Source organism: Zootoca vivipara, chromosome 15 (genome assembly GCF_965207765.1).
Source record: "Zootoca vivipara chromosome 15, rZooViv2.hap1.1, whole genome shotgun sequence".
NCBI lineage: Eukaryota > Metazoa > Chordata > Lepidosauria > Squamata > Lacertidae > Zootoca > Zootoca vivipara.
In genome coordinates this window covers 653,752-880,029 of record NC_142598.1, presented here as the reverse complement: position 1 = coordinate 880,029, position 226,278 = coordinate 653,752, and the positions used below count along the sequence as shown (strand labels likewise).

At 47.8% G+C, this 226,278-nt stretch overlaps 7 protein-coding genes and 1 long non-coding RNA gene across 32 annotated transcripts; 5 read left to right on the top strand and 3 right to left on the bottom strand.

Annotated features, from left to right (window-relative positions):
• Nucleotides 1–5,277: 5,277 nt before the first annotated feature.
• LOC118097793 (transforming protein RhoA) lies at nt 5,278–20,875 on the top strand. 6 transcript variants are annotated; one of them, XM_035141031.3, is made up of 6 exons: nt 5,278–5,323; nt 13,810–13,963; nt 15,070–15,230; nt 16,602–16,722; nt 17,183–17,313; nt 19,543–20,875. In XM_035141031.3, exons 3-6 carry the CDS (start codon nt 15,075–15,077, stop codon nt 19,714–19,716), a joined length of 582 nt encoding a protein of 193 aa, XP_034996922.1. In that variant the 5' UTR covers nt 5,278–5,323; nt 13,810–13,963; nt 15,070–15,074; the 3' UTR covers nt 19,717–20,875. The 6 variants fall into 6 exon arrangements, with proteins under 6 accessions (XP_034996922.1, XP_088514782.1, XP_034996921.1 ...); XM_088658656.1 differs by having other exon boundaries at nt 5,278–5,856; XM_088658655.1 differs by lacking the exon at nt 5,278–5,323 and adding an exon at nt 6,449–7,624.
• Nucleotides 20,876–25,850: 4,975 nt separating this feature from the next.
• On the bottom strand, nt 25,851–51,623 carry LOC118075386 (uncharacterized). Of its 2 annotated transcripts, XM_035097332.3 has the most exons (21): nt 51,160–51,623; nt 49,442–49,500; nt 48,302–48,394; nt 47,733–47,857; nt 47,148–47,294; nt 46,347–46,442; nt 46,063–46,230; nt 45,301–45,397; nt 43,038–43,261; nt 39,475–39,628; nt 38,176–38,387; nt 37,239–37,356; nt 34,959–35,164; nt 33,602–33,716; nt 32,662–32,831; nt 32,065–32,138; nt 31,669–31,796; nt 29,299–29,488; nt 27,836–27,974; nt 27,438–27,534; nt 25,851–26,051 (listed from the first exon to the last, which is right to left on the bottom strand). In XM_035097332.3, exons 1-21 carry the CDS (start codon nt 51,183–51,185, stop codon nt 25,972–25,974), a joined length of 2,718 nt encoding a protein of 905 aa, XP_034953223.1. In that variant the 5' UTR covers nt 51,186–51,623; the 3' UTR covers nt 25,851–25,971. The 2 variants fall into 2 exon arrangements, with proteins under 2 accessions (XP_034953223.1, XP_034953225.1); XM_035097334.3 differs by lacking the exons at nt 25,851–26,051; nt 27,438–27,534; nt 27,836–27,974; nt 29,299–29,488 and adding an exon at nt 30,608–30,763 and having other exon boundaries at nt 51,160–51,332.
• A 7,731-nt stretch (nt 51,624–59,354) lies between these two features.
• On the bottom strand, nt 59,355–65,556 carry LOC118097622 (uncharacterized). Its single transcript, XR_009556856.2, has 3 exons — nt 65,409–65,556; nt 61,736–61,882; nt 59,355–59,679 (listed from the first exon to the last, which is right to left on the bottom strand). It is a non-coding gene; the product is annotated as an uncharacterized LOC118097622 (long non-coding RNA).
• Nucleotides 65,557–65,849: 293 nt separating this feature from the next.
• CDK16 (cyclin dependent kinase 16) lies at nt 65,850–117,523 on the top strand. Of its 10 annotated transcripts, XM_088659024.1 has the most exons (19): nt 68,416–68,512; nt 68,683–68,749; nt 89,442–89,581; nt 93,063–93,203; nt 94,849–94,982; nt 98,377–98,502; nt 99,986–100,042; nt 101,061–101,175; nt 102,651–102,745; nt 104,371–104,433; nt 105,285–105,408; nt 105,505–105,625; nt 107,569–107,666; nt 108,275–108,380; nt 109,195–109,237; nt 109,717–109,807; nt 111,485–111,562; nt 112,097–112,141; nt 113,356–113,707. In XM_088659024.1, the coding sequence occupies exons 3-18, from the start codon at nt 89,464–89,466 to the stop codon at nt 112,132–112,134; spliced, it is 1,548 nt and encodes a 515-aa protein (XP_088515150.1). In that variant the 5' UTR covers nt 68,416–68,512; nt 68,683–68,749; nt 89,442–89,463; the 3' UTR covers nt 112,135–112,141; nt 113,356–113,707. The 10 variants fall into 10 exon arrangements, with proteins under 10 accessions (XP_088515148.1, XP_034996570.1, XP_088515152.1 ...); XM_088659022.1 differs by lacking the exons at nt 68,416–68,512; nt 68,683–68,749 and adding an exon at nt 65,850–66,040; XM_035140679.3 differs by lacking the exons at nt 68,416–68,512; nt 68,683–68,749 and adding an exon at nt 65,850–66,040 and having other exon boundaries at nt 112,097–112,146.
• A 5,915-nt stretch (nt 117,524–123,438) lies between these two features.
• Nucleotides 123,439–158,257, top strand: USP11 (ubiquitin specific peptidase 11). Its single transcript, XM_035097512.3, has 21 exons — nt 123,439–123,594; nt 129,888–129,997; nt 130,409–130,539; nt 132,367–132,484; nt 133,061–133,206; nt 134,186–134,247; nt 135,395–135,494; nt 136,638–136,811; nt 137,486–137,644; nt 138,613–138,837; nt 139,316–139,399; nt 139,574–139,668; nt 146,453–146,659; nt 148,498–148,598; nt 148,703–149,014; nt 149,935–150,005; nt 150,236–150,348; nt 151,144–151,293; nt 152,558–152,673; nt 155,869–155,957; nt 156,840–158,257. Exons 1-21 carry the CDS (start codon nt 123,476–123,478, stop codon nt 157,011–157,013), a joined length of 2,856 nt encoding a protein of 951 aa, XP_034953403.3. The 5' UTR covers nt 123,439–123,475; the 3' UTR covers nt 157,014–158,257.
• Nucleotides 158,258–159,386: 1,129 nt separating this feature from the next.
• On the bottom strand, nt 159,387–171,641 carry LOC118075495 (ER membrane protein complex subunit 3). Of its 4 annotated transcripts, none has more exons than XM_035097509.3 (8): nt 171,113–171,641; nt 166,226–166,283; nt 165,393–165,486; nt 164,001–164,105; nt 162,648–162,729; nt 162,458–162,537; nt 161,552–161,637; nt 159,387–160,684 (listed from the first exon to the last, which is right to left on the bottom strand). In XM_035097509.3, exons 1-8 carry the CDS (start codon nt 171,268–171,270, stop codon nt 160,574–160,576), a joined length of 774 nt encoding a protein of 257 aa, XP_034953400.1. In that variant the 5' UTR covers nt 171,271–171,641; the 3' UTR covers nt 159,387–160,573. The 4 variants fall into 4 exon arrangements, with proteins under 4 accessions (XP_034953400.1, XP_034953401.1, XP_088514806.1 ...); XM_035097510.3 differs by lacking the exon at nt 171,113–171,641 and adding an exon at nt 166,861–167,029; XM_088658680.1 differs by lacking the exon at nt 171,113–171,641 and adding an exon at nt 166,605–166,789.
• Nucleotides 171,642–171,755: 114 nt separating this feature from the next.
• On the top strand, nt 171,756–176,684 carry UXT (ubiquitously expressed prefoldin like chaperone). Of its 4 annotated transcripts, none has more exons than XM_035097511.3 (7): nt 171,756–171,880; nt 172,092–172,208; nt 172,343–172,424; nt 172,594–172,661; nt 175,191–175,298; nt 175,549–175,612; nt 176,336–176,684. In XM_035097511.3, the coding sequence occupies exons 2-7, from the start codon at nt 172,129–172,131 to the stop codon at nt 176,399–176,401; spliced, it is 468 nt and encodes a 155-aa protein (XP_034953402.1). In that variant the 5' UTR covers nt 171,756–171,880; nt 172,092–172,128; the 3' UTR covers nt 176,402–176,684. The 4 variants fall into 4 exon arrangements, with proteins under 4 accessions (XP_034953402.1, XP_088514801.1, XP_088514804.1 ...); XM_088658675.1 differs by having other exon boundaries at nt 171,756–172,007; XM_088658678.1 differs by lacking the exon at nt 175,549–175,612.
• A 5,857-nt stretch (nt 176,685–182,541) lies between these two features.
• Nucleotides 182,542–199,985, top strand: ELK1 (ETS transcription factor ELK1). 4 transcript variants are annotated; one of them, XM_035097506.3, is made up of 6 exons: nt 182,542–183,696; nt 188,664–188,872; nt 190,562–190,987; nt 193,714–194,124; nt 195,036–195,137; nt 198,087–199,985. In XM_035097506.3, exons 1-6 carry the CDS (start codon nt 183,648–183,650, stop codon nt 198,183–198,185), a joined length of 1,296 nt encoding a protein of 431 aa, XP_034953397.1. In that variant the 5' UTR covers nt 182,542–183,647; the 3' UTR covers nt 198,186–199,985. The 4 variants fall into 4 exon arrangements, 3 of the variants coding, with proteins under 3 accessions (XP_034953397.1, XP_034953399.1, XP_088514800.1); XR_004691379.3 differs by having other exon boundaries at nt 182,965–183,696; nt 194,919–195,137; nt 198,087–198,607; XM_035097508.3 differs by lacking the exon at nt 182,542–183,696 and adding an exon at nt 188,966–189,037 and having other exon boundaries at nt 188,745–188,872.
• Nucleotides 199,986–226,278: the final 26,293 nt, after the last annotated feature.

Below are 226,278 nucleotides of genomic sequence, written 5' to 3'. Positions count from 1 at the left end.
TCACAGTGGAACGATAAATTGCACTGCTGTTGCAGACATAATGATTTTCAAAGTATGTTCTGAGTTAGGACTTGTGATGGATGGCGAAGAGAAGGTAGTGTGATGGCCAGTAAGTGCATCCTCTTGACTGGGCTGCTTTTCTCGTCCTTAGTTCAACAAATTTGTGCTCCCAACTGGAAGGCCACAAATTTTCCAGCCTGAACTATGTATACACTGTTCACGTTTTGTGCATAAGGCAATCAGCTTGAAGCAGGAGTGCTCCTTTTAGATTTGGTATTCTAAGCAGGACTTCGTTTCTAAAAGGAAACATTCATTTCAAAGCTTTCCTGGCTCCTACCTTTATGTCACAATCAAAAAGCAATGTAGAAAATAGGACCCCTACATAACTTCATGAAAATATAAGAGTTTACAAGTAACACTTAAAGCTGTGGCTTCTGCTCTACCTCTTCAACTGAAGCCTAAGGGACCCATGTAATAAATACAATCTTAAGCATATTTTACTCAGAGGTGACTGTAGGGACTAGGCAAATTGGACCAGTGGTCTAACATGACACAAGGCTCCTGTTTTACAGCCAAGCAGAGGTAACCAAAGCCACTAGGAGGGCACACATAAAAACTAGTCCGGTGGACAGCCTTTCTATGTAGTAAAAGGAATTAAAAGTTTGTGTGTCCAGACTGCCTACCAGCAAGGAGGCAGCCTTTTCCTCCAACTGTTCTCTATTGCCTCTGTAGCGGGTGAGACTCTTCCATCACTCCTGGGCCAGAAACTACAGAATTGACACTGTGTCTAGTATAGTTGTCTTCAGCAGCAGTCTTTAGTATCTTCTAAAACTGAACAGGTTTCCTCTAATTGCCAGTACAAAGGGTTTTCAGTAAAGAGGCAGGTTAAGCTGTGTGTTGTTCTAGACCAGAGGTTGGCAACCTCCGGTCACCAAGCTGCCCGCTCGGCAAGTACCCCCCGCGCTGCGCTAAACGGGCGTAGTGCGGGGGACTCACCGAGTGGTGCCGGAAATGGCATCTGCACACGCAGATTTCTGGCTTCCAAGCATGCACAGAAGTGATGTCTGGCCCACAGACAATTGTCTGTGGGAATGATCCGGTCCACAGCCTGTTCTAGACCAGGCCCGTCCAACAGGTACCTGAACCCAAAAAAGGGGGTAGATCACTGCCAGTTTTTAACACTCTGAGGAGTTGGCCACCCCTGTTCCAGACCAGTGTTTCTCAACCTTTTTTGGGCCACGGCACACTTGTTCTATGAAAAAAAATCCCGCGGCACACCAACTCTGTGCCGCCCTATATTTAGTTTAGTTTGGAGGGGAGACGAAGAACTGCTGCGTGGTAGCCAGGTGGACCCACCAGGCGCTCTCACCTGGGTTGGGGGGTGGCGAGGGGCCCTCTCCTCCCTATCTTTCCCCTTTTCCCTCACCTGGGGGGGGGCCTCCCTCCTTTTCCTCCGGCTGGGGTGGCGACGGCTGCGGCGACGAGGCAGGGCCGTCGCGTGGTGGGAGGTCCCGGGCTTCGGAGCTCTTCCCGGCCGCAGGCGGGCTCGCTGGGGGGCTTTAGCGGCTCCCCGCTTGATCCGCCGGGCGATTCCGACGCCCACGCGGCTGCCGCGGAGCCCAGGGGTCCGTCGATCCTCCAGCCGGGCGCTTTCAGTGTCGCTCCGGTGGGGTCGCGGGGGGGGGCCTCCAGCGGCTCCCCGGTCGATCCGCAGGGCTCACTTGGCGCCCGCGTACCGGCGGCGGTCCGGAGGCTAGGCTGGCGGCACAGGCACGCTGGTCGCTCTCGGGAGCTTCGCACTGCCGTGCCGCGCGCCATCTTGCCTCGCCGGAGGTCCGTCAGCAATGCAAAGCGCCCTTTTCCTCGCCGAACGTTGCGGCACACAAGCCGGTGTCTCGCGGCACAGTACTGTGCCGCGGAACACCGGTTGAGAAACGCTGTTCTAGACGATCACTATGGTCAGTATATAGACTGTGGGTGTAGTTCAGTGGTAGAACATATACTTTCCACAGAAGTACAGTCTTGATGGGTCTCAAACCCGTGTTGAATTAGATACTTCCCCTGCATGCAAAAGGCAGGCTCCAGCAGATTGAGAAGAAGAAACCAATAATGGGTCCAACGATCGAGAAGTGGGTTTCTGCGTGTGCTGTAGAGCAAAGTGAGGGCAGATGGGGCTTGTCAACCTGGGTAAACTCAGGTCCTAAATCTCTGCTGCCTTGTGGCTGTACTCATTTGTGAGAAAGGCTTCGGGAGTAAACCCCAAGGGAAAGTCAGTACCCCCCACTGCCTTGCTGAAGAAGAAAAGGCTAAGGAGTAAACCATGCACAAATCCTGAGTGGCAGTTGGATGGTGCTTTGTATGCCTCCTTCCGGCCGGCAACTCCTGCAGCCAAGCTGGGACAGACGTCTTGCTCTGCTTTCCTTTAAACTACATCAGTGAGGCCAAGAGGCTTGTCATCTATCTGGGCAGCCCAGGACCTCATGCACAAGCAGAAATCCATGTACTGGTGGGAGCGGTTAGTTGAATACCCCCAAAATCTTGCCTTCAACTGTTGCAGAAGAAATACAACATAACGAAATAAATTTATTACTGCAGCCCTCCCTGATGTATGAGACGTGTGAATTGAAAGGTTGCTATTATTTGGCGGTTGGGGACTATGTCACTGATCTTCATTTGATTGGTCAGGATCCACTTGTGGCCCGATCCTAGTTGGGTTGCAACAGGAGCACTGCCACCATGCAAATATACAGTGGTGCCTCGCTAGACGAAATTAATTCGTTCCACGGGTCTTTTCTTATAGCGAAAAATACGTCTAGTGAATCCCATAGGAATGCACTGAAATTTTTTCGATTTTTTTTTTTGCCCATAGGAACACATTAATTGAATTTCAATGCATTCCTATTGGAAACCGCGACTCGCTAGACAAATTTTTCGTAAAACGCATTCGTCTAGCGAGGTAACCTCCGCTCGAAAAATCCTTTTGTTAAGCGGAAATTTCGTAAAGCAGGGCATTCGTTAAGCGAGGCACCACTGTATTGTAAAAGATCCAGAAATGGGTCCCCAAATGTATGCTTGGGTTAAAGCAAACGGGAAGGTGGAGAGACCAGTACAGGCAACAAACAAAATGTCCCACATACTGTGCTCTCAAGCTGTACCTCAACACAGCTGCTGGATCATTTCAAAATGGCATGACCTGTAAAAGTCTTGATTACTAAGCTAAAAGAAGTTGCCAGTACAGTGGAACCTCAGTTTACGAACACCTCAGTTTACGAATTTTTGGTTTACGAACACCGCGGACCCATCTGGAACGGATTAATTCACTTTCCATTACTTTCAATGGGAAAGTTCGCTTCAGTTTATGAACAGACTTCTGGAACCAATTGTGTTCATAAACCGAGGTACCACTGTATTTCTACAACTAGTGGAATTCTGTAACATTTACAGCCAGGAGAGAGAAAAGACAGCTACTATGCTGACAAAAAATTAAACACATAATGGGTTGCACGAGCAGAACTTGCGCTTGCACAATGGGGCTCCCTTTCCCCACTTGGGTGCCCCCTAAACTCTTCCAGGATTCCCCAATCCGATGGGGGGGGGAGTCCCCCTGCACAAGTGGAAGTCATTTAGCTTGCATGTTTATTTGGGTGCCAACTGCCCAGTGCCTAGACCATGTTCTGCTGAAACTGCCTGGCACATGAACAGAAACCAACCTGGCATCTTCCTATTGTTGAGAAGCTACAATTGGCAAATGCCTCAAGTTCATCTCAGTCTTCCAGTGCCGCCTGACAGAGACGTTGCTGCTCAGTGGAAGATTTAGAAGTAAAGGAGTGGTTACTTCATCAATGTGTCACAACACTTCAATATTATTAAAAGCCACTCTGGGCAGCTTCCAACAAAATATTAAAAATAAAATAAAACATCAAACATTAAAAACTTCCCTAAACAGGGCTTCCTTGACATCTAATGGGAGAGCATTCCACAGGGGCCACTGCTAAGAAGGCCCTCTGAGATGCACCTCAGTGTCCGGCTGAACGATGGGTGGCTGTTTGGGATAGTTCAGGCATCTTAGTGCTGTCTCAATCTTGCTTTGTTCGGGGTGGGGGTGTTCCTTAAAAAGAAGGGGGGAGATGAGATCGCAGATAGTGCAGGGCAGCTCCATCCAGGAAGAGTCCGAGCCATTTGGGCACCTGAGGCAAACTTCGGCAGGCAGGCAGGCACCTCCACAAGGTGAGGGAAGATCTGCGTCACGAACATCGGCTGCGGATCCTGCCGTCCGAGGCGCTCGCCTCGCCGTCTGGGTGGGCCGGCCCTGGTGAGCAGTTGCTACGGGATCCCTTTGCTGGACCGAGGCCACCTCGGGGGTTTCCTATGCCGCCTCTTGCTGGGAGAAGACGGGGGAAGGTGCGGCGCGAGCCTCCTCGGGCCCCCAGAGGCTCCGAGCTCTTCTCAGGCGCCCTTCAGCTGCTCCTCGCTTGCCCGGAAGCGAGCCGGGGCTGCGGTCAGTCCAAGGAGGGAGGGAGAGGCGCGCCTCCCTCGGGCGAGGCCGGGGACACCATGTGGGTCTCCGAAGGCGCAGCAGCTGCTCTCGGGGCAGACTGACTTTCCCCTCAGGGCGAAAAGCGCCGCCAACACTTCTCCGCCTCTGCGGGGCGCCAGAGAGACACGCCTAAAATGGCCGCCAAGCCGAATCCGTTTCGCTCTCCTCAGCCGAGCAACAATTGGCCGGGAAGCGCCTCTCCTGCCGGCTCCTTGGGCTGGGCGGGGCTTCGTCGGGAAAGCCGCCATTGGTTACCGCTGACCCTGATGTCACCGGGTGGGCGTTTGCCCCCGCCTTGGCCGGGAAATCACAAGGGCGCCTTCGTTCGTAGCGGGCTCCGATTGGGCAGCGGAGGCTGCCACTCGTCAACGAGGCTGATGTGGAAATCCCGGCGTCCGTCGGCAATAGGAGCAATGTTCGCTTGTGTCGAGCGCAATTGGTCAGTTCAACCTGCCTATCAGGCAATTCTGTGGGTGGGCGGCGATTGGCCGCTGTGTTCTCCCGTTCCGGAATCGGACAGCGCCCGATGACGCGACCAACCACTCGTTTAGCACGAATGACGCTCTTCAATTGGCCGCAGCATTCTGTCAATCCGACGGAAGGGAAGTCTCAGCCGCCTTTTATAAGACAGCGACGGCATCGATGTCAGTACGGAGTTACGCGATTGGGCGGTGGTTTCTGTCAATCACGAAGTGGGTGGGGCCTACGAGGGGGCTGCTGTGGAGATTCCGGGCGGCTGCGAGTGAGCCGGGCGGAGCCGGCAGTGGAGGCCGCCGAGAGAAGCGGGTAAGAGGGAAGTTCCTACGACAGCGGGATGGGAAGCAGCTGCCCTAATTGCGACGGGCCTCGTTTCCTTCAAAATTGAGGGGCTTTAGCCTTAAGAAAAAGCTGTTGGTGAAAAGTTTGGGGGGGGGAATCGATAGGCGTATGTGAGGCGCATGCGCGAAGCCAGAAGACGGTTGGCTGCTGGGCGGGGTCGGGGTGGCGAAGGTGGGAGGAAGCGCGCCTGATTGGGCGGCTCCGCAGGAAAGGTTTCGGGGGACGGAGGCGGAGTGGGGCTTTCGGGAGCACCTTGCGCATGTGCGGCCTAAATCCGTGGCTGGAGGTGCGGGGGGGGGGGACACAAACACGGAGGTCCTGCGAGGCGCCTCCCGGTTAGGCACGGGAAAGGGCCAAAGAGGCGCGTCTGAGTTCCGCGGGGTGGGTCTCGCCTGCAGTTTGATTTTTGCTGTAATCTCTTGTACTTTTAAATCACGGAGTTGTGGCGAATTATAGCAACTTGAACTCCGCGTGAAAGTGTTATGCATGTCCACTCAGAAGTAAGTCCTGTTAAATTCAAAAGCTTATACTCGGGTATTGCATGCTGGATCGCTGCCCAATTATAACCTCTTCAATGTACATTAATTGTCCTTCCACTTTGATGGAATGGTGCTTGTAATTGTCTTACTTTAATCTAAATATAAGAATATTAAGAGTAATCTACTTTACCTATAGGATGTCATTACAACTGCTGCTTCCTCCAAAACTGATACGGGATGTATTATTAACATGCAGCTTTTTTAACCTATAAAAACACATTCCCCTTTATTTTTGGAGGAATAAATAATTTAAGGCAGAAGTTTTGGACATGAAGCTGTAAGACCCTAAGAGGTATCTTAGTTTTTGCTAGTTGGAAAATAATAAAAAGTATTGAAATTTAGACCCACATGGTAATGAAAAGATTTTGCTATTTGATCTTGGAAGGTAGGCATAATTACACAGAATCAGAATTCATATATTTAGAGAGAATACTCATAAGCAACCCTATAAGACAAACAAGGAGTGGTTCTGTGTGGAGTACATCATCATAGTAATGCAGCAGACCTGGAAACACACTGTTGGGAATGAACTCCATTGAACTTGGTGGGGTTTGGTTCTGTATAATCATGAGAACATGTTGCAAAACTAATTGCAGAGAAAGTTAGCTATCCTGAATGCAGTTTACATCTCACTTCATCTTCATAGATTATATGCTTGAAAATATTAGCACAAATCAGTATATTTGTCTTTAGCAAAATCAGGGTCTGTAAGATCCATAGTTTCTGCTTCTTCTTTATTCTTCATGTATGGTGGCGCTGTGGATTAAACCACAGAGCCTAGGGTTTGCCAATCGGAAGGTCGGCAGTTCAAATCCCTGCAATGGGATGAGCTCCTGTTGCTCGGTCCCAGCTCCTGCCAACCTAGCAGTTCAAAAGCACGTCAAAGTGTAAGTAGATAAATAGGTACCGCTACAGCGGGAAGGCAGAGGGCGTTTCCGTGTGCTGCTCTGGTTCACCAGGAGCGGCTTTGTCATGCTGGCCACATGACCTGGAAGCTGTACGCCGGCTCCCTCGGCCAATAATGTGAGATGAGCATCACAACCCCAGAGTCGGTCACGACTGGACCTAATGGTCAGGGGTCTCTTTACCTTTACCTATGTCAGAGTTACTGCTCTCATGTGTGTTTCCTGATTCGTGTGTGTGTGTGTTGTATTAACTTTATTTCACTTGAAATAAAAGATGGAGTCTTGAGATGTGCAAAGGCCTTGCTACCAGGTTACGGAAACAATATGTTTGGCAGACTTGGAGTTTGTTAAATAATCTAGACAAATACAGTGTCAGTGCTGTCATTACCTTTAATTAAATCTGGGTTCTTTGGCAATGTAATTAAATCCAACAATAATGCTTACCAGTTTCATAATATTGGAATATAAAATACTGCACAAGAATTCAGTTTTCTCCTTTTGAAGTGGGCAAATGAGGAAAAAAAATATTGGCAGAGGGGGATGCAGAATTGGGGGGGGGGAATTAATTTCCTCATTGTTTTTTCCTGGGCCCTCGGTCCATTTATTCCCTCTTGCAGTCAAGGGATGAATAAAGGACACAAGTTTGCAAATCTGAAAAAGCATGTGCTATGTATGACAAATGTTTGGCATTTGATAACAAATTTGCAGGTGCTTCCTATGCTAGAAGGTGAAAAATTAAACTGTTCAATATTGTTTCCATATTGTAGATGGTCAAGAGATAAAGTTCAGAGAGGTGATCACGCTCACAATGTACTCCAGTGCAGGTAGCCACAAAGTTTCCCAGCACTGCAATAATGAAAACTCGGATTTCTCTATTGATTTCTATGGTCAGATATCATTTGTACTACTGAGTCATGAGCTTTCATGTCAGAAATTTCAAGGGAATTTGAAGAGAGTGTTTTATTGCATGTGTGAGGTGATGGTTCCTATTTTTCTTTTTGTTTAATGCTTTATTGAAATTAAAAGACAAACAGAAATTCACACAGAAATAACAATAGAAAATCTTACATCATATCACATTTAATTCTTATTGCATCTTTAATGACTTCCCATCACCCCACCATGCATCTACCGCCTATTTCTTCGAGCGCACTTTCCGTTTTCCTTTATTGATTTTCATTAATGACTTATTCTCTTATAAGTTCCTATTATACCACAGAAGTCATTCAAGGCCTGCCATTGACATCATATTATTACGATGTTCCTTAAAGTATATTTTGTGCATGTCCCATTCTTTCATCAATGTTTGTTCAGTATGTCCTCTCAATTTTCCTGTCATTTTTGCCAGCTCGGTATTCTACCAGTTTGCTTTGCCACTCCAGTTTGGTTGGAAATATGTCCCCTTTCCAGTTTGAAGTGATTAATATTCTTGCAGCTACCATATTGTCCTTGCTTTTTTAGGTATGTCTGAACCTAGTATCCCCAAGAGGAAAGCTTCTGGCTTTTTTTTATAAAAGAGGTCTTAAACATCTTTGTGAGCTCGTTACAGATTACCTCATTTACAGATTCCTTTACAGTGGTACCTCGGGTTACAGACACTTCAGGTTACAGACACTTCAGGTTACAGACTCCGCTAACCCAGAAATACCGTAGTACCTCGGGTTAAGAACTTTGCTTCAGGATGAGAACAGAAATCGTGCAGTGGCCGTGCAGCAGCAGCGGGAGGCCCTATTAGCTAAAGTGGTCTCAGGTTAAGAAAAGTTTCAGGTTAAGAACGGACCTCAAGAACGAATTAAGTTCTTAACCCAAGGTACCACTGTATTTTCTTACAGTTCCACCACATATGTAGCATTGTACCTTCCACTTCTCCACAACATTTACTTGAGGTATTTTTATACATTTTCGATAGTTTTGATGGCATTAAGTACCAGCGGAACTGCATTTTCATAAAATTTTCTTTCAATAAATAATCTGTGGTGAACTTCATATCTACCTTCCATAGTTTTCCCCAAGCATCCATTGGGATGTTGTAACCAAAATCTTGAGCCCATTTAACCATTACTGATTTTACCACCTCCTCCTTGACCTCCCAGTCAAGGAGGAGTCTATATGTTTTAGAGAGGGTTTTTCCTTTGGAGTTAATCAGTCCTTTTTCCAGTCTGGAGGGCTCCGTCCCATTTATCTCATGGTTTTGGGTTCAAGCAGACCTTTGTATTTTGTCGAAACCAAATATAGAGGCTTCCTTATTACATGATTTAAACAGCTTTTGTGTACCTTGACCTTGTTGTAACCTAAGTAGGCATGCCAGCCATAGCGGTTGTCATACCCTTCCAGATCTAAAAGGTCAGTATTTTGTAGTATACACCATTCCCTGATCCAGGAGAGACAGGACGCCTCACAGTAGAGTTTCAGATCTGGCAGGGAAAATCCCCCTCTTTCTTTAAGATCAATGAATAGTTTATGTTTGATCCTGGGCTCCTACTTTTCTGTGGGGAGGGTCTGTTCTATATTCTTGTGGCATTTAAAGAAACAAGTACAGTGGGACCTTGACTTACAAATTTAATCCGTTCCGAATGCACACTTGTAGGTCGAAAACTTTGTAAGTCGAGTTTCCCATAGGAAAAGCGGTTTCCCATAGGAATGCATTGAAAATGGAAAAATTCGTAAATCGAGGAAACCGTATCTAAAAATTCGTAAGCGCGCGGCCACTTTTTCCGCTCATAAGTCGAAAACGTCGGATGTTGAGTAGTTCTTAAGTCCACTGTAGTTTATCAAATGAGGAGGCTGCATTGCAGAGCAGCAAGTTTGATTGTTACCCAAATGTAATTGCTGTGGGGCAGCCTAGTTCTCTGAACTGCAATTCCAGAAGTACTTTGGATGACTCAAAGATGCAAGTTTTTCTTTTCTGTCTCCCCTACTCCTTACTGGAATCACAGTAAATTTGTTTTCCCACTTGCTGAGTCGCTTGAGGATATTGGCCTTAATCATGTTTTAGATGAGAATAACTTGTTCCATACAGTTTAGTTTCAGGTCACCTTTTCAGCTAGATTTTCTATTCTGCATTTGTTTAGTGATTGGAAGTTTGCATTAAAGAAAGGTTATTCAGAAGCTCTCCCTTATTTTCTACCGGAGAATCTTTGTTGTGAGGTGTCTTTCCATTAAAGGAGATTCTAAACAATGGGAGATAGAAAGTCCAACATTCATAGGTGTAATGGAGGATACTCTTACAAGAAATCTCTCAAGTGGATTAATCTAGAGTTTAATTTGGTCAGTTCATTCTTGCCTTAAAACCCTTTTAAGAAAGCAGACATTAAATATTGGCCAAGCAGGCGGAGCCCTTTTTTTGTTCTTTTTGAAGCGGGAAGTTTGCTTAGAACTACAGATATGGGTGTAACTTGCCTAGCTTTATATATCGTCTCAATGTACATCCAAACTAATTAGTCACCAGGGTATTTTGTTCCTCCCATCATAACCCGAAGTTCTGGCATAAAAGCATTCTGGCTTTTAAAGACAGCATGCAGGCTTCCAGATAAGCTAGACTTGGCTATGAATCCCCAGTACCATGCTTCAGAACTGGGCAGTGATTATTTTTTTCCTAAAGAAAAAGGCTTCTATTCTGGATCTTATGAGTCGATCTGGAAGAACAGCCAACTAGCTCATTTGGTCCCATTTCATAAAGAGCATCAGTAGGGCAGTTTTCAATATTGTGTGTTAATAGTTGTAGCTTATAGTGAATCCTTGTACCAGTGATACCTTGGTTTACAACCACAATTGGTTCCGGAAGTCTGTACTTAAACTGAAGTGTACTTAACCTGAAGCGAACTTTCCCATTGAAAGTAATGGAAAGTGGATTAATCCGTTCCAGACGGGTCCACGGAGTACTCAACCTGAAGCGTACTTAACCCTGAAGTATGAGTGTAATTGGTTCTGGAAGTCAGTACTTAACCTGAAGCGTACTTAACCTGAAGCAACTTTCCCATTGAAAGTAATAGAAAGTTCCAGGTGGGTCCGCAGCGTTTGCAAACAGAGGCGTTCACAAACGGAGGCAGTTGTAAACCGAGGTATTCATGTGTAAGAGGCTCAGGTGGCACTGAGGTCAGAAAAGAAAGAAGTTCTCACAGACTGGCTCAGGCACAAAGGAAATGACCAGAATTCATGCCGTGGTCGCATCTGAGCGTTTCCACATGCAGAATATGACTTGTGAATGTAGAGTTTCAAACACAGGTGACCTCTGATCCCCCTGATTTTGTTCCTCAAAATTCACTTGGATGTTTTGTAGGCCTGATCCATCTGCATTGTAGGGATCAGCAAATGAAGGCTTCATGAGCCCAAATTTGGTTCTTGTGAGGAGTACCAGCTGGCCCTTCCAGTTGCCAACCCAGATGCAACAAAGATTTATTGATGGCATGGAGTTTCTGCTTGGGTTTGCTAGATAGATTGATTTATTTCAGCTTTAAGCTTATATATGCATAAAAATAGACACAATGAGACATACTTGCTTTACAATCAGTAAAAGTAAATATAGGACTAAAAATAATTACAGATAATATAAAATTAGGAAAAACAATATTTTAAAAGTTTTCAGGATTCATGTAACAGTCCATTTCGCCTCTTATAGGAAAGAACAGAAGTTAAAAATCTTGCCACTTGCAAGGTTATGAACGAATCAGTGTCTTGCAATAAATAAAAGGGCAAGATGAGTCTCTACTGGAAGTCCAGAGAATTTTTGGACTAATGGGCTCAGTAGCACTATACAGAGGGCAAGTAAAAACCATGTGCTGAAGGGATTCCGTCAACTGGTTATCACAGGAACATAGAACTGAGGCTCTGCCCTTAGAGAATCTGTGAAGAAGGACGTTGGAGGGGAAAGCATTGAACCTCGCTTTAATAAGCGCAAAACGGTGGCTGGCAATAGAGAGGGATGATAAATAAGCTGGAACATGCTGTGCGGGAGTAACACCCATATGCTGAGGCGGACATCCCCCCCCCCCTGCCGCCCAGCATAAGATTACGTTGCAAGTCTGTATCATCCAATCTCTGATTGATAAATTTTTTAGCTGTGGCAAGATCAAAATTTAAGGATTCTAGGGGGGAGATTCCAAAAAGCAAAAGCTTGGCATGGATCTTGCTGGCCCAGGGACTGGTGAATTCGTCACGCCATAAACATTGGGCTAGATAATAATTTGGTAATCTGTTAGTGTTAGCCAGTAATTGAAAACCCGTTTCCACAGAAGTGTCTCTTGCAAGGGGATCTTCAGTTCCAGACGTATAGCCGCATTGCTCACATGTGAGGGATGGTTCAAAAGACAGCGTAAAGATAGATTTTGGAGGGTCTCAAGAGGGGCAAAATTTGCCAAGGCAGCCCAAAGTGGTGCAGCATATGCAGGTATGGCCGCTACTTTTGCATTAAACACCTTCAACCCTGAAGGCACGTGCAGAGCCCCATCTGAGACATAAAACTGGAGAAGTGTGTGGGACACAGTTTTAGCCTTATTGAGTAGATATTGAATTTGTGCTTTCCATCTCAAGTTTTGTTGAAAAAGTATACCTAAATATTGGAATTTGGCAACTTGTTCTACTTGTTGCTCCATCAAACTTCCACTTGTATAGTTTTCGGCTTCTGGAGAAAATCATTATTTTAGATTTAGAATGGTTAATATTTAACTTATTGGTTTGACAATAGGAAACAAATATCTTCAGTGCTCTATTTAGAAGCAGTGGGCAGCGATAATCTGCAAGGTGGGGGGCATGAATATTGATGGGCGACTCGATTAGGGGTTTTCTCATATCACTTATATACATATTAAAGAGATAGGGAGCTAGTATACAGCCTTGGCGGACTCCCATGTTTATAGGCACCGAATTTGCTAGTTCGCCTGCTTGAGTTAGTCTCACTCTGGCAACTGATCCCTCATGCAATTGGATCATAAGAGTCTACTGCCAATGCCCCAAGTAGCAAGTTTCACCCATAAGATGTTTCTGCTAATGCTGTCAATAGCTGCCCTCAAATCAATAAAGGCAGTACATAAATAGCCCCAACTAGGGGTAGAGTATTTCAGTGCAAGGTGGTAAAGAATTACAGCGTGGTCCATTGTCGAACGATTGGGTCTAAAACCTGCTTGTTCATGACTGGTTAAGTTGGACTCTTCCGACCACTGGGTCAATTTTGACAGCAGAAAGCAGGCATTGATTTTCCCTAGGATTGAAAGTAGGCTGATGTTACGATAGTTCCCCGGGTTAGCAGTGGATCCTTTTTTGTGAATTGGGATGATAATAGCCTCCTTCCACGACTTGGGAATGAGACCTGTGGCGTTTATAGCATCGAAAACTTTGGCCAGAATTCCAGCCCACCACTCAGGATGTGACTTAATCGCCTCCGCTGGGACCAAAACAGGCCCAGGTGCCTTACCCACTTTCAGTTGAGATATCAAGTATTTTATTGACCCCGGGTCGGTAGGAGGCCAAATGGGTAGATGGCAGAACAGGTGTTCGAAGCAGGCAGGTCCACCTGTGAGAAGCACTTCCTCAAAAACTGCTCCCAAGTAGGAGCAGGGATAACGGCCAGGGGATATTTTCTCACTCTTCTATTAATTAGTGACCAAAATTCACGTGACCTATGTGATTTGGATGCTGCAATTAAAGCCTGCCAGCGATTTGATTGACAGGTGCGTTTAGCCTTTGTTCGGGCCTGTTTATAGACAATTTTGGCTTGAAAATATGTAATTGGCAGGTTGGTAGCACCTGAGACCTTGTACTCGTTGTAAATTGAGCGCAAAAGCTTGTTTACACTGAGAGTCATACCAGGGGGCACCAGAGTTATGCTGGCTGCGATTTACCGCTTGGGGAGGTATCGTAAAAAAGGCAGTAAGATCCACCATAAAATGATTAAACAGCCCCAATAGTATGTTGGGGTCATGGGAATCAGTAGCTGTGTCAGTTAGCGGCACATTAATTTCTTTTTGATAAAAGTCCAAGTACAATAAAGGCCACTTTATTCCTCTCATTCTAGTCGATACGTTGGATTCTATTCGGATTGGGTGTCTATGCTCAGCCGAATGCCAATCCAGAGAGAGAGTGGCTACTAGGGGGTGGTGATCGCTGGATTGTATTTTGTCGACCTTAAAGGAAGAGACATTCAGGAACAAATCCCTCGAAGTCAAGAGGTAATCTAATACACTGTTGGATTTTATGCCTAGATGGGTGTACTCCCCCCAGTACATCTACCGTTCAAGGGGACTAGGTTTAGACAGATGGCCCTTTGATAGAGATGCACTCCAACCTCGTTTACTCTGGAGTCTTTAGAGGTTCTCCCTATGGCGTGTTCCAGTTCATAGTTGTCAAGACATAGGGCAACCCACCATTTGACTTTAGTCAGGAATTCCCAGTTGGCTGTGGTACAGGCATTAAAATCCCCTCCAATTAAGGATTGAGTATTGGGATACTTGTCGCGGCATGATAATAGATGGTCTTCTAGTATTTCCCATCTAGAGCGAAGTTCAAGCGACAAACTTCCTGGAGGGAGGTAAACATTTGAAATTAGCAATGAAATCTTTTCCCTGGATATCAGCCCAGATAAGACATAAGGAGGGGAAGCCTGTACTAAAGTAAGTTTAGTATGTAACTTAAGCGAGATACCAATTACAAGACCACTTTGGGGACGGCCTCCTTTCAAGGAGGGCCAAGCAAGGAGTGTTAGGAGGTCGAATCCGTTTATGACAATTTCCCCCTCCTCCCAGGTTTCTTGCAATAAGATAATATGGAACGAATTAATGTACGTCTGGAATTCTGGGTCAAATTTTTTCCTATGCCAGCCTGCAATGTTCCAACAAAGGACCGATGGAGTAAGAAATGCCCTTAGGGGGCTGAGAGGACCCCACAAAGTAATCAGTTGTTTTACTTTGTTGGGACGGTTCATGTAAGGGCCGCACGAGCTTAGAGTTCTGGGTGGAGTGATCAGACTGTCGTGGCGGGTCACTCACTCTGATAGAAGCAGATTCTGGTACAGTCAAATCTCGCACCACAAAATTGCTAGAAGGCGGTATAAAGATGACATCCAGATGAATAGGGATAGTCATTGGCACTATCGCCAACTGTTGATCTCTGGAGAGATTTGTAGCAACTCCTTGGGATTTGGGGCTGTCCTCCTTGGGAGCATAGCAGGTAAGATTGTGGTATTTTTGTTTATATGCCCTGCTGGATGAGGGGCTTGCTAATGTATTGGGTTGTGAGTGAAGGTAAAGCTAAGTGGGTGCTGCTTTTCTTCCTTCAGGAAAGATGGCTGCCATACGCAAGAAACTTGTCATTGTAGGAGATGGAGCATGTGGAAAGACCTGCCTCCTTATTGTCTTCAGCAAGGACCAATTCCCAGAGGTCTACGTCCCCACCGTCTTTGAGAACTATGTGGCTGACATTGAGGTGGATGGAAAGCAGGTAATACTGATGTTGGGAGCCTGCCGGGCTGGGCAGACGCCTGGGCGCAATGACAGTGCCTGATATCTCCACCATCTGGCTGGCTGGCGCTTTTTTTTGCTGCCATGCTATGGTGCAAGTCAGTTGGCTCACACTTCAGCAAAAAAGCAGCAGCTTCTGCAAGCCACCTGACTCACACAGCAGCGCAGCAGCAGAAGAGTCTGCGTCTTTTGTAGAGCATTATGTACCATTCTACATTTTCCATTTCTCTGAGGCCCAGCTGGGGTCCTGCTGCAAGCTCCTGTGCTGAGCCCAAATTGGAGGCCAGCTGCTTGCCAACTATATATATTTATATATTGTCTGGGGCATTTGGCCTCCCAGTGTTTTTCTTCTCTGAGTTGGTCAGGGTAATGTGTGAAATAGCCCTCTTCCTCTCCTCACCCCCAAGAGCAGAGAGGAATTGATTTGAGAGAAATGAAGAATAGCTGCAGAAAGAACAGGTGGTTCTTTTGGAACTGCATTTCTTGGTGGCAACAGGGCAGGGAGTAGAGCAGGCATTCCCAAACTTCGGCCCTCCTGATGTTTTGAACTACAATTCCCATCATCCCTCACCACTGGTCCTGTTAGCTAAGGGATCATGGGAGTTGCAGGCCAAAACATCTGGAGGGCCGCAGTTTGGGGATGCCTGGAGAAGAGTTTGGAGAATGCTTTTCTGATTGAATTACAACAATACCAGCATATTTCCACTTTGGTGTGATTCATTACAGAATCACATTACATTCATTACAGAATCACATTAATTACAGACACAGGTGGCACTGTGATCTAAACCACTGATCGGAAGGTCGGTGGTTCGAATCCCCGTGACGGGGTGAGCTCCCATTGCTCGGCCCCAGCTCCTGCCAACCTAGCAGTTCGAAAGCACGTCAAAGTGCAAGTAGATAAATAGGTACCGCTCCGGCGGGAAGGTAAACGGCGTTTCCGTGTGCTGCTTGGCTTTATCATGCTGGCCACGTGACCCAGAAAAGCTGTCTGCAGACAAACGTCTGCTCTCTCGGCCAGTAAAGCGAGATGAGCACTGCAACCCCAGAGTCGTTCGCGACTGGACTTAACTGTCAGGGGTCCTTTACCTTTAAGGATCTAATGGGGAAGACACTAGCACAGGCATCCCCAAACTGCGGCCCTCCAGATGTTTTGGCCTACAACTCCCATGATCCCTAGCTAACAGGACCAGTGGTTGGGGAAGATGGAATTGTAGTCCAAAACATCTGGAGGGCCGAAGTTTGGGGGTGCCTGCACTAGCACATCACAGAATTTGCTTTAGTTTAATGGAGTGATGACAGCACTTTGAGGACTTGCCCCCATTAAGTTATCATATTTGCATTTCCACAGGTAGAACTTGCCCTGTGGGATACAGCTGGCCAAGAGGACTATGACCGGCTAAGACCCCTCTCCTACCCAGATACAGACGTCATCCTCATGTGTTTCTCCATTGACAGCCCCGACAGTTTAGGTGAGTCTCCCCTGAGTATGTGGGAGGGCTGACTGAATGAGAAGCAGCAGAGACTTCTGCCGACTTCTGATTCTGGTCTCTTCCCAGATGTCAGATTGCTGATGGGATCAGTTAATCTGTCATAGTAGTTGATTAGCTGGTCATATGATGTGTACTACATCACACCACTGCTGGCGTTCAGTGTTCTGCCACTTGTCCCTCCCCATTTCCGTCTTTTCTCCCATTGCCCTGCCCATGTACACATGTCCCAGCTTTAACATTGGCTGCACCACATCCATTTTCTGAGTTTGCTGCTCCTGTACCCACAGTGGTGGAAGTCCTTTAAATTTCATCCTGGGTGGTATCTGAAGGAACTCGAGACAGTTTCCCAAATCTTTGCTTTGGGGCACAAGTGGCTGAGAACTCCACAGTCTTCCTAGGTTTATGCTTCCTAGGTTTATGCTGTTCTCTCTCCCTACAGAGAACATCCCTGAGAAGTGGACTCCGGAGGTGAAGCACTTCTGCCCCAATGTGCCTATCATCCTGGTGGGGAACAAGAAGGACCTGCGTAATGATGAGCATACACGCCGGGAGCTAGCCAAGATGAAGCAGGTGCAGAGAGGCAACGGACATTCTTTGCTGGGATTTAGTATTGCCATCGGAATAGGAGGAGGGTACAGACAGCTATGCATATGGCCATTTGGGGCTTGAAAGGAATCTATGTCCTTTCCATTTACATCTGAGCAGAAGCACAAGGTGTATATTGTGGCCTTCCTTTCATTTTTGAAGGGGGCTTGGCAAAGCACAAAGCTACTAGTTTCCACGGGGTTCTCAGTACCTTTTCACAACACACTCTATTTGGACTGAAGACAGCACGGCTTGCATGATGCCATCAAGTGTAACACATGCATGATGGCATGTGTAACAGAGACTTGGTTGGATGAAGCAGATGGGCCTGTCCTTGCTGCTGCTTCTCCACCAGATTTCTCTTACACATAGCAACCCAGGCCTTGTGGGCCACGTGGGGGTGTGTGTTTGCAGTGATTTTTAGGAAGTCATTAGTTTGCACCTGCCGTGCTCTGGTCCATGGGGTCACGAAGAGTTGGACACAACTAAACAACAACAACAGTTTGCACCAGGTGTCCTATTGGGAAGACCCAGTTCTCTGACTGCATGTTCTGGAAGTTGGGCAATAGGGGCAGTACAGGATTCCGTTGGTGTACCGAACTCCCAGCTGCGCCAAGGATTCCCTGCCTGAGCAGCTTCAGGTCATGGTGGATGTTCTCTGGAGACACCTAGTTTGGTTGTTGTCAGAGGGTCGTCGTGGCTACTCTAGAGTCTCATGGACTTGGGCAACTCCAGCCGGAATGCCACTGGGCTCAGGCAGAGTTACTCCAGAGTAGCCACAACGACCCTCTGACAGCAATCCGGCAAACCTCCGGCCCATGGAGGCCGTTTATCTGGCCCACGGGCCACCCGTGAACTGAGCCGCCCGCTTGGCAAGTCCCCCGCGCGCTGCAGTAAACCGGCGCGGGGACTCGCCGAGCAGTGCCGGAAATGGCTTCTTTGCCTGAGTGTTCAGACCCCTGGGCCCTCATTTGTGGGGTGCCTCAGGGATCTGTCCTCCCCCATGCTTTTCAACATCTATATCAGGGGTCCCCAGACTTACCGAGCGGCGGGCCGGTGCCCGCCGCGCCGACCGCGCGGTGGGCCGGACGGCAGGGGAGTGCGCGCGCAGCGGGCCGGAGGGCGGGGGAGTGCGTGCCCGTGCGCATGCGCACGCGCACACGGGCGGGAAAAAAAATCGCCGAAAATCGCTTGTGCGCATGCGTATGGGCCTCCCCCGACCCGGAAGTGCACCAGAAATGACCTCTTCCGGGTCGGGAGAGGCCCGTACGCATGCGCACAAAGAATTTTCGGCGATTTTTTGCCGATTTTTTAGATCGCCGCTGCGCCGCGCGCCGCGAGAGCGGGCGGCGGCAGCGGGCGGCGGGGGTCGTCGCGGGCCGGATTGGAAGGCCGATTGGGCCGCATCCGGCCCGGGGGCCGTAGTTTGGGGACCCCTGATCTATATGCAGCCGCTGGGAGAGATCATCGGGGGGGTTGGGCTGGGTGTTCATCAGTATGCGGATGATACCCAGCTCTACCTCTCTTTCAAATCAGAACCAGTGAAGGTCCTATGTGAGTGTCTGGAGGCGGTTGGAGGATGGATGGCGGCTAACAGATTGAGGTTGAATCCTGAGAAGACAGAAGTACTGTTTTGGGGGGGCAGGAGGCGGACAGGTGTGGAGGACTCCCTGGTCCTGAATGGGGTAACTGTGCCCCTGAAGGACCAGGTGCGCAGCCTGGGAGTCATTTTGGACTCACAGCTGTCCATGGAGGTGCAGGTCAATTCTGTGTCCAGGGCAGCTGTTTACCAGCTCCATCTGGTACGCAGGCTGAGACCCTACCTGTCCGCAGACTGTCTCGCCAGAGTGGTGCATGCTCTAGTTATCTCTCGCTTGGACTACTGCAATGCACTGTATGTGGGGCTACCTTTGAAGGTGACCCGGAAACTACAACTAATCCAAAATGTGGCAGCTAGACTGGTGACTGGGAGCAGCCGCCGAAACCACATAACGTTATAATAATAAAGTAAACCTCCAACTTCACAACCCTAGCAGGGGCTGGGTACCAGTTTTTCAGCAAAGGATACAGTTTCAGGGAGTTAGTATTGTGTGGTTATAGGAGCCAGGAGTTCTGATTGCTCAGCTCTTGCTTTGATTGCTAGATTCTGCCTCATTTCCCTTACCAGGAAAGATCCCAGGGGACCTCACTGTCTGTTTTGCCCTTCCCTTTCAGGAACCAGTGAAGCCAGAGGAGGGACGTGACATGGCAAACAGGATTAGTGCTTTTGGCTACCTGGAATGTTCTGCAAAGACAAAGGATGGAGTACGGGAAGTGTTTGAGATGGCCACCCGGGCTGCCCTACAGGCCAAACGTGGGCGCAAGAAGACCTCATGCCAGCTGCTGTAATTCCTTCCCAGCCTGCCTTCCCTGCTAGCCAGCCAAGCCTTTGAGCTCCTAGCTTCCAGGCTTCCATCTCTTGTGATACCATGGACTGGCAGGTCTCCTCAGAGAGGGGGCTTGCTAGAGCTGGGCAGGGGCTCTTCTGAAGCATGACAACTAACTTTGGAGGTGGGGTTCCCAACCTGCCCCAGGCTCTGCCCATCACCGTGCAGGGGTGGCATTTCCCCCTTCCGTCACAGGCTTCTGACTCCCTCATAACAGGTCAGAAAATTCTGGCCCTCGGTGGGTCAGTGGGAGAGTTCCTCGTCTTTCCGCGTGCTTGCTCACAGCAGTCTTGATTCTTGTTGGCAGCCTAGGGCACTACACTGCTCCAGGCCGTTTCTTTGTAGAAGACTTCTTGCCAAAGTGTGAAAGCCCTTTGCTTCATTAATGGTCAGAACCTTGAATTGGAACATCTGGCCCTGCCTAGTAAGGGACTCTTGACATGTCAACAAGTCACTCCTTGTGAGTGGAGCCAGTCCTCCTGCACAGTGGGCAAGGCAAGCAGTCACCCTTATCTTGGCAGACTCAGTGATGCCTTTGCTGGCTTTTCTGCTCTTTAGGCTAGAGCAGAACCACTTTGGCGCATGGCCCCTTCCTCAAGGCAAACATAGCCCAGTTCAAAAGCCACCCACTTTGAGTTTCTTGAGGGCTATCTCAGTAAAGTGACATCAGGTCCTCCACCTTCTCTCTCTCCCACCCTAGAACAGAATTGTCTCCACTTAAATATTTATCTCCTAACAGCAGAGCAGACAGCTGCCTTTCCTTCAAACTGGCCCAAGAGGCTGGGCCTTGCAGCCTGGCCCCTTTCTAGCAAAAATCTATATTTGTAAGCAGAGGTGCTATGAGCCAGTTTGTTGCTGTTTGGAAGCTCTCTGGATAGCTGGTAGCTGGAGTAGCCACTGCCACAGCTTCAAGTGCAAAGGACCTCCTCTGTTGCTTCTGTCTCGCTGCTCCCCTCACCCTCCTGCTCCTCTTCCCTTCTGCCTTCTTTGTACTCACTGCATTGCCACCGGGGTGTATGGTTTTGTGTTTAATTTGTATTCACCTGTTTAAAAAGTGGTTGTTACTTTTCAAAATGTACTTGAAAGAAAAATCTGTAATAAATTTGTAGCAATGTTTAGTACATGGTGGGGCTTTGCTTTTTGCCTCTTAAAATCTGCTGTGGAAAGGGAACAAGTAAAAAGGTGAGCACTGATTTTTCTTAGAGCAGTTGTACAGCACTGTCCCACCAAACTGCTGAGCCCATGAAGTGCTTTGGTAAATTATGATGGCTGGTAAAAGTAATCGCACACTTCCCATAAGTCTTACCTTGGAGGCGCAGGTCAATTCTGTATCCAGGGCAGCTGTCTACCAGCTCCATCTGGTACGCAGGCTGAGACCCTCCCTGCCTATGCCCTGTCTCACCAGAGTGGTGCATGCTCTAGTATCTCCCGCTTGAACTACTGCAATGCTCTCTATGTGGAGCTTCCTTTGAATTGACCCGGAAACTACAACTAATCCAGAATGCGGCAGCTAGACTGGTGACTGGGAGCGCCCGAGACCACATAACACAGGTCTTGAAAGACCTACATTGGCTCCCAGTACATTTCTGAGCACAATTCAAAGTGTTGGTGCTGACCTTTAAAGCCCTAAACAGCCTCGGTTCAGTATACCTGAAGGAGCGTCTCCACCCCCATTGTTCTGCATGGACACTGAGGTCCAGTGCCGAGGGCTTTCTGACAGTTCCCTCGCTGCGAGAAGCCAAATTACAGGGAACCAGGCAAAGGGCCTTCTCGGTAGTGGCACCCGCCCTGTGGAACGCCCTCCCACCAGATGTCAAAGAGAAGAACTACCTTTTAGAAGACATCTGAAGGCAGTCCTGTTTAGGGAAGCTTTTAATGTTTAATAGATTATTATATTTTAATATTCTGTTGGAAGTCGCACAGAGTGGCTGGGGAAACCCAGCCAGATGGGCAGGGTATAAAAAATTATTATTTTATACCTAGAAACAAAAAATGTTAAAAGAACGAACCAGGATGGTGGGAGAAGCAGTCCAATAGACTGGGAGCTAATCAAAGCATAGAGAGCTTGGCTTCAGGTAGGCCTGCTGCCCCCTTTAGATTCCTGAAGCTCTATGTTGTGCTAGAAAATGTCGGGAGCTCTATGGAGAACGAATGTGATGGAAAGTAAACTTTCCAAACACTTATGTTAGAAACCACTTTGCAAAACTACTGGAGATAATCTCATAGTTGGATTAGAATCATAGAATCAGAGTTGGAAGAGACCACAAGGGCCATCCAGTCCAACCCCCTGCCAAGCAGGAAACACCATCAAGGCATTCTTGACAGATGGCTGTCAAGCCTCTGCTTAAAGACCTCCAACGAAGGAGACTCCACCACACTCCTTGGCAGCAAATTCCACTGTCGAACAGCTCTTACTGTCAGGAAGGTCTTCCTAATGTTTAGGTGGAATCTTCTTTCTTGTAGCTTGAATCCATTGCTCCGTGTCTGCTTCTCTGGAGCAGCAGATTATTTGCTGATTTGTATACACAGCAACATGGGCCTTCTCACTTTAGGTGAACATTATACAGTACTCTGCCTTCCTTCCTTGTCCTTGTGCCTAATCTTTGGATAAGAGTCTTAGCCCAAGATGGCTATCTTTCTCCCCTTTCGTTAATGTGAAATCCGATTTCTCTTGGGCTCCTTAAATGGTGAACAGGCACAGAATAGATATTCTGATGAAAAATTTTAGCTACAGAAACCTGCCAGCAGTGTTTCTTCTCTTTGTGGTGTCAATTCTTGGTATCAGTATTGGATATATGTATCCATGATCTGCACCATTTAATACTACAATGCATCTGCAACGCAAGTCTAGTGACCTTCAGTTACCTAAAGCCAGGCCTATTTCGGATAACCTGCTTAATGGCACAGCTGAGCAACAACCCCTCCCTGTCCCCCCAATTCTTCTCGGTCACTGGAGTTCATGCTTGTTTCATTACCTATTGTTTGTAGCTTCTAAAACATTTGTCCTACTTTCTCTGTAGTTTTAGGACAAGTGGAAGGGACAGTATTTTATTAACATCTATTTTTACTTTTTTTCCTTGTATGGTTTTAGGACAACCAGATTCCCCCCCCCCAGCTGTTTGACAGCAAATGGTAGTCTTCCTTTCCGAGTTGCCACACATTCTAATTCCCAGAACAGTAGCTGTATGGTCTGTTATAAATAGATCTTCTATTCTTTTTTAAAAAAATAACCTCCTCAAACTCAGTGTAGTGCTGCATATGATTTGTAATCTGAGGTTGATAGAGCCAGTCATGGTGAAAACGAACAGAAGAGTCTCTAATTCCAGAGGCCCCCTTGTAAGGGAGGTCCCTCCTTGCCCTCTAGCTAGGCAGATTTCCAGCCACTATGGAAGTTAACACCTGGAAAAACCAGGCTAATGTCTAAAAGAAGTGCAATAGCTTCTGAGCAATGCAGTGAAAAGAAACTTAAGGTGGTTGTAATCTTCATTTTAATGCAAAATTTAAAGCTTCCCATGTTTTACTTCAGAGCCTGGGGGGGGGGGGGTAGCAGCTCAGATCTTGCTTTATCTCCTTAAATGCAGTTTAGCTGCTTTGAATGCTCTAGCCCAGGCATGGCCAACAGGTAGATCGGGATCTACCGGTAGATCCCCAGGACGTTTCTGGTAGATCGCGGGTACCGTGTTTCCCCCTTTTTAAGCCGTAGTCATAAAGTAAGCCAGGGCAGGATTTTTAAGATTTTTAAAATATAAGACATACCCCGAAAACAAGACATAGGTCTACCTGCAGGGTCGGTGCCGAGCAGTGAAGGTGTGAACGGGGCCCGAGGACGCCTCTGGCCAAAGTTTAAGGGGGGGTGTCGGGAAGTTCCATTTGGGTGAGGGAGGGAGACGCCGCTGACCGGGCTTGTTGCCTCTTTTTTCTTTTCACGTTTGTTCCTGTAAAATGGCAACCCCCGGGCCAAAGCAATTGATCCTCGCCTCCGTCGCTTTCCAGGGTGGTGGGAGGGGGGAAAGAAAAAGGGAAAAGGTGTCGGCAGGGAGAGAAAACGGCTGTTCTGTCATTAGAGACGTCGGCTCGATTGCTTCAGCTTGCCTGCAAGCCGGCTAAGCAGGAAAGAAAGGGGAGAGGACTCGCACATTTTCTCTCCCCGCCGACACCTTTTCCCTCTTTCTTCCCCCCCCCCCCCAACCCTGGGAAGCTTCCTCGATCTGGTGCTGGGCACCGACCCAGCAGGCTGCTTCCTTGATCTGGCGGCCTGTCGGGTCGGCGCTGATTGAGGAGGCGATGCTCCGTGCGGCGCTGCTGGCGCTAACTCTGCGGACCGGCTCCTTGATCCGGTGCTCTGTGCGGCGCAGCAGCCGAGCGCAGCGCGCCGAGCCGGCCAGCGCCCTTGCCACAGGCACAGGCACGGGGGCATGTCCCCCGCTGGCGCCAGCCTCAGCAGTAGCAGCAGCAACAACAGCAGCGACGCCCACATGCTGCAGCTCAGCCCCACGGCAGCCCCTGCGCTCCCGCTACAGCCACCTGTGCGAGCCATGCTCTACGGCCTCGGGCCCCCGCTCAGCACCGCCAGCAGGTCTACCGCAGCGTCAGGGGAGGAGGGGAGGAGGGGAGGAGGGACTTTTCTGCCTGTGCCATCCGTTCTCGGCTTGGTTTGCTTAGGGTCACCTTTGTCATATGCCAACATTGACGATGATGTCCTCCGGTTTCACAGAATTGTGGAATTGGAAGGGACCACAAAGGCCCTGCAATGGAGGAAAATTGTGCCTCCAACTCCCCCCCCCCCGCCAAATGAAACTTCCCGACACACACACACCCTTAAACCTTTGGCCAGAGGCGTCCTCCTTGCTGTGCGCCCTGAGCCAGCGGGACCCAACAGCAGCAGTGCTGGCCGCGGTAAGGAGGGGTACTTACAGTAATAATATTTTTTTTAAAAAGACACCCCCTGAAAATAAGCCATAGGCTTATTTTCTTGAGTAAAATTAATATAAGACGGTGTCTTAAAATGTGGGAAACGGCAGATTGTGGGTTCCTTAGTGATCACCAGCCTAAAAGAAAAGAAAGAGCCCCCCCCCAAAAAAACCCTCAGGAACTCTTTCTCTCCCCCACAAAAAAGCTGAATAACCATGGGCAATTGCAGGGAGAGCTCCTTCCCTCTTCCCGATACTGAGCTTTATCAGTATGTGTGTGACTGTGTTAGTGCGTTGCACAGAATGGCTGGATTGCTCCCTGTCCCTCTTGCCTGCCTAGAGCTCCCCGGCTCCTCCTCCCTCATGCCGGCAGAGAGGGAGGGTTGTGTGTGAGTTTGCAGGAGCCTCGACTCAGAGGGATTTCCCCCCTGCCCTGTCCCTGTCTCATTGAGCCACTGGGAGCCAGAGAGAGAGAGGTGTGGATGGGTGCCCCTAGCTGAGGGGGTGGGGGAGAAAGAAAGAGAGAGGGGGGGAGGTGGATGGTGCCCCTAGCTGAGGGGTGGGGGGAGAAAGAGGTGGATGGGTGCCCGTAGCTGAGGGGGTGGGGGAGAGAGAGAGAGAGCGCAACGTTCAAACATGACAGATGAGCACCTTAAGGATTTCCTGAAGCTGGCCCTGACACAGCACTCATCTGATATTGAACAGTTGGTTACCAAAATGGTGATGCAGGTGTCACACTAACAATGGATGAAGGCATGTATTTTTTAAGAAATCTTGATAGGTAGGTTAATGGAGTGGGTAAAGGAGTTTGTGAGTGCTTTTATGCAACTCTCTCCCAAGAAATCTCTAAAAGTTTCTGTTGTCCCCCGTAAGAAAAATATTTGGGCAGTGCTCCCCCCAAAAAGGTTACCAAATCTGGTTACCCCCCTTTCCTTCTCCCTAAAAAAAGCTCAACAAATTTGAGCTGAATCCCAAAAAATGGGGGTAGATCACCGCCAGATTTTGATTCTGTAAGTAGATCATAGTCTCTTGGCAGTTGGCCACCCTGCTCTAGCCCTTCTTTCAGAGGTAGGAAACAATTTCCAATACCGGGGTCAGTGCAATAGTTTAGATAAGGTGCTTCCTAATCAAATATTTGGGCGTTTAGTTTTTCCCACCCCCTTCAAAAGAGCAAAAGGTCTGAATATTTCTGTTGTATACCTTTATTGCACAAGATGTACACAGCTGTAACAGCCAGCAACAGAACATTTGCCATTTCTGTTGCTAAATGCTGATCCTAGTCCAGTCTCTTTCTATTCCTAGGATGGTCACGTATGGTCCCTCCTTATCACAACTGGTCTAGATGAGACATGCACTTGCCGACCGCGGGTAGAATCAATGCTACGGCCTGGAAAGGGAGGGGGGAAAGACAGCATTTACTACATTCATTTACATCCACCTAAAGCAGAAGGACTCTGCAACCAGTATAAAGTAGCTCTAATAACCTATGCAGATTTGAAATCCACTTTCCATCCATGGGCGTAGGCAGGGGGGCAGGAGGGGGCAATTCCCCCCCCCAGAAGCAAAAGGCTGAGGGGCGCAGGCGTGGCAGCCCCAGGCTCCCGCTCCCGGTGCGAAGCTCCAGAGGGGAGCGTAAGCGGAGGAGCGCTAAGCAGCGGGGAGCGTAAGCGGAGGAGGCAGCCACAGGCTCACGTTCCCCGCGCGCCTCTGGAGCTTCACGCCAGGAGCCTGGTGGCGCAGGCAACGTAGCCCCGCCCACATTCCCACTGTGGCCACTCCCCTCCCGCCCCTTGCCCCCCCTAATTTTGATCCTGGGTACGCCCCTGTTTCCATCAACATGCATCATCTCACACTTTCAATGTCTTTTTAGCATCTCAGTTTAACATGCTGACCCCCCCCCCCACTGGCTAAGGATCAACTGTATATGTTCTACTCCATTTTTTCTTTACTATTGCATCTGTCCCAAAATGCCATTCGTTTATAGAAACCCAATGAACAAAAGCCATTTTCTGAAATGCTACAGAAAGCTGTAATGGTCCAGCTTGCATTGTAGTTCTCCTGGAGAACTGCTTGGTCCACAGCATAGCTTCAGCCAGGCTGGTCTCCTAAGATGCTTTCATACGTAATGCCATTACATCTTCATGAGTTTTAGACTTAATATCACAATTCCTCATTATAAAGCAATTTCTATTATAGTTGTTTTTTAAGGAACAGTCTAAATGATGTGTTTAGCTTGCATGAACCTGTAGCCTTAAAAAGGCCTCTGAGGTAGGGCAGCAGTAGACATCTCAGTACTGAGACTATCTGCTCATCAGTTTAAAACAAACAAAACTCGATGTGCATTATAGCCATGTGTGCACATGACAAGACATCAATTGCTGAGTGCATTTCATTGTGAGCTGACCTAAAACCCACCTGTTTCCCCAGAAAACCACACCCGCCTGTCAAGATAAGTGGTGTCTGCTGATTGGGGTGGGGTTCAATTTTGCATTGGCTATGCAGGCTAGTCCTCCTTTCAGGTGACTGAAAAGAGGCCAGATCCTGCTAAGGACATGGAGTGCAGAGTGAGAAAGGTTTCCCACCTGTGTTCTAGGCAATAGGGAAAGCCAAGCTGGCCTCTGGCAGGGGATTAGAAGAGAGGTGAGGAATTTGTGATCCACTGTTAAGAATACAGTTCACATTGGCCATGTTGCTTTGAGAGCCACAGATCTCCTGCCGCTCTATTTGAAGGTAGAGAGCTCTACAGAAGCCATTTCCCTCACAAGACACCTACCTACTCTCTGCCTTCTGGGAATGCAGCGCCGGGCACAGAAGGTGTCCATGGCCAGCTGGCTAGAATCACAGATGATGGCACTGCAGTGGAAGTAGATCTGAAGACAGTAAAAGCAACATAGCAGGAGAACCAGGAAGCAAAACTCCCAACCCCTCCCTGCCCCTAGCATGTGTCTCTTTGTGCCAAAATACATACCAGCTCAGCTTTAATTTTATTGTTTTAAATCATTATGGTGCCCTTGACTTTAATTCCTGTGGCGTAGGAATTAAACGCAATAGTTAAGACTGCATCCACAGAAACTATCGGAGCACAGCAACTGAGGCAGGCAAGTCTGTACTCTTATGGGACCACATTGGTTCAATAGCAAGCATTATCGCATGGCCAAGAGCTTCCCTTACCTGCTCCTGAAGTGCTTGGTTGTCCACCATAAATGTAAACATTTTCACTTCAAACCGCTTCAGGTGTGTAGGGAAAGGGACAGAGTCCTCAGTCACTCCATGGAATGTGGTTTGATGAGAGTCCTCTGTGTTCTCACAACTTGGGGGGGGGCATAACAGAGAAGAGATACAAGCCTTGCTGCCACATCATTGTGGCAATGAACACACTGGGCAGCCTGAATGCCACAAGAAAAGCTGGAGCCTGTGACCTGCTGTTATGCACACTTGTGATGCTCAGTACAAGCCTAGTACTCCTGTCTCTGGCTTCTGAAATTTACTAAAACTCCCCCCCCCCCTGTAAGAAATGTTTGTTTCAATATGGTCAGGTACTTAAGAGAACACAGCAGCAGGCAGTACTGATTCTCATGCTCCATTCTGCCTTGTGTTGTGTTTTCATATCATCTCATTCAGTTCTAGGCATCACTCCTCCACCCAGAAGTGCTATTCTATTTTTGCCCCAGATACCTAAGGGGACAATATAATTTTAAAATGGTAAACTGCAGGGCCGGCTCTAGGCCCGGGCTGGGTGGCGCAATGCGCCAGGGCGCCTGGCCACCAGAGGCGCCGAAGGGGCGCTGAAGGGGCGCTGAACGGCTGGTGTCCGGCTGAGCGCGGCAGCCAGGAGCTCCATGTGAGGCGGCAAAAGCTTCCTCTTCTTGCAGAACCAGCAAGACTCCTGCCTAGAGTGGCAGCAGGAGAGTGGTGTGCAAGGCCACTAAGCCCTATGGCTCCTCCTCCTCTGCCGCTGCCTCCTCTCCCTCGGCTGCAGGAATCTCCTCAGCCGCTGCCCGCCGAGCCGTCATCTGAGGGAGCGGCGCCTCTTCCCTCCCTGAAGTCCCTTCTCTTTCTCCGGACCCCACCCCACCCCACTGCCCCACCGCCTTCCCATCTCCCGGCCATTCCCAAGGACGGGCGGCCAAGCTTCTCCTGCTCTCTGCGCTTCACTCTCTGCCTTGTGCTCTCTCGTGCACACCCTCTTCGCCTGGGTGCGCATTTGTTTTGCCCGTGACGGCACCAGAGTGAACTTTGGCAAGGCGGGGGGCCGCCCTTGCGGGGAGTGCTTGTCGGTGGGTGGGCAGCGGAGAGCCTTGGCGCTTATCTGCTCCGAGGAGCGAGGCAGGCGCGGCTGTGTGCAGGGTCTCTGGGGAGCTGGCAGCAGCTTTATAAGCCAGCGCTCTTCGTGGGGATGGCCTCGTCTGGCGCCAAGATGCCTCCTGTCACCACCTTCCACAAGTTGGGCCCCAATCTCTAAATTTTGGGAAAGGGATCTTTGCACCACGGCACTGGATAAGCTTAAGACGGCCCTGTAAACTGCCTCAGCAAATGCAACCACATCAACCAACCTCCTCACCTCACTGAATTAACAGGCTGTGAAAACATCATCCTTGCTCTTAGAACTAGTAAAGTATTATTCAGACTCTTACCTGTCCATCACTATGTTCCACTGCGGAAGAGAATTCCTGTCAGAAGATGCTGTAGCCCAGCAGTCCTCCAGAAAAAGTTCCAGTTGTGGGTCCTGGCTGTAGAGAAGCTCAACCTGGAAGTGAAGTGGTTCTCTAAGGTAGCGAGTTACTGGATGCTCCATGTCTTGGTAGAAGCTGCTGTAGGACTTATCTTGTCAGGGTGCCGTGGGGAGGGGGGGAGAGAAAGGCACATATTAGAACCTTAACAAACCCAAAGGAATTAGTTGCTTTTAACAAGCCAAGGCTGGCATTGAGCAGTCCAGGTCAGCCTTTCTCAACCTTGAGCCCCCAAATATTGTTGGGCTACAACTCCCATCATTCCTAGGCAGCATGGCCAGCAGTCAGGGGTGATGGAGTTGGGACTCAAGGTTGAGAACAGCTGGCCTAGGCTATTTCTCCCTGGTAGGTTCTGTTCTCCCACGCGAGAGCCAGGCTGGTGCAATGCAAACAGCACCTCTGCTTTCAGCACTGATATGAACCCTTGGGACCAGGGCTGAGAGATCACAGAGAACTATGGCAAGACCTTATACCAGTGACAGAGAACAAGCTTTTTTAACTGCCTGAATCTAGAGCAAATCAAGTGGAAATCTGCTCCAACAGATCCTCCACCATCACACAAAAAGCTGCTCCCAAAAGTAGCTGCCATACTTGCATATGCTGCACCACTTTGGGCTGCCTTGGCAAATTTTGCCCCTCTTGAGACCCTCCAAAATCTATCTTTACGCTGTCTTTTGAACCATCCCTCACATGTGAGCAATGCGGCTATACGTCTGGAACTGAAGATCCCCTTGCAAGAGACACTTCTGTGGAAACGGGTTTTCAATTACTGGCTAACACTAACAGATTACCAAATTATTATCTAGCCCAATGTTTATGGCGTGACGAATTCACCAGTCCCTGGGCCAGCAAGATCCATGCCAAGCTTTTGCTTTTTGGAATCTCCCCCCTAGAATCCTTAAATTTTGATCTTGCCACAGCTAAAAAATTTATCAATCAGAGATTGGATGATACAGACTTGCAACGTAATCTTATGCTGGGCGGCAGAGGGGGGGGGGTGTCCGCCTCAGCATATGGGCGTTACTCCCGCACAGCATGTTCCAGCTTATTTATCATCCCTCTCTATTGCCAGCCACCGTTTTGCGTTTATTAAAGCGAGGTTCAATGCTTTCCCCTCCAACGTCCTTCTTCACAGATTCTCTAAGGGCAGAGCCTCAGTTCTATGTTCCTGTGATAACCAGTTGACGGAATCCCTTCAGCACATGGTTTTTACTTGCCCTCTGTATAGTGCTGTCCGGATAAACTGAGCCCATTAGTCCAAAAATTCTCTGGACTTCCAGTAGAGACTCATCTTGCCCTTTTATTTATTGCAAGACACTGATTCGTTCATAACCTTGCAAGTGGCAAGATTTTTAACTTCTGTTCTGTCCTATAAAAGGCGAAATGGATTGTTACATGAATCCTGAAAGCTTTTACCATATTTTTTCCCCAATTTTATATTATCTGTAATTATTATATTTTTAGCTCTATATTATTTTTATTGGTTGTAAAGCAAGTATGTCTTGTCGTGCCTATTTTCATGTGTATATGAGCTTAAAGCTGAAATAAATTATGAAGATGATGCTCCCAAGGATCATGGGATGGGAGAACTCCCAAGGAGTTTAGAAAGGTGACTGTGCAAAAAGAATCCTTTTCTGCCATACATCTCTGTGTATGGCATCTCTACTAGGTGGTCTGGGAAAGTCTGGCGCTCACTACCAAACCACTTGATCTGAGGAATCCAACTAGGCCACTGCCAACCCTAGCCCCCACACTCAAAACAGCCAAGAGATGTTCCTGGCTGCTCCTAAAATGTCCCCTCCACATGTTTTGGGGGTGAGGGAAGAAAAGGCAACAGAACTCTTTAGCTCACAATCCATAAACTAGGTATTCAACACTCAAATACTACAGGTTGGATTAAATCTCCCTACCTTGTGGTGGAGAGACTTAATGTGAATACTTACTGCAATTGCATTTGACTAGCAACATCTTAAGAAGTATTCTCCCTCAACATCAATACAATATTTGTATTATGTAGATCTGGCCCTACAAATCTTTGACTACATCCACAGCCACTGGACATAATGCCTGAGGCTGATGGGAGCTGCGGTCCAACAATGTCTAAAAGGGCCATAAGTTCCCTATCCCTGATTTCCGATTTAAAAATGTTCTTCATAAATGTTTTATCCACATTCCTGTCTGCTGTTTTGAGATAAAATTCACATATTTCGAGATAAAGTTTGGTTGCGGCCTTAACCTGCAAGGCTCCCCCAGAAGGCTGTGCTGTGACATTACCTCTGGCCAGCTTAAGGGCAAGCACCAGCACCCCCAGCCCAGGCAGGATGCTTGGCAATGGGGCTTCTATTGGGCTGTACTGGAACAACAGGGTATCACCAATAAAGTACCGGCAAGCACATTTCAACCTTGAAAAAGACAAGTGAGAGAATAGCCCATTAGTTAACCTTCCAGTCCAGAACAGTTCTGAAGGGATAGCCCTGCTTTGAGGGGTGGAGGGGGAGAAAGGGAGCTGCAGCAGAAACTGGCACAAGAGTTATAGCTGGTTATGTTTAAAGGCAGGCTGCATCTCCTTCTAGGACAAGCTTGCACATGGGGGCCATGTCACCAAGTGACCCTTGTAATGCGATAAACAGCTTCCTTCCCCAGTCCTTCGCCCAAGCCACGAGTACTCACTGATAGATAGGTGCTGCTTGGCCTGTGAGAAAATAGAGGACTTCGTTTTCATAGGACATGGTGGCACCTTCAAACTGCAGATGAGATTAGAGGATAAAACAGGAGGCGGTTTCAACCATCTTCTAGAGCAGAGGCTTGGCAATCCGGGGTCCTCTAGATGCGGTTGGGCTACAACTCCCAATATCCCCTTTCCCACCATGGGCCATGCTGGCTGCTGGGTATTTGGAATCTGGCAACATCCAGAGAACCACAGGTTACCCCTGTGCTTGGTGTTCCAAGACCCCTGGTCTTGATGTTCCTTCCCGAAGGAGCTCAGCGTAGCACTAGTGGTGCATGTACATTGCCCCTCATCTTCCCAACATCCCTGAGAGACAGGGAGCCTCAAGTACTGGACTAGAAGACTTTGTGCCAAGCTTCACAGCCACCTCCAGTAGCTAAGGAAGAGGCAGGCTGCTTCAACCCAAGACAATCCAAATCAAGAGCGAGCGTGGTTTTTGGAGCTAGACATGTACTGCTGGAGTAAACATTCAGGAACCATCTTCTTCTAACATGAGTGGCCTCATGGACACTGCTCCTGACAAAGTAGCCATTTCTTACCTTGCGAGTTGTCCCACAAGAGGTTACGTTGAAGATGAACGTTGCTCCTTCCTCTGTCACCGAAACTGGCCTGCAGCGCCTGTCTCTCAGCACTAGGCCAGAAGGCACCAGATCTGGGGTGCCAACCAGCTTCAAGGCAGAGATCCTCATTGTGCCATTAGCCAGGCAATCTGCAAGGGAAATTAATATGCCAGAGCATAACAGACAAGCAGTGCTAGACCTTGGGTTCTCAAATTTCAACAGCACCCTGAGAGACACCCAAAATTCCACACACCCCGCCTCTCACCTTCCATTCTACATCACAGTTGTGGCACCCCCAAGGCTCCACACCCAGTGCAACCCAACTGGTTGTGCTCCCCAAAATCTGCCTCTGTAGAAAAGCCAAGAAGCAGAAGCGGCAAGAAGATGAGAGAAGGTGTCTTGCTGAATATAAGCAGAGTAGCAAGCAGGAGACTTCAATACAGTGGTACCTTGTGTTATGTACCATCCCCCTTACAAATGCTGCAGGTTACGCGCTCTGCTAACCCGGAAGCAGATGACCCTTGTTGTGACCTTTGCCCCGGGATGCAAGCAGAAATCGCATGGCAGCAGCGGGAGGCGCCATTAGGGAAAGCATGCCTCATGTTACGAGCGGTTTCTTGTTACAAACGGACCTCCGGAATGGATTAAGTACGTAACACGAGGTACCAACTGTACCATCAAATGAAATCATTTTCTCTGCTAATGAAAATGAAGAACAAATAGCTGGTGCCCAAGATGGACATGATGGAAATTATGAATTGACATTAGGAAAGCAAATAAAATTACAGAGTACAACACAACAGAAATGCTATCCTCTTGTTTCTTGCTCCACCCACCCCTGGCATGTGGTTCCCAGAAGGGAATGTGGCCCCCAAGTGGAAAAGGGTCCCCTGCCCCTTGGGCTCAAGAGAGGAATTACCAATGAGGTCTTCTGTAGAGAAGCTGCAGGAAACGGCAAAGTCTATCATTTCAGCAAGACGATAGTCCTTCAGCTGCAACTGGAAGGTGACCAAAATCCCAAAAGAATCTATTTCCTACGAAGCAAAGGGGACCAGACTAGTTGCACAAGTAAAGAGCTGGCTGCATCCGGAGGCTTAGACAAGCTCACCGCCAACCCCTTCCAACCCAAGGTGGATATTCTGCAGTCCTCAATTGCCTATTTGCACCCTTGGTTTCAGTCATCCTCCCTCTTCTGGACAAACCGGGAGGTAGCAGCAGGAATGCCCCTTTTAGACCCATACCTTGGATTAATGGAAGAGGATATCCAGCAGCCAACGGATGAGGTGGGCACCTGCCAAGACCCAGACCAGTCTGCCAGGGATGCTCCTCACAACACACAAATCCCACTTCAGACAAAGCACCAACAAAGATTCAAACCCATCTCCTACACAGTCTCTAGTCATCAGCACTCACACACTGGTGTGCAGAAGACGAGAACATCAGCCTGTCTTCTGCCCCAGATTCTCAAGGTCACTTTAAGCCTTAGATGGATCTCTAGCAGAGGCAAAGAGGTTCCTCCTGCAAAGCTCAAGGGTCTGGGTTCAAGGGTACTCTCATGACTGAAAGCAAAGCAGGGCCCTTAAAATGATGTTTTGTTGGAGGTGGCAAATAGGGGGTGAGTAATTCCTTTTGCTGAAGCAAAGAGATTTGCCATTCTGGTCATGGTACCCAGTGCCAAACATGCTCAAGAGCAGAGAAGGGAAGGTGGCCTCTTGAGTTGTTGCTGCTGCTGCCGCCAAGGCCACCTGCCTGTGGTTCCTCTCTCATCATACCACTGGAATCGTTTACACGCCAGCTGTTCATTCATGCACCAGGACGAAGAACTGGTACCTGAGGTTCCTCTAGCTCCACTCTTTCTTCCATGTACATCATGTCTTTTTTACGATAACCTGGAAAGAGCCGTCTTAATACTGACCTTTGTAACCTGCTCTGGGAGCATTTTCAGCCAGAGAGCAGGGGGGAAATGCTTACATTTAAAAGTACTTGTCCAATACAAGTGACTTTGCCAGAGAACCATACTCTTGGCAGGAGTGCCAGCTTGGGCCCATAACCATGGGTGCCCAGGACCTGGCACCAAAATTTGTGGGTGCCCGGGCACCCAGGGCATTGGTACATATGACTCTTGGAAAGCAATTACCCCAAGGAAACAGATCACCGTACCCCTCACAGCTGCTTCTAGTTTTCCCGCTTCGTGCCTGTGCAACCCAAGCTTCTACACACACACACACACACACACACACACACACACACACACACACACACCGTGTTCCCCTTACCTCATAGCGCACGTGGGCAGTCTGCCTGGGCACCCTTAAGGCCAAGTGGGTCCCATTGTCCAGCAAAGTATAGCCGAGTGCCTGTGCCTTCTCCCGAGTCAAAAGATCATCCCCCGCAAAGGGAAGCCAGTCCTGGTCCACGTTGCCTCGTTTCACCACCAGGTAGAGGGCTTTGTCATCACAGAATCCCTCAGCCTGGGGCAGCACTGGGGGGGGGGGGGAGGCAGCAGGAAGAAGCAAGGCTTTCAGGAGCAGGAATCCTTGTCCATTCACATTCTCCCCGCCCTTCCGATGGCACCGGCACAATTTAACTGTAGTACAACTTTCTAGGCAGCCAAGCAGCAGCCAAGGCCAATTCCTCCAAAAGGAATCTTTGCATGAGGCTAGAAGCAAATGCTCTTCAGGGTAAGACACCTGCCAAGGCTCAGGTATTGCACAGGGACCCAATGTTCAGGGCACAGGCGCACGGAGGCACACCACTTCAGGACGCATTGGGTCTAGGGAGGTGGGACACAGTGCCTAGCCACTCACCTGGTCAGGCCCTGCACATGTTTGTTAACCCTTCACTGGCCACACCTCCACCGTATTCACACAGTTAAGGCTCTTTGTTGTAGAGCACCTACAAAGACAAGGTGCTGCCTGTGGATTCTCAAACAGAATGTGATCCACACACAATGACAATGTCATACCTGTGTGCATTTAACATGCTTTTACCACCTAGCCCACTGAAGAGTACTTGATTTCAAAGCCCTGTTAAAGTAGAGCTACTGATTATGAAGTGAAAAGGGCCATCAATTCTCACCTTACCTAGAGCAAAAAAAATCCCACAACCATTTGCCTGCCCAACCTTCTCCTAGAAGTCCTCTCTAAGGGGCAATTTGTTTTATCCTTCCAGGCACAATTTCTAGAATAATACTTGCAGGCTAGAAACCAATCTCTATTTACTGAAAATTACCATTCTAGTAGTTGGCTATATTTCCAGGAGTCAACAGAATAGTGGCTGGCGCCCATGAGACTGGGAAGGCAGAAGAAACCAGAGCCAATGACCAGCAGAGCCAACTGATTCCAGCTTGACCCAGTAGCGTAGGAAGCTGCTGCGTCACCCGGGGTGGGAAACTGCCATGCACCGGGGGGGGGGGCGACATCGCTACATAATGACACATGCGCACTACGTAGAGGGTAGCGCCCCCCCCACTCCAAAGCCGAGCCTCTAGCCTCCCGGTAGGAAGCCCGCTCAGTGAACGAGGCTTTCTACTGGGAGGCTGGAGCTGGAAGCTCAGCTTTGGAGTCACGGGGGTGCGCACTACCCCTTTACTGTGCATGCGTGCTAAATAAAGGTGTAGCGCAACTCTAAAGCCAAGCCTCCAGCCTCCCGTAAAAAAGCCCACTCGGTGTGCCGTGCCGTGCCGGCTTTTTACCAGGAGGCTGGAGGCTCAGCTTGGGAGTCAGGGGAGGGGGGCGTGCCGAGTGTACCCTCCCGAGTGGAACCCGGGGCGCACCGCCCCCATCGGCCCCCTTGCTACGCCCCTGGCTTTACCCCCATCCTACTCCCTGCTGAGACTAAGAAGGAGAAGCAGGCAGGCAGGCAGGTCTTCCCCTGCACCAATTGTAGGCAGGTGGGGGCTGGCTGAGGGAAGACTGAGGTGAGTGGGACAGTGTCCCCTCTGCCCTAGTGGACCAGCATCCCCAGCAACAGGAGGATGCCTGTTATGTTCAGCAGGAGCTGCCCACAATGGAGAACTGGAGTGCCCCACTTTTGTTTTTTCCTCCCCATAACACTTCAAGGTAGGCTAAATCAAGATCAAGACCTGACCCTCTACAACAGGGATTGTACTTTGGCCCTCCAAACTTTGGCCCTTCAGATGTTTTGGACTACAATTCACACCTTCCCTGACCACTGGTCCTGTTAGCTAGGGATCATGGGAGTTGTAGGCCAAAACATCTGGAGGGCCGCAGTTTGGGGATGCCTGCTCTACACCGAGCAGTAACATTATAAAATAATACAAATAGTTATCTAAACCTTGGTATAACTTATCCATTTAGTCACCACTGTTTTAATGATGCCAAGCTATTTGATATTCATAGTTCAATATTGGTGTTCTTTACAGGCAACCCCAAAGCCCCCTCCCTCCCTGCCCCTGGTGAAATCCTAGATGCCACTTCAAATTGAACAATAGGTGCATCTCCCCAATATTTAACCTTCAGCAGCTAAAGTTAAGTTCACCATTTCCACTAACCGATTCTTGAATCCAAAATGGAAAGTGATAAGAACCAACTCACCTGCATCCTGGACTAGGGCTGTCAGAGGAACGGGGACATCAAAGGTGTCTCCCTGAGGAATCACACTGAATCCCAATATGGGGTTTGTAGTGTAGTTTCTGATGTTATCTGGTACATACTGGGAAGATAATTTGAGCAGAGTTGAGCTCTGGTTATTCAGCATCATGGCAAACCTTTGCTATTCTATCCCCATCATTTAGAGTGTGACGGCTCTCAAGGGACGGAAGGTCTCCTGTGCTCATGAAAGCCAGGAAGGAGAGGCACATACACTTTAACCTACAAGCCATGCATTGTGGCCTACTAGATTTCATACCCTTGCAGTGTTTTTTGCAGTCCCAAGACAATAAACTACACAGTGATTTATAAAAAAAAATTAACGGGGCACCATATATAGCTGGTGGGTTGCATTCAGTTGTCACACAAATCCAGTTTTCTTGGTGCCTTAAGCGCATCATAAAAGATTGACATGCATCTGCTTGAAGGAGCTTGTGCCTGGAGTTTAGGGGCAGAGTGGCTTATTTTTAATATGCTCCAGAGAGAAGGTATCCATACATTCCACCCCATCAGCTATACACACTTGGAGTGAGAGGCAACTTGGCAGTTCCAGAGGCATAAACAAGCACCATCCCTTACCAAGTCTCAACTCAGTTCTAGGATACAGGGGGAAAGAGATGCAACCTCCTGGAAAGAATTAGATGAAAGAAACTCCATGTTCCAAGTATATTCTTTTGCGTTAGACCTTTCCAAGGATGTCATGCCAAAATTTGTTTTCCTAGCTCGGATGATTTAAGGATGGATAGTCAATGTATCTACAAGTGCTGAAGGGTTAGTCAACAGGACCACCAGCACTTCCACTCTTTATGCTTTGCCCCTTACAACTGCAATGCACTCCCCTCCAAGAGCCCACAGACAAGGCTTGGTGGGTGCCAGCACTCACCTCCCTTCCAACTCCAGGGGCATCAAAGGGGACTTGAACCACGTAGCCCCGACTTCCATTGGAATACTTGGCTTCATAGATCTTATAGCCCTTCTTCTCAGCCTCAGGTAGTGGCAAGGGCCCTGAACCATCCACAGCAATACTGACCAGCACTACATCTGGCAGGAAGGTGCCAACGGTTGCATTGAAGAGCTGGAGGCTGGCATTTGTATCTGTACGGAGAAGAGAAATACAGTTTTTGTAAAACAAAACATTTTTCTAGGCCAGTTCCACATATCAATTTTGCTCATCAGGCTTATGAGTTAAATTTGCTCTCTAATGGATTTCCTCAGTTGTTCTGTCAACAAGCCCCCCACAAACATATGATGCTTCTCCTTTCTATAAATCCTTCAAGGTTGTCATTTTGCAAACATATTCTGGATGTTAGACAATTTTCCTATTTAACAAAGCTCATCCTTCCTACAGAACATGTTTGCTTATTTGTTTATTCCTTCACCAATCCAATGTTCTTCCTTCAAAGACCAAGACCAAGGGTGGTCAACCTGTGGCTGTCCAGATGTGGTGGATGGCAACTCCTGGCTTCCCTGACCACTGGCGGGCTGAGGGGAGTCCAGCGACATCTGAAGGCACCAAATCAGCTAGCTTCCAACAAAGAAAAGAGGAATCCAATAATTGGACCGTCTAGCCCTGTACTGACTGGGAGAGGCTCTCCAGGGTTTCAGAATCAGATACAAGTCATGTCCAGTCCCTACCTGGAGAGGCTAACATTTCAACCTGGGACCTTTGGCAATGCATGTGCTACAGCTCTTCAGTGCAGGTGGGCAGGACCCATTTAGAAGGGGCGACTGAGGAAGCTGCCTTATACCAAGTATAAGCTTCGTAATGTGTGCACTGACTAGCATCAGCTCCTCAGGTTTTCAGACAGGATTCTCATCCAGCCCTACCTGGAGATGCCAGGGATTGAACCTTGAAACATCTGCTTTCAAAGTAAAGGCTCTACATGGAGCGACAAGCTCTTCCCCAAATTCAAGGATCAAGAATAGGCTCATAGGCACATAGGTGCGCACACACCCACCCAATAGTGAAGTGGTTCCTGTGCTCAAGATCAACATTGTAAGCCAGTGTGCTCTTTGACCAAGAGTATGATGCCATCTCTAACTCTCCCACTGAAGAGTTAAGCACATCTAGAGGCAATTCTGGAATTTGATCTTGCTAGAATAGAAGGCATCTGCTAGCACACACAGTTGTCACCAACGTTTCAACAACTTTACACGACTTTTGTTTACAATGAACACTCACAATCTGTAACTATGACCGGCACAGGTTGCAGAGGGGTGCTAATATCCTTCAGGATGGTATGTTTCGTAATACCCCTCTTGTCATCTTCCCACAGATGCTCTACATAAGGGGTGATTTTGTAGGTAATCATTGGTTTCCCATCAATCACATAGGTCTGGAGCAAGAGATAAACAAGTAGACATCAGTTAAAGGGACCTAATGTTAATACAAGCCATGTTTTGGCAGGATGCGTGAGAAGTTCCCTTGTCTCCCTGGTTCCCGCCTTGTTGCTATTTCAATCCCAAAACATGGGCTCTGGACTTGTTAAGGATTTGTGATACAGGAGCTGAGGTCCAGCTCCGAGGGCCTTCTGGCAGTTCCCTCGCTGCGAGAAGCCAAGTTACAGGGAACCAGGCAGAAGGCCTTCTCTGTAGTGGCACCCGCCCTCTGGAATGCCCTCCCACCAGATGTCAAAAAGAAAAATAACTACCAGACTTTTAGAGGACATCTGAAGGCAGCCCTGTTTAGGGAAGCTTTTAATCTTTAAGAAATTAGTGTATTTTAATATTTCTGTTGGAAGCTGCCCAGAGGGGCTGGGGAAACCTAGCCAGATGGGTGGGGTATAAATAATAAATTATTATTATTATTATTGACACATTTCATCTCCCTCATTTTGGAAGAAAGTGCCATTAAGACCATTTTGTATAGCAGGAGTGAGCATGCTTACATTGTTTTTTTCTAGAACTCTTTGCTAGAGCTCTGCCAACCAAAGTCAAGTGCAAAACAGTGGGCTTGTCCACACAGCTGCTTATCCCATGCCAAGAAATCACAGCTCCAAGCAGTTCTCAGTTTGTCCTGCTGGTTTCCTGGGGAAAACCCGCAGAAAACCTAACTGATATTTGCTCCGGCGGGTTTTCCTGGGTGAAAGCAGCGGAAGAAGTTGAAGTGTGGAAGAGCTCAGTGTCTGAGGATATAGAAGGGCAACATTCTCTTTATAGAATGCAGGAGTGGCGTGGCTCCGTGCCAAGGAGTGATCCAATTCCAGAACCAAACTCAGTATTTTCACACACAAAAATCCACTACTGGTTTCCCCTCTCTCTTTCAGCAGCCTGCTTCATGGAAGAAAGCCTTTTAGTGGCTGCTATTGACCGCCAACTGCAGAATCACCCACACAGGAGTTTAATGTGTATTTGAAGCAGCCGAGTCTCATCCACATGACCTCCTCCTTGAACCTAGCAGCCTGCACATCTGGATTTTCGAATCTGAGAATATTCCAATAAGGACAATCTAGCTAATATAAATGTGCATGTTACTCAATGGTGGACAAACACATGTGCACAGTTCGGGCAGTTTAGGGGTTTTTTTTTACATGTGTGGTGCCATTTCACTGGGGGTCATCTGTCACTATACTCCTTGCTCTCATTTGGTTTCTGTCCCAAAGGAAAAGATGTAGTCTGTGTGGTTATTTTTTTGAAATTTAAAAATCAGCTTCTTTTTTGCAGAGCTGCTCTAGCACAAACAGATAATATTTTAATGGAAATTAAGTTAAATTGACTGATTGTATATTGCTAAAAGAATTATATGAAAATGATGTACAGATGGTATATAACACTGGCAAAAATGGCAAAAATGTTTAGAACAAGCTCTAACAAGTGCTGGAAATGTAAAGAAAAGGAAGATACCTTTTTAATATGTGGTGGAATTGTAAAACAATTAAAAATCATTGGGATATGATTTATAATGAAATGAAAAGAATGTTTAAGATAACATTTGTTAAAAGACCAGAAGCTTTTCTATTGGGTATTTTAGGTCAAGATTTACCAAAAGACAATAAAAAATTATTCATGTATGTGACTACAGCAGCCAGAATTTTATTAGCTCAAAGATGGAAAAGTGATGAAATACCAATGAAAGAACAATGGTAAGAAAAATTGATGGAATATGCTGAAATGGCAAATCTGACTGAGAGACTTAAAGATAAGGACAATAATGATTTCAAGAAAGATTGGGAATCTTTATACAGAAACAATGCACTGAAACAAAATTTAACAATTCCTTCCAGTAGCACCTTAGAGACCAAGTAAGTTTGTCACTGGTATGAGCTTTCGTGTGCATGCACACTTCTTCAGATACACTGAAACAGTATAAGGGTCTGGTGACTTCTGTTTCAGTGTATCTGCAGACGTGTGCATGCACACGAAAGCTCACACCAATGACAAATTTAGTTGGTCTCTAAGGTGCTGCTGGAAGGAATTTTTTTATTTTGTTTTGACTACGCCAGACCAACACGGCTACCTTCCTGTAACTAATGCACTGAAATGGACTCGCTTGCAGGATTTGATTAAGACACTTACAATTAATGAATATAAACAGAAAATATAAATATGAGAGTAAAACGTTAAGAAAACGTTAATAAGGCATAATTTCAATTTCAATATATAAGGTATATAAAATTATAGGCAGAAGAAATGAATATGTGATAAACCAGAAAGGGAAGTTGGGGTAAGTCGAGGGGGGGGTAATAGAAAATATAAGAGGTAATTTGTATTTTTGTTTTTAGTATTATGTTAAAATTTTGTTGGAAAATCTTAATAAAATAATTTATTATAATAGTAATATTTGCCCTTGCATGTACAGAAAAAAGGAAAGGAAGATCTTTCCCAAGACAAATTAGGACCTTCTCCCTTCTCTCTCTCAGAAATGAGAGCAGCATCCTTTTATTCAAGCACAGCGCTTGCATTGCCCCATTGATTCCACCCCAAAACTTTTAAGTCAATGATCAGAGGTGCACATGCCCCTCCCTACCTGGTCATTCTTTGCCTTTGGGAGGCACAACACACACATCTATTTCTTTTGACTTGCTCTTTTGTGCAAATCTGATAGACCGAAAAACTTGTATTTCAGTTTTTTAAAATAAAAAAGTCATGCTTCAATTTTGGCTTTGGTGGAAACTTGTTGCGCTACAAAGTACATGTACAAAGGTACATGCATACTGGTAAACAAATACCGGTACCTGCTGTCATGGCCACAATGGACCCCAGGTTTCCTGACCTGCAGGGAGGGGGGTTAGAAGAACTAATTGTGGAAGGGGGGCAGCACAGAGTGTGAACTGAGCTCATCAATTTTGGAGGCATAAAATAGAAAGCACTCATATGTTGACAATGGCGTGCACACACAAAAAATGGCCCATGTAGGCATCGGCACCTTGTATGCCTTGTGAGACAACCCCCTGCTGAGCCATTACAAACAATCCAGAAACTACCAGTAGATCCCAATCCACCTTCTGCCACCCCTCTTGTAGAGTACATAATTCGGGAATGAAGCAATGCATGGCCATCCATTTGCCTCCCTGCCATTTAACAGATTACTCCCCATTCAAAAACACCTTGTGCTAGACCAGGCATCCCCAAACTTCGGCCCTCCAAAAGTTTTGGACTACAATTCCTATCTTCCCCGACCACTGGTCCTGTTAGCTAGGGATCATGGGAGTTGTAGGCCAAAACATCCGGAGGGCCGCAGTTTGGGGGTGCCTGTGCTAGACCATTGAATTATCTAAAGCATCCAGGAGCAATGTCCGTACCCACCTTGTAGTTTCCACCCGGTGCACCAATGGGCATCTTTACTACAATAGCATCCTTGTCACTAGCCAGTGAGTATCCCCGACTTCTGATGTCTTGCGCAGACAGTTTCTCCAGGTTGACCCCCATGCTCACTTGCAGCTCCTTGACAATGCCAGCTCCAACCAGGAGAGGAGGGATGCTCTTGGGAATAGTCCAGGTAATTGTTTCCTTTGAGTAGTGCACACCATCTGGCAGAGGGGAGGAGGGAGGGAGAGAGAGGGAGAGGGAAGTGTAGATCATCATAGCTTAGGGAGTCTCCAGACGGTCACTCTTTTGTGGGAGAGATTGAAGCCCATCCCAGAAGTTTAGACTTCCCAGTTAGTGGCTTAAAGGGTTCTGTTGCCCCAGCACAACAAATCCACTTTGAAAAAGAAACAGGCTCTTTGAGGGTTGGAAAGTGACAGAGAAAGGCACTGAGAAGTGTGGGGTGAATGAATGAGCAACAGGAAGACACACTGCAAGCAAATTGGAATGAATGCAGGTTGGATGCTCATTGGCAAATAACTACCCAGCAAGCAAATCAGAATGACAGAGGCGGCATGGAATCTAACCTCCACATAAGCTTTTTGTGCAAACAAACCAAGATAAATGTTAAGCAAACAGCTTGTCTGTGGATGGAGGAACATGCCAAGTTTGGCTCCTCTTGGGGCTGAATCCCACTTACTGTACTTGTCTTTTGCTCTTTCTAAAGTCTGGCAGAGGTCCTTGCTTCAATGCTCCATGTCCAAGAGCTCCTCCCCCCACCAGCCCCAGCGCTTCCATTAAGGCGAACTAGGCCATGGCCTAGGGCACCAAAATGGAGGGGGCGCTGACCAGGCCGCTCACCGCCCACCGCCACCCGCCGGTGCTGCCTCAGGACGCTATCCGGAGGCGCGCGGGCCTGGGGCCGCCTCTGAACAGCTGAGAGGCGCGGTGAGGCGGCCCCAAGCTCGCGCTCCGGGCACGAAGCTCCGGAGGCGCACAGGGGGAGCGTGAGCCTGGGGCCACCTCGCTGCGCCTCTCAGCTGTTCAGTTGAGGCGGCCTCAGCCTCCCACTCCCCACGCAAAGCTCCGCAGGCGCCAGAAAGTGTTTTGCTTAGGGCGCAAAAAGCCCTAGCACCGCGCCTGCCCCCCGCCCAGCTTTCCCTGCAAAAACCCATTTAAAGCTGAATCCAAGCAAATGTCAATTCAGATTTTCTGCAGATTGACCATTTGCTCTGATTAGGTTTCCACAGGGAAAGCTCCAGAACAAAAAAGGAAATGGGGGCACTCAGACACAGAGCCTTAAATTACACGCTGTGCCTGGAAAGAGTGGATGGAAGGTGTGAATAAGCCCCTTGTTTCTCATTTTTCTAACCTCAAATTTAGTTCAACATTAAAAAACTTCCTTCAGTAGCACCTTAAAGACCAACTAAGTTTTTATTTTGGTATGAGCTTTCGTGTGCATGCACACTTCTTCAGATGCACACTTCTTCAGATTCTTCTTCAGAAGTGTGCATGCACACGAAAGCTCATACCAAAATAAAAACTTAGTTGGTCTTTAAGGTGCTACTGAAGGAAGTTTTTTAATTTTGTTTCGACTCAGACCAACACGGCTACCTACCTGTAACTAGTTCAACATTAGTTTGCAAAAGATAAAAAGACTAAGTCCACATGAAAATCATTCAGGATTCACCACAAAGGCCTCCCTTGTTCTTGTACAATTGCAATGGCACCAACCTGAGTGGCGCTTGAACCGAGTTCCAGCGAGTTCTGGCTAACACCCCCCCCCCCCCGGTTTCCACTAATATGAACGTTTATGCACACTTTATGCCCAGTATAAGCAATGCTGTACACATTACTTGTCTGAAGAACTGCACTGCAAAAATCAGAGAAGCATTTTTTTTTTAGTACAGTGGTACCTCGGTTTATGAACACAATTGGTTCCGGAAGTCTGTTCATAAACTGAAGCGTTCATAAACTGAAGCAAACTTTCCCATTGAAAGTAATGGAAAGTGGATTAATCCATTCCAGATGGGTCTGCGGCGTTCGTAAACCGAAAATTCGTAAACCGAGGTGTTCGTGAACCAAGGTTCCACTGTATAGCTGTGTTTGTTTTCATATTGTTTCAGAAGATGTGAAAAAGGTAGGTTCACCTTTCAATGCAGCTGTTTCGAATTCCTGCACCATCAAGGAGGGAATCCAAAGCATGGAAACTCTTGTGGGCTTAAGGGGTCTACAGCTCAAAAGACAGACCCCCTTTACGTACCTATAGGGCAGGTCACTGCTGTGTCCACCATTAGGAGCATCCAGCGCTGCTTGTAGTAGGTGCTGGACCTCACAGAGGAGAAGGGAATCCCATTGACCTGAAAACAGAAGCAGCAGCAGCTCCTGTCTCTGTCCGTTGCCATGTTTCAGTGCCTCACAGCTCAGTCCCTTTTCCCGTGAACTAGCAAGAGCAGAGTTGTTTTCAATGGCATCGCAGAATTAGGCACATGCCATTCAAATTGCGCTTAATTTGCATCATTTACGTTGGCCAAATAGTTCAGCACCTCTTGTTGCTCAGTTCAAATCCATTCATGCCAAGTTAGTACAGATCATGAGTCTACATAAAGCCCTGGTCAAGGGTCTAGCTTCCTTCACCATCCTTAGTACTACTCCCACTTTTCTACTTCAGTTGCAGAAATATATCATCTAACACTCAGAGACTTCCTAGCCAAGGCATTCTGCTGACTGCATGCTACCCACCCATTACATTTCTCATTACTAAAGCTCAAAAAGACACAGGTGTCCCTGGCCATGTCAGGGATGTTCCATGCTGAAAGGATCAAGGTAGATATATGTGCAAAATTTATCTTACGCAAGTTTTGTTTTTACTTTACAAGTTTCTAAGTTGCTTTACAGCTTGAGGCCATCAAAGCAGTGTAAAGACACACATACAAAAATACAACTATTAATTCTACAAACCATTGAAGCTCTTGCTGTTTCCTTTTGACCCGCACCTCCCTATTTTGGGGGGTTATGCACTTACCTCCACTTTCTGAGCCTCAGTGGCATTGTAGGGAGCCCTGAGCACGATCCTTGTGTCTGTGGTGTTGACTCCATAGCCAGCAGCATGAGCTTCTTCCACTCGCATGGCCTTCCTCCTAGCGTCCATGTGAAAGACGATTTGCCAGATGGAGGAGGCCCCTGCTACAGCCTATGGGGGAGGGAGTGAGGAGAGGAAAGAAAGAATTTCAGAGTTTTAAAATAACCTTCCCTATGGAAGTCTGCCCCCCCCCATTCTTTCTCAGTTGTGGCAAAGGAGAGAGATACCTCTGGGAAGGCAGCAGCCCAGTCCTCAGGTGGACCTGCAGGTTGATCTTGAAGAAAGCCATCTGGGATTGGTGGTACGTTCCTTCTTACGGAGACCTTGAGTGCAGGAAAGGGACATTGTAATTGTGAGACTCTTCACAGCTACTCTTTGTACGGGATCTCCCATGTGCCTTATCCGTCCGTCTCTCCCTCCCTCTCCCTCCCTCTCTCCCCCCCCCTCTCTCTCTCACACACACACACTTTGCAATTAGGATTTGCCAACTAAACATTTCTGCTTCTTCTGGCAACCAACATGAAATCAAGGTGCAAGGCTCCCAACCTTTGAAGTGTATACCTCAGATTATTTTTGGCATCTCATATTTGTTTCTACCTTTAAACCTGCCCCCCACCTCTCCCCATGTGCATCCGGAACACACAATTTTTACTCCACATTCTATCCCCAGATGAACTTTCACACATGACATAAGCAGAGTCAGAGAAGTCCAAGAGCATTTTAGTGTACACCTGTAAATACAGACTGTGTACACCCCATACATTCAAAGCACATGGCTTCCCCCAAAGAATCCTGGCAACTGTAGTTTACCCTTCACAGAGCTACAATTCCCAGCAGCTTAAAAAAAAAACACTACAGCGCCCAAGGTTCATTGGGGGAATCTGTACACTGTGTCTGCAACCTCCTGCTCTAGGAAGTGAAAGTCTTCACGCTCAAAGACTTGGCTTCTTGAAAGGTGGAAGCAGATCTTAAGATACGCCTCTCATGCATTTCAAAATGCTGCTTGGCTCCCTAATATAAAAATTTACCTCCATATAGTTTGCCTCGCAGACTATTTCTCGAGGCTGCCATGGGCCATAGGAGCAGCTCACTGGAATGTTAAGCACGACCGCATGCTGCATCTCAGGGTCTGTCGCTGCCTTTATCTGGATGTTCAAAGTGAAGTGCTGATCATTCTGAATGTGGGAAGAAGAGGACCAACAGTTAACCTCCATTAAGGGTTATGCTTGCGGTGGTGGAAGTGTTGCTCCTGCAGTATAGGATGAGCTGGATTAAATATGTAACAAACATATCCAGCAATCCAGCAATTATGCAGAGAGGGAACTCCACTTGCAAAGGAACAATGGGGGAATCACTTTAAGGTCCCAGCTGTTCCTTTTGGACCATGTCCACACATGACATCATAGATGACATCAGGCGTGGGGGCAAGTGGGTGTGTTTTGTGTAGAAATCGCCTCACAGCCCAAACTGGGACCCACGCCAGGCCTCATTATGTTGGCGGCTCCTCACCGCTGGGCACAACAGTTTGTTTTGACCATTGAGACAGCTTCACACAAACAGTCCCGAAGCCTCTTCACAACCCCTGCAGCATACAGCTCAGCCCTACATCCCACCATCAGAGTGTAACAGCCAAGCAGCGAGGCACGGAGCTCAATATTCCCCCAAACGTCTTGGGAAATGGTGTATCCACATTTTGTTGACTGGACCTCGTCTATAGGCCAGAGCCTGCCAAACTGGTCTGGAAGGACAAGAATGTAGATCATTAGATGAGGGAAAGGGAAAACGCTTCAGAATAGTTACCCACAACAGCATTGTGTGCGTTAATATTTAATTCATTAATATACCTCATTGACATCCTGATTATCAGGCCAGAGGCACCAACAGCCTGCAGCACCAGATACTGGATATTTGGCCAGATGGGCTCAGCATGCTAACAAGAGGCATCATGCACCAGGAAACAGTCTTGCAACCCTCAGGGAAAATATCGGCCAATGCATCTCTGGAGAGGTTGTCTCAAGCCAGTGAAGCAAAGCAAACATCTGGCCACTGGCCAGAACCTGGTTAAGGCACACATGGGGGACCCATTCATCCCCCCCCTCCAAAGGTGAAAGAAAGAATGTTACATGTAGAACAAGGCCCAACTCTTCTCTTCATCAAAAGCAGGAAAAGAAACAGAACTCACCAATGGCAGCAAAGCTGACGTACTTGTTTAGGAAATAGGCTGAACTCAACCGGAGTCGGGCAAGGCTGCCTAGACATTGCATGCTAACCTGATCTGAAGGGCAAGGAGATAACAAAAAATCAAACTTGTTAGCAAAGTGGACACTGACCTTCTAGCAGGCTCAAGTCAACATGGGAGCAAAACTCCTACCGTACATGGTTCACAAGCCATGGTCCCAGCATCAGGTTGAGCCTCTTGGGGATGCTCAACACATCTATACAGGCTTGCTCCTCATTTCCCTTCCCTCGCCCTCCATCCCACAACTGCACCTTCAACACTCTAAACAAGAACAAAGAGGAACAGCCAAAGAGGGGAGTTCAAAAGGGGGCAGCCCTAATTCCCTCCAGCAGCAACTAACAGTAGCCCACTTAATGACAGAGGCAGCCAAATCTCGGTTTCAGGTTGCTGTTCTTCAAGAAGTCTTTCTTTACCTCCATCTGTTCACAGCTGTCTTTTATGCCCCAGGTTGACAATGGCATTCTGAAGGGTTTCCAGTATGTCTACTCCAGAAGGACCAGCACGGACTCTTTCTCCAAGACAAAGAGCCAAGATAGGAAACTGATTTGCTCCTAGGGTTGACTTGTGTATCCCCTGCCCTGTGAACTTTAGTTCAAATATATCAAAGGATGTAGAGGAGGGAGAAAGGTTGTTTTCTGCTGCTCCAGAGAAGCGGACATGGAGCAATGGATTCAAACTACAAGAAAGAAGATTCCACCTAAACATTAGGAAGAACTTCCTGACAGTAAGAGCTGTTCGACAGTGGAATTTGCTGCCAAGGAGTGTGGTGGAGTCTCCTTCTTTGGAGGTCTTTAAGCAAAGGCTTGACAGCATATGTCAAGAATGCTTTGATGGTGTTTCCTGCTTGGCGGGGGTTGGACTGGATGGCCCTTGTGGTCTCTTCCAACTCTATGATTCTGTGATTCCTGTCCTCTTTACTTTGCATGAGTAAGCAGTCCAAGAGTGGGACACAGCTCTTCTTTAAAGAGGAAAAAGATGTGCTCTTTCTCTTTCCCTATTAACAGACTGTTCACAGCAAGGAGGAAATCAAGGGCATGCAAGAACTTTGAAAAACACATATTCGCCTAGCCAAGTGGTTTTTACCTGTTATAGGAACAAATTGAAAGCACACTCCAGGAGCCAGAAAGCCAAGAAGCAGCAATCTGAAAACAGAGAATCATGGAACAATGGTTGATGCTGCATGGAAACAGGGGGAGGCAGACGGAGGCCAGCCTTTCCTAGGATGCTCCCAGACTGTCACTATTCTCTTTCTTTTTTTGCAATTTAATCTTTAGCTGCCTCAGCTATTAGAAACCTGGCAAAACACTGAACAAGAGTGGGAGAGCCAAAGGGAGATAAGACCAAATATGGTTCTGTATCTTTACTGTTGCTCCAGAAGGGTAGGAGGAAAACTATAGGTGCAGAAGTAGCAAGGGAACAGATTTCAGCTATACATGTTTGGAGATGTTGCTTTTGACAGCAAGAGCTACGGGTATTCAACAGTCTTTCATAAGAGGGCAACATCTCCTCCACTGGAAGTACTTAAGCACAGCAGGGGCAGACTTTGGTAATATGAGTGAGAACAAATTGGGGCACCCCCCAAAATATTTATTATTTTCATGCCACCCTTGTTCTCACATGCTCTGCGCATGCTCTCAAGTGCACTACATCATAATTGCGGCAATTCAATTGCCTGTCTGACTGGGGCCTAATTTTGAGTAGGTCCCCATATAAACAAAGGTTTTTTGGTTGTTTTTGCCGTTCTTTTGTGCCTCCTTGGCTTGGTGTCCTGTGCAAAGGAACCACCCACACTGCCCTAAATTTGGTGCTGAGTAGAGACTCGGCAACCACCTGTCAGGGATACCGTACTAGCTGCAAATTTCCTTAACTGAGCAGAGGGCATTGACTAGATGAATCCCAAAATGGCTTCCAAATCTGGAAGAGTTTTGCTTGGACATCTTTGCTCACAAAGTTTCTATTAATCTGGAACGTGCCCAATGGGCTGTCTCCTCTTTCCCCCGGGGAGTCTGGTGTGTGTGTGTGTGTGTGAAAAGAGCAGCCGGCTGGGAGGAAAACAGTCTGTGGAGTAGAGAAGCCTAAGGTGTTCCAGGCTAGGACACTCTCCACACCCCAGTTGTTGCACATACCCAAGAGAAGACTGAGCCTTAGCAAGTGGCCCTACCATTAGGCAAAGTGAGGCTTCCAATAGTGGGGAGGGAGAGAAGGCAGAGAGCCCTGTGATGGTTGGAGACCACAGGTGTATGGAGGATGTAGCGCCTGACCTGCAAGAGTTACATGCAGCGTAATCACAAATATACCAGAACAGTTTGCATATGTGAAAAAGCTAGTTAAAACATAGAAACCAAGAAGACTTTAAGAAACAGCAGGCTAGAAAACCAAACAAGTCAGATGCACATACTGTAATAGGATGCTATTATGTACATCTGACTTGATTGGTTTTCTAGCCTGCTGTTTCTAGCATGCCTGGCTAGGAAGTCTCCCTTTAACAAAAACGCTTCTGTCTGTCTGAAACGACTAGCCACGGCTTCCCCGAGCAGAAGAAGTGGGTGTGTGGAAGCACCTTGTGCTTTGCCTCAGACAGCGGGATTCCTTGGGGCAGCCCTACAACCCGTAAGTTCAACATGAAACCCTGTTCCCCCTCTATCCTTTTAGCCATAGAAGGGAGTTTGCACCGGAGCGGCCCCCGCTCAGGAAACCTTGCTGGCCCTTTATTCCAGCGGCGGTGCCATTTTCCAGCAGAAGAAACGTCCCTCTCTCTCCCTCTCACCTGCCCCCCCCCGCCGCCGCCAACTGGTACTCACCTCGCTGCAGGGCACCAGCTCCCCATCTTGCTGGGCTAGCAATGCGTCCCCGACCCCCTGCTGCCCCGCCCCTTCTCCTTCAGGCTGCCGCGGCCCCCGCGCGCCTTTCAAGGGCTCAGCCTCCCTCCCCCGCGCCCACCCAGGTGCGCCCAATTAGCCCGCGGAGAGGCTCAGCTGGTGGGGAGTCAGTCCCGGGACGTGACGCAGGGAGGGAGGGAGGGAGGGCTTTCACCCGAGGAGAGGCGCTCGTCGGACAGGTCGGCGTCCTTCCAGGAGGGGGGCGGCCAGCTGTCTTTTTCCGGGGGGGGTTGATCCTAGCGGAGAGCCCGAGTGCAGCATGTGTGTCCTTCCCATATGGTCTAGATTCCCATATGGTTAAGATTCCTGCTTTTCACCCAGGCAACCCGGTTCGAATCCCGGCGGGATGGGAAAGAGTTGCTCCTCCCCCCCCCTCCTCCTGCTCCAATGTAATCACGAGAAACGTGGACGCCGCAGCTTCGCCTCCATGTGGCCAAGGGGGGAGGCAGGGGGAGCTTATTTAAAAACATATGTTTCCTACAGCACTTGCCTGTTGTCGTTTTTTAAGCCGGGCAAAGGGTCCTGCCCTGTCCATATTCAACCTCAGCTAACAAATCAGAAAATAATTCCAAGCGTTTCACCAACTAGTCCTTTAACTGCATTCGAATCAGACTTCTTCTTCATTTGACCTTCTTAAGCCACCCTTCACCGAAATCATTTCTGGGGCTGTACACATCATTTAAAAACTGCAGCACCTAAGAACAATCTCCGAGTACAGTCATACCTCATGTTACGTCCACTTCAGGATGTGTCTTTTCAGGATACGGACGCGCCGAATCCGGAAGTCCCAGAAGCAGCACTTCAGGATGCGGCCTTTTCATGTTGCGAACCGGCCTCCAGAACTAATCCCATTCACAACCAGAAGTTCTGGTTACAGGTAGGTAGCCGTGTTGGTCTGGATCGAAGTAAAATAAAAAAATTCCTTCAGTAGCACCTTAAAGACCAACTAAGTTTTTATTTTGGTATGAGCTTTCGTGTGCATCTGAAGAAGTGTGCATGCACACGAAAGCTCATACCAAAATAAAAACTTAGTTGGTCTTTAAGGTGCTACTGAAGGAATTTTTTTATTTTACAACCAGAAGTACCACTGTATCTCAGTCTTCATTTAATGCAACTGTTGAAGAGCAGAACCCTATTAATCCTTTACTGCTAAAGGATTCCTCAGGATTCCCGTGTCACCCTGAAGACTTTATTTCTTATCGCAGCCAAAATTTAAGGGACATTTGCAGTTAAAATGTCTATCGATCAAATCCCATACATGTCTACTCAGAAGTAAGACCCACTAAATTCAATGGGGCATGCTCCTCTGTAAGTGGGGTTAGAATTGCAGGCACATTCCATTCTCTCTTGAGACAATGCCAACAGCATTACATCAATAACATGTTGCAGAAATAGTCCTGCAAAGAAAGAAAGAAAGAAAGGAAGGAAGGAAGGAAGGAAGGAAGAAAGAAAAGAAAGAAAAGAAAGAACACCAATTCGGGCAAGCACTTGGAGAGAGCGCCACCACCTACACTTCTGACTGAAGCTTCCAGAAGCTCACCAGATGGGCCACATCCTTTGTATTCCAGGGGACCCATTCAACAGCCTCTTGATCTCCCTTAGTGGCTTGCCACTGAGGTGCAAATGTAAAGGGATGGGAGGAAATAAAGCCAGGACAGGCATTTAAAATGAACATGTGAAAATAGCATTTTGGTCAACTCTTGATCATGTGATGTGTTGTCATTCTGTGGCTCAGCATGCCATTAGACTGGTGAGAGTGGAGGGAGGTATTTGAACTCCAAAAACAGCACCCACCGCAGCCTAGACCATCCCTTGAGTTATCCATTTCATCTGATGCATGAAGTGGTCTGGAAACTTTATAGGTTTTTGTAGAGTATGGAGAGAAAAAAAGAAGATGCCGTACAGTAGTTTGAGAACCAAGGTGGGTGGGTAGGTGGGTGAGTGCTGGAGCTTAGGCTTGGTTGCAAGGAGGACCCACCTCACTGATTTATTACAGGTGATGGAATGGACTCTGCCCATGACCTGGGGTACTTTTGTTCCTTTTTTAGACATACTAAGTCCTGGTAAACCCTCGCCAGACTTGATTAATTGAGGCAGAAGTGAGGGAAAGCTGTACCTACTGGAAAAGGAGGGAAGTTACAAAACACCGAGAGACTACTGGCATGGTCAGTTAGAGAAAAGGGGGTAATATGAGTCTTGCAGCTCTTGACCTTGTGAGTATTTAGGTTTGCAACTTTTGGGATTAGGAATGTGGGCAACTGCCATATTATAAATTCCTCTCACTTTCAATTCCTTTTATCTCCTATTGACAGAGCTGTTGCTTTTCAAAGCTTTCTCTTATGGCTGCAAACAGACAGATAATTTTGCCTAGAAGGCATTTAAACATTTTACTTTTAAGACTGGCATGATGCGCTATGCAAGTCTCATCAGCTGCTTTTTATTTCCTATGCTCATGCTTTTAGTGAGCAGAATTTCAAGATGCATTTTTATTTTTATTTAACCAATAAATTTATATACTGCTTGATTGTACTAATATTTCTACAAGAAATATTAAAATTATCAATGAAAAAACATGGCATAAAGAGGTTCACCTGTAGAGAGTCAAGGCCAAGGAGTCTCTGTCAGTACAGAGAGTGGTAATCTCCTCCTCCTCCTTGTTTCTTATGAACATTGCCAGAAGGAAGGATAATTTTTAGTGCTTGGAGGTGGAGGTCTGCCCAAACCCACACTGAAGGTCTGTTGTGATTTGCTCAGGGCCAGTCAAGTCTGCAAAAGTCTCTTCCTGCCTTCTTAAGACTGAAAATACACAGCAGCCAAGGGCTTTAGCTCAGAAACATTCTTGTGCAAGCTTATATGCCGTTTGTAGATACTGATTTGTCCCGGTGAAGGTATTATTGCACTGACCTTGTGGATTGCATTTGAGAGTTACAGGACTTACAGTATAGCCATCTCATAACTCGCAGAAGATGTTCAGCCACTGCTTCTGAGAAAGGGGGGGGGGGGGACTGAATGCTGCCTCCACCCAGACTATTTGGTTCAAGAGGCTGACTTTATTTTCCTGCCTCCTGGTGGCTGATTGAGGCTCTACTCACAACTGCCTTTGGAGAGAGAGAGAGAGAGAGGTTCGTGTGCCAACAAAGACAGGAAGAAATTCACTGGTGACTACCACAAGTTATGATCAAAGACTTGGATGGCATGTTGGCCTTGTTGTTTTCACCTCCTGTTAAATATTCTGTGGGCTAAATAAGTCAAAGCCATCCAAGCTGGGCAGGAAGCACACAGCTGAAGCATTCTGTCAGCGGTTACTTGGGGTTGGAAAACTAGCGTTTGACCATCTTCTGCGACACATTCAAAGGCACAAAAGGCAAAGGAAGCATTTCTGCTGCACCATTCAGACCATCGTCTTCATAGCATCTTTATGTTGAGATGCAGATCCCACTGGGTATCTGTGGAGCCACTGCAGTCAGTGCTCATGGCACTTTGGGTTAGGCTTCTGATTTAGAGATCAACCACTAAGTCCAGCTTGAAAAAGGAGACCCATCTTCAGCCTACTTTCTATTTCAGAGGTTGCCAACTAACCAAGAAAAACATTTTTCTTGTTCCTGTGCTAAAGGCAGCTTGGGCTACAGTAAATTGTGGAATTCATGGCACCTTCCATGCATGTGGATAAACATGGTCACTTGCTAATGTCTGTGGGTCAAACTGCTGTTAGGCACAGGAGCAGTGTCAAATAAAGATGTGGCAACCCTGCTATCTCTGTTCGCATGTTTTCTAGATATATTTTTTCCTGCCTCATGTCGGCAAACGTCTGTCTCAGAAGACAAGGGAAGAGTGCACCTTCGCAGGTGTAGTCAAACTGCTGAAGGGTTACTGCTGTGACTGTAGAAATAGTTTAAGGGAAATGACCTGTCTTGGGGCAAGGCACAACCCCATTTGGAAACATTAGTACAGGTGGAGATGGAGAGCCACGATGCCAAGGCTGCAATCCTGTACACACTTGCTTACTTCTTATTGTATTTGCTGGTCACTTTTCTCACAGACAAACCCAAAGTGACAAACAGCTAAGAACAATCATCCAATAAAAATCTAAAAACAGCAGAACAGTTAAAACAAATGACAACTTACTGATCCCACAGAAAGAGGCCTCAATACTACCCTTCAAATTCAAAGTACAGTATAAACTGGGTAAAGATACAAGTCTTTGCCTGGTGCCTAAAAACAGGTAAAGGTTTGCCTCCCTCCCTGGGAAAGCATTCCACAAGTGGGGAGCCACCACTGAAAAGGCCAGATCTCTGAATATAGATGCCTAGGTTTGGACTGCAAGATGTCTATGTTTGCTTGGGACAAACTACAGTGGTCCTTCAACTTACGAATTGCACATTCGTAGGTCGAAAAATTTGTAAGTCGAAAAAGCAGTTTCCCATAGGAATGCATTGGAAACGGAAAATTCATAAGTCGAAAAAACCCATCTAAACCGCAATGGTTTTCCTTTCTGATGTCGAAAAACGTAAGCGTGCGACCATTTTTTTTCATTCGTAACTCGAAATTTCGTAAGTCGAGTACTTCGTAAGTCAAGGGACCACTGTATACAAAGTACCACTGTGGTGATAATATGAACCATAAACAACCAAAACCACCACACACTGGCTGGAAAATGTAACAAGGAATTTACTCGAAAGCTAATCTAAAGGAATGAACTCATGGTCATTCAACTAAGCCAAATACTGTAATTAACAAAGCCATGTATAGGTCAGAGTCATAGAATAAATGCACTGTGCAAGATAAATGTTTACGCGACTGAACCATTCAGCAATAGGCTAGATATTCAACAAGGTCCTGATGCCAACAAAAAGTTCACAAGTAATAGTGGGTGGAATGATAATGGAATTCTTCAGAGGTTTAAAACAGAAACCTCCTGGATGTAATAGAAGAGGGTGAGCGAAGAATGTTTCAGTGGGTCACCACCCAGACGGCACAGAAGAAGACCTGTGCCTGTGAAGTATTTCTCATGTTGTGCTAACTGTGCTGCTTAATCTGCCACGAACCGAAGAAGCTTTATGGCGAAACCTGTTAGTAATCCGGAGGACAGGTCTTCTTCCTTGTGTCTGTGCCGCCTGGGTGGTGGTTTTGGTTGTTTATGTTTGCTTGGGAACATCCCATTTCACGGGACTTATTTTTGAGTAAACTCCGACTTCACATTTCTGCTCTACTGTTGCCAGCTTTTATTATTTGTTAACTCCTTTGCCTTTAACAACAACTAGCAACAAATGTTAGCAGGTGTAATCTAAGGCTTATCTCCCTACTATGAAAAGCACCACCTGTGGATCTCTACAGCACCTGCCGCTGTTAAAGAAACAAGCCAGTTATTTTTCTGGTGAGTTGGTAACTCCACTTTCAGCCTGTGAGCCACTCCTTGCCCCCCCCCCCTGACTGCACACACCTCTCCTCCCAGGTCCAAGGGAGCTGGTGGTTTCTTTGTGCACAACAGTTTTATTCCAGCTCTAATGTTTTTTTGGCTGTGTGCAGAACCCGAACAAGCCCACACTTGAATTAAACGAACAAAATCTGACAAAGGGATGTCTGGCCTGACAGCAGGAGGGGAAGAGACTTTCCTGTGCTTGAGGCAGGAAATCCACCAAGACAGTCAGATGGATGTTTAGTTGGAATGAAGAGGGGAGGATGCAGGTGCCTGCAAGGTCTTCTCCCTCTAACAGTCTTTCTAGCCAGGAACAGTCTGATGCGCGAGTATAGATTGAAATGGGATTTCCAGCCTTTTTGGCTTCGGAAATCAGCAAGTAAGACAGAAGTGTTTAAGGCAAGTTGAGTCCCAGTAACCTCTAGGAGGAGGTGTCTAAGAAAACTGTGAGATACATAACCCCCCCCCCCCATTCATCTGCCCAGCTGCCTGTCCTCCTTCACCTGCTTAACCATCTCAGGAAACTGGTCATCAAGGGCTTCTTCTGTTTTCTTCTGCATGGCCAAAACTGCCCCAAATCTCTGCTTCACAGACTTCAGGATATTCATTCTTCTTTCCCTTAAAATGTGCCAGGCATCAATTTGCTGGAGATAAAACACACAGCAAACCTCATCTGAGCACCTAACTACAGATGTGTATGAGAGAGTCCTAAAGCCCCCCCTTTTTTAAGAGAAGCTTTTCTGGAGGGGGAAATTTAGACTAGACGGTTTGCAAGGGGGAGGGAGTACTAAGCCGTTTACTTACCCTTCCCAGCAGACTTACATGTACAGTGGAAACATATAACTGGAATCCTGTGAAGAGGGAGATTTTGCAGTACAGACAGGGCAGCAGAGAGACTTGAGCAGTTGTGCATGCACACACCCCCTTCTTGTGAAACAGTTTGCATTTTTGGAAGGGTATTGTCAGAGGGTCGTCATGGCTTCTCTAGAGTAACTCCGCTTGAGTCCAGTTTGTCTTTAAAGACTTTTATTGTGCATGGTATTTACAGTGCAGAGATAGCTTAAAACATGACCTCTCAGTCCGAACCAGCAATGACGTACGTCTGTTCCTATGCCAGCAAAGTAGTTGGGGCACCCCAAAATGCCTCTCCCTTGACCTGCGTTGCGGTGCTCTCCTAACTCTTGCACCGGAAGGAGCGATGCTCTCTCAGCCTCCTCTTGATCAGCATCCTGGAGCCCTTGCCTGCATCTCTCCTCCCCTGAGCCTTCCCATTGTTCCGCACATTGGCTGCTCTCTCCCTCAGAGTCTCTCCCTTCCCCCCTGGCTGCTTCAGACCCACTGCTGCTCCCTGTGCTTGGTGAGGTGGACGTTAGGATGATGGGGGCTAGCTCCCTGTAGGGAGTCACCCTTACAGGTATCAAAATACTTTTACATGCATTTGGATGTAGCATGTACCGGTAATTAGGCTCTGGAACTCACCACAGGAAGTTCAATACATGTTGGACCAAAACTTCTCAAATAATTTAAGGCAATCTATATATATATATATATAAATGTAGACATTGCGCGCGGGGAGGTCACAGCCTTTCTCCGTAACTGCTGAACCGTAATGTAACAAATTTGGCCACAACTTTCCATGCCCATCAGGGAGGGATCTGGCATAATCCCCCCCCCAAAAAACCCACACCTTTCACACCTAAAATAATGATTAAACACACAAAAAAGTGGCGCCCAAATTAGACGTCACCACCAGAAGCTCTGAAGACTCCAGCAGCGTCCAATAGAAAGGCAGATCGCACGCTGCCGCCTCCAAAGCTGCGCTGCCAGATGACATCACAAAATTCCACAGCAGCCAACTTAAAACAGTCCTTTTGCAGCAACAAGGCCCAGCTTTTTCAATAGGCTGCAACATTGCCAAGCAGGGAAAAACAAACAGAATAGAGCCTTTCACAATAGAGCCTTTAACATTAAGCTAATGGTTTCCTTTGAAATATGCATCCTGGTATAATTTCTTGAGTGCACAGTCTATAGAAAATAACAGGACCATTTAAATTTGTTTTGTGATGTGTAACTGGTTCGCCTTGATTAATTTCTTCTTGGGTGAAGTCTAGAGTGATCTTGGGTGACTCATTGGCTTTGCAGGAGCCTTTGTCCCTTGATACAAATGATGTGTAGTTTGAGGCTGGATCGCTGGATGAAAATACAGTTCCAGGGCCTGTCAGAATCTAATACTAAACCATTTCCCTTGTGTTTGGCTATAAAAAGCAAGAGAAAGAGAGAGATTGTTCACTGTGCCCTCTGGCCTGACCTCCAAAGTGAGAACCCACAGGACTTTTTGAACATGTGTGTTAGTCACAGAGCGGACTCATGATGCCACCAGAAGCCTTTTTATAATTCACTATCACTGAACTATTTACACCTTACAATCTTGGCAGAGGATTCGTAAGAACAGCAAGCTTGCTACTAGGAAGGGAAAAAAACACATCAAATATAAAACAAAATACTTTTTCCATCTGTTCCCTGTTTGCCTCTCATTTGATTTGCTTGTTCTTGACAGTGCAAAGATCCTGAGTGTATTAGGACAATTTCACAAGTGCTTACTGGGAAGTGCTTTGACTGGTCAAAATAAGAACATCCCCATTCAGCTTATGGGTTAAATTTCTAAAGGTTTCATTCCCTAGCAGAAAAAGAAAGAACAGTAAGAATGCTGCTATTTATTATGTACTGTATTTAAAACATTAATACTCCACCTTTCCTCAGTGAGCCCATGGCAGCTAGCAAGGTATGTTGAAATAATAAGCACAATTTTAAAAAGAATTTGCTAACAATAAATACAATAGATGGCCACAGTAGATACCTAAATATCCAAGTTCAGAAAAATCCCCACGCAACAAATCTGCATTTTCAAGGGGAGTGTTATTCCCACCCAACACTGGTTCCAAGGTTAGCTCTACTAACATTTGTCTTGTCTGAATTAATATTCAGTTTGTTTACCCGATCCAGTCCATTACTGTCTTCAGGACTCACTGCAATGAGAGGAAAGGAAAAAAGTGGGTATAATTCAATATCTCTATTAAATTGGGATTATATTTGCTGACATATTGGCAGGAAGACTCAAACATATATTGAAAGATATAATCAACGAAAATCAGGCCAGCTATTTACCAGGAACACAATTACAGAATAACATCAGGAACATTATTAACATATTATAATATCTTGAATTTAAGAATTGATAATATAGCAGCGCTGATGTTCATGGACGCAGAAAAAGCTTTTGATAATGTATTCTGGTATTTCCTAAAGAAACAGATTAATGGGTATGGGAGAAAAAATTGAAAAAGGTATTGAAGCAATATATCATAATCAAAGGGCTAGACTGAAAATAAATGGTATGATCTCAGGAAATATTGAAATTTCAAAAGGAACGAGACAGGGATGCCCTCCATCCCCATTATTATTTATTTTGGTATTGGAAATTTTAATGAATAAGATCAGAAAAGAGGTAAAAATAAAAGGGTTTGTAGTGGGGGGGATTATAATGTAAGAGCTTTTGCAGATGATTTAATAATGACAACAGAAAACCCTAAGGATTGTATACCAAAAGCAATAGTATCTATTAATGAATTTGGGCAATTAGCTGGCTTAAAAATCAACTATAAGAAAACAAACTTGTTAGTCAAGAACATGGGAATAGATGAACAAAAAGAATTAAAGGAAACGACGGGATTGGAAATAAAGAAAAACGTGAATTGGTTAACATCAAAATGCATTAATTTGTTTCAGGATACTTATGTCAAAACGTGGACTGACGTGAAAAGAATATTAGAAATCTGGAGCAAGCTCTATCTCTCCTTCTGGGGCAAAATATTGATAGTAAAAATGAACATCCTACCTGAATGATTTTTCTATTCCAAATGATACCTATTATGGGAGGTATGGATTATTTTAAAAATTGGAGGAAAGACATAGCAAAATTCATATGGAAAAAGCCCAGAATGAAGCATAAAATTCTTATAGACAGAAAGGAGAGAGGGGGCTTGGCTTTGCCTGATTTAGAGTTGTATCATGCAGTGGCAGCTCTAACTTGGATCAGAGAATGGATGATCTTAAAAGATACAGATCTGTTGGATCTAGAAGGTGTAGGTACACATTTTGGTTGGCATGCCTATGTGGTGTATGATAAGGTAAAGGTGCACAGGGGATTTTTAGACCATATAATTCGAAAATCATTGTACAAAATATGGGTTAAATAATAAAGACTTGTTAGAACCAAAAACTCCCTGGTGGACCTCACCAGTAGAAGCCATGATTGTGAAGAATAAAAATATGAAAAATGTTTGGACAACATACAAAATATTATTAAAAGAGGAAGATGATAAATTAAAATTGAAAAAAAAATTGAAGACATCCGAATGCATTTAAATGATTGGCTCCAATATTTTCAAATTAATGAATGACTGGGTAAGGATAGAAAAAAAGGATTCTCCAAAGAAATATCAAAATTGGAAGAGAAGTTAATACTAGCAAAAGGAAAATTTATATCTAGCATATAACGGCCTCCTTCTCAATTGGGAAATGAAAGAAGAGGAAGTCAAAGCAGCTATGATTAGTTGGCCACAGGATATTGGGCATAATATACCTATGAGTGATTGGGAACGATTATGGAAAAAAGATATTAGATTCACTCTATGTTAATAATTTAAGAAAAAAAACATAATGAAAATGCAGCACAGGTGTACTCAACCCTGGTCAAATTGGCAAAGATATATAAAAATAATACGAACATTTGTTGGAGGTGTAAAGAAGGAATAGGCACATTTATCCACATGTGGTGGAAGTGCAAGAAAATAAGAGAATTCTGGGAGGTTATTTATAATGAAATTTTAAAAATGCTTAAATTCTCCTTCAACAAAAAACCTGAGGCTTTTTTACTAGGTATTATGTCACGAGAAATTTTTAAAACTGCCCGACCTTTATGTATGCGACCACCACAGCTAGGACTCTAATAGCCAAAAATTGGAGAAGTAATAACATTCCCATGAAAACTGACTGGTTAGAAAAAAATGATTGAGTACTCACAGCTTGCAAAATGGGAGTGTAAGCTCTCCATACCTCATGTAGATATTAAAGAACCCAGGAGCAAAGATGGAAGACTGTGGGATCCCATAGGCCAGTGTCCAAGGTGTTGAACAGATATCTTCCAGCACTGCTTCTGGAACCATTGCCCTAGGAAGGACCAGAATCACCCATTATGCCCAGCAAGCTGGGACAGAAGGATCCTATCATTGGTGGTATCAAGAGCGGCTGAAAGGCCCAGGGAAACTCCTGTAGCTAATCCACGGAGGTGACCATCTTATTTTAAAAAACATTCCAGTGCTGCCTTTGGCAAGCCCCACCCAAACGGCCTGTTTCCATCCCCAAACTGGGTCTAATGCACGGGTAGGCAAACTAAGGCCCAGGGTCCGAATCCAGCCGAATTGCCTTCTCAATCCGGCCCATGAACGGTCTGGGAATCAGCGTGTTTTTACATGAGTAGAATGTGTGCTTTTATTTAAAATGCATCTCTGGGTTATTTGTGGGGCATAGGAGTTCGTTCATTTATTTTCCCCCAAAAAATACAGTATGGCCCTGCCCAAGGTCTGAGGGACAGTGGACCGCCCCCCCCCTGCTGAAAAAGTTTGCTGACCCCTGGCCTAATGTAAGAATGAGATAGGTCTAATCCAGAACCTCCAGAAAAACCTGGAGCTTAGATGCCAGCTATGCACTCTTTGCCTAAGAATGTTAGAAAAAGGTCTGTTCTCTAGAAGGCTTGAGTCTACTTCCTCCCAGCAACTTTACCATGGTGTAGCGTGAGGGGGAATGCATGACCGTGATAAGTACAGTATATCATATTTTAAACTTACTTCTCACTGCTGTCTGATTTTTTGTTAAGTGGGGTAAAAAAAAGGGGGAGCCAGCTTGCTTTGCAGCTGGACTTAGTTAAAATAAGGATTCACAGCCTAATTCCTATGCTTCAACTTGCTGCTAAGGATGGACATTTAAACTCTATTCAACCCATGCATGTGGGCACCTGGAGAGATAAATTGCATTTAAGATATCCTCTCCTACCTATTAAGACCCATCCCACAACATTACCTCTTTTTGACAGGGTTGCACTCCCTTGGAAGGAGCAGGTCTGCAGCTTTGGGGTACTCCCAAATACATCTCTGTCACTAGGTGTCTAAATGTCCTCTGTGGCAAAGTCTGTCAGGTTCACCTGCTACAGCTGTTCCTGGACAGGAATATCCTGACGATTAAACTCCATGCACTGAGACTGGATTACTGCAATGCATTCTCTGTTGAGGCTGCTCTTGAAGCAATCCAGAAGCTCTAGTTGGCGCAGAATGTGATGGCTAGACTGCTGATCTGATGGGAGCACATAGCTGCCAGCCTATGAAATTGTTGCTAAAACATCTGCAATGGCTGCCTATTGCCTATACAGCCAGTTGCAAAGTCCTTGTATTAATTTACAAAGCCCTTTGGGACCACTTGAACCCTTATGTCCCAGCTCAATCCCTGAGATCATCTTCAGAAAAGTTATTGGTCTTCCCCCAAGTTGGCAGCAATAAACTGAGCCTTAGTGCCCTCATCCCAGTCCTGTGGGAACGCCCATCACTCGGCCAGCAGAGATTGGGCAGGTGCCTCCTGTTTATACCTGTGAATGTCTGCTGAAAACTTGTCTGTGCCACCAAGCTTATGCAAGCAGTTCAAAAACCATCTTTCTGTAATAATTGATGTTCTCTGATTTTAAAGTTTAGGGAAGTGTTTTAGTACATATTGATATTGATGTAAAGCATTATGATTTTTACTATGGTGGTATATAAATATTTTTAAATAAATAAGTAAAAGCCATCATTTGCCTCTTGGCTTTTAAAGGGCCTCCTTTGGGCAGAGCACTTCCAAGTGACCAGGATATTATCCTCATTTGCTGGTGTCCTATTTATTGTTCTTTTGTCTGCTTTTGTGCTGCTTTCCTTTTAAAAAAAAATCACATCTTTTTGTTTGCATTTCTCCTTTCTCTTGTCAGATCCTGCTCTAGCTTTTTCTTCTTTTTTATATAGAAAAAAGTGATTATAAACCGTATCACCTCAAAAACGCAGATGAAAAAAATCTCAAGACTTTCATGTTGTAAAATTCTAATTCGATAAAGCAAAAGCAAAGCCCACTGCCACTTGGCTTCAGCTTGGTGCTGGAATAAGAAATAGCGGGCAAGGACACGTTTACCTGAGCCAGGTACCATCGTCACCATCAGGTACCTATTGCTAAAGAGGCCAAGACTAGTCTGAGGCTCCCCCTATTTTGAGATGTAGTAGTAGCCAACGGCCTGTGTACTGTGAAAGCTATACCATTGTCAACCAAAAAAAGGGGGGGTAATATCTTAAAGCGTCTCAATCTCCCCCCTCCCCTCCGCCCCTCTCTGTTCACTGACATGATTTTAGGAAGGATTTAGTATTTAAAAATGATTTGTGCACGTTATAAACGAGTCCTTTTTCCAATACATCTCTCCAGCACGTGCTCTCTGGTTCATGCCCAACGGCTTGTGGCTTGAGGGTAGAGCAAACCATTTTAATTGCTGGAGAGAGAGGTGGCAGAAATGAAGGTTTTCTTCTCGTCCATCATCGAAATAAATAAGAATAAGAATAATAAAATTTTATTTATACCCCGCCCTCCCCAGTCAAAACTGGGCTCAGGGCGGCTAACACCAATAAAATTACAATAAGACATAAAAAAGGCAATTAATTAATATACAGATTAAAATACAATATTAAAAGTTAAAAGTTAAAATGCAGCCTCATTTTAAGTAGTCCATAAATCCAAACCATAAGGGAGGAAAACACAGGGGTCAGACTGAATCCAACCCAAAGGCCAGGCGGAACAGCTCTGTCTTGCAGGCCCTGTGGAAAGATGGCAAATCCCGCAGGGGCCTGGTCTCCTGTGAGAGAGCGTTCCACCAAGTTGGGGCCAATACTGAAAAGGCCCTGGCTCTAGTTGAGGCCAATCTGGCCACCTTATGGCTCGGGATCTCCAGAATATTGTTGTTTGTGGACCTTAAGGTCCTCCGCGGGGCATACCAGGAGAGGCAGTCCCGTAGGTATGAGGGTCCCAAGGCTTTAAAGGCTTTAAAGGTCAAAACCAGCACCTTAAACCTGATCCTGTACTCCACCGGGAGCCAGTGCAGCTGGTAAAGCACTGGATGAATGTGATCCTGCAGCAAGGACCCCATAAGGAGCCTCGCCATGGCATTCTGCACCCGCTGGAGTTTCTGGGTCAGTTTCAAGGGCAGCCCCGCGTAGAGCAAGTTACAATAATCAAGCCTAGAGGAGCTTTTATTTGATTTAACTGGATTTATTGTATCACAAACTTTATTAGTGCTGCTACAAAAATGGTACCGGCCCACCATTCTGCAGCTGATAAAGCGGCTTGGGCGAGCTTATTATTTAGGGAGGAGTAGTGACCCGAGATTTAGCTGGGTCAGCTGCGGTGCCCAGAAAAGCCACAGTCTCATATCAAAGGACTCAAGAGAGTCACGTTAACGAGAATTTTCTTTCTCAGTTTGACTAACAGGCTGCTGGAAAGCGATAAACAAATTTGCTTATTTATCCCTCCCCCCCCCGAAAAGTAAAAATAATATCGCCTCGTCAGGGCCGGAGGTGGGGGAGACGAGAAGGACAGTTAGCAGAGCCGCTGAGCGAAAACGCGGCGTGGAATATACCTTTGCAAGCGGCGAGGAGCCTGGAATACGACAACTTTAAATTATCCACTGAACGCCTCTTCATGTCTAAAGAGATTCAAGTTAACTCTAGTATAGCCTATGAATAATCAGAACTCGGTGAAATATGGGGGAGACATTTAGAGTTCTTATCTGGGGAGAGTTCCCCCCTCACACATGTCAGAAATGGTAAGGCTGGGATTCTACCAAATCAAATAAAGAGGGGGGAAGTTCTTAACTGCTCTCTCACTGATAAATAAATCTCAGTTTTTCTGGGGGACGAGTGTTATTTCTTCCACCTTTTTGGGCCGTAAATTATGGGGAGGCGCTGGCGAGGACGCAGCTATTCGCTGCCTTCGGCTTTTCCTGCTGCTGGCGGTGCGGGAAATGGTACGCCCTGAGGGGCGGTGCGAGTGAAGCCCTGCCAGGGGGTTGGCGCGGGCCAGTCGCAGGGCGGGAGGCGGCCGGGCAGGGGGTGGTTCTGCGCAGCTGGGAGGGAGGAGCCGAGCGATCCCGGGCTTCGGGGCGGGGGGCGGCCATGGGCGGCTGAGGGGTGCCCCAGTCCAGAAGCGGCCTGGGCCGGTGGCCATGGCCGAGGATTACTGGGACTCGCCATTGCAATAGCCGCCGCCAAGGTAAGAAACGCGGGCAGGGGGGGGGATCAGCGTGACCTTTGACCCCTTTTTAGGACTCTGTCTCCCGAGGGATTACCTCTGCTGCCTTGGGATAGGATCACTCACTTTCAAGACATTCGGCCCTTTCTGGACACGCAGGAGATCTGCTCTGACCTCTCGTGTAATTTTCCTCTGGCATTAATTCCGCCCCCCACCCCCAATGGGTCTGTTCGGCTTCTTTAATCCCTGATGCCTGGTCGCAATAGGTGATCTCTGCCATCAGACTGAAGGAGGCTTCACATTGATCTCCTTGAATTCTCTCCTTACACCCCCCCCCAAGCGAGTACTGCGCCCAGTATTTCTTAGCCCCTCCTCAGTATGGTTGGAGCAGATCCTTTCCCCGTCGGACTTCAGGGAGATGCATGAATTAGGGCCGCCTTCTTAATCTTTCCCCAGAGATCCATACTCTTTAGCTGGGAGGTTTGCCCCTTCTGCTACTGGGCTAAACCCGGCAGTAGCCTGCACTTCTTGCTGCTTAAATCAGGGGTTGGAGGTGGATTGTCCTAAAGTTCTGAGCATCTGCACCTTCCTTCCCCGCTTGGGTTGGAGAGTCCTTTCCTCTACTGAGTCCTACCACTCCCAGTTGACTGCCGTGCCCTGAAGGCTCTTCTGGCCCAAGGCTTTTGCCTGGCTCTGACCTCGCAAGGACCTTTTGGGGGACTCTGAGGAGGTGCTTCTGCTTTGCCTCATGGCACATGATTCAGGGACGAGTGGTTTCTTTCTGTTTGGACTTGCTGGGTGATCTTTGCTTTCATGTTGACTCTTGCCACTCGATTTCCTTGGCTTGCAATTGCTTCCCTCACTCTGACCGTGGACCTGGAAATGTAAGGAGGAGTATCTCTGGTAGGATTCGTTGCTTCTCTGCTATTTGGCTGGAGCCATTTCTTTGTGCAAGTGACCAAGTTTCCCTCTTCTCCTTCGCACACCCCCTCACATCCAAATTGGAGAGCTGGTAGTGTTCTCCTCCTGGCCTTTAAGTGGGGGATGGGGGGTGCCCCTGGATTCAGCATGCTCTCAGGGCGCCTCGGCTAGGAAACGGGGTGCAGAAAAGAGGCTCTGCAGGAGGAGAAAGGACAGGGAGTCTCCCTAGGGGATTCTTAGCTCTGTTCAGGAATCCCTGCTGCTCCTGGTGGGATGAAGTTCCTTTGCTCGCTTCCTACTTGAAGACGACCTCTTCATGAGCCTGATGATGTCATGTGGGTGCTTCCAACTCCTCCCCACTTCACGCTATGCTGCGCCTGTGTGCGACTAATAATGCACTGGTAGGCAAATGGGTCCTGTGATGATGCTGTGAGGTTGGCAGGCATCAGGCTTATCTGGGAAGGGATTGGCTTTGGGGCAGCTGCTGGCAGTATTAGCCCTGGAGATGTTTGGTGCAGAGGCCCCTGGGAGGGGGGCTGGTTTTCTCGTTTTCTCCTTTCTGTTTGCCTCCATGCTTGTAACCAGGAGTTCCCTAGAAGGCTACAATTCCCTTCCTGTCGTTCCCTTCCTGACACTGCTGTGCTCGGCTGGAGCTGACAGCTTAGCAGCTACCATGCTTGGTGGCTTGTCTTGATTTGCTTGTCAACCTTTTGCCTGCTCTCTTGTGAGGAAGGTGTGTGTCAGGCATATTTATTGGGAACACCCACCCTCCCCTAAACACATGGGTGCTTGCATCCATGCTAAGGTGCTCCTTTCTACTGCTCCTTTTTTATTTCCCTGCCAACTTGGGCCTGGGCGACCAGCTTTTGGCACTCCGTGGGGTTGCACCGGTGCCAGGTCTCGAGCAGGTTCTGCAGTCAGAGCTGCAATGACAACATCTTAGCTGCCGAGCTGCTTCGGAGAAGGAAGAAAAGCAGAGTGGTGCAACTGGGGAAAGGATGTCAGTTTTTTCTCCCTCCCTCTGAGTTTTTACATTTTTTGGATGTCTTCTTAGATCCTAACCCACTGGAAAAAGATTTTCCATTCTTTAAATGGCTCTTATCTGATCTTTCAGGTATAGCTGCTGTTTAGCTTAGTTTGCCTCACTGCTGAACCCACTGAAAATAGAATCAGAATGGGTCTAAAAAGCCATTTAGTCCCTCTCCTTGCCCCAGTCAGGACAAACCTACTTCCAACCCCAGCTGAACCCATACAAGCCAGATCACAGGCAGAGATCAGGTGAACTGCCTAAAAAGTGCCCCCAAAAGCAGAGAGCCAAGGCAACTTGTATATTTCAGAGGAAGAGACAAACAAGAAAGCCATGGAGAAAAGAACTTGTTACTTCTGTAGCTCTGTGCACCAGAGGATTTTATTATTCTCTTCTGATTTATTCATAAGATGAGTCTTCTCCAATATGAATATTTGTTGCCCTACAGATATTTTGGATTTCGACTCCCATCTGCCTTTGCCAGCAAGGACAATGGTCTGGGCTCTGCTGAATGCAAGGCAACTTGGTGAACTTCACAGTTGAGTGTGGGTTTTGTTCTGGCTCTTGCATTCCCATATCCAATATTTAATATCTTGGCTCATCATGTTATGCTATTTCTATAGCTTTAAAATTATTATTATTATTATTTGAATTATATACTGCCCTACACCTGGGCGTCTCAGTGTGTGATGATGTTTCTCATTCACCTTTGCAGTGATCCTTTGAGAATTTCCCCACTCTGTGGATGGTGAACAGATAAGTTTCTTTCCCAAGGCTACCTAGTGAGTGGATTTTGAACTGTTAAATTTGTATTGCCTATCAGATTGTACTCTATCTTAGCAAGCCTGGAGTAATCTTTCCACCCCCTGGCCTGTTAGCATGCCCTCAGTAGCTAACCTAGATTAGAACCTCTGCCATTCATAAGAATTAGAACTCCCTTGCTATTCTTTAACTGCATTGTGAGCATCATGTGGTGCTCATGGTCACTAAACTGCAGTCCTATACACATTTACTTGGGAGCAAGTCCTGCTGAAGTTAATGTTGCTTACATCTGAGTAGATGTGCATAGGATTGCACTGTAAGGGTGCAGTCCTTGTGTGCACATACTTGAGAGTAAGCCATAATAAACTAATTGGGACTTACACCTCAGTAACTTGGTTAGGATTGTGCTGTAGTCTGTGCAGCTGTGAAGCACATTCTGGGTTGTTTTGGCTCTTGATCTTCCTGGCTTCCCTTTCTGTGTCCAGGAAACGGCCCTGTTAACATTAGGGCCCTGGGTATCCCACAAGCTCACAAAAACACTAAGCTTAGAATCCTGGTAGTTTCAGTTTTCATTAGTCTGCCCCCATTTTGGGTCCCACTGTCTAAAAAAAAAAGGCTTGTACAATGTAATAATAAATAAAATCTCCAAATGGGGAAGATGGGCCTGGGAGGGAGGAGTTTCAGTGCCCTTATGTAGCTTCTTGGCCCACCCCCTGGCTAGGGGAATAAATTATGTCTGCCAGGAAGGAGGTAGCCTTCCAGGTATGTCACTGATTTTTGACTGGGGATGGAGAAAGAGAAATTGTGGAATGAATATGCATCTTGCATGATCCCTTCAAGAAACTTATCCCGTTGTCTGTTGCCATCCCAGAATGAGCATGAGCTGGCAATGTAATAGTGAAATAAATATAATACAGGTGGGGACTCTTTCTTGCTTTTTGTCAGAAGTGGAGCTGTTAACAATGTGGCCACCACCAAGATGGCCACCGGGAATGCGTAGAAGCGACTTCCGGTGCCGCTCTGCCCTATTTCCGGTGCCCACACATGGTCAGAGCAGCACCCAAAATGGAAGCTCCCTGGCAGGTAGGAAATCCGTGGGATTTCCGGGATTTTTCTCCATTCGGGAGAACAGCGGGAAACGGATTAAAATCCGGGGGTTTCCCATGAAAAACGGGATACTTGGAAGCTAAGTGACAGCTTAGCTTCTTAACAGCTTAACAGCAACAATAACAACAACAACAACAATCTCACTGCAAGAAAAGGGCACATAGACATTCCGTTGTGGCGACCGTAACCCAGGTTCAAGGTGCCATTTGGCAATTAGCTTACATTTTTGTGTTTTAACACTGCTCCTTGGAGACATAAAATGAATGATTGTCTTCATGGATATGACACCTTACAGCAGGAGTCAGCAAACTTTTCAAGCAGGGGACCGGTCCACTGTCCCTCAGACCTTGTGGGGGGCCGGGCTATATTTTTTTTGGGGGGGGGAATGAACGAATTCCTATGCCCCACAAATAACCCAGAGATGCATTTTAAATAAAAGGGCATATTCTACTCCAGAGTTCCCCAAACTACAGCCCGGGGGCCGGATGCGGCCTGTGAGGCTCATTTATGCGGCCCACGATGACCCACTGCCGCCAGCCGCTCTTACTGGCACAGTGTGGTGCGGCTGCCCACTTCCAGGTCAGAAAAGCGCCGGAAATAGCTTGCATGCATGTGCAAGTGTCATTTCCGGCACACTTCCAGGGTGGAGGAAATCCGTGTGCATGCGCACCGACCCGGAAGTGCACCAGAAATAGCGTGTGCACATGTGCACGGGTGCCTGCCCCTCCCCCGCCCGCTGGCCCGCCACGCGATCAGCACGGAGGGCACCGGCCCGTAACCGGGTAAGTTTGGGGACCCCTGTTCTTACTCATTTAAAAACATGCTGATTCCCGAACCGTCTGCGGGCCGGATTTAGAAGGTGATTGGGCCACATCCGGACCCCAGGCCTTACCGTGTTTCTCATATTTTAAGACATGTCTTATATTTATTTTTACTCAAGAAAATAAGCCTATGGCTTATTTTCGGGGGTGTCTTATTTTTTGCCGAGCCCCAACTGAGCGGGAACCGGCAAAGGCAGCAGCCCGCCGCCGACTTGGAGCTCGATGCAAAGCCGTTTGCTCTCCATGCACTGAGCAGTGGCCCTCTCCCTATCTTCCTTCCACCTCAGTCTCTTTAACCTCTCTTTGTTTCCTTCTCGATTTCCCCCCCTCTTCCCGCCCCTGTCCTTCCCTCCCGGTAGCGCACTCAGGCCGCCGCCAGAGCTAGAAAAGGGGGGGGTGCGCCTTCCCCGCCGCGCGGAACTACATCCCCCATCAGCCCCCGGGCCTCCCTCTTCCTGAGTGTCAGTTTCACGCTGCAGCCAGGGAATTTAAAACAAAAGAGACTTCTCTCGCTCTCCCTTCGCCCCCCTCCTGCTGTTGCCACGATCGACTCGTCCTGCTCCTCGCCGGGACTCAGGCGCTCCCTTCACCGTGCCTTTTGCTGGCTTTTTCGCCCGCGCGCGCGGGGGTGACTTGGGGGCTTTTCCATCCCGCCGGATTTCCCCCCGCTCCTGCTTTTTTTTTTTGCCGTCGGCTCCCCCTCCCCCCCCCGACTAGCTCTCTCTTTCTTTCTCTCCATCTCCACACCCACTTTGGCGGCCAGGCGGGGTCTGCGCGACAGCACAGCAAGAGCATTTTAAAAAGAAAAAGGGGAAAGAGAAGAGAAGGGGATCTTTGTGCGCCCAAAAGCCACACTGGGCAGAAGGGATCAGGTTACAGCCAAGGAACCGAGCCAAGGAACCTTTGCCGGCTCCCGCGCGCTTTGCCGAGCCCCGACTGAGCGGGAACCAGCAAAGGCAGCAGCCCACCGCCGGCTTGGAGCTCGGCAAAGCGCGCGCTGCTGCCTTTGCCGGCTCGAGCTCCAAGCCGGCGGCGGGCTTCTGCCTTTGCTGGTTCCCGCTCAGTCGGGGCTCGGCAAAGCGCGTGCTGCGGCCCTTGCCGGGTCCCGCTGGGTCGGGACTTGGCGCAGAGTGCCCTGCCATACCAGCATGTCTTATTTTGGGGGGATGCCTTATATTTTTTTGCCTTCTGAAAATCGTGCCATGGCTTATTTTATAGGGACGTCTTAAAATATGAGAAACACGGTAGTTTGCCTACCCCTGTCCTACAGGCATGGGGACCTGGTGGCCTTCCAGGTGTTGCTGGAGTGGAGTGTAACTCCCATCATTGCCCATTCTGCCTGCCCCAGGCAATGGGAATCCATCAACATTCGAAAGGCCACATGTCCCCGTAATTGATAATACCCCGTAAGTGAAAATGCTGGCCATTATCTTGCATAGGATCTAGGAATACAGACTCAAGATAATAGAGAGGTCTATTTTTTGTCAAGAGTGAAATAGAGTCCTTGGGGCAAGTGATTGCTCCATCCATACAGAACATGAGCGGACGTCTTCATTTCCCTGAGAGGGTCTAGTTGCCAAATGCACCAGGGCTACCTAAAAACCCAAGTTCATCTTCTGAGACTCTTCCAGTGCCAGGCTGCAATTTCTGACAGTGATGTTACTACTTAGATTGTTATTTACCCTGGCTGAGTTATTCAGAAGCTTTCTAGATTTAGAGATGGGTGACCAATTGAATCATAGACTCAATTGGTCAAACTACCAGATGTTTCAACAGTACTGATTCATTTCATGGTTGTTTCTTTAAACAAAAGTTTAAATATGGTGGCCAAGGAGCCAAGAGTGTGATTATAGGAGCTCAGGCTATGTCAGTGATGGCGAACCTATGACACACGTGTCAGACGTGACACGCAGAGCCCTCACTGCTGGCACGCGCCCCATCGGCCCATTCGTGCTGTTGTTGTTGTTGTTGCTGCTGTTGTTGTTGTTGTCCCCCCCCATTTGTTCTCCCGCTCCTCCTACAGCTTGTCTTCGCTAGAGCTTGTCTCCGCTGTTAAAACCCAGGTCCTTTTTTGTTGTTGTTGTTGCTGGTAGCCATAGATTGTTTTTTTAGCCTTTTCTGTGCTGTTTTTTCTGGCGCTTTGGCAGACGATGATTGGGTGTAACAGCATTCATTTTTTAACCCGTTCTGTGCTGGGTTTTTTGCGCTTTGGCAGACTACGTTGGTGCTGCGTGTTAGTTCCAGAGAAGGTATTATTCATCATTTATTTCTGGTTCTCCCCCCCCCAAAGTGCAGCAGCTTTGCCCCCCCCCAAAAGCAAAGCAACTTTTGCACCCCCCCAAAACCCTCCAACTTTGGTCAGCAGCTCCCCCCAAAAATCTCAACAACTCAGGGCACTTTGTGATAAATAAGGGGTTTTTGGTTTGATTTGGTTAAATAATTAGGTTTCGGTTTATTAAATACAGTTATATATTACAATTATACATTTTTGTTATTTAAACTATAAATATGAAATTATGGTGTTTTTTCTAGAAGTGACACACCACCTGAGTTATGCTCGGTTTTTTGGCAAATTTTGACACACCAAGCTCAAAAGGTTGCCCATCACAGGGCTATGTAATAGCAATGACACCATGTGGTATTAAAAGCTCTTGATCTGAAATACACAAACCCAGGCATTGATGGGATATTTACATATTGCCTCCTTCCTGTTATGTCTCATTTGGGCAAATATGACAAAAGGGAAAGGAAAGAAGGATGAGCAAAAATGCAGATGATATTTCAGAGGGAAAGGGAGCAGATAATGATAGGGGAGGTGGGGGCTCTGCTTGAATATGTCGCATAATGTCTTGACAACTGGAAGGCATGCTTAGAGCCATCTTGAGTCTCGACAAGGATAGCCCAATAGCCCCACGTTGCCAAAGCAGCCAAGAGAACCAAAATTAAAAAAGGAGAGCTATTTCACAGGCCAATTCTTTGTGCCATGTCTCTTCATGGGCTTGGGATGCAGATGTATTGAAGCTTAACTAAAAACCTGTGCAGCCCAGGCAGCTGACCCCAAGGATAATCCCGGAGTGGCCCGTCCATGGTGGAGCCTTTCTCATTCAAGTCCTGATTGAGTCATCTGCTGAGCCTTGATAGGAGAATATCCTAACGGATGCCTTCCTCCTGGCTTCAACTACATCAAAGCCTCCATCCTCATGAAGTTCTGTCCTGTCCCTCTGTTAGGGCTGATGGACCCTGACATAGAATCATAGAATCATAGAGTTGGAAGAGACCACAAGGGCCATCCAGTCCAACCCCCTGCCAAACAGGAAACACCATCAAAGCATTCCTGACAGATGGCTGTCAAGCCTCTGCTTAAAGACCTCCAAAGAAGGAGACTCCACCACACTCCTTGGCAGCAAATTCCACTGCCGAACAGCTCTTACTGTCAGGAAGTTCTTCCTAATGTTTAGGTGGAATTTTCTTTCTTGTAGTTTGAATCCGTTGCTCCGTGTCCGCTTCTCTGGAGCAGCAGAAAACAATCTTTCTCCCTCCTCTATATGACATCCTTTTATATATTTGAACATGGCTATCATATCACCCCTTAACCTTCTCTTCTCCAGGCTAAACATACCCAGCTCCCTAAGCCGTTCCTCATAAGGCATCGTTTCCAGGCCTTTGACCATTTTGGTTGCCCTCTTCTGGACACGTTCCAGCTTGTCAATATCCTTCTTGAACTGTGGTGCCCAGAACTGGACACAGTACTCCAGGTGAGGTCTGGAGTACATGTCTTAATGTGCTGTCTTGCTTGCCTCCATCTTGCCCAGGCCAGAAGACCCTTCCACAGAGTTGTTTGGGGATCCAGTGCTGAGCTGTAGGCACACTTGCTGCAACCACAGGCACCACAGGATGAGACTGGTGGGTTGGGGTGTCTTTAAAGTTGAAGAGGCAAGCTCCTGCTCTAAAATGGAATATGAAAAGTGGATTGCTTCTTCAGCATCCGAGGACAACATCAAAGAAACCTCTGACTCTTAATCCTTTCCCTCTCTCTGTGGGCTGGAGGGCAGGAAGGGGTGGGAGTGATCCAGAGATCACTGCCAATCTCCAGACCACAAGCTGGTCTCTGGAGCCCAATCTCACTACCAGCATCATTTAGAGGTGCTTATCTCAATCTGAGACAGCAGGTGCTGCCTGCCAGAGCCAAGCATTCTAGGATGTACACGAGGTGCCCTGGTTGTTGTTCTTCCGTAAGCAAATCAGTCACAAGTGCTGGGCTCTGGCTGTCATCTTGCTATTTGGGTACAGCAGAGGCTAATGGATACTTTAGTTTTCTTTCTGCAGCTTCTCTTTTGGGGCCTAGGGAAAGGGCCATTTGAAGTGCCACCCCCCCCCCCCAGTTTACCTTCCTTGTGTCACTTGCAAGTTGCTATCTCTCTTTCTGTGGTGGTGGAAAGCAACTTGGCTCCTCTCTTGCTAACTCTGAAGCAGAAAGGCAGGGAGTGGGGAAGGAGTGCTGGGTGTGGAGTGGATGTGCTAGTCCACTTCAGGGGGATTGGGGGGGGGTCCTGACCTTCAACCCTAGTCTCTCCTTGGAAAGTGTCCCTGAAGCAGAGGAAGGACCAAAGCGGTGTGGTAGAACATCTGCTTGGCATGCAGAAGATCCTGGGTTCAGTCTCTGGCATCTCCAGGTGGGGGTGGAAGAGGTCCCTGCCTGAAATCCTGGGGAGGAGCTGCCAGTCCGTGTAGAAAGAACGGAGCTGGATAGACCAATGGTCTGGCTCAGTAGAAGCTGTGTTCTTCCTACGCTTGTAAGTGAAACAACTTCTTCCCTCTATGGCATAGTGAGCCCCGTCTTCCAGAGAGAATCTAGCAATTGTGCATATGATCACTTAATCCAGGGTGAGGCGAATGAGGATTCCTCATGCCGGCAAGGAGTGGCATTCTTTGACTCACTCCATGAATCACCATCTGGGTCAGTAACATGGGTCTACCTAATGCAGGCATATGGGGAAGCAGAAATGAAGGGGAGGGGAGGAAGCCTCAACTGATGACAAGAGGCCACCACTGCTAGAAAAATATTGGTTGGGATTGAAAATCCCCACCAACTTTTCATTTCCCCCACCCCATAAAAATACTGATGGTGGCTGGATATTCCTTATATGTGCCCTGCCCTGGGGAATGCTGGGTCTAGGATACATCAGGGGTCGTCTGCTCCATCATGGAGGCCCCCATGACTTGGACAAATGACTCATATCCACAAGGAGCCATGCATGCAGTATTCTGCACCCAGTTTTGTGGGACTCAATTTGAAGTGCTCTCCCTTAACATGGAAGATGAAGAACAGACTCCATTTGAAGATCTCTCCCTCATCACAGTTGATCAGGAATATGAAGACAAGCAGCAAAGTCCTCCGGGAATATGCAGGTGACCTTGGAAGGGACAGCACATGGAAGAATCCCGCCCAAGCCTATGAGGAGGCATGTAGTGGTGATAGGGGATTCCCTACTGAGGGGTACAGAAGCAGTGATCTGTGGGCCTGATAAGACGTCTCGAGAGGTGTGCTGTCTACCTGGGGCCAAGATCCAAGATGTAACAGAACGGCTGCAAGGAATCATAAAACCCATTGACAAATACCCCTTCTTCCTTACTCATAAGTTTAAGGCATATACCCCTTCTTTATGTTCCATGTGGGAACCAATGACACTGCAAGCCATAGCCTTCAGAAGATCAAAAGTGATTATGAGGCTCTCAGCAGGAAGTTGAAGCAATTAAATGCACAAATTGTCATCTCATCTCTCCTCCCAGTTGAACGACGTGGCCCAGGGAGAGAGGGAAAAATAGGGGAAGTGAACAACTGGCTTCCCAAATGGTGCAAGAAGGAACGGTTTGGATTCTTAGATCATGGTCTGCAGTTTCTTGAAGATGGACTTCTGGCAAGTGCTGGGCTGCACCTCACAAGGGTTGGGAGGAATGTTTTTGCCATGAAACTCAAAAACCTCATCAGGAGGGCTTTAAACTGACTTATGTGGGGGAGGGAGACAGTGGTCCTGAAGGTAGGAGTCTATCAAATGCTGAAGATGATCACCCAAATGTCAAGAACCAAATGGAGCAAACAGCACGTAGATTTAGTGGTGGGAAGAAAAAAATCCTTAAATAAGAGTCATGGGGGAATGATCAGTGGTCTTCAATGTCTGTATACTAATGCACAGAGCATGGGAAATAAACAAGATGAACTTGAGCTCTTGGTACAGCAAACTAAATACGACATAATAGGCATCACTGAAACCTGGTGATTAGAATGTAGTAATAGAGGGATACAATCTATTTCAGAGAAATAGACCAAACAGGAAAGGAGGAGGAGTGGCATTATACGTCAGGGATGTGTATACCTGTGAAGAGATCCAGGATTTAAAACTTCAAAGCCATATTGAGAGTATCTGGGTCAAAATTAAGGGAGAGAGAAATAACAGTGATCTCATTGTGGGAGTTTACTATAGATCCCCAAGCCAAACTGAGGACACAGATGAAGCCTTCCTAGAACAGATGACCAAGCATTCAAAAGGAAGTGAGATAGTAGTAATGGGGGATTTCAACAATCCTGATATTTGTTGGATGTCAAACTCAGCCAAGAGCATAAGGTCGAACAGATTCCTCACTGGCCTTGCAGACAACTTTATTGTCCAGAAAGTGGGAAAAGCAACAAGAGGATCAGTTTTTTTAGATCTGATCTTAACCAATAGTGATGACCTGGTTAGTGGGGTAGAAGTGGCAGGATCATTAGGTGGGAGTGACCATGCTCTTCTGTAGTTTATTATACAGCGGAAAGGAGCAACCAAGCATACTAAGACTCAATTTCTAGACTTTAAGAAAGCCGACTTCAGAAAACTTAGGGAAACGCTGGGTGAAATCCAATGGACAGAAATCCTAAAAGGGAAGGGAGTTCATGATGGTTGGGAGTTTGTTAAAAGGGAGATATTAAAAGCACAACTTCAGGCAATACCAATGAGACGGAAACATGGAAGGTGCCTAAAGAAGCCAGGGGGGCTATCTAAAGAACTTTTAAGTGAGTTAAGATTTAAAAGGGATATATACAAAAAATGGAAAAGGGGGGAAACCACCAGAGAGGAATTCAAACAAATAGCCAGCACGTGTAGAGACAAAGTCAGAAAAGCTAAAGCACAGAATGAACTCAGGCTTGCTAGAGAGGTTAAAAGCAACAAAAAGGGCTTTTATGGGTACCGTATGTCCATAGCAAAAGGAAGAACAAGGAAACAGTGGGGTCACTTAGAGGAGAAGATGGTGAAATGCGAACAGGGGACAGAGAAAGGGCAGAACTCCTCAATGCCTTCTTTGCCCCAGTCTTCTCCAAAAAAGAAAACAACGCCCGACCTGAAGAATATGGAGCAGATGATTCAGCAGGGGAAACACAGCCCAGAACAAGTAAGGAGGTAGTACAAGAATACTTGGCTAATTTAGATGTATTCAAGTCTCCAGGGCCAGATGAACTACATCCAAGAGTATTAAAAGAACTGGCAGAGGTGATTTCAGAACCACTGGCAATTATCTTTGAGAATTCCTGGAGAACAGGCAAAGTCCCAGCAGACTGGAGGAGGGCAAATGTTGTCCCTATTTTCAAAAAGGGGGAAAGAAAGGACCCAAACAATTACTGCTGGTGGTGAAGTTGCCTTGCGGAGGGGCATTTCTCGCAGGGGGGGGGGAGCAGGCAGGGGCGTGGTGCCCAGCGCGGGTGGGGGGAGGGGGCAGCCGCGATGTCACCCCACCGGGATCATGCTGCCGGGGGTGGTCTGCTCCCCCCCCCCGCACTCCTCTTCCTCTGCCAGTGCCTGCGAGATCTCTGTATCTGCAAAAAAAAAAAAACCCCACAATGTTAAGTCTCCAAGTACTGTACTGTGCTTTCATTTTTCTTATACAAGGAAGTGGAAGTCTTTCACTTAAATGGAGGGGGGGTTGTATGTTCTCTTGGGGGTGGAGGCTAAACTGTCCCCTGGTGCCCTTAGTATCTGGAGTGATAACAATGCTCCCCACCCCCACCCTGCAACTGTGCCTTCACCTGCAACCTGCTTGCTTTATCCCATAGAAAAGGAAGCTGTGAAGAACTGAGTGAGACCCAGTTTGTGCAATTTTCCCATGGGTTCTACTTTTTTTGCTCAAGCTAGACTGCAAAAGAATATTTGGGAGAAGAGGATGGGTTATCAGGAGCTAGTTTTGAATAATAAATAATGAATATAAAAAGTGCCGCTAGATGACTTTGTTCCCTTCTTTTGCATACTGTATTTTAAAACATAAAAGAGAAATTCCTAGGCATCAGTATCTAATTTCCAGGACCTTCCTGGATTCTTAGATGCCTGGAATTTTCCCAGTTCTACCAGAATGTTGAGCCATTTCTCTTAGGCTGCGCAGATCACCAGAAGGGCTGTTTCTGTGGGTTGGCATCTTCTGCCATCTGTCAAGCCCTGAACACAGCTGCCCCTCCGTTTGCTGCTCCCCCTGGTTGGAAGAGCCTTCACTGGTTTTTTTTTTAAATACTTTATTAAGGTTTAAGATTAAAATACAGTCCACGCATACTCAAAGATCACAATCATACCAAACATAAATTCAAATATACAAGATCATATAAATTATAACGTACAGAATCATACAAAATCATGTAAGTTATAATATACAAAATCATATAAATTATATGATAGTAAAGAAAAGAAAGAAGGAGGGAGGGAAGGGGGGAAGGGTGTATTGGGAAGAGAAAGGGAAAAGAAGAAAGAGGAGGAAAAAGGAGAAGAAAGACAAATGAAAAAAGAAGAAAAGAAAAAGAGGGAAGAGAGAAAGAGGGGAAACATACATTCATCTTTTCATTCTCATCCAGAAACAATCCGTAGTGATGTTATCTAAACTCCTACTAAAGACTCCCACTTATCCCTATTCTCAGATTTCTCTAGATATTATTTCCTATTACCGCATTCCCCATTAGATATAATTCAATACACGTGTCCAATATCCATTTCATAAGGTATCAGATTAATAGCATTAATAACATTTAAATTGTAAAAAAAAAATATAATAGTATAATAGTATAATAAGATAATAAATTTATCCTTTCCCTCATCTCCATATGTTTTATTTTCTTTTGGCTCAATACGGGGTGCTAGAAGTAGACCCAAGACTTTACCATGGGGCACTGTCCCTTCATGTACTCCCCAAATTTGTCCCAATTTTGCTGAAATTTTTTTTAGAGTGTCCTCTAATTGAATTAGTCAGGTTGTCTAAATCCAAATAACTTAATAGTTTTTCCTGCCATTCCAATATGCTGGGTATTTCTTTCTGCTTCCAACAGGATGCGATCAGAGTTCTCGCCGCTGCTGTTGCGTACAAGAACAATGTCTCATCCTGTGGCTTAATTGTACTATCTGTAATCCCCAGCAGAAAGGATTCAGGGCTTTTCTTTATATTATATTTAAGTATTTTTTTGATTTCTTCAAGAACTTGATTCCAAAAATTTTTAATTCCCTCACAGTGCCACCATGCATGTATGTATGTCCCCGTTTCCCCTCTGCACTTCCAACATAAATTATCTTTGGTCTTATACATATTGTGAATTTTGACAGGGGTTAAGTGCCACCTATAGAACATTTTGACCATGTTCTCTCTGACTCCCTCTGAGGCTGTAAATTTCCATGTTGTTTTCCATAAACGTTCCCATTGATCAACATGTATACTTTTCCCTATGTCAATAGCCCATTTTGTCATCACCTCCTTGCCCATTTCATCTTTGGTTTCCCATTCTAACAGTACATTATACATCTTTGAAATGATTTTGATTTCCGGTTGTATTAAATTCTTTTCCAATAAAGAGGGTTCTTCCAGAAAGCCTAGTTTTTGTTTATGTTCTTTAAATTTACTATGAATTTGGTGAGCCTTCACTGTTAGGACCAAGAGCCAGGGGCAGTCAGGGACTGCTCCACAAGCCAGGAGGTCCCTCGTATCCCTTTGCTTGGAAACCCAAATTGGCTGAAAAGTGGAATAGATGTGTGTTAAAATAATAATAATTGTAGGGGGACTGCGGAAAGCTCAGTGTTGTAGCACATGCTTCACATGCAGAAGGTTCTCTGTTCAGTCCTAAAAGAGCACCTTCCCCAATCTCAGTCCTCTTGGACCCTACAACTGGCAGTTGAGGCCTTGTTGCTGGTGCTACCGCTAGCGGCTGCCTAATCGGTGATGACCTGTGACAGGGCCTTCCTGGTGGTGGCTCCATTTGTGGAATGCCCTCTCTGGTGAGGTGTCCGTCTCTTTCATTACTGACCTTCAAGAGAATTTTTTAAAGGTATTTGATGCCTGAAAGAGGCTGTTCCTGGCAACCCTGAGATAACTATTTTAGAGTTTTAAAAATGATTTTATTATTGATATGTTTGCTGCCCTGGGCTCATTCAGGAGGAAGGATTTCACAGATACTGTACCACAAACTGTACCCCCGATTTCACAGATACTGTACCACAAACTTTTAACACTTGCTTGCATGGAGCTTGCTCCTGAGAGAAGCATCCCAGTGGAGTTGCCATCAGGAATAAACTGCAAGGCCGTGAAGTGATGACTTTAAAAAAATTATTAGGCCCTTATCTGCCTGACAGGATGAAATTGTTGGCAGTAGAACTAAAGGGCCATTTCTCCACATAGGGGAGTATTCAAAAATGGATTTCCGTACTATGTGCTGCATATCTAAATTCAGTCACAGATGGCTTAAAAAATAGATTAGTCAAATTCATAGCAAAGGATCAGCTGTGATAGTGAAATTGAACCTCTGTAGAAGGCAGTATATTGCTGAGCAGCAGATATTGAGACGTAGTCGAGGGGACAGTCATATAACCTTTGTGCCTTATCTTGCATCTGGATGATTCTCTGTTCAGAAGGACAGATTGCTGAATTAGACGGACCTTGGTTTGATTCAGCAAGGCATTAATTAGATTTGTATAGCTGCAAAAGCTGTTGAAATGAAGGGGATTATATATATTTTTACCAGTTTTGGTTCTTTTATTGTGTGGAATTTAATTTCACGGGTGGTGCTGTGGTCTAAACCACAGAGCCTAGGGCTTGCTGATCAGAAGGTTGGCGGTTCGAATCCCTGCAACATGGTGAGCTCCTGTTGCTTGGTCCCAGCTCCTGCCAACCTAGCAGTTCGAAAGCACGTCAAAGTGCAAGTAGATAAATAGGTACCGCTCAGATGGGAAGGTAGATGGCGTTTCCGTGTGCTGCTCTGGTTCGCCAGAAGCAGCTTAGTCATGCTGGCCACATGACCTGGAAGCGGTCTGCAGACAAACCCCGGCTCCCTCGGCCTACAGAGCGAGATGAGCGCTGCAACCCCAGAGTCATCCACGACTGGACCTGATGGTCAGGGGGTACCTTTACCTTTACCTATTTAACTCTCCAAACTAAAAGCCGAACTTCAGGTTCCTGGAGGATGCAAACACAGCTGAGGGCACCCTCTGGCAGACAAGCCCCGTCCCCTCTTTAACTCCTTTAGACTAAAGTCTCTCCATCAAAGGGTCAAGGCTGTTTATCAGAAGACAGGCAGGAGACCAGACTTGTTAGTTGGATAACAGAGGGAAGGGATTCTCTTAATGGGAATCAGTGCCTGGAGTGTGGAAGGTGGAAGGAAACACTGCAACCCCAAGGATATATTTGGCCTTGTGTAGCTGCTGGCTGCTGCTTTCTCGGGCCCAGCTTAGAGAAGATCAGGTATAAATAGGAAGTTTACTGGGCCAGGGCTGGGCTGGGGTGGTGGAACCAGAATGACCCATGCCTGCACCGCAGATGCAGAACATCTTGGAATGTTTTTGTGTGCATTTTGAAGTTGTCTGTGTTGAATTAGGGTGTCAGGGAAGCAAAAACATGTTTAGGTACCAGCCTAAAGTTGTTGCATGATTGGCAGGACTAGGAGAATGCCAAGCACTTGGGGAAGCTAAATATTGAAAACATTTGTCCTTAGTTGCACTGCCCATGTGCTCTTCTGATTTGGTCAGGCTGTATGGAGTGATGTGCTGTATGAATGCTAGATGTGGACTGACCCCAGTGGGAACCAGCCAGAAGCTGGTCTCAAGACCAGATGCTGTAATCCAGCAGCACCCAGAGAGCATCTGGCTGGTTACCTGGTTACCAGCAAAGACTGGAGCTGGAGCTACCTGGCTCACCTGTGGCTCCCAACATGCCTTTTTCACATGCTCCTGAGCTGCACTCTTTTCCGCTGTTCTGCCATAATGCAGCCGCCTTTGCCCACAAGGAGTAGTCATGCTGAATCATGTTGCTCTGTTGTAGTTGGGGGGAAAAAATCCTTCCAGTAGCACCTTAGAGACCAACTAAGTTTGTCATAGGTATGAGCTTTCGTGTGCATGCACACTTCTTCCGATACACTGAAACAGAAGTCACCAGACCCTTATGTATAGTCAGAGGGTGGGGAAGGGTGGTGGGAATGGGGATTGGCTGATAGGAGTGGTAAACCTGTTGATGACTGTTAACGACTGCAATTAGTCTTGCAGGAAAAAGCAAGGGCTGAGTTGCTAAAGAAAGCTTGATCATGTATAATGAGATAAGAATCCAATGTCCAATGTTCTTATCTCATGACCCAGGAGAGCCACTGCCAAGCACTGTAGAGCAGGGGTGGCAAAGCTGCTTGGACTCCAACTCCCACCCCCCTTGACCATTGTCCCTCCTGGCTGGGGCTGATGGGAGTTGGAGTCCAATTGTAGACAGTACTGAGCTTCGTGGTGCGATGCTCTGACTCTGCGTGAGGCGCGTTGCTCTCCGCTTCCTACGATTGCCACCGGGGCCACGAGGGCTCCCCCCCCCCCGTCCCAGTCCTCTTTAACGCAGAGTGACAGACCAGGGGGAGGAACATCATCTTTGCTCACAGCCTGCATCCGCGCTTGCTGCCTCCTTCATGGCCCTGGGCGCCCAGCTTGTCACATCGCACTGGCTTGGCCATGCCAGCCTGGCAGAGAGGGAGCCCAGGGCGGCTTAGCCTAAGACGCAGGGGAGGGAATGACCGCTGATCCAGGTTTCAAGGCTCCATCGTGTTCTGCCAGCCTCACTGCCCTCCTCTTAAACTTCAAGGATACCCAGGAAGGTTAGAGGTTGGGAAAATGTAATCGACCACAGCACACACATAATGTTTGTGCCATTTATCTCGAAGACCGGACAAAGCCTTTATTTTTGCTGTTGCAACAGGGTCCTTCCCCTCATGCAGGAGAACAAGGAAGGAACCCCAAACAAAGGTGTCCTGCCCTTAAATAGAAATTTGAAATTGGTTTCAGCCCACCCCCCAGAAGCATCACCCATACGTCAGAGAAGGGGTGTAGCCCAAGACCGCCCTCCCTAAATTCATCATAGGTACATCATGAAAGGGGAGGTCTGGTGGCAGAAATCTGAGCATCCTGGACCCTGCCCCCTGCCCCCAAAACCTAATCAAGTAAAAAAAAAAGATATTTACATCTCCCTGTTTCCCAGCCAAGTTAATCACACCCTTTTGTCTGGCACTCAGGTATCAGGATGCCAGGGATTATCACTTTAATTCCTGAGACAATGAGAAGGTTCCCCCCACCCCCCTTCTTCCTTGCAGAGGAACACCTGGTCAGAGAGAGAGAGTCAAAATGGTGTCAGTCAGGCCTGTCTTCCTGTGCTGCTTCAGACATGTGCCTGTACACTCATGTACATGTTTATGAACAATTATTATATATATAACCTTAAAATTCAATATGTTACAGTTGAAGAACCTGACCCCCAGCAGACCATCACCTGTGTTTTTCTTAAGCTGCCTTTGGATTCCATCTGTCAACTGAATACCCAGACTGGGCGGTTTCCTTGCACACTCTGGCTCCTGGGGCTATATTTAACCCCACCATTCATTACGGAAAGGCTCAAGAGGCAGATGAAAGCAAGAATACCCCAAAATACAGCTTGTGACCAAACGAGGCCGGTTGAAGCCTCCAATGAAATCATTTCCCTTCTCCTCTTTGTTATGGCTGGCTCTTTGTGTGTATGGTGAGCGTGGACACACACCCTCCAAATTATGCGCTTGGAATGAATTATGCTTAATGGTGTCGCTAGCCAAATTGCCCTGGGGCAAAATTTCTTTCCATCTCCAAATATGGTGAGAAGCAGAAAATAAAACCCATCCTTATACAGAAGGAAGGATTTGGGTCACCCCCCTCTCTCCCTCTCTGTCTCATTTGACCCCAAATCTAGTGTAAAGTCCTCAAATGGGAATTTTTGATGCCTCAGAGCAGTGGATTTCACATTTTCTCTTTTTTGGGGGGAACACTTTTGTCAGCCTAGGACCCCAAATCTGCTATGGAGCCCCTGTATGTTGCAGAGGAGTCGGGGGGGGGTTGAGGCTGCACATTCCGTTCTCTCATAGGCCTCCTCAACCTCTACATGAACAGAGAGCATGTATTCATATCCCCACCGCTTCTGTGAAAGGGCCATAGTTCGAGGTAGAGCAGGTGTGCCCTGGTTCAACCCCCAGCATCTCCAAATAGGGCTGGAAATGTCCCCTGCCTGAAATCCACTGCCAGTCAGTGTTGGGAATCCTGAGCTTGATGCACAAGTGGCTGGACTCTGCCACTTCCTATGTTTGGGGTTGGGCAAGCTGTCCTTCAAGCAGACTTGTTTGCAGTTGCTAATCTTCTTGAGGAACCTCTTATCAGCTTTCTTTGCAACCTTGTTTGAAATAAAAGCTTGGGAGAAACTGAGTGACAGACGGGGTTGTCAGTTACACAACTGAAATGGCAAATTAAAAGGCTAAAGGGCCCTTTCATAAATATATCCATTTCCAGGTGCTTCTTTGCTCCCAGATTATGCTGTAATCCTAACCTACTTTACCTGCCAGAAACCCCATTGAATTCAATAGGGTTTATTTCTTTGTAGAGGCTCTTAGGGTTGTGCTGGCATCATAGCCGTAGAGGCTAGTGGTGCAGGGAACCACAGCGCCAAGTTCGGGAGGGCGCTGTGGAAGAGGGGGAGGCTGGATGCTCTGCCTCCCAGCATCACCTCGCAGCCCTTGTCGCTGTGCAATAGATGCCATGCAATATTCTGCATTGAATCTGAAGTAAACCACATCGGCCAGCCTCCCCGCCCCTCCGGCCTCCTGTACAAAATCCCAATTTATTTAAAAGTGTGCTAGTTTAATAATAATAAACAAGAAGAAGGCCCTGGTATTTAGTTCACTTTTTAAAAACCATCTCCCTCCCTCTTGGACTTTCTCGCTAATCACGTCTAATGAAAACGTAGAGTTTCCCATTCTTTCAGAGCTGGTGGTTGTGCATGTGGTAGTGGTGGGGAGAACAGTGAAAATATAATGTATTGTCATTAGGAGAATTGACTGCTCTTAATTGAAAAAGGCAACCTGTTTTTAATGGTGTGGTGGAGGAGAAAATTACAGACTTTAGCCAAACATGGAGTCAATAAGGGCTGGGGGGGGGGCATTAACCCTAATGCAGGGGCATCGGTGTCAGCTGTCCGGGGTGTGTGGGGGGGGAGGTAGGGAAGCTCCTACCTGAGCCTTGGGGGAAGTGATGCACACCCCCCCACACCCCCACCCACTGCCATCCACGTCCACTCATTTTAAGCATATGGTCAATTCCGCACCCGAGACAAGAAAAGGTTAGCCGGGCTTTTATTGTCTCGTTCTGTTCAGTTCCGTTCCGTTCCATCCCATTCCTCCCTCCCTCCCTCCCTCCCATTGAGTGAAGTATAGCTCAAGGCAGGGATGAATTTGCTCTTTCCCTCAAAATTCATCCCAGACCCTAAAGGCTATTCCCTCCCCCCCCCCCTCGCAGAAGGTACATCAAACTCTGGCATCAGGTTGGGGAGACATATAGGAGTCCTTTTGAAGCCCAAGGCAGGGAGGGCCCTGATCTCTTGCAACTGGCTTTACTTTGAAGTAAGTCCCACTAGGTTCAACGGAGGTCTTTCCTAGGGCAGTGTAAATGATAAAGACTGTATTGCCGACAAGGGGCAGGGAGAAAGCTTGCTTCAGAATTTTGTTTTGCTCTTGCATTCAAACCTGCTTAGGATCGCGCTGCACATGCTTTAGATACACAGGGCATTTTCAATCAACAAGCAACAGGGAAATGGGGGGGGGGCACCGGAGGGATCTTTGAACCACGGAGCTAGATAGGCTTAAGACGGCCCTGGCTGTTAAGGGGGCCTGCGGTTGGGCATTCTCGGGGGGGGGGGGCACTGCAGCTGTGGAAACTTCCCCCTCCTTACCTGCATTCCAGAAGCATGTGGGGACCTTTTCTTTATTTTTCTAGGCATCTGATTGGTAGTTTTCTTAACTTTGTAAAATTCCTTCCCCACATACTTCCAGAGACTTTTTACTTGTAGTCCTTTCACTGTAGTCACCATAATACACAACCCGAGACATAAATATTTTACATGTCTAAAAATACAGTTTAAGACAGATGCATTTTGAATGTGAGTAGCATGTGAGGTGGCTCTTCAAAGGTCCAGGACCCTTGAAGCATTCAGGATCCACAGTGCACTCTTGCTGTCCCTGGATTAGCACCCCCCCAACCATGTAAAAAAATTCCTTCAGTAGCACCTTAAAGACCAACTAAGTTTATATTTTGGTATGAGCTTTCGTGTGCATGCACACTTCTTCAGATACACTAGAAACAGAAGTGTCAGACCCTATATATATACAGAGGGTGGTGGGGGTCGGTGGGAATGGGAGATGGGCTGATGGGAGTGGTAAACCTGTAGATGGGTGTTAATGGCTGCTGATGGCTGCAATTAGTCCTGGGCTGAGGTGCTAAAGAAAGCTTGATCATGCATAATGAGATAAGAATCCGATATCTCTATTCATCCCAGGTGCTTCCATGGTTTTAAGCTTGGTAATGATTTCCAATTCAGCAACTTCTCTTTCCAGTCTGTTCCTGAAATTTCTCTGTAATAAAACAGCTGCTTTGAGATCTTGTATAGAATGTCCTGGGAGATTGAAGTGTTCTCCTACTGGTTTTTCAGTCTTATGGTTCCTGATGTCAGATTTATGTCCATTTATCCTTTGGCGTAGGGTTTGGCCTGTTTATCCAATATAGAGAGCTGAAGGGCACCGTTGGCATTTGATGGCATACACAATGTTAGAAGATGAGCAATTAAATAGTCCTGAGATGGTATGTTGGATGTTGTTGGGGCCAGTAATGATGTTGTCCGGGTGTATGTGGCAGCAAAGTTGGCATCTGGGTTTATTGCAGGCTCTGGTACCAGTGTCCATGTTAAGTCTGGTGGTTGTATTATTGTGGGTGAGGAGTTGTTTAAGATTGGGTGGCTGTCTGTAGGCAATGAAAGGTCTTCCTCCCAGAGCTTGAGAAAGGGAGCTGTCATTGTCCAGGAGAGGCTGTAGATCTCTGATGATGCGTTGTACTGTTTTAACTTGGGAGCTGTATGTGATGACTAGTGGTGTTCTGTTATTTTCTTTTTTGGGTCTGTCTTGCAGCAGGTTCTCCCTAGGTATCAGTCTGGCTCTGTTGATCTGTTGTTTAACTTCATCAGGTGGATATTTTAGTTCTAAAAAGGTTTGCTGGAGATCTCTTAGGTGAGATTCTCTGTCTGTAGAGTTGGAACAGATACGGTTGTAACGTAGGGCCTGGCTGTATACGATGGATTGTTTGGTATGTTTGGGATGGTAGCTAGAAGCATGTAGATATGTTTGTCGGTCAGTTGGTTTTCTGTATAAGGTGGTGTCTATACGTCCATGCTGTATTTTTATAGTAGTGTCCAAAAAATGTATTTCTTGCATGGATTGGTTCATTGTTAGGTTGATGGTGGGGTGAAAGTCATTGAATGTCTGGTGGAAGGTTTCCAGGGTCTGTAGTCCATGTGTCCAGATAATAAAAATATCGTTAATGTATCGTAGGTACAAGAGAGGTTTGAGTGGGTAGGAGTCTAGGAAACGATGTTCTAAATCTGCCATGAAGATGTTGGCATACTGTGGGGCCATGCGGGTGCCCATGGCTGTGCCGCTGATCTGGAGGAACAGGTCATCACCAAATTTGAAGTGGTTGTGGGTAAGGACAAAGTGGCAGAGTTTGGTAGCAAAGTCCGCTGTGGTTTTATCTGAAATGGTGTTCCTTATGGCTTGTAAACCATCATTGTGTGGGATGTTGGTGTATAGAGATTCCACATCCATAGTGGCTAGTATAGTATTGTTAGGAAGATTGTTCAAAGATTGTATTTTCCTCAGAAAATCTGTGGTGTCACGTACGTAGCTGGGAGCACTGATAGCATATGGTTTCAGAACAGAGTCCATATAGCCGGAAACACCCACTGTAATGGTGCCAATACCTGAGATGATGGGGCGTCCTGGATTTCCTGGTTTGTGTATTTTAGGTAGAAGGTAGAAAGTTCCTGGTCGAGGTTCCGCTGGTGTGTTTGTGAGGATCTGTTTTTGGATGTGTAGGGGTAGCTCCTTGACAATCTTGTTCAGTTCCCCAACCATGTGTTATTGACTTTTAAGTGGTTTTTTTTTTTTTAGCATTGAAATATTTTATGGGCCACCTTGTAGGCAAAGAAGCAGGATCAAAATGATAAATACAGGGTGATTCATAATGAAGTGCACTGTATAGGCGTACATTTTGTTACATCTGGCTTATCCTACATTAAGAGTGGATTGGGGTTAGGATTTGTATATCACCCCGTGGACTGGCATTTCCCCGTCCCCATTCCCTATCAAGTGGGAGTTGCTCATATGCTCACCTTGTGGGTTAACGGTCTATTTTCTTGTTGCCACATGCAGTGACTCCAGCCGTTTCCCCACCATGGATCGGATGAAGAAGATCAAGCGGCAGCTGTCCATGACGCTGCGTGGGAGCCGGACAGCGGAGAAAAACCTCAATGAGCCCATCAACCTAGAGGAGAACAACAGCAGCGATAATGGTGAGTCCTCTCGATTGCCAGCAGCAGAGAACAGGGCATGTGGCGGGGGAGCTCCCCTGATGCTCTCTCTCACATGCCCAGGAACGCATTCAGGAGTGCCATGTCCTGCTCAAAGTCTGCTGCCTACTATGGAACCCTCCAACTTGAAGTATTGCTAAAAGAGCAAGTTTCTGTTTTAGAGAGTAGGAGCTGGGGGGGGGAGTCGAACACTGGGAAGTTTGTTTGCAGTTCGTTCAGGCTGAGGATTTCAGTGGTCAGGTGCTGGGACCTTTTTGCTTAATACTTTTATTTATTTGGAAAAGTTTACAAACTGCTTAATAAAGAAAAATTGTAAGTGTAGCTAACTCAGTGCATACATCATACAGACACTAGTGTCTCCTGGTGGTTCCTCAGTCCCTGTCTTTCTGCCTTCATACGTTCATTGTACTTTTCAGAGAATTTCTGGTTCAAGGTTCTAACTTCTTTAAAAAAACCTTAGAAAAGAAATTGTAGGAAGATACAAGTAGCTTAACGTGTGCAAATATTACATAATTGTTTTCAGTCTTGTTGGCGTTGGGTAAACTTTTCCTATCAGAATTTGTAATTAGCTCACCATGTTACAAACTCAGTCAAAAGTCTGCTGCCGTTGTAGCCTCTGCTAGCCGTACTCAGAGTATGAACCTGAGTTAGTCCTGTCCATTAATTATGGTGCTGGAGGAGACTCTTGAGAGTCCCATGGACTGCAAGAAGATCAAACCTATCCATTCTGAAGGAAATCAGCCCTGAGTGCTCACTGGAAGGACAGATCCTGAAGCTGAGGCTCCAAGACTTTGGCCACCTCATGAGAAGAGAAGAATCCTTGGAAAAGACCCTGATGTTGGGAAAGATTGAGGGCACTAGGAGAAGGGGACGGCAGAGGACGAGATGGTTGGACAGTGTTCTTGTACATGAGTTTGACCAAACTGCGGGAGGCAGTGGAAGACAGGAGTGCCTGGTGTGCTCTGGTCCATGGGGTCACGAAGAGTCGGACACGACTAAACAACTATAACAAACAAAATTAATTTCAGGGAGTGCTCTGCTCTGCTCAGGACTGACATTGGATGCAGCCTTATCTTTTAATTCAAGACCTCAATGAATGTGCCAATTCCTGAGAAAGTAGCGGACATAAAATGGTGGTTTCCACCAGGCTCGCTGGTCTCAGGGTCATGCATCTCCACGGACCCTTCTCTGACTAGCTGCTTTCTTGCATGCTCTGTTTACTAACCTGGAGAGGAAGCAGGAACATGCCAGTGCCACCACGCACTCGAGTCTAAAGGTTTACTGGTCAACAAACCAAAAGGAGCAGCTTTTCAGTGTGATATGCAAGAGAGATCTTGACCACAAATCAAACAGCTGGATCAGAAATGAACACTGTATGAAAAGGAAACGTTGAATCTGCCAGGTAGATACTAGTCAAACGTGATAGGGCTTGGTTTCAGATCCAGCCTTTTAAAATGTTTAGTTTAGGGCAGTAAAAGACTAACATAAAATGGGACATTCACATTTCCTTCAAAAAAATAAAGGGGTGGGTGGGTAGCAACCAACACCAGAGCATGTGAAAAACAGTGGTGTTTGGAAGCTTACGGTAGTCATGCAGACCATGTAGGCACAGAGAATATAAACTAACCCCTAATCCATTTGGTTTTGAATTACAGAAATATTAAAGTTTGTTGACGCAGGCTTGTTACTGATTTGGGAATTAGGCATTTAATAGATTCCACTAAACAACCAATTTCAAGTTTCCATGAGTGTTAGCCATCATAATTCACAAATGATTTATCCAGTGCTTTTTTCTGGGGGGACGCAGGAAAATGAGAGTACCCCCAAACATTTTTTTTAAAGCACTGGATTATCCTAAGAACAAAGATGTGGAACCTACAGCCCTAGATGTTGCTGAACTCACAACTCCCATCAACCCCAGCCAGCAGGGCCAGTGATCAAGGATGATGGGAGTTGGAGTCCAACAGCAGCTTCCATTTCCCTGCTTCAGAAAGTACTTGGCAAGAGCTTCCTGTTCTTTGCAAGGATCTTGGCAACCAGAACTAGGTGGCCACTGGGAATTGGCAAGGGGCCTTCTCTTCTGCCCATAAGACTGCACCGCCTTTGCTAGAGGGTGACAATGAAGGGGAAGTGGGAATAGGACTCATCCACTGCCTTCCACAAATCTCCTTGGCAGCGTGACATCCCCTCCTCCTGGTTTTAGGAATTGCAGAGAACGCGGATGGATTCAGCAGACACATGGGAGCAGGGAGTGTTTCTCTCTGTTTATGCTGAGCTTTGGTGTCGGCAGAAGCAGCACCAAGAGGCTTTTGGCTGCACTGAAGCCCAGTAAGAGGCCTTCACTCCCATCTTGCAAATCCTCTGGCAGTCAGAGGGAGGGAAAGACCACAGAGAATGGCTAGCTACTGATCCAATCACTGAGCACTGAAAACCAGGAGGAAGGGATGGAGAAGAGGGATAGTTCCCCTTGAGGAAAGAAGAAGGAACTGTGAAGAGGGGGTAATCCTGACCACCAGAAGTCTCTCATAGGTGTATTCAGATTATAGTTGTCTTTGCCATTTTTAGGTTATCTCTGTCATACTGCAGACTAGAAACTTGTTGGTTTTCTTTTTTAAAGTTTAACCTGGGGATTCCAAGGTATCTGCTAGGTGCTCCAGAGACCACACTAGAAAACATTCTTGATTTTAAGCCATATAGTCACCTGTCCCTGCCAGGTAGAGTAAAGGCCTTGATGTGGCTCTGGTATCAGATGCTGGAAAGTTGGGTCCTCAGTTGTGACGGATCAGGTGGTCATTGGGGTTCATTATAACTGTCCACCCCACTCCTCTAATATTGAAGTGGGGATGTCTCAGGTTACCAGAGCTGTGGGGAGAAGGTTGTCCCTCTCAGGTAAGTCCTTCCTTCTTTCCATTATGCCCCTTTCATTCCACTTTAAGTTTGATTTCCGTTCTACTTTGATTTTTCTTTTGTTTTTCCTTCCTTCATATTTTTCTCTCTCTTTTTCTTCCCTTCTTTTTGTGTATCTGCTTTATTTCTGCCTTCCTTTCGTTCTGGTGGTGTGACTCCCTTTCCCTCCCTGCCTCTTTATGCATATTGCTTTCTCTTTCTGTCACCTTTTGCCATCTGTGCTTCTCTTCCATTGTGTCCCAACTTTCTCCCTCCCTTTGGAGTGTCTGCGATTCCTATTTACCCTCCTCCCTCTTTATATCACACTTTCTTTCCTCAATCCCTTAAACTCTCCTTTGTGGTTGGGTGGCGCAATGGACATTTGGGGGGGCTCTTTCCCCAATGCCAACGCTGCCGCTGCCTCTGCTGCTGCTAACTGCTGTGTCCCCCCCCCCCCAATCCTGCTCCATCCCACTGCCCGCTTGACTCTCTGGCACCTCTCATAACCCTTGTATCACCTGCCCCATCTGGCTGTCCATGTGTGGGCTTCTCTCCCTCCCCGCTTCCCTCCCCCCAGGCCCCACAGGGAAGAGCGTGCGCCCCAGCACCTCCCGCAGCGTCCACGCCCTCCTGCACCGCTACGCAGGCTCCTTCCGCAGGCCCCGACTGGCCGTCAGCCGCAGCCTGAGCACCCACCTCAACCGCTCCGCCCGACTAGGTGACTATTGCACCTCCCACTTGTGCCCAGGAGGGCTCCTTGCTGTGGGCAGGGGCTTGGCCAGTGCTGGCCGGTTCAAAGGAGAGCCTTTTTGGAGTCCCACCTGAAATCCTTCCAACCTGGGCCTCTCGTCACTAAGCTGGGCTGCATCAGAGCTGGGAATCCCTTGAACAAGAAGTCTGGGGAACCCTGAGCCTTTCATTTCTGTTTCTTGCTTCAGAAGGCATTTGGTAAGGGTGCTGGGAACCAAGGCTTAGGGGCCTTATTCCCTGGGAACTTGGTTTCAGGTGCTAGCTCCTTATCAACACAGATCTTAAGATTTGTGTCTCAGTATTGCGTCAGTTGCCAGTTTTGACCAGATGGAAATGTTTCGGTTTCATCTCAGTTTCACAAAGGCTCATAGGGACAGGGCTGTGGCCCCATGATGGAGCCTGCCAAAGCCCCCAGCATCTCCAGAAGGACTGGAAGGTCTCCTGTGGACCAGCAGAATGACTTGTTCTGAAGCGGCTTCCTGTCCTTCTAGATCCCCAGGAGTGAAAACTCCCCAATCTCCACCTTTATGAGAGTCAACCAAAATGTTAAAAAGTGTGACAGGCTTTTGCATTCTTCTCAGCTCTTTATCAGGTAAGATGTCACACAGAGCAGGGTGGTGTGACGTGAAATGGAAGTGAAACTGACACGAAACCAACATAACATATATCTGTTTAATTTTTTTATTGAAAGTTTATTAGACACAGGTTATAAGGTCGCTGTTAGTATTTAAAACATGTTCAGTGCCTAGAGCAGGGATGGGGAACCTCTGGCCCTCCAGATGTTGTTGGACTACAACCCTTGGCCAGGCTGACTGGGGGGGATGGGAGTTTGGAGTGCTGCAATACCTGGACAGCCACACTTTTCCCATACCTTGCTCTAGAACCTTGGGTGTGGAACCGGGTCTGTCACCTGTCTTGGCCATGAACTCGTTACATGACATTGTGCAAGTTTCTGTTGTCTGACTTATCAACCATAACAATCTATTAAAAAAATTAAAACCACCGGGTACTTAAATACCATACTGGGCTATAGGGGGATTTTCTTATTAAAATATGATACTTTATAACACACATGGTCAAATCGTGCCAGTGGGTATTTTTAAAAATTGGATTGGGGTGAGAAAGGGGCATGTTATTCAAACCAGCGAGGTCTTGGTCTACGTAAGCAGCAGACCGGGGGGGGGGGGCTGGAGGGAGTGGCTTTTGAATGGTCTAACATGGAAAAATTAACTGAAAACAGAAAACAGATACATCAGGAAGAAACGTTCTAGCCCAGATTTTTGCCTCCTGCACTGATTTTCTGTTTGCGAGGAGTTTTAAATGTACGTAGGGGAGTATTTCAAAATGTGACAGCCCAATTTAGAAATCTGTTACATTAAAGACCAGACCTTTTTTTTTTTTTGGCTTGTGGGAGGCCAATTGTGGTGACAGCCTGTCCCACAGAATAGACATTTTTTGCAAAGGTGGGGGGCAGTGGGTAGGTGGCCATGAAGGGAAGGTGAAATGACATATTGAGAACCACGGGAGATCCTTGAGGGGTATTAGAGGGAGTTGCTTGAAAAGAAGGTTGTTAATTTCCCTGCCTGTACTATCTCCATCTCTCTGTGATGCAGAAATTGTCCACGAAGACCTCAAGATGGGTTCAGATGGTGAGAGCGACCAGGCGTCAGGGACATCATCTGATGAGGTGCAATCTCCAGTCCGAGTGCGCATGAGGAACAACCCAGCACGCAAGATCTCCACTGAGGTGCGAGCGTTAAAGATGGGCGTGGAAAGTTCAGGGCAGCTGTCACTGAGGGGCTTTCTCCATCTCCCTTTAGCGCAAGTCACTTTTTAGAGAGGACCATGGAAGGGATGTATAGAGATGGCTCTACAGTGGTACCTCGGGTTACAAACACTTTGGGTTACAAACTCCGCTAACCTGGAAGTAGTACCTTGGGTTAAGAACTTTACCTCAGGATGAGAACAAAAATCGCGTGGCAGCGGTAGCAGGAGGCCCCACAAGCTAAAGTGGTACTTCAGGTTAAGAATGGTTTCAGGTTAAGAACGGACCTCCGGAACAAATTAAGTTCGTAACCAGAAGTACCACTGTATATATGACCCACACTAATTCTCTCCCCCCCACCCTAAAAAAGCCAGGAAATAACAAAGTCTGCACCAAGAAATCTTAAACAAAATACAGTAGTGCCTCGCTAGACGAATGCCCTGCTCGACGAAAATTTCGCTTAACGAAAGGATTTTCTGATCGGAGGTTGCCTCGCTGTACGACGAGGTTTTCATCGTGCGAAGCGTGGCCATAAAATCCTCTGATCAGAAAATCAGGGCATTCATCTAGCGAAAGGGGAACCAGCTGTAGCAAGGGAAGAAGGCTGCCAGCGCCTCTCAGCTGATCTTCCTTTGCCTTCTTTCCTTGCTGCAGCTGGTTGCCCTTTGTGTTCCGTTGGTCTCTGCCCTGGCAGAGACCAGCGGAACACAAAGAGGAACTAGCGGGGGAGAAGAGGAGGGGGGGGAAGAGGAACGAAGGAAGGGAAAGCAGCCCTTTCTCTTCCTTCCTCTTCCACAATTCCTCTCAATTTCAAATTCATCTGTTTTTGCCTCATCTCAATCAAAGCTAGGTTATCAAGCATTTGTTCATGCGCTTTATCCAATTCTGATACTTTTTCTTTTACCTTCTCTGTTTCTTTGACTCACGCACCTCCTTCTGTCTTTTCTTCATCGTCTCTTCCATTCTCTTAGATCTTACTGACAAATCATTTATCTTAGTTGTGAGTTCACCCACTGCTCCCTCAATTTTTTTTATCAATTGTCTCTTGTACTTCTCCCAATTTTTTCTTCATGCATTGTTCATTTTGTTTAAATTCTTCTTTAATTTTCTGCCATAACATCTCCAAGTCCTTGACTTCCTCTTGTTTTGATCCTCTTCTATCAGATGGTGTTCCTGTTATTTTATTCCCATCTTTTCCTGCCATTTTGGACTTAAAAAATTATATATATATTACAATAACACAGACTGCCTCTAAAGGGATTCTCGGACTACCAAATAAATTTTAATTTATAAACACATGTAATGTCAAATGCTTTCTTCCAGATGGCATTCTACTAACACAACATTAAAAGTCCAACAATTTTACAGTTCACCACTGGATGGCAGCAACCCTCCCTCCCTCCAAAGGTTTCGTTTCCTTAGTCCAAAAGTCTAAAATCACTGTCTAATTCCAAAATGTCTACGCTTTGACTTTGACCACTTGTTGGTCTAATCCACAATATAGGAAACCTGTAAATAAAAGCCAAGTCTCGCTACTCTTCCGCCACTTACTGGCTGAATCCAAATAGGGAAGTCACAAGATAAATTTAAATGTTAAAAAGCAAGAAAACCAAGCAGGATCCTGTCATCTTCAGCCATTTGTAGGCTTAATTCCACATCAATCTCCCCAGACTCAAAGGATTAAAAAACAAGAGTGCAGCTTGAAAGTTTATAGTCTAATTTGCTAATTAAATCCGCTTCTTCTCTCCCCCTTCTGCTCAAATGCTTCAGTCAGTCTTTTCAGTTCACCCTCTCCTCACCAACTTTAGATAAAGGTAAAGGGGCCCCTGACCATGAGGTCCAGTCGTGTCCGACTTGGGTTGCAGCGCTCATCTCGCTCTATAGGCCGAGGGAGCCAGCGTTTGTCCGCAGACAGCTTCCGGGTCATGTGGCCAGCATGACAAAGCTGCTTCTGGCGAACCAGAGCAGCGCACGGAAACGCCGTTTACCTTCCCGCCGGAGCGGTCCCTATTTATCTACTTGCACTTTGACGTGCTTTCGAACTGCTAGGTGGGCAGGAGCAGGGACCGAGCAACGGGAGCTCACCCCGTTGCAGGGATTCGAACCGCCGACCTTCTGATCAGCAAGCCCTAGACTCTGTGGTTTAACCCACAGCGCCACCTGGGTCCCACAAAGGTAAAGGGACCCCTGACCATTAGGTCCAGTCGTGACCGACTCACCAACTTTAATTACTGTTAAATACTACGTTGCCGGCAGATATCACCTCCGGGCTGAAGTTTTAGACGTCTAAAGTTCCCCAGTCGAACTGCCGGGTCTCCCTCACCAGAGAATAACAAAGTAACACCGGGCTTTGTTACAAAGTAACACCGGGCTTTGTTGCATGACTCACTCAGCAGGCATTTTCACTTTCTGCTGTCCTTCTCTGATTTCAGCTCTGCGCCATTTTTCTCCCCGCTGTCGGGACGGACTCCCTTTTTCGCCCCTCGGCTCACCAAACTCGTACTTTCTCCAAAACCAATTTTCCAATCTCCTTCTTTTAGTCCGAATTCTATTATTTTGGAAATTCAGTGCTTTCCATCCGAAGCCTGAGACTGCGCTTTGCAGAGCTAGTGGTCTTTCCCCTTCGTGCCCACAGCTCAATCCTGTCCCTGGATTTACAAATAAAACCCCGAGAACAGGAGAGCAGTTTGGGCACTGCTGGGTGCCAAGACCCTCAGGGTAACCCCCCTCCCTGAGGTTTCGAGGTCCGCAGAGCCTTTGCGTGACCTCTAGATGCCCCTCAAAGCTCAGAATTCCCCGGAGGGCTATTCTGCGCTTCTGAACGATGGCCGTGCTAAACCGGAAGTCTCGGGATATCCTTTCCTAAGATACCCAATACACTTCTAGTTTTCTCTCTCTAGAAATTTGTAACATCTTTTTTAACTCATCATGGATACATTCCCAGAATCTTTTAACTTTTTTGCAGCCCACCATACATGGATCATAGATCCTCAGCTGGCATTTTTAACCTTCTGTGATATCAGGCAGGTAAAAGTCACACCATGCAGCTGAATTATCTCCTAATGCTCTGAGGAATGCCTGTGTGAAAGCCTGATTCATAGAATTGTAGAATTGGAAGGGACCATGAGGGTCATCTAGTCCAACCCCCTGCAATGCAGGAATCCTTTGCCAATGTGGAACTTGAACCCACAACCCTGAGGTTAAGAGTCTCATGCTCTGCCAACTGAGATATCCTGAGGCGTGCCCTTCAGAAGGGAATCCTGCAGAGTGGGCACAGCAACAGAGAAAGCCCTCAGAACACAACAGCCTTCATTGAGGGTTTACAAGCTCTAGTTCTGCCTCCAGAATTTGGATCCCATTTTCCACCCCTCTCCAGGACATTAACAAGCGCCTGTCACTTCCCGCTGATATCCGCCTGCCCGAAGGTTACCTCGAGAAGCTCACTCTGAACAGCCCTCTCTTTGACAAGCCCTTGAGCAGACGGTTACGGAGAGTCTCTTTGGTAAGTCAGATTTAAATGCAATTTGTTCATTTGGGTTTTCTTCATAGTGCCCCTCCCCAATGACATAGTTCTCTGGGTGGTTGGCCAAATAAAACAATAAAACACAATATTAACAGTATCATGAAAACAATGACTGTGTACACATTTTCAGCAGGGGGGGAATGCTGAAATAAAATTCACAGTAGAACTAAAAATACAAAATATGCAATCACTGGGATCAAAATTCAGGTTGGAATTCGCCATTGTGCTTTGTGGGTCTGCATGTGTGCAAAACAGGACTTTTCACCCTCTTCCCTGCCCTGCCCTATTCTGGGGATTCCCCCAATCCTCTACAGCAGATTTAGGGGGTGTGGGGCAGCAGGTGGTGGGGAGTCCCATTGAGCAAGGGGGCCTCATTTTGCGCACACAGCACCTCCGTTAATCCAACTTTCAGATCTTTAAAGATCACAGATTATGTTGGGATTCCGGACAGTATAGAGTTAACACTCCAGGAGGCTTTCTGGTTCACTGGGGGCCATAGCTGCCAAGTTTTCCCTTTTCTCGCGAGGAAGCCTATTCAGCATAAGGGAATTTCCCTTTAAAAAAGGGAGAACTTGGCAGCTATGCTGGGGGCCTGCCCAGATTATCCAGGGATTTCTCCTTTGTTCTGAGTTAGTTGGTTTTGGTTTTGGTGAGAGAGAGAGAGAGAGAGAGAGAGAGATAAGCACTGCAGCCATGCAGCTTGCTTCTGTAGGATTTTCTGTTCATTTATGCTTCTGAAATAAAGACTCTTGTTAGAATAGAAGCACTGGTGTCGAGCTGTTCATTGGAAACATCACTAAGACACAGACAGCTGCCACTTCTTGCTGCGTTTTGAGCTCTGCATCGTCCGACAAGACAGAAGTGTGGCTGAGCGCTAAGGAAGCGTGTAGGGCGGCCATAAAAGTCGGACCAGGTCATAAATCAAGCTAATTACAGTGCCGGGTAGAATAAAGAAAGTCATTCACCTGGCGCCAGAAAGATTTTAACGAGCACCACCACTGAAAAGGCCCTTCTCCTAATAGCCGCTTTCCTTGTCTCACATGGTGGGGGGTCTCTGAAGAGGTTTGGGCAAGTGTGTATGGGAGAAGGCAACCTTTTGGTCACCTGGCCCCATGCCATTCAGGGCTTTAAAGGCTAAGACAAGTACTTATAGCCTTTCACTGCAGTAGGAACAGTGACCAGGAGCCCCTCCCAACTGGGGTGTGGATTCTGCAATGGGTCATTGAGGCTGGAATAGTGCTTTAGAGTCACATTCATGCTTTCCCAGAGCTCCCACCTCCTCGCCACCTTCTCTGCAGCACAAAAAAGGTGGGATAAAGTCTCTACCAGACTATAACCGTCCTCCTGCTATGACGAGCACAAATAATTCTGAAGGCGTTGAAGGGGTGCTAGTGCAGTAGGGGCCCCCTGGCTGGAGAAGGGCAGCCCCTCCCACCCTGACTCTTTGTCTTTTCTTGTGCAGTCGGAGATTGGCTTTGGGAAGCTGGAGACGTATGTGAAGCTGGACAAGCTGGGAGAAGTGAGTGCCCTGACTGCCGTCGGGAAGGCGGAGCTGAGAACGAATTCCAGTCTAGAACACACTTGGGATGGCCACTCAGCTAGGCTTGCTTCATCTCAGGGCACCTGGGACAGGGTCATTCTCACACTGATTTGAATATCTTTCTCTCTCTTTAATGTATTGATTTCTACTTTGCTCTTCCTCCAAGTCCAAGGAGTGCAGAGTGGTGTGCCTAATATCCTCACAACAACCCTGTGAGGTAGAATAGGCTGAGACAGTGTGGCTTGCCATAGGTCAGGGAGCTTTGTGGTCTGAGCAGGGATTTGAACCCGGATCTCCCCAGCACTCAACCCAGGACACCACCTTGGCTTAGCCTTAGAGCAGTAAGCTTGGCCAGTCCAGTGTAGTTGTTCCTTTATCTCCATGAGACTTCCAGCTCATCTTAGTATCACTTCTCACAGTGGATTTGATCTGGTCAACTTGGGAGGGTTCCTTTAGTTCTGTGGATTTAAGAGTTCCTGGTTCAAATTCCAGAATGGCCTTGGGGAGTTCCCTTCAGTGACCCATTCTTTCCAGCATATTCGTTCAGAACATGTTAAAGCACATGGAATCTGTTTTTTTCCGGGATTGCCACTAACACCCTTATCCAGAACTTCTTGTTGACCCATATTTCTTGTCAGCCTCAACCCTTTCTTCTTTAAAATGGGCCAATTAATGAATCCATCATAGGGCTCTTGAGAGAAGGGAATTGCATTAACTCCACCCAAGGTTATGAACTCAAGAGTAAATCATGCCTTTCCAGGGCAGAGAGCTTTCTTCCCCTAATCAGACCAGTCTGGTGTTGAGAACATCTTTCTGCAATTACATAGAGGAAGTTTTGCACTCTGGTTTTTGTGGTGAAATTTATTCTTTGCAGGCACGGGGGCATAACTAAATTGCAGGGCAACTTGGGACTTGGAGGAGAGTTGGGGTGCGAGGCAAGTTGATTAGAGGTTGGGCATTGGGCTGCTATCCTGAGCTCTGTCTTTGCTGCCTTAAGGGGACGTACGCCACGGTCTACAAGGGGAAGAGTAAACTCACCGATAACCTGGTGGCCTTGAAGGAGATCCGTCTTGAGCATGAAGAAGGAGCACCTTGCACAGCCATTCGGGAAGGTACATCAACTCTTCCGGAAATCACAAGGGTCAGCCACTTTAAGTGGGTTCTGGTCCCTTGGGGAACTCTGCCCTCAACAGACCTCTTCCTTCCTTGCGCCCAGTCCAAGGGATGGCCCTGGCCGACAGCGTCCTGCACCAGTCTCAGGTTTGCCCTTGTAGAACTCAAGGCAGAGGAAGGCTCTGCCTCTCTTTGGCTCTTGCTCCATCTTCTGCCTGTCCCAGAGAGCAGCTGCAAGAATTCCACAGCCAGTGGAAAGTGGAAATGGCTGCAGACGTTTGGATGAGCCAAACAGCTGCATCCATGAATGGAGGGGGTCCCAGACTGAAAATGCAGGTGAACACAAAGACTCATCATGAGATATTTGCATTGAACAGAAAAATTACTGTAGCAGCCAGAAGTCCAGAGGAATTCATGTTAGGGCAGTAGAGACTCTGGGTTAAGTCAGATGTGGCCAACAAGAGGAATATCACCTGCAGTGCTCTTATCATTTCCTTTGCTAGTGTAGTTCAGGGGAGCATGCGCAGCCCTAATGACATGCGCACACACACCTTTCCCATGCTCAGGAGGGAGGAGGGATCAGTGGGCTTGGGGAACTCTGAGGTTAGCAGATCATTCAGTCAAAGAAGCATAAAAGCAAGGCAACAAATCAAAGGAACCAGTGTTGTTAGAACTAGGATAACATTCATCTCTAGTCAAAGTACTGAAACCCCTCCTCTTTAACACACAGAGGTATTCCATATAAACTGCAATTGTCAACAAACTTACTCCACTTTAGCAAAAATATATTTTCCTTATTGCTGTTTTTATATTCTTTCTCTAAGTCTAATTAAAACAGGTTAGTTTTTGCCATTGTTACACAACTCCACACCTTATTATGCCACAATTTAAAAAAACCTTAGGGAGCAAAGGAAGAGAGGTCTGGACAGAAAGAGAAGGATCCCTGTGCTCATGTGTGGTTCACATGAAGAGGGAAAGAAGACGGTCGCAAACGTACACACAGCCAAGGGAGGTCATTTTCTGATTTGTAACCAGATCTCTTTGGCCCTCCAATCTCAGCCAGTTCCCCTTCACAGCTTTACCTGCCTCACTAGGACCCAGTAGGTATGTAGAGGGCAGACCCAAAGGCCCACCCACCCAGTCTGCAGGGAGCAGGAGGAAGACGGACTCTGCTGCCCTTGGTGAGGCTGAGCGAGAATAAGAGGAGAGGCAGGGGAGCTGCAAACTGGCACACACAAACCCACACTGGCCTATGTAGAGGAAAGCAAAAGGACCCACCCCAAGCAGCAGCAAGTCCAGAGCAGTGGATCATGCAGGGACACAGCAGATAACCTCCTCCCTGGTGGGGGCTTTAGGCTCCCTGGAGCTTTCATGTCGTGTGCTTGCTGTTCTTCTCCCAAAGCCCAGAGTTTGGGAATGGCTCCACTAAACTGTTGCAGGTCCCACAACATGCCTCTCTTTCTCTGTTTTCTAGTTTCACTTCTGAAAGATTTGAAACATGCCAACATTGTGACCCTGCATGATATCATCCATACAGAGAAATCCCTCACGCTTGTCTTCGAGTATTTAGTGAGTAAACGGGCGGGCATGGGAACTGTAACTTATACTTCTTTATGAATGAAAACATCTCAAATTATTTACGACTGAAGGCTGAACATTCAGAAAATCTTTTGCTGGGGCTCAATTAGTGTCAGCCCCTTCTGTCAAGAGCTTGGGTCCTTTCCATGGAGGTGCAGGTTGCAACCACAGCCAAGGTGGCATTTTTTCGTCTCCGCCGCATTAAGCAGTTGGTCCCCTACCTTTCTCAGCCTGACCTGGCCACAGTGATCCATGCGATGGTCACCTCTAGGCTTGATTATTGTAACTCGCTCTACGCGGGGCTGCCCTTGAAACTGACGCAGAAACTCCAGCGGGTGCAGAATGCTATGGCGAGGCTCCTTACAGGGTCCTTGCCGCGGGATCACATTCATCCAGTGCTTTACCAGCTGCACTGGCTCCCTGTGGAGTACAGGGTCAGGTTTAAGGTGCTGGTTTTGACCTTTAAAGCCTTATGCGGCTTAGGACCCTCGTACCTACGGGACCGCCTCTCCCGGTATGCCCCGCACAGGACATTAAGGTCCACAAATAATAACATACTGGAGATCCCGAGTCACAAGGTAGTTAGACTGGCCTCGACCAGGACCAGGGCCTTCTCAGTACTAGCCCCGACCTGGTGGAACGCTCTCTCTCTCAGGAGACTAGGGCACCTCGGGAGTTGTCATCTTTCCGTAGGGCCTGCAAGACAGAGCTGTTCTGCCTGGCCTTTGGACTGACTCAGTCTGACCCCGGGGTTACCCTCCCCTAAGGTTTTATCCTACAGATATTTAAATGAGGTTCCACTTGTAGATTCCTAATTTTAAAATTGAATTTTAACATTGTATTTAATCTGTATTTTAATTGAATTGTTTCTTTTATGCTTGCTTTGATATTCTTGTTGTTAGCCGCCCAGAGCCCAGTCTTGTCTGGGAAGGGCAGGGTATAAATAAAATTATTATTATTATTATTATTATTATTATTATTATTATTATTATTATTATTTTGTACAGCCTGGCTGATTTGAAGGAAGATGTTGCCTACAGTGCACATTGAGAGGGTGTTAAAACTGTCATGGCTTCCTCCCAAGGACTCTTGGGAATTATAGTTTTATGATAGGTTTAAGAATGCTTAAGGTAGCTTTCAATGCCCTCCTGAAGCAGCCACTTCAGTAGGAAATTATTGTAGCATAAGTGGGGGGTGAGTTTTTCAAGGATAGTCTCCTGAAACCTAGGAAGCACAGGAAGTGTCAGTTCCATGCCCCTGAGACCACTACCAGTGCTGGGCCAATATGGAGATGAGGGCTTGGGCCTGACTCCCACATCTCCTTCCAGCCCTCTTGCTCAGCCTGGTGCAACCCATCTAGCACCAGGGCACATTCCTGGGTGGGGGAATTCTGCTGAGTCCTATGGCAGGTCCACCGCATGGGAAGGATTCCCATATAGTCTTAACGATAAGGGGCGCCATCCTGCCCATGTTTACTCAGAAGCAAGATTCCCTTGAATTCAATGGGACTAACTTCCAGCTAGGTGCTCATAGGATTGCAGACTTATTTGCACAAATCAGTCATTTTAAATAAATGAAGAGGAAAGTTGTCAATCCTGTGTCTTCTTTCACCCTAGGATAAAGATCTGAAACAGTATCTTGACGACTGCGGCAATGTAATAAATATGCACAATGTTAAGGTAAGTTGCTGGATCCCATCTGAGTCTGTTTCAGTGGATTCTTTTACTGCGTAGCAAGCAACTTTACGGATGTTGCTGGCAAAAGCTCGTTTCAGCATGAGATTGCATTGGGGGTTTGATACTTATTTTGCATGTTCTCCTTCAATGCTCTGGTTATTGGTGGTGACCCCATCAAACGAACGTGGAACTGTCCTGAGAAAATAAAGGGGTGTTTCCAAATAAAATCCCACCATTTGAAGAAGTTATATGAATCAGAAACATTTACCTAAATGCACTTGTTTTGCATCCATGGGTGGTTAGAATCATAGAATCATAAAGAGACCACAAGGGCCATCCAGTCCAACCCCCTGCCAAGCAGGAAACACCATCAAAGCATTCTTGACATATGCCTGTCAAGCCTCTGCTTAAAGACCTCCAAAGTAGGAGACTCCACAACACTCCTTGGCAGCAAATTGCCCTGTTGAACAGCTCTTACTGTCAGGAAGTTCTTCCTAATGTTTAGGTGGAATCTTCTTTCTTGTACAGTTGTTTGAATCCATTGCTCTGTGTCCGCTTCTCTGGAGCAGCAGAAAACAACCTTTCTCCCTCCTCTATATGACATCCTTTTATATATTTGAACATGGCTATCATATCACCCCTTAACCTTCTCTTCTCCAGTCTAAACATGCCCAGCTCCCTAAGCCGTTCCTCATGAGGCATCGTTTCCAGGCTTTTCACCATTTTGGTTGCCCTCCTCTGGCCACATTCCAGCTTGTCAGTATCCTTCTTGAACTGTTAGAAGTACTGTATATGCCAGATCTTGCGGTGAGCTAGAGGGAAAGGCATTGAGATGGCTCTGTTCTCTCCTCCAGCTGTTCCTGTTCCAGCTGCTGCGTGGCCTCGCCTATTGCCACCGTCAGAAGGTGCTGCATCGGGACCTCAAGCCCCAGAACTTGCTCATTAATGAGAGAGGGGAACTCAAGCTAGCAGATTTTGGCAAGTACTCATTATCCCTCTGGCCTTGCTTTGCAACATTTACTAACAAATGTAATGAAATGTAAAATGTTATGCAATGCAATTTAACTTTCCCAGGACTGGCCCGGGCAAAATCCATTCCCACCAAGACCTACTCCAATGAAGTGGTGACACTTTGGTACCGACCCCCAGATATCCTATTGGGCTCAACAGAATACTCCACCCAGATTGACATGTGGTAAGGATTCAGCAGCCTGTGGCCAGCTCTCCCTCCCTGTGGTTGAAATCTGTGAATTTTGATAGTACTTTCCATTTGCCCATCAGTTGTCATCTCCCACAGGGATGGGGGACCTGTGTCCCTCCGATGTTGTTGGACTAGCTTGGCTTTGGCCCATGGTTAGGAGAGATGGGAGTTGTAGTCCTGCAACATCTGAAAGGCCACAGGTTCCCCATCTAGGGGTGCAGTCTGCTTTCTGCATGGTTCTTGTCTTTTTAAAAGGTGATTTAAGTAAACAGAGGCCATGTAAAGGAAACAGCGGAGAATGCCTATAGCTGAGCCGCTTGGATCTCGGGAAACTGCAGAGCTGGAAAAGGAGACTGAAGCTAGAGGCAAACAAATGCATGGAGCCAGTAGCCGAGTCACAGTTGCCCGCTAGGAACACTTACTGTGTTTGTGGAGTTCCTTAGAAGTTTGTCCCCAATCCCTCCATGTAGAGACAAGCTGTTCTGAAGGACAACTTGCCCACCGCCATGTAGCATTCCCCTGTAATGTGCATGAACAAGAGCATGCAAAGTGTGGTGAACTGGGTACACATCCGAGGACTGGCATAGCCAACGTGGTGCCCTCCAGCTCTTGGTGGATTCTAGCTCCTGGCCAGAGGTCAGGGAGGAGGAGAGTTGTGGTCCACGACATCTAGAGGACATCTGATTGGCTCCCCCTGCCCTGGAATGCCTTCCCTTCTACACTTCAAAACAAGGATTCTGGGTGTCAGGTGGCATCCCAAGGGAACGTTTGCCAGGGAAGAGGATAGGATGCTAACAGTTAACGAGATTCTCCAACAGCAGCTCCAAAATGGTACCCTCTTCAAGCAAAAGGGAGATGCCAGCAAGCTTGGGGCACGGTGAGGAGAATCCAAAGGTTTGCAGAAAGAAGTACATGGGACCTCGGTTTTCAAGCGTCTTGGAAGCTGAACGTTTCAGAACCCGAATGCCAAAAACCGTTTCCGAATGCACCTTGGAAGTCGAACAGCTTCTGCTGCATTTTCCCCCTTTTTTTCCTCCATTGACCTTTGTGCCTCAGTTGTCGAATGTTTCGGAAGTCGAACAGTCTTCCAGAACGGATTACGTTTGACAACTGAGGTACCACTGTACATTGGGAAGTGGCCAGGAGTGGAACAGAAGGAGAGAGACTCCTCCCCACTAGCCTTAGGAAGTCTGAGAATACTTACTGGCCATAGATGCTGACTAAGCATTGCCAGGGTGCTAGTGAGGAGGACTCTGCGCTGTAACATTTAGTTGCAGACCCTACTTGTTTCTGAAATATTTCTGGCCCTTCTCAATGCATGCCAGAATCCTCTGCAATATGCAGGCTAAGTTCCATGGCAGAGATGCAGGGAAGGTCTTTGGCCGACTAGTTCTAAAAAGTATGCTCTAAAGGCGGAAAGTTTGAAAATCCCTTCCGTATATGATAACGAAAACAAACCATGGAAGGGAAGTCGGTGTTAAATGTATGGTCTGTATTTTGGTAAATGTAAATGTGCAAATTTTGTATGATTAAAAGTGATAATTAAGATTTAAAAGGAAAAAGAAAGAAAAGTTTAATTCTGCACCCTGTTGAAATTATGTGAATTTTGCAGACTTTCTTATATCTTTCTAATTCTGCTTCTGATTTTCATGGGTGGGACAAAGATCTGTGCTGAATCCAGAAGCTGCTCCACCCATTGACTGTGTAAAGCCTTTGTTGCTTCTTTTTCATCAGAAAAAGGAAATGGTGCTGCAAAACGAAGAAATAGATGCATATTTGGTTAAGTCGCATAACACATTCAAGTGCCAGAATTTGGATTTTCTCGGAACATAATGTTTTGATCCAGTGGAGAGAATCAGGGTTTTGATTAAAGCCTAAAGTGCCTGGTCCTTGCTTTGACCTTCCTCTCAGTGATGTCCTTGTCTTTCTCCCCACAGGGGTGTGGGCTGCATCTTCTATGAGATGTCCACAGGACGACCACTCTTCCCAGGCTCCACAGTTGAGGAGCAGCTGCACTTCATCTTTCGGATATTGGGTATGGTCCTGGGGTGACCTTGCTGGGACTGCTGTGTTGCTGAAAAGTCAGTGGGGAGAGGCAGGAGGGCCTTACAGAAGACTAGACTGCTGATTCACAGGAGTCTTCTGAGCTGCTTTGAGGAATCTAGACAAGGAGGGGGATACTACTCAGTTGATCAATAATCAATTACCATAATAAATTCATAACGACAATCAGTCTATTATATATTCATAGCAAGTTGCTTGTCTACTTGCTATTAATTTGGATAGCTTTTAGGGTATTGTAACCAAATTTTGCATGGTAGTTTCTGAGATCAAAGAAGATAAAAGATTCAGCTATTCGGTAGATGCCCTTTTGAATCAAGATGGCAGGCTGAGCCTTTCAAAACTGCACTGATTTTAACCACTGATATCTTTGTTTCTTAGAATTCCCAAACAACTCTGTTAGTCAATAATAAAAGACAACATATACATAAGTAAACATGGCAGAAGTGCTGGTGGGGGTGTTCCGTAAAAGTCCTGTTTCAGGATCAGCGCTGCTCTCCTGCTCAGGGCAGCAGTGCGACCGGCCTGTGTCCTGAGCTGACTCTTTTCTGATCTCTCCTCCTCTCTCCTCTGCATCACCAGGGACTCCCAATGAAGAGACATGGCCTGGAATCCAGTCTAATGAAGAATTCCGAGCCTATAATTACCCTAAATACCGTCCCGAGGCCCTAATCAACCATGCCCCTAGGTGAGTGTCATAGAATCATAGCGTTGGAAGAGACCACAAGGGCCATCCAGTCCAACCCCCAGCCAAGCAGGAAACACTATCAAACACCTGACAGGTGACTGTCAAGCCTCCGCTTAAAGACCTCCAAACAAGCTGCCATTCAGGGGATGTTAGGGTGGGTTGAACTTTTCAACTTTCCAATTCCCCAAATGAAGGCTGCTAAAAAGTTGTAACGTGACTTGGGAATTCAAAAGATATTTTTGTTAATTAATATAATTTAGTTTAGCTTAGTAAGTAAAATGTGTGCAAAATTGCATAGAAATCATTAGAAATGATTGCCAAGTACTTACAGGTGGTTGTTGTTGTTATAACCGCCATTTTTCTACTTGGCCCTTGATCCCAGAGGCACTCCGTCCCCCTTTATGCACTGGCTTCCATTGCTTTCTCCTGAGCAGAGGTGCAGATCAAAGGCCTTTTATCCCTCTCCTTTCCAGAACATGGATTCTGTCAGAGATGTCGGCTTGTGCCCCTCCTCTGATGACTCTGAGGCATGAGCCAAAACTGACTGCCCCAATCCCTGCTGTTGCTCATCCTGGGCCTTTGCCTGTGTCTTGGCTCTGAAGGGTTTGGGGACATTGCTGGCCCGCCCTTGAGTCCTGCTCCAGACCTGCCCCTTTTTCAAACCAGTTGCCAACCTGTAGTTGGGATGTACGTTGCTAATTTACAAGCCTCTATTAATGCTGTTAGCAGAGCAGCTGCGCACCCCCACCTGGGAAGCAGGGCCTCCGTTTTCCTTCCAGAGCCTGATTTTCCTTTTTTTCCTGGATCTCCATAGGCTGGATAGCGAAGGGGCTGACCTCCTGGGGAAGCTGCTGCAGGTGAGAAGTTGTGGCTCCCTCTTTGTCTCTCCCTCCAGCCGGATGCGGACCTTTATGGTTTTTGCAGCCTTCTCTGCTGGGGCTGGCAGCCATGGCCATTAGGATAGCGTGGCCTTGCCCTCCTCAGGGAATCGCAGAATGGATTGAGGACTGTGAGCCTTAGGTGGCAATGCATTTGTCCATCTTCAGGGGCTCGTTGTTGTTTGTGCCAAGAGAAACGTAACACAGCTGCCCTTTGGGAACAAACTGGAAACCAGGCTGGGGAAAGCCGGTGTGGGGGTTAGAAGATATGGTGAAGGAGTCCTCTGTATCCAGGCAGGTGACTGCTGGGCATAGCTATACATTCCCACTTCCACTCAGAATGGCATTCCTGGTGGAAGCAGAAGGGCAGGCACCTCTTTTTGCAGCACAAAATCTACCTCTGGAGTTGATCTCTCTCGTCTTCTCTTCTTCCCCCTCCCTGTTCTCTCCCGACGCAGTTTGAGGGCAGGAAGCGGATCTCTGCAGACGAGGCCATGCGGCACCTGTTCTTCCACAGTCTGGGCGAACGAGTCCTCAAACTCCCAGACAGTAGGTGCAGGCTGGGGAGGGAGGGAGGGAAGGAGGCCAGCACTATGGGATATGGGGGTGGGCATATCGATGTACGGAAGGGCATGTGGTGTTGACCTCTGAGTGTGGACCAGCAGGGTGAGGGTCTATGGTATTGATAATGCTCTATGATCTGTTGTCCCAGGAGTGCACGATTCCCCCCCCCCCATTTCTCAGGTTCTATCTTGTCAGGATTCAACCTCAATCTGTTAGCCGCCATCCATCCTCCAACTGCCTCCAGACACTCACACAGGACATTCACCACCTTCACTGGTTCTGATTTGAAAGAGAGGTAGAGCTGGGTATCATCCGCATACTAATGAACACCCAGCCCAAACCCCCCTGATGATCTCTCCCAGCGGCCGCATATAGATGTTGAAAAGCATGGGGGAGGACAGATCCCTGAGGCACCCCACAAGTGAGGGCCCAGGGGTCTGAACACTCACCCCCCCACTTTCTGAAGGAGCGGAACCACTGTATAACAGTGCCCCCAGTTCCCAGCCCCTCTAGACGGTCCAGAGGGATGTTATGATCGATGGTATCAAAAGCCGCTGAGAGATGCAGCAGAACTAGGAAACAGCTCTCACCTTTGTCCCTAGCCCGCCACCAGAGATCATCAACCAGCGCGACCAAGGCAGTTTCAGTCCCATGATGAGGCCTGAATCCCGACTGGAAGGGATTCAAATGGTCTACTTCTTCCAGGTGTACCTGGAGTTGTTCAGCAACCACTTGCTCAATCACCTTGCCCAAGAATGGAAGATTTGAGACTGGGCGATAGTTGGCCATATTGGCCGCATCTAAAGATGGTTTTTTTAGAAGCGGTTTTAAAACTGCCTCTTTCAGTGGGTCTGGGAAGGCTCCCTCACAGAGAGAAGCATTCACCAACCCGCAAAGCCCATCACCCAGCCCTTCCCGGCTAGCTTTTATAAGCCAGGATGGGCAAGGATCAAGGAAACAGGTGGTTGGTTTCACTCATCCAAGCAGCCTGTCCACATCCTCGGAGGAAACAGATTGGAATTGATCCCATGAAACTTGACTAGTCAGGACTCTGGCCCTCTCCCCTCCCGGCCCTGCTCCCATGGTGGTGTCTACCTCTTCCCAAATCCGAGCGACTTTATCTGCAAAAAACTTTGCAAAATCATTGCAGGAGATTGTGGCATTTCCTACTACTAATTGGGATAGGTTATTTAAATTTAATCAGTTAATCATTTAACTAATGTCAGCAGTTAATTTAAAAAATCATTTGATCACCGTATTATTTTTTCCTCTTAACACTGAAGGTTGATGAAGAATGTATAGTTTGAACCTAAGCTGCAATAAAATTTAACACACTTTCAAAATTGATCTGAATTTTTAATATATGAAGTGTCATTGTTGAGGGGCACTTAAGCAACCCCCCTCCTCCATCCTGCCCCATCCCTAATTGAAGAATGTGTTTTAAAAATGTGGATCTAGAGATCTGATTATTTATTAAATTTATATCCAATCTTCCCAAAGGAGCCCAGTAAGGAAAACCACAATTTTTAGAACAGTTCCCACACAAATGGATTTTAGCTGCAGTTCAGATGCTTTCTCCCATTATTTTTGCAGACTAGCAGCTCCTGTGAAAGGCTCTCACTTGCTCTTGTGTTTCTTCCTTTCCATCTCCTTCTCTTGCAGCAACGTCAATATTTGCACTAAAGGAGATTCAGTTACAGAAAGAGACGGGCCTGAGATCGGCTTCCCTCCCCGAATCAGGTGAGAGGCTACTGCCTAAGCAACGAGAGCCCCGCCCACTGGGAACCAAGCCCCGCCCACTTTTACTCCAGCACTTTCCCCAAACGTTCCTCCCCATCCTTTCCTACTCAGAAGTCACCCAAGCCAGAGTCAGCCCTTGGATGAGACCAAGGCGAGGCAGCCACAGGAAGTTGCCAGAGCAGGAAGTAGAGAGACCCCACCACACACTTGTGCAGGAGAACTTCCCGGCAGATTATGCCCCTGGGTGTTAATGCATGAGAGGGGAATGGGTGCCGCTTAGATTCTCTGCCTTGGCTCTGGACGGAAGCTCTCTCCACCCTCCCTCTTGAACAGGTAGTCCTGCCGCTCAGCATTGTAAGGGGCAAGCTGGTCCTTGACAGCCTCTTCCTTGCCTCTTGTCCCATTTCCTCCCTCCAAGGCCATAAACTGATGGGGGAGTGCTCTGGTCCCACCTTCCAGGTTAGAGGTGCAGCTGTACAGTCCCTGTAGCAATCGTCTACAACTGTGCGGTGAACGGTCTCTCCTCTCCCACAGGCAGCGCCGCGTTCCGGGTAGTGGACACTGAATTTTAGCCACCAGGTCAGGTATATGTGCCGCCTCTCTTCCATCAGCACCCCTTCCTGTTCTCAGCATGACAAGGTGGCACCCCTCCCCCCTCATCAGCATATGGTTGTGGTCCTTTCTGCATCCCTGATCCCACCAACCCCGATACACACCAGCTCGTGGGTGCTGTATCGCTTGGGATCAGAAGCAGGGAGAAGAGAGGTCAGGTGCTGGCGGTGTGGGGAGGGAGCCAGGGTGCAAAGAGCACACGGAGCAGAGCGCAGAGGCCTAGAGACTGAGCTGTGAGCCAGGAAGGCCCTGCACTATGAACTCAGTACCAAGAGGGCCTCAGGCATGCCACCCTGAGTCTCAATCTCTCATCTGCATTGTGGGAATATGGTGCTCACCTACCTTGTAGAGTATGGTTACCAGATTTTTTTCAATGAATCCGGGGACACTTTTTTTTTTTTTGGAAGCTGAGTAGCAACAGGGAGTCAGTAGTGGGGATAGTGAGGCAAAAGACCCTGGGCCCAAGCATACATGCATATTGTATAAAAGTGCAAAGCCCTTCTTTTGCACCCTGTGAAACATAAATGTACAGAGTTCTTTAAAAAATGGGGCAACGCCTGCCCGTGACTCCTGAGCCTCCCCCAATCAGTCAAAACAAAGGGGAAAGGGGGCAGGAGATTGCACAAGACACATCATATGGGGACTTCTGCCGAGGAAAAATGGTGGGTGCCATGGCAGCGAGCAGCTCCTGAAGCCAGCCAGAGCCAACTGCGCTACCAGGCTGGCTCCGGGCTGCTGAGGCTACCGCTACCATGTTTCCCGGGGACAGATTTGCAAATCCAAGCACTGTCCCCGGGAACCGGGGACATCTGGTAACCCTGTTGTAGAGTGATTGCAAAGATGACCGAGATAATGTATGGAAAACATGCATTTACAGAGAGCTGCTCCCCACGTAGTAAGAATCACTGGGAAACACTTCAGGGAGGTCAAAGCATCCTAGAAAGCTTGGAGCTGGAATAGATCCAGAAATGTCATCTAGTCCAGCCCCCGGCCAACGCAGGAAGTCTGCCCAGTCTTTTCTTAGATGCTTAGTATTTTTATCAGATACAAGGAAAAGAATTGGCCGGGGGGGGGGGCTGAGAAGGGGAAAGGCAACTTCAAAAGGCAATAGCAAAATGGGAAGTGGGGGCAGGGAGGGCGGGAATCCAACCTGCCCATAACCCTTTGCTGTTTTCCCGCAGTGAATGGGCAGAACGGACGACCAAGCCTTCTGCTTTGAAACCTGTGGATTGGTATTGGTGGGGGCAGGAGCTAAGACAGCTCTCCCACCCTGCGGACACTCCCACTGCCAGCTTTTCCATATCAGACGGTGGAGCAAGAACTTGTGCTGGGATTCCGTAGGGGTGAGGGCTGGGGGCAACGATGCCAAGTAGAAGTGCCACCTGCCCCAGCACCCAACAGCCAGGCACGGATGCCCTCTGCTGCTGTGGAACGGACTGCCCCCCCCCAACGTGGTGTTTCATTTTATTTTTTAAGTTTTATTTTTTCAATGCAATACTATAAATATTATATTTGCAAATATCTATAGAGAGACACCCCTGCCCTCGCCTCTCCATTTCTGGGGAGTGTACAGTATTAACTACAAGGGAGATCACCCCCCTCCCCACTTGGTTGGGCTGGGGGAGAGAAGCCTGGAGGAGGAGGGAGGAGAAGCATAGGGGCCACTGGGTCTGGGTACTAATCCGCTGTATATTTGGGAGCTGTGAACAACGTCAGTGAATTGGAAGAAGGGAAGCTCTTTATTTCATGTGAAATTTCTCTCTCCTCCACCCCAAGTCTCAATCACATTTATGTGGACTTGAGGCAAAATGTTTTCCTCAAGGATTCTTGGGAGGGAACACAATCCCTGCCTGGCTTTCCTGCTACAGCGACTCCCCCCCCCCCCCGCTTCCAATTAGGTCTGCCACTTCCTTGCTCCTCCCGATTTTCTCCTCACACCAAAGCCAAGTCCCATGTTTTCTTCTCTTGCTTGTGTCTTCCTTCGGTCTTGATTTGTGCCTCGCTTGGGCTCTCCCCACACCCTCAGTCAGCGCTGAGCCTCGGCTGAGTTCCTCCTGTCGACCGGTCATGCCTCTTGCATTACTTGCTTATACTCAGGGTTTGATCTTCTTCCTTTGCCTTTGGTGGCCCTGTCCACGGGGAACTTAAACACAGGTGCCATTTATTTCAACCAGGCATGTGTAGGAGAAGTTCCTGGTGGGTTAGGCCTCATCCACCCCCCCTCTGTTTCATACTTACTTGTCCTGCAATGCTTAGATGATCCCTCTTCGTTGCTTGTGTTCCATGTTTCCTGAATCCAAACAGCTGTTTTTAATGGTACCACCCAAACTCTTTACGGATATAATGACACTGAGGTGCCCTCCAGATGTTACTGAACCCCAACTCCCATCAGCCCTGACTAGAATGGCCAGTGGTCAGGGACGATGGGAGTTGTAGTCCGGCAGCATCTGCAGAGCACCATGTTGGACACTCCTTAGACTGTCTTCATGAAGAGAACCCTTGTCTTGGCCCCTATTCCACTCTATTTTCTTTCACAGATGTCTCTGTCGGTCTCTGCAAGCTTAGCACCTTCCCCCTTCTGTGTCACCTTTACTTAGTTGCTTCTCAGACTGTAATCCAATGACCAGGTCCTACTCTGTCCCGCATGAAAAGTAAACCAGTAGCTCTTCTGAGGCTCACCAACTTCCACTCCTGCTTCACTCACAGGCCAGCCACTCAAGGGTTAATGGGCCCTTGGCTCAGCTCTTTATGCCGTGATCTCAGAAGTCACTCAGTTCCTCCCCAAAGGCTAAGCCCAGCTTGTGTCATCAGACACCAGCGCCAGCACTGCTTGGCCTCATGCTAAGTCTTGACTCCAAAGACTTACTCATCTCAGCTTCTCCTCTTGTTTTTTGCAATACAGAAGCAAGTGGTGCAGAACCGGTGGCCTTCTGGAAGTTGTTGGACTCCAGCTCCCATCAGTCCCAGCCAGTGTGGCCAATGATCAGGGATGATGGGAGTTGTGGTCCAGGAAGATCTAGAGGGCCACAGGTTCTCCATCCCTGAAGCAAGCTATCAGTTCCTCAAAGGCCAGTCAATCCCACATCTCTACTTACACTAAATCTTCCTTTAAGCAAAGGAAACATTGGAGATTCCTGCCTGCCTGTGGGCTCTCCAAAGATTTTGGCCAACTATCCATCCTACTCTGCTGCCGAGAGGTGCCTCAAGAGAAGAGGGAAATACCAACCACACTTGTCCCCAGCTTACAAACCCCAACTGTATTGCAGCTTCCCAGGTGGCTAGGACTGTTCTTTCCAGCTCAGGACAGAGGCCTGGGTGCGAAGAACTAAAGGGAGCAGATCCAAAGGCTACCCATTTGCTCTCTGCGTGTTTCTGGACAAAGTGGCACCCGGCCTTCTCCCTTTGATCACAGCATAGAGTGAGTGAGTGTGTTTGTGTGTGTTTATATGTACATATGTATCCATTTTTATATACAGCATGAAGCACTCGTAAGGTTCACAAATCTCCACCCTCCCACAACGAGAGCCATATTATTATTATTCTGATTATGATGATGATGATGATTACTACTATTATAACCCTCAGGCAACATAAAAGATATCTGGGAAGGAGTCTCCTCTATAGAGGATATGTCTTGGGCTGGAATTCAAGGACTCCACAGCGCAGGGAAAATTTTGCTTGGCACCTGCCTGGGAGGGCAGACAGATTTGAGAGCCCTCAGCACCCAGGCGTGGTCACCTGATGCCAAAGGAGAGCTGCTGTGAATAGGCCAAGGGCAAGGGTCTCTTTACAAAGGGGACCCAATAAGCAGGAAATGCCAGCCCTTCGGATCAGAGAACAGCAACAAAGGGTCTTTGTTTAGCCCAATAACCTGCCTGCATGACCCCCCCCCCGTTCCTTTCCTTGCTTGTTCCAATTTAGACTCTGGCCTCCCATTTCCGTTTTGTCTCTTCCATCGGGTACACCATAACTTGTGCTAGGTGGGCCTGTTTCTGAAGCCCATCCAATCACAGTTGCCCTCTTCTTACCTGTTTCTTCCTTAAGAGCTGTGGTGATACAAAAAGCTCTTTTGGCCTCTGAATTCTTCATGCATCTCTGGGCCGGAGGGTATTAACCCCATTTCCCATGGGAGCTTCCATTCAAGGTCTATGTGTTCTGTTGCACCTTTACTGTTACACAGTGAAGACAGAACGCTTTCCTGTGGTTTAGCCCTGGCTACGGTTTGCTGCCTTAATGCTGATTAAGGTTCCAGGTATCCAGTGAAACCTCTGTTTAATTCGCCAAGCTAAATCCTTCTTCCACAGGGTGGATCTGAAAGGGGCAGGGAAACTGCCTTAACCATGGTGTTCACTCAATGCAGATGTAATAGTTAGCTGCTAATAACATAAACTGTTTTATGAGCCCCACTACAAACCATGGTTTCAGATCTTGGTTTGCAGCCTATTCCTAGCCATGGTTTAGGTACTGAGATTAAACACTTTGTGGTTGAGGACAATGGACCATGGTTAATTAAGCGTTGGGTCTGCATTGGGCCTGTGGGAGCTCCTTTTTCAGTGCAGTCTGCGTAGAATAGTGGGGAGAGGCTGGCCAAAGTACATGGTGCCACTTTTTGGAGGGGGTCCAAAATCCAATCTGATTTGGTTCATGGAACTGCTTTCCATTTTGTCTGCTGTTGGCAGATAAGGAGTGGGATTCTAGAGTTCAGGGAACTGTAGCAAAAGGAGGACATAGCTGTGTTGCACCCACCCCCACTCAAATAAGTGCCAGGGTTCCAAATGTAGAGCCCCTCCCCCACCCCCGGATTGAGAATTCTCAGAGGTGAACAGGGGGGGGGGACAAATGCCACAAGAATTCAACCAGCATAGATCTCTTCTTGGGGCACATCTGGGGAAGAACATCTTGATTGGATCTCTGCATGTGAAAGGGAAACCCAAAATGATGTATTGGACAATGAATGTATAGAGGATCTGGACTTTGATTTTGTGTGTGTAGCGGAGGTAGGGCAGTTGCCCAGAATTTGTTTCTGGGCTGGAGGTGATAAACCAACCCTTCCTTGCAGCAAACTGAAACCCTGGAGCAGATAATCATTCACATTTGGAGCGGACTTATCTTCATGTGCTTCCCTGCCCCCTTTGACAGAGTAGATATGGAGATCAGTTATCCTGGTGCGGAAAAGGAAATTCTTGTTCTTGTACATAACTTGAATTGAGGGAGCAGCCTTCTATTTATCAAATCAGAAATTATCATTGCAGAAGACTTTTCTTTCCCAGGTGCTCCCTCTGCCCCTGTTTAGGGTGAATAAATGCGCCATATTCAAATGTACGGAACTGAATAAAAAGTCTCCAACAATTCTGGGTGTTTGATGCTTCTCATTGGGAACCGCGTGGCAGGAGCACTCTCTGGCTTGGTTGGGTTATGGAGTGGGTCTTGGAGGAAAGAGTTCTGCCCAGTTTACACACACACACACATACACACACAGGATTTAGATGTGACTGTTTCCCTTAAGTAATAATCCTTATACCCTTCAAGATTCTGTAATACCTCTTTGACTCCTATGTTTAAAATTGTTTTGTTTTATTCTAATATATATATGGTGAAAAAATGGTGAAAGTGTGGGCTCCACTTTTATCCGTAACCGCTTGACCAATCGTCCTGAAATTTGGACACAACGATCCATGCCACTCCCCGAGTGTTTGCAGAAAAAAAAAAATCCCTCAAATCTCACACCTGCGCAGGTAGAAACCTCCTTTTCCACCAAGTAAAACAGCGCCCTCAAGTGGAATTCCTCCCACAGTACACCCCCTCCCTTCCTGTGAAATCTACACCACACCCACAAACCAAATAATGACATCATCAACCAAGCAACTGAAACCACCAAGGCGGCCATTACCAGACCCCTAGGCCCTCCCAGGCTGCTAGGCCCCCACTAGGCCTGGGGCGGGGGGAAGAGGGCGAGCACCCGGATTGCAGGTTGCAGCACAGCCTTTGTTTTATGTAGGCCCCTGCCAGGCCGCCAGGCCCCCACTAGGCCCGGGGGGGGGAATAACCCACAGCAACGCACTTGGGGGCACGGCAAGGGGTTTTTACTTTAAAATTTAGCGGGTGTTGTGTCACATGCGAGGCTCCAGCAGCCATTTTAAGTAAGGGCACTCATGCCCCTTTTAACCTACGCTGTATACTATGACTGATTGTAAGCCTCTGCGTCTTAAAAAAACAACAACCACGCACTTTCTCTCCGCAGTTTAAGTTCTCAGATATTTGCAGTAGCCAACCCCCCCCCCCCCCGCATTTACAATCTCCTACCTTCCCCTTGCCACTTCCTGGGTTGTTTTTTTGAACCAAACAGCTCGGATTATTATAGTAGTTCTCTAGGTTCTCTGGGTCACCTACTCCAAAATTAGAAAATCCAAATAACAACACACACACACACACACACACACACACACAAATCCAAAACACACAACGCCCAAATCATACAATACCCACCAAAATAAATGACAACCCCAAATATAAAATTAAACAATAATAACTTCTGCTTCTCATGTTCTTCTTTCAATTTTTTTTAATCTAAATATATAAAAATGTTCACAATGCGTGCGCAGGGGCCAATGTATGGTGATACAGGGGGGAGGGGACAACACTCCTCGGGGAAAACAGAGGGAAGGGTGTCCTACCGAAACACAGGGATGAGCCAGGGGGTTGGAGGGAGGAGGGGTGGGATACGTCATGGATCGGGACAGGGGGGGGAATCACAGGGATGACCCACAGCAACGCGTGGCCGGGCCAGCTAGTTGCGTTATAAATGATGTTTGACGACTTTTCCTAACTGTCATGTTATCAAGGCAGGGAACAGCTACCCCTACTGAGTCTTTGTGAAAATGACAGGAGAGTCATATGAAGTGCAAATCAAAGAAGCTTTGTTTCATGAATTTTATATAACAACAGGATTTCATGCTGGTGCCAAAAGGAAAACCCTTCCCATCAATCCAATCATGTATCTATATATATATAAATGTAGGCACTGCGTGCGCAGAGGTCACAGCCTTTCTCCGTAACCGCTGAACTGTAATGTAACAAATTCGGCCACAACGTTCCATGCCCATCAGTGAGGGATCTGGCATTTTAAAAAAATCCCAAAAAGCACAGCTTTCACACCTAAAATAGTGAACAAATGCAAAAAAGGGGCGCCCAAATTAGATGTCACCAGCAAAAGCTCTGAAGGGCGGCGCCAAATGACATCATCAACCAAGCAACTGAAACCACCAAGGCGGCCATTACCAGACCCCTAGGCCCCGGCTAGGCACCCACTAGGCCGGGGGGAGGGCGAGCGCCCGGATCGCAAGCCGCAACACGGCCTTTGTTTTATGTAGGCCTCTGCCAGGCCCCCACTAGGCCCGGGGGGGACAGACGCCCGGATCGCAGGCCACAGCACGGCCTTTGTTTTATCCGCCAGGCCCCCACTAGGCCTGGGGGGGAGGGGGAGTGCCTGGATCGCAGGCCGTGAAGACTTAAGGCACCCCTGCAGAGGAAAAGATACGAGAACATCACCAAACATCCTAGACAAGGGAAATGCATTCAGCACCTTTTGTGCGTCACCCCTAGTCGAAATGGCACCTCCAAATTACCAAAGAACCCACAAGTACTCTGTTTATTGAAAATGTTAATTCTTGGACTTCCAGTCTACCACCATTGCAGATCGGCAGGGAAATCTCGAGCTCTGAGATTCCCCTGCATGGTAAGGGAGGGGGGAGCCGTGAGAGAGACGCGGACCCCGGGAAAAAACTCCAGATTGAGCTTTCTGGGGACGTGGAGATTCAGCTGAGCCCAGACATGAATCCTTTGCCCCCCGGTTAGCCCTATTAAGGGGGCTGAGAGCAGGTGAAGTTGGAGCCATGGGCTCTTGAATTGACTCTCTACCCTTGCCGTGTGAAGCTCTGTGCTGACTGTCAGCTGAGTGGTGGATTCTTCCTAAATTCAAGATTGAGCACATTGGATATCGTGAGTAATTAAAATTAAATTGGATTTTAATAATTCAGACCAAGGAGAGGATTTAAAACAAAGGAAGTCAGTCCTTTCTGCTGCAGTAAAAGTGAAAGTAAGACAAGCGGCTACAGCCGGAAAAGATTTTTAAAAATTTAATCTTCCAAACCTAGACTTAGAAACTATCCCCAAAGTCAGGGCAAGGGGAGAAGAGACTTTTACCTTAACAGCCCTGAAATTTTGTGACAAACAGACTAGAAATATACCGTAATTTCCTTTGAGAATGGAGCCCCGGGGGTTCAGCCAGCCAATGATGTCACAATGGAGGATTGCTGAACTGTTGAACTCTCATTTCCTATTTAGACCTTTTGAAGTTTGCCGATTGTTGATAATTTAGGATGTTTTAAAGAATGGCAAAAGTGTTATCAAAATTTATCTGGCAGGGGAAAAACCCAAGAATTAAATATAAATTGTTAACTGATATTAAAGAATGAGGAGGTTTTTCCCTACCAGATTTAAAGTTATATCTTGAAGCAGCAGCCTTCTGCTGGATGAAAGAATGGTTTTTACTTGATAATATGGATGTACTAGATCTAGAAGGTCATGACAATGCATTTGGCTGGCATGCATATTTGTGGTATGATAAGATTAAGGTTCACAAAGGTTTTAAATGTCATATTACCGGTATTAGAAAATCATTATATAATGTGTGGATTAAAAAGGTAAAGGGACCCCTGACCATTAGGTCCAGTCGTGACCGACTCTGGGGTTGCGCGCTCATCTCGCATTATTGGCCGAGGGAGCCGGCGTATAGCTTCCAGGTCATGTGGCCAGCATGACAAAGCCACTTCTGGCAAACCAGAGCAGCACATGGAAACGCCGTTTACCTTCCCGCTGTAGCGGTTCCTATTTATCTACTTGCATTTTGACGTGCTTTCGAACTGCTAGGTTGGCAGGAGCTGGGACCAAGCAACGGGAGCTCACCCCGTCACAGGGATTCGAACCGCCGACCTTCTGATCAGCAAGCCCTAGGCTCGGTGGTGTAACCACAGCGCCACCTGGGTCCCACTATGTGTGGATTAGATATAAGGATTTGTTAGAAAGGAAAACACCCAGGTGGAGTTCACCTCTTGAAGCTAAGGCACATAAAAAATTGAATATGGAAACCAAGTGGTTAAAGTATAAAGATATATTGGTGGAAGATGGAGATCAATTTAAGCTAAAAACATATGAACAGTTAAAGAATAATGTGAATGATTGGCTACAATATCATCAAATAAATGAAATGTTTAAAATGGATTAAAAAAGGTTTTCAAGTGAAAAAGTCTAAATTGGAGACGGAATTGTTAGAGTCTAAAACAAAGAATCTTTCAAAGATGTATAATTTATTGCTGGAATGGCATACGAAGGATGAACAAACGAAATCTGTTATGATTGATTGGGCAAAAGATGTGGGTCATAATATCATGATGGAGGATTGGGAAAGGTTGTGGAGGAAGAATATAAAGTTTACTGCGTGTAAAGCTTTAAGAGAAAATATGATGAAAATGATGTATAGATGGTACCGTACACCGGTAAAACTAGCAAAGATTTATCATAAACATGATAATAAATGTTGGAAATGTAAGAAAGCAGAAGGAACCTTTTACCATATGTGGTGGACTTGCCCCCCCCCCCAGTAAAGAACTCCTGGGAGAAGATTTATAATGAAATGAAAAAAGTGTTGAAAAACACCTTTATCAAGAAACCAGAAGCTTTTTTACTTGGGATAGTGAGAGAGGAACTACCAAAAAAAGATACTACGTTTTTTTCTGTATGCCACAACAGCTGCGAGAATTTTATTAGCAAAGAATTGGAAAAGTGAAGATTTACCTACAGTGGATGAATGGCAGATGAAGATGATTGAATTTATGGAACTGGCCGAACTGACCGGGAGACTTCGTGACCAGAGGGAAGAGTCGGTGGAAGAAGATTGGAAGAAATTTAAAGTTTATCTAAGAACTTGCAATATTAAAAATGTTTAAGATAAGATTTGGAAGTACAAGGAGGTTGTAGAGGAGGATTTGTAAAGGTACTGTAGTATGTTAAAATTTAGATATAAGGGTAAAATAAGAATTGAATGTTGTTAAAGAATTAATATGAGGTGAAATTTTGTTAGTTAAGGTAAAAATAAGATGATTGAAGTATGATATAGAAATTACTAAGGATGATATACAATGAACAGCAGAAAGGAAGGACTTGAGGAAGTCAACAATGTAAGGACACATGAGTGATAAATATGGTTGTTTTTCTTTTTGTATTTTGTATTCTTGTTTTTTGTGGTTTTTTGTATTTTAAATGTTTTATATGTTTGTTTGTTTTTTCTCAATTTCATAAAATCAATAAACATATTTGGGGAAATGCAGAGCAAAATGTATGTAAGTCAAAGAGTTCCTTTGTTCGAGGTTCCTCATCCCAACTCTCATTTTTTTTGGTGGGGGAGCCTCTGTTGCAACAGATATTATAGTTTTTTTCCTCTGTTAATAAATATCAGGCTTTGCTTTTTCAGAACCGTTGTGGTCTCTGTCATTTTTCCTGACCGAAAAGGAGCTTGACTTTTCCAGAGTCCCCGTTCTCCCCCCTCTTCATGAGGGGGGCACTGGGACCCCCTTGAGGGGAGCGGGTTATTTATTACAAGGGAAGTTCCCTTTAAAAAGGGAGAACTTGACAGCTATATGTCCATGAGGTCACGAAGAGTCGGACACGACTAAACGACAGATGAGGACCGAAGGTTTGGAAGGGGGGGGGAATCACACATGCCACTCTCAAGTTGGCGTCTCCCTCCGCCCGGCACATTTACCAGCAGCAAAGATGGTTGACTTCAGACGGGCTAGCGCAGGGAGCATCCCTCAATAAACATGGCAGCAAAAGCTTCCTCCCTGAGACACGGGCCTGGTTTTGCGGAATGCATCGCGTCCTCTTTACTTTCTCTCTTTCAGCGATTCTCTGACGGCACCCGACCCGACATATGGATAAAAAGACGCCGCGTCAATTTTCAGCGAGAGACTGGGCACCCAACAGGCCGGGTCCAATTCCCCACCCCATTCGTCACGGGACCAACCAACATGGCGGCAGGGGCGCCGGCCAAGCGACGTTCTCGCGGGACGCCGCCCTCAAGATGGCGCTTGCTCTTGTCCCCTTTCCTCGCCACACCTCTCAGGGCCGACGGAAGCGGGTGGGCGTGACCGCGCGGGAGCCGGGACTCGGGCGCCTCCTCGACTTGCTTCCGGGCTGGCGGCGTCCGGGCGGGAAGGAGGGAGGGAGGGAGGGAGGGAGTTGGCGATGGCTGCGGAGCGGGGGCTGCCGGCGCTGCCGGGGCTGGAGGCCCAGAGGCGGCAGGTCGAGGGCGAGGGGCCCGAGCAGCCCGGGAGGGAGCGCCCGCTTCGAGCCGGAGAGAAGTGGTGAGCGGGGGCGGGGGGCGGGGGGCGGCGGAGCTGGGGCACCCCGGGAGGAGACGCCTCGTGAGGAGACTCCTCCTGGAACCGCCGGAGTCCACTTCTTGCTGGCAGGAGTTCCGCAGATCACCATCGCTAATTCCCCTCCCCCCTTCTGATGGGGGTCGTGAGCAACGGGGGTGAAACTTTGCCCGGGGGCAACTGATCAGCCCAGGGCAGCGCCCCCTCCCCGCTCCTTCCATTTTGTGGGGCAATAAACGCCCTCGCAAAAGCCCCGAGCCCCCGTGACTCTTCCCTCCTCTCGGATGGCTCCTTGCAGAGCGGAGAGAAGCGCGAAGGAAGGGGGCTCGGCCTCGGGGAATCGCCCCCCGTTGGGCTCCATGGGAGGTTTCCCTGCCTCGGGGTAGGATGGAGCTGCCTGGCTGGGCTTCGCGGAGCATTTCCTCTCCCTGAGACCTCGCGGGATTAACTCCCTTAAGATGCCCTGTTTCTGGCTCCCTTAGTCTCCGATGGAAGCAAAATCCCCAAGTTCTTCTGGAGCGCATTTCTCAAACTGCTGACATGTTCACTTCCGGAATGAAAAATCTATTCCACTTTTACCTTTTGGGAGGTAATAGCTGCTCTGAGTCAACTTGGCATCTTCTTGCCCTTGGTTGTTTAATTCATTTTGTTCTGTTCCCTTCCTGTGTCTTGGGTAGACACTCCAACTACATCAGTGCATTTCCTGAATGCGACCTACATGGTTTTTTTTCTTTTTTTTAAAAAAAAGAATTCGCGGTTCTAAACTCTTTGCCAAATATGTGTGTTTTGCTGTAGCATTCAAATATTTCTAAACAACTATGTGATTGAAAACCAGTCACCTCCCTTCCCCCCTTTGTTTTTTCTTGTGTAGCAGGATTATTGAGGTGACTTTGGTTATCCCCAAGAAAAGACTTCTGTGTCTGTAACAGGAAGGATTTCAATAGGTACTTAGCATTAGCATAGAGTTATTGCTCCCCCTCCCCCCCAGCACTGAGGTGTTTTTTTAAGGGCTACCTTAGTTTTGGAGGTGGGTGAGACATGCTGTGGGCTTGGTTCCAAAGCCATCTCTCCCCCCCCCCCCTGGCTTCATCCAAGTGCAGTGAAGTTTTGGATTCTCAGGTGCCCCACCTACAAGGCCAGCCTCATTTGGTAGCAGTCCCTGTCTCTTTTGCATGAGCACTTGGTGATCTTCTGTATCCTTGTGTGGCTTTATCTTCTGTGGAATGAGTTTTAGTTTCACTCTCGATAACCTGGCAAACTTCCTGTTTTTGTCAAGACAACCTAGACTCCCTGTGTCAGCTATATCTACTCTTCTCCTAGATAGGGTTTAGAGAAATCTTATCTCTCCAACCTGTTTTGTGCCATCTAACATGCAGTTGTGTCTGGGGGAAGACAGTTGGGGAACCACAGCCCTGGTAGCGAAACAAACCACCTCTGTTGTCACAGAGCAGAAAAGCAGAGCTTCCTCATTGCATGGGCTTGTACTAGGATCTTTGTGTCCCTTCCAACTCTACAGTTCTGCGATTACTTGGAAGCCAGTAATCCCACTGAGTTCCAAAGAGCTTGTTTCCTAGTAAATGTGTGCTTAGGATTGCAGCCTAAATGAGGTATGTTTGGTAATAAGTTTGTGACAAGTAAGTCGGTTCACATTGCATACCAGCTTCAAGCTTCTGTCCATTGGTTTTTGACCAGTGTGCTGTGGCACCCTGGGGTGACATGAGGAACATTCAGGGGAGCCCCGGGGGGGGGGGCATCCTTTCATTAACTTGCAGCCCATATCTTCCTGCTTCATTTTTCTCTCTGAGGAACATTGGGGGGGGGGGAGTCGACACCTTTAACTTGCAGCCCATTATCTTCCTGGGGAAACATTTTGCCTCACTGTTTATCTTCTTAAAATCTCCTCCTCCCTACACACAAACAAGAATCCTCCCCAACTTCAGTAATGATAACAGTTCCTTAGTTTTACACATGTTTGCTTGGGTTCCCATTGACACTTGTATTCCCACTGACACGTGTCCAAAAGGGGCTCCAAAAAGGGGCAGGGCAGAACGGGGAAGTCCCCACTTAATGCCCGTCCTGTAATGGAACCCCAGGGTAAGGGGCTTCCACAGGGGAGCTGCAGAAAGAATGTGGTTGGTTGAGGGAGCTATGGACCCCACAAGGGTGAAAACCACTGTTCTAGTCCTTGTTTTTTAAAGCTCTCTACACCTCTCCTGTGCCCTTCATTCTGCACAGGCTCCCCTGTTTCTCCCCTCTGCTCCTGCTCACACAATGGGCTGAGACAAGAACGCTGCTGCAGTTACTGCTTGCACAGTTCCCGTTTGGTCCCCCATTTAATTTCCTCCCCATGACTCACTAGTGGGAGGAGCCAGCCTTGCATGGCAGTGAATGAGTGTCATGATCAATATGTAGCTCCCTGGGAAGCTGGTGCAGACTCTCACCCAGGAGAGGGGGTTGAACTGCTTTCAACAAGCTGTTCTGCCCTTTCCTTCCTAAGATTTGTCCCACTATGGTAGTCCTGAGGGATTTCCCAGCCACTGGTTTCCCCAACCTGAGAAGAACTTAGAACTTTTTCCTAGCATTAAATATGTTTCCCGGACAATTAATGGTCTTCATCAACCCTGCGTTAGAACTAGTCTAGACTAGTCCTGTTTCCGACGGTGGGAAATGGCTGACTCCCATACAACCAGACCCCAGCCGTGCCAGTAATTCAGGGCTGATATGGGGGTAACTAGCCCTGGCAGACTCCCCAGAATGGGGGAGGACTGTCTCGAAGACCCGCAGATTGTCTAAGATTGCCAGCTTTCATCAAGGTGCAGGCAGCAGGACACTGGGTCAGAGCACGATACGGCCGGGACTCTCCGAACTCACTCTCATAGCCGGGAATATCTGTATGATAAAATAATTAGATTTGGACAATAAACAGGTATAGTCTGGACTTAAGAAGACTAAGAAAAAACCTGCAGATCTGTACAGCCCCTGGCTCGGACTTCAAAACTTTGATTTCAAAGAGATTCTTGTCATGATGTTTGATTATTTGTTACGTTCTCTTTTCTTCACGATACTTACAATTGCCTTTTCTATGCCAAGTCTCATTAAGAAATCTAATTTATTTTGAGGAGTACAAATGAACTTTTATTTATAACTATATATTCAACTGCACAGTTTTATTTGGCTTGAGAGACTTGCTATAGAAAAGAAGAAACAAGATAGCACTGGTTAATGATGCAGCACAGAAAAATGCGAGTTTCTCTGTGTCTCAAAGGAAGTGGAGATGTTTGCTGGCTGACTTTGCAGTGAATTGAGTTAATAACTTGGGATAACATGTAGTGCAGCTGTTTGCAGGGAGAGAGAGAAGGCTAAATGGATGTCTAGCAGCCCCCCTCCTAGGGCCCAGGAGTGGGGGAATGTGTGGTCTCCGAAACCCGATCGATTGTCAAATGATTTATATTTGTGGAATACAGTTTATTTACATTGCAAGATGCAACAGCATGCCTTACATCAAGCGATGGATTTGGACAGCAGCCTGGATGGGAGTAATTTACAACATGGGAGTTGCTGCGTCATTAAATTTTAAATGAGGACTTGGACAATAGCCTGGATCGGAAGGTTGGAATGAAGTCAGGAAAAGCTGCGCTGGTAAATAGACAGTTGGAAAAATACATATTTAAAAATAAAGCTGTACTCGATGGATGCAAGGATATATGACTTTTGACAGGATTGAGAATCACACAGCCAGGGATGGAGAACTTTGAGTGTTAAAATCGGAATGTGGAAAATAGGAGAACAACAACAAGGAGGCAGGAACAAGATACGGAAGATTCTTCAAGAGGTCCAGACTATGGGAAGTCCGAAAAAAATTAATAATTGGGATTTCAATTTGGTCTTTTTTGTTTTAGTTTGTTGTTTTTAATTGGATTATGATTATATGTTGATTAACTGTTTTATTGCAAAATGATTTTTTTAAAAAAGAACTAGTCTGGGCCTGAAATCGTGAGCACAGGAAAGAGAGACTATATATTAGACTTGGCATGCTTTTTAGCTACACAGAACTCTTTGCTGGGCTGAAGTCTTGAAGTCTGTCTAACTAAAAGGCATGCTTTCATTTCATGTGTCGCTTTTCCTTGTGGGTCAAAGCCTTGAGGAATTTCAAGGATGCTGGCTTTATCAGATGGTGTAGCTCCCAGGTTCTCAGTGGGACTGTGCCATTGGATGCTGAGCCAGCATAACACCTGCAGCCTGTGACCTTGCCTTTTGGTCCCCCCTCCTCAGCCCTTTCCATTCCTCCTGGCCCTATAGAGCTTGCCTGGATGGAGGAAGCACCCAGGGCTGAGCTCAGTCAATGGGAGTGTGCCATTGGATGTAGGGAAGAGGAGAAGGGAGTCTTCCCCTTACCCCACCTGCTTTCCTTAATGTGCAGAGACCTCTGCACAGTCACAAAAGGACGGAAGCCGAGCGTTCTGCACATGAATGTTAATGTCCAAGGCAGTATTATGAGGAAGGGGTTCAAACCTTGATGCTGCTGCTAGAACAAAGTTTCCTCCGTGAAAAGGTGGAAACTTCGAGGTGGTCTGCTTGCAACGGACCAAATATGTATTTAATATTGTGCCGACCCCTTTTATGGCCCCTGTGGTTTGTGTCGAGCTGCCAGAGATGTGACTGGAAGATCAGGTGGAGGTTCTCCTGCCGTCAGGTTGCTTCTTGCCCTCTCGTGCGGCTGGGGTTAAGGCGACAGCTTCTTAATGTAGTGCCCCAGGGCAATAGAGAGGGAACTGTTTTTCAGGATGGGACCCATATTTCATGGTCTGAGCTGACCCTATGGGGTAATATAAAATCAACCACCTTGGGGGTGGAATGCAGGTTTTTCTGCCCATGGGAATCCAGGCTGTTGGCTAAGAAGGAAGGAGATTATGGGCAGGGATTTTGGTTTACTGCCAAGCAGAAAATTAAAACTGACTTTTGTAGACAATCCACATCTGCAAGTTGAATGCAAGAATAAATTATGCAAATAATTGAGGCTACAAGATTTAATCCATTTAATTGAAAGACTCTTACTTCTAGCGTCCCAAGTGTTTCATATACATTGCACAATACTCTGCATATCTAAGGAGGAAGTCCTGCTGAGCTGAGTGGGGCTTATTCCCAGGTAGGTGAGTGTTGGATTGCAGTCTAATTCTTACACAGTGACCCTGCAAAATGGGGTGAGGAAATGTGTGCCCTCCGGGTCTTGGCTGGGCTAAAATTTTTGAAGAGGTCAGGGGGTCCGGGTGATGGCAGCTGATGTCTGGAGGGACCTCTGTTGCCCTGCCCCTGGTGTGAGGAAAGGGCATTTCTATCCAGCAGTTGCAAATTGTAGGGTTGGGGTTGAGACTGAATGGCAGGGGCTTGCCTAGTAAATCCATAGCTACGGTAAGTTGCTATTTGAACCAGGAGCAACTGGAAGGGGTTATTTTATTCTGTGGGACTGCAAGTGAGGGCCTTTCCTTCTAATGATGAGTGGCAATTCACAATTTAAGAAGCAAACGTTACCTTGTGCATCCTTTCGCATTGTGACAAAGCACATAGATTGAAGTGTGATATATATTTTAAAGTTAAGCCATAGTTTGGTTAGAATCATAGAGTTGGAAGAGACCACAAGGGCCATCCAGTCCAACCCCCTGCCAAGCAGGAAACACCATCAAAGCATTCCTGACATATGGCCGTAAAGCCTCCGCTTAAAGACTGGTTCAAGGTGTTTCCTTAACTAAATATTTTTAGATGATGGGCCTAGAAATAACTTACAATTTCTTAGGCACACCCTGTTTGCTTTCAGTCGAAGCTGTGACCGTGTTGCCCATCTTTACTGTCATAGTCCCAGGGAAGTGGAGGAGAGGAGGACTTTGGATATTAGCAGACCAGGGCGAGCTGGAACTGGGTCTGTGAGAGGAAGCTGCAAAGAGTGGTTGCCAGCTGAAGGGAGCCATGACCCGCCTCCTCCTTATCTGAGCCTTTGGCTGGTGTGATCGTTACCTTTTTAAAGCTTTGTGGTCAAGAGGACTAGAAATTTGCTATTTCAATAAAAATATTGGGAATTCTCAGTTGTCTGGATTGATAAGCTGCAAGCAGATGTATGCAGTATTTGGCACAGTTGCAAGGCCTTGGATCGAGACCTTAGCTTTCCTTGTGGAGAAGGCATCGTTCCTGACCCTGTTTGGGGTGGAGGATGGAGGGAGACTTGCCTGCTTATGTTTACGCACACTGGTGTTCTGGATTTGAACTTGCTGTTTCTTTGCCCACAGGTATTTGCTGGAGAATCATTGGTACAAACAGTGGAGAGCATACGTGGAATCTGGAGATCAGAACTCCATCTCTTTCCCTGGACGGATCAACAATGCTGAGCTCTTTGAAGGTACAGCTTCCTCTGTCCTATTATTTTATTTTGAGATTCTTTCCTTCTTCCCTTGACATACATTCCCAGGGCAGCATGGCTAGAGGAAAACCAGCACTATGCCATTTTTATCCCCATCCTCCAAGGAGCTCAGGGTGTCATTCATTTTATCCAGACAACAACCCTGTTGGGTAGAGTGGGCCAAGATGTAGCAACAGATCCAAAGATGCCCAGTCAGCTGTTTGTCTGGTTCCTGGATGCAGTTGCTGTATCATGGAAGGCGAAATGTGTTGGAAGTTGAGAAAGAGCTTTCCCGTCTTCCAGCAGGGAGTTCTGCTGATGAAGGTCCTGTGCCAACCTTTCTACTTCTCCACAGACAGACGGCCCTATTGGATTTCAAGCCCTTTTCCTTCTTTCCTTCCTTCCTCCCAGATACAGAGTCTTACCGGTTGAAGGATAGACTGGTGGAGCATGAGGAATACATTCTGGTGCCAGAGGAGGTCTGGAACAAGCTGGTGAGCTGGTATGGCCTTGAGCATGACCAGCCAGCCATTGAACGCAAGGTGAGAAGTTTGTAGTTTAGAGAGCATGGACTGATGAGGAATCTGTGCTCCTGATATTGGGATTCCCAGCTGCCATCACATCCCTGAGCAATTGGTTGTGTGTTGGATTCCTACAAGGTCTGGGCGGCCACAGGTCATGCCCCAGAGTTTCATCACTGGCATATTCTGCTGTGACAAAGGGAGAGGAGGAGAGATGGAGCTTTTGAGAATGAGGTAGAGAATTGGAAGGAGGGGAGGAAGAGAGGCTCCCCCCCCCCATTTAAACCTGATGTGCATATTGTGTGTGTGAGAGATTATCTATCTAGAAGCCAGTTTCCTCCATTCAGTCACACTCTAGGAAGATCAATAGGTGGCACCCTGGCTGGGACTTCCCTTGGTTCTCAGTGGAGAGAGGGTTACCCAAGAGTCATGGTGGTTAGGCAACTGGCAGAGTCCCCACACCAAAGGTATCCCTGAGGTCAGTCTTCATTTTCACCTGTGCACCCAAGCGCTTTCCGTTCACTCTTATGCAGAAAAGTCCCTGGAGACCCTCTTTGAGGTTAATGGACCCTCAGCCCTTGGAAACCGATGTCTGGCCCCCTCTAGCAGGTGTCCGGCAATGGATGGCGTCTCCACCCTTAGCTCAGGTTACTCCCAACACTGAAGCTCTCATTCTTTGCCCGCTTTCCAGCCATTGTAATGGCCAGCACTTGCCAGGATGCCTGCTAGAGGGCCATTTAGCTTAGGTTATAGATAGTGCTTTTTTCTGGGGGGACGCATACCCCTAAACATTTTGTGAACCTTAAGTTTGGCCTCATTGAGGCGCAGTATTTCAATATGAGTAGGAAAATGAGAAAACCCCTAAACATTTATTTAGAAAAAAAAGCACTGGTTATAGAGTACCAAGACAGGAATGTGAGGAGAGGCTGCAGGGCTTTCTGTGTGAAACTCCTCTCATGTCAGTGACGGCAGCTGTCTTGTGTGGAAGAAGAAGAATCTTAACTGGAAGGGTGCTTTATCATTGATCACCAGTGCAGTGCCTGCAGTTGAACATGTGCCTGCAGAGGCTTGCCATGGCACCCGGAAGGTCCCGTGCCCTTCCCTTGCTGGAACTGGACCCAGTGGGAGCCATTGGCCAGCTGGTGGCTTTTGCAAGCCTAATTCTGGCACAGGGGCAAGGGTGTTTCCCGCACGCGGTGCTCAAGTCCCTTCCGGTGCTTTGCAGGTTCCCCAATGGGCCCCAAAAGGTTGGCAACCCCTGGGCAGCATCAGTTCCTTCAACGTCCTTCATAAACGTTCTCTTAGAAATCTTTACCACATCCCTGCAATCTAGGCCAGCTGCACTGTTTTGCAGGGGGCGCTGAATACATTGGCGGGCCTGTTGAGGTCATGGCTGGAGAGAGACTTAACTGGACATATCCCCCTCTGGAGCCCAGCATCCCAGCTAGTGCTCTGCTTGTTCCCTTTTGGTTCTCTCTCTCTCTCTCTCTCTCTCTCTCTGCAGTCCTGTGCTTAACCTCAGCTTGGATTGCAGGGCAGCATCACCTCTGAGCAAAAAGGCACATGGAGTTGGGCTGTGAAGTTTTATTGAGCTTTTAGCAGAAACTCCCTGCACAGTTTCAGTCTTTTGCCCAACAGCCATGAGAACTAGAAACTCACTCTTTGTGAAGAACTGTGCTTTTCCTGTTTTCTTTTCTTTTAATGTCCACATTGCTCAGAAATACTCAGGTTCCTCAAGGATCCCTTGGTGTCGGCAGAGAAGAAACGCATTGCTTCAGGTTCCCCCCATCCCCTTTCATGGTCCACTGTCTCTTACTGACGGATGCAGTTCTGATTCTTCCTTCTCAGGTGGTGGATCTTTCCAGCATGCAGAAAGTGGAGGTTTACCTGGTGGAACTTTACCTTTGCCAGCACAGTGACATGGACAACCCTGTCACTGCCCAGTTTAGCCGAATGGATATTATCGGTAAGGATCCAGATGGGGGAGACAAGTTGAAGACTGGCTGTGAGGAGAAGGAATAAGGCCCAGGATTCTTGGAGCATTAGACAGTCTCACATAGTTACCGTTTCTCCTTTGGTCACGTACAGTGCTTTCTTCCCTAAAAAAATGTTTGGGGTACACTCATTTTCACTCAAGAAAATCCATTTTGTAGTTCACATTGGGGGAAATTAATACATTAAATTGGACAAACGTACAAAGAACATGCATTACCTTATATTACACAGCTGACAGCTCACAGTAACTTCCACATTGGCATGAGGTGCTAGATTCCAACTCCTACTTCACACATTAAATGCTCGCTTCCCTCTGAGACTCAGGAAACACCGTGCCAGGAAATGAGGCCGCCATCGGGGGTAGCAACGGAACTGACGATTCACCGTACTAGAGAAAAAACTAAAAAAATTAATTTTTAGTTTCTTCTCCCGTTAGATTCACAAAATGTTTAGGGTATGCGTACCCCTGCGTACCTCCAGAAAAAAGCACTGGTCACATATCTATTTTAAACAAAAATAAATAAAACAACCTCTTTCCCTCACCTAGAAACGGTGCTGAAGGAAGCACGACGGCAGTTTTCTGTTCCAGTAGAGGCCGAAACAAGGCTGTGGGTGAAGAACTCAGACGGCTCATGTGAGCGGCTACGGAACTTGCAGATGACGGTGTTGGATGCCTGCCTCAGTTCAGGGCAGGTAACGCTCCTATCGCCAGGGTCTGGGGCTGCTTTGCGGGCAGAAGATCTCAGGATCCATCCCTGGCATGTCCATTCAAAGCAGGTGTGAGGAACCTCTGCCCAGATGTTGCTGAACCAGAACTGCCACCAGCCACTGCCAGGAGGGCCAAGAGGGAGGGGCATTTCAGTTCAGCAAGATCTGGAGGGCCAACGGTTTTCCACACCTGAGTCCAAGGGTTTGAGTTGGCCTTGGAGAGCTACGGCCAGTTGGCCTAGTTTGCTCTGAGCTCACTGGTCAACCTGGGCTAGAGGGTAGGAAGGATGGGTTCATGTCCTCTGTGTGTGGCTTGGAGACAATAATGAGGAGCATTTGTGTTGAAGCTCATCCTTCTGGAATCTCTAGCCAGCTCCCCTCCTGCACAAGCCACAGGCTAGCCTTGAAGGGGACCAGATCACCCCCAACCCCAACCTGGACTTGGATCCCTGGGTTGTCTTCCCCTCTCCTACACTGAATGCTAATAAAGAACAGAGAAGAGTCTGTCACATAAGCTTGATTTAAAACCAGCCCATACCCTCTTGCTGTTCCTGCCGTTAAAAACCAACTACACAAAACTTGGAGGAGTGATGGAGGGAGATGAGGCTGAGGGGGCAAAAAAAGAAGAATCAGTTGCCTTGCGTTAGCACCTCTCCCTCACTGCCCCATTTTCCTTTTTTAAAGCAAAGTGTGCTGGAGTTAGTTAAACAGTTTCAAAGTGTATATGAGTGTGTTGAGATGCTTTGCCACCAGTTGGCCTTTTCTGGCCCCCAGCTGTTTTTGACTGAAGGAATGGCAGCTTCTATTATGAGCCCTTTAGAGACCCTTGTCCAGATACATGGCAGTTAATCAAGCCCTTCCTTCCTTCCTTCCTTCCTTCCTTCCTTCCTTCCTTCCTTCCTTCCTTCCTTCCTTCCTTCCTTCCTTTGTCCCCTCCCCCTGCTGGCACCTGCACTCCTGCCAGGTGGTGGTAATGGAGACCAGGAGTAAGGACGGCACTTGGCCCAGCTCTAGACCACATATCATGTGAGTACCTGCACGTGGTGTTTGCACAGCTCCAAAGCGGGGCACCTGGCTTTCTTCAACGCTTTCAGACTCTGCCTCCCTGCCTGAGAGGCTGCTGTGTTTCAGGAGCACCTTGAGCCTGAACCGTGGGAGGCTGCAGGTGCTGCTGTTCTCTGGCTGTTGCTTGTCCCAGCAGATAGTTGGGTGTCATGGGTGTCAAGGAAGAAGGCTCATAGCCCAGAGATTTGTGGTGGGACGACAATGTGTGGTCAGAGGAAGAAGACTGGGAAGAGGAGGTGGTGGAAGCTGAGGGGTAACAGGACTTAGTAAAGAGTCTGTGGCAGAGAGCAGTCCAGACTCGGAGGCAGAGCAGAGTCCGGCTGGTGAAGAATCCAGGGGTTCTCAAAATTTCTATATGTACACAACTACAGCAGCATGTGTGGTGTCTGCGCAGAAATGGAAGGAGGGCATGACACCAACAAAGGAAGAATGGCAGATGAAATTGGCAGAATATCTAGAAATGGCTGATCTGACGAGTAGACTTAAGAGATCAGGATGAAAGAATTTTTAAGGAAGATTGGAAAAGATATTTGAAAAAAAACATATTAAAATGTTAACAGCATTAGAATAAATTCAGCAGTAAGAAATATATTGATACAAAATTGGAAAAATGAGAATTGGGGCGACAGCGGAATAGAATATGTAATAGAAAAAAGTTAATAAAATTAACCACAGATCGCGGGGGAGGGAAATCAACGATAAATGTATGTTTTGTATTTGGACTTAATGTTATCTGTTTAAAGTCGTAAAAAATGAAAATGATAAAGTAATAAAAAGCAACCTGGGGGGGGGGTCTCCTCCTCCTGGTGCAGCTCCTCCCCCTGGTGTCCCAGAACCTGAGGAGGCATGAAGAGGGTGGAGGAGAGGTTGGCTTCATGCCGGCACAGTTTCCAGCTGCTTGGGGAAAACCCTGGGGAGGAGGGGACTTAGGCAGCTGTGAGAGGTGGGGACCTTCTGTCTCAGTATTGGCTTCATGCAGGCAAGACCTACTGGAGATGCGCTGCTGTGCTCATTAGGCCTGACACTCCTGTGCCGACCGTGTTTTTGCAATTAAAGAGTTAACTGCAGCCATTCTTCACAGTCTCCCTCTTTCCCCCGCCCCTCTCAGGAAGAACTCCCTCGAGGAGGAGGAACTCTATCAGGGCCAGCCTGGCGTTTGCGGTCTCACCAACTTAGGCAACACCTGCTTCATGAATTCTGCTTTGCAGGTATGAGGTGCAGGCTGTGGCAGGCGCAGAGCTGAGAGCCAGGATGGCGTAGCCGGTTAAGTGGCTGGACTACGGCCAGGGAAACCAGAGTTCAAATTCCCCGCTTGACCATGGCGCTCTCCAGGTGGTCTAGGACCGCTGTCCCACCTCACTCTGGTTGCCATGGGAATAAAAATTGAGGCTGGTGGGGAAAAGAGCAGCAGACTCTGCCCTGAGCTCCTTGTAGGACATGATCACAGTAAATCATAATGGAGGCTTGGTGGTGTGGGGGGGTTTGTTGCTTGGAGGCTGAGCCCTTTGGCCAAAAGGAGGGTTTTGCTTGAGCTCGTGAGCAGGGTGCACTGTTGTTGCAGTTCTCTGTCTGCCCACTAGTGGGGAGTAAAATAGCAGAACTTGCTGCTGTCTGGTGGAAAGACTTGAAGCAGTTCTCCAATTGTTGTTGTTGTTGCTCTTATTCTTATTACCATTTATTAAATTTGTCTACCGCCCTACACCTGTAGATCTCAGGGGTTCGGTGTTGGTGGGTTACTAGGTGGGAACTAGATCCTTGGCTGTGGGAGGGTAGTTGCATTCTGGGTTGAGGGGAATGCTGAACTGGGGAATGCTGTCTTTTCCTGTTGTTGTTGTCGTCATCATCATCATCATCATCACCACCAAATCTAGTATGCCACTGCCCAATATTTGCAGTTGCTTTGTTTTTGTTGTTTTACCACCAGCTACAGAAAGTGAGGAAAGGTCGATTTAAAGTAAACTTCCAGGCCTGATGCTTTTTCCATGAGGGAGGGGGGCACACATGGATCCTCCTAAGGCAGAGAAGCCAAGTGGTCATCTTCTTTCTGCACGTCCCCCACCCCGGCTGGTGAACCGCTTAATATTGTGTCCTTACCGCGTGCTCTCTGAGCTGCTTGAGGAGCTGCCAGAAAGCAAAGGGGCAAAGAAATGCCAAGATAAATATCATGGCTTGGGGAATGAGTCTTCTGTGCAGGTCTCAGTGCATACTTGGAAGTTTATTTTCACTCTCCTGTACCTAAAGACTTGCTTGGAATACACAAGCAGCTCAGGTTCTCAGGATATGCAAGACCTGTTGTGTTCTGGAATTGCTGAGCTCCTGCTATGGATTATGGTCCTCTTTCTCTCTCTCAGTGTCTCAGCAATGTGCCCCCTCTTACTGAGTATTTCCTCAACAACCGCTACCTGGACGAGTTGAACTTCAGCAACCCCCTGGGCATGAAGGGTGAGATTGCAGAGGCCTACGCTGACCTCATCAAGCAGCAGTGGTCCGGCCACCACCGCTCTATCGTGCCTCGCATGTTCAAGGTGAGCTTCCTTGAGGTTCCCAAAAGTATAGCATCTAGATCAAGGGAAGTAATAGTGCCACTGTATTCTGCTCTGGTCAGACCTCACCTGGAGTACTGTGTCCAGTTCTGGGCACCACAGTTCAAGAAGGATACTGACAAGCTGGAACGTGTCCAGAGGAGGGGAACCAAAATGGTCAAAGGCTTGGAAACAATGCCTTATGAGGAACGGCTTAGGGAGCTGGGTATGTTTAGCCTGGAGAAGAGAAGGTTAAGGGGTGATATGATAGCCATGTTCAAATATATAAAAGGATGTCATATAGAAGAGGGTGAAAGGTTGTTTTCTGCTGCTCCAGAGAAGCGGACACGGAGCAATGGATTTAAGCTACAAGAAAGAAGATTCCACCTAAACATTAGGAAGAACTTCCTGACAGTAAGAGCTGTTTGGCAGTGGAATTTGCTGCCAAGGAGTGTGGTGAAGTCTCCTTCTTTGGATGTCTTTAAGCAGAGGCTTGACAGGCATATGTCAAGAATGCTTTGATGGTGTTTCCTGCTTGGCAGGGGGTTGGACTGGATGGCCCTTGGGATCTCTTCCAACTCTATGATTCTATGATTCCTTTTCCTCACCATTGCGCTTTCTCTCGCCATCTTTCTTGGGGCTCAAGGCCACCCTCTTGGCGTTCCTCTTCCCTGCAGACCAAAGTGGGCCATTTTGCCTCCCAGTTCCTTGGCTACCAGCAGCACGACTCCCAGGAGCTGCTCTCCTTCCTGCTTGATGGGCTGCACGAGGACCTCAACCGGGTCAAGAAGAAAGAGTACATAGAGCTGAAGGATGCAGCAGGGAGGCCAGACGAGGTGAGCAGGGTGTACAGGGCCTGGCAGCGTGGGGGATTTCAACTCTGGGGCCCAGCCACTTTTGCGTTTTTTAAAAATGAATGCAGCACATTGGGAGTAAACCTGGGCAAACTCACAACCTTCTGAATTGTGATTTCCATGCTCTTTGTGTGCTGAGTCTTTGGTAGCCTTGATCCGCAGTGCAGCCTCACAGAGCAGGTCACTAGCTCCCTGGTTGTAACATGCGGTGGGAAACCGAGAGGTGCGGACTTGGCCAAAGCTTTTTCTCTGGCAGGTGATGGAATTTGGAGGCCGTTTGAGGCAGTGCCCCTTCCTGAGCAGGGATGGGGAGCCTGTGGTCCTTGAGAGTTCTGGTGGACAGTAATTCCTGAGCCATTGACCACACGGACAGCGGCTGATGGGACTTGGGGGTCTGACAGTCACTGGAAGGCTGCAGGTCCCCAACTGCTGCCATAGAAGGTGGGATGCAGGAAATACTCTGTCACCGGATGTTCAGTTCAGTTCATAATGTTAATGAATTTCTGGAGCCTTCTACCGCTGTACAATATCTCAGGTGACGGCACATCCCACCTTTGCCTCCACAGCCGGCAAAGAGGAGGTTAGCTTTGCCCTTGGGCTTCCAAGCCTAGCGAGAGGGAAGCGGGAGGAGAGCTCTGTCCTTGAGGGGGTTTGCAGGCAGCTCAGTGCTGTTTCTAAGGCAGCCTTCCTCCCCCTGGATGCTTGGCCTGCAGTCCCACCAGCTCTGACCAGCACAGAGCTGTAGCCCCAAACCTCTGGAAGGCAGCAGTGGGACAAAGGCTTTTCTGAGGTCTCGACTGCCAGCCTTGCGTCCTAGAAACTGATTCATCAGCTAGGCCTGTGCCTGGGTTTGGGGTGTATGTATTTGGAACCCCTTGGCCCTTGCTAGAGGGAAGCCAGCAGGGGCAGAGAGACCTGCCCTTCCTTCAGCTCTTCCTTCTCCCTCCCAGGAAGTAGCGGAGGAAGCATGGCGGAACCACAAGCGCCGCAACCACTCCATCATTGTTGACATTTTTCACGGGCTCTTCAAGTCGACACTGGTGTGCCCCGAATGTGGCAAGGTTTCGGTGACCTTTGACCCCTTCTGCTACCTCAGTGCTCCCCTGCCCATCAGCAAGGACCGGGTGATGGAGGTTTTCTTCGTGTCCATGGAGCCCAGTAAGAAACCCGAACAGGTAAGCAACTAGACAGGGAAGGTGCCTGGCAAGAAGAGCGGGGTTGAGTTGCTGGGATTTGCACTCAGGACCAGAAAGCCAATGCCTTGCTTGCCTGCCTGGAGTCTGGTTCCATCCCCAGCACCTTCAGGTGGGGCTTCAAATGTCTCCTGTTTGCAACCCTGGAGAGCTGCTGGCAGTGCTGAGCTAGAGGGAACCAAGGGTGTGATTTGGTACACAGCAGTTTCCTGTAGATACTCTTCTGTCTGGGGACACTTAACAAGGGTGCACCACAGAGGCGGTGGCAGGAGTTGCTCATGTCTGGCAGTGAGCTTAAGGGTGTGACGTACAGGAGCCTTGGGAGAGCCATAGGAGGTGGTCCCCAAGGAGACAGGTTCCACCTCACGGCAACTTGTCTTCGGTTTGGGCTTCTGGCTTTGTTCCAGGCAGACTCTCAACAATAAATTGAACTTCCTTTTCCCCTTTCTTTTCTTTACAGCACAGACTGATTGTCCCAAAGGCCGGGAAAGTGCTAGATCTCTGCCACACCCTCTCCAAGCATACAGGGGTGCCTGCTGAGCGGGTGAGTGTGGGGACAGAGAGAAAAACATCTAATTGTTTTATTCGCTAATTTTAGTGCAAATGTTAAGTAAACTGCTTAGATATTTTGATTGAATCCAGTTAAATAAATAATCAGTAAGAGTTCCCTGAGTTCCTTCTTCCCTCTGTGGTGACTCTGTGTGTCTCTCTTTCTCAGATGATGGTGGCTGACGTGTTCAGTCACCGCTTCTACAAGATCTACCAGATGGAAGAATCCCTCAGCTGCATCCTGGACCGGGATGACATCTTCATGTGAGTGTAGGAGCAGGGGGGGGGGGCTGCAGCAGAGGAGGGTGGGAGTAGATCCATTGGAGAAGGAAGGTGCCTGGGCATGCTAGGTCTGCAAGAATGTGTATCTGAAGAAGGGTGCATGCACACAAAAGCTCATACCCAGAACAAACTTAGTTGGTGTCACAGTGGCCGGAGTGGGCTACTTCAGAGTAACGACGCTACGCAGCTCTGCATTTTATTCTTTTATTGGTGCTGCGTATTTACAGTGCTGAAGTCATTGCTATTTACACGGAGTGATGTGGTCAGTCGGTTCCAGAACCTCCGAATGGCTTTTGGCGCGTCTTTCTCCAACACAAAAGCTTTGGCAGACCCATCCTCTTTCCCCTCCTCTTTCTGCGTAATTCCGGAGTTGGGGGGATGGGTCTCCCCCCCTTATTCGCCCCTTCCTGTCCCACCTGGGACCCTGGCTCCTCTACCTTGCCTGAGCCTCGGACACGACTTCCTGCTTCCCCATTGGAATCGGAACTCTCTCTGCTTTCCCCTGTGCTCGGGGATGGGCTTGAACTCAGGAGGGGAGGGACTTCGCGATATCCCCTGTCCCTCACATCCACCCCCCCAAGCTCTCCTTCACCCCTCCCCAGGTCCCCCCCAGGTGTCGGTGACGACTGGAAGCCTAAGAACTCAGTGCTTTCCGAGCCCGTTGGTGTGAACACCTCCCCCCAGTCCTGCGAGCCCCCCCCTTCCGCCTGGGAGGACGGGAATCCCAAAAAGTCCGTGGCGTCAGAGCTGGTAGGGGTAAAAATGTTCTGCCAATCTGCTCCTTCCTCTGACTGGGTGGATCTCGGTGACACCCATACCTCATCCTCTGGTTCCTCAAACTCCGCTTCCCAGCGCCATGGTGAACTGCTCTCCCGTGCTTCCTCCCCCTCCCCCTCCCTTTCCATGTGCCAGGGCTTGGGTCTATGGGGAAAGAGGGCGTGAAATTCTTCTACCAGGAATTCCTCCTGTATCTGAGTGGCTGGGACCCATTCATTCTGGGACGGTGGAGCATCCTCCCATGCCATGAGGTACTCCAGGCCCCCCACCCCCCTCCTTGAGTCCAGGATGGCCGTGGCCTCATTGAGTTGCTCCCTGCCTTCTCTCTCCCCCCCTCCCTCAGGGGTTTGTTCGCTGCCTCGGAGCCTGCTGCTTTCCCTGTACGGCGACAGCAGCGATCTATGAAACACTGGGTGCACCCTCATGTCCTCCGGCAGTGCCAGCCTGTATGCCACCGGGTTGACCTGTTGCGTGACCGTGAAGGGGCCCAACCTTCTGGGCGCCAGCTTTTTGCACCTCCCTCTGATGGGAAGGCCCTCCGAGGACAACCAAACTTTGTCCCCCACCCTAATGACCTCCCCCGGTCGCCTGTGGCGATCTGCCCCCTTCTTGTACGCTTCCTTGGCTCTCTCCAAGTGTTCTCTAAGCTGCTGGTGCACCGTCTCCAGTTCCTCTGCCCAATCCTCAGCCTGTGGGCCCTCCTCCTCCTCCTCCCCCTCCCTCTCTGGGAAAGATCTGAGGTCGCGCCCGTAATTGGCCTTAAAGGGCGACACCCCTGTGGAGACGTGCACCGCATTGTTGTAGGCAAATTCTGCCAGTGGCAGGCGATCCACCCAGTCCGTTTGCCGCTGGCTGACGTAGCATCTCAGGTACTGCTGCAGAATGGCGTTGACCCTCTCCGCCTGTCCATTGGTCTGCGGGTGTCTAGCCGTCGACAAGCTGACCTCCACCTGCAGGAGGTTCATTAGCCGCCGCCAGAACCTGGAAACAAATTGGCGGCCACGATCCGAAATAACCCTTAAAGGTAATCCATGCAGTCTGAATACATGATCCACAAACAGTTTGGCTGTCTCCTCTGCAGAGACCGCCCTGGCACACGGTATAAAGTGGCACATTTTGGACATGAGGTCCACCACCACCAACACTGCGGTCTTGCCCCTGGAAGAAGGCAGATCTGTGATGAAGTCCATCGACACCACTTCCCACGGCCTGTGTGGCGTGGCTAAGGGCTCCAGCAATCCCGGTGGCGCTGCTCTGACCACCTTTGCCCGCTGGCAGGTGTCACAGCCCCGTACATAGTCTCTAACATCTTCCCGCACCCCTGGCCACCAGAAGTGTCTCATGACTAGGTGAGCGGTTTTGTCCCTCCCAAAATGACCCGCCGTTGGGTTGTCGTGCATCTGCTTGAGGACCGTACGTCTAAGCTGGGTGGTGGGCAGGTACAGTGCACCCTTGTAGAAAAGCAGCCCCCTGCGTTCTGCAAAGTCTTTTGCCTGCTCCCCCCCCTCTCAGTTCTCTGAAGATGCGGTTGGCAAATTCATCCGCTGCCGTCAGTGCTGTGAGTTCCGCCTCGCTCACCACTGCTGCTCCGCAGGACCATGCTGACGGGGGGAAAATGTGTCTGGGTGCCGGTGGCGCCTCCTCCTCCATGTACTCTGGCTTGCGGGAGAGGGCATCCGCCCTGACATTCTGCTCTCCCGGGATGTAGTGTATGGAGAAGTTGAAGTTCGAGAAGAACTCTGCCCACCGTATCTGCCGCTGGTTGAGCACCCTGGCAGTTCTCCAGAACTCCAGGTTCTTGTGGTCTGTGCACACCTGGATGGGGTGCTTGGCGCCCACCAGGAAGTGTCTCCAGTGCTGGAACGCAGCGTGGATCGCAAGAAGTTCCCGATCAAACACCGTGTAGTTTCGCTCTGGCTGGGTCAACTTCCTGGAGAAGAAGGCACAGGGTCTCCACTCTCTGTTGGCGTCCAGTTGCAACAAAATGGCGCCCACAGCTTTATCAGAAGCATCTGTCTCCACGCGTAGGGGCGCGTCCTGAACCACGTGGAACAGGTTCTGGTCTGAGGCGAACACCCTCTTGAGGCTTTCGAACGCTGCTTGCGCCTCTGGTGTCCACCTGAACTTCTGCTTGCCTCTCAGGCAGTCAGTGATGGGAGCCGTAACGCGAGAGAAGTTCTTGATGAACTTCCTGTAGAAGTTGGCGAAGCCTAGTAGGCGTTGGGCATCTTTGCGCGTCCTGGGGCTGTGCCAGTCCAGGATGGCCTGCACCTTGTCCTTGTCCATCGCCAGCCCCTTGTCTGACAGCTTGTAGCCCAGGAAGTCCACCTCCTTGGTGTGAAACTTGCACTTCTCCAGCTTCACATACAGGTGGTTCTCCTTCAGGCGCTGCAACACCTCCCTGACATCTTTCACATGCTGCACTGGGTCATCGGAATAGATAAGGATGTCATCCAGGAAGACCAAGCATTTCCTGAAGAGGAGGGACCCCAGGACGTGGTGCATGAAGGCCTGGAAGCATGCTGAGCCCCCTTGCAACCCGAAGGGCATCACCAGATATTCAAAAGAGCCCAGAGGCGTGAACATCGTGGTTTTCCATTCATCGCCTTCCCGGATCCTGATTAAGTTGTACGCCCCCCTCAGGTCTAGCTTGGTGAAGATCTTGCCCCTGCGCGCTGCTGTCAACAGATCGTCCACTCTGGGCATGGGGAAAGCCACTGGCTCTGTCACTGAATTCAGCCGTCTAAAATCCACCACAAGACGGCGCTGTTGCGTGTCTTTCTTGTCCACCCAGAAGACTGGGCTGCCCCCTGCTGCCTTGCTTTCTCTGATGAACCCCCGCTTGAGGTTCTTGTCGATGAAAGCGCGCAGATCCTCCAGTTCCTGGTCTGACATGGCGTACAGCTTGGCTGGGGGTATAGTTGCCCCTGGCACCAGGTTGATCTGGCAGTCAAAAGGCATGTGTGGGGGTAGGTGGTCGGACTCGGCTTCGCTGAAGACCTCCTGCAGGTCCCAGTACGGCTTGGGTATCGCCTCACCCCCTTTGACGTGCATGGTGGCCACCGTGGCTATCGGAGGCCCCTCCCCTGGTTGGTGCTGCATGCAATGTTCCAGGCAAAAGTCCGATCCAAAAGTGATGCATCTCTGGTGCCAACTGATGGAGGGGTCGTGGCGCGCCAGCCAGCTCATGCCCAAGACGATGGGGGGGTCTGAGATGGTGGTGACGTTGAATGCCAGTGTCTCTGAGTGCCTTCCCACCGTCATTTTCATGGGGGGGGGTTTGATGAGTGATGGCCCCTCCCAGCAGCTCTCTGCCGTCAATGGTCGCCACGTGCAGAGGAAAATCCAGCTGCAGAAGCTGGATCTGGTGCTCTTCTGCAAAGTTTCTCGAGAAGAAGTTCGCTGACGCCCCACTGTCAATTAGGGCGAGGACCGTCAGGGGATAGCCATTTGGGAGCGTGAGCGTCACTTCTAGAACCACTCCTGCTCTGGGAGGGGTGGGCTGGCTCTGCTCCTCTCTGTGCGGGTGGGTGGGCTGGGGCTGTTGTTTGCTGACTGTGCCTGGCTGCTGCCCCTTGTCTCCTGCAGCCAGGCTTTCCCGTTTCCCTGCTGTGGTGCTGCGTCAGTGGGGGAGGGCACAACCGTTCCCGGCTTTCCTTGCCACTCCCTGCGATGTGGGCAGTCTCTGACGAGATGCTGGGGGGAGTTGCAGAGAAAGCAATTCCCACCCCTTCCCTCCTTGCGTCTTGGCGCCGCTGGGGTTTGAAAAGCCCGCGCGCGCGCTATCAATCTGCATGGGTTCCTGGTCCTGGCTGGCCCCAGGCGTGGCTTGAAAGGGTTGTTGGGGGAGTGGCTTCTCCTGCGACCGTGGGAACCAAGCCCGCTTTGCGCGCGTTGCTTGCTTGTCGCTCCACCGGGATTCCTGTCTCACCCCCACCGCCAGAGCCGCTTTGCTCAGCTGATCCATATTACTGGGCTTTGGACCTCTCGAGAGCTCATCCTTCACCTCCTCATGCAACCCCAAGTAGAACGCCGCTTGCATTGGGGGTGACTCCAGTTCCCACCCCAATCTGTGCACCAGCATGGTGAATTTCGCCCAATACGCGCGAACTGTCATATTTCCTTGGCGTAAATTATGAAGTTCCTCCTTAGTCTGGTCCATATGACTATCGGACGAATACATCGTTTTCAAACCTTCTAGAAATAGTTTGACATTCTTCATGCAATGATTCTTTGTTGCGATTAACGGTCTTAGCCACTCCCTGGCTGCCCCGGTAAGGTGCTCCACAATAAACGCTACCCTGTGCTCATCATCAGGGAACTCATCGTGGTGCAGCTCAAGAGCATACACAATCTCAGTCTCAAAGCCCTGATATTCCCTCGGGTCTCCATTGAACTTGCTTACTAGGGTCCCGGCTCTCCTTCCTGGCAGCACTTGGACTTGGGGTGCCCCTCCCGCCTTGTTTTTCTCTGCATCCAGCTTGTTTTGGAGGTCTACCGCCACCGCCCTTAATTCCTGCTCTCTTTCCTGTAGCGCTCTCACCTGTTCCGCAAGTTGTAGCCGGTCGTCCTGGACCTTCTTAGTCTCTTCTTTAGCTGCCTTCAATTCCCCCTGCGCCTGCAGCGACAGCTGCTGCAGTTCTTGCTGGGCTTGCTCCGCGATCTGCCGCCATCTCTCCGCCTCTGACACGCTCATCCCGGCAACTCCAAAGTAGCCCAAAAAAGGATTCGGAGGTTGCTGTCACAGTGGCCGGAGTGGGCTACTTCAGAGTAACGACGCTACGCAGCTCTGCATTTTATTCTTTTATTGGTGCTGCGTATTTACAGTGCTGAAGTCATTGCTATTTACACGGAGTGATGTGGTCAGTCGGTTCCAGAACCTCCGAATGGCTTTTGGCGCGTCTTTCTCCAACACAAAAGCTTTGGCAGACCCATCCTCTTTCCCCTCCTCTTTCTGCGTAATTCCGGAGTTGGGGGGATGGGTCTCCCCCCCTTATTCGCCCCTTCCTGTCCCACCTGGGACCCTGGCTCCTCTACCTTGCCTGAGCCTCGGACACGACTTCCTGCTTCCCCATTGGAATCGGAACTCTCTCTGCTTTCCCCTGTGCTCGGGGATGGGCTTGAACTCAGGAGGGTAGGGACTTCGCGATATCCCCTGTCCCTCACAGTTGGTCTCTAAGGTGCCACTGGACTTTTTTTCTTTTTTTTTACTGCGTCAGACCAACACGGCTACCTACCTGAATCTGCGAGAATGGGTGTGTCTTGGCTGCACCTGAAGACCAGCAGGGAGGAGCTCTCTTTGAGGAGGGGGGCATCTTTGCAGTAGCTCCCTGGAACCTGATGTTGGCCAGAGCTGGAGAAATGGGCTCATGTGTATAAAGAGCGCCTTCTGGAAGGGATCTAGGAGTTAGTGAGATAATTGAAACTGGCCCTGGAAATAGCATATCTGGGCAGGGACAGAAGTGGATCTTTGGCTCCTTGGCTATGGCTAGCTACAGAATGCTGCATTTCAGGGGGTTGGACAAGGTGCCCTTGGGGTCCTTTCCAACTCTGCAATTCTATTATTCTTTCTGCCTGCTGCTGAAATGTATCTGGAGGCCTGACAGGGCCTGCCCTCTGCTTATTGATTACCGGTAGATTTCTTACCCACCCTTTACTTCAAGGCCCCAAGGTGTGTTAGAACCATGAAATATACCACTGTAAAATAAAACAAAGAACAGTTACAAACATAAAACAAGGAAAGTGTAGAAAGAAAAATAGTTCCATATATCTAAAACACTTGTTGAAACCCTTGGTGGGTGCCAAAAAGACAAGGGAGGTGGCACCTGTCTAATATGTCTTCCAGGGGGGGATTCCAGGTGCCACCACACTCCAAGCATGACTCCAACCTCCTGGTAATATGCATGTCTCATCTTTTGGGGGAGGGCAAGGGGGGCATTGCTTGTTTCCCGCCCCCTCTGGATCTTTCTCTGTCTCCTTCTCCCTCCAGATACGAGGTGTCGGTCTCCACACTGGAGGATCCGGCCACGGCAGATGCAGTTGTGCTCCCTGTGTACCTCCGAGAGCGCACCCAGGGCCGCGACTACAGCAACACCTACTACGGGGTGGTGCTCTTTGGCCACCCGCTCCTGGTGTCTGTGCCACGAGACCAGCTCTCCTGGGACTCGCTCTATCAGCTCTTGCTGCACCGGCTCTCGTGAGTTCCTGGCAGCAGCCTTAGCTCCCCCCCCCCCCAGACCGAGTGCCCTTCCTGCTTTTGCCTACCTTGCTTTGAAGAGGGTGGGAGCAGAGGGGACAGAAGTGCCTTGCCTGGGCCTGTCTTGTAGGATGTGCCTGCAGCCCAAAGGCAGTGGGGAGACTTAGAGTTTTGCCCCACGGGTAGGTTATTTTTGCCTTTGTTTTCCTTTTTGCCTCAGTTAGGCCAGTAGTCTTCAACTTTGGTCTAGACCTGAGACCCACCCTTAGCCCAAACATATGTATTTGGGGACCTTGGGAAGGTTCCTGTTGCATTTTGTATGAAGCTGGTCCTGGTGCGGCTCACCTGTGGTCAGGCTGCTGCCCACTCCTGGGTCCCAACTTTCCAGTTGGAGGCCAGAAGGTGAGATCCAGGTGGTTCAATGTCCATCTCTTGATTTTACTCCATATCGTAGGGCCAGCAGCTTGTGTGTCTGAACAGTCTCTTGTTTTATAAACCTTGGAGGGGACATGGAGCCCTTGGTTCTGGTGGCCTCGTTCATGCTTGATGGTAGGCCTCAAAATGATGTCTCTGTGCATGGGTCAACCAGCCCTGGGTGACTTTCACAGACAAGATCACACAGCAAGCATCCAAGGCTGAGGATGCATTTGAACCTCAATCCCCCATTGCCCCCCCCCTGCAAGTAAATGGCTCCTCTTTTATCCCAAAGGTTTGTGGGATGGGAATCTTCTTTCCTTTCCCCTTGGGGCTGTACAGTTTCCTAGGAATTCCTTGCTGGGGTCTGCTCCCTTTTTGGTACTTTTCCATGTCTGAAGCAGCCTCTGCCTCCCCCTATGCTGTGCTTCCTCCTACCCCACCCCATTTTTTGCTTTACATCCCTCAAGATCCACGTCTTAGGCAGGGCACTTCCTGAACAGCTTCAGCTGCACTTTGCATCACATAATTCAGTAGAAACAAAGGAACTGCCTTACCCTCAGCCCAGACCATTGGTCTGTCTAGCTCGGTATTGTCAACACTGGCTGGCAGCAGCTCTCCAGGGGTTCAGGCAGTGCTCTTTTCCCAGCCCTACCTGGAGATGCCAGGGTTTGAATCTGGCGACACTCCTGCATGCCCCTAAAACCTGATTTGGGTTCAGCAATCCAGGTTCTCTTCTTGTGTGTGAGGAGATACAAAAGTCCAGCTGGGTTGTTTGCTCCAGTTTGAGTTTGAACTGCCCATTCAGGCGCTTGAAAAGCAGGGAGGCCAGTGGGGCAGCCATCTGACTCTAGTTGTCTACGGCTTGCAGGGGAGAGAAACCTTCACAGGGAGCTGTGTTTGCAGTTATGGCAGATGGAAGAACTGCCCTGGGGCTGGCAGGTGTGTTGGATTGGCCTCCTGGACTGGCCTGCCCTCTCCCCACAGCAGCCTTGGCAGTGCAGGGCACCATAGCTGCACCCTGTTGGTCTCCAGGGGCTCAGAGGGATATTCCTATTATCAAAAAGCGAGAAGTGGTCCTTGCATGATCTGGGGCACTTGAGATGTGGCCCATTCATGTTCAAACGCTCTGCTGTCTAATAAACCTAATAAACCTTGGTACATGCCTGAAGCAAACTTTACGGAATCTTCTTTTAATGTTATTTTTCTGCAAGGTAGCTTTGCCCCTGCTCTCCCTCCAGCCCTGTGCCTCTCCCAGTTGACAAGCATGTCTCTTGCTATCTTCACTCGATTCCTCATCCAGCGGCACCTTTCATTGCACAGTGCTGCCACAGGGGGGAGCTGTGGAGCATGCCATTGACGGTGCTGCCCCCTAGTGCCCAAGGGTGTGACTTGCTTCTCTCCCTACCCTCCAATTTTGGCAGCCGCTATGTGACACGACCAGACTCTGAGGAAGAGGACGATCCGAGTGAGGACGATGAGGAGGAGGACCTCTACAACAAGAGGCCCAATGGGCTGAGCGAAGGTGAGGGGTTGGCGCGAGGGCAGAGTGTTGATGGGGGGGGCGGGTGGCTGACCAGGTTTTTTATTTGGCTGCTGCCTGTCCTTTCCTCTCCAAATGCACAACAGGGGAGGACGACGATGAGGAAGAGACGACGGCAGAAGGCTCCACGAGCCAGGAGCCCAGCTCGGAGGCGGAGGAAAACCCCTCGGACGCCTCTGTGGGGGAGGAAGCAGCTGGCGTGGAGGGGAGGCCCAGCCCCAGCCCAGCTCCTCAGCAGACACCCTCTTCCAGTCCCAGCCCCCCGACGGCCAACCAGGCCAAACGCAAATGCTGCCAGAAGCGGCGCAAGCTGCTCTTCACCCTCCAGGCCGTCAATTCCAACGGGACCAGCGACCGGATGGCTGCCCAGGACGAGGGCAGCACCGTCTCCTTCAACTGTGAGTCTTCCCTCTGGCTCCTGGTCCATGCAAGCTCCCAATATTGGGGGGCGGGAAAGTTTCTGGGATTCCCTTGCGGTTGTCGCAGCAACATGGCAGCGGGGGGTGGGGGGTGGGGGTGGGGAGGCTCTCTTCTGAGCCTTTCTCCCAGCCTGGCTGCACACATGTCCATGGGCTGCTCCAGCTGCCTTCTCTGAAATTCTCAGGCTCACCTTTTTTGTTTAACGGCCTCCAGCTCAAATATGCAAACACTCATCCACTGGAATGTTGATTAAGGGTTGTGTCCTGGGTCAGTCATAAGCAGAGTGGACCCCTTGACGCTAATGAACACGACTCGCTTAGGTCCACTCATTTTGGTGGTCATATCAGTTGCTGAAAATTGCAGGAGGGGAGAGTGCTGCTCCCCTTAGGTCCTGCCTGGGGTCTCCCCACAGGCATCTGGTCGCTCCCGTGAGAACAGGATGCCAGACTAGGTGGGGCCTTGGCCTGATCTCTCAGGGCTCTTAAGGATACAGCCCTAAGAAGTGAGCCTGTTCTCACCTTTCCGCCCTCAGGTCAGTGAGTGTCAAGGCTTCTTGTAGGATCTTAATGGCTGCATTGCTGGAGTAATTGCAGCCACCAGTGACGTGTGCCCTACGAAAGATTACCTGGAAGGGAAGTTGGCACTTTGGCTGGAAACCCTTTCCTGCCCCAGCAGCAAAATTCCTCATTGTTTGGCCCCTTTCCTTCTGATGCAATGCCCTCTGGCTACTTCTGTATGGGACTGTACTGGGTGTGGCAGTGGTGACTGGAGAGCAGCAGGATTAGTCCTGTTCAGGGTCCTTCTGGCCTGGGGTTTCATAAATGACTTCCCCCTGCACTGCCTTGAGAGATGCTCAGGGTTCCTGCCACTTTAACCACAGTTTCTCCCCTTGGCACAGCCCAACCGTACATTGCGATGGACTGGGACTCCAACATGAGGAAACGCTACTACGATGAGGCGGAGGCGGAGGTGAGGGCGAGGCATTTTTCTGCCCCTAATCCTCCTCCTTTCTCTATCCCTTGCCCTCCTCTCCTCAAGCTCAGCCACAGGGACCTGGCAGACCTCCAGAGGCTTCTGGACTCCCAGTTCCTGCCAGCCTGGCTCTCATGGTCAGGGACAACAGGCAAAAACCTGGAGGGTGATGGGTGCCCCCCCCCGCTGCCGCTCACCTCCCCCCCCCCCACTGTGTGCACTGCCAGGGCTACATCAAGCACGAGTGCATGGACGTCACGCCAAGGAAGAATCCAGTGAAGCTGCAGGAGTGCCTCGAACTCTTCACCACCGTGGAGACGCTGGAGGAGGAGAATCCCTGGTGAGAGCCTTGGTGGTCGGGTGGAGCTCTTGCTTCCAGAGGCACAAAGGAAGGGAAGGAGCTGCCGGTAGAGCAGAGTCGAATCCTGGAGGCAGCTGGCTCTGACCATCCAGTCGTGGGTTGGCACAGGTGCACCGCCTTGGATTATCTTGTGGCTCAAACTGTTCGGCCTGGTATTGCTTGCTGTGCAGATGGCCCCATTCAACTCTGGCCTGGTAGAGGCAGCCAAGGGGCCTTACAGCTGGAACCTTCTTGCCTAGCCTGACTGGAGAGCCAGAGAAGGAGGGAGTTCCCCCCCCCCGTGCGATGTGATCCCATGCACTTTTGTTATGTAAGGTGGGGGGACAACCCCCACCCCTCCGCGCACACAGGAGGGGCATAGGTTTCATCATGGGCAACATGCCTTCATGTGCAGCGGGCATCAATGGCAGTCTTCTGGTCCATCACAGCGGACGGATGACACCAGACTTCCAGACTTCTCACTTCAAAGGGATGATGAACCATGGGGCTAGTGGGTCAATATGCCAGCCTCTTTGCAGATCCTCCTGATGACCCTCTTTTTCACCTAGTGTTTGGCTAGGCATTTTTCAGTTTTCAGGATTGGTGTGTGTTGCAGGATTTTGGGTGCCCTGACCAAATCATTTCCCCTTTTGTTCTCCCACCCCCAACCCAGATACCTATCTCAGGATTCCTCCTTTGTGTCCTAAGATGGGTTGCCTGCTAGTCCTCATGCAAACACCTGTGGCTTTTCTGCTGTTCTGAGTGCTGTGCTCACCCCCAGCTCCTCTCGTGCAGGTACTGTCCCACCTGCAAGAAGCACCAGTTGGCCACCAAGAAGCTGGACTTGTGGTCGCTGCCAGAGATCCTGATCATTCACCTCAAGCGCTTTTCCTACACCAAGTTCTCCAGGGAGAAACTCGACACCCTGGTGGAGTTCCCTGTCCAGTAAGCCACTTGGTCCAAATCATTAGACAATTTCTAGGAAGGAGAAGAGACATGGGGCAGCGTATTTGGGGTGGCTCAAGCTTCTGAAATCATTCCACTGGGGAGAAATCTTTCAGAGGGAACAGGCATGCTTGTTAAATTCTCAGGATTCCACGGGCCAAAGAGTTACCTCCTCCTTTCGAACCCAGTATCAATAAAAGTTTTTCAGAAGGCATGTTGACTTCCCACAGGTGCTGGCTTATGCAGCTTGCAGAGAGCACTTCCCCAGTTCTGAAGAGACCTGATAAAATGGAGCACATTTGCTTTTTAAAAAAATGGCTTTAATGCAGGACTGGGGAACTTGGGGCCCTCCAGGCACTGTGGGCTCTCAACACTCATCAGCCCAAGTCAGGGGGGCCCAAAGATTGAGATGATGAGAGTCAAGAGTCCAACAAGGGGTCCCCCCCATGTCTGACTTAAGGGCATACAGAGTGCATTCAAGAATTGTGTGGTGGCTTGAGAGCCCGAGCCAGCCTGGGATTTGTTGCTTTGTGGCATTTATCATTAGCATGTCTTAAGCATTCCTCCTACACCAACCTAATTGGTAGAAGACATTTGTTTTTACTAGCCTGCTAAGAGGTTAGTCATCTGCATTTTCCTGCTTTGCAAAGCAAAGGGTTTCCCTCCCACCACAACCTGCTGGGAAACAGAGGTTAGAAGTCACTTGTTTGGCATCTGTCTGTCTCAAGAGACAATGGAGTGGGCAGTCAAACCACTGTGTTAGCAACACCAAAGTGACCTCTCTGAGCTGCCCAGAGACAAGACCTGCCCCCTTTCGGCCTCACTGAAGCAGAGCAATACATTTGTCACTAGCCTGGCTGCAGGAATTGCCGGAAGGAGGCATTCAAGGTGCCACTTGGCCATCTTCAGGACTCCACTCAAGATTTTTGTGGGATTTACTCCTTAGCCTTTTCTTCTCCCTCTTAGCAGTCTAGTAAAAACAACTGAAAGCTAGTAATTTTCTATGGGCTGATTCACAAGACTGGCCTCAGCTGTTGGCAGGAAGTAACGGGCCTTACAGGGTGGCGGAAAGAATCACTGATTGGGTGTTCGTGTTTCAAGGTGTTCTTAACCAGAAGTTAGCATGAGATTAGGAATATGCCTTGGGGGGGGGGTGATTTATGATGCAAATGCTGGTTTCCCCCCAAAACTATGTGGAGGATGTTGCTGAGGGGATCCCCCTCTGGCCCTAGAAAACAGCAGCATTATGATCTCTATCCTGTAGGGATCTCGATTTCTCAGACTTTATCCTCAAGCCACAGAAAGACAAGGACCCCACACTGTACAAATATGATCTCATCGCCGTGTCAAACCACTACGGGGGTCTCCGAGACGGGCACTGTATGTATCATTTGGGGGCTGTATGTATTCCTTTTGGGTTGAAAGGAATGGATGCAAGGTGGGGAGGAGGAAATGGTTAACAGCAAAATTAGAACCAGCTTTGTTGGGCAGCCGAAGACTTACCGTATTTTTCGCTCCATAACACGCGCTTAGTTTTTAGAGGAGGAAAACCCAAATTTTTCTGGTTTTCCTCCTCTAAAATTTAGACTGGGAGGGGGGTGCTGGAGGGAGAGCGAAGGAGGCAGGGGAAGTCCGGTAGCTTTCGCTGGTGTCTGAGGAGGCAGGGGAAGTCCGGTAGTGATGCTACCGGGCTTCTCCTGCCTCCCCCATCCCTGCCGACACCGACGAAAGGGGGGGGGGGAGAAAGGGGAAGCCCCATAGCGATGCTGTCAGGCTTCCCCTTTCTTCTTCTCCGCTTTCGCTGGTGGAGGAGGCAGGGGATGCTGCTGCCGGCTCTGGTAGGGGCAACCGCGGCTGCCCCCCACTCTTAGGAGAGCCGGCGGCAGCATCAGAGGCCCGGAGGGAGCGCTGATGCTGCTGCTGGCTCTGGCACGGGCAGCCTTGGTAGCTGCGGGAAACTGGTTCTCGGCGGCCTCCTTGACAGCGGGCAGGGAGGAGGGAGCTCTCCTCCCTGCCCGCTGTCAAGGAAGGCGAGCGGGCAGCGGTGGTGGCCCAAAAAGCTGCCGTTTCTTGCCGCCGCTGCCTGCCTCTCATAGGAGCAAGCGCAGCGCCTCTCCAACTATGATAGGCAAGCGGCGGTTGCCCGGACCCCTCGCTCGCTCACTATTTGCTGGGCAAGAGGCACTGTGCCTTGCCCATTGGGGCTGTGCATGTCCGTTCCACCGCCGCCACTTATCACTCGCTGGCTCTGAAGTGGTGGACGCGCCGAGCCTGGAAGAGTCGCCCGAGCCTCGGCATGTTCACAATTTCGGAGCCGGCAAGAGAGGAGCGGTGGTGGCGGCGGACACCCCTGGCCTGATGGGGTTTAAGAGAGATGCTTCTCTCGCTCTCTCTTTGCTGTGCCTCGCCCAGCAAAGAGCGCGCTGGGTGGGGGCAGGGAGGAGCGAGGGGCGGGAACCATGGCTCTGACAGTGGAGGCTTCCCTGAGCTCCCGACTGCAGCGGCTGCCGAGGGATCCCACTGCTGGAGCCGTGGCATTCGCTCCATAACACGCACAGAGATTTCCCCTTACTCTTGAGGGGGGAAAGTGCGTGTTATGGAGCGAAAAATACGGTAGGTCTTTGGTTCATTGATCCTTCCTACGAAGTGAAAATGCACAATAGGTAAATCTGAGATCTAATGGGTGGCTTTCCAGTAATTCTGTCTGCGCAAGCATTTCAGCTTCCCAGGTGGAACGATCCCTCCCCTCCTCCCCATGTGCTGTTCTGCCGAGTTCTCTCAATTTCCACACACACCCAGAGCCAATTTCAGGGGGAGCTCAGAGAGGGGAGAGGGAAGGAAAGCCCCATTCTGGAAGTCCCTGGGCAGGGCTTCTGCTGACCGGGGCTTATTAGGTGAATCCCACCCCATGTAGTACCATATTTTTGCATGTATAATACGACTCCAAACTTAATTAAGAAAATAAGAAGTTGCTCAGCTTTTGTGGAGGGGGGGTGATTGCCCTCAAAGCTGTTGAGATATTTTTGGCTGCAACCCCCATTCTCCCAGCGGTGGCACTGAAGGGACATTGTACTTTACTGCTGGAGAGCCTGAAGTCTCCCTAGGCAGCCGTTGGCACTCGGTCTCTTTTTCCAGGGCACACACGCCAAGCAAAGGGGTGGAGCAGGCCCTGGAAGCCCTTTCCTCTCAGTGCTCCAGTTGCTGCCCTTAACTTTGCGTGGTTTGCCGCGCAGCCCATGCATGACCCGGCGCGCATGCGAGAAAGAGTGGCATGTATGGAAGCATTTCTCTGGCGGCTGTAGGAAGATCAAGGAAATACCATATTTTTCCATGTATAAGATGACCCCTGATTTTTGACTAATAAAATTTAGCAAAAAACATCATCTTAAACACAGAAAAATATGGTAATCTGAATTTAAATCTGTATTGTTGTTATCACCATCTTGTAATATACCTCTAGTTACAAAGAACCCCTCCTGGGAGTGGGGGGTTCACATCAAACAGTAGAATAATATAACTCAGTATTAAAAACTGTACAGACCAACAGAGCAGATAACATTTGCGGAGTCAGTGAAAGCAACTAAATGAAACCAGCATTGGTGACATGCTGTATAGATACAATGAACAATTCATTGTTGCAGAATTTTGCATGGGGAGTAAACAGCTGCTATTAGAAAAGGTTAAGTGCAAACAAATGTTGGATATTGGTAGATGAAAGTGGGGCGGGTAGGAAGTGGCATCCCTGAGGGGAGGGGGAAAGCTCAGTGCGGAATGAAAATCCCTTCTCCAACTGCTAAGACCTCACCAGCCCTTTTGTAGTTTCAGAGATATTAGTGGACACTACTTCAGCTTATCTGGGACCCAGGTGGCGCTGTGGTTAAACCACTGAGCCTAGGGCTTGCTGGTCAGAAGGTCGGCGGTTCGAATCCCTGTGACGGGGTGAGCTCTCGTTGCTTGGTCCCAGCTCCTGCCAACCTAGCAGTTCGAAAGCACGTCAAAATGCAAGTAGATAAATAGGAACCGCTACAGCGGGAAGGTAAACGGCGTTTCCATGTGCTGCTCTGGTTTGCCAGAAGCAGCTTTGTCTTGCTGGCCACATGACCTGGAAGCTATACGCCGGCTCCCTCGGCCAATAATGCGAGATGAGCGCGCAACCCCAGAGTCGGTCACGACTGGACCTAATGGACCCTTTACCTTTACCTTACTTCAGCTTAGAACTTGCTTGGTTCCGCTTTAAATGTCAACTGTTGGTTCCGCTTTAAATGTCATCCCTGTTGATGGATGCCTCAGCTAGCTGCAGGATTCATGCAGCAGAGGGGCAATGCAGGTAGCCCACCCCTCAGATTCCCTCCCCAGAGGACTGGGTGCTCCACGCAAAATGCTGCTTGTGCAGAAGCTCCAGCTCGCCCGATTTTTTTCTCTTCAAATGAGAGGAAGGTTCCACAAAGGGAGGACCCAAGTGCTTAGGTAGTGGCTGACAGGTGATGTGATTGTGAAGCATCAGACAGGGGCACAATGGGTGTCAGAAGGCAAAGCAGCACTTTGGTGAGCCTGACTGGTCTTTGTGCCCTCTAGACACGACTTTTGCCCGGAACAAAGACAGCGGAACATGGTTCTACTTTGATGACAGCAGTGTCTCCGCCGTTTCCAAGGTCCAGATTGAGGTGAGTCAGGCAGGGCAGCCCTGGATGGGCTCAGCTTCTTGGCACTTGCTGGCAGGTGTCTTGGATGGCAATGCCACCCCACCCTCTTGGCTAGCAGGGTGGCAAAATCTCTCTCTCGATGGCCTGTGCATCTCTTTACAAAAACACCTCCATCGCATCTCAGCAAGGCATGTCTCTAAGGCTAAGCAGACTGTGCTTTTCATTTGCAAGGAAGAAGCAGAACTTGGTTGTCCTCCAGTCTCTTCTCAAGCAGACTGATACAGTACTTATCCCTTTTTCCTGTTTTAGAAGCCCCCTGGTGTTATCCTGAACAAGTTGAGGGGGTGCAGTGGGGGCAGGAAGGAGGCCTTGGCACTGTGGTCTGTCTGCTTCCTTGGTCTTTCCATGGACTAAGAATGGAGGGTCGGGAACTTGAATCTCTCACGTTGGCACCTTGCCCTTCCTCCAGTGAGCTCAGGGTAGCAGTTATTCAGCCCTCAGCCAATGGATCTTGAGATCTGACTGATCTCCTTCCCCTCTCCAACCCAACAATATCCTCACAACTCTGAGAATGACTCAGTTTCATGGCCTGGAGATGTGGGGCGAGGAGAACTCAAACACAACCCCAACACAACTTCTTGGTTATGTGATCTACTCTGCCCCATTGCTCCTTTGTGAACTGAGTTTCCTGTCGTGCAAGTTGCTTTGATGCGCAGGACATTTTAACTCAATGGTGTGGACCTTTGGACTTTTGCATGTCTCCTGTCTCTCTCCCCCCCCCCAATTCCTATGCGACTTGAACTCCCCCTGTGACTCCCTTATCCCCTGATCTGCATCTCAGGCTCCTAAGCGTCTCTCTTGCCCTCACCTATTGCCTCTTATGCTTCTTTTCTCCCCCAACAGTCCAAAGCTGCCTATGTGCTCTTCTACCAGCGCCAGGACAAAATCCGGCCCCCTCTCCTCCTTGCTGCGCCCACGAGTGCCGCAGGTGCCAGAGACCAGGACGGTGGCGGCGGGTCCTGCTGCGAGCCCCACCCCAGAGAGCAAGCCAGTAGGGACTTTATGGATGTGGACTGACCTTGACCCCCTCCCTCCCTCCTCCATTTGCAGCAGGGGAGGGGGGGCTGCATGCCCTGCCTCTTCCCTTCCTCATACTGAAGCTAGCAGTGGATTCTCTCCAAGGGCAGCAGCTCTTTACTCAAGCTATGGAAGAGGGGGGAGGGGTCCCCTCTGCTGTGCCCCAAAGCGCAGGGCCCTTTGCTTTGCACATAGTTCCCCTGCTCTGAAGGGCGCGTTTTGGGGTTTGTGTGTGTGTGTGTGTGTGTGTGTGTGTGTGTGTGTCCTGCCCCCTTGACAGGGCCATTGTCTTGCACCAGCAATTTTTATAAGGTGAAGGGGGAGGGGGTGAAGTGTCCCTCTTTTCCATCTCACATGGGGGAGGGGATGCGTGCATTATTCGTGTGATCCCTCGTGGGTGCTGCCCCTCCCCTTTTACTCTCTAGCATCAGGGGGAGTTGCCCTTATTCTGCTGCTCCTGGTTTTAGGGCCTCTGCTCTAGACAGCCATGCAGGACTTTGCAAAGGTATTCAAACCCTGCTGTGGTTCTGCAGCCGGTTGGGACACTTCCCCCACCCCAAAAACCCCCTCCCATTGGTCACTGGTTGGATAAACAGACCCTTGTTTTCTCCCCCCTCGCCTCCCAAGTGCCTCCTCTTCCCCTCAACGAGAGCAATAATTCCAGCCATTGCCCCACCGCCATCTCCCTCTCAAAGCCATGGACCTCCTTCTGGCAGCCGGCTGCTTCCAGAGCCCCTCTCTAGCCACAGGGGTGGTGGTTGAGCTGCTGGGCTGAGGTGCCGCTTCAGAGTCTAGCAGCAAAGCCTGTGGCAAGGCCACGGAGGGGGTGGGGGCCTGCACCGTGTCACAGCTGCTGCTGCTACCACCACATACCCCCCCCCAGCCGAGGAGGAGTGTCTCCGCCCCCCCCCCCCAGCACTGAATGCCCCCTTCTTCTCTGCATGGAAGTTCTCTCCCCTCTGCCACTGAGTGTCTCTGGTGCCACGGCTGCTGCTTCCAGGCTCAGGGATTGCACTGGCTTGTAAATAGGTTTCTGCCTGCAATGTTTAGGGAGGGCAGGGACAGGACACCCAGGGGGCAGGGCTGGCCTGCAGAAGCACATTGGGTATTTTCTTAAGGAGTTGGGAAGAATATTCCTTCACTTGACTCTGGGGGCTTCTTTCTTTTCTTTTGAAGGTGTTTTTTCCAGAAGAAAATATTTTTGGCATGTGGCAAAACTTGTACATAAAGTAACTTCTTTCAAATGGCATGTGGCCTCTTTTTCCCTCCTGAGCACTTCATTCCTCTCTTTGGATCCCGGACTCTTCCACGAACGGGACAAGCCAACTGGATGCCCCCCAACACCCCCCATGGCCTTATAGGACTTTGTAATCCCAGCAACATCTGGAGGGCACCGTGTTGGCGACTTCTGCTCTGCTTCAGATTGTGATGCAGTTGTGGTAGTGCTTTGACTCAGTCCAGCGCTCCTGAGGCACTGGCATCTCCAGCCTCAAGCTGCCACTGCATGTCCCATCACAGTTATGCCCACGTGTGGGAATAGAGAATTCGAGGCTCTCTGCTGGAACATGGTGCCACTCGTGGGGACTTGGGTTGCAAATGTTCCTGGCCACTGGAGCAAGCCATAGGAGAGTGGGAGCCTAATAGACTTGAGCTTCCTTGTGCTGTTTTTGCCGTCTGCTCTGCAGAGGGATGGGTAAGGAAAACCAATGTCTGGTAGCAAGAGGCCACACCAATGAATTCAAATCTGGGCAGCAGCAGCAGCAGGGAGGGGCATGCTTCCCTGGTAGCCTTCAAGCTGCTCCATGCTCTGATGCTGGATAGCTTAGAAGTGAACTGACCTCTGGGGAGCTTCAATGATATATTTACCCCTAAGTAGAGGAGGACTGTGTTCCCCAAACCATCTCTATTTCAGCCAGCAAGGACAGAGGCAACCACAGCCTGCATCTTCCAACTTCTGGACAGCAACATCCAATGTGGTGGAGGCCATGGAAGGAGGAAAGAACTCGAGTGGGTAGGCAGAGTATACCCCATATTGCAGGATGGGATTCAACTTGGGTGCCTGGAGAGGCTGGGGGTGAAGGCATTTTGACAGTGCTAAGTAGCCTCTTCAACTTGGTGGAAGCATTACTGAAGTTCTCTCAGTTAAAACATTGTGTGCCCCCCCCACTCAAAACTGGTGCCTTATATTTCAAGTTACACTGGCCCTGAGCTTTCCCTCAGGCCTCCCTTTCCCTGCAAAGGTTAAGGAGGTGCTGCTTTTCTCGAAAACTTGAATCTCAAGGTGCAGCGTGGAAGAACCTAGGCAGTGTTTATGCACCAGCCACCAGGGGCAGGCCAGACATGGAGATTGCAAAGAAGAACAGTAAAGCAGGGTGTGTTGCAGCTACCTTGCTTTTAATAGCCAAACTTGTTCTACACACACTTGGGACTGGCATTCCATAAAGCTGTCTGCCACACGATCACACTTCAAAATGACTTTTAACAGATTAGACAACTGGGCCAAAGCAAACAAGATGATTTTTAACAGGGAGAAATGTAAAGTACTACACTTGGGCAAAAGAAATGAAAGGCACAAATACAGGATGGGTGACACCCGGCTTGAGAGCAGTACATGTGAAAAGGATCTAGGAGTCTTGGCAGACCACAAACTTGACATGAGTCAGCAGTGTGATGCAGCAGCTCAAAAAGCCAATGCAATTCTGGGCTGCATCGATAGGAGTATAGCATCTAGATCAAGGGAAGTAATAGTACCACCTGGAGTACTGTGTCCAGTTCTGGGCACCACAGTTCAAGAAGGATACTGACAAGCTGGAACGTGTCCAGAAGAGGGCAACCAAAATGGTCAAAGGCCTGGAAACGATGCCTTATGAGGAACGGCTTAGGGAACTGGGTATGTTTAGCCTGGAGAAGAGAAGGTTAAGGGGTGATATGATAGCCATGTTCAAATATATAAAAGGATGCCATATAGAGGAGGAAGAAAGGTTGTTTTCTGCTGCTCCAGAGAAGCGGACACAGAGCAATGGATTCAAACTACAGGAAAGAAGGTTCCACCTAAACATTAGGAAGAACTTCCTGACAGTAAGAGCTGTTCGACAGTGGAATTTGCTGCCATGGAGTGTGGTGGAGTCTCCTTATTTGGAGGTCTTTAAGCGGAGGCTTGACAGCCATATGCCAAGAATGCTTTGATGGCGTTTCCTGCTTGGCAGGGGGTTGGACTGGATGGCCCCTGTGGTCTCTTCCAACTCTATGATTCTATGAAAAGGAGCCTTTTGACATTAACCTGCTGGCTCTAGCTACCCCTACAAGACTTCAGGCACGCGGAGCCAGTTCCACAGAGGCTATTTGCCCACTGCTCTGACTGACTGACTGGGGTGGGGAGTCATGCTACAGACTTCAAGCTCTCTTCTGCAACCTTCCTGGCTCTAAGACGAAAAGCCGTTACACACTGATTACGCTGGGAGGGTCAGCCTCTTCCATCTCCCAAGGAGGTGAAAGGGTCTCTTGCTCACACACATTTGTCCCATAGGACAGCAGTAGCTTGCAGTGGTCACAGGATGGGATCAGTCAGGCCCAGGCATCCCTGCCAGCTTGAGGTCCTGTGACATCAATTGCTCTTCCACATCCTGTAGAGCCCAGTGGTGAGAAACCAGCTCTAAAGCTTCCCACTCAGCCTGGATGAAGAAAAAGAGTGTGTCAGCCTTGAGCAGCGCATCGCTGCAGAAACACAAGCTCTGCATCAAGCTGCAATCCAACAGCACCAAGACCATCGTTCCATCAGTGTAAGGACTGCTGGTTGTGCAATGGACTCTTCTCCCATGTGCCCCTTAAATCTGCTCTATATGGTTCCCCCAGCCCTCTGGGACACTTTTGGGGAGGGCATGGGGGAAGAAGAAGGAAGTCCCATTGCACAAACAGAAATCCTTGTGCTGAACAGGATGTGTGCACAAACACCACTACCACCAGAGATGTTTGCAAGGTGGCAGCCCTGGCAAGCACAAGGCTTCAAAATGAGCAGCGCTGACTGTTCCTGAGGTGTTTGTGTGGCCCTTAACTTCCCAAGTGCTCCCGTGCTCACAATCCTGCTTTACAATGATCCCATAGGAAAGGTCAGCACTGTCTTGTTGGGGGTGGAGGGAGGATAGCTGAGAGGGTTCTCTGAAGACCACCCAAGGAGGCCATGGCAATGATTTAAGTTAGGAGGGGAAACTGGCTCACATCATCTCTCACCAACTGCCGTGGTGTCTGGGGCCTGATGGGAGTTGAAATCCAACCATACGTTGAGCCCCCCTCCTGTCATTTCTTTAAACAGATATTGTCTAGTGCACATATTGGACCACAGCACCAGCTCTTGGGATATGTGGTCCTGCCTATGCCCAAGTTTCCCTGTGGCACAGCAGAGACCCTGGAGTGGCACAGCTGTAGCTCCGCAGATAAGATGCCATCCAGCCAATTAGTCTTGCATCCAATGGACTGCATCTAATCTTCTCAGCTACATGCTCTCACCTAAGTGAAACCATTGAGACAAACTCGGGCAGTACCTTGAAAGCCTTGTTGGGATCAGGTGGGGTGGGGACAGCTGGGCTGAAGAACTGGTCCTGCAATAGCAGTTGGTTCTGCTCCGCAGCTGTGGAGAGAACGTCAGAGAAGCTAGTGAGGGAGGAAACAAATTCAAGCCCTGCGGCATGTAAACATTGCAAGTTGACGACAAGGCAAGAGATAACTCCGCTACTAACAGTCTGACTGCCTTTGATTAGGTGTAAACTCTGCAGAAATGGGTTTTTGTTGCCACTTGTTCCTCTGCATTGACCTAAAAATCAATAGTGAAGTTGCAAAGAGTAGTCAGAATGCAGGAGTGAGTGGCTGTACAGAGCAAGTTCCAACATGTGACTGCAACAATCCTGAGAGTTTGGGTGCTGCCCCCCATGGTTTCAAACAGGTTCCCCAAAGTATCAGCACCACTTCATGCAGCAAAGTAGTCTTTAGTTCAGGGGCTCCCAAACTAAGGCCTGGGGGCCGGATGCGGCCCAATCGCCTTCTAAATCCGGCCCACAGACAGTCCAGGAATCAGCATGTTTTTACATGAGTAGAATGTGTCCTTTTATTTAAAATGCATCTCTGGGTTATTTGTGTGACCTGCCTGGTGTTTTTACATGAGTAGAATGTGTGCTTTTATTTAAAATGCATCTCTGGGTTATTTGTGGGGCATAGGAATTCGTTCATTTTTTTTTCCAAATATAGTCCAGCCCCCCACAAGGTCTGAGGGACAGTGGACCGGCCCCCTGCTGAAAAAGTTTGCTGACCCCTGCTCTAGTTCATGAAAGCTCATGCCGCAATAAGCACTCAAACGCCCACCCTCCACTTTGCAATCTGAAGAGGTACATCCCACACAAGACACCCACCCCACCTTGAAGCCCAACACTCCCTGTCCCCAAGCTGCCTCTCACCGGTCTCCTCTCCCAGGATGAGGCTGTACACTCTGCGGAGGCCAAAAACGTTGAGGAAGTACCAGGAGGCCGAACTCACCCTGGGAAGTGAAAATATCTGTCAGTGACTATCTCAGGGAGCGTTCCTGGCCCCCAGTCCCAAAGGGTGGAAACCCACCCCAAACTCATATGCGGGCAGGTAGCTGCTTACCAAGAGGGGTCCAAGGAAGGCAGGCTAATTCCACGCTGCAGCATGGGCTTGAAGCGCAGGGTCAGGGGGAAGGGAACCTTGGCTGGGAGGGAGGGAGGGAGGGAGGGAGGGAGGGAGGGAGGGAGGGAGGGAGAGGTGTTAGACCTGGACCTGCCCACCCCAAGCTCTACAGCTGCTGCCCCACCACCCTCCTCCCCAGTGATTTACAGCTCCCAGCTGTCTTGCATATAGTGGCACCCTCCGGATCAGCTCAGATCCCAAGCTAAAAAACCCCTTGCAAGCAAAGGAGCCACTTAAGGGGCCTACAATCCCTTCTTACCAAATCTTCTCATGCAGGTCACAGAATCCCAGGAAATTAATGGGCTGGGTGGGTGGCAGGGAGGGAAAGAGGCTGAGTGGGGTGATCACTTTCCTAAGAGTTCAGGGCAGGGGGCAGATTTGGATGGGGGTCTTCCTGATTCATAACTACACCTAATTTAGCTAGAGGCAACCTGCCCTCAGCCCAAGCTCTCTCTGGTCTGGAATTAAAGGACGACTGGGGTGGTGGTCTGCTTTACAGGCAAGCTGAGCCAAAGGCTATGAAACACACTGGATGCTGGAAGAGTGCATTTTGGCGGCACAGGCAAACTCCGGCCTTCCAGGTGTTTGGGACTACAATTCCCATCATCCCTGACCACTGGTCCTGTTAGGTAGGGATGGTGGGAAATGTAGTCCCAAACATCTGGAGGGCTGGAGTTTGCCTATGTCTGTCTTAAATGATCTCTTTAACTATTGTTATTTTAAAATATTTCTACAGTATACTGCTCTTGCTAGCAAAACAAAAACAAAACAGCAGCAGATTTAGAAACAAAATACAGTGGTACCTCGGTTTACGAACTTAATCCGTTCCGGAAGTCTGTTCTTAAACCGAAACCGTTCTTAAAACAAGGCGCGCTTTCCCTAATGAGGCCTCCCACCGCCGGTGCCCTTCCATTGTTCGGATTCCATTCTTAGACCAAGGTAAAGTTCTCAAACCAAGGCACTATTTCCAGTTTTGTGGAGTGTGTAAACCAAATCATTGTTAGACTGGACTGTTCTTAAACCAAGGTACCACTGTAATCAAATAGCACATACAGCAATACTAAAACTGTCCACCAGGGGGAGGGGGTCCCCTGTTGCCTGCAGGGGATATTGGGCTCCCAACTCCCATCAATCCTAGCCAGCGTGGCCAACTGTGGGGTGATGGGAATTGTAGTCCAGCAACCAACTAGAGGGCCACCGTTTCCCCTCATCCTCTGCTGCACAAGGAATGGGTCTCCACAAGGGCACCCCCCTGCGGCTTCCAGGCCTGTGTTAAACCCCCACATCACTCACTGGCCACAAAGCCAGAGAAGGCCCAATTGATCCAGCCTCCAACTAGGATCATGGGCAGGACATGGACCAAGTTGCCCTTCATCATCTCCATAACCAGGCTGGGATCTGCAAGAGAGAGAAGGGGGGGGGGTGTCAAACAGGGCGCTGTGCAGCCTGGGATTCCACAGGGACACATGGAAACCACAAGGAAGTGCCAGGAGCAAAATCTGGTTTTATGTGAATATCAGCATCTTTCAAAAACAAAAGCAAGTTCTAGCTCCTTGGGGTTTGTGGGCGTGTGGGGACACAAAATGTCCAAAATAAGGGAAGGGTGCTTGAACAGCATAATTTATATGCAGACCACAGAATCCAACCGCTCGTTTTCTTGCAGATTTTGCACCACGTTGGCCCAGAATAAACTTGAGCACAGAGCACTCACAGCCCTGCCTTTAAAAACTGGGTTGTTTGTTGGTCTGATATCCCGCCTTGCTCCCAGTACAGGACCCGAGGCAACTGACGTCTGTTAAACTAATCTCAGATTAACCACAGAGCTGGTGACTCTGGAGGGCAAATCAGGTTCTGTCCACAGCCACCAGCCCCAGGACACACAGAACCAAGCCCCCTAATGGTTGGCAGCTCGTCTCCCCCCTTATTCCACTGCCAAAGCCTCACCTGCCAATTGTAGGGTCCAAGGTGGTTTATACTGGAGAACATAGTGCTTGGTTCCCCAGCCATTTAGGGCTTTTTACACTAGTACTAACTAAGGGTCGCCAGGCTCAATAGAGGACAGGACTTCTTTGCCTTTAATTGCCCTGCTCTCTTGAGTCTGGAAACCTTAAAGAGAAACCAGCAGACCCTTTGCTTGGAAATTAAACAAAGGGTCTGCTGGTTTCTCTTTAAGGTTTCCAGACTCATTAAAGGCACAGAAGTCCTGTCCACTATAGAGTCTGGCAACCCTAGTACTAACACCTTGAATTGGGCCCAGTAAAGTAGCACCTTCAGAACCAGTGCCGCATGGTGCCCCACTTACCAGCCTAGCAGCCGCATTCTGCACTAGCTGCAGCCTCTGGGCCACCTTCGAGGGCTGTCTCACACATAGGCTGTTATGGTAGGAGAGGCTGTAGCTGGCAGATTGCCCAAAGCTGGGCTGAAGGACACATAGGACACATAGTCACAGAAGGCAAGTTGGAATCCCTGAGCATTCCCACAGTCCCAAGCTGCTCCTTCAAGGGGAGTTCCACCTCTCCAAGAAGAAGGCGGGATACACAAGGCACCCACTCACAGGACCTCCACCTTATCAGCTTCAGCTTCTTGGGCCCCATCAAGTCCATCATTGCTTCCAGGCAGCAGTCCCACGGTTGGACAGCAGCACCGATTGAGCAGAACCCTCCCACTGCCCCTTCCCAGGCTTACCTGTCAGCAGGTTTCGGGGCTGCACTTTACGCTTGGTTTGGCGGAAGAAGCCACTTTCAGGGTTATTGAAGTGATGCTTACGCATGAGGAAGCCCTGGGGAAAGAGGAAGAGGAAGGGCTCAGAAATCCAGATGAGCTAAAGATGTTTTCAATAAGGAAAATAAAAAAATTCCTTCAGTAGCACCTTAAAGACCAACTAAGTTTTTATTTTGGTATGAGCTTTTGTGTGCATGCACACTTCTTCAGATACAGTGAAGAAAAAAAATGGAAGATTATCATTCCATTTAAATGGTTTGAAGGCTTTCATATGCATTATCTTCAGAAGCCTGACATCTTGCATCAGGGAAAAGGAACCTGCAGCCTCCAATGCTGGACTAACTCCTCTCATCCCTGACTGCTGGCCATGGTGTCTAGGACCCAAGGGAGCTGGGAGGGGGGTGGGACAGGTTCCCTGATAGGACCTTAGAATGGCCTCATGCCATGTACCCTCTACCCTCCTTTTCAAGAATGACAAGACAGAATTACAAAGGAAATTCAGAGAGGGGAATCAAGTTTCACTTCTGCTATTCAAACCCTCATCAGTTCTTTTTAGGCCAGCAGCCTAAGTAAAACAAAAACCCCTCTGACTTGCATCAATCTGGTGGTTCCAGTATTAATCCAGAACCTCTGTGGGGAATAATCACATTTGGGTCATAAGCCAAAGGAGGTTGTGTGTGGACCATTAAATTTCCTATCTTTATGTCTGTACCCTTGCTGAGGAGCCAGTGACAGGCCTCTCTCTGTGCAAGGAGGCAAGTGGCTTTTCAGAAACAACTGCACCCACTCTCCCTTACCTGATGAGTTAGGAAACGTCCATTTTCTCTCAGGAGGCGACTACGAGCCAGAATCTGCCTGACAGACAAAGAACACTCAACTCAGCTATAGGTCCAACAGAATTTGCAAACAAACGTAATGGGATCAGATCATCAAACCAAATGCGGCAGTAAAAGACTGGCCCACTCACATCTACTCATGCAATCCACATGACTACATACAAACAGCTGCTTGGAGCAATATGTTCAGGGGTGCGAACAAAGCAGTTGTGCAATTCTAGAATTCCACGCTTAAGAACACATTTGGACACATTTCACAGGACCTGTCATCTATGCATCTGGTTTCAATATTGTGAACCACTTTGAGAAAATGTATTCATTTATTGCATTCATATCCCACCTGTTCTCCAAGGAGCTCCATGGTTCTGTTCCCCTCATTTAATCCCCACAACAACCCTGTGAGGTAGTAACTGGCCCAATGAGCTTCATGGCTGAGTGAGGATTTGAGCCCTGGTCTCCCAGGTTCTAGTCCAACACTCGAACCACTGCATCACACCAGCTCTCCTTATGGTTAAAGTTAAATACTGCAAGGAAGAAAATTGTTTTCAGTTGATGATTTTGGTTTTTAAAGCCTTAAATGTGCTGGTCCAGGGTACCTAAAAGGGCTCCATGCTCCTGGCATCCATCCTCTGAGGCCATACTGTTGTTATAAGAATTCTAAGGTCTCAAATATAAAATAAATGTTCATAAATGTACAAGGCAAACACATACATAAGTTATAAACCACATGTCTGAAATCGTACAGGAGGGCATTCCTGAAGCCATTTTGACTCTCCCAGTGATGCACACGAAAGCTCATACCTATGACAAACTTAGTTGGTCTCTAAGGTGCTACAGGAAGGAATCTTTTTTATTTTTTGATTCCTCTGTAGTATGGGAGGAAAATGGGGAAAGCCTTCCCATTGTCTTTTTGCTTACAAATCCAGGTGAGCTCTGACCAGAGCAGAATACAGTGGTACTATTACTTCCCTAGATCTAGACGCTATACTCCTATTGATGCAGCCCAGAATTGCATTGGCTTTTTTAGCTGCTGCATCACACTGCTGACTCATGTCAAGTTTGTGGTCTACCAAGACTCCTAGATCCTTTTCACATGTAGTGCTCTCAAGCCAGGTGTCACCCATCCTGTATTTGTGCCTTTCATTTTTTTTGCCCAAGTGTAGTACTTTACATTTCTCCCTGTTAAAATTCATCGTTTGCTTTGACCCAGTTCTCTAATCTGTTAAGGTCATTTTGAAGTGTGATCCTGTCCTCTACACATCTCTACATGTGCTGGCTATTTGTTTGAATTCCTCTCTGGTGGTTTCCCCCCTTTTCCATTTTTTGTACATATCCCTTTTAAATCTTAACTCAGTTAAAAGTTCTTTAGATAGCCACCCTGGCTTCTTTAGGCACCTCCCATGTTTCCGTTTCATTGGTATTGCCTGAAGTTGTGCTTTTAATATCTCCCTTTTAATGAACTCCCAACCATCATGAACTCCCTTCCCTTTTAGTATTTCTGTCCATGGGATCTCACCCAGCGTTTCCCTAAGTTTTCTGAAGTCGGCTTTCTTAAAGTCTAGGATTTGAGTCTTAGTATGCTTGGTTGCTCCTTTCCACTGAATAATAAACTCCAGAAGAGCACGATCATTCCCACCTAACGATTCTGCCACTTCTACTGCACTAACCAGGTCATCACTATTGGTTAGGACCAGATCTAAAATGGCTGATCCTCTTGTTGCTTCTCCCACTTTTTGGACAATGAAATTGTCTGCAAGGCCAGTGAGGAATCTGTTCGACCTTATGCTCTTGGCTGAGTTTGACATCCAACAAATATCAGGATAGTTGAAATCCCCCATTACTACTGTCTCACTTCCTTTTGAATGCCTGGTCATCTGTTCCAGGAAGGCTTCATTTGTGTCCTCAGTTTGCCTTGGGGATCTATAGTAAACTCCCACAATGAGATCACTGTTATTTTTCTCTCCCTTAATTTTGACCCAGATACTCTCAATTTGGCTTTGAAGTTTTAAATCCTGGATCTCTTCACAGGTATACACATCCCTGACATATAACGCTACTTCTCCTCCTTTCCTGTTTGGTCTATTTCTCTGAAATAGATTGTATCCCTCTATTACTACCTTCCAATCATGAGACTCATCCCACCAGGTTTCAGTGATGCCTATTATGTCATATTTAGTTTGCTGTACCAAGAGCTCAAGTTCATCTTGTTTATTTCCCATGCTCTGTGCATTAGTATACAGACATTGAAGACCATTGATTCCCCCCCCCAGCCTCTTATTTAAGGATTTTTTCCTCCCACCACTAAGTCTGCATGATGTTTGCTCCATTTGGTCCCTGACATTTGGATGATCATCTTCAGCACTTGATAGATTCCTACCTTCAGGACCACTGTCTCCCTCCCCCACATAAGTCAGTTTAAAGCCATCCTGATGAGGTTTTTGAGTTTCATGGCAAAAACATTCCTCCCAACCCTTGTAAGGTGCAGCCCATCACTTGCCAGAAGTCCATCTTAAAGAAACTGCAGACCATGATCTAAGAATCCAATGATGCATTGGTGATGGTACAAAATCCAATGATTCAATGATGCATTGAACTGTTTTAACTTGGGAGCTGTATGTGATTACTAGTGGTGTTCTGTTATTTTTTGGGTCTGTTTTGCAGCAAGTTCTCTCTGGGTATCAGTCTGGCTTTGTTGATCTGTTGTTTAACTTCATCAGGCGGATATTTTTGCTCTTAGGTAAGAATCCCTGTCTGCAGAGTTGGAACAGATGCGGCTGGAACATAGAGCCTGGCTATATATACAATTTCATTTCAGGTGGAGTCGCTGGTTCCCATGCCTTGGGATATGCAAGGAGGAAGGAAAAACACATATTGGCGAGATTACAGGTAAGTGTTTGTTAGACAAAAGCAGCTTGCTAGAATGTTGATGTTTCGGTGATGGTACAAAAGCATGAGCACATATGTAGATGGTTGAGTGTATGAGAGTCCTGTACCGCCCATCCTGGTGCTAAGGATCACTCTTTTGTTTATGACTGCAGGGACGGAGACGGAGGTGGGGTAATGCTTGGTGGGCAAAGGGATTCTGAGGTTATCTATAAAGATTGGGCGTTCCTAGATCCTGCCGTTAATAATTGACAGCTATTGTACAAGGGGAAAGGAAGGATTTGTGAATAGGCTATTGACATTTCTGAATGGTGTATCTTAAACAGGGGACCTGTCAAAGTTGCCAAGGCGGCTAGACAGAGTGTGTTCATTTGACAATCCTAGGTAGCAATATGATTATTTTACTTAAGTTATGTTTTATCATTCAAGGATATAGTAAAGGTATAGTGGTTTAGACTACAGCACCACCCACGTCCCTTAAGGATATAGTAGTAGTTACATATAGTTACATGAAGTGGAGACATGCACAAATTAGGGTTAGTGGCCAGCAGGTATAGAGCCTTTGCAGCAGTCCTGGAACACCCTGCCTATCTAGTGGCCTCTTTCCTCTTCATCAGAAAACAGGTTAAAGCAGGGGTCAGCAACCCACGGGGGTCATTTAACTGGCCCACAAGCTGCCCCCGAACCGAGCCGCCAGCTTGGTGAGTCCCTGCACGCTGCACTAAACCGGCGCTGCGCGGTGCTCGCATCCACAGCACTGGAAATCGTGTCTGCGCAAATGCAGACGCCAGGAATAGTAGGCGCACGCACTCCGCTGGAGTGAACCAGCCCAGATGAGGTAAACCTTGCCGACCCCTGGATTAAAGCATCCCTGCTCCAGATTGCTTTTGGAGGGAGGCAGGATTCCAATATTTTATGCAGCTGTGCTTTTTCATTATTTGGCACCTTGTTCTCACAACATTTGGGAAGCCTGCGAGCTGGACATGAACACACAGTACTCTGTCCACCTGTGATCAGGAGCGGAGGAAGGGGGTTGCGGTGGGGAGGTGACATTTGGCAGTTGCGGGTGGGCAGCGTGCCGAATGTCTGCCATCAGTGGCTCACTCTGCCCCAGGCTGCTCCATGCACCCGAGCGGCTATCCCGTGCCCGGGAGAGCACCCACCACGCCACGCCCCCCTTGGGAGCGCGCCTGGCCTGGGCAGTGGAGGCATATGGTCTGTCGCTGCCTGTGATTCCCAGCAAGTGGTATTCAGAGGTGTGATGCCTCTAACAATGGAAGTAGAACATGGTCCTTGTGGCTGTGAGACACAGACAGCCCAGCAGCACAAGGGATCAGGGGGTCTGGCTGTGAACTGGAAGGGGTGGTTGTGGGCAGGACAGGGGCTGGACTGGATGACCCTTGATTCCCTTCCAACAGTACAATTCTATGATTCTATTATTTGAGGAAGATGGCATATGGAAGGTTGTCATTTATTACTGGTAGTGGTGGCTTGTGCTTTTTTATTCTAAGTGTGCATATTTTTCTGGATTGTCAGCAAGGTGCTATTACACTTGATTGTAGCAGAAACAGTATTTTAAACTGACGAATAAATAAAGAAAACAAACATGCAGGCTGCAAAGCGTCACAGGACTCTTGGTCATGTGTAGCTTAAGGTTACCAGACGTCCCCGATCCCAGGGACAGCCCCCGGATTTACAAATCAGTCCCGTGATAAAATCCATCTATTTAGTAGGAAGTTGAAAAGTGTCCCGAGATTCATTGAAAAAATCTGGTAACCTTAGCGTAGCTCAGACTTCTGTAAAACTTAAAAACTTGCGAACACATGCGCGCACGCCCAGAAACACCCATTCCAGCTTAAGGTGGCCCAAAATAGGAAGGCGTCACTTTCACGTCCTCTTCCCTGACTCCACCTTAATCGGCGTGCAATGTGGGCGTGGCCCCCCCGCAGCCCCGCAGCAGCTCACGTGTCCTGCCGTTGCTCGAGCCAGCCTAGCACGCGCTCGCCGCGCAGCAGGCCCGCTATGCGCAGGCGCAGAACCCCTATGGCGAGCGCGATCCAAGCCACGGGCAGCAGAACCCAGAAGCGAATCCAGCCGTCCAGACGCAGTTCCGGAGCCGCCATGGCATCTGAGAGAAGAGCCTCCTGGGGCGGGAAACGCACAAATATGGCGCCGGAAGTGGCGCCATTGACTCAACGTCGACTTCCGGCTGCCTTTCTCTTGTGCCCTACCACGGTTTTCAAGCTATGTGGTGATATTGATATGTGTCTATATTTATATGCTCAGGGGAAAGGGGGTCGGAAGTTGACCCTGCGTAAACGACGTCATTTCCTGCACCGTATTCGCTGGCTCAGAACACAGTTTTGTTTAACAAAAGAAACTTATCTTGAATTACGTAGACGGGCGAGCAGTTTCTAACGAGAGGAATCCTTTTTGGGGCATAAAAGAGGCACGGTTTCTTTCAGTTACAGTACAAGATTCCCCCTCTGAAGGGAACCCGGATGTAGCAGCCGGAAGTCGCCTTCTGCACCTGCGCAGTTTGTGCCCGGACGCTCGCCGCGATGGAGTGGCCCGCCTGCGAGCGGCGCGCCATAGAGTCTGCCGAGCAGAGCGCCCGCCGCCCCTCTGGGCTCCGGGGCGGGAAGCGGGCGCCGCAGGAGGGAGGCGAAGGCAGCGCCCGAGTTTCCCCTCCGCCGCTTCCCGGTCCCTGCCATGAGCTGAGAGACTTGCCGGGTAAAGGGTGGGGCGGGCACCGAGGCCGGGAGGCGGGAAGCCTCCGCGGGGAGGGAGGGTGGCCTGCCTCGCCCGCGTCCCAGCCAGAGGCCCTCCGCCCGCCCGCCCAGCGACTGGATCGCGGAACGTGCGTCGCACTTCTTGTTTCCGTGGGAGGAAGGCGGGCGGGTCCAGTTACAGCGATTAACGGTCCCGCTGTTCTCCCCTGCAGGCTCTGGCATCGAAGCTCCCGCGGGAACCTCGCCGGAATGCCGGGCGAGCGGCAGGTGCAGGAGAAGGTGCTTCAGTACGAAGCTTTCGTCAGTGATGTTTTGCAGAGGGATCTCCAGTGAGTGTCTCCTTCCCAGGCCCATCCTCTGCCTCTCCCATCTCATGCAAAACCCCGGGCTGTGAGATCTCCTCGGTTTCTTTTGCTCCACTTTCTGTTCGTGCTTCCAGACCGTTGTTGGTGTTTCTCCCCAGGAAGGTTCTGGAGCAGCGGGATCAGGTCTATGAAAAGATGGCTCAGTACCTGCAGCTCAAGAATATTATTGAGCGGTTGCAGGTAACTAAAAACTTCTTTAGGTTGTTTTTTACACAGAAAGATCTGCAGCAGTGTTCTGCGGGGGTTTAGATGTAGGAGACAGCAGGATATTCCATGTTATTTATTATAACAGCTGTTTTACTCCAGAGAACAGAGATAGATCTGTAAACGTTTCTTCCTTTTCTCTCAGGAGACAGGAAGCCAGGAGCTGACAACTCAAGTGGATCTAGGCTGCAATTTCTATGTCAATGCAGAAGTGTGAGTAGCACAGAGCTCATCTGTATATATTGCTAATATCTCATGATGTTGAAAACCAGATACTGCCTGGCCCTATTTATGGCAGGGATGGGGAGCCTCAGTGCCAAACGGATTTTCCAAGCCTCTTTATTTATTTTTATTTATTACATTTGCATACCACCCTTCATCTGTAGCTCTCAGAACAGTTCACAACATAAAAAGACAAGATAAAAACACAATATACATAATAAAAACAAGAACAAAACAAACCAATAACTCCCCTTCCCCCATCCCCTCCCACAACACATTTAAATGGGTATTGGACGTTAAATCAGCCAAGGCCTGGTTGAAGATGAATGTTTTCACCTGGCACCCAAAGGTGCATAATGAAGATGTCAACTGAACTGAACCTCCCTAGGGAGAACATTCCACAAATGGGGAGCCACTGCAGAAAAGGCCTCTTCTCATGTTGTCACCCCCCCGGACCTCATGTGGAGGAGGAACACGAAGAAGGGCCTCAGAAGATGATCTCCGGGTCTTTATCTGTCCTAAGGATTCTCCCCCAGACCACACCCATCACCTGACCTTCACACTGTCCTCAAGTGCTTTTGCCCTGTGGAATATTTACAATATAAACTACTATACAAAAATAAGAATTGCATGTAATGTTTTGCCTATGGCATCACCCACAATTGGCATGTGTCCCACAAGGGAATGTAGTTCTCAATTGAAAAAGGTTCTGCACATCTCTTTCATGACATCCTTGCATCTAAGGAAAGTGTGACACTAGGATCCTAAAAGTTGAGAAAGGGCAGAAGGCCAGTTAATCTAACACCCTCTAACAAAGCAGGCATCTCTAGATAATCCTACTCAATCCAGATTATGTGCCACAATCAGAAAGCAGATGTGTTGTATATGATGTTTTTCAAGCTTCGGATGCCTCAGGCATGCAGACAAATTGTGCTTCTTGCTGATTTAGTGGAACAAGCTGTGTGAAATGCTTTGAACACTTTCACTGCTCTGTAAGTTTTATTCATGAGAATGTGAGTAGCAGTAGCAGGATTTCAGCTGTCTGAGAATCAATAATAATGTATTATTTATACCCCGCCCATCTGGCTGGGTTCCCCAGCCACTCTGGGCGGCTTCCAACAGAATATTAAAATACAATAGTCTATTATAAATTAAAAGCTTCCCTAAACAGGGTTGCCTTCAGATGTATTCTAAAAGTCTGGTAGTTGTTTTTCTCTTTGACATCTGGTGGGAGGGCGTTCCACAGAATGGGTGCCACTACCGAGCAGGCCCTCTGCCTGGTTCCCTGTAACTTGGCTTCTTGCAGCGAGGGAACCGCCAGAAGGCCCTTGGTGCTGGACCTCAGTGTCCGGGCAGAACGATGGGGGTGGAGACACTCCTTCAGGTATACTGGACCGAGGCCGTTTAGGGCTTTAAAGGTCAGCACCAACACTTTGAATTGTGCTCGGAAATGTACTGGGAGTCAATGTAGATCTTTCAAGACTGGTGTTACGTGGTCTCGGCGGCCGCTCCCAGTCACCAGTCTAAACTGCCGCATTCTGGATTAGTTGTAGTTTCCGGGTCACCTTCAAAGGTAGCTCCACATAGAGTACATTGCAGTAGTCCAAGCAGGAGATAACTAGAGCATGCACCACTCTGGCAATACAGTCTGTGGGCAGGTAGGGTCTCAACCTGGGTACCAGATGGAGCTGATAAACTGCCGCCCCATATCAATCAAAGGGCTAACTGGATCAGGCAGTGGTGTCTAGTACCAAACTGAAAAAGTTCCAGAAGTCCTGTAAATGCCATCTTGGTAGTCAAGATAACCACAGGATTAATGGTCATTTGCTGCAAGAATGAGTACATATATGCCTATCTGCTTGCTTAGAAGTTTTGAGCCTTAGTTGTGGTTTAGCTAGTCAGGAGACTAGCTGCCTGCCTGTCAACTACTTCCTTTTCTGAGAGATGTGTGAGAGTTGGGAAGGGGCCTCTAAATTAGGGGTGAGTTAATTGGGCTGTTGAGGCCAAATAACGTAGCTTGCATTTTGTATATGTAATGCTTAACATATTAGCCTCTTGCGAACAAATTATGAGGGCTTGCCATTTTCACATTTTTCTAATAGAGCACTAGAATTGATCACTCTAGTGTTTTTGGTAGCCCTGCATCAAACCACTCACACAGGCCCTCCTTTGGGCCTATGGATCAGGACAAGTGGAAAAGGGAGATCGGCTCAATCTGTGCAGAAGAAACCAGGAAGTTAAAAACCAGGTCTTTCAGGGAGGAATGGCAGGGTAGCTGATGCAGCTCAGGCTCAACTTTTGCAAGGCCAAACACTTGTCTACCCAGCTGGTATAAGTATTTCGCCCTTGGCAAACAGTTGTTTTCTCTTTTAAGGAAAAAATAAAATTAAACATATTTGTTAATTTCACCATGCACCCAATATCCCATATTTTTAGTAATCCATTCTTCCAAACTAAGTGTTCCCATTTATACTCAGTGGTATAAATTCATGCCATTTTAAATACCTTTTCTTCCTGCAGGCCTAATGCCTCCACCATATTTGTAGCGCTGGGTTATGGGTTCTTTGTGGAGTTGACTCTTCCTGAGGCGCTTGCCTTCATTGAGAAGAAGAACAAGCTATTAACAGAGTGAGTAGAAGGAATTCAGTTGACCCACACTGCCCTAATCTGTGAATGGTCCAAGAGTCTTTAGAGCAGACTTCCTCAACCTCGGCCCTCCAGATGTTTTGAGATTACAATTCCCATCATCCCTGACCACTGGTCCTGCTAGCTAAGAATCATGGGAGTTGTATGCCAAAAACATCTGGAGGGCTGAGGTTGAGGAAGCCTGCTTTAGAGTTTCAGGCTACATCCACCCTCCTCCTTCTGTCTCCAACAGGCTCAGTGAAGCCCTTACCAAAGACTCTGCCAAGATCAAAGCCAACATTCGGATGGTTTTAGAGGTAATGATGGCTGTTCCTTGCTCTAAGCAGACAGATTCCTATTGGGCAGGAATCCAGCATGGGAAGGGGGAAAGCAGCAGAGAGTTGTGGGCTGCTTTTCCTTGGAGTGCTGCCTATGGTGTGGGAAGCGTGTTTACTTCTGGTGCATAGGACTGGCAGGTGGTGCTGGGGTCTAAACCACTGAGCCTCTTCGGCTTGCGGATCGGAAGGTCAGCAGTTCGAATCTGCGCAACAGGGTGAGCTCCCTTTGCTCTCCCAGCTCCTGCCAACCTAGCAGTTTGAAATCATACCAGCTTGAGTAGATAAATGGGTACCGCTGCTGTGGGAAGGTAAATGGCATTTCCATGCGTCCTGGCACTTGTTGTGTTCTGTTGTGCCAGAAGCAGTTAGTCATGCTAGTCACATGACTCAAAAGCTGTCTGTGAGCAAACGCCAGCTCCCTCAGCCTGAAAAGCAAGATGAGTGCTGCACCCCATAGCCACTTAACTTCTGGTGCAGTATGAAAGAGATGCTCTAGGACAGGCATCCCCAAACTGCGGCCCTCCAGATGTTTTGGCCTACAACTCCCATGATCCCAAGCTAACAGGACCAGTGGTCGGGGAAGATGGGAATTGTAGTCCAAAACATCTGCAGGGCCGAAGTTTGGGGGTGCCTGCTCTAGGAAATCAGTAGACCATCCTAGCCTCAGACTGTTTTTGTCCCACTCCCAACTCCTCTCTGCAGGGCTTGCATGAACTCCAAGGTCTTCAAGATTTGCCTGAGGAGACCAGAAGGGACATCTTCCTTTAGGCACCAGCCCTAATGTGATATGCTGGAAGAAGAGTTAGTATTTGGGGCATTTTGGTGGCGGCAGCAGGATCTGCGTTTGTAACTGAGGAAACCCTTGTGAGTTGGGTAGGGTGAATGTGCTTACAGGGACAGCAGATCGGAGACTTTGAGAGAGCAGTTTCTCTTGGGGTGGTTGATTTCACTGCTCCAAATATTCAACCCTTCTCTGCCTCTGTTTCCCCAGGAACTGTGTCTTAGTAGAAGTTCATCTCAATTTGCAAAAGTAATAAAGATGATTATTCCAGTTGGTTGTCTTTTTGCCCCATTCTTCCACCCACCTTCCCATTCCTGTAGGAATCTCTGTCATTTGTGTCTTAGAGAACATTGGCCCATATTTGTTTTTACCTTGCTGAGTATTAAACCACCGAAAGGGTATTGTGAGGAGAAAGTTGGTATACTCATGGAGATTGTCCACTGACAGGAGACCTCCCTCAATAAATTAGTTTCCAAACAAGGATAACTTTCACTTTTCTATTATCCTGTTCAAAAACTTATACCTTTTCATGTTGGCAGAAATTTTCAGCATTGCAGATATTCTGCTTTGTAAGTGACATTTTCCTTAGAAGCCAAATCAAATGGATTGAAGCTCTGTGGAGTTTTCCCCTCACTAGTGGGGGAAATTTGTTTCCACTCCCTGCATGGATCCAGCTGGTTTATAATTTAATTGACAAGCTATTGTAAACAATTCTATCCCTTGTTTTGAGATTTCAGCAGCATTGTAGCCATTACATCTGTGAGCTTTTCCATACTACAGTATAAGTAAATTAAAAAATCATTACTGTTATTCACCTTGATTTGAACTCTTGATTTGTAGATGGTACTTTTTTGTGAAAGTTAAAAAAATAAAATGCAGTGGACAATCTAGGATACTAAGACTTGCAAATGTCTGACCCCTTGAATTAGCAGTACACTTGATGCCCCCAAGCCACTTGACAACCACAGTGCTGACGGAAAGTCCAAATGGCATTCCAACGCTAAGCATCTGATATGAGAAAATACCGTGTTTCTCATATTATAAGACATGTCTTATATTAATTTTTTCCTCAAAAAAACACGACATGGCTTATTTTCAAGGGATGTCTTATTTTTTAATAAAGTGCACGCGGACGCTGTTTGCCGGGCTTGTCAATCCCAGCAAGGAGCGCCCGCCGATCTTTGGTGACAGGCGGGGGTGGGGGGAGAGCGGAGAACGATCTCCGCTTCCCCCCCACCCCCGCCCGTCACCCACACAGGGCCGAAGATCGGCGGGCGCTGTTTGCCGGGCTTGTCAAGCCCAGCAAACAGCGCCCGCCGATCTTTGGTGACAGGCGGAGGTGGGGGGAGAGCGGAGAACGATCTCCGCTTCCCCCCCCCGCCTGTCACACAGCACAGGTCCGAAGATCGGCGGGCGCTGTTTGCTGGGCTTGTCAAGCCCAGCAAACAGCGCCCGCCGATCTTTGGTGACAGGCGGGGGTGGGGGAGAGCGGAGAACGATCTCCGCTTCCCCCCCACCCCCGCCTGTCACACAGCACAGGTCCGAAGATCGGCGGGCGCTGTTTCCCGGGCTTGTCAAGCCCAGCAAGGAGCGCCCGCCGATCTTCGGCTCTGTCCCCCGATGCGCTACGGCTCGGGGAAGCAGGCAGGGAGCTCCTGCTGGGTCCCGCGGCTTCGCCTCTCGCTCGGTCGGGGCTTTGCGATAGTGCTTATTTTCGGGGTATGTCTTATTTTTAACCAACCCTTTGAAATCCTGTCATGGCTTATTTTTTGGGGATGCCTTAAAATATGAGAAACACGGTATATGTTAGGTAGATCTTCATTTGGACTGTGTCCCTGAGTTACCACTAGAGGTTCAAGTTCGTGGCTCTACCCTTAAAGAAAACCAAACCAAAGATTATTATGTTTTATCCCCAACAGACAGGCAACCTTTTAGTGTGTGCTTATTTTGTACTGGGCATTTAACTAGCTGCCATCTTCCTTCCTTATTGTATTTTTATGTTTGTTTTGTAAATATATATTTATTGGTTTTATAAGACATACAGAAAAGAAAAACACAAAAGGCATACAAAAACCAACTAGAAACACAAAAAAATATATAAAAAGCAATAACAATCTTCTATCATTAATATAATCTTTGTCGACTTCCTCCACTTCTTCCCTACTGCGTTTCATTATCTTACTTCCTTAGTACTTTCCATATCTTGATTCCGGTCTTTTTAACACATCTCTGAACATATTATTACTCTTATTAACTTGGCAATATAATATATCTCTTTTTACTGTCTTAAAGCACAATTCTATTCTAAATTAATATTGAATACAATAATACCACTTAACTAAATCTTAATAAACAATAATAACTCAACTAATCCTCTTCTACAACCTCTTTATACTTCCAAATCTTTTATTAAACACTACTAATCTTACAATTATTTGCTAAATAAACTTTAAATTTCTTCCAATCTTCTTCCACCAATTCTTCCCTCTGTTTACGAAGTCTCCCGGTCAGCTCAGATAGTTCCATAAATTCTATCAGCTTCAACTGCCAGTCATCCACGGTAGGCAAATCTTCACTTTTCCAATTATTTGCTAATAAAATTCTCGCAGCTGTTGTGGCATACAGAAAAAACGTAATATGTTTCTTAGGTAGTTCCTCTCTAATTATTCCAAGTAAGAAAGCTTCTGGTTTCCTAACAAACTTGTTTTTCAACACTTTCTTCATTTCATTATAAATCTTATCCCAAAAGCTCTTTACTTGGGGGCATGTCCACCACATATGGCAAAAGGTTCCTTCCACATTCTTACATTTCCAACATTTATTATTTTGTTTATGATAAATCTTAGCTAGTTTTACCGGTGTAAGATACCATCTATACATCATATTCTCTTTTAAAGCATTAGAAGCGGTAAACTTCATATTCTTCTTCCATAACCTTTCCCAATCCTCTACCATTATATTATGACCCACATCTTTTGCCCAGTCAATCATTACAGATTTTGTCTGTTCATCCTTAGTATGCCACTCCAGCAGTAAATTGTACATCTTTGACAAATTTTTGGTTTTAGACTAACAATTCCATTTCCAATTTGGATTTTTCTTTTTGAAAACCTACTTTTTTATCCAATTTATACATTTCATTTATTTGTTGATACTGCAACCAATCATTCAAATTACTTTTCAACTGCTCATAGGTTTTTAAATTTGTCTTTCTCTTCCACCAATAAGTCTTTATACGTCAGCCACTTGGTCTCCATGTTCAACTTTTTATGTGCTTTAGCCTCTAAAGGTGAAATCCACCTGGGTGTTTTTCTTTCTAACAAATCTTTATATCTATCCCAGACATTAAACAATGATTTTCTTATAATATGACATTTGAAACCTTTGTGAACCTTAATCTTGTCATACCACAAGTATGCATGTCATCCAAATGCATTGTCATAACCTTCCAAATCTAGTACATATGTATTGTCTAGTAAGAACCATTCTTTCATCCAGCAGAGCGCTGCTGCTTCAAAATATAACTTTAAATCTGGCAGTGAGAAACCTCCTCTTTCTTTTGCATCTGTTAATAACTTATATTTAATTCTAGGCTTCCCCCCCGCCAGATAAATCTAGATAAAACTTTCTGCCATTCTTTAAAACATCCTAACTTATCAACAATAGGCAATGCTTGAAACAAAAATAACATTTTTGGCAATACATTCATTTTTATCACTGCAATTCGGCCCAACAAAGATAACTTCAAATTTGACCATATTTCTAAATTTCTCTTAATTTCATTCCATAATTTCTCATAATTATTTTTAAATAAATCTATATTTTTCCCAGTCATATTTACTCCCAGGTACTTCACCCTTTTAACGAATGTCAACCCTGTGGCATCTTGCAACCTTTTTACTTCTTCTGGTGTTATATACTTACTCAAAACTTTGGTTTTCAATTTATTCAATTTAAATCCTGCAAGCTGTCCGAACTCCTGGATTATTTCCAGTGCTTTAATTACACTGGTCTCTGGGTCTTGTAATGTTAACACTAAGTCGTCTGCGAAGGCTTTAAATTTATACTGTTTTGATCCCACTCCTATACCCCTGACCTCATTGTGCTTTCTTATCCTGTTCAGCAAGACTTCCAGCACCGTTATAAAAAGTAGAGGGGAAAGTGGGCACCCTTGCCTGGTGCCTTTTTCGATTCTAATTTCTTCTGAAACCAAATTGTTCACAATAATTTTTGCTTTCTGCTCTGAATAGATACCTGTTATTCCATTTATAAACCCTTGCCCAACCTCCATATTTTCCCATTTTTTTACCATAAAATTCCAAGAAACATTATCAAATGCTCTCTCAGCGTCTATAAAAATTAATGCTGCACTGGTGTTCTTTTTTGCTTCTAGCATTTCTAACACATCCACAATATTTCTAATATCCTTCATATGCCTTGCGGGTAAAAACCCCACCTGGTCTTTATGTATTTGATCTTTTAACACCTTTTTAAATCTTGAGGCCAAAATACTTGCAAATTTTTTGTAATCCACATTCAAAAGAGAGATTGGGCGATAGTTCTTCATCTGTGCTCTATCCATATCAGGTTTTGGGATCAGAGTTACATATGCTTCTTTCCAGGTCTCGGGTGCTTTGTCCCCTCCAAGAATCTTGTTACATACATCCACTAATGGTTCAATTAGCCAGTCCTTTAAAATAGTATAATATTTCGCTGTCAATCCATCTGGTCCTGGTGCCTTGACAATTTTTAATTGATTTATAGCTTCTTCCACTTCTTGTTTTGTAACTTTGTAATTGAGTGTAGATCTCTTCTCTTATCCGGCGGAATCTTTTGCAGTCCATGTTTGTCCAGGAATTGCTCAATTTTATCCTGTTGTTCCTTGTCTTTCTTGTAAAGCTGTTTATAGTATTTCTGAAAACATTTCCTTATTTCAGTCGGGTTCTCGATAATTTTATCCTCTATCCTGATACTAGTAATCGTACTCTGTTTCTGTATTTTTATGGTTTTGTTTTGTAAGCCACTCTGAAAGCAATGGCTGAAGAGTAGCTAATAAAAGGTTTTGCATACACATGTAATGCCAGCATGGTGCATAATTTAGAACCTAATCATTGGGGAGGGGTTGAAGTTGGGATGGATACCCAAACTTGCCACCATTGCCATAAACTAAAACATGATAAGAAGCAAGCAAATATTTCTAAGCTTACCGTACTTCCCAGGTTGTTGTGTGATTATTAAGCGGGGTAAGAAAGGGAGCCAGCTTACTTCATAGCTGGATTTTCTCTAAATGAGGTTTTACAGCCTAATTCCTATGCTTTAAATTTGACTGCCTAGGATTGGATTTTGAAGCTCTTCATCCCCGTGACGGGGTGAGTGCTCGTTGCTTGGTCCCTGCTCCTGCCAGCCTAGCAGGAAGGAAGGTAAACAGTGTTTACGTGTGCTGCTCTGGTTCGCCAGAAGCGGCTTAGTCATGCAGGCCACATGACCCAGAAAAACTGTCTGTGGACAAACGCCGGCTCCCTTGGCCAGTAAAGCGAGATGAGAGCCGCAACCCCAGAGTCGTCTGCGAATGGACCTAACGGTCAGGGGTCCCTTTACCTTTACATCCTTTCGTGCCCATTAAGACCCGTCCTACATCAACAACATGCTGGCAACCTCTGTCCTAAACCCTGATGTGTGTGGATGCTGTAGCTTTTCAGTGGTTAAAGACACTCATCTCTCTGCCTTTGATATATTTCATGGGAAACAGATCAATTGTGCATGTCTTTTCACAAGTAAAGACTTGCACTCGGGTGTAGATATGATTGCAGCCTAAGCCCTAAATTTGAGCACTTGACACACATGAGCTTGGTTATCCTGACAACAACCCTGCAAGGTAGGCGGCTCTTCTCATCCATGTGGGCTGAGACCTGGGATGGAGTCTGGCGAGGATGCACAGGTCTCCCTGCCATTCTGGCGCCCTCTCCATCTCTCAGCCTGGTTTCCATAGCAATGGAGGCCCTGGGAGGCTTTGGGCGGCGGAGCCCCTGGGGGAGGCAGAGAGGTTCCCATGGCAGCAACCTCCTTCACTGCCTCTTGACGCCCGGCACGCGCCTCCACCTGCATCCCCTCCCTCCGTTGTCGCGGCAACCGCGGGGGCGCGCAAGGATGGCGAGGGGGCGAGCAGGTCGTGGGCTGGCAGTTGTGCCAGGCAGCCCCCTCGCAACGTGGGGGCAGGAGGAGGCCAAAGGGAGGGGAGAGCGTTTCCAGCGTGACTCAAGGGAGGGGGCAGAACAAGCTCCCGCTCGCCCCCCCCCCAGCGCATGCTTAGAACCCAGGAGTCCCGGCTCCCAGCAGTCTCTTGTCCTTCTGCCCTCCCAGCGCAGAGGCAGGCGAGACCCCGGGGAGACCTGGGCTCTCTCCCCGCTACCTTATGGACCCGAAGATGGGAGCCCTGCGATCCAGATGGGCCCGGCTCCCCGTGACCCCACGCCTCTTTTTCCTCTTCGTTCCTAGCGCAGAGACACAGGAGTAGTTGGCTAGGATCCCTCTCCGCGCTAGGATTCCCCTACAGCTGGAAGAAGAGGACCCAGGAGTCCTGGAGCTTGCTCTCGCTCTTCCCCTCAAGTTCCCTCCTTCAGAGCAGGGATCACTGGGTCCAGATCCTCTTCCCTCCTGAACTGGGAGAGGACCCAGGAGTCCTGGCGCCCTCTCTTAAGTCCTCCCCCTCCCCAGTTAGTACGGAGCGGACCCAGGGGATTTGGCACCTCCTGGCTCCCTCAACCCTTCTCCGCCCGCCGACGCAACCGCGATAGGAGGGAGGGAGGGGCCCAGGAATCCAGCCGGAACTTCTCTCCCCTACCCCACCCCACGCCGACGGTGTGGAAGCAGCCGCCGCCGGGAAAGGACCCAGGCGTCCGGGCGGGCGCCAGCTCCGCCTCCCGTGCTTTGCATGTGACAGCGCCGTCAGCGCTGCCTCCCAGACGAGGGACCCGGCCTGCGCGGCTCCGTCGGAGGCAGGAAGAAGAAGAGCGGGGCCGCCGCCGCCGCCTCCCCTACCCCCTCAACCCCCCGCAGCGCCCTTCCCGGCGGAAGAGGGGGACCCCGCGCGTCCCCAGGGGGCGAGAAGCAACTTGGAGCCGGGACGGGGGCAGCATCGGGACCAGCCGACGACCCGGGCGGGAGGAAAAGGAGCGCGGATCTGTCACCGGGACCCTCGGAGGCCGGGCTGGGCGCTCCGGCGCAGCGCAGCCCATGGAGCCTCCCGGGTCGGGTGCGGCGGCGGCTGCCACCTTGCTCACGGGTGAGTAGCTGGGGATGGAGGGGGACCCCAGGACTGACAACGCCCCCTCGCTGCTCCCTGCCCCGCGCACCGCAGCAGCCTGCACCGGGGGGGGGGGCAGAGCCCTTTGGCCCCGGGACCCCCAGCACCACTTTCAAAGCGGTCTCTTCTCCCACCCGACCGCCATCATTGAGGCAGGACACCTTTCAAGGAGCCGGGGAGGGGCCTCACGCCGCGCGTGGGCATGCGGGGGGGGGGGGGAAGGTGGGTGTCCCTTGGCAGCCAGAGTGGAGTCTCCATCAGACGGAGTTGAAGTCCCTTCTTGTCGGGAAGAGAAGAGACAGCCTTCGTGAGAAAGGCGAGCTCTCCTCCACGGATCTCCTGCAAACAGCCGCTCCCTCTCAGCCCCCTCGCTTCTTGCAGCTGCTCTTCTGTCCACTTCGATATGAAGGTCTCCGGCGGCGCTGGGAATGCCAAAAGACTCTTCCCAGCCTCTGCCTGCCCTCTAGATCACCACCTGCCCCCCATCTCTCTCCCAATCCTACCCAGGAGCTTCTCTCCGCCCCCTCCCCCTCCCCCTCCCCCTCCCCCTGCCGCCTCCACACTCTGCATTAACTGCCGGATTACTGACTGTTTGATGGGGTTTTGTATTAAATTCAGCACCAGAAAATCCTTTCTTTAGGCCAAATCCAAAGATTCATGGGGGCGGGGGCGGAGCAGCAGGAGAGGAGCCAAATCAGCCTTCTTTTCCTGTCCATCCCTGCAGCTCCTCTTCTTGACCCGGTGCAGGCCCTTCTTTCCCCGGAGTCAGATGGGGGGGGTGGGGTGGGGGAGGTTTGCTTCTATCAGAGGACTGATAGGGCCACCAATAGGATATGAGGCAGAGGCAGCTGGAGATTAAAGTCTAGGGGGCACGAGTGAATAGTCGCTTACATTTTCTGATTACTGCCTGGTGGTTGTAGACTCTGTATTCTGCCAAAGGAAGTTGTTATTCCAGCTTCTCCCTCCCATGCATGGATCCTGCCTTTAGTGCATGGCCTGGACATGTATCAATCGCAGCCATGAAGGAGAGTGTCCTTCCCTTGCACTATGGAACAGATCCATCTGTCTCTTGTTATACTGGGCTCTGGCACAGCCTCCTAGAGCCCCTCTGCCCATGGCTCCCCATACATGCACATGTAAAAGGTAAAGGACCCCTGGACAGTTAAATCTAGTCAAACTTGACTATGGGGTGCAGCACCCACCTTGCTTCAGGCTGAGGGAGCCGCCGTTTGTCCACAGGCAGCTTTCTGGGTCATGTGGCCAGCATGACTAAACCACTTCTGGCACAACGGAACACCGTGACGTAAACCAGAGCGCATGGAAACACCATTTACCTTCCCGCTGCAGCAGTACCTATTTATCTACTTGCACTGCCATGCTTTCGAACTGCTAGGTTGGCAGGAGCAGGGACTGAGCAACGGGAACTCACTCCATTGTGGGGATTCAAACCGCCAATCTTCCAATCGGCAAGCCCAAGAGGCTCAGTGGTGGAGACCACAGTGCCACCCACGCCCCATATATGACAACGGTAATACCTGAATTAAGATATTCACCTCAGTACTGATTCCTTTTGGATGTATATAGAGAAATGGGAACTGCCATAGGTAAATGTCTCTGCCCTCTTGCTGCCCCTTATTCTGGGAAGTCCCTCCACGGAATGCCTATATAGGCCATGCTATATATATACCACATAGTGATAGGTGCAGCAGCAATGCCGGCCGCGGCAGGAGGAGGAGGAGGAAAAAAATAAGACATCCCCTGAAAATAAGCCATAGTGGGGTTTTTTTGGGGGGGGGGGGGAATAAATATAAGACAGTGTCTTATTTTCGGAGAAACGCGGTATTGCTGTCCATGGAGGTGCAGGTCCATTCTGTGTCCAGGGTAGCTCTCTACCAGCTCCATCTGGTACGCCTGCCTGTGCCTTGTCTCGCCAGAGTGGTGCATGCTCTGGTTATCTCCCGCTTACTGCAATGCGCTCTGCGTAGGGCTGCCTATGAAGATGACTTGGAAACTACAACTAATCCAGAATTTGGCAGCTAGACTGGTGACTGGGAGCAGCCACTGGGACCATATAGCACCTGTCCTAAAGGATCTCCACTGGCCCCCAGTACGTTTCCAAGCACAATTCAGAGTGTTGGTGCTGACCTTTAAAGCCCTGAACAGTGTTGGCCCTGTATACCTGAAGGAGCATCTCCACCCCCATTACTCAGCCAGGACACTGAGGTCCTCCTCCAAGGTTCTTCTGGTGGTTCCCTCACTGCAAGATGCAAAGTAACAGGGAAGTTACAGGCAGAGGGCCTTCTCAGTCGTGGCGCCCACCCTGTGGAATGCCCTCCCATCAGATGTCAAGGAGATAACTACACAACTTTTAGAAGACATCTGAAGGGAAGTTTTTAATGTTTGGTGTTTTAATGTTTTTATATGTGCTGGAAGCCGCCCAGAGTGGCTGGGGCAACCCAGTAAGATGGACGGGGTACGTACAAACAAACAAACAAACAAATATCAGTGCTTTTTTCTGTGGGGATGTAGGGGTATGCATACCACTAAACATTTTGTGAATCTTTGTACTTTTGTCCATTTACTGTGTTTATTTTTCCTGATTTTTATTTTTTATTTTTTTCCTGATTTGAACTATAAAATGGTGATCTTCTTGAGTCAAAATGAGAGTACCCCTAAACATATTTTTAATAGAAAAAAGCACTGACTACTACTACTACTACTTTGTCATTCCTATTTCTTCTTTCAAATTTACCTATAAAACACACCTTTCTGTGAAGCACTTGCCATAGGCTCTTAGTTCTCACCCCCTACAGAAACTAAGCCATTGCATTCTCCCTTGTCAGCTCTCCTTCCTTGCCTCGTGTCTATTGTAAGCTGCTCAATACAGAGACCTGCCTTTTTTGTTTATGCTCCACTGTAAAGCATGGTGTACATTGGTGCCTCCTTCATCCATCCTGTCTCTTCTGGGATGGTGTGCTGCTTACTCATGTAGAAATCTGATTTCCTCAGCCTCTTTGTATAAGAACTGTCTATTGTTATTTAGGAAAATCCTGGTTTTGGACATGTATATATGACAAGCTTAGAGAATGACAACTTCCTGTACTGTATTTCATAGGTCTGCTGGCATACATACATTAAGTTTTGCTTCAGGGCATTTTGAACAACTCCTGGGGCTGATATCAAGAGGGGACATGTACAAGTTGCAGTGAATTTACTGGCACACTTTATTTCCAAGGCTAGTTTGTGAATGCTGTTCTTTTGTGTCTGTGCATGTGTGTGAAAGAGAAGTATTTAAAGATCTATTATAGTGGCTGTTTTAGCAGTTGGGGTGTTTAGGTGCAAGGGCTGGAGCTGAGAGGTAGAACAGATGCTTTGCAAACATCCAAGGTTAAGTCCCTGGCATCTCCAGGATCATGGACTCGGAAGAGCTGCTTTTAGTCAGCGTCAACAATACTGATGATCTACTTTGGTCGCAGGCAGCTTTCTGTGTTCCTGTGCCTTGTATACCAGAATGATGTCTGCTCTGTTGCAATCTATTGTTTTGGTATAACAGGTTTATCCCAGAACAAGGTGTAATCATTATTCTCAAGAAGTGGGCCAGAACTAAATTTGTAGTAAGAACTGATAAGTTGTCACTGCATACTCAGTTGGCAGCACTGCTTTTTCCTGGGGGGACACCTACCCCTAAACATTTTGTGAATCTAAGTTTGGCCTCATTGAGGGGCAGTATTTCAATATGAGTAGGAAAATGAGAAAACCCCTAAACATTTTTTAGAAAAAAAAAGCACTGGTTGGTGGCAAACTATTTTTGCAGAGTGTTTTGTGCCTGGATAAGGCAGGGCAGTCAGCGATTATGTTTTCAACTGTTATCTTTGCATCTTCTACAAGTGTATGTAGAATCTTATTAGGGACAGTTATGGTCAAATGATCACTGCACATCTTCCAGTGGCAAGCGAATTGCCTGAGACAAATAATCAATTACCAGCATAGAACTAACTTGTGACATAAACTTAACCCTGTAAGCAAAATAAGAAAATTCCTTCAGTAGCACCTTAAAGACCAACTAAGTTTATATTTTGGTATGAGCTTTCGTGTGCATGCACACTTCTTCAGATACGAAGAAGAAGTGTGTATCTGAAGAAGTGTGCATGCACACGAAAGCTCATACCAAAATATAAACTTAGTTGGTCTTTAAGGTGCTACTGAAGGAATTTTCTTATTTTGCTTCGACTCAGACCAACACGGCTACCTACCTGTAACTTAACCCTGTAAGGAAGCACATGCACAACTTGGCAGCCGGTGTTTCCAACTGTCACTAGTGGTAACTTGACTGCTGTGTAGTGAGTTACTTGCAGCCTCCCTAATTTGCTGGTCCCAAAAGGATACAGTCAACAAAATGATGGAAAAGGGACCCCTGGCTGCACCTGCTGTCTTGCTGCCTGTGGGCTCAGGTTTTGTGCTGTGTTTGTACTGTGGGTTGAATTGTCATTAAATTGTCCCCAGGAAGACTGTAGGTCAACAGGTGATCTGCAAAAGTGCAGTGTGACAGGAACAGGTGTAGAATCAGGCCCACACACCTGCCTGCTTCTCAGCACAGTAAAGCTGAGTAAACTTTTGGCCTGGATCGCTTCAGGATGCGAGTGAGGGAATGACACCATTGCTCCCCAAGGAGGAAAGGGAGGGCACCTCCTTGCATACAGAATTCTAGCATGTCAAGCTGCATTTAGCCTGACCTTTCCACTGATATGCTGTTTTTCTGTGAAGGGAATTGTTCCCTCCTGCCAGGAGTATTGAAATAGCTGCTTTCCTAACCTGGCATTCAGGAAAAGCTGTACTGCTTGATTCTCCTGATGGTATAAACTGCTCCGACACCCAAGGCAACAGTGACATGTCATAGACGGCACCATTGACTTGGCTGCCTTTCTGTCTCCCTTTGTCTCCACTAGTCATGGATCCCTCCGTCACCCTGTGGCAGTTCCTCCTGCAGCTGCTGGAGCAACAGAGCAACGGACATCTCATCGCATGGACCTCCAATGACGGAGAGTTCAAGTTAGTTGATGCTGAAGAAGTGGCACGGCTCTGGGGGCTGCGGAAGAACAAGACCAACATGAACTACGACAAGCTGAGTCGGGCCCTGCGCTACTACTATGACAAGGTGGGAGTCTGCAGTCTGGCTTCCCAGCATCTCCCTTGCAGAAGACCAAGGACTCCTAGATTAACCTTGTCCCTGCTGTTCTTTCCCCTTCAGATCAGCCTTTTCAGGATCAGTTACCTGTGAAGGAGAATGCACTGGAAAGTTAAAAAGGGTATTTGGGGTGAGGTGTGTGTGCAGTCTTTGCATATTTACCAAAAGAGAAGGATTGGTTGGCTGGGCCATCAAAAGTAGAGTTGAGCATTATGAGAATCTCACATTCACCCCCCCATCCCATCACTCCCTCTCTCTTTAAACACATGCCTAGCCCTTATTTGTGCAATGAGAAGCTTGAAAGTGTGTGAAATCTCGGAAGGCTGAGTGTTGGCTGTGTAAGGGTGAAGACAGGGCTGATCTGGAAGCATCCTGGCTATGGTCCATACAAATGCTCCCCATTTCCCCAAGTGGCAAGAAGTTCCAGGGACAGCACACCACCACACAGGGTATTTTACCTTTGGAAGAGACAGCATTGGAAACCTATGGCATTTGTGTAATATTTGGGTTTTTGTTTTTTGTTTACAAATGTATAGATGAATCATTGGTGGAGGCAGAAAGCACATGCTCCTCCCACCCAGTTAATCCTCCCCCTGATATCAGATCTCCAGAGAGATCTCCCATAAGGCGTCTTCCGCTTCTCTGCCCTTGCATTAAGCCCCATGGAATACAGTGGAACTTTGCTCTGAAGTAAACTTGCACAGCATTTCTTTGTGGGTGTCTCAAAACGACTGTTTCTTTATACCCACACATACACCTGTAACAAAGTCTGATGACTTTTTCTTTCAAGCACTATCAAAACCACATCTCCATGACTAACTACCTTAAAGAGACATCTAGGGACTCTTAGCTTTTATCAGGTCTATTGCTGGTTGTCCATTGACCATACCTGTATTTCTTACCTACCCAGGGCTGGGGGTTGCAGGTGTGTGTGTGTGTGTGTGTGTGTGTGTGTGACTCTGTTTCTGCAAAGCAGCCAGCATAGATTGGCTAATGTCTGGGACATCATCTACACAGCTCCACTCACAGGAGTCGTTCTGCAATGTAAAATAAATCCATTTTTCTCTTTAATAATAATAATAAAAAATCTACAAAAGAATGCTGTTGCCAGGGGTGAAGAACCTGCTGTGAATCTCTTCAAATATCTATATTCACTTTTAGAACAACAACAGTGAGGGGGGAGGGCAGAGCTTGTCTCTCTCCACATAAATAATAAATCATGCCATACAAGAAAATATTTACAAATGACATAATTAATGCTGGTCAGAGTATTAAGCTTTTCTTGGTGCAGAATTTGAGTTTTATTGTGGCACATAATTTTCATGTACCAAGTCCAGAGTATGCCTGGTCTTGGCTGTATGGTTTCAGCAGCAAGCAGAGGCAGTTCAGGTGGCAGGCTGGCATTCATGTAGCCCCAAGTCAGGGGTGGCCAATGCGGTGTTTTCCAGATGTGGATGGACTCCAACTCTCATCAGCTCCCATGAGCATTGGAAAAGTTCAGGGCTGATGGGAATTGTAGTCTAGCAAGCCTAAGTAGAACACACCAGACTTCCTTTCTGGAAGATACCATTGACAGAGCCTCTGTGAGATGCATGGCAGATGTAGTTTGATCACTGTACCCTGTGCTGTGCTAATTTCCCCGCCCTCTGTTCCTTCCAGAATATCATCCGTAAAGTCAGTGGGCAGAAATTCGTCTACAAATTTGTCTCTTACCCGGAGCTTTCAAGCATGGAGGGAGTAAAGGATGAGGGAGGACCCAAAAGGCCCGAGCAGGTGCAGAGTGAAGCAAAAGGGGGCGAGGGGTCACTTGGGGCCCCCAAAGCCCTGCGTGGAGGAGGGGGTGCCCCACGCAGCAGCCGGAATGAATATATGCGCTCTGGGCTCTACTCTACTTTCACCATTCAGTCGCTGCAGGCTCCTTCGCCCGCTGGCCGGGCCTCCCGCCAGGAGACGGAGCTCTTGCCCACAGTGCCACCCCCTGCTGCTGCCCCTGAGCCACCACCCCCCTCCTTGGCCACAGTGGACGATCTGCCTCAGTTGCACATCAGGATTGAAGAGCCAGAGGAGTCTCAGGAGCCCTTGCAGGTAAGTCACCAAAGTGGGAGGTTTGGCTTTTTCAGGGCCGCGAGCGACTCCAGGTACTGCATTCCACTTTGCTGATGGCTGAGTGTTCCTCCTGATTTGTTTGCAGGCAGAGTGGTTGGCATTGCCTTTTTAATGAGCCTTCTTTTGGGTTTATTTGCTAGAAGTTAGGTGACGCTGTGTCGAAGCAAGTATTGTCCCACAGTTCCCAGTGCTTTTCCGCCATTCACTTTCCTCATAGCAAAAAGGCCAACCTTTATTGTGCAAGACCTCCCAATCCACTATAACTGTGCAGAATTATTTGACAGTACAGTATGTGATTGAATCCCATCAGAAAACAGTAACTGTCTGGAAGCATGCTGACAATAAGTGAACAAGACTGGAGAAGAGACTGTGCTGGCCTCCGCTTTTGGAGGCCCTGCAGCAAGATGCCCTGATTGGACCCACCTCCTCCTTCCCATGGTCACAGCTGTCCATCTCCTTGCTCTCTCACCCTGCACCCAATTTGGGGCTGGAGGTAGAAGTTATTGCTGTCACTGCTCTCTGCTCAGGGATGTTGAACAGGCAGCAGCAGCAGCAGCAGCCAGAGGGCCGGTGGTGGCTCACATAGCTGGCCCTGAGAAGAGGAGATGCACAGAAGACACACCCATTCACCATGTCCTTCCTGCTGGAAGTTCTGCCCATCCTCATGTCTCTTTTTAATCCTTGGTAGAGCTGCCAACTCTGTTTGCTGGTCTTGCCTCTTAGCAGCAACATGACATAAAACAAGTGACGCTTTTCACATCAAGCCTGGGAAAGCTTCCCCTACTCATCTTTTGCTTGTCAGTTTGCATTTGAAAGCATAAATCCAGCCATTCTCCACAAATTGGCCTTCGGGTTGTTTATTATTTTTTTTGTAAAGGCTGTGGTTCCAGAACCCCACACACTTGGCAGTAGATTTTGTGCTGTGCACACATGGAATGGGAACACCTTGACTTTGTGTCTTTTATATACCATGCTGGTCAGAGCTTGGTATGCAGGTGCATGAAGGTTTTGGTATGATGAAGACTTCCTCTGATATGCAGTTAATTATTATTTTTTATTACTATTTATTGAATCTATATACCACCCTATACCCAGAGGTCTCAGGACGGTTCACAGAAAAGCTAAGCCCCCATTAAGCAGTGTGTTATAATTTACTCTTCATTAACTGACCATCCAAAATTTCTGTGGCTTTCTTTTCACAGTGCCCAAGTGCATTGAGGGGCACCTGTTAGCAAGCGGAGGTATTTCTTTTGTGAAAGGCTGTACTTAAGGCACCAGCGGAGCAAGCCCATTAGGGGCGGGGCAGCTGCCTGTGGGGCAGGCCTCCGAGGAGTTTGCCTACCTCCTCCCTCCCACTCACCCGCCCCACAGCTGAGGGGGAGGCGGTGGGCAGACTGTTTGGGTCAGTGTGAAGCCTGGAGGCGCCCAAGCCACAGCGTCACTCCCAGGAGAGACGCATGGCTTGCGCATGCTGCAGGCCCCACGGTGAGTGCCACCTGGCACTTTGTCACCCCCCTCAGTGGTGACACCCAGGGCAGACCACCTCCACCGCCGCCCCTTCCTTAAGGACTTGCTGGGATGGGAGTGGGAGCTGGGGAGGTTTGTGTTGAGCAGGAGAACATAAAGCAGAAACCAGGGATCAGGTGAGCAGGTTGTTTGAGGACTATCCCTGCCTCTGGGTCTGGTCCTGACCAGACGGATGCTGGAATCGGCAAGGGATACCCACATGATCTGAAGGTGCTGCTGTGCCCCATGATATTCTTGTAAAGAAGCTGGTAAAATGTGGGCTAGACAATGGTACCATTCAGTGGATTTGTAACTGGCTGACTGACCGAACCCAAAGGGTGCTCATCAATGGCTCCTCTTCATCCTGGAGAGAAGTGACTAGTGGGGTGCCACAGGGTTCTGTCTTGGGCCCAAGGGGTGATATGATAGCCATGTTCGAATATATAAAAGGATGTCATATAGAAGAGGGTGAAAGGTTGTTTTCTGCTGCTCCAGAGAAGCGGACACGGAGCAATGGATTCAAACTTCAAGAAAGAAGATTCCACCTAAACATTAGGAAGATCTTCCTGACAGTAAGAGCTGTTCGACAGTGGAAGTTGCTGCCAAGGAGTGTGGTGGAGTCTCCTTCTTTGGAGGTCTTTAAGCGGAGGCTTGACAGCCATCTGTCAGGAATGCTTTGATGGTGTTTCCTGCTTGGCAGGGGGTTGGGCTGGATGGCCCTTGTGGTCTCTTCCAACTCTATGATTCTAGGATTCTATGGTCAACATAGAGTGAAGATGAACATTCCATCAGGGCCAGAGTTTCTCCTTGTGTAGCAGAATCCTCTCCCCTCTCCTCTCCCTAAATATGTTCTGGGGTTTCTCCAGATTTGGGGATGGCACAGGTTGAGGCTGGGGGCGGGGGGATCCTGCTAATCCTTTTCCTAGGGCAATAATTTGGTTGAATGCCAAGAAGGAGAGCAAAGTAAATAAATGGGTCCCAGGTGAGCATAGCTGAAAAGCAGAGCAGGATTGAGGAGGGATTCCTGAAAGCAAGGTTGGGGGTTAAGTGAAGCTGGGGAGGGTAGTAGCAAATTCATGATTTATTCCATAAAATGTATATATTGCTTGATTTTGGGGGGGACCCCAACCCTCTCTTTGCATGAAAGACTACCTGACTGATTCTTCCCTTCCTTCTATTTATTTTTCCTGTCCATCCAGGTCATAGTGGAGCCCAGCCCATTGGATCCTCCCCCCCTTGATGAGAAGGTTCTGGTGAAGGTGGAAGAGAACCTTGACCTTGATGGGGAAGCAGCCGCTCTGCTGGTCTTAATGGAGGCTGGCGTCAAGGAGGAGACCTTGCCTGTGGAGAAGGCCTCTTTGGAGAAGGTGTCCTTGGAGGCTGAGATGCCAGAGGAGGGGGGTGGTCTGCTGAAAGAGGAAGCTCAGTCCCCCAGCCCAGCAACCGTGTCTCTTGAGGGACAGCCTCAAAAGGGCAAGAAGCCCAAAGTCCTGGAGCTCCCTTCACTGTCAACCCAGGAGAAAGTGAATGCCACTGTGAACAGTCTCTTGGCACCTGGAGGGGCAGGGAGTACGCTGACCCCAACCACGGTCATTTCTTCTCATGCACTGGTGAGACCATGTTTATCAGTAAGGCCCCATTGGGACCGGACTTCATTTGGTTCCCAGAAAACTGGGGGGTAGAACTAGGGTATCTTTTCCAAAATTGTTTTTGTCAGGGAGGATGTGCCTGATTTGAATGGGATGCTTAACATTTCCCCTGGACGGCAAATGTGACTTCTGCTTTGTAGAAAGAAAGAAAGAAAGAAAGAAAGAAAGAAAGAAAGAAAGAAAGAAAGAAAGAAAGAAAGAAAGAAAGAAGCAACAGATACACAGTAAGGCAGGAATTGTAAGGCAGGACTGCTCAGTAAGGCAGGAATTGGCAAGGGGGGCTCCAGAGCCAAATCTGGCCCATCAAGTGGCACTTTGGTTACCAACCCAGAGAGTCTGTTTTGTGCAGCAAACGGATTTGCTGGCAGTTTGTTTTATGACATTGGGAAAGGGTGTTCTCACTGTCCCTACCTCAAGTTGTGAACTTTGCTTCACACAACAAGCCAACTCTGCCAAAATGGTCTCTTCTGAGTGGCAGTCAAAAGGTGCAGGTCAGGAGCCCTTTGCCACTGGTAATGTTATGTACAAATAGCTCCAAAGAGAAACAGATATGAAGAGGAATGGCCTCATAAAACTTCCACACCCACTTCCAATAGCCAACTAGCCTCATTGTCCTCAGCTACTACCTAGAACCCTGTGCTGCAGGGGAAGGCAGAATGCGCTCTTGTCTTTAAATGGCAAGGGCAGCTGATCCTGCCTCTTACCTTTCTCTGTGCCAGAATCTAATCCATTGGTCCTACCCTCTGTCTTCTCAGAGCCAGACACAGAAAACAGACCAATGGAGCTGGACTAGGATTCTTAAAGGAGTGCTGTTTTCTCTCTGCCACCAACCATTTCGTGTTCTGGTTGTGACGTCCTGATTTTCTTTGCAGACCCCAGTGCTGCTCACTCCAAGTTCCTTGCCACCCACCATCCATTTCTGGAGCACACTCAGCCCCATCGCACCCCGCAGCCCAGCCAAGCTCTCCTTCCAGGTATGATGTAAGATCCTAGGCGGGTGGAAGATTGTGGGCAGAGCCAGAGAGACAACCGGGTTTGTTTGGGGAGTCTGGTGCTTGGTTACAAAGGGAATATAATAAGCTGTGTGTTTTCCTGCACATCTGGAATCCTCCTGTGCAAGTGTAAATTCTGGTATCCAGCATGCATTTGACTTCCTTCCTTCCTTCCTTCCTTCCTTCCTTCCTTCCTTCCTTCCTTCCTTCCTTCCTTCCTTCCTTCCTTCCTTCCTTCCTTCCTTCCTTCCTTCCTTCCTTCCTTCCTTGTAATTCTCACAGTTGGGACAAAATTGGAAATGTGCAATTGGTGTCTGGAGACCAAATGGCTCACCTGAGTGCTAATGTGCAATATGTAGTTCCCTAGCAATACAGTGGATTATTGGTTTTCCGGAGGGATAGCTTTGCCATGCAGATTTGACCCACTCCACCTCCCTTAAATAGAGCTGCTGCTGCTGCTGCTGGGAAACTTCAACTGGCCACCAGTTTCCCTGTAAAGTGTGCCACATCCCACCTGCTCTGCTGCCGCCATTGCTGCTACTCTAGGGGGGAAGAAGGTCACTCTTTCCTTCCCTCTTCCCAAGGTCCCCTTAGTGTCATGGAGCTGTCAGGTCAACCACAGGGCAGGCACACGTATGTAAGGCATGAAATGCAATTAGCTCTATATTAACAGAAAATAACAATGCAGCAGAGTCCTTTGGTTCACCTTCCTCCAGAGCTGAGACATTGCTGAAACTGCCCCCCCTCCCCCCTCTAGCCTCTTACTCTGGTTCCCTCCTGAGCAGACGAAGGCTGTCTGGCCTGTGGCTCAGCCATGTGCTGGACTCTTCCTGAGCAGGGCGTCAGAGGGGGAGGAGAGACAGCAGGACTGGGATTGTCCCATTGCCGTGAAGCAAGAGCAACCTCTGACTCCCCTCTGTCTGAGTCTGTGCTCCCACTGTGACTGACCCCCTTTCATCACTCAACCCCCTTGCTTCTAGCACCTCCCAGCTTGTCCCTTCCACAGGCTGCTCTTCAGTGTCCCACCACCAGAATCTGGGATCTAAGGCATTGTCTTCTGTGCCCTCCCTGGGGGCTCTTGGGTGGGTGGCTCCCATCACTCTTCCTCATCCAGCCAGTCCTGCCCTGTCTCCACGGCAACATTTTGGTCTTAAGAGACCTTCTGCTAACTGATGGGTATCAACATAAGAACAGGGTGAAACTTTATACCACCTCTGGGGATTTATAACTGGCTGTGCTCTGCTTTGATTCATCCCCACCCCCATAAATATTGTGCCTCTTTCAGTAGGTAGAAGCTTTTGTGATGGGTCTGGGCAGAAAGAATGTGCTGTCCTTGGTCCTGTCCTTCATCTTTCATTAAAAAATAGCCTACTTGTTCATTTATTTTGGTTAGGGTGAAATGCCATTGCAGTCGTTCATATGGGTGCCATGGTGCACATTTAGAATTTAAGGGAGAAAACAAAAAGGCAAAGGTTTGTAAAGGCCCCACAATGTGTGGAGATTACCTTTCTTTGAGGTTTTTATACAGCTGAAGGGTTGGGCAGGTTCTGAAAAGGGACCCTCCCCAGTCATCCTGACCAGCACTTTGCCCAGTGACAGCGTGAGCAGTGGGTCAGGAGGAGGGAATGAGAAATGGAGCGGAGTGGAGAGGGGGCTCTCAGATGTGGCCAGAGGAGGAAGGACAGCGCAGTGAGGTGTCGGAGCCTCGGCAACGCTCCAGCCAAAGGATGGGAGAAGGAACGCAGCCCCTTCCGGTGCCCGAATTGAGGCACACACCCACGCACAGGGCTAGGGGGTGGGGCTTTGGGGTGCCCAGGCTTTTATGCTGGTCCAAGACTCGACGGAAGCCATTGCCGGGTTCTGAATCAGACTAGCCAGTCATGTTTTCTGATCTCTCTGCACTGTGAATAATATGCACAATAAACCTCTTAAAGACAGAGCAGACTGGAGCATCTTTACTCGAGAGTAGCCACAACAATCCCCTGACAGATACATTCTAAAGTCACCCACTGTCCACACTATAGACATTTTAAAATCTGAAGTTGCTTTGGGGGGCAGTGCAACAAAATGCAGTGTTTCTCAAGAAATTACAGGATAGATGTGAATTGTGGCTAACATGGTATCTATATGGCTTCACGAACAAAAATAATTGAATGTTTAATTTGGGGAATGCATGTGAAATATGCCCTAGCATTGGGCAAGAATAGAGGGACATGGGGGAGACCGATGTGGCATCTGAGGGACGATGCATGAAACCTGATGTGCCTCTGTTGTGGTGGTGGGGATATCTCAACTCACCAGTTCTTTGCTCCAGGTGGGCTCTGCATACTTGCTTCTGGTGGAGCTTCAATATGGGTGAAAACTGTCGTTTTCACACAGTCTGTGAATCACAGTCTGTGATTTTTGTATTAAAATTTATTAAAATTCATCAACATTTCAGTGTGAATTTCTTCCAATATATAGCTGTTTGTAGGAAATTTTGCTAAATGCACACATTTTTGCAAAGTAGTGTTCCCTAATACAAAGCATTTTTGTATGTTATCTTCACTGTTATATGCATTTTCATAACACTTCCCCTAGTGTATCTGTTGTTGCACACATTGCTAGGCTGGAGAATGGCCTTGCAAAATTTGGAGAGGTGTGAATTTTAAAGGATGGTTGTGTTTCATTTTGTGTGCAAATTAGGTAGATTCATCTGTAAAAGTGAACTAAATTGGATTTTTACCCCATTTCCAGGCATCTGCAGCCCTCTATGTGTGGGGTTTTGGGGGGGGGGGGAGCGGCGGAGAGATTTGGAGCAGAGGAGAGTTGCCCTTCTCTGCTTTTGTGGTCATAATTGTCCCATCCCCCTCTCAAAGCCCAGGAAAAGCTGTCTTTGACTTTTGTTATAAGTGTATGCAGATCTTAATTTCTCTCTCTCTCTCTCTCCAGTTTCCCAGCAATTCCAGCTCCCAAGTTCACATCCCCTCTCTCAGTGTGGATGGACTCTCCACCCCTGTAGTCCTCTCTCCTGGACCCCAGAAGCCATAGCTTTTCTGCTCACCATCGCTGTGTCCTGTACTCCTGCCAAAGAGCTGGTTTGAGTTTCTTTCCGCGCCGTTGGGATTACTTCCCTGGATGGACAACTGTGTGTGTCTTCACTGGCCGGAGGATCCCTTTGGTGAGCCAAGGACTGATGAGCTGCTTGAAGGATGGAAATGGTGTAGCAAACAGATCTCATCCAATTGCCTCGAATAGGCCAGGATGTTCCTCTGAAACCAAATGGTGTCTCCCTAACACCAATAAGTTGTTGTGCTGCACCTACCTGCTTCTGAAAAGCTTCATGTGATCCTCAAATACCTCTCTGGGGGCAAAGAGGTTATAACCTCAGTTATTTGCCGCCCACCAATTAAGGGTTTGCCCATATCTACCTTTAGTATAGCAGTATGGGCTGTCCTTTGTATTCTCTTTCTTGGTATTCAGTCTCATAATGGAGATGAGTTGAGGTGATGGTCCAAGTTCAAGAAGGCGACCTGACATCCTACAAGGTAAATCAACTATCTCCTGGTATAGACCCTGGTATAGACCCTGCCAGCAATGTTTGTTTTAGTTGTCTGCAGGGGGGCAGAAGCAGCACCAACCATATTTGTATTGACTGTGTGTTGATTTCAACTATGGATGATCAGGATGTTGGCGTGCAAGCTATTTTTGGGCCAAAAGAGTTTCAGCCATGTTTGTGGCTGGATGCAAATAAGGATGTCAAGGTTAACCACATCTGTTGTGGCTGAAAAGAGAAGAGGAAACACAGTTGGTCATGTTTCTTCAGACTTCACGAAAGATGGTTTTGGCACAGGGTGTTCTTTGATTGGCTTGGCAAGGCAAAGGAAAAAGCGTTGGATGTGTTTGCTGGTCAACGCCAGAGGAAGAAGCACTGCCAGTCATGTTCAGTCTTGCCAGATAAGGTAGCTGAGTCAGCCGTTATCGTTCTGGCTAAACAATGTTGTCCTTTGGCTCAGTGAGGTGGGAGATGTTTCTGGCGTTTCTTTTGGATATGTCAGACATTCCACCTGACATCACAACTACAGCTGAGAAAGCCCTGTTTTTGTTTTATTCTACTGATGCACCTAAAGGTCAAAGGTCACCAGTTCGTCAATGTGGAGACCAGAGAACAGAAGTCCCAGAATGGTTTCCTTAATTTATTTGCTGACGACAAAGGTCACCACAGAAATGACCAAGCGAGAAGTCTTAATCCTCTCAACTTGGGAGTTGGTCTTCATGGCTTCATTTCTTTCTTCAGTGGAGAAATATAAGATGTTGACCATCTTCTGGGGAAGTTTAACTTGCTGACTGGTCACTAAAGAGAAAGTCCTCGCATATCTTCTCACTTCCAGCTCTCAAGTCACCCTGGAAGCCACAGTGACAAATTCCCATGTCAGAGGGTATCCTGGTCATTTCCTGAAACCAAAACAAGGGGGCAAGGGAGGGGGGAGGCTTTCTATGGAAACAGTGAAAAGGAAGTTAAGCCTCTTTCTGCAGCTTCCCACTTCCTTCTACCGGTAGTTACATCGAAAGGGAATTTGTGACTCTTTCTAAAGGGCTGTGTCTTTTCATAAGGTGAGTTTTTAACTTGGGTCCTCAGATCGCGAAAACGTCATCCCTTCTGGTTTGAGGTTTTTGTGGGGATTCCTCAGAAGTATTTGTTAATGGAGCAGAAAAGATGCTGTTTCAGAAATATCATATGATTCCTAATCAGAACTCCCGACGCCTTCTATTTTTTCACAGAGTATATAGCACAGTTTTATCTATTATCAAAATGGTCATACTGAGAGAAAAGTAGATGGTTTAAAGCTATATTTATCTTTTTATCCGTCCATTTTTTATATCTATTTTTAAAGGTGGGGGTGGGAGATCAAGATTTATTTTAAAGCAAGGTGGGAAAGAGAAGTGCTTGGCTCTCCAGTTGTGTTTGGTTTTTAAGTGGACAGAAGACTATGGGACATGTTTTCAGGGCGGTGGTTTTCAGATTGTTCCCAGAATGTTCCCTCAGTTAGAAGTTCAGCAATGATGGATAGGCTGCTCTGTGAGACAACTTGCCTGCCATTACTGAGATTCCCCCAACTTCAGCAACAGGGAAACATTGAGCATTGATTTAGGGGAGCCCAGGGAGCCTGTCCAGAGCCCTGGATGCATGCATGCCCTGCCACATTCAGGGACTTGGCAGCAGATACACAGCAGCTCCTCAGCAACAAGGCCTCCCTCCTTGTGGGAAGGGTTCGCTGAATGAAGAAAAGAGTTGACTGTGCCAAACAGCACACCTGGGTCACACAGGATGTGGGGATGAAGTGCGGCTTCATTGAAATCTCTCCCTCCCTCCCTCCCTCCCTCCCTCCCTCCCTCCCTCTCTCTCTCTCTCTCTCTCTCTCTGGTATCTGAGGGCCAAACTAGAGCAATGGCATGAAATCCATGGGGAGGGATTCTGTGTCATGCTCTTCTGATTGTTCTGTCAGTGCCAGCATTTCTGCTTGCCAGATGGAATAGCTACTCATCTCTTCTCCCGGGGGGGTGTTCTGGGGTTTCTCGTGACCCTCCAGAGCAGATTTGGGGGAGGCTGGGTGTGAGGGGAGGGGAGAAGGCCCCTTTGCACCAGCGGGAGCCCTTGCACTGGCTTTTGCTATGGTGACAGGTTAGTTGACTACAGGCCCATGTATTTAAACGTGGAAAAGACCCCTTGCCACCTTGAAACTGGGGCTGGGGGGGGGGGGAGCTGACAAAGGGAGAAGGTCTTCTGCATGAGGAGCATGGAACCCTCCCTGACTCACAGTTTGTTGTGCATGGGTTTTCCACCAGCAGGGATCCCATATGAAAAGTGAGTTTAGTTGTGAGAAAACTATGGAAAGGGTGGGGTAAGGGGTTATCGCCCCCACCCATCTGCCCCTCTTGCAGTTTGAAAACACACACCTGCTGCATTTGTGTCCAGTTTGGCCCTGACTCGCTTATACCCGGTTGTAACTTTAGAAGTAATTAAGACGCACAGGATTCATTCCTTTGGCTCTTTTGTGGCCGATGCTGCTAAATGTGCTCTTGCTACCGCAAGTTATGAAGCCAGAGGAAGCCAAGAGGGAGTAGAGATTGGATGATAGAGACAAGACGTGGCCCAAAAGCATTTTAAGTGGCAGCTTTTCTGTGCTTTAAAAGAAATATGCGGTTAATTTTAATCATCCCTTTGTGTTGTGTAGCATTTAATAGTAATAATGATTATACTTTCTTGCACTTCCATATTGCCTCCCATTGGGAGAAATCTTAAGTGCTTTACAAGGGGTGGTTTACAGATTTATTTAATAAATTAGGCACTTTGTGTAAACAGCAATCTGCAACTCAATCAGGTACAAATCATGAGTGTTAACTTTGAACAAATCATGTATGATTTGTGTATAAAGTAAGGTGTGCTTTAGCGCAAACTGTGAGTACACTGTCATAAGCCATGAGTTACACAAGCAAAACAGGTGGGAACGAGAACACATTGTGGCTGAGCCCAATGTATCCAAGTGGCGGATGGAAGGATAAACCATTGGCAAAGCGCAGGCAAGGGAAGAGTGAACTATGGCAAGACATTGTGTAACCCTCTAATACATCATGTGTAAGTGTTTGTAAATGATGAACTTGTAACATAATTTCATCAATAACCTGTGGTTTAGCTTTAGCCATCCAACATGCAAACCGCAGGTAAGCCATGAGTAAACAATCAGTAAAATGCAAATATTGTTTCATGTAAACTAAGTGAAATATGGTTACACTTTTGAGTACACCATATGCAAACAGTGAGCCATGATTGACCAATATGGTCAAGCCATGTGAGAGCCTGCACACTGCTTAGAACCATTTGAGCCGGGCTTTCTCCGGCCGCTGGCTCTCCACATGGAACCCCCCCCCCCCCTCTCTCTCTCATGCAGGTGCCATTGGGCTTGTCCCAGTTTTATTGAGAGCACCCAGCAAAGTAGCTTTATAAATCTTTTGCCTAGGACAAACGGCCTCTTTGGCGCTCTCCATCCTGAAGCCTGTGTCTTCGGGGTTAATTGCTTGAAAGTCCCTGGGGGGGACTTAGGAGGGTGCGGCTCTGAAGGAGTCAAAGGAATGGCACGCAGTCCTAGGGGGGGTATTTTGCTCCTCCCTCCCTTCAACATGCGTAGCTTTTAATAACTTGCTGTGCTGGAGTAAAACAACTTTTGTAGCCATATGTTAGTGCTGACCCACGTGACAAAAGGATCCTCATATGATGGCATGTTCAAGAGGTGACTGCAAAAGGACCATGGAACACGAGACTGCGGCAAATGACATACACTGCATATATTTTCCTTCTCAAGTTCAGTTATCTTGTAAATTGAGAGTAATTCTGCGAGATCAGTGGATCTGATTATTTTATAAGCCAAAACAATCAGAAAATACTTTAGCATTTGGGGTTGCTTAATTTTAATTTTTATATTTTTGAAATAATTTTTATTTGATTTTACAAATATGAAATTATAATAATCCAAATACATATCCATATATTGAAATTACTCTGAATCTTGCGACTTCCCCCCACTCCCTCCATGGGGTCCTATTTTCAACATTTTCAACTTCTTCCATAATCTAAATTTTATATCAATCCATATTGTCCAAAGTATTTATTACATTACAAGTGGAATTAAAATCCTGCTAATGTTTCCATCTGCTTACAGTGGTCTCCTAGATCAGCGTTTCTCAACCGCTGTTCCGCGGCACACTAGTGTGCCGCAAGACGCTGGCTGGTGTGCCGCGATGTGCGGCGACGAGAAGGGCGATTTGCATTGTCACGTGCCTGGCGGCCGCCAATATAAAACACTGACCCGCCGGAAAGGAAGCCGGCCAGGTCACGACGCGGGGCGAGCGCAGCTCTCAACAGCCACCACCACGGGAGGGTGGTTTTAGACAAACTTAAAGAAGCTGGATGGATGAGCTCAACCTGAAACTTGCTGAGCAAAGGATTGTGCTGGCAGAGAAATCAGCGGCTTGTGAAGCCTTATTACAGGAGATTGCAACCAACACAGCAATTGGCAAGTGTTTCTTACAGTCATAATTATATAGTCAATATAGGGCGGCACAGAGTTAACTTTTTTAACTTTTTTAATGGTGGTGTGCCTCGTGATTTTTTTCATGGAACAAGTGTGCCTTGGCCCCAAAAAGGTTGAGAAACACTGTCCTAGATAACTTATAAAATTTTCCCATTCTTTTTTTAAAGTTTTTGCACCCCTGGTTCCTGAGTTTTCCAGTCAGCTTTGCCATTTTGGCATCAGCTTAGTTTGCCATTCCTCTCTGGTAGGGACTTTGTCTTCTTTCCATCTCTGGGGTAGTAACATCCAAGCAGCTGTTGTGGCATACATAAAAAGTATTTTCTGTTCTTTTGAGATGTCGGTACCTATAATTCCTAATAAGAAAGCTTCTGGTTTTTTAACAAAGGTTATTTAAAACATTTTTTTCATTTCATCATATATCGTCTCCCAGAAGGCTTTTATTACCTTACAAGTCCACCACATATGATAAAAGTACCTTCTTTTTCTTTACATTTCCAGCAGGTATTTGTACTTGTCCTATACATTTTTGCTAGCTTACTAGGAGTCAAATACCACCGGTACATCATTTTCATACAATTTTATTTCAAACATGCCGTAAATTTCAAGTTTGTTTTCCATAACCTTTCCCAATCTGCCATCTAAATATTGTGTCCCAAATCCTTTGCCCAGTGTATCATTACCGACTTGACCTGTTCATCTTTTGTATGCCATTTTAAGAGCAAACTCTACATTTTCGGCAATAAGTTGGTATTATTTTCTAACAGATCTTTCTGAAATCTTCATATCTTACAACTAAAACCTTTCTTATGGTCTGTTTTAAAAATATCATTTAGTTGGTGAAACTCTAACCCAGGCATCCCCAAACTGCGGCCCTCCAGATGTTTTGGCCTTCTTCTTCTTCTTTGACGATCACTCGTAGCCGAGTAACATTGTCTTCCATAAACACCGTTTTAACAATGAGTCCATAAGTGACTGTGGAGGCCAATTCTGCATGCACACGTCCTTCCACAGTGGGGACATTGGTTGCCAGGTGGGAGTTGATCATGGTGTGGATTTGCCAAGTGTGCCTTCCTCTTAGCACGTTTCTCCCTTGCGTCCTGAGATCGAGTGTCTTCAAAGCCCATGACACCTTTGGGAAAGGCTGTTCTCCAACTGGAGCGCTCGTAGGCCAGTGTTTCCCAGTTGTTGGTGTTTATACTACATTTTTTAAGATTTGCCTTGAGACAGTCTTTAAACCTCTTTTGTTTAAAGACGATCATCAGGCATCCTCACAACAATGACCAGTCCAACGAAGTTGATGTTGAAATCATTGCTTCAACACTGGCAATCTTTGCTTCTTCCAGTACACTGATATTAGTTCGCTTGTCTTCCCAAGTGATGTGTAAAAATTTTCGGAGACACTGTTGATGGAATCTTTTGAGCAGTTGGAGATGGCATTTATAAGTGGTCCATGTTTCACAAGCATATAGTAAGGTTGGTAGTACTATAGCTTTGTAAACAAGCATTTTGGTTTCCCTGCGAATGTCTCGGTCCTCAAACACTCTGTACTTCAATCGGGAGAAAGCCGCACTCGCAGAGCTCAGGTGATGCTGGATATCAGCATCAATGTTGGCCCTTGTGGAAAGGTAACTGCCTAGGTAGGAGAAGTGATCAACATTTTCCAATGTTACACCACTGAGTTACACCACTGAACTCCCTTCCCTTTTAGGATTTCGGTCCATGGGATTTCACCCAGCGTTTCCCTAAGTTTTCTGAAGTTGGCTTTCTTAAAGTCTAGTATTTGAGTCTTAGTATGCTTGGTTGCTCCTTTCTGCTGTATAATAAACTCCAGAAGAGCATGGTCACTCCCACCTAATGATCCTGCCACTTCTACCCCACTAACCAGGTCATCACTATTGGTTAGGATCAGATCTAAAATGGCTGATCCTCTTGTTGCTTTTCCTAATTTCTGGACAATGAAGTTGTCTGCAAGGCCAGTGAGGAATCTGTTCGACCATATGCTCTTGGCTGAGTTCGACATCCAACAAATATCAGGATAGCTGAAATCCCCCATTACTACTATCTCACTTCCTTTTGAATGCCTGGTCATCTGTTCCAGGAAGGCATCATCTGTGTCCTCAGTTTGGCTTGGGGATCTATAGTAAACTCCCACAAATACCGTGTTTCCCCTTTTTAAATACGTAGTCAGAAAGTAAGCCATGGCAGCATTTTTTAGCATTAGTGAAATATAAGACACACCCCAAAAATAAGACATACCTCCATGCCGTGTAGAGCGAGACCGCCAAGCGCCCCCCAGCCAGCCAGCGGGACCCAGCCAGCCAGTGGGGCCTGGAACCGGCTGCTGTTGCTGCTGCTGCAGCAGCGAGCGCTCAGAGCGCCCTGCAGCGCCTGGCCCCTTCTTTTTTGGCTGCCCAAGGCCTGCCGCCCCGCCGCTGGAACCGGCAGCTGGCCTCTTCTTCTTCTTATTTTTTGGCTGCCCGAGGCCGGCAGTTGCAGAGCGGAGCGCTCTGAAGCGCCGAGCGCTCGGAGCGCCCTGCAGCGCCTGGCCTCTTCTTCTTCTTTTTTTGGGCTCCCCGAGGCCTGCCGCCCCGCCGCCGGAACCGCTCGGAGCGCCCAGCAGCGCCGGGTGGAGCGCTGAGCCAGCGGCCTGCCACCTCAGTGCCTGGAACCGGTGGCTGCTGCAGTGCTGCGCAGAGTGCCCAGCAGCACCGCGAGCCAGTGGCCTGGCCCCTCTGAGGAGGCCTTAAGGTACAAGACATCCCCTGAAAATAAGACACCGTGTGTTTTTTTGAGTAAAAAAAGGTATAAGACGGTGTCTTAAAAAAGGGGAAACACGGTAATGAATAGAGTTGGGGCAATAACACAACCCTGTTTAACACTGATCCCACTGCGAATGGTTCACTTTGAGAGCCATTGTTATCTGTGATTGTTGCTGTCATATTGTCGTGGAGGACCTGAATTTGGCCTACAACTCCCATGATCCATAGCTAACAGGACCAGTGGTTGGGGAAGATGGGAATTGTAGTCCAAAACATCTGGAGGGCTGAAGTTTGGGGATGCCTGCTCTAACCAATCCGTTAATAAATCCCTTATCTCCTCGTAGTCTTTTAGTTTCACCTGGTGTTCTACTTCAGTTAACAGCTCTCTTATAGGCCAATTACTTCTCATATTCAGTTTTTTTCTGAGATTGCTTCTAAAGGAGAGAGCCACCAAGGTGGTTTTTTTTTTGTTCTAATAAGTTTTTATATTTTTCCCATACCATAAAAAATGATTTTCTTATTAAATGATTCTGAAAACCTTTGTGCACCTTTGCTTTTTCATACCATAAATATGCATGCCATCCAAATCTATTATCATGTCCTTCTAAATCTAAAATATCTGCAGTGTTATCCATTCCTGGATCCAGCAAATGCAGGATGCCTTTTAGTAGAATTTTTAATCTGGTAAGGTGAAGCCTCCTCTCTCTTTAGCATCTGTTAGCAATTTATATTTTATCCTTGATCCTTGATTTCTTCCCCTGCCAAATAAATCTAGAAATATCTTTTTGCCATTCCTTGAAGTGTCCTGCACTGCTGATCACCAGTATTAACTGAAATAAAAACAACATTCTTGGCAATACATTCATTTTTATCACTTATATTCTTCCCCCAAAAGATAAATTCATCCTACCTCAAATCTCTCTTTAGTTCTTTCCAAGTACTTTTAAAAGACATCCGAAGGCAGCCCTGTTTAGGGAAGCTTTAAATGTTTAATGCTGTATTTTGTTTTTAATATTTGATTGGGAGCCACCCAGAATGGCTAAGAAAACCCAGCCAGATGGGTGGTGTGTGTGTGTGTGTGTGTGTGTGTGTGTGTGTGTGTGTGTAAAAGGTGCATGTAGGTGACACAGCACTTTTCTCAGAAACCGCTTGACCGATTCCGCTCAAATTTGGACACAATGTTCCATTCCACTGTGTGGAGGTTCCTATAAACTTACATTACAGAAATATGATACCCATCACAGGTAAAAACGGCATTTTATGGAAAAATAGCACCCTCCAGTGGACATCAAGGGAACAGATGCCACCATACTTCCCTCCCCCTCCCCTAAACCATCGAGTCCCACCTACCTACAATGGTACCACACCTAGGAAACCTACCCTCTCCACAGGCTCGGCTTTACAGACTAGGCCGCTTTACAGACTAGGCTGAGTGGAGGTAGGGCCTTGCCTGGAGGGGGGATGGGGGCGGAATAGGGGCAGTGATAGGTAATGGGTCGGAACAGGGTGGGGGGAGACACAGGGATGAAACCTGCCCTCTCCACAGTATCTTGGCTTGGCTTTGCAGACTAGGCCGCTTTCCAGACTAGGCCGAGTGGAGGTAGGGATCTGTCTGGCTGGGGGATGGGGGGCCGAATAGGTCATGGGTCAGGACAGGGATGCGCCTATGTAAACATAACACACAAAAAACAGGGACTCTGAAGGTGAGGGGAGTCTGAAGTGGGACTCTGAGGCTCCATTTAACAAACCGAGCCACCGCAACACGTGGCAGGGCCAGCTAGTTATTTATATTTAATTTCTTAATTAAATTTATGCCGTTTTTTCCTTAACTGCCATGCGAGTAATTTACCTGGCTTATTGGCCATATTCAAAAATTCTCTGTTTCATCCTTTTTATTTTACACTCTATTTCCTGATTTATTATCATTGAATATTGTGTTTGTAGCATCTTTATTGTTTGTTTGTTTTATTTACTTTCCCCAGTTTGTAAACCAATTCTTTCTCTTTTTAAATCAATATTTCCAATACTTTCCTTCTCTAATTTTTTTTCTTATAGGCATTTTGTTGGATTAAGAATCATCTCATTACAGCTTTACTAGCATTCCAGACCATCTTTCTATCTGTTTCTTGATTTAAATTTCGCTCAAAATAATCCCTTGGGGCTTTTTCTGCGTTTTGTAAGATGTTCTAGTTATCTAGTTAGCTTGTTTTTAAAGTAATAGGTATCTTCTTCAGGATGATTGAATTCTGTTCTCCTATTTGTAATCTTTTTTGATAATTCATTTGTAATATTGTATGCTTTATTACACATGAATTAAAAATTACAGGCAATCTCCTGGTATTATTTTGCTTTGGCATAACTTGATTTGACTCTGAAGGCTCTGTCTATCGAATTTTCCACCAATTCTTCCTGAATCCCTGTCCATTCTGACAGCTCCTTAATTAATTTAGAATTCAGGCATGGCCAAACATGGCCCTCCAGCTGTTTTGGGAGTACAATTCCCATCACCCTTGGTCTTGTTAGCTAGGGATGATGGGAGCTGTAGTCCCAGAACAGCTGGAGGGCCAAGTTTGGCCATGCCTGATTTAGATCCTATCCTCCTCTGATTCTTCTGGAATTCCTCAGAAGCGAAGAGTCAGTTCCTTCTGGTGCATTTCCAATACTGCTATTGCATCCCAAGCTGATTCCTGCGAGGCCCTCACTTCTGCAAACTCCTCCCTCAATTTCTCATTAGGTCTTTCTCCTCTGCCTGTGCTTTCTTTGTCTTTTCTTTTAAACTTGGTGTCTTAGTTTTAATCTCCTGTACTGATATTCCCAAAGCTGTCGTCTTATTTGTCAATTCTTTAATTTGTCCTGTCAAGTCTAGTACCAATTTTGTATTCTGATCCAATTGACCCTCCAATGTTTTTGCATTCTCCCTCATTTCTTTTCTTAAATCCATAACCATCTCTGCAATATCAGGTTTTGGTTCTAATTCCTGGACAGAACCCCTTCTCCCCTGCCCTGGAGTTGCCACTGAGACTCCTGTTGAAATTGGGGGGTTTTGCCGCCATATCTATATTTATAATTCTATGGTTTCTTTCTATTAATTCACACAATCTGTCCCAATTTTATCACAAATTTTATCAGATGTACTTTTTTCTATGTCTGCTAGGTGTCACAATTTCTCAACAGAGAAAACAAAAAAAATCCAGATGCAATTACAACTTCCCACCAACAGATGTCCTCCTCCCCTCCCTTTCTATCTCTCCCTGTTTAAAAACACTTCTGTTGAGCTGACTGTTCTCAAAACAAAGTTCTGCTCACCATAGCTGCCAAGTTTTCCCTTTTCTCGCGAGGAAGCCTATTCAGCATAAGGGAAAATCCCTTTAAAAAAGGGATAACTTGGCAGCTATGCTGCTCACCCAAAGGGAAAGGTTATTTATAGTGTTTCCTGTTGTAGTGAAATACACAGGGGAAAATGAAAGAAAGCCTGTAAAATGGCTTTACTCTCTGAGCTTTTCTTAACCCAACCAAACAACACCTTAAGAGGCAAATTCAATCCCTCCCAACATGAAAAGGGAAAGGGTACCCTTCACCCGGGAATCAAATCCAATGGTACACTCACAGGATAAAAATAATAATTAAAAAATGATAAAACCAGAGAGCCTGGAACCCACAGTTTCCAGAGGAATGTTTCTTCAGCTTCTTAAAGCCCAGTCCAGGAGTGTTCCCAGGTTTTTATTAAGTTTGTTCCCCACTGGCCCAAATCAATTAAGATAATGACAATAAAGAAGAAATATATTTTAAAAATAAATTATAATAGAAAAAATTCCAAGTTTTTGGCAGGTCAGGTTACAAGATGTGTATTGGACTATTGGATGTCTTATAATTAATGTCTACAATGATGTTCAAGGCAAGTCATTCAATCTTATTCACAATTCCCTAGCAGAGAGATCAAATCCAATGCCTCAACTTTTTGCTTAAATAAATAAATAAATAAATCCGATTTTAATGTCTCCAGTTCAATGCCTCAACTTTCAAAGTAAAAAAGTAAAAATAAAAAAGTTTTAAAAAATTGTCTAGCAAGATTTCAACTCCCAAAACTGATCTGGGTGCTCAGTTCCCCAAGAAGGTTACTCCTTTTCATATAACACAATGGTTTTACCTTCACACCACTGCAAGATAAATTTTAAAATATTGGGGCGGGGGGGGGAGTCCCTTATCCAATCTTCTTAATTACTCAATCATTTAGCACTTAATCATTAGCAGGAAAAAAAGAAATAAAAGTCAAAAACCATAAAAAATAAAAGTAAAAGCTGACCTTATAAAATAATATTAAATAAGCTCAAAGTCAAGTGCTTAGCCAAATTTTCTTTGGTAGCCAAATTTAATCCTTTGGTAGTCATTAGCAGGAGAAAATAAGTGAAAGTCAACTAGAGATCCTCTTACACTTTTGAATGTTGCCATGCAGAGTAAAGGAAGCCACAGCTGGGATGGACTTCCCTTTTAACATCCCATCGCTTTGTCAAATCAATCAAATTTTTCCAGGTATTCCAAATAATCCAGAAGTTTTTATCTTCAGCTTTACAGTTTTTGGGAAAGGTATCAACTGTTGGCTGGAGCTTGAGGCTTTTCTTCGCTGGGTTGCACTGGAACTCTCCCCCCCTGCACCTTTCAGAGCAGCGGGGGAGCACAAGAGACCTCACGTCTCGGGCAGCAGGACCCCGAAGAGCCCAAAATGAAGCCTTTTAGGTTTTTTAAAGGGGTGCACATCGTCTTTGCACTTCCCCTAACCCCTAGCAAAGATCGAGCCTGTCAGAGGGAGCAGGCTCCTGCTCTGTCCACCATTCCGCAGCACCCAGAAGTGGGAGTGCTTAATTTTTAAAGGGCAATGTTCTATTTGGGAGTAATTTTGTTTTTATCAAGAGTCTTGCACACGCTGCAGCTTGATCCTTTGTGGAGTTCCGTGTGCTTAAAAGTGTGCCCATTGATTTCAATGGGCTGCTTACAGCATTCTTCACAGGATTGGGCTGCTGGTGCACATTTGAGGGAAACTGCTGAGTCACCATGTTGGAATCCTTTCATGCCAACATCATGGTGAAATTGAGGAGTAATCAGACGTGTGGGTGCAAGCTCTCAAAGCAGAAATAACTTTAAGCAGCAGTTTCACTGAACTGTAACTGGTAAAGGGGCCCCTGACCATCAGGTCCAGTCATGTCCAACTCTGGGGTTGCAGCGCTCATCTCGCTTTATAGGCCGAGGGAGCTGGCGTTTGTCCGCAGACAGCTTCCGGGTCATGTGGCCAGCATGACAAAGCTGCTTCTCGCGAACCAGAGCAGCGCACGGAAACGCCGTTTACCTTCCCGCCGGAGCGGTCCCTATTTATCTACTTGCACTTTGATGTGCTTTCGAACTGCTAGGTGGGCAGGAGCTGGGACCGAGCAACGGGAGCTCACCCTGTCACGGGGATTCGAACCGCCGACCTTCTGATCAGCAAGCCCTAGGCTCAGTGGTTTAACCCTCAGCGTCACCTGGGTCCCTAGAATCCTGAGAGACAGAAACCATAAGCTGTATGAGGAGGTAGTGGAGTTATCACATAGTATGAATGATGATTTTCTAGGGTTCCAGCCTTTTCCCCATGCTTGGGCTGCATATGCCATACATTTAAAGCACATAGCTTTCCCTAAAATAATCCTTGGAACTGTACTTTGTTAAGGGTGCTTAGAACTGTACCTCTGTGAGGGGTAAACTACACTTCCTAGTATTATTTGGGGAGAGTAATGTTCTTTAAATATACAGGGTGTGTGTGTGTGTGTGTGTGTGTGTGTGTGTGTGAGTAGCCCTGCCCTCCTTTGCTTATTCCCAAGTCGAGTCTCTTTCTCCAGCCTAGAAAGCCTAGCTGAGCACCTCTTGCCCTTCCTGAGACCGGAGCTCCACTGGTGGATGAGAAAGGAAGGAGTTTTCTGAAGCACTGCTTCCCTTTTATTGGGGAGTCAGTAAGAAGCAAGAACCAGAACCAGTGCTTTTCCCCCTGGGGGTATGCAGGGGTACGCATACCCCTAAACATTTTGGGAATCTAACGGGAGAAGAAACTAAAAAAAAAATTTAGTTTCTTCTCTAGCACAGTGAATCCATCAGTTCCGTTGCTACCCCTGATGGCGACCTCATTTCCTGGCATGGTGTTTCCTGAGTCTTAGACGGAAGCGAGCATTTAAAGTGTGAGGTAGGAGTTGGAATCTAGCATGGTGATTGGTCAGTTTCGTTGTTACCACCTCCGATGGCGGCTTCATTTCCTTTCCTGGTGATTTTATTGAGTTAAAATAAGAGTACCCCTACCTAAACATATATTTTTTAAGAACCAGCTTGTTTCCTTTCTTCACCTCAGCTGAGGCCCAACCCTTCCATGTATTGCCTCCTTTATGTCTCCCAAACCAACTGATCCCTTTATGTTTCATTGACATATTTTGAATAAAGCAACAATGGGGTACCAGGGAGTGGCTGTTATTATATAGAGAGACTTGGTAAAATCTTTGTATAATAGGCATGATGGGCAGAAGATGGAAATTGCAGCCCTTTCTCCCACCTTACCAGCTTCACTTTGCTAAGCAAAGAAGCTGGTTTAACTTCACTGTTGTACTTCACTTACAATATTGTATAAAGCTGCTAATAAACAAATATAATAATTGTCAAATTTCAAAGCTGAGTCTGTTGGCCAGTGTGTCTGTTGAGACAGGGCCAAGTAAAAAAGTCAAGTTAAAGCAAAACAGAGTCACAGTGGGTAAAACCTTTTTGGTTGTGACTAATAAACTGAAGTGAACTTAACAGTCTTGTGGCTTACAATATTGCCATACAAGCTTTTGAAGACAAGTCACGAAATCAAATGGCATCTAATGAAGTGAGTATTAGTCAGTGAAATCTTGTGCTGCACTAAATCTCTCATGGTGTTAAGGTGCCAAGAGACTTTTTTCAAAGCTTTGTTGAGGATGTAAGATCACATCTTGACCACGTCCAAATGAATCGCCTCTGGATGTGTGCCCAAGAGATGGAAATGTGCTGTCTTCCTCTTTTTGAAAGGCTTCAACCAGTTTCCCCTGAGCCTCACATCACATTCAGACCTTTTATACAATACTAGTTTCTCTTATGGGCTAAGGGGAAGGGACTTGTACCACTGATTCCAAAAGAATTTCATCCAATGTATGGCAAGGGAGCCTGCTGCAGTAACTAACAATTGTCCGTGGAAAGAAGTGACTTTGTGTTTTTTTGCCTTCCTCGCTTGAACATGCTTCTCTTTGTATTTGGGGACTTGTTGGGTCTGTGCTGTTCAGGATTTCTCTTTTTATTTTAGTGGCACTTTGAGTCCTACAGAGTGCCAATGTGGCAGGGATTGGTTGAGACACATGGGAAGACCCAGGCAAAATCCAGGGATTCAGCATTTTGGTCTGAAGTAGATAATCAGCTGGGATCCTGTTCCTTCTAGGGCGGCGGCGGGGGGGGGGGGTGTATGTCCTGCAATATGCTGAAGTAGATGTACTGCAGTTTCAACCTTCCTGATCTTCTTCATTGCTGACCTGGTATTGTGCCCTGAGCCAGGGGTGGGGGGGATCTGTCTCTCTCTGGTTACCTCTGCACTGGGGCTTGGATCCTGTTTTATTTTTTATGATGACTCTCTCTGGGATCCTGCCCTGTAAATAAATTTATTTTTCAACAAAACCCTCTCATTGCTGACTCTTTCTTTTTTCCTAACTGTTTCCAGATCCCTTAGTCTCTTGGAAGCCTCTTTCTCCCTTGGGCTACTTAATGTAAACCACACAAAATGTCACTCTTCATGGGGGTAGTGGCACCTGCCTCAGTAACCCAAAGCCATGTCACTCTGGAAGTGTACCCCAATGACATGCTCTGTATCGGGGGGATGGGGGAGACTCAGTCTGGACAACGTATTTTAGTCTCTACAACTTATTTTATTGAATAGAACTTATAAATTTCTCTCTGTGTTTGCCCCCCCCCAATGCAAATCCTCTCAGTTCTCTGCAGTCATTTCCCAAATAGCCTCAGCCTGTGCCAATATTGCTAAAAACTGGGGGGGGGGATGTCAAGGGAAGAAGGTGATAAAGGGATCTCTTTCGGCTCCCTTTCTCTGATGCAAACCATGCCTTTTTGATGTCTCTTTTATGCCAACTTGCTGTGTAATGTGTAGTTTGTCCCTGTGGGGAGAGGAGTTATGAGGAATTTCTAGCTGTGGTTTTGCAGCTGATGCTTCAGCCAGGCATGGAGAGCAGCGGGAAACTATAGGCAACAAAGACACACCCACTGTTTCTCCCATGGGACACAGTCAGAGCTCTCCCTACAGTTGCTCCTACCTGAGTCCATGTGAGTGTGACACAGCAACCAGGGCAAGGGAGGAACCATGGGGGGGGGGAAGGCTATCAGGGCTGCCCTATGACATTCTGCTATGGGAAGCTAAACAGCAAATAGCTTTCCCTTCTACAAGGCAGAGGAGTACCCAAGCTAGTTTGTCAAATAATATTTATTGATTTTCAAACATTTCAAAATACAAAAATTCACAAAAACAAAAAGGAAAAAATAAAATAAAAATAAAAATAAAACATAATCAAAAGAGAAAAAGAAAGAGAAAACATATCAATTCTTACATTAACTTGACATTGTGGACTTCCTTGATTCCCCCCCCCCCCACTGGGTCCATTTTTAAATCTAAATTAAGCAATTTTCCCTTATCATCTTAAATCATTCTAACACAATGTTTCCATTATCTCACAACCAATTCTAATCTAAAATAAAAATAAAAATCAACTATCCTCAACCTATAATTCATTAATTAATACAAATCTAAATTTATTTTCCCATCCATCTCTATTTCTTCCCTTAGCCTCACAATTTATACCCCCAAATTTTTCCATACATTCAAATATTATTTCTTCCATCATAATAACCTTTAACCATTTATATCTAATTCTACCCCCCTTCCCCTGGACTCTGGATCTCCCAGATGCATCAGTCAGCTCCATAAAACGTTCCAGTTTCGGACCATCTTAATCAATCAGAAAATACCGTATATTCCGGCATATAAGACGACTGGGCGTATAAGGCGACCCCCAACTTTTCCAGTTAAAATATAGAGTTTGGGATATACTTGCTGTATAAGAAATATGACCCGGCGTATAAGATGACCCCCGACTTTTGAGAAGATTTTCCTGGGTTAAAAAGTAGTCTTAGACGCAGGAATATACAGTAATGCAACTTAAAGATTTTACAGGGATTTTAATGTATTCAGCCCTTCTCCCCTTTACCCTGCCTCAGGGGGAAGGTTTTAAGTCCAATCCTTGGAAATTAATAAACTCCTGTCAAACTTTCCGGCTGCAGGCATCGATCCGACTGCATCACCGTTCTCTCAATGGGGGAGACCGACTTCCTTTTTAAATCTCCTCCCATGGCCAATTCCGATCAATTAATTTTTTAAAAAACATTTCTTTCCCTTACCCACTGTGTCCAGTGTCTTAAAATCCTTTGTTTTAGGGAAAATCCACTGCTCCTCCGTTGCCGGCTTGGAGCTTCTGTGAGGGTAGCGATTTGCTCGAAAATGGCGCCCATGACTCTGCACTCTGCTCGCTCCCAGGGCTCTTAAAAGAGCTTACCGGGGAGCAGAGGAGTCACTTTTGGGCGCAGCTGAACTCTCACGTCCCCAGAAAGCTCAATCTGGGTTTTTTATTGGGGGTCTGTGGCGCTCTCGTGGCTCCCCCCTCCCTCACAGTGCCAGGAACCTCGGAGCTCGAGGATTCCTCCCCAATCAGCGCTGGCGATAGACCGGAAGTCTGGCCAAGCTAGTTTGGAGCCGAAGGCAGAAAATTTTCTTTTCCACCCTGGTAGTAAAAATACAAAAAGAATTCATTAAATAACTAACCATTTGCTGCCATTGCCTGACACCCAAAATCAGCTGCCTAAGGCAGCTGCCTCAGCTTGCCTAATGATAGGACTGACCTTGAGTGGCTGTCTTGTACACATGGCTGGAGTGACATGGCCATAGCAGGTAGGTCTGACGCAGTCAAAACAAAATTAAAAAATCCTTCCAGTAGCACCTTGGTCTCTAAGGTGCTACTGGAAGGATTTTTTTTATTTTGTTATGGCCATAGCAGTTAGAGATAGACAGGTTTGTTAATTTCAGTTTTCTCAGTTTCCCATTTTTCTAATCTTAAATTCAGTTTCCTACACTTATGCTGCAAGTTGAGCATAAGAAAAACAACACAACATCCTTGTGATAATTAATCAGCATACTACAAACATTTATGTCTGTCATTTTGACTAATGTACACCTTTTTGTAAGCAATTTCCCCTAATATAATACATTTTTAATTTTTTTACTAATATATTCTTTTTATGCACACTTTACCGTAATATGTGCACTTTTGTAAATGCATTGCTTGGAGAATTGCAAAATCTGGATAACTGAATTCTGAAGGATACCTGTTTTGGTTTACGTATTGTTTTGGAGAGCACACAAACGGAATCATTTCTCCCAGGAGCAAAAGCATTGCTCAGAGTGGAACATGTAAAGGAGGGTGGTGCTTCCTCTGCCTCCATCTAGTTGGCTGACGCCGCCAGGGCAGGAATGAGCAAGATGGAACCACTGAATAGTTGGATTACGCACACACAGTTCCTAAAACAACTAACTTTGAGCCAGTCTAGAAAGTGTTAATTCAATTTATTTCTGTGTTACTTTCCCACAGTGAGCTATTCCCAAAGCAGCTCTTTCTGCTTCTGTCTCAGCAAAAAGCTAAATATGCAGAATTGAAAAACAAAACACCTATCCTAAATGTGGCTGCGTTGCACTGATTAAGAGAGTGCTGCTTTGAGAGGGCCCTTCAGCTCTCTATATTGGACAAACAGGCCAAACCCTACGCCAAAGGATAAATGGACATAAATCTGACATCAGGAATCACAAGACAGAGAAACCAGTAGGAGAACACTTCAATCTCCCAGGACATTCTATACAAGATCTCAGAGTAGCCGTTTTATTAGTGAAATTTTTTAGAAACAGACTAGAATGAGAAGTTGCTGAATTGCAACTCATTACCAAGCTTAAAACCATTGAGAGACCTGATCTGAATAAGGACAATGGATTCTTATTCTTATACATGATAAAGCTTTCTTTAGCCACCTCACCCCTTGCTTTTTCCTGCAAGACACAATTGCAGTCATTAACAGTCATCAACAGGTTTACCACTCCTATCAGCCAATCCCCCATTCCCACCACCCTTCTGAGTAATACCCCTCCCCACCCTCTCACTATACATAAGGATCTGGTGACTTCTGTTTCAGTGTATCTGAAGAAGTGTGCATGCACACAAAAGCTCATACCTATGACAAACTTAGTTGGTCTCTAAGGTGCTACTGGAAGGATTTTTTATTTTTATTTCTTTTTGACTACGTCAGACCAACATGGCTACCTACCTGTAACTAATCCAGAATGCGGCAGCTAGACTGATGACCGCTGAGACCACATAAGACTGGTCTTGAAATACCTACATTGGCCCCAAGAACGTTTCCGAGCACAATTCAAAGTGTTGGTACTGACCTTTAAAGCCCTAAATGACCTCGGTCCAGTATACCTGAAGGAGCATCTCCACCTCCATCGTTCTGCCCGGACACTGAGGTCCAGCGCCGAGGGCCTTCTGGCGGTTCCCTCGCTGCGAGAAGCCAAGTTGCAGGGAACCAGGCAGAGGGCCTTCTCAGTAGTGCCACCCGCCCTGTGGAATGCTCTCCCATCAGATGTCAAAGAGAAAAACAACTACCAGACTTTTAGAAGACATCTGAAGGCAGCCCTGTTTAGGAAAGCTTTTAATGTTTAATAGATTACTGGTATTGTATTTTAATATTCTGTTGGAAGCCACCCAGAGTGGCGGGGATACCCAGCAAGATGGGCGGGGTATAAACAACAACAACAACAACAACAACAACAACAACAACAACAACAATAATAATAATAATAATAATAATTACTACTACTACTACTCCTCATCATGATGGTGGCCTTGAGGAGCAGAAACCATCTATGAGGTGGAAAAGAGTACCTGGGCATGTACATAATGTGCAGTTATGTCCTCAGTAGTGTTGCCAACCCAAAGCGCGCACTCACTCACGCACACACACACACACACACACACACACGTAAAGCCTCTCTCCCTGGATTTTCTGCTTTTGGACCTGTTTCCAGGAAGGCACTGAGTTCAGCCTACCCACCCTCCTGTGCTTTTAGATGTGCATCTAGCATGAGGTTTTGTAGCAGGATTCACTCAGATGTCAAAAACTATTGGACACTGCTCCCCCCCAAATAATAATAATAATAATAATTTATACCCCGCCCATCTGGCTGGGTTTCCCCAGCCACTCTGGGCGGCTTCCAACAGAAAAATAAAATAAAATAATCAATTAAACATTAAAAGCTTCCCTAAACAGGGCTGCCTTCAGATGTCCTCTAAAAGTCTGGTAGTTATTTATCTTTTTGACATCTGGTGGGAGGGCGTTCCTCCCATTGGGCTCTGCTCTTGGACTCAATGTATTTTTTATTTTGAGATTTAGCAGCCCTAACACTCAGCCTGGATCGGCCTGCACTTTGAAGTTTTAAACTATTGTGTTCTCCTCTGCACATTCACTGGAGGAAAGTAAGTCGTGTTGATTTCCAGTTTGCTCAGGTGGACTTGTGTAATTTATTGGTAGGCAGAAGTGCACTCCAGAATTTCGGAGGGAAACATGGAGCCCTTCAGAATAACACACACTCCAGATGGTGCTCCCCATGCTTAGGGATGTGTGTGGCACAAAGGAGCCACAGGTCGTGCCATAGAGGATAGAGCCTAGCTGTCCAGAGCTGCACTCGGCATGTGCTTCCTGCTGCAGAACGCCTACTGAGGTACATCCTATATAATAATGTGCAAGTGTCTCTGCGTCCAGTCCCTGTGTCCCTGTGTCCGCGCTACTGCGCATGTGCCCCACGGACACAGGGACTGGACGAAGAGACTGCACGCGCTCTCTCCCCCCTGCCTCCTCCAACCGCCACTCCCGGCCAGACACCGCCTCACTGCAGGGCACGTCGGGGAAGCGAGGGTGGAGGCTGGCGGAGGTGAATGGGGGGAGGAAGGGCGCCTTTGAGGAGCCCGGTCCGGCTCCCGCAGCCGCCGCCGCGGCCCCGGAGCCCGATGCCGCCATCTTGGTCCTCCTCCTCTGCCTCCTAACAACCCTCCCTGGCCCGTGAGAGGAGCGGCGGGGCCACGGCGGCAGCGGGAGGCCGCGAAGCAGCGGCGGCGAGGTAGGCGTTTGTGTCCCGTGGAGAAACAGGGCTTCCCGCCTTGCCAACACCGGGCTCGCGGCCGGCCCCGGTGCCGCCTCCAGCCAAGCCAGGCCAGGGCGGGGAAGGAGCCTCTCCTCCCCGGTGTAGGTTCTGGGGTTCAGAGAAGCGCTGTGCAAGCGCTTCTCCAAACCCCAGGATGTCTCCTTCCTGTCGGCGACTGGGGGAGAGGAAGGAAGGAGGAGAAAGGGCTGCTTTCTCCTCCTTCGTACTTGTCCCCCTGCCACTAACAGGAAGGACAGGTCCCGGGGTTCGGAGAAGCGCTGCGCAAGTGCTTCTCCGAACCCCGGGATGTTCTAGCACCCGTTTACTCAACGGGCTGAATTACACTAGCACAGTCATAAGACCCTACTCCAGGCATCCCCAAACTCTGGCCCTCCAGATGTTTTGGCCTACAACTCCCATGATCCCTAGCTAACAGGACCAGTGGTCAGGGATGATGGGAATTGTAGTCCAAAAAATCTGGAGGGCCAAAGTTTGGGGATGTCTGCCCTACCCTAAGGTCCCCGGACTGAGGAATTCTATTCCCTCTCCCAGTTGCTATCACCTGCTGCAAAACATGACACCTGTATGGGCAGCTCCCTTAAAGGGGTGAGGCGGGACTCTTGCCCTCCCCTAGTCATCTCTCTTCAAAATGCCTTTCTAGTAACTGCTGACTGGGGAGGGTGCCCTTTTGAGAGGGTGGCTCCATCCCACACTGGTTTCAAATACTGTTGGGAATATCCATTGACTAGGGTCATCATATATTCCGGAAATTTCCGGTAATGTCTGGAGTGTGGGGGCAAAATTGGTGCCCCGGGGGGAATTTTCAATTAATAGTAAATGTCCGGGATTTAGTCGTCCCCCCCCCCCGGGTGGAAGCGGAAGTGCTGTGCAGTGGTCGCTTCCTTGTTGCCTCCTAGATGGCGAGTTCAGAAGTGCGCTTGCCACCCCGCTGTCTGATTGCCCCAAAAGCCCAACAACAACATTTCAGAGCAATCCTGCCATTGACAGCGCTTACATCTATCCATTGGTTTGTGTTGTTCAGTTTTTTAAATGTATGAGCTTATGGTATGTATGCCAAAGGCAGAAAACCCATCACTTAAAAATATACACTTTCATGTGTTAAAGCAACCTTGCTGTTGCTATTCTGGGGTTTGAGAAGTCACTGCCACCGATGCTCTTAAAATATCCTACTTTTTATTTACAGTAATTAATCAGGCAACCTCTAGGGTTGTCAGTTCTCATTTGGGGCAAGACTGCTGTGCCTTTAAGCTGTGCAACCATCAGAAATTCAGTTATCGAATCTCCTTCTGGCCTTCCAGTTGCAATACAGTGGTACCTCGCAAGACGTATCCCTCGCGCAACGAAAAACTCGCAAGATGAAAGCGTCTTGTGATTTCTATAGTGACTCGCAAGACGAATGTGTTTTATGGCTGTGCCTCGCAAGACGAATTTTCCCGCTCTCCCCCCCCCCCGATTTACCCCCTGCTTTGCCCCACTTTTTTTGGCTTGTTTTAAATCGCAAAATGGTCAATACCCAGGATGCATTGTGTCTGGAGCTTCAGAAAGCGTCCCCAATGCAGCCTGGGCTCACTTCTCGACATGCAGTTCCAGGGTTGACTTCAAGGAGAAAAGAAACTTTTTTGAAGCTTTTTGCAAGGTTTTCAGCAATTAAGTTTCTTTGCACTTTTCATAACTTTTCATAACTTTAAAAAAACTTTTCACTGCCCTTTTAAAAGATTTTAACTGCCCTCTTATCTATCTATCTATCTATCTATCTATCTATCTATCTATCTATCTATCTATCTATCATCAATCATCTATCTATCTATCTATCTATCTAGTGCCTTTTAAGGTTTCTCAGTGCCTTTTTTAAGGTTTAAACTGGGCTTTTTATAAAATGCCTTTTAAGGTTTCTCATTGCCTTTTTAAAAGGTTTTAACTGCCCCCCCATTTTTTACAAAGTGCCCTTTAAGGTTTCTCAGTGCCTTTTCTTTTTTTAAGGTTTGAACTGGGCTTTTTGTTTTAAGTGCCTTTTAAGGTTTCTCAGTGCCTTTTTTAAAGGTTTTAACTGCCTTCTTTTTAGCAAACGTAGCAACTGTGCTGGCCTGGGTCCCAAGAAGGCTGCTCCTGCAGAGGCAGTGGCTGGGAAGAGGACCAAGGAGAAGATCAGGCTAGAGATGAAGAAGGAGATCATCCGGAAGCACGACAGAGGCGTGCAAGTGACAGACCTCGCCAGGGAGTACGGGAGGAATCCATCCACCCTTGGGACCATCCTAAAGATGAGGGAGAAGATCCTTGCGACAGATGTAGCCAAGGGAGTCACCAGGATCGTGAAGAATCGGCCAGCTGTTCTGGAGGAGGTGGAGAAGTTGCTGCTCATCTGGATGGAAGCCACAGTGACTGAGGCTGTCATTTGTGAGAAGGCCAAGGCCTTGCACACAGACCTCGTACAACAACAGCCAGGAACCTCAGCTGAGTCTGAAGTCTTCAAGGCAAGCAGAGGCTGGTTTGAAAGATTCAAAACCAGATCTGGAATCCACAGCGTGGTCAGGCATGGAGAGGCTGCCAGTTCCGACGTCCCTGCGGCTGAGGACTTTGCCACGGAGTTCCTGGAGGTCGTGAAGACACAGGGCTACCTTCCACAGCAGGTCTTCAACTGCGACGAGACCGGGCTGTTTTGGAAGAGGATGCCCAAAAGGACCTTCCTCACTCAAGAGGAGACCAAGCTGCCTGGCCACAAGCCCATGAAGGACCGTCGTCTGACCCTCCTCTTCTGTGCCAACGCCAGCGGTGACCTGAAGATAAAGCCCATGCTGGTGTACCACTCCGAGAACCCACGGGCCTACAAAAAGCAAAAGGTGAACAAAGACCAGCTGAGCGTGTTGTGGCGATCCAACGCTAAGGCTTGGGTCACACGTGTCCTGTTTGTGGACTGGGTTAATCTGGCTTTTGGCCCTGCTGTCAAGCAGTACCTGCTGGACAATGACCTGCTGCTGAAGGCCGTGCTTCTGATGGACAATGCTCCCGCTCACCGCTCATCCTCCAGGCCTTGAGGAAGACTTGTCAGAGGACTTCCGCTTCATAAAAATCATGTTCCTGCTGCCTAACACCACCCCACTACTTCAGCCAATGGATCAGCAGGTCATCGCCAATTTCAAGAAGCTCTACACCAAGGAGCTTTTCAGGCGCTGCTTCGAGGTGACCGATCGCACCAACCTCACCCTGTGTGATTTCTGGAGAAACCACTTCGATATCGCCAGCTGTGTGAAGATGATCACCATGGCCTGGGACGGGATCAGCCAGAGCATTCCGCTTGGCGCAACATGTGGCCAAACTGGGTGGCAAGAAGTGACTCTGATGTTTCTGCGCCTGCACCAGAGTCAACAGTGCTGGAGGACATTGTTTCCTTGGGGAGGACCATGGGCCTCAAGGTCACAGAGGAGGACGTCTGCAAGCTGGTGGAGGACCACGACCAGGAGCTGTCCACCTAGGAGCTGGTTGAATTGCAGGCAGAGGCTACGCAGGAGCAGACCCCTTTGGAAGAGGAAGAAGTGCCAATTGTGGAACAGCTGTCCTCCACAGCTGAAGGACATCTGCCAACAGTGGGAAAACATGCAGACTTATGCACGCCGGCACCACCCAGACAAGGCTCTGGCACGTGACCTTGCGAACACGTTTGACACAAGGACCATGTCCTCTTTCAGAGGGGTGCTGAAAAGGCGGCTGAAGCAGCAGACCATGGATAAGTTCATCATGAAGAAGCAGAGTGGAAGAGGAACCTGCTGCTCAGGCTAGCCAGCCTGAGACCGTTCCTGCCTCCTCTACAGCGCCTTCTACCAGTTGAACAGCGTTCATGCCATCCCCAGAGAAACCCTCCACAGCTCTGGGTATGTAAAAGATGGTCCTGCCTCATGTTTGCTGATTTTTAAATATTTTTCTGTCATGTTTAAAAAGTTGAAGTTCTGTGCTTGAAATTTTTGAAATTCTCTGTACAGTATTTATGCCTTTACAGAGCACTTTATAAATACTCTGTAAACCAAATTTGACTTTGTTCTGACCTTTTTTGCCCATAGGAACGCATTAATTAAATTTCAGTGCATTCCTCTGGGAAACCGTGCTTCGCAAGACAAATTTTTCGCAAGACGAATTGACTCGCAGAAGTAATTAATTTTGTCTTGCGAGGTACCACTGTACTTCAGGAGTCTTCACTTGCTGAACTTCTGTTTCTGAACTTCAGCTGGCCATGCAGCTGTTAAAACCTAAGCGGAGAGGCCTGCCAGCAAATAGCAGAAAAGTTGGCAATCTTGGGCCGAATGAGCGGGTGAAACCCTCGCTCCTCCTCTTCCTTTCTCCCAAGCACTCATTAGCTGTTTGCTTTAAAAGTGAGCACAAATTTGTGGTTGCCACAGCCATTCTCTTTGTTCCTTAATGCATGCTGATCTATTTCTGGCTGACTGCAGTGTTGGCGGGATGTGGGGGTGGAAGCCAAATTTGGCTGCCAAGATAAAGGCCTCTACTCTCCTGGGGCTCTCTTTCATTCCAGCACACCACCCCCTGGCCATCCCCAGCTCCACAGAGTCTACTCTACTCTATCTAAAATCTTCAGTAAAGGAGATCTTCAGAGAGGTGGTGTAGCACTGTGGGTAAGAGGCTCATTCAAATCTCATTGCATACCCTCCAAGTCTCCCTATTTTCCAGGGACAGTCCCAGAATTATGAAAGCCATCCCGGCTTCTGATTTGATCCTGGAATGTCCCTATTTCCCCTGCCATCACCGGCGCTGCTGAGCTCAGGGAAGAGGAGTGGCGCTTGTCTTGAGCAGCGGTGGCTGTGAGGGAGCATCCTGGGGGCTCTCCAAGGTCTCTGCATGGCTGCTGGCCTCCTCCCTTGGCTTCCTCCCTCGGGAAGCTTGTAGCGGCTGCTGGAGTGATGATTAATAAGACCATTCCCCGGCAGAGAGCATCCTGAGATGATATCTCATTGGCTGCTTAGGGATTACTTGCAAGGAGACTCCAGCTACGAGTTCAGACATCTTTCATGAGTGACTTGCCTCTGTCCTGGATGGAACCACTGGATGGAAAAGGAGATGGTGGAAAAGGCAGAGGAAAAGGGGTGGCCCTTCCCTTTGTAGCTGTGGCCCCATCCCACCAGCTTCAGCCACTTGGCATGAACCCACAAACAGAGTCTCTGCAAAGAGAAAGGATCCCTCAACAGAAAAAAACCCTTCTTCTCTACCACGGCCTGTGCCACATCAACACCCATACCCAGGACTCATTCCATGCTCATTGTGAATTAAACACTTCCAGTCACCCGTATTTTTGAACATCAGGTGCCCTGGCCTCTGGATGACCCAGCTGCCATCAACTCAGGAGGTGGCTTTAGGTTGGGGTGGGGAACCTTCAGCCTTGAGCCAAATCAGCCATTCTGCCCATGGGGCTTGCTTTGGCCCTTTGACTCTGGCCGGTGCACACCTGCTCCCTAGGCCACACCCCTCCCCCACCCCACCCTGTCCCTCATTGGCCCCACTCACTGTCCAACAGGAGTGCTTGGGGCTGGCTTGGAATGTGTGCTTGGACTCACATCATGCCTCTCATTTGCCTGGATGGATCCATGGGGCTGGGCAGTTGGGGTTGCTGTACAAGCCTTCAACTTCTGCAAGATACATTTGAAGTGCATGGCTTCTTCCAAAGAATTATGGGAACTGTAGTTTACCCTGCATGGAGCTGCAATACTTAGAACCCTTGCTAATGAAACAACCCCTGTGTTGCAGACTTGAGTCAAAATACCAAAAAAAGGGCAACACGTTGACCAATTCCAACGGGCGAAATATAACTGTTTTTATCTTTATAAACTATAACGACATGCGAGACAGTGATCCAAGGTAATCATACTGTTTCGGTTTGATCTTCAGTTTTTAAACTTAGTGTTTGTATACAATCTGCGGAACAGGGTTCATACACATATGTAACCCCTGGGGTAGAGAAGAAGGGGTTTATAGTTTATAGTTTATAAAGATAAAAACAGTTATATTTTGCCCATTGGAATTGGTCGACGTGTTGCCCTTTTTTTGATACTTAGAACCCTTAGCAAACTACAGCTTCCAAGATTCCTTGGGTAAGCCATGCGCTTAACGTATGGGGTGGAAGACGGCTGACTATATAAAGGTAAAAGCTTCATCTGTTGCCATGTTCATTTTTGCCTTCGGTTTTCTTTGCCCCCCTCCCGCCCATTTCTGCTCCATTTGCCAGAGCATTCCGCTTTCTGACAGGCTCAAGAGCACTGGCATTTCTCTCTGGAAAGTGAGCACCATGTTCAGCCCCCAGGACCCCTTGCTGGCCCCCTCCTGCCACAGAACATGCAGTTTCTACTAGAAAAGAAATTTGGCTCATTGATCCAGATCACGCTGTGAAATTCATCCTGCCTGCCCCCACCCACCTTCTGAGTTTGATCCTCATCCTTATTCTCTATGAGGTTGCCAGACCACATTCCTGCAGTGGCAGCTGAGAACAGAACTGGCAGATGCTGCTGGGCTCCAGCCCCCACCAGACCTAGGAGCAAATAATGGGAGTTGGGACAACACCTAGAGGGCCACAGGTGCCCCATTTCTGCCTCACACAGGTGACAGGGTATGACTCTCCCTTCTGTCTTTGGCCCACAATTACCCAGCCCCTCCCCCGATCTCCTCCTTTGTCTGGAGATTTCCTTCCTGGTCACAGGCCATGGGTGTGACTTCACCACAATCTTCTTTCTCCTTGGCTCAGAAGCACCCCATTGCCCCCAAAATTGAGGCCCCCCCGCATGCGTTGCAAGTGCATGACGTCACACACATCTCTCGACACTGCACAGATCCGTGCAGCCTTCTGCTCAGCTGCACCAGTTTCTGCAGCACTGAGGTGGCCAAAGGCCCCTCAGCCCCTTGGAGTTGGTGCACCTTCAGTCCCATGTCTTCACCAGGTTTTTCAGCCCACTTCCTAC

Coding starts and splice junctions, on each gene's coding strand:
- LOC118097793 (XM_088658654.1), top strand. Junction 15,231..16,601: donor TTGAGGTGGATGGAAAGCAG/GTAATACTGATG, acceptor GCATTTCCACAG/GTAGAACTTGCCCTGTGGGA. Junction 16,723..17,182: donor TGACAGCCCCGACAGTTTAG/GTGAGTCTCCCC, acceptor CTCTCCCTACAG/AGAACATCCCTGAGAAGTGG.
- LOC118075386 (XM_035097332.3), bottom strand. CDS start 51,185: ATGGGGAGCTGGTGCCCTGCAGCGAG. Junction 39,629..43,037: donor CACCGGGTGGAAACTACAAG/GTGGGTACGGAC, acceptor CTCTTGCTCCAG/ACCTATGTGATTGATGGGAA. Junction 31,797..32,064: donor CAAGCAGCACCTATCTATCA/GTGAGTACTCGT, acceptor GTCTTTTTCAAG/GTTGAAATGTGCTTGCCGGT.
- CDK16 (XM_035140678.3), top strand. CDS start 89,464: ATGGATCGGATGAAGAAGATCAAGCGGCAGCTGTCCATGACGCTGCGT. Junction 107,667..108,274: donor CTTCATCTTTCGGATATTGG/GTATGGTCCTGG, acceptor CTGCATCACCAG/GGACTCCCAATGAAGAGACA. Junction 111,563..113,355: donor GGCTTCCCTCCCCGAATCAG/GTGAGAGGCTAC, acceptor GTTTTCCCGCAG/TGAATGGGCAGAACGGACGA.
- USP11 (XM_035097512.3), top strand. CDS start 123,476: ATGGCTGCGGAGCGGGGGCTGCCGGCGCTGCCGGGGCTGGAGGCCCAG. Junction 133,207..134,185: donor CCTGCCTCAGTTCAGGGCAG/GTAACGCTCCTA, acceptor CACTCCTGCCAG/GTGGTGGTAATGGAGACCAG. Junction 135,495..136,637: donor TCATGAATTCTGCTTTGCAG/GTATGAGGTGCA, acceptor TCTCTCTCTCAG/TGTCTCAGCAATGTGCCCCC.
- LOC118075495 (XM_035097509.3), bottom strand. CDS start 171,270: ATGGCGGCTCCGGAACTGCGTCTGGACGGCTGGATTCGCTTCTGGGTT. Junction 166,284..171,112: donor CTCGAGCAACGGCAGGACAC/GTGAGCTGCTGC, acceptor TTTGTCTGTCAG/GCAGATTCTGGCTCGTAGTC. Junction 161,638..162,457: donor CATCCTGGGAGAGGAGACCG/GTGAGAGGCAGC, acceptor TTCTCTCCACAG/CTGCGGAGCAGAACCAACTG.
- UXT (XM_035097511.3), top strand. CDS start 172,129: ATGCCGGGCGAGCGGCAGGTGCAGGAGAAGGTGCTTCAGTACGAAGCT. Junction 172,662..175,190: donor TTCTATGTCAATGCAGAAGT/GTGAGTAGCACA, acceptor TTCTTCCTGCAG/GCCTAATGCCTCCACCATAT. Junction 175,613..176,335: donor ACATTCGGATGGTTTTAGAG/GTAATGATGGCT, acceptor TCCTCTCTGCAG/GGCTTGCATGAACTCCAAGG.
- ELK1 (XM_035097506.3), top strand. CDS start 183,648: ATGGAGCCTCCCGGGTCGGGTGCGGCGGCGGCTGCCACCTTGCTCACG. Junction 188,873..190,561: donor TGCGCTACTACTATGACAAG/GTGGGAGTCTGC, acceptor TGTTCCTTCCAG/AATATCATCCGTAAAGTCAG. Junction 190,988..193,713: donor AGTCTCAGGAGCCCTTGCAG/GTAAGTCACCAA, acceptor CTGTCCATCCAG/GTCATAGTGGAGCCCAGCCC.